The following is a 288,358-nucleotide window of genomic DNA, read 5'->3' as shown; positions in this document are numbered from 1 at the left end:
TCCCAGTAGGAATAACATTTTGAGCTGAACAGAGCCTAAAACTAGGAAAAGAAAAAAATGCAACCAAAAGAAAATATCTCTAAGCTACACCCAATAGATTAAAAAATACATAGTTCAAAACAACTCACAGTGTGACCCCAGACAAGTTATATAGCCTCTTGGCCTCAATTTTCTCAGCTATAAAAATGAGATGGTTAGACTAGATAATCCCTAATGGTCCCTTTCAGAGCCAAAGTGCCCTGTTCCACATTAATTTCCTACTCCCTGTTCTTCTTCCTCTGTCTCCTTTCTTCTCTCCTATCTATACCTTGGCATGGCAAAGGTTTCTGACCCCTGCTTTACAAAAAGAGAGTGAAGACTAGACTATGCTAAATGCGCTTTTTGGTTGTTCTATCCATTCTTTCTCAAATCAAGTGAAAATGAGAAAAGCAGTAGAAAAAGTAGTGGAGGTAGAGTCAGAGTACCTGGTTAGGACACCAGGACCGCTATTTCTCATCTTGGGCAAATGTTTTCACCAGCTGAGGCCTCAGTTTCCCCACCTGTAAAATGAAGGGGTTGGATTAGATGGCCCCTGAGGTTCCTTCTCACTGTATGTCTATGATCCTGGGACCCTGTGGTCCTGTGATTAAATGATCTTCCCTTCCAGCTCCAAATCTTATGAACTCTTTTAAGTATGTAAAGGAAATACAATTCTCAAAATGTTGATTTAGAGAAACAAAGAAAATCGTTACTATTCCCCCAACCACCACCAGATCTAATCAGGTCTCTAAAATATTCTTGCATATATCTTCAATGGATAAATCCCTGCGGAGACATTGCCCACAGCAAAATATAGCACACGGAATAATATGTATCCTGATAGTATACTGAACCTTCTGTGGCTCAGTAAATAACTTCAATTATGTCCAGGAATGTGGCTTGTAAACTTTTTACAGAAAGATTATTGTAAGAATCAGGGTTTGGGTAGCAGTGGGATGAGCCAGACTGGGCTGAGAGCCCAGATACAAGGTGAACATAGGCTAGATGAAAGAAGGGGAAGTTATTCCTTGAGCACATGAATACAAAAGAATGTCAGGGAAATGTCAGAATTAGAAGGAAAGGAAAAGCAGAATTTAAGTACCATTATCCAAAGGCATAACTAAGGTGATACAATCAGAGCTTTGGCCTAGAGAGCTAGCATCTGGAAGGGGCACCTTTCTCCCCATCGTTGTCTTCTACTCAGTGGGGGCACCAAATGGAGTCTCCAAAGCTAGGACTGTTTGGTCCCAGGATGAGAAGCAGATGAAGTTAGCTTAAACTAGAGATATGTTGACTCAGGCAGTGAGTGCAGCGCAGTTTCCACGTAGCAGAGCATGAATAGCAAGATGATATGATTTCCCCAGACATGTTTCTGCTGGCAGAGAAGGGGATCCATTAAGACCCTCAGGACCCATGGGGAAAGAGGTAGGGCTTCTCCCAGGAAGAGGAAGTGTTTTCTTAGACATGGGAATTCAGGGGAGAAGGACACTCCTTCAGAATGTCTCAGCATATCAGTTCACAGATAAACAGCACTGTGGAGCTCTTGGTACTTTAAAGATGGAGCTAATTTGTTCCAGGTACAGAAATGTGCTTCCTGAAACCATGTTAAAACTGAGACATATTGCAGAGCTCCAGGTCAGCCCTGCCAAGAGCATTGGACTAGGATATTGTCCACAGTACCAACATCTCTCCCCAGTGAATTTGCCACAGGCACCAGTATTCCTGGTTACAGCTCAGCCATTAGTCAAAGGTCCAGAGGTTCAGACAAAGGTTAATGTGTCCAAAATCCAGAATATCTATCCAAGAAAGGCTGGGCAAATGATCAATAGAGGTCTAAACATCAGGTAATTAATTTACAGGGGTCCAGACAGAAAGATAGTCAGAATTGGGAAGGTCTGGAAGTGTTGTTCAGTCGTCTTCAGTTGTGTCCGACTTTTTGTGACCCCATTTCGGGTTTTCTTGGCAAAGATACTGGAGTGGTTTGTCATTTCCTTCTCTAGCTCATTTTACAGATGCAGAAACTGAGGCAAACAGGGTTAAATGACTTGCCCAGAGTCTCACAGCTAGTAAGTTTGAGACCAGATTCGAACCCAGGAAGATGAATCTTTCTGACTCCAGGCCCAGCACTCTATCCACTATGCCACCTAGCTAGCTGATGAAATCACAGGTCCAGATTCCCTCTCCCAATCCCACAAAAATGCTAAAGAAATGTGTAAGGCACTAGGCAGAAATGCAGGCACAAGCAGAAAAGACTAGAATTCCAAATGGGAAACTGGATATAAAGAAATGAAGGAATTGTAAGTAAAAATATATGCAGGATTTGGATTCCCCTTTTCAGAGCTAGACTGGCTACATTTCCCACTTGGGGTCCTAGGGGTAACACCTGAGGCATTGGGATGATTCTCCTCTAATACTACTGAATCACGCCCCCAATCTGGTGTGTTCTCCCCATTGGTACCCACAGTGATTAAAGCCCCGGTTCCATTTCATCCATTAGCATCAATTAGCTTTTACAAAGGGATATTTACTTCAAAGACATAGCAAAGACAGAAATACAAATGTTTTCCCAACACTCTCTCCTATATCACCTTGGTCTCTGGGGATTCAGACTTAATTTAGTTTTCACAGGACATTCATTGTACTAGTTTCATTTCCAAATGCAGCAGAGCCAATGTATGAGTGCTCATTTTAACTCCTACTGGGTTGGGTCCCTCTGGTCATTCTGCAGGGTATCCTTGCTGGGCTGCTTGTCTACACAATGTGGCATGGACTCCAGCTCCCAGACCTCCAGTTGATGAGGTTTAGAGTCGGTAGAGCTGGTTCAGGGGTGGAAGAATTCACTTAGACCTTCTCTGTAGCCATTGGGAGTTTTATTGACGCAAAAGCAGTATGGATCTCCTAGCAAGAAAGCTAAGTGAGACTCTGATATTTGGGGGAGTTATGCTTATGTGGAGGATTCAAAATGGTGATATAGTTTTAGAGGTTTTTGGGAGGTTAAAGATTAAAGACAGGACAGGATGACATAGGATGAGAGAGACAAAGGGAATTCTGTATGGTTTAAGAATTTAAGGACAGGCAGAAGGACACATTAAAAATTAAAGGATGGGGAACCCAGGATAAGGGAGACAAGAATTCTTTTGGTATGGGTTCAAGATAAGGGTGGGGGAAGGACTTTAGGGTGCCTTCAGGTTACAGAATAAATTAGGGGCTTCACAAAGTCAACCCTTAACGTTATTTTTAACTCTTAGGGGTCTGTTTGTATCTGCATCACGGTGGCTCACCATTCTGATGTTTTGAGTACTTACAAGGTCATTGCCATCTCCATCATAAAAACAACAGCAGAAGCAGCAATAAGAAGAATCATAGCATATATTTATAGTGCTTTAAGGTTTCCAAATCACCATCCTTACGTAATCCCAGGCACAAAGCTCATCGGTAGGGAATTGTCTCCTTATTAGGGGAGATTAATGTTCCTTGCCCATGTGAAGAGTGGAGTTGGTGAGGCTGGGAAAGAGGAGAAGTTTTCAGTTCTATATTCAAGCTCAAGAGTCTTTCCAAGTCTCTTCTGGCTCTGGAGTCATTTCAGATGACAAGGTGGCAAGGTGGCAAGATGGAAAAGGAACCCAGTGGGGTTCCGGTTGCTGAAAGAAAAGGCTGGGAAGACATGAGAGGAGTGGTAGTCTCTATCATGCCCCTATTCCCAGCTTTCTACACTAGAGATTTCAAGAAACTTCCCTTTGGGTGAGATCTAGGATTCTCTTGGTTGAGCTGTTACCTTGATCCCAATGAGACGGCACCTTCACTCTGTATTGTCTGATACATATTCTCATGTGTATACTACCTCCAATTTCTGTCTACTATTGAATTGGATAAATGGGTTTCTTGGCTAATCGCTATTTGTTTTTATTGTGCAACTGATATTTGGTGGGAAGGAAGTCAAGTCTTTGATACAAAACTTGGGGCCTTGCTTCTCCAATTAATGAAACAAGTGATCGGAAAGTTAGCTTGAACCTGAAAACCTCATCCCCTAGACTAACAATATTTAAGGAAGCAGATAGGTATAATTCTAGCATAGCACCCACTCTCTCAGAGGAGAACAGAGTGGCCAAACCATCCGGCCCCAACCTCCTGCTTCCCTTCCTGGTAGGAATTAAAGTCTCCCTTGTAGAAGGTTGGGAGGAGAAGAGGCTAAGGATGTCTATTCTGTCTCCCTTCAAGCTCACAACGACAGCCCCTCCCCATGCTACAGATAGGGGGACAGCCTTTGTAACACAGGAAATTGATGCTATATGTGCCCCAGTACTGACTTCACAGCCAATCACCATTATGTCTCCTCATCATGCAGTTAACAGACTGGAACCAGCTATGCAATATTCACGCATGCTCCTAAAAAGGGACCAGGCAGTTCCAATATTATGCATCCTCATACCTTTCAGGAAGCCATCTCTCCAGCCTCTTCCACATTGGTTCTGCTACTCCAGAGAAATACAGGAATATAAAGGTATATTATTTGGTCAGAACCCAGAACCGTGGCTGGAATCCAGGTCTAATAATAAATGAGTTGCATATAATGCTTAGTGCTCGTTACCTCCTTTGAATGTCACAGTAACACTTTGAAGAAGGTGTTATGGGTCTTGTTATTCCCATTTTACAGATGAGAAAACTGAGGCAGAGGGAAGGTAAATTGTTGGTTATAGTCTTATAGCTAGTAAAGCAACAGGGAACAGGATTGGAGCTTCAGATTTCTACTGACTGCATGAACCACATTGTCTTTCAATCCAACTCTTTGCCCTGTTGGGCTCTGTCTGCCTTTCCCATCTTGCAGAGACTAGTGAAATTACTGTACATGAGAGTGGATCAAATCTATAAGATACATCTATAAACCTACCTCTTTTATTTGACAGGTGAAGACTATGATTGCCGAACACTCTATACACTGCCAAATGAATTCATTGTATTGGTTGGCTTTGCTCAGCGGCTTTTAAATTTCATTCCTAGTGAAAGCTCACCGGGCAAAGCATATTCAGAAATGACTATGATTTTTTTTAAAAGACTCTTTTCATTAAATCAAACAGAAAAAATTCACTTCCTAAGTGCTGAGTTTTTCTTAAGTATGATAAGAATTCAATATTCCAGTAGATCTATGATGTCTTCAATATAATTAGTCCCTAACAAATTAAAAAAAAAGATTGTCACGTCTCCCATGAGAATATGAAATAAGACTCAATGAATACCTTGTAGTTAATAACAATAGCTTAAATTTGCATAATTTAATATTCTTTTCCACATTCATTGTCTCATTTTCGTATGTTATTCTTATAGCACCCCAGATGAGGCAGATACAGCATTTAGCAGATAAGGGGGAAAAATCTGTACAGAGCAATTAAGCAATTTGATGAAGGCAACATAACCATTGCCATCCAAGTTGAGACCATGTGCCTAGTCCCTTGTCTCCCCTGCAGTTCTCCTTTCACAGGCTGGCACTGTCATTGGTCAAGTCAAATCAAGTCAACAAGCATTGAGTAAGTGCTTACTATAGGCTAGGCACACTGCTAAGAACTGGGGACATAAAGAAAGTCAGTAAGACCATCTCTGCCCTTGAGGTCTTTCCATTCTAATGGCAGACTAGACATAAGCAGTTAGGGAACCGAAAGATATAGTTATCCTTTCCACATCGCAACTCTCCCTATTGTGGTTTCAATATATTGTGGGTCAGTATGAGAATTTAAATGGGAATTTTGGGAGAGTTTTGCAGAAGCCTCAGATGATATGCAAAGGCCAGCAGACAACACAGAAAAGTTTAGAAACTCAAAAATGCGTAAAATACGTATGGTATTGTATAACATTAACATATTTTATCTTTTAATACCATAATAATTGAGATTTCTTCTCTGGCATGAAGTTAGGGCCAAAAAAATTTACTCAGATTTTCCAGATGATGGTATGCCATGCTCCTATGCCCACTGGATGTGGAAGCGATAACTGTATAGGGAATAGGTCCAGGAGGGTTTTCAGAGGGGAAGGGCTTAGTAGCTGGAGAGACCAGGAAAGGCCTCGTGGAACAGATGGGATTTGAGCTCAGTCTTGAATGAAGTTAGGGAAACTGGGAGGTAGAGGTGAAGGGGCAGAGTATATCAAGTGTAGAAGAGAACTAGGGTAAAGGCTTGGGAACAGAAGGGTAATTGGTATGTATGCTACATAGATGTATGTACTCTGCTGAAACAGTGGGGGAAAAATTTTCCATAGCAGGCAAGAGGCTGACCCTTGACCCATCATTGTGTTTTACTAACATTCCCACTCTGATTGAGAACCACCTGCTCCATCCCCACCCCCACCTCCCACTCCCCACCCCCACCAGCCATGCTACTGTGATAGGACCAAGGCTGGTAGGTAGAGGTAGAAGGGTTGGACTAATTCAGTCTGGGCATGCCACAGCCATACACCTTGCATCCAAACTAGAGGGTCACAGCCCTCAAATCTAATCCACTGGATGGGCTAGTTGGTCTTTTATCATTTTGACAAGTGCAAAATGGAAAGAATGGATAAGAGAAGAGAAATACACACACACACACACACACACACACACACACACACACACACACACACACACTTCTTTCTGTAATGAGACCATTAGGGAGCCTACAGAGAATTTACCAGCTCAGTGGCTAAGGAAGCATCAAGCCCTGTAGATCAGAGCCATGGTCTGTCACTGCTTTCTAGCAGACACATTGTGCCAGATTCAAGAAAATGAACCTATTCCATCAAAATGCCAAAATACTGACCTTGGAGCTGATTTGTCAGGGGTCCAGGTGAGAGGACTAGTAAATAATGACCAAGAAACCATCTTCAAATGGTACAATCTCTTTCTTTTTTTAAGATGGATATCTTTGTCAACAGAACATTGAGACTGGGAGTCAGAAAACCTTTCCTTGGACCTGGTGCCATCTGCTTCACCGTCTAGCAAGACACTAATAATTATGGTATCAACATCAGTGTTTCACACTATGGTTTTTATTTACAACTACCCTTGCCAATGCAAGAAAAAATATAAACATAGTTTATCACTTTGCCAGGTTCAACAAATACCAGTTTAATACTTCTTTTTTGGTCTGAAAGTGATTTCATCAGCCGAGAGAACTGAGGCAGAAGGAAGGTAAATAGTTGGTCATAGGCAGTGGTAGAGACATTAAATGTGTTGGCCATTTCCAAGACTCATTTTCCCCTCTAGCATTTATACTCAGTCATTAACTTTAAGGGTTCTATCCATTGGTAAATAAGATGAATGCCCCTTTCTCCCAATGTGCCTAACAAACTCTAGGAGGACATGGATATTCTGGAGAAAGCCCAGTTAGATCGGAAAGTGTGACAAAGCTTCTGACAAATTAAAAACTTTTTAAAAACATGAGGTTAGACAGTCCCAGGAAGATTCTCAGAATTAGAAGAAACCTCCTCAGCAGTAGTCAATCCATACTGCTTCCCCCCTCAAAAAAAAAAAAAGAATTTCCTTTTATATACTCAATACATAGTCATCCAATTTCTGCTTAAAAACCTATGAAAAGTAGAAACCTTTCAAGGAAGCCCATTGCATTTTGGGATAGTTCTTAATTGTCAGGCTGATTTTCCTCTCTATTAATTCCCACACTCTCACTTATCTCCATCTCTCCCTGTAAACTGGCTGCTTCCCTAAGGGAAGACAAATATGCCCGACCCCCCCCCCAACTTCAAAAAACTCTCACTTGATATTTCCATCCCCAACAACTATTGGCCCATATCTCTTTTGCCTTTTGTGGCTAAATGCCTTAAGGAGACTGTCTACAATACATGCTTCCACTTCTCTCTTTTTACTGGCTTCCAATTGTAATACTGGAAAAATTAGGAACCCCTAGCTACTGACAAGCACGCCCAGAAAAAATGGACTCAGATCTCTTCGGCATTTAGCAGATATCCCTGGGGCCCTGTGACTCCTCCAAGGAATGTCAATAAATAGGACCATCCCACTGAAGGATTACCTGGCAGACCCTTTCTGTCTAGCAGATATCCCTGGGGCTCCGTGACTCCACCAAGGAATGTCAATGAGATTATCCCACTTTACCATAACCTGACTGAATCTTTTGATCAGCCAGGACATTTGTTCCTGTTCTCCCCACCCTGTGACCTGGCCTGTAGGTTCCAGGAGATAATCACTGTACCCCCACATGTCCTATATAAGTCAAGCCATCACCCCAACACGAGGCCATTGATTTGGGTTGCAGCGCCCCAATGGCCGCTGGCTAATAAATTCTCCATTTAAAACTTGTACTCTGTGGCATGTCTCACTCGCTTCTGGTACAACACAACATTTTCACACAAGCAACACCACTTTCACCAAAGGTATTAATAATCTCTTAATTGACAAATCTAAATAGCCTTTTCCCAATTCTCAATCCATTATTATTGTTTGTTGTTCAGTTGTTATTAGGTTGTTTCCTCCTCTTTGTTGTGATCCCATTTGGGGTTTTCTTGGTGAAGATACTGGAATGGTTTGCCATTTCCTTCTCCAGCTCATTTTCCAGATGAGGAATTGAGGCAAACTAGGTTAAGTGACTTGTTAATAAGTGGCTGAGGCCAGATTTGACCTGAGGAAAATGGATCTTCCTGACTTCAAACTTAGTGAGTGCTCTATCCACTGAGCCACCAAACTGTCCTCCTCAACCCATAAGCATTCCCAAAAAGCACTAACCTATAAAAAAAATCATCAATAAAAAATTCACAAAGTCTATGGGAAAATGAAGTTAGAGACTCAACACCCAAAAACTTCATCAGTAAGAACAACAAAAAGATAGGGACCTAATTCTTTACTACTTTATGCTCTGACTGGTCCCCTATCCCTGCTCCATGCCCCAAACCAGCAGCTTACTTCCCCAAATGGGTTCTTGATACTACTTAAAAGAAAACCATGAATAGAAATGACAAATCATGCCCCAAGGTTTGCCTCCAGATAGAAACAAGTGATTGCTGGTGAGGAGAGGGTAGAGGCAGACAGAGGGAAGGCATCCTGTCTACCTGGGTAAGGGAATGGGGGATGGGCATGAGAGAAATGATTATTAATAACTAATGATTTGGGGAGATCCAGAGTTTCCCCCTTTTTTCTAAAGCCCTGATTTTTAAAAGTTCTGTCTCTTGAAGGGCATTGCTCATAATGAGATGGGACTAACTTTCTTATTCAGACTCCACCCAGGTGGAGTTGCTTATTCTGCTCAGGCTTAGGTGGGGCACAAATTCTTTGAATAGATTGCTGGGGGTGGTCTGAGTGTAGAGATAGTCTCTGTGTCTAAGAGTAACACAAAGTCACTCATTATAATATTCATTCCCATTAATTGTTAGCCAATCAGAGTTGATTCTCACCTGGGACCACCTACCCTTTAAAGACTAAACTGTGAGCCCACTGCCATGGTGTTCTTTGGTCTAAGAGAGACAGCCAAATGACCATCCTTTTATTAATGGCCTTATTAATAAAATGATTAAATTACCCAGAAACTATGTCTCTTGATCCGTTTTAATTGTGGCAGGCATAACTATTCTTAGGGGACAGGACCAATACTGACCTCATAGGCTAACCTTATCATACCAGGCTCTCATTATACATGATTATTTTATCTGAAGAGACACTATGTGAATAGCATGTCTGGTTCTACATAAGAATAAGTTCCATTGTGAAAGGTATTACTACAATGTCAATGTGAATAATGTAATTCTGTCCCTGCAGACAAATGAATAATTTAATTGTTTTCTAAAAACAAGGCATTCTTTTTGGTGTCTATTGAAGAGTAGTACCAATTTTCCCATTCTTTAGTACCTCACATGTCTATAGCACATTAAGGTTTACAAAAGCTGTTTCCCTCAAAGCTACCCTGAGGAGGTGAGTAAAGGTATTATCACATCCACTTTATAGATGATGAGGAGACTTTGAGAGGTTAAGTGATTTGCCCACTACTCATAGCTACTAAATGGCACAGCTGGGTTTCAAAAAAAAGTTTCCTGACTTCAAATCCAGGACTTCTGTTGCACTGTGCTACCTACCCTAGATAATCTTTGTTGTTCAGTTGTTTTCATAAGTTACCTCATTTGGGGTTTTCTTGGCAAAGATACTAGAGAAGTTTGCCATTTTCTTCTCCAGCTCATTTTACAATTGAGGAAACTGAGGCAGACAGGGTTGAGCGACTTGCCCAGGGTCACTCAGCTAGTAAGTGTCTGATGCCAGATTTGAACTCACAAAGAAGAGTCTCAGTGACTCCAGGTTCAGCACTCTATCCACCGTGCCACCTAGCTGCCCTTTTTATCCTTGATGGTAACAAGGAAAAGTAAATGGGAGTTGGTATTTTGTGAGGGTACTTTTGTTCCAACCAAAATAGTCACTGGTAGAAAATATTTTAGAAGCATTATTTTACTGATGTTTGCTAACAGGATCTTCAGGGAACAAGAGAATCTTCTGACTGGGCAATGGTTGGACATAGTTTAAAGGGCTTTGGAAACATACAAAGAAACATAGTGGTCAGATAACTCCATTAAGAGGGAACTAAGAGGGCAAGTCCCCTCTGAGGAATTTTGCCCACTTGCCAGATTAAAAAAAAATGCTGCCTTAGAAATGTCATATGACCACTCAACTATGTTACCATACAGTTTTGTATCTTACCCACTCCCAGGATAGAGATTCTTCTAATACACACACACACACACAGAGTTGAATTGTTCATGCTTTAATTGAATTTCCCCTCCCCCTTCTCTGTCTCTATCCAAATTCTATATAGCCTTCAAAGCCCTAGTTCAAATTTCATTTCCACCATAAGACCTTTCCTGTTAATGTTAAACCAGAGGTTTTTAACCAGAGGTTTTTAACCAGAGGTCTATGCTATGTACACATATACACACATACAAACACACACATGTATATATGTATTATGTATATATGTATACATATATCTGTAACTACAGATAGAAATCCATATCTATAGGTATCTATGCATGTACATATATATTCATATATGCATGATATATGCATGTATATATACATATACATACTAACCTTATTTAAAAACATCATTGCGAAAAGGGAACCATAGGCTTTACCAGAGTGATACAGTGGAGAGTGTGCTGGGCCTGAAGTCAAGAAGTCCTGAGTTCACCACCAGTTTCAGACACTAGCTGTGTGATCCTTAATCTCTGCCTGCCTCAGCTTCTCCAACTGTAAAATGGGAGAAATAATAGAACCTACCTCTCAGGGTTGTTGGGATGATCAAATGGGATAATCATTGTAAACCACTAAGCATAGATCATGGCACATGGTAGATGCTGAACAAATGAATAAATGCTCATTCCTGTCTTTCCTCCCCCAACAGATCCACGACACACAGAGTGTTAATAATCCCTTAGTTATTTCTCCATGAACAAGTTTCATGAACAAGGGTAATGATGGATAGATAACCAACTACTCCAAAACCAGGTTTCTGAGGACTCTACCAGGGAAAGGCCAAAGGGAAGTTTTTTGTTTTTGTTTTTTATCTCACCAATGAAAGCAGGAAAATCTCCAGATGCTGTGATCAATAATGAGGCAGGAGTGAAAAGTGAACTCATTAACAGAATGTTCAGTAAAACTCAGAGAGGAAAGAAAGCTGATGGGGATAGATTCCAAATGGAAACTGAAAAAAAATTAGAAAATTTGGAACAACTGTTTCCAATTAGGTACTTTAGAAGTTGGACAAGTAAATGGGAATCTCTGAAGCAAGAGGAAAGCAGCCAGGACCTGTATTCTGGAAATTAGCAAATGCATGAGCATTTTCTACAAGATTTTTTTAATAGAATCCTAAATGACTTGGGATGATATGTCCCATGCAAGATAAGAAGTGCTGTCAGGGAGATAACAGCATCTGTAGTTTAATTCAATTCCATTTGGACACAAATAGAATTAGCAATAACAATAATGATGGTAAGGCAAAGGTATAGAGCAGATGCTCAAGAAATTCTTGTTGAATTGCACTTTATTTATTTGTTTGGTTTTAATATATGTCCAAATATGGTCATTTCATATTGCAGTGCTCATGATAAGTATATACCCAAAAAAAAGACCACCTTGAATATAATTATAGCTTATACACCAATGTTTATTACAGAGGATGAGGAGCTAGAAAAATTCATCATGAACCTGGTAAGGCTCTCCAAATTAGTGGAGGATAGGAAAATATATTTTGGAGAACATGGCTCAGAAGTAAGAAACTAAAGATGTCAGTAGGCTCTAAAGAAGCTTGATGACTATGTATTATGAATACTTTCTTTGAAGAAAAGGAATGACTGACTGTACATGACAAGCATCAAATAGCATCACACACAAAAAATGGAATTGATTATAGTTTAACAGACAAACAACCTGCTACCAATATGAGAGTCATTTATGAACTGACTTATTAGGTCAAAGATCAAAATCAATATGACTTGAGATGAAAGAATAAAAATTGGAAGATATTGGAAGCAACTCCAACCTGACCTGTTTAAATAAGCTATTAATACTGAATACTAGGAAATGGATAAAAGCATAGACTTAGACACAATTACCCTACATCATCCTTGATGATGGTATGAGATGGAAATAGGTAGGCTTTCATGAGTTTTGTTCTATGATAGACCACATTTTTGTAGTCATATAATGATTAAAAGATTTAAAGAGTGCAAGATCCCATGGTGGTAATTACCTAAGAACAAGATCTTGATTCAGTAAAGCAAAATTCCATCTTCTCTAAAAAGATATCCCCCATGCATATGTCAAAGTCATATATGATTCTTTGAAACATGAATTAATAGAGATAAATTTGCTTGATAATCCTCTGATTTTTTTTCATATCAAAGCTCTAAAGGAAGGAGACATATGCTCATTAAAGCTATTAGATAGTATCATGGAGAATGTCTCAGTTGGAGTCAGTCAAAAAGTAGTTATTAAGTTCCTACTATGTACTGGGCACTGTAACGAGTACCAAGGACACAAAGAAAAGGGCAGAAAACAGTATGTTCTAAAGGACCTCACAGTCTAATGTGGGAGATAACATGAAAACAGCTATATTCAAATAAAATATATAAAGTATAAGTTGAAGATAATCAATAAAGGGAAGACACTTGCATTAAAAGAGATAGGTTAATCGTCTAATGGAAGAGGAATTCCCTATCCAGATGGTGAAGTCTCCAAGACACATTTGTTTGCAGATGATATTGTGCTGACTGAAACAAATCCCAGAATATTACAGAGCTTCTTGAATGAAATATATGATTATTAAAAAGAAGTTTGGCCTATCAACAAAGGAAAGACCAAGTAGATGAAGAATATCCACTGTCCATTCACAGAAAAGAATTTTTCTTTCAAATCTGGAAGCCTAAACAATCACTAATTCTAGTCCCCTCAACATTTGGTGTGTGAGGAGAGGTATTTGCCAGCTGAATTTGGTGCAACAGGCCATAGAAAGCCATGGTAGGTGCTTGAGTGAGGAAGTGACATGATCAAAGTGGTGGTTTAGAAAGATTAGTCTGTTAGCTGTCTGTGGGATGGGTTAGAATAATGGGAACTAGTCTTCAAATAGAGATTGAATGTCAAAGATGTTGAAGAGGATATTTATATCTTAGGTATGGGTTGGACAAGATGACCCCTGAGGTCTTTCTAAGTGCTGAGATTCTATGATTCTATAGTGGATTGAATACAGAAGTTATATGAACAAAACTGCCCCAAGGTGATGAGTTTGTGTTTTGATATGTTAAATATTATGTGCCCATATAAATGGTGGAATATTCAAAAGGAGAAGTCTTGTAGGCAATTCTAAATAGAGTGCAGGTGAGAGATCAGAGCTAATGATGCCATTTGGATAATTATTAGCATAGAAATGGTAGTAAAAGCAAAAGGAAAAAGATGAGTTCTCTGAGGAAGTGAGCATATAGGGCAGAGGGTCATGAGGAACTTTGTAAGCCCCCAGCAAAAGAAACCTACAAGGATCCATTAAAGAAACAGAAGGATAACTAAATAAGTAGTATGTGATCAAAGCTAAAGGAGAAAGAAGTTTCAATAAGTAGTGAATAACCAAGAGTTTTAAACACCACAGAGCAGTCCAGTAGGATGAGGGGTGAGAGGAAAAGACAATTGAATTTGCCTGAAACAATGCCGTTAGTGTTTAATAGAGAGATTTCCATAGATTGGGATCAGAAGGAGGACATAGCTGGTTAAAGAGGAAATGGGAGAAGAAGAAGTACAATTATCCCTTCAACATAGTGACTTTCCCCATGGTTTGGATATGTCTCAGGTCAGCATAAGAAATTAAATGGGAATTGTTTGAGAATTTTGCAGAAGTCACAGATAATACATGAAGATCATCAAATGGTACAGAAAAAGTTTAGACACTAAGAAATGTAGTATATATATTTATATATTATTATATAGCATCAACCCAAATTTTATAATAAAGTACTGTAAACACCTCATAAACAAGAAAGAAAAAGACTGAGACTTCTCTGGTATGAAGGGAAGGCCAAAAAATTTTACACAGGTTTCCAGATCATGGGGGCACTGCCCCCATAATGCCCTTGAAATGTGGAAGGGATAATTGTAGAGAGAATAACTTCAGATAAAACATGTCAGGAGTTTGATAATGTAAGGAGGATGAGAAATAGAATTGAAAAATAGGTAGCAGCATCAAAATTTGTCTTAGAAGAGGAGAAACTGGAGTATTTGAAGAAAAAGAAGGAGGAATTCAAGAAATTTAAAAGGGTAGGGATAGTGTGGAATTAAGGTCAAAGTTAGGAACAAAAGGTATTTAGTGTACTTACTGGTGGAAGGAGTCCTTGGTCTCAGAGTGCTTACCTTTTCTACTTTCTTCCTTAAGAATTAAACAAAACTGTACTCGCTTCGGCAGCACATATACTAAAATTGGAACGATGCAGAGAAAATTAGCATGGCCCCTACACAAGTATGACATGCAAATTCATGAAGCATTCCATATTTCTGAAATGCTGGGGAAGGTGGCCTGGCCATACCAGATATTAAATTGTACTATAAAGCAGCAGTCATCAAAACTACTTGGTACTGGCTAAGAAACAGAGGCATGGATCAGTGGAATAGGTTAGGTACAGAAGACACAGAAGTCAATGACCATAGCAATCTATTCTTTGATAAACCCAAAGAATCCAGCTTCTGGGCTAAGAATTCACTATTTCACAAAAACTGCTGGGAAACTTGGAAAATGATAGGACAGAAATTGGGCATAGACCAATATCTTACACCATATACCAAAATAAAGTCAAAATGGGTTCATGATTTAGGAATAAAGGCTGACACTATAAACAATTTGGGAGAGCAAGGAATAGTTTACCTATCAGATTTATGGGAAAGAGAAGAAGTCATGACCCAACAAGAGATAGAGAGCATTACAAAATGCAAAATGGATAATTTTGATTATGTTAAATTGAAAAGGTTTTGTATAAAAAAAACCAACGCAACAAATATTAGGAGGGAAGCAGAAAATTGGGAGAAAATCTTTACAACTAGTGTCTCTGATAAAGGCCTCATCTCTAAAATATGCAGGGAACTGGGCCAAATTCATAGGAACACAAGTCATTCCCCAATTGAGAAATGGTCAAAGGATATGAACAGACAGTTTTAAGAGGAAGAAATTAAAGATATCTACAGGCATATGAAAAAATGCTTGAAATCACTACTGATTAGAGAAATGCAAATCAAAACAACTCTTAGGTACCACATCTCTCCTGTCAGATTGGCTAAAATGACAAAACGGGAAAATGCTGGAGAGGATGTGGGAAAACTGGAACACTGTTACATTGCTGGTAGAGTTGTGAACTGATCCAGTCATTCTGGAGAGCAATTTGGAACAATGCCCAAAGAGCTATAAAAATGTTCATACATTTTGACCCAGCAATATCCCAGAGATCACACAAGTGGGAAAAGGACCTGTATGTACAAAAATATTTATAGCTGTTCTTTTTGTAGTAGCAAAGAATTGGAAATCAAGGAAATGCCCATCAATTGGGGAATGGCTAAACAAGTTGTGGTATATGAATGTAATGGAATACTATTGTGCTATATGGAAAAACCTACATGATATAATGCTGAGTGAGCGGAGCAGAACTAGGAGAATATCATACACAACCACAGATATATGGATTCTGTGATGACTAACCTTGATAGACTTCACTCTTCTCAGCAATACAAGGTTCAAAGACAACTCCAAAGGACTCATGATGGAGAGAGAAAGAACTATGGAGTCTGAATGCAGATTGAGGCAAACTGTTTGCTCTCCTTTTTTTCTCTTTTGTTTTTGTTTTTTGGGGGGTTTTGTTTCTTCTTTCTCATGATTCATTCCATTGGTCATTATTTTTCTTTACAACTTGACTATTGTGTAAATAAGTTTAATGCGAAGTTATATGTAGAAGATATATCAGATTCCATGCCGTCTTGGGGAGGGAGGAGGGGAGGGGGAAAAGAAAATCTGCAACTCAAAATCATGAGGAACTGAGTGTTGTAAACTAAAAAATAAAAAATCTTGATTAAAAAAAAGAATTAAACAAAGCCAAAGTTTTCTTTCTATTTTCAAAGACAGTGGAGGTCAGACTTTGGGATGAAGAGCTTTGCCATCTATAGGATTTTGATATAGAAAATTTAAATAAATGTATTCCAGCAGAAACAATTTTGGTTGATGCCTATTCTCAATTTTACCATTTTATGGATATATATATAAAATCTTTCTGTGTTTTAAGAGATACAGAATCATAGACTCTCATTGTTGGAAAGTGTCTCAGAGGCCATCAAGTCTAACCTATGTGTGAAAAAGAATCCCCACTTCATCTTACCTGACATGTAGTCATCCAGCCTTTGTATAAAATTCTCATGAAAGAGAACCCATCACTTCCTGAAATAGACCATTACACTTTGTAACGGCTTTAATTACTGGAAAAAAATTTTCTGACATTGAGCCTAAATTTGCCTTTTTGCAACTTCTATCCTTAGCTCTTGGTTCTGCTCTCTCTAAATAGAATTAAATTGTCTGCTTCTTCTTTGTTTTTACCTGACAGCCCTCCAAATACTTAAAGACAGTTATCTTATCTCCTCTAAATCTCCTCCAAGTTAAGCATTCCTAGTTCCTTCAACTGGTTGCCCTATGCCATGAATTCAAGATCCTAAGTCATCCTCTGGACATTCCTCAGCTCATTCAAATGCTCTTTCTAAATATGATGCCCCAAACGGAACGATCCTGAAGATGTTGCCTGGCTTGGGCAAAAAACAATGTGAATATCACCTCACTAGTTCTGCATGCTTTGCCTAATATAATACAGTGTAGGGTCACATTAATTTTTGGCTGCCATACCATGCAGTTGAATCAAAAATATTGAGTTCGAAGCCCACTAAAACACCAGGATCTTTTTCAGGCAAATTATTCTACAGTCATGCCTTCCACATCTTTTACTTGGCATATTGATTTTTTTGAACTTATGTATAAGATATTTACATTTGTCCCTATTGAATTTTGTCTTAGATTCAGTCCAGTGTTCCAGTTTGTCAAGATCTTTTTGAGCAAAGTTTCCATCATCCCGGGTGCTAATTTTCTTTCTTTCTTTCAACTTTTTTTATCTGAAAATTTGATAAACCTTAAAATATATGCCATTAGTCAAGTAATTGCCTTTTTTTGAAATGAAGCAAAGATCCCTGGGGCATGCCAAAGGAGACCTTCTTCCAATATGGCACTGAAAATCTTTCGGTCAGCCATTGAGCTAATTCCAGATCCATATAAGGATACTCTTGTTATCGCTTACTTCTCTATTGTATTCATATATTTAGCACGCCACTTTAGCAAATGATTCCCCCAAATCCAAGGTAACATTCTCTACCGAATCTCCCTGATCTGCTGAGTTATTAACACTGGTGAAAAAGAAAGTTAGGCCAGTCTGGCATAACCTGTGCCTGATTGTTCACATGTTGTCTGGTTCCTCTTTTAATAGAGGAGTTCTTGAGGGGCTGAAATTCCTTGTTTGCATGGGGTTTAATGAGGGAATTTTGGTTTGGGGGCTCCCAAACTTAGTCCCATTGAATGAGTCAACAACTCATTCCCTGATGCTAGAACACAGGGTTGAGACTCCCAGTCTGTAGTATCATGTCCACATCACAGTGTCATGCTCATCGGGATAGTGGGGCAGATGCTGAGGGTCTGAGTCCTAGTCCTGGACAGCACCCCATATGTTAAGAGAACTGCCCACCACTAACCTGGACCTGGTTCAGGAGATACCACAAGGAAGGGATAGACTCCCAAGTCCTTCAGGGACAGATTGGTGGTGCATTGAGCCTTAGCACATCTGGCAGTGAGAAAAGCAAGGTCCAAAGGCAAATGAAGCAGGTCCTTGAGAGGAGGAAGCCAATGACCTGGGGGAACAGCCTAGTAGGGCTCTAGGTAATGCCTAGAGGGAAGAGCAGAGTTTCCCCTGGAATATGCTAAGAGTGGAGGATGCACAAGTGGTCTTAGGTTCAAAGGTATAAGCTCCTAATTGCAGTGGGGTTTTAACCTTTATTATAGGTTAGGGGTCAAGTTCCTAGAGTATGGAGACCCAGTGGCTGGTTCCTAACTTGTTCAGGCCAGATATTTCCTGAGAGGGCCAAAGGAGGAGCACTCTTCCATACCTATTTTCCTGATCATCTGTCAGGCGAATGGGACATCTTCACCCTGATGGCCACTAGAGTTGCTTCTCCCAGTCTCCTAGAAGAGCATTGTAGAGGATGCCGCCCCGGCCAAGTTCTGGGTAAAAGGGGAAGTACAAGTAGGTCTTTGGAGGTACATGCCATTCATAGCATACTGGTATATAAGGATCACATAAACATTGCACACACTACACTAGTTAATTAGCTAGGTGGCACAGTGTATAGAATGCTGACCACAGAGTTAGGAAGATCTGAGTTCAAATCTAGCCTTAGACACTTATTAGCTACGTGACCCTGGGCAAGTCACTTAATTTATTTGCTTCAGTTTCCTCAACTGAGAAATGAAATAATAACAGCAGCCTACCTCCCCAGGTTGTTATGAGTCTCAAGCGACATGAAGCGCTTAGCACAGCGCCTGCCACATGACAGGTTCTCTATAAATAGTTATTTCCTTCCCTGTACTAGTTCTATGTGGATCACTGCTTCTTTTTTTTTTCTTCTTAATTGTTCACTAACCATTCCTTTCATAATTCAATGCCAAATTCTTGTCAGCTCACTGGGCCATAGTTTGCAGATTCTATTTTATTTTTTTTTGCTTTAAAAGAAAACAATGACCTGGACATTTGCTCTCCTTCGACACTGCAAGCAACTGTCTTGTTCTCTAAGGTCTTTTAAAGATCAGAGAATGACTCACAGATTCTGTCTAACAGTTATTTTCATCACCTGAGGTCCTAGTTCACGTGGATCTAGTGACTTGAGCTTATCGAGAGTGGCTACTGCTATTACATTATACCAAAAAAAATGGAGACCATTTCTCTCCAAAGCCTACCCTTGGCAAAAAAAAAAAGCAAACTTTAAACTTCAAGCATGCTTAGGGAAACCTAGGCTGAAAGGTCTCATGATGGAAAGAGCTATCTACATTCAGGTAAAGAACTATGAAGTCTGAGTGTGGATTGAAGCAAACTATCTACTCTCTTTTTTTCTATATCTTTTTTTTGGTTTTGTTTCTTCTTTCTCATGATTCACTCCATGGATCATGGATCTTCTTTTTGACGACTATTGTGTAAATATGTTTAATGGGAAGGTAAATGTAGAACATATATTGGATTCCATGCCGTCTTGGGGGGAGGGGGGAGGGAAAGGAGGGGAAGAAAATTTGGAACTCAAAAACCTGTGAAACTGAGTGTTGTAAACTAAAAATAAAAAAATCCAAAAAAAAATTTTTATAAGAAGGAAACCTAGGCTGTTTTTCCCCCCAGGACCAACTTAATATATAGGCAAAGTGTCTGGTTGCCTACCTAATGGGATTTCAGGGGCACACGGAAGACTGATCAGTTCCCCCCCAAAATTTCCCTACTGCTTAATTGATGTTTGACACCCTATCTCTATTTTAAACTTTCTGATTGCTCTTAAGATGCAAATATCCCTCAAGAATAGTCAGCACTTTTAACTATTAGTCATTTGAACTTTATTGTGAATGAGTTGTAGATACTTTCATAGAACTACATAATGTCACTATATAACAGAGTAGACTTCAGAGTTAATAGTAGGGGCCATCTCCAGTTATCCTGATGAATATCTGGCCACTGAACCCCGATGGCTCTGGAGGAGAAAGTGAGGCAGGTGACTGTGCAGCCCTCCCTCACTTAAATCTAATTCACTTGCAAGTCATGGAATCATCTTCCTGATGTCATAGTCCTCTTCGAGAATGAAGGCCAAACCATACAAATTTCTTAGTCTCATAGCCCAACTATTTCATGTTCCACAGGTGGAGAAAATACTGATTTTAGAGTCAGACAATTTAAGTTTAAACTCAGCTCAAATCTGCATGACCTTGGGCCTCTCTTGGCCTTAATTTCTTCCTCTGTAAAACAAGGGTCTAGGAGGTGATACAGTGGATAGAATGCCGGGCCTGGAGTCAGGAAGACTCATCTTCCTGAGTTCATATCTGGCCTTGACAGCTACTAGCTGTGTGACCTTGGGCAAGTCACTTAACCCTGTTTGCCACAGTTTCCTCATCTATAAAATGAGCTGGAGAAGGAAATGGCAAACTGCTTGAGTATCTTTCCCAAGAAAACCCCCATTTGAGGTCACAAAGAGTTGGACATGATTGAAAACTACTGAACAATAATAAAAGGACTAAACCAGAGGTGACTTTTGGGTAGTATTGGAGCCACAACACTTTCTAGTGTTGCAGGAACCAAATTAAAACATAACTGGGAAATATTTAACAAAATAAATAAAAATAGGATATAACATAAATAATGTTAATATGTGCTTTTCTGAGTCAATATGTGGCCTGCAGGGATCCTTGCATATGGTTTAGTGGCCTCATTTCTATGTGGGTTTGACCCACTAGACTAGATGGTCTTAAAGATTCCTCCCAACTCTAAATCCTATTAAATGGAGAAAGATGAGTTGATTTCTCCAAGGAAACAATAAAAGAATCTTCTGATTTTGAACAACAAAAAGCAGAGGTTGCTGGAGAGATGAGAAAAGAGAAGGGCACCAAAAATAAACCTCACAGTTTTGCTATGGGTTAGACCTGCCATGGTGATGGATTATATTAAACCTCAAGGGAAATATGGAAATATCTTAGCACGTGGACAAAACAGGGGAGGCAAAGGCAGAAGCATGAGGGAGAACCATAGAAGCAAGAAATTCTGGCAGTAGTTGCTTCCAACGTCCCTCTTCAAAACTGTCTAAAATCAATTTAAATACAATTCAATAGAACTACTGTATCAGTGGGCTTTCTTAGAGTTCCATAAAATCCATGCTTGGGAGGAAATGATAAACTCTTTCCTCTTATTTCTGGTTTGAGTTCGGTACTTGCTGCAGAATCCTGGAAGCAGAGGGTCTTATCAGTCCTAAAGGAAGCATGGTTCTGTACAGTGCAAGAGACTTTCCTCCAGCAAAAATTAACTCATGATAAGAGACCTTTCCTTTTTGTACAAAATGGCTCTTATCTTCCCAAATATGGAAAGACTGTATTGATAGAGGGCCTGATAAATACACTTTCTTTCCTGAGAGTCAAAAGATAAAGAAAGAAGAAAAGAATTAGAAAACCTTAACTAAATCTGATGGCCAAGTTGTGAACGATCTCCATCCAGCTCATTTTTTTCTCCACTTACCTGATTTGCATACACAAGAACTTCCCTTGTGCTTGGTCGGAATTGTCTGAACAATTCTTTCATAAGCTCTTTTTTATTCAGCAGCTGCCTACCAGGGAAAGCAAAACGCTCTTTATTAAGGAAAAAATACGGGGTGGCCACTTTCTATTCATCAGGTCACTTAAAGCTAAGTTAGCCATGCTGTGGGAACAAAGGCAAAGAGAGCAAGGTGGAAAAGGTGATTTGGGAATTAGCCAGGTGCTGCCAGTAGAGGTCCACTGTGTGTGGCAGGGGGAAGGGGAAGGGGTGGGGGGAGGGGAGGAATGGTCATACATACAGGTACACCTTATGCTTCCACAACTGGCGAGTCCTTGACAGAAATGGGCTCAAATTGAATTTTTATAGATCAAATCATTGCACCAATGTAGTGTAGCAGCTCTGTGGATGTTTGTAACATGAATAATAGATTCATAGAATGTTAGAGCTGGAAGGGACCTTGGAGTCTAAGTCCTCATGGTCAAGATGAGATCCAGTGAACTGACACTTCCTTTGACTCTGTCTAGTTTTTTTTTTTTCCAACGCATTACCCAGTGTCTTCCACCTCCAGTTTTCTGTTGCACCAGTTGAGCATGTTACTAAGGAGGCTTTGTAAAGGGGAGGGCTCACCTGCATTCAAAGCAGCATGTCTGCTGAATCTTGACTGGGACCTGGTGAATGTAATTGCTATTAGCAGGAATGGCAGCAAAAGTAGGCTTACTACCTTGTTCCTTAAAAGAAAATCAAGTGGTTTATAGACTCATTGACTCTAATTATATAAGCAATTTTCCCCTTCATTTTCACTAGCTTAAAACTAGTACAGCTGACTAATTTTGGTAGAAAATAAGAAATGCAGACCATACACTGACACTTCATGCTCGTTTATCACTTAATCATTAGTTAACTGTTAATTATCATTCAATAATCAGTGTTTGTAAAGTAGCAGGTGCTTCATTTAACCTTCCAGATTGGCCTGTAGGCTCTCTTTTCCAGAGAAGCTTCCTCAGGTATCATGTGTGATGTTAAAGGAGGAAAAGGCAGGAATATATTTGTGATTTTAATAAAGGTAGTCTGAGGAACTCATTAAAGCTATCAGGGCTTAGTCTTTAGGCTGGAAGCATTTAGCAACTCATTCATGCCCATGGTGTTTGATTAAGGTGGGATCTGAAAGAAAACTGTAAGGAGCAGAATTTGAATCCACAACTCCAGGGAAGTCTACGGCCTGCTTCCCACTTCTGACTAGAGTTTTTACCTTCTGACTTGGGAAAGAAATAGGTTAGAATGATCCTCATGAAGCACTACGCTTAATGGCGAGGAATTGGAGAGCCTCTATTCAATGAGGGTGGTATGGATCATGGAAGACAGCAGTAAAAGATTTCTGCTCCATTAATCCTCCTCTCCTCCCCACCCCTTCAATGACTGGGTAGTTTCCAAGTCTTGTGACAACCAGAGAAACTTTGACCTATTCAACTATCAAGCAAGATTGGTCAAGCACCTACTATGTGTCTGTAGCACAGTGAGGATTTAAAGAACCATAGGTCACATTAGTATTCTCTGGTTGCTCCTCATATGAATTCCATTTCCTAGTGCAATCTTATTATGGTAGGAGCTATAGCTAACATTTATAAAGCACGTTAAGGTTTGTGAAGCACTTTACATACCTTATCTCATTTGATTTCATCAACAAGTCAACAGCCAGGTTAAGGTAGGTCTATTATTATCTCTACTTTATAGAGAGATAAGGAAACCTGGTATCAGTATAGGTTGGCATCTTCTCTGTAGCTTATGATCTTAGAGAATTGCCTAGGAGGGGGACAGGAATAAATATTTATATAGTGCTCACTATGTGCCAGGCACAGAGCAAAGCATTTTTTACAAATATTATCTCAGTTGATCCTAACAACAGCCATGAGTGTTTATTATTATTATTATTATCAATAGCTAACATTCAAATGGTGCTTAAAATGTACCAGGTGCTATGCTAAGTGCTTTACAATTATTATCTTGTTTGTTCCTGACAAAAACCCGAGGAGGTATGTTGTCTTATTATCCCCATTTTACAGGAGAGGAAACTGAGGCAGACAGAGGTTAAGTGACTTGCCCAGGGTCATATGACTAGTAAGTGTCTGAGGTCAGATTTGAACTCAGATCAAGGCAAAGTGCTTTATCTACAGAGCCACCAGCTGCCTTAGAGTACCTGGAGGTTAAGTGACTTGCCCAAGGTCATAAGTCACTGTGTCATATATAGGACTTAAACTCAGATCTTCCTAGTTCCAAAGCCCATTCTTTATCCACTACACCATGGCTACCTTTCTCATCTCCACTTTACATATGAAGAAATGGAAGCTCAGAGAGACTGCATGACTTTCAGTGTCAAGCAACTATTAAAAATTACTGTTATTCGAAGGACAATGGAGACATTTATGAGGGGGGCAGTGAGTGGATTACAACACAAGACAAACAAAAAAACCAACTATAAATAAGAACCGTGGTAAAGAATGCCATCAAAGAGATGAATGACAAAGACAGAAGATAGGGAGCTCATCTGGTGAGAGCAGGGGATAACCAATGGACATACTGCCCACTCCACTGACATGAACCCTATAATCAGTGCCTCTTCCCAAGTTTCCCATTTCTGTCCATTCTCATCATTTGCCATTTCTTAACCATTTCTCAGACTAGAATAGAAAACTTGAATTAATTATCTTTGATTCTTCCATATGTCAAGAGAAATCTTGGAAAACACCCTCAAAGGTTGACTGGACCCCATGTGTCAGAGTCTTTGGAGTACATGCACAATGGCCACAGAGGATGGGCAGGCACAGAGGGGTAAGATCTGCATCATTTCTCTTGGCTCCATTTAGTCAGTATCATTTTCAATACTTTGTGAGTTCTCCTTGACCAAATGGGAAGCATAAAGAAGATGCTGCCAAGTTATAGGGAACACAGGTATAAAACTATTTTAGCTTTAGTAAGAGTCTTAGTAATGAGATTTCTGGACCTTGGGGAGAGTACTAAGCATCCCCATCACTATTATATTAAACTCTTCAATCTGTACCTTCCCTAGGGGATACCACCACAGAGGTGCTAGATTCCCCAGGCAGTCTATGGAATAGTCCTCTCTCATTCTCTATCTTGGTTGAGTCAGATCCACATGGGAAATATAAACTTCTCCCAGGAACAAAATAACTTTAAGTATGATGCATGGTGAGGCTGCCATTGATTTATTTATATTCCCCAGAGACCTAAATGAAGTTTGGATATGACAGTTTTATCCCTATCATCTTGAAAATATCACAAACTATCAGAACATAAAAGGACCTTAGAGATGCCTTCCATTTTTCAGATGAGGAAATTAAGGTTCAGAAAGAAAGCAACTTAACCATGTAAAGCAAGAAGGAGAGACAGTGTTCAAATGGGAGAAGGGGTCTGAGAACTGACTCAATGATCTTGATGCTTATTGCTATTTCCATGTGAGATAAATAGAAATAGGATTTAGAAAAAAAACCAGGCCAATCCAGTTTGCCTGGTCCAGCCTATTATTTCAGCTATCATCAGAATATTGGAATAGGTGAGAAAAGGAAATGAATGTGGTCAAGATATTGTGATTGGAAGATAGACTCCAGTGACTTGAGCTATTTGCTTTAATGAAGACATTCAATAGAAAATTATAGTGAAGTCTTGGTCTGCCAGGAGGCTATGATTATTTGCAGATAATCCAAGAGTCAGAGAATGATGGAGAATGATGGAATGTACCTTAAGGTTGTTTATCCCACACCCTTCATTTCAATCATCAGATGAAGTCACTTGACCAAGGTCACAGGGCTGCTAGTGGCAGAGATGGAATTATTCAATTCTACAGCAAGGGTTAAGCACCAGATACTGTGCTAAACAGTGGCAATGCAAATACACAACCAAAACAGCCCTAACCTCAAGAAGTTTACATTCTACTAGGGTTGGGGAGCATGGGATACAACATATAAACGGATAAATAAATATGAGATCATTTGAGGAAGGAGAGAGAATGAACAACTGTAGAGATCTGGGAAATTAAGGAGGTGTCCCCTAAGTTGGATCTTGAAGGAAGTTAAGGATTCTGAGAAGTCGTGATGTTGAGGAGGAATATTCCAGGCATGAGGGACATAACCTTATTTGTGCAGATACGTAGAAATGGAATGGCTAGTTCAGAGAACTGCTTATAGTTCAGTTTGGCTATAGTAGGAACTCTGAAGAAGACTAATGTACAATAAGTCTAGAAAGAAAGGTTGGTAACAGATTATGGGGAACCTTAAACGACAGGCTGAGGACTTTGTACTTTGTCCTAAAGCAGAGGTTCTTATCCTGGGGTCCATAACATTTTTACCAAATTTTGACAACTGTATTTCAATCTAATTGGTTTCCTTTGCAATCTTTTGTATTTTAGTTAATCTACTTAAATACATTGTTCTAAGAAGGGGTTCATAGATTTCACCAGATTGCCAAAAAGGTCCACGACCCACCAAAAAGTTAAACATTCCTGTCCTAGCAGCACTAGCGACCCGCTGAAGACTTTTGAGCAGAGGAGTGACATGGTCAGACAAATGATTCTAGAATATTAATTTGGAAGCTGTGGAGGATGCATTGGAGAGAGGAGGAACTAGACGAAAGGACACATTGCAATAGTTCAGAGGAGAGACTTGAAAGTAAGGACTATCTTGCTTTTGATATTTGTATCTCTGGTACTCAGCATAGGGTTTAGCACACAGTAAGTGCTTAATAAATGTTTTTTTTTTCATTCATCCACTCATAAGGTTTAGAGAAGTTACCAAGGTGAACATGCTGGAGAATTAAGGAAGACTGCCATGTAGTACTTTAGGTCCAGTCGAGATTGGAGAGCATGAATTGGTAGTGGACTCAGTCGTCACAGTCGGATGACTTCTGGCAATATGGGAGTAAGAGCAAATAAAGCAGATTGTGACAGTTTCACAGGGTTAGGGATTGACATTTTATGAACGTTGGTAGGTCAAGGGATTCAAGAGTGAAAGACAGCATGTAGTTAAACTGGTCAATTATTAATCAATCATCAACCATCTACTATGTACCAAGAGCTGTGCCAAGACTAGGGATGCTAAAAAAATGAAAACAGTCCCTTTGGGAACTTACATTCTATTGGGGAAAACAACATATATGTAACACTCACTACCTTGACCTCCATTGCCTGAAGGCTAAGTATGTTACACTTCACCCCTGCTCCATGATTTTCCAGTACTTTTAATGGGTTTTGGGGTGTCTAGACTCTGCAAATGGCTCTATCCCCAACCCATGTTGTTCTCTCAAGAAAAGGGGGTGGTTCTATGCACCCCAGCTCCATTTAACCACTATCACTCAGGTAAGGTTTTTACAAAGGAATATTTACTTCAATAGTAAAATAATGACAAATGTGCAAACTTATTGCCCCGACAAGTGCTACTTAATACTCTCCCACAATACCTCAGTCTCTAGGGAGGGGGAGGGGATTAGGTTCACAGCGTAACTCAGTTTCTGCAGAGTCCCCTCAAGTCCCAACCCTTCTTGGACTTGAGTTCTGAGTACCTTGGCTTCTCCATAAATACTTTTGAAGAACCTACTTGTAGGTTCCTGCCCCCCACAAACTCAGATCCTCACAACCTATGTTCTCATGTCATATGCTCTGATCAAGACACTATGACTCCTTCACATATACTTTCCCAACATGTATATAACCCATCTTCCTTAAATTGCAAATAAATGAAAGAACATAATTTTGAACAAGGGAACTTCATTGCAAAAACAAAGCCATTGGCCCAGCAAATCTTCAGACAAAGTGTTTTAGATTTATAGTCAGAGGACCCAGATTTCAATTCTGGCTCGGCAACTTAATACGTAGGCAACTCACTCTTCCTCTAGCCTTCAGTTTCCTCATCTGCAAAATGGGAGGTTGGACTGAATGACCTCTAAGATTTCTTCCAACTGTAGATCTGTGATCCTAAGATCCTTTTCCTTTCAATTCACCAAAGATGGCCCCATCTCCCAGATGTAGCCTAAGAGTGTCCTGGGTGGACAGGTATTCTAGTGGAAAACATGTCAGCTCTGATAGTTGGCTTCAGAACAGGCTGTATCAGGATCATTCTCCCTGAGGGAAGGTCCTATGTCTTTCACATAATCAAAATGAGTGAGGGCCATCCTGTGGAATGATTTAAAAATTTGTTCTGAGTTACAGTCATCCAAAGACCAGGGGCACTACTGGGGACAAAAAACACGGAGAATACGAGGGGCTTATTAGAAATGGCCTCTGTTGACTTTTGGAAGTGATGCATTTGTGATGTGTGAACTTACTGCATGACAGGGAGTTGAGGGTGTCATCAATTGCCTCACAGAGAGTAACTGTAATGTGATTTTGTTTATACTGTGCATGGTCTCAACTGGAGTGTGCAGATCCAATTAGTTCCTCCTCCAGAGAACACAATACTTGATTTAGAGGGATCCTCATTTTTCTCTTTCTCTTTTATTTTGTCTTCTTTTGATATAGCTCATGCTTCTTACATTGTAATTATGACTTGAATTTGCCTCCTATTCATAAACTGATAGTTTTGTGCAGTAATAGAAGAAAATTTGGACCAATGGTAAATGTGCAAGGGGAGGTTTCTGTCGGCACCATGAATTTTGTTTAGCTTGGGCTAAGGCCCACGTTGAATTTTTGGACTGAGTATGACATATACAGAGGAGCTCACACAAGGATCCTTCCAGGGCCCTCATCTACCTGCTCCCCAAGGCTCTTCCTGCCTACTCCAAGACTCCTCCCTCAAGTCAATGACAACCAACTTAGCAAGCTGAAGAAGATTTCTACTCCACCATCTCCTTTGTCACTGAAAGAATTTTTTAGCCACTTAATGACATATGACACTCTGCTTTGTATAGTACAAAGGATCTCCCAAAAGCTCAGCCCATAGATATAATTCATGGTAAACAACAGACATGTGATACTGAACTCCTGCCATAAACAAAAAGATTGGGAAATACTGCCAGCATTGCTTTCTGTGGGTCACATGGACTTATCCTTAGAAATGTGGTTTATTCCTCCTCTAGGCAAAGGTGTTAGTGGGGGGAGATTATGGGTGCAGAATATTGAATACATTTTCAAAAACAGTCATATGTATTAGATAGTTCCATCTAACTATTTCTTTGTTACAATAGAGGATTCAATGGGAGGGTGAGGATAGAGAATATTTCAGAAAAGACAGATGAAAACAAAAGGTATCCAAAAATATTAAATTTTTTAAAAATGCAGTTCACCTAGGCTCAGCCAGAATTTTAAGATAGGAAGAAGGAAGTATGCTGGGGATAAGGAATTGAGGATATAAGTATCTGAGAGGATGATAGTCTTTTAGGGCTGAAAGGAAACACAGAAGTGAGCTAAACCAGCACGCTCATTTTACAAATGAAAAAACTGAAAATCAGAGTCTTGCCTAAGGTTATATAGTTAGTAAGTGGTAAAGCTGGGATTAGAACCAGGGTCTCCTGACGCCTAGCCTTTTCTGTTTTCTAGTATACCAGGCTCCAAAGCAACTTCAGAAGAGGTGAATATCTCTTAGCATTTGTTGTTGTTCAGTTGTGTCTGACTCTTTGTGACCTGTTTGGGGTTTTCCTGGTAAAAATATTGGAGTATTTTGCCATTCCCTTCTCCAGGTCATTTTATAGATGGGGAAACCAAGTTAAACATGGTTAAGGGACTTGACCAGGGTCACACAGCTAGTAAGTATCTGATGCCTAATTTGAACTCAGGAATATGAGTCTTCTTGACTCCAGGCCCAACATTCTATCCACTGTACCACCTAGCTGCCCTTTTGTTAGCATTAGGGATTTTTTTTACTTGGTCTATCTATACAAATAGTCACATGTCTAAAAGCTCTTCTCAGTGCTGTGTTACTATTGTATCATCCTCCACTCCAGTAAAGGAACAAGAATTTAGAGAGGAGGGGAGCGATGGATCTGAAGAGCTTTATCTGCTCTTATAATTTCATCCATGTGTGTGGCTTCCAAATCCATGTTTCCAGTCCTACCTGACCTTTGCTTGTACTCTGGTGCCATATTTCTAATTTTGTACAGCACATGTCCATTTGGGTGCCCCAACCTCACCTCAAACTTAACATGACAAAATGAAAACAATCTTACTTCACCCCTATACTCAGTGCCTCTTCCCAAGTTTCCCATTTCTGTCCTCATCATTTGCCATTTCATAACCATTTCTCAGACTAGAATAGAAATCTTGGAATTAATTATCTTTCATTCTTCCATATCCTTCATTCTTTATAACCACTCTGTCACCAAGTCTCTTTGACTAAAATGGCTCTTTGATTCATCCCTTTATTTCCATTCTCACCAGTGTCAACCCTTGCCCTCACCATCTCACAACAGTATAGGAGGAAAAAATGGAGGGATACATAGAAATCACACACATGTGTGTATGTGTGTGTGTATATATATATATATATGTGTGTGTGTGTGTGTGTGTGTGTACACATTAATAATGCAAAACTGTATATGATATGTGCTACAAGAGTGAAACAAACAATATGCTATGGAAGTTCAAAGGGATGATGGAGAGATCACTTCTACCGAGGTGATCAGGGAATGCACTGTGGAAATTAACCTAAACCTTGAAGGATAATGTAGGATTTTGATAGCCAAGAATGAGTTTTGGGGCAGGTAGACATATTTCAGACACAGGGAACAATTTGAACAAAGATATCGACATAGGAAAAGTACAAGAATTTTCTGAGACTTACAAGCAGTCCAATTGGATAAAGTGAAAATTACATGTAGGGAAGCAAAGGCAAAAATGAGGAAAAAGTCAGATTAGGGTTATATTGTGGGGGTTCTTAAGTACTAAGATGAGAAGTCTGTAGGTGATTCAGTGGCATGAGGTGACTTAAGCAGGAGAGTGACTTTATCAAAGGGGTACTTTAAGCAGATTAATCTGGCAGTGGTGTGCATGGCAAACTGGAATGGCCAGAAAGATGAATGCTTTGAACTAGACATTTGGTAGAAAGGACCTGAATTAGGCATAGCAAAGGGAATTAAAGGTAAGAAACATATTTGAAAATATGTTAAAGAAGCATCGTCGTGATTTAGAGACTAGCTGAATATGGGAGGTAAAGGGGAAGGGGGTAGGCAGAATAGATAAATCAAATATAATTTCAATATTTCAAACCGGTACAACCATGGTATCATTAACAAAAATTAGAAAGTCTGGGGGAGGTGGTTTGTTGTACACATGTCACTTTTCAGGGGCCACTTGGGGCTTTCTAGTTCTGATCATAGAATAATAGATGGTTGGAAGAGAACTTTGAGCTCTGCTAGACCCAACTTGTCATTTTTCAGCTGAGGAAACTGAGGCCCAGCATGTTAAGTGACATCTTGATTCTTCTCCAGGAATCTCTAATTCTCTATCACACCAGAAGCCTCATCACCCTGGAAGTTCCCTCCACACCTAGACTTCTTACACTGGAAGTATGTGTCACTTCTGTGGCCCCTTCCTCTGATTGGCTAGTTCTTCCCAGAATCCACATGTTAAGGAAAGTACTCAGGCCAGCCATGTCTTCATTCCTCTCCAGACTCCATTCTTATCTTGACTATCTCTTCCATGCCTCTGCCATAGTAACTTATTTTCACACACAGCCCTTGCTTTTCAGCTTCTTTTTGTGTGTGTTTTTTTTCTCCATTAGAATATAAACTCCTTGAGGGCAAAGATTATGTCTTTCTGCTTGTACTTGCATCCCTAGTGCTTAGCATAGTATCTGACACATAGTAAACTCTTTTAAAAAAATTTATTCAGTATTTTATTTTCCCCCAGTTGTATGTAAAAACAATTTTAAACATTGTTTTTAAAACTTTGAGTTCCAAAAATTCTCTCCTTTTCTCCCTCCTCCACCACCGCTCATTAAGAAGGCAAGCAATTCCATGTAGGTTATACATGTGCAGTGATGTAAAACATTATCATAATAGTCATGTTGTAAAAGAAAACATAGACCAAAAAAAACCTCAAGAAAAATAAAGAAAGTAAAAAAAGTATGCTCCAATCTATATTCAGACACCAGCAGTTCTTTCTCTGAGGATGGAGAGCATTTTTCATCGTAAGCCCTTCAGAATTGTCTTGGATCATTGTTTTGCTGAGAATAGCTAAATCATTCACAACTGATCATTTTACAATACTGCTGTTACTTTGTACGCAGTACATTTCACTTTGCCTCAACTCATGTTTTTCCAGATTTTTCTGAGAGCCTCCTACTCATCATTTCTTATAGCACAATAGTATTCCATCATAATCACATACCACAGTTTGTTCAGCCATTCCCCAATTGATGGGCATCCCCTTAATTTCCTATTCTTTGCCCTCAGAAAAGAGCTGCTATAAATATTTTTGTACATCTAGGTCTTATTTTTATAAATTTGACTCAGTTCTCTATATGTTTGAGAAATGAGGCCTTTAACAGAGAAACTTGTTTCAATTTTTTTTTACATTTACTATTGCCAACTGTATTTCCCTCCATCCTACTCCCCCCCCCCCCCCCCCCCCCGCTGCCTGTTTATTCTATTCTCTCTCTAATTTCATTCTGGCCTTTCTCTAAAGTGTTTTGCTTCTGACTACCCCTCCCCCAATCTGCCCTCCCTTCTATCACCCCCCTTTCTCTTATCTCCTTCCCCTTCTACTTTCCTGTAGAGTAAGATAGATGTATATATCCAATTGAGTGTGTGTTATTCCCATTTTGAGACAATTCTGTTGAGAGTAGGGTTCACTTACTTCCCCTCACCTCCCCCATCTTCACCTCCATTGTAAAGACTTTTTCCTGCTTCTTTTATGTGAGATAATTTACCTCATTCTACCTCTCCCTTTCCCGTTCTCCAAGTACCCTTTCATTTTATTCTTTTTAGATATCATCCCTTCATATTCAACTCACCCCTGTGACCTTTGTCTACATATACTCCTTCTAAATTGCCCTAGTAATGAGAAAGTTCTTACAAGGGGGAAGATGATACTTGTAACTCATAAGAATTTCCTGTTTACCTGTTTATGCTTCTCTCAAATCTTGTGTTTGAAATTCAAATTTTTTATTCTGCTCTGGTCTTTTCATCAAGAATGCTTGAAAGTCCACTATTTTGTTGAATATCCATTTTACCCCTGGAAGATTCTATTTGGTTTTGCTGCATAGGTTATTCTTGGTTGCAATTCTAGCTCCTTTGACTTCCAGAATATCTTATTTCAAGCCCACCTATCCTTTAATGTAGAAACTGCCAAATTTTGTGTTATCTTGACTGTGGCATTACCATACTTGAATTGTTTCTTTCAGGCTGCTTGTGAAATTTTCTCCCTGACCTGGGAGCTCTGGAATTTAGCTATAATACTCCTGGGAGTTTTCATTTTAGGATCTCTTTCAGGAGGTGATCGTTGGATACTTTCCATTTCTATTTTACCCTCTGTTTCTAGAATATCAGGACAGTTTTCCTTGATAATTTCTTGAAAGATGATGATTAGGCTCTTTTTTTGATCATGGCTTTCAGGTAGGCCAGCAATGTTCAAATTATCTTTCCTGTATTTATTTTTCAGGTCAGTTATTTTCCCAGTGACATACTTCACATTGTCTTCTATTTTTTTCATTCTTTTGATTTTGTTTTATTGTTTCTTGATTTCTCATAAAGTCATTAGCTTTCATTCACTCAATTCTAATTTTTAAGGAATTATTTTCTTCTGTGAGCTTTTGGATCTCCTTTTCCATTTGGCCAGTTCTTTGTAAAGCATTCTTCTCATCATTGGCTTTTTGGAGCTCTTTTGCCATTGGGGGTCAGTCTATTTTTTAAGGTGTTATTTTCTTCAGTATTTTTTGTGTCTCCTTTACCAAGCTGTCAGCTTGTTTTTCATTATTTTCTTGCGTCACTCTCATTTTTCTTCCCAATTTTTTTCCTCTACCTCTCCTACTTGATTTTCAAAATCCTTTTTGAATTCTTCCATGGCCTGAGACTATTTCATGTTTTCCTTGGAGATTTGGATGTCAGAGCTTTGATTTTGTTATCTTCTTCTGAGTGTGTGTTTTGATCTTCCTTGTCACCATAGTAACTTTCCATGATCACAATTTTTTTTCTGTTGTTTGCTCATTTTCCCAGCCTATTATTACTTGACTTTTAACTCTTTGTTAAAGTAGGGCTCTGTTTCCAGGGTGGAGGGTGCACTGTCCCAAGCTTCAGGGGTCTTGTGCAGGTGTTTTCAGAGATACTTCTAGGGACCCGTAAGTTTTCAGCTCTTCCACTGTGGTATGATCTAAGGAGATGTATTTACTCCTCTCCTGGCCTGTGCTCTGTTCTGTGAGTGACCACAAGCACTCTTTTTTTGCCCTGGAACTGCGATGAAGGTACCTGCTCTACTACGGTTGCATGTTTTGGTGTTCTAGCGCTCGCCCTCATCCTGGGACTGCCACTCAGGACTGTGATCCGGATCCAAGTATGCACAAAGCAACAGAGTCCTGCCTCAGTGCTAGCAAAAAGACCCCTGTAATCTCCTTCTGATCAGTTGTTTGACCCCCTTACCATCTGTGGGCTGAAAGCTTTGGAAGCAGCTGGTACCGGTACTGATTCAGTTACTCAGAAGACTTGCTCCTAGTTTGCTGGCGCAGGAGCTGTGCTGGCATGACCTGTGCTAGACTTCCTCCACTCTCAGCCAGATGTATCAGACCTCTTCTACCAGACCTTTCTATCAGACCTTTGTCTTTGGCATCTGTGGGCTAAGACGTCTGGAAACCACTCCTGCTGCCACTGATTCAGTCACCCCAAGGCCTGCTCCTGGCACAGCCTACGCTGGACTGCACTGGACTGTACTCTTCTCTCACCTTGGTGCAACAGACTTTTACTGTGCACTTAGTTGTCTTGGGCTGGAAATTTGTTTCGCTCCATCTTTTGTGGATTATGTCACTCTAGAATTTATTTAGAGTCATTATTTAAAGGTATTTGGATGGGTTTGGGGGAGAGTTCAGGTGAGTCCCTGCCTTCACTTTACCATCTTGGTTCTGCCTCGATACATAGTAAACTCTTTTTTTTTGGAGGGGAGAAGGCAGGGCAATTGGGTTTAAGTGACTTGCCCAAGGTCACAAAGCTAGTAAGTGTGTCAAGTGTCTCAGGACACATTTGAACTCAGGTCCTCCTGACTCCAGGGCCCGTGCTCTACTCACTGCACCACCTAACTGCCCCCATAGTAAACTCTTAATAAATTCTTGTTAATTTAACTTGGCTTGACATGCCCAAGATCACACAAGTTGTGTCAGAGCCCAGACTTGAACCCAGGTTTTCTGATTCCAGATCCAGCTAGATCTCAAGAGAAATATTGGGCCTGGAGAGACAGATATGACAGCCATCCATATAGGAGGAACGGCAGAGGGTGGAGCCAAGATGACCACGTGAAAACAACATCTTACTGGAGCTCTCTCACAAGTTCTGTCAGATACCTCTAAAAAAAGTGAATCTGAGCAGATTTGAGAGAGTTAGAAGCCACTGGTAGACTGAATGGGGCAAATTTCCGAGCCAGGAGAGTCCACAAGGTCGACAGGATGGATCTGTAGGCTGGGAGAGCACCTGGCACACAGAGCTGAACCAGACCACACCAAAGCGGAAGCAGCTGCAGAAACCAGCCAGCGATCCAGGCTGGGAGAAAGCTAGTCACCTGAAACCAGCGGAGATCCCTTGAAGTTTCAGGAGGCAGCAGTGCAGCACCTGCAGCTGCGAGACATCTACTCCTGAGACTTGCAGCCCAAAGGTTTGAAACTTGCCTTCTTGAACTTCCAGGAGACATAATGTCCAGGTAAATGGCTCTCATCCCTCCCTCTCTGACCCAGAGAGAATACCTTGGGAAAAACCCTGGAATAGAGGAGACAGAAGTGGGGCTTCAGTAGCCAAACAGTGGGAATTCCTGAGTCCCAGAAGGGTGGAGCCAGCAAGGGTTAAACACCAGGAACCCAGACATGCCTTTGAACAACCAGGGGAAATGGCAGACATCAGCACAGCCAACAACTGAGACCACCAGTGCTGGAGAGCAGCCCCAGGGGAAGAGGAGACTTCTGGCAGCCAGATGACCCCTCCCCCATACCTCAGGAAATCGAAGGCCATAACACAAGAAACCAGTAACTAGGCTCACAATTCCCAGAACAAGAAACCTGGGACAGAGCTCCTTTAGCCCCAAAAGCATAAATCCATGGTAAAGGCAGCAAAAATCAAACCAAAATGAAGAACACGAAAAACCTGAGGACGATTGATTCTTTTTATGGATACAGGGAAGATCAAACTACCAATTCAGAAGGGGACAGCACTGACACTATACCCACATCTGATACCTCAAAAGGGAATATGAACTGGTCTCAATCCCAAAAAACATTCATTGAAGAGCTAAAGGAGGATTTTAAAAACCAAATTAGGAAGGTGAAAGAAAAAATGGGGGAAAAAACCACTGATGAGATCAAATCTTTAAAAAGTAAAATTGGTGAAATGGCTAAGGGGGTTCAGAATCTAAATAGAGAAAATGACACCCTGAAAGGTAAAATCAACAAATTGGAAAAGGAGACTCAAAAGCAAAATGAAGACAGCAATTCATTAAAAATTAGAATTGAGCAAGTGGAAGCTAATGACTCTATGAGGCATCAAGAAGTAGTCAAACAAAATTTAAAGAATGAAAAAATAGAAGAAAATGTGAAATATCAGATTGGAAAAACAACTGACCTGGAAAATAGGTCCAGGAGAGACAATTTAAGAATTATTGGTCTACTGGAAAGCAATGATGAAAAAAGAGCCTGGACAGTATCTTCAAAGAAATTATCAAAGATAACTGCCCAGAGATCCTAGAACCAGAGGGGGAAAGAGTCATTGAAAGAATCCACCAATCACACCCTGAAAGAGATCCCAAATTGAAAACTCCCAGAAATATTATAGCCAAATTTCAGAATTATCAAGTCAAGGAGAAAATACTGCAGTCAGCCAAAAAGAAACAATTCAAATATTGTGGAACTACAGTCAGGATCATGGAGGATCTTTCAGCTTTTACATTGACAGGAAAAATTGGAATATGACATTCCGAAGGGCAAAGGGGATTGGACTACAATCAAGGATCAACTACCCAGCAAAATTGAGCATAATTTTTCAGGCAAGGAGATGGACATTCAACAAAATAAGGGCATACCAGACCTTCCTGATGAAAAGGCCAGAACTCAACGGAAAATTTGATCTTCAAATACAAAACTCAAGAGAGACATAAAAAGGTAAGTGGGGGGAAATACACCCCACAAACTTTGTTAATCAATAAGTGCAAATTGTTTATATCCTTATATAGGATTATATTGTTTTATATATGTGATATATATGTATATATATATATATATATATATGTCAATCTTGAGAATAGTACAGTTATTATAACAATGGAAAACTGTGGGTGTTAGTATAAAATAACTGATACACTGATAAAAACAATTAAGAGATGTAAAGGGAGGGATCTTGGAGAAGAGGAAAGTAAGTAGTAGAAAAGGGTAAATTATATCACATGAAGCACAAAAACATATTATAGAAGAGGGAAAGAAGGGAGGGAGAAGAGTATTATATGAGCTTTACTCTCATCAGATTTGGTTCAAGGAGAGAATAACATACTCTGATAAGTATAGAAATCAAAATTGTCCTATGGCAGTAGGAGGGGAAAGGAAAAAGAAAAGGGGGGGTGGTCAGAAGGGAGGGAAGAAGTAGTAAGGGGAAAAGGGTGAGATAACAGAGAGAAATCAAGAGGGAGGATAAATTGAGGAAGGTGATGGTCAAAAGCAAAATTCTTTTGAGGAATGGAAGGGAGGAGGGAGAAAATAAAGCATAAACGGGAGTGGGGGAACAGGATGGAGAAAAAGACACAGCTTGTAATCATAACTGTGAATGTGAATGGGATGAACTCTCCCATAAAATGGAGGTAGATAGCAGAATGGATTACAATATGTTGTTTACAAGAAACACATTTGAAACAGGGGCATACACACAGGGTAAAAGTAAAAGGATGAAGTAGAATATATTGTGCTTCAGCTAAAGTAAAAAAAAAGCAGGAGTAGCAATCCTAATCTCAGACAAAGTGAAAGAAAAGATAGATCTAATTAAAAGAGGTAAGGAAGGACACTACATCCTGCTAAAAGGCACCATAGACAATGAAGCAATATCATTATTCAACATATATGCACCAAGTGGTATAGCATGCAAATTCTTACAGAAGAAGTTAAGGGAGTTACAGGAAGAAATAGACAGCAAAACCATACTAATGGGGGACCTCAACCTCCCCCTCTCTGGACTTGATAAATCTAACCTCAAAATAAAGAATAAATAAGTTAAGGAGGTGAATAGAATCTTAGAAAAGGCAGATATCACAGACCTCTGGAGAAAACTGAATGAAAATAAAAAGGAATATACTTTTTTCTCAGTGGTGCATGGCACATACTACAAAATTGACCATGTACTAGGGAATAAAAACCTCACAATCCAGTACAAAAAGGCAGAAATAGTCAATACATCCTTCTCAGATCATGATGCAATAAAAATTATTTGTAATAAAGGATCACAGAAAGATAAACTAAAAGTTAATTGGAAACTAAATAACCTAATCCTACAGAATGAGTGGGCCAAAGAACAAATCATAGAAACAATTAATAACTTCATCGAAGAGAATGACAATAATGAAACAACGTACCAAAACTTATGGGATGCAGCAAAAGCAGTTCTTAGGGGAAGTATTATTTCTCTAAATGCTTACATGAATAAAATAGATAAAAAGGAGATCAATGAAATGGGCATGCAACTGAAAAAAACTAGAAAAAGAACAAATTGAAAATCCCCAATTACATACCAAATTAGAAATACTGAAAATCAAAGGAGAGCTTAATACAATTGAAATCAAGAAAACTATTGAACTAATAAATAAAACTAAGAGCTGGTTTTATGAAAAAAACCAATAAAATTGATAAACCCTTGGTCAATTTGATTTAAAAAAAGAAAGAAGAAAACCAAATTACCAGTACCAAAAATGAAAAGGGTGAATTCACTTCCAATGAAGAGGAAATTAAAACAATAATTAGGCATTATTTTGCCCAATTGTATGCCCATAAATTTTATAACCTTAGGGAAATGGATGAATATTTACAAAAATATAAATTGCCCAGGTTAACAGAAGAGGAAGTAAATTACCTAAATAACCCCATCTCAGAAAAAGAAATTGAGCAAGCCATCAATGAACTCCCTAGGAAAAAATCTCCAAGGCCAGATAGTTTTACATGTGAATTCTATCAAACATTTAAAGAACAATTAATTCCCATACTTTATAGACTATTTGGGGAGCTAGGCAAAGAAAGAGTCCTACCAAATTCTTTTTATGACACAGTTATGGTACTAATACCCAAACCAGGAAGAGTCAAAACAGAAAAAGAAAAGATATTGATGCTAAAAATTTTTTAAAAAATATTAGCAAAAAGATTACAGCAACTTATCAGGAGAATAATACACTATGACCAGGTAGGATTTATTCCAGGAATGCAAGGCTGGTTCAATATTAGGAAAACTATCAGCAGAATTGATCATATCAATAACAAAACTAGCAGAAATTATGATTACCTTAATAGATGCAGAAAAAGCTTTTGACAAAATACAACACCCATTCCTATTAAAAACACTGGAAAGTATAGGAATAAATGGAGTCTTCCTTAAAATTATACATAGCATCTACCTAAAACCATCAACAAGCATTATATGTAATGAGGATAAGCTAGATGCATTCCCAATAAGATCTGGGATGAAACGAGGATGTCCATTATCACCCCTATTATTCAATTTGGTACTAGAAATGTTAACTGTAGCATTAAGAGAAGAAAAATAAATTGAAGGAATTAGAATAGGCAAAGAAGAAACTAAATTATCACTTTTTGCTGATGATATGATGATTTACTTAGAGAATCCTAGAGACTCAAGTAAAAAACTACTTGAAATAACAAACAACTTTAGCAAAGTTGCAGCATATAAAATAAATCCATATAAATCCTCAGCATTCCTACATATTACTAACAAAGCCCAACAGCAAGAGATAAAAAGAGAAATTCCATTTAAAGTTACTGTAGACACTATAAAATATTTGGGAGTCTACCTGCCAAGACAAACCCAGGGCCTTTATGAACACAACTATGAAACACTTCTCACACAAATAAAGTCAGATTTAAATAAATGGAATAACATCAGTTGCTTGTGGTTAGGCTGAGCTAATATAATAAAAATGACAATTTTACTAAAATTAATTTACTTATTCATTGCCATGCCAATTGAACTACCAAAAAATTATTTTACAGACCTAGATAAAATAATAACAAAATTCATCTGGAAGAAGAAAAAGTCCAGAATATCAAAGGAATTAATGAAAAGAAATGCTAGGGAAGGTGGCCTAGTTATACCAGATATCAAACTGTACTACAAAGCAGCAGTCATCAAAACTACCTGGTACTGGCTAAGAAACAGAATGCTAGATCAGCGGAATAGGTTAGGGATACAAGACACAGAAGTCAATGATTATAGCAATATCCTCTTTGATAAACCCAAAGAATCCAGCTTCTGGGCTAAGAATTCACTATTCCATAAAACTGCTGGGAAAATTGGAAAATGGTATGGCAGAAACTGGACATAGACCAATATCTTACACCGTATACCAATATAAAGTCAAAATGGGTTCATGATTTAGAAATAAAGCCTGATACTATAAGCAATTTGGGAGAGCAGGGACTAGTTTACCTATCAGATCTATGGGAAAGGGAAGAATTCATGACACAACAAGAGATAGAGAGCATTACAAAATGCAAAATGGATAATTTCAATTATGTCAAACTGAAATGTTTTTGTATAAACAAAGCCAATGCAACAAAGATTAGGAGGGAAGCAGAAAATTGGGAGAAAATCTTTAAAACCAATGTCTCTGATAAAGGCCTCATATCTAAAATATACAGAGAACTGAGCCAAATTCATAGGAACAAAAGTCATTCCCCAATTAAGAAATGGCCAAAGGATAAGAACAGGCAATTTTCAGAGGAAGAAATTAAAGATATCTATAGGCATATGAAAAAATGCTCTAAATCACAATTGATTAGAAAATTGCAAATCAAAACAACTCTTAGGTACCATATTTCTCCTGTCAGATTGGCTAACATGACAAAACAGGAAAATGATAAATGCTGGAGAGGATGTGGGAAAATTGGAACATTAATACATTGTTAGTGGAGTTGTGAACAGATCCAGCCATTTTGAAGAGCAATTTGGAAGTATGCCCAAAGGACTATAAAAAGGTGCATACCCTTTGACCCAGCAATACCACTCCTAGGGCTATATCCTAAAGAGATCACACAAGTGGGAAAGGGACCTGTATGTACAAAAATATTTATAGCAGCTCTTTTCATGGTGGCAAGGAATTGGAAATCAAGGGGATACCTATCAATTGGGGAATGGCTGAACAAGTTGTGGTATATGAATATAATGGAATACTATTGTGCTGCAAGAAATGGGGAAGATACAGACTTCATAATAACCTGGAAAGACCTACATGATATGATGCTGAGTGAGAGGAGCAGAACCAGGAAAACATTGTAGACAACCACAGACATATTGATTCTGTGATGACTAACTTTGATAGACTTGGCTCTCCTCAGCAGTACAAGGCTCAAAGACAGCTCCAAAGGACTCATTATGGAAAAAGCTAGCTATATTCAGAGAAAGAACTGTGGAGTCTGAATGCGGATTGAGGCAAACTATTTGCTCTCTTTTTTCTCTTCTTTTTGGTTTTGTTTCTTCTCTCGCATGATTCATTTCATTGGTCATAATTCTTCTTTGCAACTTGACTATTGCGTAAATAAGTTTAATGTGAAGGTTTATGTAAAATCTATATTGGACTGCATGCTGTCTTGGAGGGGAGGGGAAAAGGGAGGTAAGAAAATTTGAAACTCAAGAACATGTAGAACTAAGTGCTGTGAACTAAAAATAAAAAATCTAATTAAAAAAAAAGAAGTAACAGTACACTTAGACTTGGAATGAACTCCAGATGCCATGCCTTCCACACCAAATTTTGAATCCCATTTATTACATTCATGTCTTGCCTTAAATATCTATAGGCATTCTCCTTCTTGCCACCATCCTCCAGGTCCCCAAGACAGCCCATCCCATTGTTAGGAAGTCTTATTCTTATGTTGGGTTGGAATCTGCTTCTGCCCCAGTTCATTCTAGCTCACTTGATGGCATAGAGGTTTTTACAGAAAAGGTAGACCAGTCAGTAGTGCTAAAAATAACAGGCATTTATCATGATTGCATTTTAACCCACATTTGAGAAAAATAAGGCCTAATTTGAGACACTGAGGGGTATGAGAAGGAGGGCAAAGAGAGACATTCAGGGCAAAGGACATACCATACAGAGTTCTAGGCATGGAATATACCTATGACTCAGCCAACAGAGGGTTCTCATCAAACCTTGAGGGACAATGTCCTTAGGCTAGAGACAGTGAAAGAAGATAATACTATGAGAGATACTCTTCATGTTTGTCCTTTGTTTTTGAAGAGGATCAATGACATCATAGGGTGATGTCTTGACTAACCTATGAATTGGATTTAAGTGAGGGAGAATTGTACAATGTCACCCTCTCTTCCAATTCATCCAACAAGACAAAAATCAAGACAAATGGCAATAGCCCAGGATGCAGTAGGTGACCTTGGTTTCTTCACTGTCTGATCAACTCCACAGTGCCTACTTCAGCTACTTTCATGGCCATTGGAGAAAATTGTTCTCATCCATTCATACCACTGGGGAAAGTCTTCACATGGTTGGGGCAGAAATCCCCCTAACTCACTGATGGGTTTGAGGTCTGTTGCTTACCCTCAATCTGGTTTAGCCTGTCTGCTGAGATGTTTTACCAAGGTATGGCCACTGTGCATACTTCTTAGAGCTACAGGGGAGAATTGGCTGAAGGTAGACTCCAGAGGTAAGATGAGAAGCTCTGAAAAGAGCTAAGCAAGCCCTCATATCAGAGGTTCTAGTCCTCCCTGAACACCCCAAAAGTAACTGACTCGTAACATATATCAGGATTTTGTCATAATTTTTAGTTTGGTACAGAAACTCCTATTACCTGTGTGACCTTGGGTAAGTCACTTAGTCTCTCTGTGACTCGGTTTCCTAATCTGCAAAATTAAGGGGTTGGACTACATAGCTTTTGAGTTCTTTTCACTGATACATATACATTTTTATGTTCCAATGGACCTGGGGCTCAACCCACTTAAAAGGACAGTTCAATGACACCAACAATGATTTGGAATTTTTTTCAGATGCACCTTATTGATTCTCCACCTCTGAAGTCACAAATAGAACAAATAGAACAAATTGACAAACCTGCACAGAGCAAGAATATTTCTATCATAAAAAGTTATAGGGATAGGAGAATCCAGAAAATAGAGAAGGGACTAGGCAGAAGGAGAGGTATGTGTAGACCAGAGACAGTCAATTCTGAGCCCTTTCCTGCTCAAAATCAGAGAGGTTTTTTAGATTGCTACTATATCCCTGTAGTTGAAACACCAGGATAGGTTGAAATCACCAAGTAGGGGTAGGGGAGAAGGGAGCTAAGGACAGTACCTACCTTGGGAGGGAGGAGCATAAATAAGAACTAGAAAAAGTGATATAAAATAAGTACTGAAAGAAAGCAGAAATCCAATATCATACAATGTGACTGAAAGAAAAGAGACTCTGGGGATGGGCAGAAGTCAACGGTAACAGATAATAGAGGCCAAGGAGAATAGCTAAGAAAAGGCTATCACATATGTCAATCAGGTGATTACTGATTACCTTCAAGAGAGCAGTTGAGGGCAGGAGCCATATATTACATTGTTACCACAATATCTACCTGCTACATCTATCTTGCTTTATCTACCACAATATTATCACAATGCTGAACACATAGCAGATGTTTAATCCAATATCTAGGGCTAGATGAGCTCCACAAAGCAGGTCTGGACAATTTTCATGATCCTTAAACAAGGAAAGTCCATAGTCCTAAAAACCCATTAAAGTCCTATTGTAATGGCTCATCAAAATATAGAGGAGAAAGCCTTGGGGACTCAATAGACACAAGCTCCTGCAGATTTTACCAAATTTGAATGGCTTGGAATATTGACCCTATGTAGGACTCTATCTGAGAACAAAACTAGCTAAATTTAGATAGGCTGACCACCAGGTTAATTTATGAAGGATTGTTTTTTTTCCACAACTCTACTAAATCAGGAGTTATAATTGATGTCATAAGAAGGAGCAATGAAATCACAGATCCTGGAAGTAATGAAATATTGAAGAAATGATCACCAAACAGTTGTTTCTTAGAACATTCTTAAGCTATAAGATATCTTTGAAGACCATCTACTGATTCCCCTTGCCATCAACTAGGCAGGAGTGGGGAACCTGTAGCCTCAAGTTCACATGTGGACATCTAGGTTCTCAAGTGTGGCCCTTTGAATGAATGTAAACTTCACAAAAGGGGATTTGTTCTGTGAAGTTTGGATTCAATCAATGGACTGCACTTGAGGACCTAGAGGGCCACATGTGATCTCGAGGCTGCAGGTTCTCCACTCCTGAACTAGGGGAACACCCATCACAGGCATATAAGGATTTCTATTTTTTTTTTAAAAGATGCTTTGACCATCTTTTAAAAATGGTTCCAATGTTTCTGAAAACTGTTACTGAACAGTTTGGAGGAAAATAGGTTTGGACCAACATCTTATACCATATATTCAAATCAATTATGTCCCAAACATCGTGTGAGGTTTGGGGAATGCAAATACAAAAAACAAACAAACTCTACTCTCAAAGAATTTACATTCTAATGGGGAAGACAACAAGTACATGTGTAAATATATGTGTGTACATGTATATAGATATGTATGTGTATGTATATATATATAGGCATAAACACACACATATATATATATAAAGAAAATTAATTTGTTTAATACATAATAGTTTGGGGGAAGCAGTATCAGCTAGGGAGTAGATGGAATCCACAAAGACTTCATGTAGAAGCTGGTGCTTAAGTATTAAAGTAAGAGAATGATTTGATGAGGTAGAGGTAGAGAGGGAGTACAACCCAAGTCAGAGGGAGAACCAGTGCAAAGTTACATAGATGGGAGAGAGAGGATAGTGTTTGACAAACAGAAAGAAGACTACTTTGGTTGGATTGCACAGAGCAGGAGACGGATTAATGTACAATGAGGCTAGGTACTTAGTTGGGGTCAGGCTTTAAAAGCTAAAAAGAGCAGTTTATATTTTATTCCACAGGCAATAGGGATCCACTAGAGTTTATTGTGTAGGGAAATGACATGGTCAGATCTGTGCTTAAGGAAAATAGAGCACCAGTGTGGAGGATGAACTAGAATGGAGAGATGCTTGAGGGGTGGAGATCAATTAGAAAGGAATTTGAATAATCTAACCAAAAATAGATGAGAGTGTGACAATAAGTATTAAATAGATGAGGGTTATAAATGTAAATATTCACATCATAAAACATATTAGAAAATAATGAAAGATATACCAATCACAAGTGTGATTAGGTGAAAATTCAAAGGCAAACAAGAGAGAGAGAGGTGATTACAAAAGAAAAAGGAGAAAAATGTGACTGCATAATGTAACAGTAGGGACTATTGTATTTCTGTCTTTATACACCCAGGACTTAGAATGGTAATATTAATAAATGCTTGTGGACTGAGTGACATAAAATTTAAAAGCCTTTGCATAAAGAAAATCAATGCATCAAGAATATAAAGAAAAACAATTGACTGGGAGATCTTTGCATTAAGCATTTCTGATAGAAGTCTAATACTCAAGACATAGAAGGAATTTATGCAAATATATAATATTAAGAGCCATTTTCCAATGTGTAAGTGGTGCAAGAATATTAACAATCTTAAAAGAAGAAATTCAAACTATGAGCAACCATACAGAAATTATCTAAATCATTAATAATGAGATAAATGAAAAATGGAGTAACTGAGATTTTACCTCACTATCAGATTGGCAAAGATGGTAAGGTATAAAAATAGTCTATTTTGGACTGGGGTTTCAGGAAGATAGACACTAAGGCACTGTTGGTGAAGAAATGGTTTACCCAACTGTTATGCAAAACAATTTGGAATTATATGAGAAAGATTACTAACTAAACTACCTATATTCTTGACCCAGCAATCCTACCACCAGGCAAATATAAGGACAGAAAGAAAGAAAGAAAGAAAGAAAGAAAGAAAGAAAGAAAGAAAGAAAGAAAGAAAGAAAGAAAGAAAGAAAGAAAGGAAGGAAGGAAGGAAGGAAGGAAGGAAGGAAGGGAGGGAGGGAGGGAGGGAGGGAGGGAGGAAGGAAGGAAAGAAGGAAAGAAGGAAAGGAGGAAATAAGGAAAGAAAGAAAGAAGGAAGGAATGAAAGAAGGAAGGGAAAGGAAGGGAAAGGAAAGGAGGGAGAGAAGGAGGAGGGAGGGAGGAAGGAAGGAAGGGAAAAAGAAAAGAAAGGAAGGAAGATTCCACACATTCCAAAATACTCATAGCAGTACTTTTTGTATTTTAAAAAAAATACTAGAAAGAAAATGGATGCCCATCAACTAGGAAAGGGCAGAACAAATTTCAAGTGTGAATGCAATAGAAAAAATAGCAAATAAGTAAAATATTTAGAAAAATTTGGAGAAACAGAGAATGAAGAAGGTAGATCCAAGAGAGCAATAGACAAAAAGGCTCCTAAAATAATGACTGAAGACAACATTAAAATAACAATAGGTAGCATTTATAGAACACTTTACAAATATTATCTCATCTTTAAAACAATCCTGGAAGGTTGGTACTATGATTACCCTCACTTCATAAATGAAAAAACTGAGGCAGACAGTAATTTGCCCAGGATTACACAGCTAATAAGTATCTATGGTAGAATTTAAACTCAGATCTTTATGATTTCAGGTCCAACATTCTATCCACTAGGCCACCTACCTGTCTAAAACAAAACAGCATTAAGATTAGATACAGTGACTAATGTTGAGTACAGCTGACTGGTGACAAAACAAACTTCTTTCCACTCAGTAGTGAATTACAGAGGTTAAACTGTCACTGTAGTGTTGTCATTATAAAAATGGTCCATGGAAGCTGTTGTCTTATAAAAAAACAAATGCAGCAATAGAACATTTAAAAATAAATACAAAAGTCTTGCTATCAAAAAAAGCTAAAACATGCTATTGATTCTTGGTGGTCTAAAGAGTTGGCAAAACAAAAAGCTAAAGTGAGAACCCAAGATTGGGGAAAGCCCCGGAGTTATGGAATGTGTATTTCTAAGAGCACCAACTGCTGTGACTGTGTTTTTAAGGAGAGATCCATAGGAACAGGCAGCAAGGGTTTAGAAACACAAAAGAGTGTAGAGTATGGCTTTCATGGTACAAAGTGAAGGACTCTATCATGTTCAAAAATCACATCAAAAGAATTGTTACAACAGGGTATTTGTGCTGCAGACTGAATAAAAAAATTCATGAAGTTATTCAAAAGGAAAGATTATAGTGAAGGAGATCTTGTCAATACAGTAAATTCCATTTCTTGGTTTCTAGTGCAGATAACACTCAAAATTAAATATAAGCCTTAAATACAAAGGACAATACTTAAATTCAAGTAGTCATACAGGAAAGAAGGAGGAGGGAAGGCGGGAGAGAAGGAGAGAGAAAAGAGGAAAGGAGAGAATAAAGAAGAGGGAGAAACCAGGTGTCCTAGGTCTTGGGATTGCAAATATGTAATCCCTAATGTTAGGAGGACAAGGAAATGATAACTGGTGTTTATAAAACATCTGAAGGTTTGTAAAGCACTTTACGAATATTCTATCATCTGATCCTCACAACAACTTTAGAAAGTATCTGCTTTTAATTCCATAGAGACAGCTAGATATACATACAAGATATGCATAAAATGTTGGAGCTGAAGTAAGGAAGATTTGAGTTCAAATCCTGTCTCAGATACTAACTAGCAGTGACTCTGGACAAATCACTTAACCTCAGTTTCCTCTCTGTAAAATGGGGAAAATAATAGTGCCCACCTACCAGCATTCTTGAGAGGATCAAATGAGATAATACTTGTAAAGCACTTTGCACACTTTAAAGCACTATATAAATACTACCTAGTGTTACTATTTTGCAGATGAAGAAACTGAGGCTGAAAGAAGGTAAGTGACTTGCCCAGGTCACACAGCTGTTAAAGGTTTGAAGTAGGGTTTGAACTCAGGTCTCCCTGATTTTAGGTCCAACACTCTGCCCACCTAGCTGACTTTATATTAATGTTAATGAGAAGGAAAGTAAGATTATTTTATATAGTTCTGTTTTGGAGACATAATGTGAGTTATAAAACATCTCAATCCTCTCCCCAAAGAGCTGTTTTAATGTGGTTCTGCTGTATACAACGAGGTCGTGATTTAAGTTTGCACATTATGAACACAGGCTTCTTTATCCCATCTTGCAGCCTCTGCCTGCTTTTTGCTAAATGATATTAAGGACATGAAAGGCTATAAAGACTTATTCTTGTCATCAGGAAATGAAAGAACTCATTAATTTAAATAAAAACTTAGGGTTTGAGAGGCAACTGAAATGGAGAGGATTAACAAGAGTTGCTTCTCCCTGAACACTTTCCTTCTTTGTTCAGTAACTGGAAGATGATAACCATCAAAAACAGAACTTTTAAGATATGTGATGCTACTGAACAGATGAGAAAGGCATTATAGCAAAGATCCAAGGTTTCATCTCCATTGGTCTTAGCGCAGTGGGGGAGGTCAAGCAATTGAGATGTGAAGAGCATAGGCCTAAGGAGCATTCCAGCCTCTTTGCCATGGGGGACTGCTTTTCAAGACGTTTAATCAAGGGAAAGCAAGGCTTCCACTCCTGGATGTTTTCAAGCTAGTTCCTCACCATTTTGCAAGAGCACAGAAATTATGTATTAGAGACAAGGGAGAAAGAGAAGGATAGGGTTTGAGTTGTGGCAGAAAACCTTGATTATAGTGGTTTGGGGTTCCCAAGTGTCTCTTTTATATACATACATGCATGCATACATACACACTCACACATACACACATATGTGTATGGGTGTGTATATATGTATTAGAGTGCTCTGTTGGTGCGCTAACCTTCATGGAGAGAGATCCTAGACAATGGGTAGCATACTGTGTCACACACCCACACCCACACAGAGGATTACCAAAGAGAATTGTATTAGTGGGGTTAGAAATTGCCTACGGCTGAAAAGATTTTGAAGTTTTGTCTCCAGACCCAATGCTGGAGACCAAAAGAGAAGATTTGGGAATAAATATATCATCCTCATTGGCAGGATCCTGAGTATGAGGGTGATGGAAACAATGATTACCCTGCCACCTCACTCTACAAAAGGGAAAAACGGAGAGAAAAAAAGTACCACCAGTATAGCTGGGGGTCATCATACAAAAATATCAAGCACAAGCACAAAAGGAAAATTCCTTATAAGGAAAGACTGGTATTTTTAAAAATCAATTATTTAACAATTGTTTATTAGGCACCTACCTTGTACCAGGACATGTGGTGGATGCTGGAGATATAAAGGGAAAAAATGAAAGACTGTTTACTCTCAAGGAGCTTTCTATTGGGGAGACCACACACACACACACACACACACACACACACACACACACACACACACGACATACTCAGAGACAGCACTTACCACACTGCCTGGCACATAGTAGGTGCTTAATAAATGTTTGTGGACTATGTAAATGAAAACAACACTAGCAGGCATCATAATTCGGATTATGTTGAACTTCCTTCTTTTTTTAGAACTGATGATAAAAGACTGGAATTTTAAATACAAGTAAATAGTTGCATCAGCTGTCCCAAGTCAGAATTGTTGATCACCAGTTATAAGTCTTAGTAGGTTAGAATAGGCCTTTGCTGGGTATAGATAAGATATACAGGTAAGAAACTGGCTACACAGCACCAGAGGATGAATGTCCGAGGAGAATGGGAAAGGAAGAAAGAGAATGGGGTACAAATTTGATATGGAAGAATCCTAGGAATATAGTAGAGAAGGAAGTACCCCTGGACTGCATGGCAGATAAGTAACAGTTATGGTCAATACCCCACAGAGTGTATCACCTTCCCTCCCAGACTGCAGCAAACTTCAGTAAAGTGCATCAATTAAAGCAGAGGTTTCACTGATGATGTTTGCAAATATCACCATTCAGCAAGAGAATAGTTACATACAAAATATCACTTAAAATCTGGATGATAGGATCCCAAAAGCTCTCAACAGGCTAAAATGTTGATCTGAATCTGATAGGATTAATTTAAAAGGGATAAATTTAAAGTCTTACACTTGAGTTTAAAAAGTCAACTTCAGAAGTATGACGGGAAAAGTATAGCTACATAAAAGTTCATTTAAAACAGATCTAGAGCTTAGTGAACCAAAAGCTTGCTATGAGTCAATGCTGAACTTTCAGAGCTAAGAAAGAGATCAAAACCCTAAATTGCATTTAGAGACACACATAAAGCAGGATGTGGGATATAATAGTTTTACTATACTCTGCTCTGCTTAGAACACATCTGGAGTATCATGTTCAATTCTGGATGCTGAATTTTATGAAAGACATTAATTACCTGAGAAATGGCCACCGGGTTGGCGAAAAGCCTCAACAACTTGTCGTATGAGAAGTAAAACGACTAGGGAGAGTTAGTATGGATAAAAGATGATTTAGGGAGGCCTGATAGTTGTCTTCAAATGTTTTAAGAGCTGCTGTGGTGAAGAGGAATTGACAAGTAGAATTGATTAGTAGAAGTTGAGTAAGGACAGATTTAATCTTGATATAAGGAAAAATAAACCTTCCTAGCAATTAGAGTTATCTAAAATTAGAATGGACTGCCTCAGAAGCCAATGGGTCCCACCTTAGCCTTCAAGCAAATCTGAAACCACTTATTGCAGACATCATTTTCATTCAGTTATGGATAGGATTCAATGGCTTCTGAATTCCCTTCCAATGCTGATGGTATCCTGTGATACTGTATGAGCTATAAAAAGATAGATGTATGTTGTAGCAGGGGAGCTTCATTAGAGTTGCTTGGATTTACCAAGTGTCTACCCTTTTCTATGATCATCAGTGTATTCTGATGATGTTCCAACCTTCATTGAGGTATTTAAGACCATCTAACTTGTATGTCCCCCTTGTCTCTATCTGGTAGCATTGAAATGTCACTGTAGATTTAAGATACAGCTAACACCACTTTGGAGTAATTTGGGCACATTCTTGTTCATCAAATACCATGTACCTGCTTATCCCTGTCAGTGATTATTCTTACCATTAGGTCATGGAAGGTATGAACTTAAAGCATAAATGACTGGGTAATACATTCATTAAAGCTCCAGAAAATTAAATTCCAAGAGGATTCTTTTAATGGGACTATTTGTTTTAAAATTATGCTATATATTTGTCACAATTAAGATTGGTCAATGCTTACAGCATTGTGTAAGGAAAAGCTTTATTGTAATAGCTAAATTAAGTTCATTTTGTTTACAGCATGCTATAATGGAAAGAGCACTAGGCTCAGAATAAAAATATAAGCTTCGGTTTTCTTATCAGTAAAATGGTTCTAACACACTTGTACTACACCGGAGGGGTCAAATATGTGGTGGGTAAGTCGCAATGGAGCCTGTAACTCTCTCCAGTGTTACCTGTACCAAATTAAAAATGTTACTGAAAAATAGTTAACAAAATAAGTAAAAACCACAATAAAACATATATAACATTAATACATGGTTTTCTAAGTCAAAAATGAAGCTTGCAGGAATCCTGTATGCTGGTCCTTGTTTCTATCTGAGTTTGACACATTTCCCTACACTACCTACCTACCTCACAGGATTGTCAGGAGATAAGTACTTTGTAGACATTGTAATAAGTACTATGTAAATATGAGCTATTAGCATTTCACACTAAGGGGCCTAACTCAGAAAATGTTGTCAAGTGCACATTTCTCTGATAGAAGCAAAAGGTATTCCAAAGAAACATGTAGCCTTCAGAAGAAATGTGTAAAAAATAATTTTTACAGCAAATGTATTTTCTAATTGTTCTTCACCACTCCAAACATTATTAATAAAAAAATTTGATCATCCCTAATATATACACACAGATACGTATCTGTGTGTATATATTAGGGATGATCAAATCACACACACACACACACACACACACACACACACACAAACACAATGTAGAATAATTGCCATGAAAGTTTTCATGAGTTAGTTTTTGATGGAGTATCTCACTATCCTAGGACTTGTCAGGAATGTGTAACCTCCAATAACCTCAAGAAAACTGCTGCATGTTCTGGTCCATTTATCAATAGAGAGCTGCTGCACAATGAGTACTGACGATGGACATTCAAAGACCAGACATGAATCAAATACAGTTCTTTAAACTCAGGGTAACCCTAGCCCTGGTTTCTAAAAATTGTGTGTGGTCCCTTTGTTGAGAGATTTTTTGAGGAGGAAAATGTTCAGCTACACACACACACACACACACACACACACACACACACACGGCCAACTGGGGGCTGAGCTAGTAGAAGTGTAAAAACTGAGTTCTCCTTTCAGTTAACACTGACATATTTTACTTATACAGCACTTTAAATTTTAGAATAATTTGTTGAGGGGCTTATGTCTGCTACAGGTCTCTTTACAAAATAACATATTTACAAAGATACAAGAAAAGCACACTTTTTGTAAACCAGAGAGCCCATTTAGGAAGAGAGAGTTTGTCTTCTTCAAGGCTATTTCTGATGTCTACGTTTCAACCTTCTCTGAGATGCTAGCCCCAGAGAGAGAGGGAGAAAACAGACCCTTTCGACTAATGGAGACAATAAGCATTACTAGCATTGTTAATATTGTTATTTTAATGGCAAAGGAGTAATTATAGGATTTTAGTCAATCTTTGGGGAAAATTATTATAGAATTAGTGTTCTAGAAAATCTTAACTAACCTCTGACATTCAATCAATAAGTCTGTATTGAGCACCTACTATATGCCAAGCATTGTTCGAAGCTGGGGATATACAAAAGAAGGCAAAAGGACGGACCCTGCTCTCAAAGAGCTCACAGTCTAACGGGAGAGCATGAAAATCAATCACGTCCAAATATGATATATACAGGATGAAGGGAAGATAATCGATACAAGGAAAGCACTAGCATAATCCTGCCCTATCACAGTTTCTTCTGCCTTATTCACTCAAATCCCCCGAGCCTCCACCCCCGCTCTCCCCTAGGCTTCCACGCTGGCCGAACTAGTCTTGCTTCAGCACCATGGCCAGCTCCCCGACACCTTAGACTCTCGGTTCTTCCAGCACCCCGGCCAGCTCTCTGCCCCGCCCGCCGGAGGCGCGCAAACGCCCACGCGGCACCCTCCCGTCCCCGCCCCCTCCAAGTCACCTCCACCTGCCACAGCCCCGCCCTCTCTCTCCTCCCCCATCCACTCGACCCCCCTCCCACGTGCGCCGCCCCACCCGGCAGCCAGTGGCCCTTTAAACCAACACACAACAGAGCCACACACGCCGACGGTATCCGGGGAGGGACATAACTGGTGGCATCTAGCCAGCTCGGTCCCTGGAATGCGTTTCACAACCTTACCTCCCCCACCACACACGCAAACACGCGCGCACACACATCTCCCCCGCCACACACACGCGCACACGCATGCATACCCTCACACATATCTCCCCCTGCGCGCACACACACACACACACATACGCCCGCCCTCAGCCCCATGTCTTTCCCAGTAGCATTTCCTGGACCGGGTTAGCCCCAGCTGGAGTGTGATGACCAGAGCCGCACAGTTGCAAAGGGGCGCCAGCCCCGACCACCGCTCCCTCCAGCCCCTTCTCTCTCTCTGGCTGCTGCTGAGAGCCTTCATTGCACATGGGGGGCAGCAGCGGTGCAGAGGTGGAGGCAGCGGCGGCTGCAGCTGCTGCTGAGGAAGCATATCGGGCTCTGCCGCTGCAGCCGCCGCCACCGCCGCCGCCCTACCCTCGGCTTCATACTGCTACTGCTGCTGCTACCGCTACCGCCGCCGCCACCGCCACAGCCGCCGCCAGTGCAGCCGCTGCTTCCTCTCTTTTGAGGGGCGGGGGGTCTCCGGCCAGGGGAGGGCACAATTCAGCTCCACGCCTCTTCCCTCTTCTCCCGGTCCGTGGCAAAGGTGCTGAAGCCGGCAGGGGCGCCAGCCTCCTCCTCCTAGGAGCTCGTCCTCCCCGTGCCCAGTCCGGGAGGAGAAGGAGGAGGAGAAAGAGGAGGAGAAGGGCGGTGTGGGAGGGGGCGGGAGTCCAGGAAGCTCGGACCCCGCAGCAGGAGCAGCAGCCTCCAGAGGGGGAGGAGGGAGGAGGGGCAGGACTTCCCTATAGGATGCCGGGCGGCGGCGGCGGCTGCTCCCTCCTCCTCGTGCGCTGATCAGCTGGCGGGGAGACGCTGTGCCCGGCTTGGGGAGGGGTGCAATTCGGGGTGTGGGTGGGCGGGCTGGGGGGGAGGGGGAGGGAAAGGGAGAGGGTAGGTGGGAGTTAGCATGCCAGCGTGACGGGTTCCCCCCGGTGCCTGCCCCGGCCCCAGCGCTGCCCCGTGGTACGCCGCGCCGGGGCTGGTTGCCGGCACTGGGTAGCAGGATGGGCTGTATCCAGAGCATCACCTGCAAGGCACGGATCCGGCGGGAGAACATCGTGGTGTACGATGTTTGCGCCACCATCGACCAGTGCCCCACGATCATCGAGGAAAGCTCGCCGATCGTCTTGCGGTACAAGACCCCTTACTTCAAAGCCTCCGCCCGGGTGGTCATGCCCCCCATCCCCCGCAACGAGACCTGGGTAGTAGGCTGGATTCAAGCCTGCAACCAGATGGAGTTCTTCAACACGTACAGCGACCTGGGCATGTAAGCGAATATAAAAAGGAGAGAGAGAAATGAAAAGAGAAAATCTCTAACAAAATTCTCTCTCTCTCTCTCTCTCTCTCTCTCTCTCTCTCTCTCTCTCTCTCTCTCTCTCTCTCTCCCTCTCCCTCTCCCTCTCCCTCTCCCCCTCCCTCCCTCTCCTCCTCTCCCCATTCTCTTTCTAATCCTCCCTGCCGCCTCCTTTCCGCACCTCCCTCGTTCCTCTGCTTTTGTTTCACTGACAGGGTGTGTAGGGAGGATCAGAGAGGCATTTTATTATTTTTTAAAACACGTAAAACCTAGTGAAATCGTGCAGAACAGAAGGGAAAGGGGAAGGCGGGGTCAGAAAAAGAGAGAAGCGCTTTCGTGTTGCCCTGGCGGGCTTGTTTGAAACGCGGTTACCATTCTTTGCGGGTGTTGCTCTCGTTTCTTCTCTGAATCATTTGGGGCTAATGCAGAAAGCGATGGGAGAAAGAAGTGTCTAAAATATCAAATACTTGACCTCTCTGTACAAAATTCGTCAGAAGGAGGAATGAGGTTATGATTCTCTGGGTTTTGAAATTTGGAGCTACAGGAGCAAGTGATTAGTCTCCAAGGTGGGAATTTGATGTTTCTGCCTCTGCCCTTAACGTCAGAACTTGAGTCCTAGATACCGGAGATTAGGGAGACTGGAAGGTTTTCCTTTCGTGTATTTGACAGTACTGCATTTCCCTCAGGCTCGTAATAGTAATATGTAGCCCCGGACAGTCCCGGACAGTGGAGGAAACGAGTTGGGGACTGAGGAGTCTCAGGAGAGAATTAGCACAATAGAAGACTGTTTATTTGGTTGTTTCCCAGTGTGAGAAATGGATGGTCCTTTTGTCTGTCGGGAGTGGGGTGGAGTGTCTTCTCTTTCTCTTCAAAACTCGCACAGTTTCTCCCAGAAAGTGTTTCCCAAACACCTAGCTCACTTTTCAGAGGAAGCCAGGAGCTGCAACTTCATTCAGCAGTTTCCTTTCCCACGGCACTGGCCCTCACGCTATTGCTGAGGGTTTGCAGTTGCTTAGAGTAACTCCGAGGCTTCTTAGCTGCTTGGGGAGTCAGGAAGGAGGCAGATTGTTCTTTTGGCTTTTTGAATTACTTTCTCATCTCTCTATCCCACCCCCTTTTCCCAGAACACTTCTTTCAGAACCAGGACTCTGAGTAGGTGGTAGATATACACTGGTTAAAATGTTTTGGTTGCATTGTATCTGCGATTAAATTAATAAAAGCAACATCTGTGAAGCATGCTAATTATCTATGAGTCTTTAGGGAACCCCTCACTCCTGAAACTGAGCTTCGTTTACCAGGCATTTTCTTAAGAGGAAACATTTAGTAAACTACAGTAATCCCAAGGTATCAATAAAGGAGAGGGGGAGAGGAAAGACTCAGTTTAAAATGCCAAGACACTTTAAAAGAAATATTTTGGACCCCTTTTGTTCATTTAAAGATCATAGGGATTACAGGATTTAGGCCAGGTAGGATGCTTTGAGGTCATCCAGTCCAATCTCCTCATTTTACAGATAAGGAAACTGAGACCTCTCCAAAATGAAATGAATTGTTCAAGGTCACAGAGGTAGTAAGTGACAGAGATGGGCTCTATACCAAATCCTCCAGTTAAATACCAGTACTCCTACTTACAGACTTTTCTAAAACAAAAAAGATTTTGATGTAAGGTTTTTGTTTTGTTTTATTTCCTAAAGCTTTTGTCTTTTTTTCTTCTTCTTCTATTGCTCAACCAGCAAAATATGACACTTGAGAGTGCTGGTTTATCTTGTACATGCTCAGTTTCCTCCGTTTCTTTGGGCATTGTGTCCTCTACTATCTGGCAGGCAGCTGGGCTGTGAGAAATCGGGGGCTTATTATTTTGGGTGAATCATGCCACTTAAACATACACACACCCTCAAAAAGGATGGTTTGTCTGAGTGCATGTGTCTCTTAAAACTGCTTTTAGAAATCTGTCATTTTCAATCCAGTCAGAGCAAGCTGAAGACTGGGCAGGGGCCCGGTGAGCTCAGGGCTCTGATAGCAGAGTGCATAACCTTGCTCCTTTGTTTTTGGTGGTTCTTGCATGGTATGAATTGATGGGGACTCCCTGGATATATATAATTTGTAGAGTAAATAGGAATTTTGTAGGGAAAAAAAAACAGAGAACTAATGAGAGACCAACTTCACTCTCATAAAGACTGTATCAATCCCTTTCATTCCAGAGAGATTTTTTTGAGATAGTCTCCCTGCAGTTTCTTTTCCTCGAATAACTTGTGACTGGCCTTTTTAGAGTATTGACTTCTCAAAAATCAAGAATGGTATATGTTTATCTATGTGTACATATGCACATACATGTATATATGCACATGCACATATGTGTACATAAGCGTATATTTCTATTGGGGAGGAGCAAATATGAGATTTAAACAGAGGGTAGGAGAGGCTAAATCTACTTGAAACCAAGAGGCACCAGTTCTACTAATAGAGTAATATTCAGATAAGCATGATAGCTCTGAGCACCCTATAGCCCCCATCAGACACATGTTCCCTGAACCTTTTGCATTGAATTCTTGTTTTTGTCTAGAAGGGAATTAGGCATGTTGTTATCATTGTTATATTGCTGTTGTTATTGGTATTTTAAAAAATCACCTGTATATAAGGATTTCTGATCTGCTTGGAGGTTGATGTGGGACTCAAAAATACTCCACAGGAAGTTGCAAGAAGGAATTCATTGCTTATAAAATGGTTTTCTTTTTTTCTGTCACTCTACTCTCTTAAAGACCCTTCTGAAAACACACAGTTAAGTGATTTGCCTTGCATTTTAAGGCCTCTTTTTAAATCCAAGTGCGCGATGGACACAAGAGCTATAACACAAACTCATAGATTTGCTATTCAGAAAACTTTGCCTGTGTCACTGGAGACTTTTCTGTATAAAAAGAAACAATGAAACGGTAATTGACAATGCATGAAACTCACTAACATCTATTCCCTCTTAGGTCCATGTTAGCCAGCTCTATCCTGTGGGGAAAACCCTGCAGGCAGGTTTTCAGCCTTGTATGATATCCATGTTATATTAAGCATGATACAGTAAAAGAGGATTTAAGCTGGGAAACTGCTTTTCAAGGATGATAAAAAAAGAACTGTGTCTAAGCACATCTTCCACCAGGGGAATATTTCACAGCCAAAATTTCAAGAAAGCTCTATCTATGTAGTGAAAGAAAAAGCAAGTGATTTAATACCCAAGGATTGAAGTGAATTTCAGCATTCTTCAAGATGAAAGTTTCTAGAAGTATTTGACCTGAGTGAGAGTAATATTTGTTTATTTTCTATACCTAACCTTCTATTATTGGGGGTGGTAGAGTTATCCTTCTTTTTGATTTGCAATTTAGCCTTCTCTGATTACTATTAATTCAGACTTAAATAAGCTGCCATGAAATATTCTCTAGGGGAAGAAAGGTTATAGAACCTTTCAATCAGTCAACAAATGTTTAAGTACCAAGTGTGTGCAGGGCACAGTCAGTGTTGGATATATAAATCAGTGTAAGATGTAGCTCTTGGCATCTAAAAGCTTACAATCTAGTTGGAGAGATGACATACACATATGAACAGATAATTAGGAGACAAAACATTAAGAGAGAGACAGAGAGTGAGTATCCAGGAATGAGGAAGTAGTAATCTTGTTGCTATCTTCCCTGCTTATAACACATCTGGGATATTGTGTCTAGTTCTGGTCACTACATTTTAGGAAGAACATTGATAAACTCAAGGTTGTTCAAAGGGAGATGAGCAGGCCCTTATATTCATGGCATTTGGAAATTGGTTGAAGGAAGTGGGGATGTTAAGCCTGAAGAAGAGAAGACTGATAGAAGACATGTTGCCTGTCAAGTATTTGAGTATTTGAAGGGCTGTCATGTGGAAGAATATAATATTGTCCTTGGCTTCTGAGGGCAGAACTAAGCAAGAACAAGGGTTAAAAATGTACAAAAAGATGTGAGGAATTCCTTCCTAACAATCAGAGCTATCCAGAAGTAGAATTGGCCACCTTATGAAGCAGTGGGTTTATGGTCTTTAAATTAAGAAAGGCAAAATGACTATTTGGCTGCTACACAGTTACAGAAGGGACATTTTTTCTGGTATAAGTAGGCTAAATAGCTTCTGAGACCCCTTCCAACTCTGAAAAATCCTGTGTAAAATATGATGACCTATGGATAGTACAGGCTATCAATGCTATTGGCATTCAGGCCAGAGAACGTTCTCCGGAATGCAATGATCAAGGAAGGCTTGTAGAGGAGATGAGGTTCCATCCATGACTTGAAAGATATGTAAAACTAAGAGCATGGAGAAGAGTGATGTTATTCTTAGGGAAGAAAACAGAACGTTTAAAAGTGTTGAGGGAGAAATGTACAGGTTTTTTGTTTTGTTTTTTTTTTTCTTTTTTGGTGGAGAGAGAAGAGAGAGACTGAGTGGCCTGGAGTGGAGATTCAAATAGAGAGTTGTGGGAGATAAAGTTTGAAAGTTGGTTGGTGCCAGATTGTAGAGGTCTTATGATGATTCAACCAGGAAAAGAGAAGACTGAGTGGTGACTTTCTGAATAAGATTACAAATATAAGAAGGATTTCTATTGTAAAAAGCAATGCAAGAAAATATTTGTCATGTCCAATCACAAGAAAAGAATAGTCATAGGATAAAATATAGGGTATAGTTATAAGTATAGAGTCATAGGATTAAGTCATAGGATAGAGACAAGAGCTTTTGTGTGAAGTGGGCTTAAATCAGGGATTCTTAACCTTGGGGTCAATGAATTCATTTTTATATTATTTTGATAACTGTTTTCCAATGTCATTCATTTCCTTCGTAATCCTATTATTTTATCATACGTATTTAAACACATTATTCTAAGAACGGGCTTATTGGTTTCACAAGATTGCCAAAGGAATCCATGATATATCAAAGAAGAACCCTTGGTTTACAGAGAAGGTCATCACAGAGATTGTGGAATGTTCTTTCCCAATGAGATTTTAAAACTCATAAAACATGGCTAGCTATGATGTAACCTTGTGTAAATGTAGGAGGAAAGTAAAAAATGCTGGATGATCTCTGACTCTTCAACCTTCTGATTAATCTCTCAGTTCTTCTAGACCTCTTATCCCATGATGTGGACTTGCCTAAGCAATATCTAACTGTGGATTGCTGGCTAGAGTTGGAGTAGGGATGAGCTGCATGCCCTATAGTTTTAAAATCATCTTCCCTGGGACAACTTCTTGGTTAGTCATGAAGTTAGCGTGAGTACTTAGGATTTTACCACTCTGTTAGAACATCTGCCAATTTAGAAAATTTGGAGGCTTAATGGAACTTTGAAAGCTAATTAAATTGAACATCCTTCCCCACTTCTCCTTCTAGAGGCAAGCTCTATGCTTAAATCTTCCCAGGTTACATATATCCTCACTCTTGCTCTCTACTCCTCTCAAGATAACTTATTTGCCTACACCTGTGTCCAACTTATTCCCACCTCCAAAATTTTGAGTATGTCATTTCTCCTGCCTAGAATACCCAAAGCGTAATTCTTGAAGAAAAAGTCTCTCTTCTCCTTCAAAATTTGCTTCCCTTACAGCAGAGATTTTAGAGCTGGGATAGACCATCTAGTATAATCCTCTTGTTATATAGATGAATAAACTGGAACCTAGAGAGGTGAGGTCATTCACCATAGGTCACAGGAAGTAAGTGGAAGCATGAAGGTTTTCTAGAGTACCTCTAGATACTCCAGCCACCCTTTGGGCACTCAGTATGTCACTCAGTGTGGTCAACTTTAGTAGTCATAGGTTATAGAGTTAGAGTTCAAGGGGGTCATAAAAACCATCTGCTCCAAGCTCCTCATTTTTGTTGTATGTTCAAACGTGTATTTTTTTGTGAGATATCATCCATTGGGTTGTTTACTTCAGAGGCTCAGGAACTGATCCCTCTATCCTTAGTGGGATGTCAGTAAATACTATTTACTGATTCCCTATCTAGAAGCTGCCCTCTACCCTGATCTGCCCTTGGGTAGCATTCTGTATGGAGTGGACATGTTTAGGACCCTCTCCCAAGAGATGTTTTATTGGAAATGACAGGTAGATTGACTTAGTCATATGACTTTCATCCCTAACACTTTGGTTATGGGCCAGATCCTAGTGTGTCCATATTTTTAAATAACAGGAAAAGAGGCTGCTCAAGCTAGTACTTGTATGCCCTGATGCAGTATAGAAAGCTTTCATTCAGAGCAACAGCCCTGAGGTTTATCCTTATGCTTCTACTGCTTACCTGACTGACTTAGCTTTGAATATGTTTGGCTGTTCTGTGTGCTCATCATTCATCTGTGTGTCTTATGAGAGTGTTAGTTCACCAGTGTAAAGGGGCTGAGAATTCTATTAGCTAGATGGAGCAGGGCTTTACAGCTAGGAAATCTGGATTTGATTGTTGGTCTCAAAGCTTCACAATTTGTAGGCCTCTTGTACCCCACCTCCACCTCTGCGCACTGAACACACAGATCTTGCATCCTAAGGGAATATTGAAAGTAACTCCTCCTCTGGAAAAGATTGAGGACCCCCTCATGACACATGTAAGGTTTTGGAGGTGGCTATAAGTTGGGCACAGGTGTAGGTAAACAAATTATCTTGGAAGGAAGGCATTCTATAGGAAGACAGGATAGTTGTGCACTAACTCTCGCCCTATTGCTGACCCATTTTGTGCCCTTGGGCAAAAGCCTACCCCCTTGGCCTCTGATCATCCTCATTTCTCCAAGGGCATATAGGGCACAATGAGGAGGATTAGATCTTTAACTTCTCCATCTTCTTCACTCACATTTCAGCCTTTTTAGCTTTTTCACAAGCATCATCTTATTTCATCCTTTTAATAACCCTGTGTGGGATGTAGGGTAACATTGTTAGCTGCCTGAATTGAGGAGGAAACAGAAGCCAAGAGAGAGGCTTGAGGTACATAGCTAGTAAGCATCAGGTGGATCTTGAACCCCAGTTGTCTGATTCCCAAGGGCAATGCCACTTTGAGCTCACTGGAGATAAAGTATCAATGCTTGTCAGTGCATATGAAAGCGATTAGACAAATGGTCAAGAAGGGAAAAGGAATTGAGAATTGAAATGTGACAAGTTCTATTTGGAGGCCAGGATGACTGGTCTTCCAAAACACAATGACCAGATAGGACACATTTGCATGAACCACTAGACCAGAAGTTCCATGAGGGTATAAGATACCTTTAATATAAACTTGATATCTCCTCCAGGCCTATAAAAGTACTCTGACCATAGCGGGTACTTAATAAATGTTGGAATTGAATTGAAGGAGCCGTTGCAGAATGGCATACAAGAAATTATCTGTAATTTTCCAAGATAGCAACAAAAACAACAGCCAAAACTAATGGATCCAGGCCTATGTCTGCAGAGGCATCATGTTACAGGGCAGAGAAGTGACTGGCCTGATCTCAGGAGGAATATTTGGAGGGAGCTCAGATGATCAAGGGTACAGGGAAGGGTACGTGTGAGGGGAGGGCAAAACCACTGCAGCCCATGTGAATAGCTTGTTTGGATTGAAGTGGATGGATCATCATCCAGTCTCATCATCCCAGCATGAATAGGCAGGAAAGCCTGGCAGGCAGGTCACTCCATGCAGGCAGAGGCCTGGCTCTGGTCCTGCCTGTACCACTTGCAGGGTTTAGTCAGCAGTGTCTAGAGGCCCCTAAGTAGGTCATTACATAGCCCATTTCTCTCCAACACCTTTTTCCCCTCCACTCCAGTCCACTTCAGCTGCCCCTGACACTGATATGAAAAGTTCTACCAGATATAAAAGGGTCCACTTACCTGCACTGAGTTTGTAAGAGCTACAGGGACAGGAAAGGTTATGCAGTAATTCAGGAGCTTATCATTGTAAGTTTCTCTTGAGAAGAGTAAGGACAGTGGCCACTTGGTCATCCTTTTGAGCACTTTTCCTACCGAAGAGGCTGGGCCAGACTGAGGGGCTCTACTGCCTTCCGCTTGGTTTTTACGGCACTTTGATAGACAAAACACCAGACTCCATCATCTATAGTTTCCCCCTCCCAATACGCCCCACAGTAAATAACACGCTGATTATTTTTAAAATTCACTAACCCAAAGCTTCAGGTTTGCTTGGGGGTGTTGGGGGAGGAGGAGCAAAAAGAGAAAGGTCATCGCTCTCCTTTGTTCAGTCGTTTTCAGTCATGCCTAACTCTTTGTGACCCCATTTGGAGTTTTCGAGGCAGATGCTGGAGTAGTTTGCCATTTCCTTCTCCACCTCATTTTGCCATTTTCCATCTCCATCTCATCCACTGAGACAAACAGGGTTAAGTGACTTGCCCAGGGTCACCCAGCTAGTAAATGTCTGAGGCTGGATTTGAACTCAGGAAGATGAGTCTTCCTGACTCCAGACCAAGCACCCTATCCTCCATGCCATCTAGCTGCCCTGGTCACTCTCCTACAGGTAAAGAAAAGGAATAAGCATTTATACAGTGCCTACTGTGTGCTAGGGACTGTATTAAGGGCTCTACAAATACTATCTCATTTGATCCTAACAACAGCCCTGGGATGTAGGTACTCCTGTTATTCCCATTTTACGGTTAAGGAAACTGAGGCAGACAGCAGTTGGGTGACCTGTTCAAGGTAACACAGCTTGTAAGCATCTGAGGCTGAATTTGAATTCAGTTCTTCCTGACTCTAGGCCCAGTGCACTATCTACTGAGCCCCCTAGCTGCCCTCTAAGTCATTTGTTTAGTGCATATTTTCTGTACCACAAAATTAACAGCATTCTATGCTCATTTGTCCATTGCCAGTGAGTGAGGTCACTAGGTTATGTCCCTGAAACATTTCAAATCCCTTCTACTAAGGGATTAGGAGCTAGTCCCAAGGAGGGAGGTGGCTGTATAACAGCAGGCCTGATAAATTTAATACACACGGGGAATGCAAAGTGAGATTTCTAAAAGAAAAGCTTCCTGATTATTTGAGTTGTCCACAAATCGAAAGGGTTGGGGTTTTTTAATAGTAGTGAATTTCTCATGACTGGAAGTACGTAAGAAGAGTCTGAATACTTCCTTGCCAGAGATGTTGTAGAGGGGGATTCATACTTTGGTTAAGGGTTGGACAATATAGCCCCCAAAGTCCCTATCAGTTATTAAAATTCTAGAATGAGGAGGATTGGGGTAAACTTCCTCTGAGGAACTGTGAAACTCATTTCCCTGAGAGTGAAATAGAAATGATCCCTAATCCTCTTTCCCCCAGAAACAAAATGAGGAAAATTGTCTGGTCCAAGTCAATTAGAGTCAATGTAACAAGAAATAGGACTATGCTGACTCTTCCAGGGAGTTGACTATCAGGCCCAAGTGTCACCGATGATATGCAGAACCAAGCACCCCATAATTTCAGTCACTACTACTTGGGGGGTGTGGGATGTTTGGGTGTGTACCTCCCATCCCCAACCCTTTCAAAGCATCACCTACTTTGAGCTGGAGTATGAGGTGAAGAGGGATCCTCCTCTCCTCTCATTGGTGGAGTATAACTCTTCTCCATCCCTTGAAATCTTTCCCTGATTCTTTCAAGACCCATCCCACTCCCTTTTGGTCACCTCTTCTAGGGGATTTGCTCCACTATTCCTACTGACCTTGAAGACTGTTTGGGTCTTTTCAACCCTTCATTCCTGGAAAGGGGCAATTTGGGATTTGGGGAGGCCACATCTGGGTTACAAAAGTTGGGCCAGTTTTGTACTTCCCTGAAGAGAAGGATTGAACTAACTTGAGATCCCGGATGTTCTCCTCTGCTGGCAGGTGGAAGAGATAGGTCAGACAGAGCAGCTTTTGACTTAAGGAGGGAGATCCAGATCCTTCAGCCTTACCTGCTCTTGGCATCTCCTTCTTGCTGTCAGGGAGCCTAGAGGGGAGGGGAGAGCTGCCCAAACCCTACCCTGCTTCTCCATTGTTTGCCTCAAACCAGGTCTGGTTTCTGCTCATTTTAAAAGGAGGGGAGTGTGAGGTCTACCTTCTCTCCTAAAAATAACACTACTACATCTATTGAGGACCATACGCAGTTCTGCATTCCCAAGGACAATCTACAGGACCTGGGTCAGGTTCTCTCCTTAGGGCTGCAGCCCATGATAACACTTAGTTAAGAGGCAAGGTGTTTGAAATCACCATCTACCCTTCTTCTTCCTTCTATTTCTTAGGTCAGATGGAGATGAGGCTGATATTAGGAATCTCTTCCTCCCAAGTATATTCCATCGAAGGGAATTCTTTAATATGCTTGATTCATCTGATGTTTTTACAGGGTGTTCCAAAAGTCTTAGTGTGGTTTTAAACCTTAAAGGCTTTGAGGTTTGTTTATCAGGCACTTTACATTAGTATCTCATTTAAGCCTCTCTTAACCACTAGGCATACTAAGTGTTTCAGGTATTGCCACCCCTATTTTACAGATGATCAAACTGAGGCTGAGGGGTTACAGTGATTTGCCCCCATCATCCAAGAGCCAGTAAGTGTTAGAGACAGGATTTAACACCAAGCCTGACTTCTCTGTGTCAAACCAAAGTTTTTCTATCAGGCTGACTCAAGTAATTAGGAAGTCATCACTAATCACTTATTATGTGCCTAGTTCTATGCTAGGTGCATCTAATGCTTGAGAAGTAGGATACCATTTCTTCTCCCCCACCCATTACTGTCTAATCAGCGAAATAGACTAATTTCTATGAGACGAGGTAGTATACAATAGGAAGGGAAGGAAGAAGAGGAGGAGAGAGGAAGGTAGGTAGGAAGGAAGGAAATAAGCATTTATTAAGCACCTAATATGTGCCAAGTATTGTGCTAACTGCTCTACAAATTTGATAAGGAGATAATAATGCCTTTTCTTTGTAAAGATTAAAAATATTTCAAAAGATCTGTGTTTTTGTGAGTGTGGAAGGTTCCCCCACCAGGGCAGATAACAACCCACTCAGATAAGTCCTACAAAGTTGCCTGCAGCATATAGAAGTTCAGCGACTACTCAGGATTTGAACCCAGGTCCGTCAGAATTGTGAGTCTAGCAGTCTATCCACTATACCAGGCTGTCTTTTCATATAGCTGGCATTTTATAATTTTCAAAGTGTTTTCCATCTATTATCTCCTTCATCCTCACAACAACCCTGTAAGGTCATTATCCCAAAGCCAAGGAAAATTAAGTGGTTTTCTTAAGGTCACACAGTAAGTCTCTGGCAAGACGGGAAGGGAAGGGAATAAGCATTTATGTGCCACCTACTTCATACCAGGCATTGCACTAAGCACTTTACAAATATTTCATTTAATCCTCACAACAATCCAGGGAGGTAGGTGCTATTACAATGACCACTTTACAGTTGAGGAAACTGAGGCAAAGAGGGTTAAATGACTTGCTCAGGGTGACACAGCCTAGTAAGTGTTCGAGGCTGGATTTGAGCTCAGATATTCTTGACTCCAGTCAGAACCCAGGTCTTCAGACTCAGTCCAGAACACTTTCTACCACAAAGTACTGATTGCTCAGTACAGATGCAAAGTGCCAAAGGAGTCATGAAATTTGGGACTGGAAGGAACCTCTAGTCCAAGGGATGAGGTAACTGAGGCCTAGAGAAGTTGTGAGATTCCCTCAAGTTGGCACAGGTGGTAAATAACAGAGCCAAGAGTTAGAGAAAGGAGGGAACAACAGTAAGGGTGGATCTACCACACCATGAAGGGAATGTTTCTTGTTAATGGTCACACAGAAAATTAGTGGAAGAGACAGGACAGAACCCCAGGCCTCCTCACTGCCAGCCTAGAGTGATCTCCTCCATCCCGCACTGCCTAAAGAATTCCTAAGGGAATCTGGGGATGAATGCCAGGACTCTGATCCTACTCAAATAGTGGAGGAAACCAAGGAACAAAGTGATGTGGAAATGGCTGCTTTTTGGCTTTCTCTACTGTGGCTTGTCTAGGTGGCTGAGATGATCAGCCTACCCTGTTAATGAAGGCACGGTCATGGAATCACTCCCCAGCTGGGCTAGTTAGTTTTGCTCTATTCTTCTGGCCTCCACCTGCCCCAGTGCTGACCACCTGTCTCACAAGTGTGTTCGGATAAGGGTGTGTGAGCCTCAGAATCCATTACCAGCAGGAGAAATTAAGAGGATCACCTGTGGCACCTGCTGGTGAGAGATGGGAAGGGACTGATAATGTTGAAATGGGTTGTAGACACTTGGGCTGCCAGATGTTTAAAAATAAATCAGTGATGCAGTTGTTCTCTAATGGCACATGATTGAGGGGTGTGGGGGTGTTGTGTGACAGACCAAGACTGGAAAGCTTCTGGTGTTCTCCATCTCCTATGGTCTGACCTTTTAGAGCTGGCTAGCATGTGTCTGCCGCTGTAGCACTCAGGAGGCTGTCAGAGCTCTGGTTAACTCGAGACAATAAATTGGCCATCCTCAATCAGCCAGAGCTTTGGGGCTGGGGAGGAACGCACAGGTCAAAGGAGGGCATGGCTTTGGGGATTGAGTGGTGAAGGCAAAGGGCTTGGCAACACAAGAGATGTCAAAAGCATGATTAGCTGCCAGGAACACTTAGGCTTAAATGGCTCCCTAGTGTTACGGGGGCTGCCCAGAGGTGTGGGGAGCAGAAGGATTGTTAGGTCCTTGAAAGCAGGAACCTCAATTTCATTTTACATTTCTATCTCTCTTCCCTGCCCGAGTAGCAATGAGAACACATTATGGATGCCAGGTACTGCTGAGGCCAGAGCTTCCAAAATGTTAGACCTACAATACTGGACCTGAGAGATGTAGTTAGTAGAAATAATACTAGGTCAAGGGTCAATGATTTCATCCACGTGGATGCTCCCTCTGTGCCTTGTAAGATGGCTTCATGCGTTGCTGTGGCCAGAAGAACTTGCCTTCTGGTGCCTGGCCTTCTGGTGTAGAACCTCTCTAAACTCAACTAGTCTGATCCTTAGAAGACTAACAGACAGAGAGACCCTGATTGACAATCCAACTACTGGGTGCATTGTTAATGTCTTTACAACTTTATTGCAGTTGCCAGAGATTGTGTTAGCCTGGCATGACCTTTAAAAACCCAGGGTCATCTCCATACCTCATTGAGACATAAGAATAATGCTTTTGTAGAGAAATTATTATTTTTTATGCATTTTATAATGTTTTAGAATTTACAAAGTACTTTACATATACTATCGCATTTCATCCTGTTAAGAACCATGTGAGATAGTACAAGACATTATCCCCATTTAACAGAAATGGAAACTAAGGCTCAGGCTGGGAGACTAGCTTGTTGAAGGTCACACAGAGAGGTAGTGGAAGAGACAGTAGAGAACCCTAAGCCTCCTAAGGGCCAGCCTAGAGTGCTCTCCTCCATATTGCACTACCTGAGGAAGTGCTAGGGGAGTCTGGGAATGAATGCCAGGGCTCTTATCCTACTCAAATAGTGGAGGAAACCAAGGAACAAAGTGATGTGGAAACAGCTGATTTTTAGCTTTCTCTACTGTGGCTTTTCTGGGTAGCTAGGAGAGATCAGCCTACCCTATTAATGAAGGGAAGGTTATGGTTTCAGTCTCCAGCTGGGCTAGTTAGTTTTGCTCTATTCTCCTGGCCTCCATCTGCCCCCAAGGCTGACCACCTGTCTCACAAGTGTACGCTCTTGACCACGGAAAGGATTGGTTGAGATGGCAAAAATGGCTTTGTATCAATCCATCAGCACTGCTGGAAAATGGCTGATAGCAAATCACGAGCCCCCATCATTGTTGCCTCCATTATTATTAATGTAAAAGACACAAGGCAATATTTCTCCTGTCAAGATATCCTTGATGATATTCAAGAGCGCAGGTCTGGGTTCCTTTCTCTTCTATAGAAATACTGCCTGCTGGGCGGGTGAACTTAGCCTCTGCTACAGCTCAGTTCTTTTCCCAGAGGAGATAATCCCACTGAAGCCGCCTCCTAGGTGACTTATGAAATAGGATTCTGTTTCTGAGAGCAAGGGGCTATGGGTATATGTGTTACTTATAAATAATTACCCGTGTAACCTAATCAGGTGCCCCCATGCAAGGTGAATTAGCTGAGCACCTTTCCATCAAGTCTAAGTTATTGAGTAAAATTCTCAGTGTGATGCCCTGCCACCCTCCCTCACCCTGCCCCCCAGGAGTGGGGGGGGCAATGAAAAGGAGACTATACTAGGTATCAGTTGAATAGGGTCAGGATTAGATATTGAGTAGGTCTGTGACTTTGAACAAAACACTAGCCTTCTGAGTCTTGTTTTTGCTCATCTGTAAAATGGGGTCAGTAATACCTGTGCTATGTCTCTCACAGGGTTGCAGTGAGTAAACCATTTTGTAAGGAAACTTTAAATGGAATATGTGAATATTGCTGGTTTTATTATTGTCATTATCACAGCCTAGATTGAGAAAAGACTAGACCCTTCTTCCTCCTTCCTCCCCCAATTTGGGCATTTCTAAAAGACCAACTGCTTCCCAGGGTCCATCTACTTTTTTCCTAGGTCCATTTTAGAACCTAGGTTTCTAACATGATCTGGTATGCTGGGGAGAAATAAAGAGGAGGTTTGGGTACTAGTTTGTATCAACCACAGCCCTCTAGGCTTTTTAGAAACAAGCCCTGTGAATTTGCCTGTTTGCAGATGAGCTATCTCCCTATGAAAAAGGGCTTAGGGTGCCAGAAGATGACAGCAGTCACTGGCTAATACTTACTATATCCAGTCATTGGGTGAATGTTGACAACTTTCCGAATCTTCCAAGACAGTAGCCGTGTGACTATTTTAGTGATCCTGGCCGTCTGGCCTTTTAAAAAAATATGTGAAAGGCTTCTTCCTGGTGCTCATTTGCTGTGGGTCCAGGCATTTGAGTGGAGGTGAATGGCACGAGAGGAGAAATGTGACGCTTAACAACGGGATACTGCAGGCTGCCAGGACTGCCCCTTCTCAGCAGCGCACAAAGTGCAACCCAGGTCAAGCCCGGAGATCCCTGGCCAGTTGCCAAGGGAAGGAGGGGCACAGAAGGAGATGCAGGTTCCCGATGTCCATCAGCAGTGATTAGAGGAAAGGAGAGTTGATCCCAGGAGATACATGTCACAGATGGCAGTAAATAGAATGACAGGGAAGGGGGGGTAGGGGAAACGAAGTGGGGGGGGAGGCATGGAAAGGCACAAAGAAATAAAAATGAGATTTGAGTCCCGAATGGGCTGAATGAGAAAGCTACTCTATCATCTTCCCCCGCCACCATCACTCCGCCCACCACCACCACCACAGTGCTGATGGTGCACTTTAGGGTCTGGCAGACCCCCGCCCCACCCCACCCCCCCCAAAGATAGTTTAATGGCCTATGGCAGCTATGATAGAAATGAAATCCAAGCAGTGTCACAAATGACAGATTGTGAAGGGGCCAGATGTCCCCTCCCCCAACAGGCTGGACTCAGCTGAGAGATCTCTCTAAGAGAACAGATGGAGGGGAGGGGGAGTCAGAGGGGATTCCCTAGCAGCACTGTGGCCTTTTTTCCGTGTTGTCACTTTTATTTGGGTTTCTCAGTCTCCTTTCCGTGGCTCTTTTTTTTTTTAATTTAAGGAATTTCAACTTATGGCTATAGACTGATTATGTGATTTCCGATTACCTTCAAAAGCACGGGGGGAGAGAGAAGACAGAGCAGATCGCAGATCGATGTCACCAAGCTATTATCTCTGTCCTCTCTTAGTTCCCATTTCTCTCCTAAAGGAATTGTAGAGGAAGGACTAGGTTTGTTGGGGTCACATTCTCATGAATCTTTTAAAGGAGGAAACAGTAATACTTCATATGTATATAACATTTAAGTCTACAAACTTTGCTCATAACTATGAGATTATAAGGTAGTACAGGATTATTCCCATTTACTAGATGAGAAAACTGAGGCTTAAAAAGAATAAGTAACTTGTCCACTGTCACATGACTAGGTAAATGTTAGTGCAGGAACTAGAAACCAAGTCTCCTAAAACCAAATTCAGAATTCTTTCCCCTCTACCCTGAGGAGAGAGAAGGTAAGAAAGCTTCTCACCTGTGCCCAAATAAACCTAAACTTTTTTGATTTTCATCTTTTAATTATGAACTCAAATAGAAAATGACAAAAAGAGAACATTTGCATGTACTTATCACAACATAAAAAGAAGATTAAATATAAAACTATAAATTTCCATTTCACACTATTTACTTTTTTGGAAAAACTATGTAATATATACTACATCTAATTTTCAAAGCTACCCTACTTTTCTGTGCTTCCTTCTAAGTTTTCTTTTGTTCTCTACTGTGAACTTTTTATTTTTTTTCTCCCTCTCTCCCCAACCCACCCTAGAGAAGGCTATCATTAGACACAAATATATATATATATATATATATGCATATATGTGTGTATATATGTATATATATGTGTGTGTGTATATACATATATACAAACATACCATACATAGTTCTATTTAGCAATTTTTTTCCTCTGGAAATGGGACAGTATCTTCCTTCCTAGGTCCTTTGTAATTGATGTTCGTACCCACCCACTCCCACCCCCTACCACCATCCACACAATTCTTACTCCAGGACTACTTGCCTTCTTCTCCTTGCTGGGTACTAGTTTGGAATAAAAGATGTGGGTTCAAATCGTGACTTTGCCACTTGGTAGCCATGAGTCCTTAGATAAGTCACTTATATTCACTCTAACTCAGTTTCCTCATCTGTAAAAATGAGGATAGTCATACTTGGATTGCCTTTCATACAGATTTGTCTTGAAGATCCAATAAGTTGATGTCTGTAAAGTCCTTTAGAAACCTTAAAGAAATTAATCAATCAATCAAGCATTTACTCCATGCCAAGCACAGTGCTAGAAGCTAGGGGTACAAAGATAAAAATGAAATTGGTTCTGCCCAAGGATCTTGCATACTCTCTGGAAAAAACAACAAACATATGTAAATACAGTCATTTCAGGGGTCACTAGCAGTTGAAGAGATCAGAATTTAAAAAAAAAATTCATATAGGAAATGTTTCAAGAAACAAGCATTTATTAAGCACCTACTATGTGCCAGTCACTGTGCTAAGTGCTTTACAGATATCTCATTTGATCCTCACAACAATCCTGGGGAGGAGGTGTTATTATTTTTCCCAGTTTACAGTTGAGGAAACTGAGGCAGACAGCTGTTAAGTGATTTTCCCAGGGTCACCTAATAAGTAAGTATCTGAGGCTGGATTTGAACTTGAGTCTTCCTGAATCCAGTTTCTCCCCACTGAAGACTATTTGTCTGCATTCAGCAGGAGTTCTCTCAACCATGGCTATTTGAAATCCAGAGGGGATGGGAAAGTAAAATGACTGGCTGAGGGTCACACAGTTAACAAGAAAAAGAGCTTCTGAGCTTCTAGAAAGAATAGGTTTATTTAAGATGGTGCACATCATTTTTATAGGAAATCAATTCAGAGAATTGGATTTTTTTAAAACACACCTTTCCTCTGGGAACATAGAGAATGACACAGTCTAATAGAAATATTCTTTAGAAGGAAAGGACACATTTTTCAAAGTCAGTGCCCCTTTCCCAGTGTTAACCAGGGAACATAAAGGGTGTTGCCATGAGAATGAATTAATTGGCCAAGAGACTTATCCATAAGCCCACCTCCTCCTTCTCAGTTCCATCAAAAATCTGACCTGCTGCCACTTAGCCCATTGTTAAGTGTTTCCATTAAGATGGATGACTCATCCTCTCCCCAGTTCTGTTGCTGTCATCCACCAACCTCCAAGACATTTTTTCACCTTTCTCCATGGCCAACACCTGGCTCACAGTATTTCTCCTACTCAATCTCCTTCTAACATCCTCAGGGACTTTTAGCACTCCTATTGATAAATGACCCTTCTTGCACTCTGGCCTCAGAATTCCCAGATCTCTTCAACTTCACAGCTACATTGTAAAGTCCTTGGGTCCAAGGACATTGTGTCTAATTCACATTTTTATCCCCTCCCCTATCCCCCTTCCACTCCAGTGCCAGCACAGTGCTTCTGATACCAAAGGTGTTTAAGAAATGTTTGAATTGGATTGAATTGAAAAATGAATCTCGGCCTCCATTGCCTTTTGGGAATCAAGAGATGAGGAGTGAAGGGTAGAATTCTCTTTGAACTGAGAAAGCTGGGGAAGGCAAAGAATTAAAATCCTCCAGTAACCTTTCTGAAAAGGCAACTTTGCTGATCAATGAAAAAATCTGGAAGGGTGCTATTTTTCCCCCAGATGAAAATAGACCAATGGGAAGGTTGGCAAAAGATTTAATATATTCAGAGCATGGAGTAATCAAAATGTATAGGATCTTTGGTCAAAATGTCCATCTGTCCTTGGCGGAGGAAATGGCATAGGGTCATTGGAGTCTGAGAATTCATTTCAAATCCCACTTCTCTGAACTTTGGCAAGCCTCTTATTCCCACCCCACCCCCCCAACCCCACCCCCCAGAGCCTCAGTTTCCTAAAACATAAAATCAATGGATTGTGTTAGATAGCTTTTGTAGTCTTTTGTAGCTGTATGATTCTAGAGAAAGTTTGACACTTTTGACTTCAAAGGAATTTTTCTTGTTGTTATACTAACCCATGTTCCTGAATGTAGTTTTGTCCCATTCAATGTCGTCAAACATATTAGACACTTACTAGCAGCAAGGCCAAAGTGACCCAACACTTACTTTCAAGGAACTTACATCTACTATGGGGATGGTGTGGGGTGGAGGATGTCTGAAATCCAACATATACACAACTAAGGCAGAATGTGCTGGAAGCAAAAGTGAGACCAGAAAAAAATTCTAGGACAATTTAATAGTAATAAATATCATTAATATTGTGCTTTAAGCTTTACAAGGCACTTTGCATATATTATCTCATTTGTTCCTCATAAAAATGCTGGGAAAGAAGTGCTGTTATTATTCTTCTTTTACAGATGGGGAAACTGAGGTAGAGAGGTTAAATGATTTCTTAAGGGTCACACAGTTCTCTGATGCAGGCTTCAAACTCAGGTCTTTCTGATTCCAAGTCCCCCTCTATCAATGGCACCGTTTAGCTGTTCTCAGTTTGATCCAGTTCAGGAGACAGTGTTCTCTGTTGAAGCAATCAATGAATGGTCCTTGTCAGAGTTGGTACTTGAACCAAGATCGAATGAAGAGAAGGCTCTTGACAGGCAGAGATGTGGAGAGAATGCATCCCTGACCCGGGGAATTGCAAATGCGAATCCAAGGGGGCAGTAGATGCCGTTGCTCTTTGTTCTATGGAGATGAGAAATAGCTGGTGATCTTTATGCTAAAGCCCTTTGGGTATTTGAATGGATCAATGAATATTTAATAAGCATTCAGTATATTTGTGAGGTCTTGTGCTAGGGACTATGGGATATACAAAGAAAAACAGACTGAGACCTGGCCTCAAGAAACTGACAGTCAACCTGAGAAAACAAGAGAGATTACATATGAAAAGATACCTAAGAATGTCTGATTAAATTGATAAATACCCAACAAAGTGGCAGAGAAGACACACAAATGGAACTTAATCCAGGTCTAGGGGAACCTTGAAGATCACTGTGAAACCCCATCACCTGATGTTTCTTACCTTAGCCTCCTTCACTCAGCTGTCAAATAAATCTTCCTAAAGCACAGGCCTGAGCATATCCAGTCCCATCCTATCCAATAAATGTTTATTAAGTGCATACAATGTGCCAGGCACTGTGCTAAACATTGGGGATACAATTAATAAAAAGACAGTCCCTGCCCTCAATGAGCTTATTATCTAAAGGGGAAGACAACATGCCAAAAAAACAGGAAAGGGGGACAGGGGAGATGAGAAGGTACGATGGAGTATCCAGTGCAGGGGCATTTTGTTCCAAGGGGTTAAAACCAGGCAGGGCAGGAGATGCAAAATAGAATGATATGAGAATTCATTTTCTGCCTCCTCAATAAAGGAAGGCATTGGAAGGAGTTTGGCACTCAGCTGTCCACAGGAGAAGAGGAGGCTGAGAGAGATGGGGTCAATCAAGGCTTCAGTTAGTATATCACCCCCCTATTCACCAAATTCCAGTGGCTCCCAATCACCTCCAGAATCAAATATAAAATCCTCTGTTTGGCTTTTAAAGCCCTTCATAACCTGGACTTTTCCCATCTTTCCAATCCTCTTATGTCTTACTCTCCTCTACCTAGTCTGCAGTCCAGTGACACTGATTCCCCTGGCTGTTCTCTGGATGTGATACTCCATCTCCCCACTCCATGCATTTTCACTGTCTGTCCCCCATACCTGGAATTCTCTCCTCCTTCATCTCTACCTCCTAGCTTCTTCATGTCCCAGCTAATATCTCACATTTTCTAAGAAAAGCCTCTCTTCCTAATACTCCATTAAAGAAGTTCCCTTCCTTATGAGATTATCTCTGATTTCCCTTGTATATATCTCATTTGTACATTGTCTCCCCCATTAGACTCCTCGAGAGCAGGGATTGTTTTTTGCCTTTTTTGTATCCTTAGAATTTAGCACAGTGCCTGGCACCTAATAGTAGATGTGTAATAAATGTTTTTTGACTGACCAACCCCCCAGCCTACTTTTCTTCAAGCTAAATATCTTCCAATTTTTAACTTTTCCTTAAAGGTTCCAACTCTTATAATCAAAGCAATTTTCACTCATACCAATGTCAGTCTGTGTTCTCCACCTCCCCTTGAGAGTCCCAGCTGAGAATTTTACGTGTCATGGTAAGAAGAAAAGTACCTGACCAGGGCTGAAGATGATGGGGGGAAATGTCCCTATGGTCCCTATGTGCTGTGCTCCCATTTACACAGCGTTTGTCCCAGTTGGTGTGCCGATTTTTTTCTTTTTTAAACTACAGAACTGCACCGCTGACTCATGGCCAGCTGGTTACCCACTACACTCTCCAGACCTTTTTCTGCCATGCTTGCATATGGCTAGCCCTTCCCAGTCCTGTATTTCTGCTGATAGTCTTTCTGTCTCTGTGTCTACCACCTCATACTTGTCATTAATGCGTTCCCAGTATGGCACTTTCTGATCTCTTTCCTATTTTTTGAAATCACTTCTGATCACATATTATCTCCCAAGACATAACCTAGAATAAAGAGAAGAGTTTGAAAAATGGAATTTTAAAATCAAGTCTTCTCAGGGCAGCTAGGTGCACAGTGGATAGAACGCCAGCTCTGGAGTCAGGAGGACCTGAGTTCAAATTTGGCACTTACTAGCTATCTAACCCTGGGCAAGTCACTTAACTCCAATGGCCTTGCCAAAAAAACCTCAGGTCTTCTGACCAGATTGATGTTCAGACTGATGCAACCTTTGAATGACAACAGTACAAAGATTGCTCCTCTGAGTCCAAGACCTCAAAACACAAATAGCCTTGTTGGGTGGAACAGAAACGGGGAACCACATGCCCCACCCTGATGATGCCAGCACTAACTGCTACAGCTACCAGCCATCTAGGTGAGGGGCCGGCAGCATTTGAGCAAGACCATGCATGGTTAAGGAGGAGCTCTCATCCCTCCAACAACATTTCATGAATGTTTTTGTGACAGGTCTCTGAGTCCCTGCCCTGAGCTCTTATTTTGGGCATCAACTTACTGTCAGGCAGATGGAGACAAAAGGCTTTTGACTGGAGGGCTTACATGGTGTGAGGCCACATCTAGGGTCCAGTTTTTAGGACTGATTTTCAGCTAGCTACCAAAATCATGTCTGACTTGAGTTTGCGTCTTATATGGAGAGTGCGGTGGTCATATTTCTCAGAGCCAGAAGACCTCGCTCAGATTCCAGGCTGTCCCACATACTGGTTTGAGAGCTTGAGCATTCAGAGTCTCCATATCCAAATGGGCGTTGCCTTAGTCAAACCAAGACCTGGGAAAACCTTAGCTTAAAAAGGCCAAGGTCTCCCGCTGCATCGAGGGCCATCTCCAGTCATCCTGATCTGTGTCTCACCACTGGAGTCAAATGGCTCTGGAGGAGAAAGTGAGGCTGGTGACTTTGCACAGCTCTCCCTCATTTAAATCCAATTCACTTGCAAGTCGTGACATCACCTTGCTGATGTCATGGTCCTCTTCAAGAATGAAGGACAAACGATATTACAACATCTTCATCCACAAATCATAGATCAATCAGTTAGAATTTATTAAGCATCCTACTATGTGCGCTACATGCTGGGGCTATGAGAACAAAAACAAAAAGTGATACAAAAACAAAAGTGAAAAAATCTCTGTTCTCAAGGCAAAAGGGAAACGATCCCTCTATCCACTACATCTCATGAGTGGGGGGACAACAGGTACATATACCAGTATATACACAATAGAGATGACGATTTGGTTGCAAGGCACTATCAGCTGGGGAGGACAGGAAAGGCTATTTATATAAGGCAGTGCCTGCTCTGAGACTTGATGTCATCTTAGCATCCCTATGACGAGAATGCACTAAAGACCACCAATCCAAAAGTCATGGAGAAGGGAAAGAGAAGCAGCATGGCATAGTGAATAGAGGGCCAGCCTTCGTGTTCTTAAGACCTGAGTTCAAGTATGGCCCCTGATGTATGCTGGATTTGTGACCGTAAGCAAGTCGCCCAAATACTTAATGACCTGAGCAACAATCAAAAGACTCTATTTGGGCAAGTCATTTCACTTCTGAGACTCAGTTTCCTCATCTGTAAAATGAGGCGATTGGACTAGATGTTCTCCAGTGTGTCTTCCAGCTCTAACTCTGTGATGCTATGATCTTATGTTACAGTTGAGTATTGTTTTCTGTCTACAGAGGGAGTTTCCACACAGGGAGTTCCTCCTGCCCCTCCCTCAAACCGTGAAATCCAAGGTCCAGAGCAAAAAAAAAAAATGGCAGAGGGGAAGGAAGAAGTAATAATATCGATACAACTAGCTTGCCTGTGCCCCCAAGTTTTTGTACAAAAATGCTTTGACAACTGCAAAGTATATTTACAAATGTGATCTATTATTCTTATTGTGTCTTGTATACAGTCACTCTTAATGTATCAGAGGGAATCTTAAAAGGACCTTGAGCAGTTGGTGTGTCTCACCTCTCCTCCCTCCACCCTTTAGACAGATGAATGCCCTATATCTTCTAGTCCCTCTGTTCTTTTCAAGTTGAAATATCCTCTTTCCTTTTGCAAGTCCTGACAAAATGCTGATGGTATCATTTGCTGCCAGCAAGCAGAATACCCTGATAAAAGCAGGATGTTAGGGCCATCTTTGAGATTTTTGTCATTCAGAAAAAAAAAATGAGATGGGGGTGGGTGGTGGTGGAGTAAAGACACAACTCATAGGGGCATCATCATCCCCATCAGGAGGCAACATGATATAGTGATTGGAGGACTTGGCCTTGGTGTCAAGAAGACCTAGGTTCAAATCCTGCCTCTGACACATACTGGGTGGGTGATGCTGGACTAGTCACTTGACCTCTCAATGCCCCCCAGGCAACTCTGTGAGACCAGTAGTTTCTGGCCAGCCTGCCTCAGTGAAAGAAATTCCCTACGCCAATGAAATCACAGGTCTCACCCCAAGTAGTAATGATGACAATAACTCCTGTTTCCTTGGAACTTTGTATTTTCTAAGTGTTCTCCTCCTAACCATCCTGTAAGGTAAGGCAGTATATCATTATCTGTCTTACAGGGAAGGAAACTCAAGCTCCCAGAAGTTGACTGTCTTGCTCATAGTGGCAGAGTAAGATTTGAACTCAGGTCCTCTCATTGAAAGTCTTGTAATCTCTCTGCTAGGCCACACTGCTCTCCAGGTGCTTCCTCACACATCCTTCCTTAATGCCTCTGTCAGAGACAGCAACCTGAGTCAACCCATCATGGTCATATAATGCAGTACCCCAAATAAGTTCACCCTTATTCTGAAGGGCTGGGATTTTAGAGCTGGAAGGTACCTGGAATATGATCTAGTATGATTCTTTTAATTTTCACAGGAAGAAACTGAGGCCCAGAGAGGGAAAATTACTTGCCTTCATCATGATTATCCCCAGATTTGGGGGCCATTGTATACCCTTGTCCATCTGTGCTATCCTGGTACCTTTAAGAGGATGAAGAAGATTCAAGAGCTTATTTTTACAGACTTCCAAATTGATGCCTGAGTTTCTTCCTTTTGTCTTTTGAAGGAAACTCACAATTCTAAATATCATGTGTGGTGGAAAGAAGTAAGGAGGGCTAATTCATTTTTAAATGAATAGGTGGTGAGTGGGTGGTAAGGCTGGAGACCACTGGACCAACCAATCCATCAATAAGTATTAAGCACCTACTATGTGCCAGGCACTGTGCTAAGTGCTGGGGATCCAAAAAGAGTCAAATACTTTTCCCCCTCCCTTAAAGAGTTTATAATCTAATGGGGCAGACAGTATGCCAACAAATACATAAAAAGCAAGCTATATACAAGATAAATAGGAAATGCTTAACAGAGGGGAGGTATTGGAATTAGAAGGGTTAGGACAGGCTTCTAATAAAAGAGGGTATTTTGTTTGGAATTTAAAATAAGCCAGAAATGGAGTACAGTGCAGAAGAAAGAAGAGAAAACAGATATTCCCAAAGGGAAATGAGATCTCAGCTTTGAGAGCTTCCATTGGCTGCCTCCATGTATATTACTTTGGTTTAAAGTGTTTGGGTTTGTTTGTTTTTTAACATGCAGCTGAGATTTTTTTCCCCCTGAGGAAAGATGTTTTATACCTTCATGCTAAAGGAAGCATATTTGTTTGTTGTGTTAAGGAGCATCCCCAGCCATTTCTAAACCATCCGGTCTTTACTTAAGAAATCCTCCTCCTTTCCTCTCCTTCTCCCTGGAATCTGTCTCTGGAACTCTGAGGCCTAGATGAGAATCGATTTCACCTTATCTTTTTTGAACATGTCCTTTCCCAGACATTTCCAAACAATACCTCAGAAGGAGCAGTATTCTCACCTCTCCCCTCCATTTCTAATTCCCCTTCATATGTTATCTCTACCCATTAAAATATAAGGTCCTTGAACTGGCTTACTTGCTTGAATTTGGATAGAGTGATTTTACATAGTACCTAGAATATTATAAGTGCTTAACAAATATTTTTTCATTCATTTATCATTGAAACATAAAGCACAATGTAGAAGGGACCTACATCAGAGGTCATTAGTCCAAACTCTTCATTTTACAGATGAGAAAGAAGTCCAAAGAGATTAAATAATTTTAGTGAACGTTGGAGGCCGATTCCTGGGTCTGTGCTCTTTGCCTTGCACTGTCTTCCCCTCAAATCTACCCCACGTCAACTTTCCCTATTTCTAGAAGTGATTCCACCATTCACTCAATATAGTCAAAGCCTTGGTATTATATTTGACTCATCCCTCTGCCTTTGCGACTTTCAACTGAAGAGTTATCATGTTGGCCCTTGGATTAGAGATGGTTGAGAACCAAGACACCATCCAAGTCCAACCCCACCATCCAAGACATGAGGAAACTGATGCACAAGAGAGGTTTCCACTTCCACTCCCCTTGTTCAGGCGTTCAGTGCCTCCATCACTCTACTAGCCTCCTAATGAGCCTTCCTTTCTCCCCTCTCTCCTGCGTCCATTCCCTCCTTCATACTTCTGACTGACAAAGCTTCCTTAGGCATGGCTCTGATTGTTTCAACCCTACGCTCAAAAACATACCATGGTTCCCTGTTACCCACTGTGGAAGTTCAAACTTGAATGCTTTTCTCAATCTGACATCCATTCACTCTTCCAACTTTATCCCAAACTACTCTTCATTCTACGTACTACAAACTACAGTCGAAATGGACTACTTGGTATCTTCCATACCAATGATGATAATATCTACAGTTAGTATTTATATAGGACTTTAAGGTTTATATCATATTTTACAAGAACGCTGGTGCTATGATTGTCCCCATTTTACGGATGAGGAAACTGAGGTAGACAACAGTTAAATGCCTTGTCCAGGGTCATACAGTTAATAAGTGTCTGCTGTGGGATTTGAACACAGATCTTCCTGTCTCTAGGTCTGGTTCTATTCACTGTGCCACCTGTCTGTTTTCATGCTCCCCACTCTTCCACCTCTGTGCTGTTGCTTATGCTGTTTGTTCCCTATACACAGAATGGCCTCTCGACCTCCCCCCAAAATACTGCCCTCCCTTTGAAGCCCAGCTCAAACAACACCTCCTTCAAGGAACCATCTCTGATCTTCCATTAAGTCATAAGTGTCCCCTCCCGGAATCTCCAGTAGCACTTGGTTTTTACTTCTTTCATGTCCACTTACCACTTTGTTAGAGGGTAACCTATGTGAGGAACAGGGCCCACGTCTTAAGCTTTTCCATCATGGAGCACACTATAGATATTTAATAAATATTTCTTGCTATTTATGTCAAACCGTTTTTTTTCTCCTCAGAGACAAGTCGATTTACAAGCAATGGGAGGCTATCTGTGAAGTCTTGGGCCAGTCACAATTGCTCTGGACTCTTATTTCCTTCCCCGTGTGTAGGAAGACTGGGGCTTTTCACAGGTCAAAATAGCGCACCCATGCAATTAGACTTTGTAGTTGCTTTATAAATGTAATAAAGACATGAATATAGCATAGATGTGGGGAGAAGAATGACCCTGCCTGCCTGCAACCCCTTGTGACCTGGATCAAATTCACTTGTAGGTGGATGAGAGAGGATCTTGGGAGTCAGAAACAGTGGCTAACCTGAAGCTCACAAGGTAGTCGCTTGTAAGAGAAGGCTTTGATCTCCTGAAACCTGAGGTGGAAGGGTCCCAAAGAACACATCTCATCTTAGCCCAGGGCCACCCCCTACATATTAGTGAAGAGGTTTGTATTTGATGGTCCCTCAAATCTTCCCAGGCTTACTATTTTTTGAGCATACATTTCCACTTTCCCTGAGAAAGGCTTAGAATCAGATCAGTATTCAAAGCCTGGCATTTATTGGCTTTGTGACCTTAGATAAGTCTCTTAGCCTATTTGATCCTCAATTCCCTTATCTGTACTTCTAAAGCCTATCTTATAAGGCATTGTAAATGAGGCTCCATTGAGATAATTTATATTAAGCAATTTGCAAACCATTGTAGGGGGAGGGTTGTGGTGCTGAATTTGGCATAAGCAATTCTCAGCAAGGGAATTCTCTCTCTACCAATGTAGATAGGCATCTGCTCCACAATTTAGAATCTGAGACAGTTATTTGAGGCCACTATAAGTCAAGAGACTTGTTCATTATCACAGAGCCAGAATATGTCAGAGGAAGGACTTAACACCAGGTTTTCCTGATTCTGAGGCCTATATCTCTAGCCACTGCCCCATGCTACCTCTCAGAAGAGAGTTGAAAACCGTAAGTATTAGCTATTATTATGGTGTAACCTAGGCTCACAACCACCTCTCTGCATGGGCAGAGAACAGAGGGATCCAGGCTGCCTCAACAGGCAGCCAGCTCTAACCCAACAGATTGTTAAATTTTTCAGTGTGAGCATTTACACCAGAGAAACTGGCAATCATTACAAATCAGAGTTTGATTTATTGGTTTGTTGGTTGTATAGAAGTGTTAAATAATGCAAATTAAAATGAAATGTGTATGTAGTATAGAGACAGATTGATAGATAATGGGTAGATAGATGATAGATAAATGATAGATTGATAGATAATAGCTAGATAGAAGATAGATTAATAGATAATAGGTAGATGATAGATGACAAATTGATAGATATTTTTTGAGCTATGTGGTTAACCATTTCCTGGTACAGCCCTGATTCTAAGCCCCTTTCTCTGCCTGCTAGCATTCCTCCTGCTTCTCTTTCTTACCATGTGTGTCCTGCCAAAATGTTCTCTTCAGGGAAAGGAAGTGACCAACCCACCAGCTCTTCCCTAGTGTCAGCCCAACTCCCCCCACCCACCCTCTGGCATACCTTTGAGTGGACAGATGGGGACTGAGGTCATTCTTCAAAAACCATCTCACTCTTATAATCAGATACCCCAATTACATTTAAGTCATTTAAGGCCTCTCCAAAAACCCTAGTTTGCCTCCGCACCTTTGATTTTCTATACCTGTTTACCACCTTTGCTGATTTCATTCCCATACCACTCATCTATGGTTCTAGATTATCCACAAGTAAGAACAAAATTTGGTGTTGTGGAGACCAAAGCATAAGGAGCCATTTCTGAATGCACAGCAAATGTCTTTAAAGACACTCCAAAAAAGTAAAAGAAAGGAAGAAGGAAATAAGCATTTATTGAGTGCCTACCATGTACTAGTCACTGTGCTATGGTTTTTACAGAAATTGGTTCACTTGATCCTCACAATAACCCTGAGAAGTAGATGCTATTATGATCCCCATTTTACTGTTGAAGAAACTGAGGCAGATCTGCAAGTTAAATGACTTGTCCAGGGTCACATAGCTGCTAAGTGCCTGAGGCTGAAGATGAACTCAGGTCTTCTTGACTTCAAGCACAGTGCTCTATTGTACTATGGCATCACCTTCCTCTTGGTGGCATGGAAGTGGTGGAAAACCTGTCTTGAAATGCTGAAGAGAGATTGGCACCCAAGGGCGTTGACTCCAGGACACCAAGAGACAGCTAGAGGGCACAATATATGGTATTAGACTTGGAGTCAAAAAGACCTGAATTCAAATTCTTCTTTCGACACTTATTTAATGTGTGGCCTTTGTCAAGTCACTTACCTCTCAGGGAGGGTTAATAATAGAACTTAGGTTGTGATAAGGATAAAATAAAATACAGAAAGTACTTTGCAAACCTCAAAACACTATAAAAATGTAACAGCCATTATTATCAATATTTTTCCACTTCTGTGGAAGCTACAACCTAGGGTGAGCAGTGCTAGTGAGTCAGACTGGAGAGGATCTTACGTGGGATGCCACTCCCTGCTGGGAGAAGAAGCCTATGTACACCACCTGATGACATCTTATTTTAACAACTTATTCTGGCCAGCTAAGTTCTGAACTCATTTGTTTCCAAACTACCAAAGGACTGCAAAAGCTGAAAGTACCCTCTCAAATTTTCATGCTCTGAGGATGAGTACTAATTGCCTTACCTAGTTACACATTTGAGTGGAACAAGTATTTGTCTTTAGTCAGAATCCCTGGGCAGCCACTTACCATTCAGTGACTTTGGACAGCTCATTTTGTCTCTCTGAGCCTCAGTCCTTGACTGTAAATGGGATAATAATAAATGTATTGCCTACCTCACAAAAGTACGTTAAGGAAACTCACTCATAATCTTAAAACGTTGCATGAGTAACTCCTATTATTGCTAGTAATAACAAGTGCCCTCTTACTGATCCTTTTTTTTTCACAGCCAAATGCTTTATCTTGGACCTTTGAAAGCATGCCTACATACCCTGCTCTGCCCCCTCTTTTTTGGAATTTTCTATTCCTTTGGATTTAGCTACCAAAGACTTGGGCATCGTTTATTAAGAACAGCCCCTAATTCCCTAGTCATTAGCAGAAATGTGTTTCAAAATTGCATTGATTTAGGTTGTACAGGAAAGCAAGCCCCAGACCTGGAGTCAGGAAATCCTAAATTTGTATTTGGCCTCAGAGATTATCTTTGTCACTTAATCTAGATCTGCCTCAGTCTCCTGATCTTTAGAATAGGGCTGTTGTAATGATTAAGTGAAATAATATTTCTAAAGTGTTTTACAAACCTGAAAGTACTAAGTGACTGCTAACCATAATAATAATTATCATCATTGTTGGCAGAGGAAGTATCTAGATCTGTGATCGAACCCTGAAAATGAAAACAGCCTGTTTTCCTCTACCGATACAGATAGGCAGCTCCTTTTCAAATTACTAAGGAGGTGCTGAACAATGTTTAACAACCAACTCCCTAACAAAAAAAAATATGTAGTTCACACTTTTAAGTTCAATCCACATTTCTCCATCATTTTCTTAAAAACAAGCCATCACTTGGGTAATAAATCAGGCTCTGATTTGTAGCTTGCCAATTTCTGAGGTGTAAATGCTCGCGCTGAAAATTTTAAAATTGGTTCCCACTGGTTAGAGCTGGGTCTAGCACACCCCTCAATTTAGCATTTTAGAGAGTTGGTTAGGGGCACTTAGAGGTTAAGGAATTAGCCTATGGTCACACAGTCAGCGCGGCTCAGAGGAGACACTCAAAGCCAGGTCCGATATCCATTCTGCCCCTGACCTTCTCAGGTTTCTGTCCAGAATTCCTCTCCCTCCCCTCTGCTTCTTTGGGGCAGTAGCCAATTCCGATGCCTCATCATTACCTCTTCCCTGGCTAGGTTTTGTTTCATTATGTTTCCTTTTCTCCCCAGATGAAGAAAGATCTAAAGAATGACTTCACACTCATTGCCTATATTAGAGGCATCAGTCCCATACCCACCTTTTCCCCTCCCTCCTATCTCCCTCAAGTAGGAGTGAACTGAATTTCAGGCAGGGCATTCATTTTAAGTTTTCTTCTCCCTACCACCTCTGATGTGTTTGTGAAATGCTTTTTTTCCCCTCGACAACTTCTTGTGTCCTTCATCTCATTTAGTGATTGCTCTTCCCTGCTCCCACTTACGTGTAAAGTTCACATTCATTTATTCAGAATCTTGGAAGTGACCACATTCTGTGAAACTTCTGATCATACCATGGAATCTGGGGCGTTGGAGGCTGTGTAGTTCAATGGAATCCAGTGAGATTTTAATGCTCACCCAAAATGTGGCGAAAAGTTCACCACATTTCAATCAAGATCTATTTCCTGAGTAACTTCCATGTGCAAGGAAGGCATTACCATGAGGCATGCAAAGAAATCAAAAACATAGGCCTTGCACACTTATTATAGGATCTAGAACTGAAAGGAAACTCGGAGATAATCTAATTCATTTTACAGCTGAGGAAACAGAAGTTCAAATGTTAAGCAGCTTTCCCAAGGTCATATAAGAAGTAAAAAGAAGAGCTAAGATTTAATCCAATACCCTCTGACTCCACTCTATCAGGCTGCCTTATGAGGTATTAAGTATCTGACCACTGGAAAAATTTGTCAAGAGGAGGCTATTAACTTCCCATCAGGGATATTCATGCTTCAGACAGAAGTTGGCTTAGAGAAATGACCCCTTCTTCCTCCAATAATCATAAGAGCTCACATAATATAGATACCACTTGATAATTTATAAAATGCTCTCTTCACACCTCTATAATGTGGGTAGCACAGGTGCCATCAATCCCATTTTGTAGATTAGGAAACTGAGGCTGCGTGATTAGGAGACTTGAAGACTCTCGGATGGCTCGTTAGGACCAGGACACTCAAGTTTTCTGATTCCCAGTCTCTCCATTGACTTTTTGGAGAAGTGTCTTGAGATTATACCATAAGGAAATTGTTTGAAGGAACTAGAGAAATTTACATGGATATTTACCAATCCCATTTTCACCTTCTCCAGAGTAAACATCTCCAGTTCCTTCAGACAATATCCTTATGGCATAATCTCAAGACTCACCCCCAAAAGTCAATGGAGAGACTGGAAATGGGGCTGGTAGGAAGTAGGACATGAGAGTCATTTAAGATAATTTGATGGCTTAATGCATATAAAAGGGTTTTATTCATTCTATTTGATCCCGGGAGAGCAGAACTAAGAACAATGGGTAGAAATTGCAAAGAAGCAAATATGGGCTTGAGATACAGGAAAAAGCTTTTAAACAGTTGGGGCTATTTCCAAGTAGAATGGAGGGAGGGGGTTCCCCTTTTGCTGGAGGTTCTCAGTCAAACACTGGATGACCCTGTGTTGGGTGTGCGGTACAAAGGATTCTGCCAAGTATGGATTGGGCTAGATGGCCACTTGAGACACCTTCCCATTCTGTGATTCTGTGAGTGGCATAAAGGAAGTCATCAAAGAAGTGTATGGCCATAGAGGAAGGTGGGTCATTGGGCTATACTCTAGTGAAAATAAGGGCTAACTGATGGTCAGCCCATTGGTATTGATGGAAGGACAAGTGACATATAGAGGAAGATCCACAGGGTACTGGAAGAGCTCATAAACTCTTGGACAAGAACAAGAATTATAAAGGATGTCAAAGCGTAGATGGGCTGTAATCTTCATGGTTAGAGAAGAGAGCCCTATCAAATAAGAAATTCTTTTCTAAACTATTTTCTACCTTTTTTGTTATTTTATTTGTGCAAATTAAGACCATACCAGAGAAAGACCCCAAAGTTACTACTATCCCTGTAAAGTCCTTGTTGTATTTCACATGTAGGGTATAGCTGAAGAATTTGAGGGAGAATTCTGAGTAGCTCCTGTAGCCTCCCTCATTAGCGCAACAGCACAAAGTTTATCAGATTAGCTAACTGCCTCTTTAGAACATAAGGAGAGGACCTAAGAGGATGAGATATGAAAGAGAAGGAAATTGCAAGTTGTAGTTGGAGAAGATTTGGGCAACAGCAAGGCTTCATGGGGGGTGAGGAGGGGAAACCGTACTGAATGGGGGCACTGGGGGCATTGGTGGATAAGGAACTAAGGTTTGGGCAGTGGGAGGAGAGACAGCTCCTTCTGACAGTTCTAAGCCTGACTCAATGACAAACAAGTCCTTGTTCTACATGCATTACAGCAAGAATACTAGGTGGCATTTCTGTAGTGGTTTAGGATTTGCAAAGCCCTCTCCTCATAATAACCCTGTGAGGTGAGTAACACAATGTCTCCATTTTATGGAAGAGAAAAGTGAGTCTCAGAGAGAAGAAAGGTTTGCCTGTAGTCACATACACCCTGATTGCCAACCTCCTTTCTTAGTTAGAAACTGAGCTTGAACCCAGATTTTGAGTCCTCTTATTCCTTTCTTTGGAGGGTAGCTGGGTTTAAAGAGCCATAGGAATCTAGGATTTAGAAATGAGAATTTTTTTTTGGAGGGGGGAAGGCAGGGCAATTGGGGTTAAGTGACTTGCCCAAGTGACTTCTGAGGCTGGATTTGAACTCAGGTCCTCCTGACTCCAGGGCTAGTGCTCTCTTCACTTCCCCTCAGGCAGTCTTTTATTAAGGGGATTTGTTCTGTGATGTTTGGATTCAGTCAAAGGGCTGCACTCGAGGACCTAGAGGGCCACGTTTGGCCTCAAGGCTGAAGGTTCCCCACCTCTGACTTAGGGAATACAGGGAACTGGTGCAATGGAGAGAGAGTGCTAGACTGAAAAGACCTGGGCTCAAATCCTGCTTCATACACTTACAGCTGAGATGTCTATCTCAGTTTCCTCATCTGTAAAATGGGCATAATGAATGACAACACCTGCCTCCCAGGGGTTATCACGAGTATAAAATGAGACAGTGTTTGTAAAGCGCCCTGCGAACTGTAAAACTCCTGATAAATGTTGGCTATCATTATTATAATTCCTGCTTTACAGATGGCTTGGGCAGTGATGTGATATGCCCCCAGCCACTCAAATAACCAGGCTGGTGGTAAGCTCCCTGTTCTTTTCTCCAGGCCCAGGCTAACCCTCACCCCGGGAGCCAGGCAGGCATCTCCTTTCTCCTCCCACAGCTCTGTTAGGAAGTCAGGCTTCAGATTCATTAGCCACCCTAACTCTCGCTTCCTGAAGGCTCTGAGGCCTGTAATGTTCCTGTCTTGCTACCCAGATTTATAATCATGATTTCTAGCCCCTCACAACTGGAGCCGAATTTGCATATTCCTTTTCCTGTTTCCATTCAGATTCCCCCGTTGGCAAGCTAGCTCCAACACCCGCCCTCCCTCGATTACATTTTTTTTGCTTCCCTCCCTACACAGCAGCATTTCCCCAGGACTTTGGACACCCTTGGAAGCCAAATGCTGAGGCGGTTGGTGTGGAGAGGAGATTTCAGAGACACAGCTGTGCATAGAGATGCATTGGAAGCTGTGATGGGCCTGAGGGAGGGAAACGGGTTCAGATCTTAGCTATTTGCTAGCTGCATGGCTAGGAGTCTGTCACTTAATAGTTTATGTTCTTACAGGCTTTAAACTTTGCAAAGGGTTTGACCTATGTAAGGGTGGGGTGATTAGAGGCTGTTGGGTAACTCAGTCACCCCCTCCCCCCTCCCCCCACACACACCCAAGCATTCAAATTTGGGCCTCACAATTGGACAATAATAGGTAATATGATACTCATTTTACAGATAAGGAAATGCAGTCAGTAAAAGTACCATGGAAAGACGTGGGTTCTAATCCTGGCTCTGCCATTTACTTACCTGTCAGTGCTAAGTGAGACCTGGGACAGGTCACTGAACCTAAGATTGCTCATGTATGAGGATGGATGAAATGAAAGAGATAAGCTGAAGATTCCCCACCCCACAGGGGAGGAGCAGCCTCCAAGATGGTGACAGATCCCGAGATCATGTCAAATGAGGATCATCAGAGCACTGAGCATTTTTAGTTTGGGAAAGAAAAGATTGGGTGAGGAGAAGAAGGGGACAGAGTAGCCCTCTTTGGGTATTTTACAGGTCTGTCATGTGGAAGACATGTTCTCTTTTTGCCCTGGAATACAGAACTACCGACGATGGGTAGGAGTTTTAAAGAACAAATTTAGGTTTGACATAAGGGACAACTTACTAGCAGTTGCAAGGTAGAATGGAATACCTTGAGAGATTGTGGGTCCCGCATGCTAGAGGGCTTTCAGTAGAGGCCGAAGGAGCATTTGTGAGATATGTTGTGGGTATAAAAGTTGAACTATTAAATAGCCTCTGAGAGCCATCCTCAGCACAAATTCTGTGATTCTCTAACCTGCAAAAACCACTCCACCCCTGAAACTATGATCCTTTGCTCTTTGGCTCAGAAAAGTTGTGACTTTTCCATGGGACCACAACTAATAAGTGTTCAAAGTAGATATAACTCACGTCTTCCTAACTCTAAGTCCAACATTCTTTCTACGAGGTTTCACTTTCTTATTTGCAAGAAAATAACACTTTTATTATTTTTCCTCTTAGGGTTGTTCAAAAAGACTTTTGTAAACCTTAAAGCATAATTAAGAATGGGTCATCATTGCCTAGGATTGATGTATATTCCTTTTGGTAGATTGTTGTTGTTGAGTTGTTTTAGTCATGTCCAACTCTTGGTTACCCCATTTGGGGTTCTCTTGGCAAAGATACTAGAGTGGTTTGCCTTTTTCTTCTCCAGCTCATTTTACAAATGTTGAAACTGAGGCAACCAAGAGTAAGTGACTTGCCCAGGTTCACACAGCTAGTAAGTGTCTAAGGCCAGATTTGAACTCAGGAAGAGGAGTCTTTCTGATTCCAAGCTTAGCGCTGTATTCACTGTGCCACCTAGCTGCCCTTTGTCATACATTTTAATCTTATGCCTAAGAACATCCATGCATTATATATATATATAATATATATATGTATACATGTATACATGTGTGTGTATATACATATATATATTCATACATACTCAAAATTTTGGACTGTTGGAGTTGAATCTGTCCTGCTTTTCTGCCCTTCTTCCTGCCTAGTTCAAACAATGATCTGGCAAGCCAACACTGAGACAGTTGAGGTCAGAAGGGAGCCTTCCCCACTGACATGGAAAACATCTATGGCCACATTTTTTCTTTACCCCTTCCAACTACATCTCAGCATCTCCTGTTTCATCACAGAAAGGGGTAACTGGGTAGGAAATGTTTTGAAAGCCACTGGACAGAGTTGAGGCTGAATCACTGACCCATCATCTGAGCCTTGACGGAACTAGGAGGGATAACTTATCACCGCCAGCCTCTGGATGGCCATGGTAGCCTACCTTGGACTTCTCGGTGGTGGCAGCAGCAACGGTATGGCCCTCCTCACTATGCTAACCTCTGGCAGAGAGATTGAACTGTGCTCTTTCTGGGACAGCGTTCCTGTGACTAATGGTGTATTTCCCTGTCTTGACCTTCCCTCTACAGCCTTGGGGATATGGGTCTGCCAAAGACTGACCCAGTTTCCCCCTCATTCAATCATCTGCATAGGAAGCAAGTAGATGTCACCTCTCAGGCTACAGTCACTCCAACAGCCAGTGCAGGTAGGTGGGTCACGCTTGGGGATAAGACCACCTAGAGTTTAATTCTGACTGAGGATGAAATGCTTCGGGAATGTATCTACTCTGAGAGACACCACCCAGACATGAGAAGATGAACTGGGAATCACTGGGTTCCCACATTCTCAAATTCGTTCCCATTGTTGGCTGCCACGTATTTCTAAATAAAGCCGTGGTTCCAGGGCTCCAATTCAGTTCAAGAATTATATTAAATGGGGGCAGCTAGGTGGTGTAATAAGTAGAGCACCGGCCCTGGAGTCAGAAAGACCTGAGTTCAAATCTGGCCTCAGACACATTTGACTTGACACATTTACTATCTGCGTTAAGTCACTTGGGCAAGTCACTTAACTCCAATTGCCCTGCCTTCCCCCCTCCAAAAAAAAAGGAACATATGAAATGCCTTCCCTGTGCAATACATTACACAAGGGCACAGAGATAAAAAGACAAATATGAAAATCAGCATCTGCCTCTAAAGGTCTTACTTTCTAATGGAGAATGCAACATGAATGCATGTTTATTTATTTATTAAGAGCTTATTATGTGTCAAGCACTGTGTGGAAAATTCCAGGGGTTCAAAAACAAAAATGAAGTCAGTCCCTGCCTTCAAGGAGTTTACATTCTAGTGAAGAAGACAACACATAGAGGAGAAGGGTAGCCAGGTATTTGGGGTATTTCAGTTTGGAAAGTTACAGGGGGATTGAGTGGAACCATAGGGGAGGATGTTCTAGCAGCATTGGCAATGTTGAATTTGGTTGTGGTTCTAGACCTAGAAAATGGGAGGTAAAGGGGGGAGGAAGATATTGGAAGGCAAAAGGAGTAGGACACCCGACAAGCAAGAAAACGTAAGTAAAGAGGAGCCTGGAGAGAGCAGCTAAGGGGATATGGTGAGGCAATCAGCAAGCAAGAATGGGGGGCCCCCCAGAGCAGGAGTTCCAGAATTGAAAGGTTTAAAGACTCTAGGGTATGGTCTCTGGTCTAGGGAGAAAAGCCAGAGGAAAGTGTGGCTGGAGCAGCTGGCCTGATAGAGGTGACCATGAATATTGATGAATAAATTTGAAGTACTTTATAGGAGAGAGAACAATAACAAGGGAAATCAGGGCAGGCTTCTCATAGGAGGTGGCCCCTGGGTGAGGCCCTGAAGGAAGCTCAAGATTCTAATAGAATGAAAGTGAATAAGGGATACTCTCCTGGCATAGGGGAAGTCTATGCCAAGGAATGGAGACAAGAGATGGACTGTTATATCAAGGAACAGAAAATAGGCTACTTTGGCAAATCTGGAAAGCCATATACCTTTTTGGACCTAAAAGTGAAAAAACTCCCTCCCTCCTCTGTCCTCCTCTCAAGTCAGACTGGTGTTTTGTACCCAAAGGGAATTCCCTCATTTAGCAAATATGTATTGAGTGTCTATTATGGGCTTAGCTCTCTGTGAGTCATCATGGAGGATGCAGACCTACAACAGCTAATATTTGTTTAATGTCTTATGTTTATAAAATACTTTTACATATACGAGGGCTTTTCATAGCAACCCTGTGAAGTTAAGTACTTTGATGGACGTATGTAAGTAGAGCTAGGTGGTGCAGTGGCTAGAGCATTGGGCCTGGAGTCAGAGAGACCGATAGCAAATCCACCCTCAGGCACTTACTAGCTGGGTGACCCTGAGTGAGGCACTTAGCCTTCATAGGCTTAGTTTCCCCATCTGTAAAATTGGGATGATAATAGGAACCACTTCACTTCACAGGATAAAGGATATATTATATTATATTATATTGTGTTATATTGTTATATTATGTTAATTATGTTATATTATATTATAGAAGTATGTTGTAAACTATATAGCATTATATAAATGCTAAAAAAAAAAGTTTGTTCTTTTAACACTTGAGGAGACCAAGACTCAGTAATTATTAGACTTGTCCAAGGTAATACAAAGTTACTGAGCTAGGGTTTGAACCCCAGTCTTTACCCATTCCACCTCGTTATTTGTCCTCTGTTGTTGAAGAGGACTGTGACATCAGGTAGGTGAGGCTGTGACATACAAGAGAATTGGATTTAAGTGAGAGAAGGCTGTGCAAAGGTACTCGTCTCACTCTCTCCTCCAGAACCATCTGGGTCCAGTGGCAAGATATAGATCAGGATGACTGGGGATGGCCCTGGATGCAGTGGGAGACCTTGTCCTTTTTCAGCTAAAGTCTTTAACAGGTCTCAGTTTGACTGAAGCAGTGCCCATTCAGTGATTAAGTCTAGGTAAGAAATGAGGCAGAGAATGGCCTCTTTACGGGGGTGGGGGGCACAGAGAGAGAGAAAGAGAGAAAGGAAGAAAGAGAAAGGAAGAAAGAGAAAGGAAGGAAGGAAGGAAGGAAGGAAGGAAGGAAGGAAGGAAGGAAGAAAGAAAGAAAGAAAGAAAGAAAGAAAGAAAGAAAGAAAGAAAGAAAGAAAGAAAGAAAGAAAGAAAGAAAGAAAGAAAGAAAGAAAGAAAGAAAGAAAGGAAAGAAGAGAGAAAGAAAGAAAGAAAGAAAGAAAGAAAGAAAGAAAGAAAGAAAGAAAGAAAGAAAGAAAGAAGGAAGATTTCCTTCCGAGACGTGAGGACCCTCAGGTTTTCTGGCTAAAACAGAAACAATTACTATTTACATTCACTCTGAGCCCATCAGGGCCCAAACAATGACCAAGTAGGCCTTGGCCTGGGATCTGTTTTTGGCTGATCAACGAGAGCGAGAGTGACCTGAACACCTGATCCCTGAATCAGAATCTCAACATCTCAGAATTGGATGGAACCTCAATGTCCATCTGCTCCAGGCTTTGCCTAGATAAAAATCCTCTGACCTTCCCAATCTTCTTCCATCTTACTCTCTGCTGTGTATGTTTGACCCAGTGACAGTGGCCTTCTTACTGTTCCGTGAACAAAAACTTCATCTTTTGGATTTTGGCAATTTCTATGGTTTCCCCCCTGCCCCCACTCCCGCCTGTGCCTGGAATGCTCTCTCCTTCCTCATGTCTGCCTACTGACAGCTTCCCTGGCTTCCTTTAAGTCTCAACTAAAATCCTGTCTTGTACAGGAAGTATTACCCAACCCCTCTAAATTCTTGTGCCCTCCCTCTCTTAATTACATCCTATTAATCCTGTATGTGGCTTGTTTGCTTGCTGTCTCCCCTATCAGATGGTGAACTCCTTGAGGGCAGGGACTGCCTTTTGCCTCTTTTTATATCTTCAGTGCTCAGCATAATGCCTTATGTACAGAAGTGCTTAATAAATGTTTCTTCAGGCAACTGAGTGGTGTGGTGGATAGAACACAGGGCCCAGAGTCAGAAAAACTGAGTTAAAATCTGGCTGCAGACACTTACTAGCTGTGTGACCCTGGGCAAGTCACTGAACCTCTGTATGCCTCCATTTCCTCAACTGTAGAATGAGGGTAATAATACCTACCTCACATGGATCTTGTGAGGATGAAATGAGATAATATTTGTAAAGCACTTAGCTTTACAGTGCCCTGCCTGTAGGAGGCAAATGCTTATTCCTCTTTTCCCCTTCCCTTTCCTTCCCTTACTGATTGACTACCATGTGACTGGCTCTACATAATACCTAATAAATGGCTATGCAGTCTTAGCTGGAAGATTTTCAGTGTAGGACAACCCACTCTTTCCTGAGGCAGCCTATTGCACTTTGGGAAAGCCTAATTTTGCCTATTTCCAACTTCTACCTATGGATCCAGGTTCTGCACTATGGGGGCAAGCAGAACAAAGCTAAGCCTTCTTCAATATGGCAGCCCTTCAAAATACCTAAAGACAGCCATCATGTCTCCCCTGAGTCTTCACCAAACTTTCAACATCCCCATTTCAAATCTTCAATTAATTTTCATATTCATGAAATTAAGAGCCTTCACCATCTTGGTTACCTTTGTGCCCAACCTATAAATGTAAGATTCTATTCTTTTATTATGTTTGAAAGCATTCTGGGAACTTCCCTATCCATAGAGTAGCCATTTTTCTTTTGAATTCTATGCAGGCATCTCCTATGACACTGGCAAACAGCTTATCTGTCTTCTTACTTATAGCTTGCCTTAAAGAGAGTCACTGTCCCCTAGAAGCTTACATTCTAATGCCACTAGCTCAGAAGAATCAAGATTACAAGGACAATGGAAAAATGTATAGTGGGTGTATTATTCTCAAAGATGCTCTTAAGCAAATGTGGGAGTCTGTACTATCTATCAGAATGGGAGGCTAGGCTATCTCAGGATGACCTTACTGTCATAAATTTGGTCCTTGTTCAAAACTGTCTCCCCTTCCCAATGTACACACTCCTATACCCATCACCACCAGGGCATACACCACACATAGCAATAGAACACAAGATTCTTGGAGAAGGCAAAAATAGCATACATACACACATGCATGCATACATACATACATACATACACATACTCTCCCGACTTCTTTTTACAATCAGCACCCAAAAGGGAGGAATAAAACCTGCTTAGCACAGTGCCTAGGAAAGGCTATGTGCTGATTTTTACTGAAAATAAGACACATCACCTAAAAGCACCAAAGTGTGGACACACTAATTATCTGCCAGCAGATGTCTAGTAACTGCCCCTCCTTCTCCTTAAATATCCCGGCTCCTTCTGTCTCTTTACACAGGCAGGATGGCAGTGCATTTACCCACGATGTTTTCCGTGGTCTCCACATCTCCAGAGGACTTCTCTAATTACAGTGCTAATTGTTTCTCACCAATAAGACCATTCCTACCCCCTACCCGTTCCTGGGATGGGGGACAGAGGTGATTTGGCCTTCTTACATGTGCTCGGAGAGAATTGGCTCATGTAAGAAGATTGTGGCCTTCCTATGTTCATTGGCATGCCATGTGATTGCCAACATCTTTACAACCATCTGTTGTTGGTCAACCGCTCTACCTAGTGCCAGCTGTTCCTTGTGACTAAATGCCCATACCTCATGTCCCAAGGCTCCCATAGCCAGCATACACTTCCCATACATCTTCCTTGCTGTCCTTCTTTGGAAGGGCCCACTCCACTTCCCTCTGCCCACCCCCACCCCTCCCCTGCACTTTCAGGGTCTTGAAAGGCAGATTGGTGGATCCTTTGTGACCTTGTGACTTTTGATTTCCCAGCCTGGGACAGAGGCTTGAATCTCAAAATCTAATCCACTAGGGGTTTCTCCTCACCCTTTCAGATAATAATAACCAGTATTTATATGGTACTTGAAGTTTTGCAAAGTGCTTTATATGTGTCATCCCCTTATGCCTCATCAAGGGAAGCTAGATGGCACAGTGGCTAGAGTGCCAGGCCTGGAGTCAGGAAGACCTGAGTTCAAATCTGGCCTCAGATACTTACTAGCCATGTGGCCCTGGGCAAGTCACTTCACCCTATTTGCTTCAGTTTCCTCATCTATAAAATGAACTGGAGAAGGAAATGGCAAACCGCTCTAATCTCTGCCAAGAAAAACCAAATGAAGTCACAAAGAATCAGATACAACTGAAAATGACTGGATAGCAACAAAGTCAGCTAGACATAATACCTTGAGTACAGCCCTTGCCCTGGAGCCAGGGAAGCCTGAATTCAAATCCTATCTCAGATACTTATTAACTGTGTGACCCTGGGTAAGTCTCTTAACCTCTGTCTGCCTTAATTTTCTCGGCTATAAACAGACAGTAACAGCACTCACGTCTGAGGACAGTTGTGAGGATCCAGTGAGACGATATTTGTAAAGCGCTTAGCACGGTACCTGGCACATGGTAAATGCTTCACAAATGTTTGCTCTTCTTCTTCTCACAACAACCTTGTGATGTGGATGTTTATTTTCCAGATGAAGAAATTGAAACAGACAGAGGTTTAATGACTTGCCCAGGGTCACATAGCTAGTAAGTGTCCAAGACAGTATTTAAACTCAGATCTTCCTGATTCCAACTCCCATCAATGGGAAAATACGTGTAAAGTTCTCAGCACATTGCCTGGGCACATAGTAGGTGCTTAATAAATCAATCGCTCCATCCCTTGTCCCCCATTCAGGGCATATACTCAGACTCTTTCTCGGGGTCATCTTGAGCAAGTTTGTAACTGTTACCTGAGAGGGGGTTGAAGTTTTTCCCCTAATAGCCATGTTCAAAAAAAGGTACATGTTAATAGACCACCCAGGCTTGGATGGTGGTGCCTGAAACACTGAAGCCCAAATAGGACCCTTGTGGAGGCCGTGTTGACTATCCCCCCAATTTTCCCAGTCTCTATGTGCCCTGCCTTACAGGTCAAGGGAATACACTTCAGCAAGAGAAAATACCTAGATCCCATCGGCTGCTAAAATCTGCCTGTAGAATTCCTCCTCCCAGTGGAGTCAGGAGAATTTCTTTTACTGCCACTAGCGTGCATCATTTCCCTGGTTGGTTACTACTTATACCACCAAGACAGGTGGTCAGCTGTTTAATTAGAAATCAGCAAAGTGGTATAATACGGTGATATCAAAGTCAAAAAGAAGGGGGGCCCACTATACATCCCTACAGGCCCCATATTGACTTAGAAAACCACGTGCGTTTATATACTTTCCTTTTTATTAATACAGTAACACATTAAAACGGAATAGGAACTACATTTTATTCTGCTTCAGGCTGCACTCGGGGGATGTTGTAGGTCGCACACAGAAGATGGGCCACATGTCTGACACTTCTGATGGAGGAGAAAAGAATGCTAGGCTGAGTCAGGAAACAGAAGCCCCTCTGATACTAGCTGCGTGACCCTGGGCAGGACACTTAACCTCTGTCTGCCTTGGTTTCCTCTTCTGTAAAATGAAAATAGTAATAGTCTCTACCTCATAGTTATGAGTGAAGAGAGACAGACAGACAGACAGACAGACAGACAGAGAGATACAGAGACAGAGAGGAGAGAGAGAATTCTTCTGCCACTCCTATACCGCCATAGACTTCTGGTCCTTAATCCACCCCCTCACTCTTCCACTATATCAGATGTTATTTTGTTTTCAGGGTCATATAAACCACAGTTACTAAATCTCTCTTAGCTCATGTTTATACAGTGTATTAAGATTTGCAATGCTCTTCACACAATGTCGCAAAGGATTCCCACAACATCCCTATGTTATGATTCTCTCCATTTTACAGATGAGAAAACTAAGGCATGCTGAGGTTAAGAGACTTGCAAAGAGCCCCACACCTAAGAAGTGCCTAAAGCAGGATTCAAACCCAGGGTTTTCAGACCCTATGTCCAGTGTTCTAACCACTATGCCAGTTGCCTCTCTTGGCAGTCCTTTGAATGCTTGCTTAAGTCCTTTCAAAACAATTTCATAGGTACCACCTTCTCCCAGCCTGTAATGTAACACAGTTGACAGGACTCATTGATATGGACTAACAATGTTCTTCCAACTGGAGTCCTCACATGCCGACAGCTGCAGACAACTTACAGGAAGGATGCTCCACATGTCCAGGAACCCTAGCAAGAATTTGCCAGTAATTCCTCCAGCACCATTTCATCTTCCCATCAAAGAAGCTGCCTGTTCTGAGACAACCCCTTCTACATTTCCCCATCACAAAAGCCACTTCTGCCCCATGAGGAGGGGAAGAAATAGAGGGAAGAGGATCAAAAGTCCTTCCACTAGTTTTGTAAGCCTCTGATCTGTGGTATCCACTGAGATCTAGATGTTTCCTGCAGTCAGAATTTAAATAGAGTCCAAAATAAAATTTGGCCATTTGTGACTCTGCTTGGCTCTGGACAGGAGTCCTACCCTGAAAGAAGATGTTATAGGTGGGTTGCCAGGAGGAGGTTTATTCTGTCATACAGAGCCTTAAATATATCATTGACATCATTTTAGCCATTCATTAACTTAATGCTTTTTTTTCTCTGCAGGTCTTCCAGTCAACACCCTACTTTGCACCTTGTTCTCTCTCAGCTGGCTCTATTTTTTTTTCTATTTTTCCTTATTAATAAAATTGTGTACTTAAAAAAACCAGCAAGGAGTGTGTAGCATCACTATCTATAACAATACTGTCAGTGAAATGTCGCAGGGATCACAGCCATGGCTGAGATCAAAGGGACGAGCTGTTTAGGTTATTGTCCTGTTAACCACATCGCTGATTCTCTCACAGGAATCAACACATAGATAGAAGAGAAGACCTCCAACCGTCATTCTCTCTACCTGCGGGCTCTTACTTCTTGCTTCACAGGCTCTGTGAAGATTAACCTGTCATCTTTAGAACACTTTGGGTTTCTTGGGGAGAAAAACATGCTGTGAATTCCAAGTATTAATACAATATTAAATGTTTATTGAATCAGCAGCACCCTCCATGCACCAGAATGCTCATTGCTTTCCTCATTCAGTTCACTGATGACCTTTGCTAAGTCCCTGCTGGGGGTGGCGAAGAACAAATTACTGGCAATATTTGGTTGGGATACTGTACTTGGTCAGACGCCCTAAAATATTGTTAAGTGCCAAGTTACACTTAATAGGTGGCTTGGAAAAAATTATCATCAAGGCTTACTGGTTTTTGCTGTGCACCCAGCAGGTATAAGCATCCCCAGATGAGTTTGGATATCATTTGAGACTACCTAGCTTCCTGAAGGAGTGGCTAAAGGTATTGTTTGGTCTTAGAAAACATCAGTGGCATATCTAGTTGCTAGTTAGCCTTTGCAGTTTCTCTGACAAACCCACATGGGTTTTAAATTACTATTTAGAAGAAAAGTAAACCATACTTGGGATGGTGAGTTTTACTTGGAAAGGAGTATTTTTCCTTCTTGCTCTACTATGGATGACAGATTAGTGAATTAGTTGCTGTATGATTACACTGGCTGGGATGTGGGGTTCCTGGGGGCCCCTGTGGACATCTAGGTGGGCGTCCTGTTCTACAGGGTGTTCCTAAAGTCTGGACACATAGGAAATGTGGAAATATTGCATTGAGTTTGCATGAATCTGGCAAAGCACATCAACCTTTGCATCACAAATGATGGAAATTATACTGAAGATGTTATTTGTTAATATTCCAATTAAATAAAATGTTGTTGAAAATTTCATTCATTTCATTTCTTGAAATTATGCATTTTGCCTATGTGTCCAGACTTTAGGAACACCCTGTATTTGAAATGTTTTCTTCCTGTTGTCTTCAGTTCCATTTTGTAATGACATTCGATGGAAGATTTAGACAGAGATTGGATTCTCTGCCTAAGTTCACATTTATATCTACCTCTACTTAACCCCTGGGCTGCAGCAAAATTCAAGTTGCTGGACATGTTTGGGTTATAAAACAGCTGATTATATTAATATATCTATGGTCCCCTCCTACCTTTTCAGCCTTCTTGTGTCTTACTCCTCTCTACTTGGTGATCCAGTGACACAGATCTGTTTGCTGTTACAACCTCATACAAGGTTCTCTATCTCCCAACTCCACCTTTTCATTGGCCATCTCCCATGGCTGAAATACTCTCTGATCTCCAAATCCTAGATTTCCTGGCTTTTATCATATCACCTCTAAAATCCCACCTTTACAAGAAGACTTTCCTGGTCCCCCTAACGCTGGTGATTTCCCTCTCTGAATACCCAATTTAGTCAGTATATAGTTATCCCTTCCACATTGTGGGAGTCAGGGGCATGGTGCCCCCATGATCTGGGCTATAAAATTTTTTGGCCTTCCCTTTATACCAGGGAAGAAGTCTGAGTTATTTTTTTTTCTTTTATGAGATGTTTATACCTTATTGTAAAATTTGGGTTAAGTATTTGGTCATAGGCTTTGTGTGTCATCTTCACATGTCATCTGCAGCTTCCATAAAAATCCCCCAAAATTCCCATTTAATTTCTTATGGTGACCTGTGATGTACTGAAACCATGATGAGGAAAGTTGCAATGTGGAAGGGATAAATCATATATCTCGTTTGTACGTAGTTGTTTGTCTGTTGTCTTCCCCATTAGACTATGAGTTCATTGAAGGCTGAGACTGTTTGTAGACTTGCTGACTTGTGGATAGACAGGCACTGAGAGGAGAAGGAGGAGAAAGAGCCTACATTTCCTTGGAATTATTCTCATTCCTTGAGTAAGCGGGTGCACTGGTGACCTTCTGCTCTAAGATGCCCATAGAGCCAGTGGTCCTCCTTGATAGTGCCCTTCTCTGCTACAGCTAAGTTTTACCTTCTCTTTCTCCTTTCATTGATTTCCCAAGGACTGCCAGTTGTAGCTCTGAATGACCCTGCTCTATACTTTCTGTTTTCAGACCCTTAGAATCTCTATTTCTGAAAGAGTGCTTCCCTTTAATATGAGTTCCTCAGGGCATGACTGAGTATCTCAAGCAGTGACTTTGATTGATTCAAGGAGGTAGACAACCTCTGTTCATAGTCAGTTCTGATTGGCTGCTGATAGATTGATTCCGTCAAGAAGTGTTCTTACTTAACAAAAGTAATTACTTGTAAATTCTGGGTAATCAATGAATTCCCACCCTAAGAAATGAATGAATGATAAAGTATCTATTAAATGTTCTGTAGAAAAAAGCCACTTGCTAAGTATTGTGCTCAGGGCTGAATGTGTAAAATGCCAGGATAAAAAGTGTGCATTTTATCCAGTGGGGGCAGCCAGGTGGCTCAGTGGACAAAGCACTGGGACTAGAGTCAGGAAGATTCATCTTCCCCAGTTTAAATCCACCCTCAGACACTTACTTAGCTGTGTGACCCTGGGCAAGTCACTTAACCCTACTTGCCTCAGTTTCCTCATCTGTCAAATAAGCTGGAGAAGGAAATGGCAAACCAAGCAGAATCTTTGCAAAGAAAACTCCAAATGGGGTCATGAAGAGTCAGACATACTTGAAACGACTGAACAACAACAACAAACATTTATCCAATAGGTAATAGGTAGCAACTGAAGTTTTTAGAGGGAATGGGAAGGACAAAGGAGGGACATGGTCAGATGAGTGCATTAGGAAGATTAGTTTGGCAAGTAAGTAAAAGATAACCTGGTGAAGGAGGGGAGATTGGAGGCAGGTAAACCAGTTAGGAGAATAATACTATAATAATCTAGATAAGAAGTGGTTAGGGCCTGAGCTAGGTTTTGAAATGGCCAATTTTGTCTGAGTTGCAATGACGTGTATATATAATTGCAAAAGTAATTAAATCCCTACCATAATAGTGGAACACATTTATTTAGCACTTTAGAGTTTACAAGGTGTTTTCTGTACAATGTCTTTTTGAAAAAGATTGTGTTAACTTTGCTATGCCCATTTCACAGAGTGAGAAATTGACTCAGGTCAATTTGAAGGTCAAACAGCTAGTGGTAGAGCCAGGAGTTTAATCAAGGTCTTCTGACTTCAAGCCTAGTGTTCCTTCCACTCTGGTTGGTTGGTTGTTTTCCTCTGTGCTCAAAGATGATCAAAATGATATCACTATGTCAAGGTCAACATACAGTGTGTCCAACTGTGGCTGATCAGACTAATATGAGCTCAGAAGGCTTTACCACAGGTCAGGCACAAATAGTCTATATGAACGTTTGGAATAGAGATGTCTAAATTTGCACATCTCACATTTCTTTTGGGAAAGAAAGAAAAGAAAAGGAAGGAAGTAAAAAAAGAGGAAAGAAGGAAGGGAGGGAGGGAGGAGGGGAAGGAAAGAGGGAGGGAGGGAGGGAGGGAAGGAGGAAGAGAGAAAGGAAGAGTGAGGAAGGAAGGAGAGAGAGAGATCAATCCACTATGGTCACCCTTATTGTACTCAGTAGGCCTACCTCCTTCTGGTGACCAGCATTTTCTGCACATGGGGAAGGGCCTTTGTAGACCTAAAAATATTGGGCATATGGATACTACCTCCATTTAGAGAGCATAGCTACTGCTATCCACAGCTGGGTCCCAGCCTCATCCTTTTCCATACCATATCCTTCCCTCCCATGTGTCTCTTCATACTTCTGCGCTGGGAGATTTGAGATTTTCCAACATGAGCTTCTTACCACATGACCCTCTTAGTCTTGTGCTGCTTCCCAGACTCCATCATGGCTCTTGAATAAGGAAAACTGACCTTGATGGTTTTTAGTAATGTCCCATAATACTCTACATATTGTAGTGTTTGAAATTACCTAAGAAATGAAAGATATCACTCTCTTGGGGGCTCAATGTCACCAGGACACTCACATGTGGCTCTGATTCCCTGCCCACCAGGGCTTCTTCCAGGAGCCTTGTGCTAAGTGTGAAGGAGGAGGTACTTCCCATAATTGCCCTGCTACTCACATATTTAATATTCTAGGTTGGGTAAAGTGTGCCAAATGAAGCCGCCTCATACTACTGAGTGAGAATAGAAGGACTGGAATCAAAGGAATAAGGTTTGAATCCAGCTGTGTTCCTTCACACCCTTCATTTCCCTTCTCCAGAGCTCATTTTCTTCATCTGTAAAGTGAGAGGTTTGGAATAGATGATCCCTTAGGCTGTTTCTAGGCTCACTGGATAGGGTGTCAGGCCTAGAGTCAGGAAGATTGTATCAGTAAGGCAACATTGTTGTTACAAAGATCCATCTTCTTCAGTTCAAATCTGGCCTCAGATACTACTAGCTGTGTGACCCTGGGCAAGTCACTTTAACTTGTTTGCCTCAGTTTCCTCATCTGTCAAGGGGGCTGGAGAAAGAAATGGCAAGTCACACTAATATCTTTGCAAAGAAAACCCAAATGGGGTCACGGAGAGTTGGACATGACTGAAAAATGACTGAAACCTTTACACCCTGTGGTCTGAGGTCCCAATGGGAAAAATGACCTGGACAAAGTGAGAGTAAGTTAGTGGTACCCGCCACTGAGGGATGTTGTCAGAGAAATTAATGTATTTGTGAATTTTAAAAATTTACAAATTCTTCTACTGTCAGAAGAAATCAGGATATTTGTAAATTTAAAAAATTTTTAAGGAAACTTCTGGATATTACTTTATCCTCTGTCATCATCAAACAGTTTTGTCCCTTCTGCTTTGGTTATAATCATATAATAATAACAGCTTGTATTTATATACAGTTATCCATATCATGACTTTCCCCATTGTGGTTTTGATTTATTGCGAGTCCAGCATAAGAAATTAAATGGGAATTTTGATGGAGTTTGGTGGAAGCTGCAAACAATACATGAAGGCCAGCAGATGACATGGAAAAAGTTTAGAAACTCAGAAAAGCATAAAATATATGCATAGTATTGTATAAAATCGACATATTTTATAAATGAAAAAGAAAAAATTCACACTTCTTCTCTGGTACAAAAGGAAGTTTTCCAGATCACTGGAGTGCTGCACCCCTCACCTCTGTGTGGAAGGGATAACTGTATAATGCTTTAAGGTTTGCAGTGTGTTTTAGAAATATCTTATTCTGTGCTCATCACAAAGTAGATACTATTAAGGATTAATAATGACAATATTATTACGATCGTAAGTATTAATTATACTGTTAAGTGTTATTATAGATGAGAAAACTGAGACAAACCAAAGGTTAGTGACTTGCCCCGGGTCACACAGCTGAGTAAGGGTCCGAGGTTGGATTTGAACTCGGGACTTTATGACTTCAAGTCCAGTGTACCACCTAGCTTCCAGCGTGGAAAACAACAGATAGATCTATGTTCTCTATCAAAAGCCTGAACTGACTTTACTGCATGAACCTTGGCAAACTATTCAACTCCTCTGTGCTTTATTTGTTCCCTCTCTATAAAACAAGGATGCTGAACAGGATGGCAACAGAGGTAAAGTCTTTAAAAAACTCAAATCCTTTATGTAAATGCTAGTTGTTAATATTGCCTCTATTCTGTTATGACTTCAACATTCTGGTTAGAAAAGTCCTCAGTTATTACTTTCTTTTGGCAAATTCCTTTTTAGCATTTACTTGATGACAGCTGGCCAACATATACTGCTTGGGTCCCAGCATCGCCACTTAACTCCTGTGTGATGTTCAGCATCTCAAGACACACCTCCGAGTTTCAGTTTCCTTGTTTATAAAATAAAGATAACAATAACTGTACTACCTAATTCACAGGATTGTGGTGAGGATACAATTATTTAATATAGCCAAATAGAGATATACCCATGATGGAGGTGTAGTAACCATTATGATTGGTAGTTGAAGAGAATAAAAAAGAATGAGTGGTTGAATTAATTCATTATTCTTTATATGATTATTTACATGAAACCTCTCAAAAGTAGCATGTATGAAAAAGGGGGAAAACAAATATTAGTCCAGATCTCAGCTGTCCGTTCAAAGCACCTTTTATAAGTCTAAGGAATCGATTTGGAATTAACCAAGTTGTCAGAAGGAAAGAAATCACATCCTGAGCATATGCCATATGCTATTTTCTCCTAATATTCTAACAATACACTAGGATGCTCTAAATCTATGTATATATGAGTGTGCCCACAGCAAGGGTGCTGAGTGGCAAGTTGCTATACTGGGATTCTTTCCACAGCTCCCACATCCAGAGAGGAAAACCTAGCTTGTGCACTTAGGGGCTGAGCTTGGTGTGCCCACATCTATGTACAGACAAAAGAGTTTAGCACTCAGTCATACTTGGCATTGATTCGCTCTGTAGTTGACCACAGTTATGAATTCTCCCCTTCCCCATCCCTTCCTTCCCTTCCCCCACCTCCCCCTTTTATTATTTCATTCCAATGTTCCTTGCAATTATGATGTTGAGATTCTTGAGTGCATCGAAGAAGGGAAAAATCAAAACTATGGCTCCCAGGGCAGTCATATGTCTTCTACCTTGAATACATATTAAGGCATGAGTGTTTACTCTATATCCAGTCGAAAGAAACTGCTCCAAGCATCTTCCAACAAGGGCAGGCATTTGAAATAATGTCCTGTCCCTTTGACCCTCTTCAGCTGATCTTAAACCTTCACCCACAGAGGAGAGGCTAGGAGATAAGTTGCTCCAATCTCCTAGTCCCTAGTCATATGCTTCATTCCCCAGACACACAGACCACACTTCCTAACTAGGGGCCACATGCACAGACCATAAAAGTTCTTTGTTCTTTCTTTCTCTTTGTCTGCCTGCCTTTTGAAAATTTCACTGCCTACTAGCCCTTTTTCCAATAAAGTAGAATTCAAGCCAAGCAGTTTTTCTTCCTGATAGTAGCTTTTAATGCCATGTTGGAGATTTTGGAGTGGGGTTTTCCTCCTCCTCCTCAAGGAATCATATATTTTCAGAGTTAAAAGAGACTTTCAAGGCTCCCAACACCCTTGCCATGGCCATTTTACAGATGTAGAGACTGAGGTCCAGAAAGAGTGAATATTATTTGTGCAAGATTAAGTAGAGCTGGCTCTAGAAACAGGATCTTCTGACTTCTAAGACTTAGCTCTTCCCATAATGTAATACTGGATCAAAAGGTTGTTTATGTTTAAGGCTTTTTTTTTGAGAGGACAAACAGAAGGAATTGCTATTGATCAGATTGAAGCTTCAAAGGGGCTCTGTGTTTCATCTGATTATTTGTGACCAAAATCCTACTCAGAAATAGGACATCTGCTAGGAGAATCCATTATTACTATTAATAATAATAATCAGTACTCCTTATGCAACTCAGTTAAATCTAGTACTAACTCATTATAACAGTAGGGTTCTGTCGGTCAGTTATTCCAATGATCTATTGTTAGGACAGATATCTGATGACAGGGAAATTTCCACAGACTGCAAATCTCCAGTCTAGGAGGGAGATCAGAGGTGAACTACAGTTATCCCTTCCACATTGTGGAGGTTAGGGGCATGGTGCCCTCGCAATCTGGAAAATCTGCATTAAATTCTTTGGCTTTCCGTTCATGCCAAAGAAGAAGTCTGAATTATTATGGGATTAAAAGGTAAAATATGATGATATTATACAATACTATACATATATTTTATGCATTTCTGAGTTTCTAAACTTTTTCTGTGTTGTTTGCTGGCCTTCACATGTTGTCTGCAACTTCTGCAAAACTCCCCCAAAATTCCCATTTAATTTCTTATTTCTTATATGGCAAAACCACAATGGGGAAAGTTGCAATGTGGAAGGGATAACTGAAGTCCAATCCATTCATAAACAGTGTAATGTAACAGAGTGTAGGACTTATGGAGTGGAAGACCTGGGTGTGAATACTACTTTCTACACATACCACCTTGGTGAGCCCAGGCAAGTCACTTAATCTCTCAGCCTCTGTTTCTTCATCTGCAAAATGTGGATAATGCTGTCTATAGTACCTACTTCAAAGGTGGTATAAGAATCAAATAAAACCCTGTATGTAAAGTACTTTGTATACCTTCAAACACATTGAGGGGTGGCAAACTGTGATTCTGTCAAGGTGGGAAGCTCTATGTGAGGAAGCTCACTCCACCAATGGAAATTAGCAACTATTCTACAACTAGAGAGTTGCCTAGGGTGCTGAGAAGTTAAAATGTTTGCCCTGAGTAACAGAACCATCACAGGTCAAATTTGGGACTTGAACCTAGGTCTTCATTATTCCAAGGCTTCTTCTCTGTGCACTATGCAATATTGTGCAACCATTATTATAATAGCCTTTAAAAGTGGTCATGTAGTTTCCACTTTAAGACCTCAAGTGACAGGGAACTCACTTTCTCATGGGGCAACCCTTGGTACTTCTGGACAACTCCAATCACTGGGAAATTTTTCATTATGTGCAGCCTCATCTGCCTCTCTGTACTCTCTACCCATTCATTGCTCTTAGTTCTGCCCTGTGGGAGCCAAGGGAAACAAATGTAGTCTCTGTACCATGGTGTGGGAATCAGCCAGGAACCATATTTTCTTTCTCCCTCCACTCCCATTCCTTTGGATCCCCTAGCACCGCCATTTGATTATGAATAAACTCATGTATCCTAGATATCATCATCTTCTTCCCATACTCAGGCTCTTTCTGGAAAACCCTGAGTTTCTGGCCAGCCTCCTTAGTCCTGGGTGTTCCTTCTCTCGTGTCCTACTTAGCACCATGGGAGAGGAGCAGAAAGAAATTTATGTCTTGTTCCGAGCTGCCACTTCCCTACCCTCCCTTTGCTACCATCACTCAGCACCCTCTCATCTTTTTAAATTTACCTGCTGCCATCCAGTAACCTTTAGGCTATTCCCTCTCTCTTCTCCAGTATTTTAGCATATGTTTCTCAGCCTTCTTTTTTTATATCTTTGATGATTTTAATAGTGAATGAATGAATAAAAATGCTTACTATGTGCAAAGCACTGTGCTAAGAGCTAGGTATACAAATAGAAAGTCTATAGTATAATAGTCTAGTAGTAGAAAAGTAGAAAAATAGAAAAGTCAAGCCCTCAAGAAGCTCACATCTCATGCATGTAAGATTGCAACTGCAAGTCACATGGAAAGGTTTAATGGTCCTTAGGGTACAGCAGCAAAGTAAATGGTAATGCCTCTTATTTAATGTCATTTCCGGGGATAAAATCATATTGGTTTCTGATGTTGAAGTGCATAAATAATAAAACATTCCCATAATACGTCATTGGTAGTACCTCCAAAGTATTGCCTAATTCAAATATAATATATCTATATACTGCTCCTCACTCTTGAGCCCCCTTTAATGTTAGCCCAAGTTTAAAGCACATGGTACATATGGCTTCAGCATCCACTTGATTCCTTTGTTCATAAGCCTCAACTGATGTGTTTCTTTTACTAACCAACCAGAGAACATATTACTTAAAAGCAAAAGACATCTAATTTACTAACAAGATAAGTGTTCAGAAAAGTTTCCCCTACACATACAAGGGTACATTCTGCCACAAGCACTCACACTTCCAGAGGGAATGACAGGACACATGCTGAGAATATACATGACTAGAAAGCAGGCCCAGTGAGCACACATGTGGGGACGAGTTGTGGTTAAGGCATATTTTCCACAACAATTCAAAGCTCTAACCCTGCAAAGATGTTAAAGTTCTCTAGTGAGGTCACCAACTGAGTTGCTTTCTCTACTGAGATTCTTTGCTTGACAGTTCTCTATACTATACAGCTTGCTGCTCTCAGCAAACCCTGCCATCATACTTGGGGACTTCAATATACATGTGATGTCTCCTCAAAGAACATGACTTCCCATCTTATTAACTTTCTTGAGTCCCATGACTTAAAACTCCACTAGAGCCACTGTTAAATATGGTTACGCCCTTGATCTCAATAATACCCATAAACGAATTCCCTCCCTGATTCAGAATTCTGGAACTTTCCCCCGATTATAGCCTTTTTTACTTCCATCTTCTCTGTGCTTTAATCCCCATATAAGTATTCTTAGTCTTCACCATGGTTTCTAGTACCTCCTCTCTTCCCTGTTTCCCAGTCCATCATCCCTGCTTTGGTGTCATTTCACAAGCTTCACTCTCAACCCTACGGCTGACTACTTATACACTATCTACCCTTGAGCCTTTTCCTCAACTGATTGCCATTCTTTACTTGCCAAGAACCAACCTTTAATTAATTAATTAATTCCACCATCGTTCTTCTTTGCTACTAGGTTAATACTGATAACCATTTCTGGAGTAAGACAACTTGGTCCTCTACAAATTCGTTGGTCTTTACTGGTCCTTCCATTTTGCATGACAATCAATCGATAAGCATTAATTAAGTACTTACAGGTACTGTGTTAAACACTGGAGACAGAAAACACAAAACCCATCCCTGTCCTCAAGGAGTTACCATTCTACTGAACTCCTTTTATTCTTCCCTGAATGACTCCCTATCCTACTCCACAATCACCATTCCAAACATTATGATCTCTTCCAGCCTCCCATGTCGCTTCAGTCCTTTCTCCTAGCAGAGAACCTTAGAACCTATTTTACCAAGAAAATGAAAGACATATATCATGAGCTTGTCTTCTCCCTTTACTTTTTTAACCCCTAAACACCATCATCTGACTTCCTTTGCTCCAATCTCTGACAAAGACACTGTTCTTGTGCCCACCAAAGTTAATACCTCTACTTGTCCCCTTGATCCCATCCCATCCCATTTCTTCTTTCTCTTTTCTTTATACTCTCCCTAACTATAGACTCTTTTCTTCCTACCTAAAAATATGACTGCATTTTCCTAAAAACACTTTTTTCCCAAAAAAACCTACTTTATTTGACTCTGATATCCATTCAAACCATCATCTGCCACCTCTTCCCCTTCATATCCAAATTCCCAGATAAAATTATTTGTATTCATTGACTCCATTTTTTTTTCACCACCCCCAACTACTTTTGTAATTGAATTACACTCTTTTGTAATCTGGCTTCTAATTATACCATTCATCTGCCAAACTGTCTTTTTTTAAAAAAAATTATTATCAAATGCCTATCTCTGTATTACATCTTAATAAACCTAGCCCAGTTTTCTAGTCTCACATGATCTTTTTGAACCCTGACTCTGTCATCTAGCATGTCAGCTATCCTTCCTGGCTTTGTGCCATTAACGCATTTGATAAGCATCATATCTATTCTTTTATACAAGTCATTGATGAAAATATTCAACGGTGCAGGGCTAGGACTAAATCGCTAGGGCATTCGACTTGAGTTATTGCTGTTGTTCAGTCATATCAGACGCTTTGTGACCTTATTTGGGGTTTTCTTGGTAAATACACTGCAGTGGTTTGTCATTTCCTTCTTCAGCTCATTTTACAGATGAGGAAACAAGCTTGACTTGCCCAGGGTGGCATGGCTAGTAAGTATCTGAGACCAGATTTGAACTCAACAAGAGGAGTCTCCCTGACTCTAGGCCCAGCACTCCATCCACTTCACCACCTAGGTGCTCACTCTGCTTGAGACCTCTTTCCAATTGAACGCTGAACCTTTGATACTTTGACACTGACCCAATGAGGTCCTTAGGTCCAGCCAATCAAGGAGTTCAAAATTTACTTGATTGAATTATCATCTAACCCACATCTTTCCCACAAGAATAGCGTGAGAGACTTTGTCAAATGGTTTGTCAAAATCAAGGTAGTCTATATCTATAGCATTCCCCTGACCTACCATTCTGGCTAATCCTTTCAAATAAAATAAATCAAGTTAAGGGGTAGATTGAGGGCATTCTTGGATCACCCTGGTAAATTTGTAGAGGGGTAAGCCTTTGTTTAGGGCTTTGGATTTATTTCATCTTCCCATGAAGGGTATAGACACACCCCTTAGTGACTTCTAGATGGTGGGCTTTGTTGATGGAGCCTACAGCCCAAGATGAACTGATTCATTTGAACGACTGTGGGAAGGCCTGTTGTGGAAGGAACCACCCCTTTTTGCTGGCATACGAAGGGAGCCAACAGACTCTTTTCTACTTTAACATTTCTTCTGAAGAAATTTTGAAAGCATAAGAGGTCATTTCTGCCTCCTCCCCCACCCCAGTGGTTGCCTTGGGGCAAAGGCATATGGCAGGTTACATGTACAGAAATTCTAGAATTCAAATGTAAATCTTCTGTCTCCAAATTCCAGCTCAAGTGCCGCTCTGCTACTTCTTTCCAACATTGTACATCCTCCAGACTTGTCATTAAGTCAACAATTATTTATTAAAATGCCTACTACGTGCCATGCACTGGAGACCTGGATTTATGACTTACAAGCTACATAGACAGAGAAGTCTCTTAGCCCATCTGAACTTCTGCTTGGTGAAGCAGAATTAATAATGATTGAACCACCTACTTTACAAAGTTGTTGCGAAGACCAAATGAGATAATGAATTTGAAGGTGTTTTGTAAAGCATTTAGTACCCTACAAATGCAAGAGATTCTGATTAGTGCCACCACCTATTATCTATATCATTCGCCTGCCAAGCCTTCGTTTATTTCCACATCCATTTAAAATCAATTTTCTGAGGCAATCACCCTATTCTGAATCACAACAAACCCTTCAGCCTCATCAGGCATCCTTTGTTTCATTCATAAATTATTAAGTAGAAGTCTCAGTTTCCTTATTTCTAAAACAAAGAAAATCATGTGTACATTACAGACATCATAAAGCTATGGAGAGGATGAAATGAAGTAATATAAAACTATAAAATGAGGGGCTGGACAAAGGTCCCTCTCAGCTCTAATATTCTGGGATGCTATAAAAAACCTAGCTAAATAAATGCAGATGGAAACTACAAAGCTCCACTTTCCTCCACCCCACCCCACCCCCTTACCTGACCTTGATGTTGGGGCATATTCTGCCTGTTTATGGTCAGAGCTATACAATCCCAGAATTGGAAAGGACCTAAGAAGCTGTTTTCACCAACCTGTACATGACCAAGAATGTCCTTTGGAACACTGTAGACAAGTGTTCATCTAAATTCTGCCTGGAGAAATGGGAAGTTCACTCCCTCCTCAATGGAGCACCTTCTTCCCTTTTGGAAACTGCTTCCAGATTATTAGAGAGTTCTTCCTTGGGATGATCCTAAACTCACCTATTTTGCAACTTCTTCTCCTTGCTTCTGGTCTTGCTCTATGGGGCCCAGCAGAATAAATCATAGGATTGTTAATGGAGAGCTGGAGGGGTCCTTCAAAGTCCTCTAGTTCAACTTCTTCATTTTATAGGGAGCTGAGATGCAGTTACTTATCCATAAGTAGCAGAGCCAAGTCCTGTAATGCCACGCTCAGCTCTCTTTTCACTGTACTGAGTTGTAATCCTGCGGCTAATCTCTCTCTTATATGACAGCTCATTAAATACTTGAAGACAGCCATTATGGCCTTCTTGTCTTCTTCTAGTTAAACGTGTGCACTTCCTTCAACTAGTGGTCAGTCTCCAATCCCCTTCTTTTGGCTGTGTTCCAGCTTATCAATGTCCTTCCTAAACCATGGCAGTGTTCCCAAGTCTTGGTAGTGTAAACTCCCATCATTTTTATTGAACAATTTTCTAAACACCGCTCATTTTTATTGAATAAGTTATGAGAGCTGCAACCTAACTTGGTGCAGATATAGCCCCTTCATCTTACGGTCAATCTGTCAGTCAATTAGCAGGCTTACACTACGCAACTACTATATTCCAATGAGGTTCTGCAGCTACAAAATCAAAAGAGAGACAGTCTACAAGTCATAGAAACACCAGATGTTAATCACACTCCCTTCTACCTTCTTTGTATGATAGAACACTCATATTTAAATAGAAATCCTGGAGAGAAAGTTCCCTAAGAACAGATTGCCCAACTTGCAGTTGGATAAACTGAGTCACAGAGCACTTAAGTGATGTATATAAGAATTATAATAGCTAATATTTAGACATCTAATGGTATTAGACATCATAATAATCATATTAGACATGATAGACATGACTTCGAAGGCTAAATATAGGATTTGCTAAAGTGCCATGAGAATATTATTCTAACACATATATACATACACCAGCATCAGCACCACGAATACCAAAATTGGTTTGTGGAATTGATCACTAAAATGAATCATGATTGGTAATAGTTGAATGAAAAGTCCCAGTTAGAGTGGTTTTTGTGTGTGGTTCATTTCTTCATGTTATTCCCAATTAGCCACAGAATAAAATGATTTTACTGAAGCATATGAAGTATCATATGCATGATCACATGCAGCTGGGTTAGCCAAAAACTTTTCATAGGGGATGCATGGCAAGAGAGCCCTGCCCATGGCAGGCTTGTATCCCTTTGTCCACCTAGGCTCACTTTCTCAGCCTGCCCACTTCCTCTGGAAATCTGATTCAGAGAGTCCTGAAGTAACCTTTTCTCTATTCTCCCTCCATGTTCCCCAGACTCCCTCAGTGGACAGTGAGGCAGCTGCCTCAATGAACACTGGAGATGAAAGTGGCTTTTGACTTAGCTCCATTTTCTAATGGGTGCATTTGAAGATGGCATACAGAACGTTTTGCAAGTTGGAAAACTAGGTATAATCATCTATCTACCCATTTTTACATGGAAGATATGGGAGAGGAAAATGGGCAAATTATATTAACTTTCATGCTACCACTAGCATGAAAGTTAATATAATTTGCCCAGGCTATCCCCATGTCTCAGATGGACTCCTTTGTCATCTTTGCTTCTTAGAATTTCTCACTCATCTTCTAGTCTCATCTCAAGATCTCCCCTTTCCTGAGCTTCCCAGCTGCTAGTGGTTCAGGTAGAACTTGAATTACTCAGATCCAGATGTTGGCCAACAAGAGGATGGAGGCAAGACAGAGAACAGTGGCTTGGCTATCAGATGTCTCTCTCTTGGCTATATGTCTCTCTTTGCTTTCCCCAAGGAGAACTAAAAGTGATGATCCTCACCTTCTTGCTCTTGGACATCTGCTAGTGTTGATCTTCTTGGACAGCCCCCAGGAAAGGAGTATGTCTGCAGGTGCTACTCTAATAACATCATACTCAACACAGCCTAGGAAACTTGCTTGTATCTATAGCTGGTTCTAACAATAACACCTTACATTGCTTTCAGCTTTCCAAAATGCATTCACCTGTGTTATCTCATCTGAATTTTGAATGGAGTAGAGTAGATGAGCTCTAAGGTCCCTTGCTGGCTCTAAATTTCTATGATCTAAAATTACATTCATTTTACAGGTGAGGAAAGAGAGATAGAAATGAAGTGATGGGACCAAGGTCACATAGTTAAGGTAGCCAGGTGACACAGTGGATATAGTCCTAGACTCAGAGACAGAAAGACCTGGGTTCTGATCCTGTCTCAGACACTGTGTGATCCTGAGCAAGAGTCAATAGACCATTCTTAGCCTCGGTTTCTTCATCTGGAAATAATAGCACCTACCTTACAAGGTTGTTGTAAAAATTAAATGAGCTAACATATGTATAACTCCCTGCAAACTTTAAAGCATATAAATACTAGTGGGGGCAGCTCAGTGGTACAGTGGTTAGGGTGCTAGTCCTGGAGTGAGGAAGACCTGAATTCAAATCTGGCCTTAGACACTTTTTAGCTGTGTGACCCCAGATAAGTCACTTGACCCCGTTTGCCTCAATTTCTCATCTATAAAATGAGCTGGAGAAGGAAATGGCAAACCACTCTGGTATCTTTGTTAAGAAAACCCCAAATGGGGTCATGAAGAGTCAGACATAACTGAAAATGACTGAAAACAATGACAAAAGCAACAAATAAATGCTGTCATCATTATCATCATCACCGTCACCATCACCATCATTGTAATTGGTGAGTTAAAGAGCCGGACAATCACTCCTACCTTACAAACCAAGTTTTCCTCCCACTATATCGCTTCACCACTGTGCCTGCATTTGTGTATGCTACTCAATGGCCTAATGTTTCTGTCTTTTTTTAAAAAAATTGCATTTGTTCAGTATCCCTTTTAGAATGTACGCTCCTCAAGAGCTCACAGACACGGGATTCAGATCTAGAAAGGACTTTAGATATGATCGACCCCCAACCTCTCCATTTTACAGATGAGAAAACTAGGGCTTACAGAAAGCTCATCATCGTGCCCCAGTTCAATCAGAACCAGCCTCAGATACTAGTGTGTGCCTTCTATTTGCCTTAGTTTCCTCATCTGTAAAATGGGGATAGCAATAGCAGTTATCTCCCAGGGTTATTGTGAGATCAAATGAGATAATATTTGTAAAGCACTTAGCACGGTGCCCGGCACATAGTAGGTACTTTATGAGTGATAGGGATGATGATGGTGGTAGTAGTAGTGATGGTGATGATGATGGTGGAGCTGATTACGATGATGCAGCAAAGTTACTCTGTCGGGATTTGAGCCCGTGCCATCTGTCTTCAAGTCCAGTGTACTTCCCACTCCACAATGCCTGTGTCTCCCGCTTCTATTGCACGCTCCTCCCAATCTTCCAAGAAAAACTCCGTATCTCTTTCCACATTGTGTTCTCTGTGTTTCTTGCGAGCTGATGGAGTTACCCAAAATGGAGTCAATAATAAGCATGAGCAATATACTCCACAGGGTTTTGGTGAATCATGAGATAATGAATATGGTTCGAGAGAGACTCTCTAGAAAAACCAACTATTATCTGGGGGCATTTGACAATAAGAAGAGGTCACATTTATATAGCGAAGCAATTCAATTCAACGAGGATTTACAAAGTGTCTCCCAGGCAGCTAAATGATTCAGTGGATAAAATCCTCAACTTAAAATCAGGAAGACCTGAGTTCAAATCCTCCCTCAGACAATTACTAGCTACTAATAGAAATAAGGAACCTAAGAGGAGCAGATTCTGGACAATGATGATAATCAATCCACTATAGAGCCGACAAAGCAGCATGTGTGACCATAGGCAAGTCATGTAGCTTCTCTGCACCTCAGTATTCTCATCTATAAAATGGAGGTGGGGTAGTAGTATCTATATTTGTGTGTGCTACCCAATGTCCTATTGTTTCTGTCTTTTTTTAAAAAATGCAGTTCAGTATCCCTTTTAGAATGTGCATTCCTCAAGACTTCAGTACTATATAGTAGTAGTGTATGGTAGTGCTATAATACTAGTTATTATATGTCTTTATATATTGTAATGACTGCTATAATACTAGCACCTGCTTTAAAAGGGTTGTCATGAAGTTCGAATGAAATAATGCGTAAAGCAGTTGGCAAACTTTAAAACACCTTATGTGCCAGGAGCTTTTCATTTTCTACAAAGACAAAATGAAAAATAGTCAGGGAATAAGCATTTGTTAAATGTCTTCTATATATGCCAGGCACCGTGCTAAGCACTGGGGATGCAAAAAAGAAGGCAAAGGGCAGTCCATGCCCACAAGGAGCTCAAAGGGAGGGAGGAGGGGGGAGCCTGCTTTACAGCTCTAGGAGGTGGGCAGCACAATTTTACTAATGCAGACCCAGACCCAGAGAGACAACAGGACTTCCCCAGTATCATAAGTAGTAAGATTTAGAGAGGGGTGGGTCTTCTGCCTCCTAGGCCGGTGCATTTTCTTCAGGCACAAACACTTCTGGACAGTGGCATACCTCTATCTCGTAGCCAGAGGATGATAGCTATAGTACAAAATAATAAAGTGAACCATGAGTCAGTGTCAAATTGCTAACTCGCGTTTTGGCATTCATCGTCTGATTTATGTTAGAGGCAGACTGGATTCATCAGAGAGGAGAAATCAAGTGTTCCACACTTTTGATCACAGACCTATCTGCTTCCTGATGATGCTAGGGTGGCCCATGAGGTTTTCAAAATGGCAATATGCATCTGCTTGAGATTTTTCACCCCTTATTCTAAGGCAACTCACCACAAGTCATTTTTCCAATTCAACAAATATTTTCTGGCCCCCTACTATGTACAAGGCCCGGTGCTAGGCCCTTTGGGAGATAAAGAGCCACAGCACCTGAATTTATTTAGGTCTTTGCTTTACATACATATCTCACTTGGCAAATTATGCCATGTAATACCGATTGTTATTAATAATAATAATGGCCAGCATTTATATAATACTTTAAGGTTTGCAAAGTGCTTTACAAAAACTATCTAATTTTATCCCCATAACAAACCTATAAATATTAGCCCCATTTTAAAGACAAGGAAACAGGTCAGAGTAATTAAGTGATTTTTCCAGGGTCATGCAGCTAATAAGTGTCAGAGGCAGGATTTGAACCCACATCTTACTGATTTCAAACCCAGCACTCTAGCTATGCCTTACCTCTACTTAAACTCTCTGAGCCTCAATCATCTGTGAAATAAGGGGGTTGGACTAGTCGCTAGATGTTCTCTAAAGTCCCTTCCATCTCAAAATCTGTTACTATGACATCCAAATGTCCAGTGAGTTTATTGTGCTTTTCCAAACCCAGATGAATTCTCTGAGATCCAAATGGAAGGATCTAGGTGTGAAGAAGCACCCTGAAGATAAGATAGTGGGGGAAGCTGTAATTGGCTTCAAGTGAATTCCTAAGTGATAAGGAAGTTAATCTGAAAGACAGGTGGCTAGTTAAAAGACTTACTGTAATGGTCCCAAGGAGGGCCCATACTGAATAGAGACAATAGGAATGAAAAGGAGTTGACTACGTGCAAAAGTCGTGTCAGGTGTCAATTCAAGAAGATTGAGTCATCAACTAGGTGACTAAATTTGGTCACCAATGTGGGTAGGTAAAGGAGGGGAAGGAGGTAAGATAACTTGAGGTTTGAAGCCTGTTGACCAATGGAAGTGTCATTAATAGCAATAAGGAAACCATGAAGAAGAAAAGTTTAGGGGGTGGGGGAACTTGATAGTCAATTGACTACAAATGTGGCAAAGCAGCATCCTTTTGGTTTATTGGCTATTGCAGTGATCATCAGCTAATACCAGATATGTCATATTTGGGATTTATCCCTGCATGTGAAGATTGTAGTAGATGAGTAGAAGATAAGAAAAAATAATAATAATTTCATTGGCTTGTTTTAGATTTTGCAAAATAGTGTGGCAGCAAGTTTGTAAAGAACTGGTATATTGGTCACCGCACAGAATAAACAAATGAATGAACAAATGAATAAATGGAAAAGTATTTATTGAGTTCTTACTAATATATACTAAGCACTAGGGATACAAATAAAAATGTCAGTCCCTCCCCTCTTGGAGAGGGAAGGGAAACAGCATATACAGGAGGAGACCAGGAAAGGATATTTTGGTCTGGGAAGTCACAGAGATGATGTGTGGAGCTATTGAGTAGTCTATTAACCTGCCCTTTCCAAAAGTAATTGATTTGATTACTGTTCTCAGAACAACAAATAGAAGGTATCTGGGAGGGGAGGAAATGACAAGGCAGATGGCAAGTTCAGATAATAATTATGCTAGCATTTACATGGCAAAGATGGCAAATAGTTCTGCCTATATTATCTGATTGGATCCTTACAACCCTGGGAGGTAGGTGCTATTATTCTTGCCTGGGGTCACACCACTAGTAAGTGCCTTGAGGAAGGATTCAAAAGGGTTCAGGATGACCCTATTTGCACCAACTAAGCCATCTTACTAGAGAGCCGAAGTGTAAAAACTGGATGAAATGTGAAACATAGCCTTGTCTGGGGCTGGCTGGATGAGTTTGCTCCTCAGTCACTCACTCATTCAATCACCATCAGGACAGCTCGGCATCAGGATATGAGTCCAACATCCCCAAGGCATCGTATCTGTAGGTCGGTGGTCCAAAGAGTATAATGGACGTTTGGAAATCAGTTATTTAGCAATACTAAGCTAGAAATCAGTTCTAAAGCTTAGTACATAGCAGGTACTTGAGAAGTATTTAGTGGATTAATTAGTTAATTGATCCTCTCTGATTCTGAACTATTTTCTAGGAGTCTTTTCTGTAAGCTGACATTCCAAATTCTAAGAAAAGAAATTGGTAAGTGACATCCCAGAGGACTGTTGGTGCATCATTGTGTCAGGACAGACTGGTGCCTTGTGAAGACCATCAGGCTATATGCGGGTAACCCAAACTGCTTCACTCTTCCTGGCCACTTCTTAGTTAAAGTTTGACCTGGAGGGTAAAGATAGTAAGAACCTGAGTAGACAGAGAGAGAAAGGATTGTATCTTCATGCCCAATATAGTTGAGGGGGAGGAATCAAAGATATGTGTAGGACCAAGGTGGATTGAAGCAGTGACCCTGGAAATTAGGAGGAGGGGCCAGAAGGGGCAACAGTTTTGAACTAGAAGAAGAGGTGAGAGGGTTGGGTTTACCTGAATTCAGGGAGAAGACAAGGAAAGAGATGGCAGCTAACAATATGGCCCAGATGATAGGCAGAGAGGAATTTGACTAGTTAGCTTAGAAAGCTTATGCTGGCCTTTGTGGCTAAGTTTGAATAGTCTATTAAGTGTCTCAGATCTGTAATTTCACAATTCTGTACTCTGTAAATTTGCCTTTATTTTGCTTTTCCTAAAATGCTAGCAAAAGCCCTCTGGGGGGAAAAACACTTTCTATCTTTAGGCGATAGGAGTAATGTATAATATGTCTGGGAAAGTATTTTAGGGCCATGTTGTGAAGGACATTAAATGCCTAATGAAGGAGTTTATATTTGATTCTAGAGATAATGAGAAAACAATAAAGTTTATTGAGTAGGACAGTGACATGGTCTGACCTGCACTTAAGGAAGATAATTTTGTCAGTTGTGTGGAGGAAGGATTCAGGTGGAGAGACCAGAGGTAGATAGCCTGTTGGGATGGTATTAGAGAGAAGTGATAAGGACCAGAACTAGGGTGGTAGCTACATGGGAGGAGAGAAGGGTATATAGGTGAAGGTAGAAAAATAAGATTTAGCAATATGTGTGAATGAGAGCCATGACTCAGGACAAACCTAGGCTTGAACCTGGGTGACTTGAAAGATGGTGTTGCACATTGCACTGATAGCAAAGTTTAGAAGAAGAGTGGATTTGGGGGGAGGAGCACAGGGATGATGAGTTCTCTTTTAGGTATATTGAATTATAAATGTCTGCAAGACATCCAGTGTGACTGTCCCAACTGTAATGTGGGGCTGGTGCTCTGAATTTAGAAATACAGATCTGGGAGCATATAGACAACATTAAACCTATTTTGAACTGTTTAAGATTATAAGAAAGAATATAGAAAGAGAAGAAAGACTAGGACAGAGATTTGGGGTATACTCACAGTTGGGGAGGGGGTGCTGAGCTGGATGACAAGCCAGCAAAGGAGAAAGAAAAGGAGCAATGAGATAGAAGATATTGCCATGAAAACTCAGAGAGGAAAAACTATCCAGGAGGTGATGGTGATCAACAGTGTCAAAGACTACAGAGAGGTCGAGAAAGATGAGAACTAAAAGGAGAACAGATTTTCAATTAAGAGACCATTGGTATTGATAAAGTGAAAAAAAATTAATAACCTAAGGGAAAAACTCCTTATTTGATTAAAAAAACTGCTGGGAAAACAAAAATAGCTAGTTGGAAGAAATTAGGCTTAGACCTACACCTTGTGCCATATTCCACAATACATTGTAAATGAATACATGACCTTAATATTAATGATTCTGTTATAAAAATTAGAAAGAAATAGATCATATACTTCTCATGGCTATGATACATTCTTAACCAAACATGAGATATATTCTTAACCCAACTAGGGAGGAAAATCTTTGAATCAAATTTCTCTGATAAGGGTTTTGTTTCTAACACACACACACACACACACACACACACACACACAGACATAGACACAAACACAACACTATGTACATGTTGTATATGTATGTGTGTATACGTTATGTATTGTGATGTAATATATTGTATAATAGTAGACATTGTCCAGTAGACAAGTGGTCAAATGATATGAACAAACAGTTCTCAAAAAAAGAATTGCAAAGTAATCACAACCTCATGAAAGAATGCTTCAAATCATTAATAATGAGAGAAATGCAAATCCAAACAACCCCAAGTTTTCACTTTACACAAATTGTTAAAAATGGCAACAGTCAATGTTGGAGGAATTGCAGAATAATGAGCACATTAATATTTTGTTTGTATGTTAGTTTCCAACCATTTGGGAAAGCAATTTGGAATTATGCAAATAAAATGACTAAAATGCCCATACTCTTTGAACTAGAGATTCATTACTGGGCTTATACCTCAAAGAAGTAGTCTATAAGAAGAAAGTCACTATACACACCATAATATTTATAGTAGTACTTTTTGTGATAGCAAAGAATTGGAAACAGAGTAGATGCCTATCAACTGGACAACAGCTAAGCAAATTGTGTACATGGATGTAATGGAATATTATTGTGCTATAAGAAATGATGTGTGTGATGAATACAGAGAAGCATCAAAAGATCTATATGAACTGATGCAAAGTGAAGTAAGCAGAGCCAAGAAAACAACATGTACAGTAACTACAACACTGTAAATGGAAAGAACAATTATACACCAAAAATTAAAAGTGATTGTAACAAAATTACAAAGATCAAGTGGGACCTGAATAAAGAGATATAAGAGAAGATCCCCCTCCCAACTCACCATCTCATGAAGGTGGGGAGGCCCACAGATCTTGTACATTGTGCATATATTTTGGACTTTATCAATATATTAATTGGTTTGCTGCTTTTTTTCATCTTTAAAAAATACCATTTGTTATATGAGATGATTCTCTGGGAGGGGGAGGTGTATGGATACTTGGGATAACTATGATGATGTAAGAAAGAGAACACATAAAAAACTACTTTTTTAAAAAAGAGACATCATTGGTAACTTTAGAGAGAATAATTTCAATTAGTTATGAGGTCAAAAGCCAGATTGCAATGGGTTGAGAAATGAGAGAGAGGAGAGAAAATGGAAACAAATGTAGATACATTTTTAGGAGTTTGGCTAATAAAAGAGGGAGAGATAAAGGATCATAACTTGGTGGTCTGGTGAGGATTTTTTAAAGATGGAGGAGATGTTAGTTGTTGGGAAAAGGGAAAGGAAAAAAGCAGAAAAGAAATCTATAGATAGATTTAGGGGGAAAGGAGAAGCCTGAAGGGACTACCTGGGAAGAAATGGCATTAAGAGTAGATGAAGATTTGACTTGCAAACACAAGAATCAAGAGAAGCATGGAAAGGTAAACAAGAAAGAGAAATCATAAGGGACTTACTACAATTGAACTATTTCGTTCACATTCCTACATGGAAAGATGACGTGTATAATTCATGAGACCTCAGTATTAGGGTAACTGAAGGGAATATACATACATACATACATATATATATACACATATATATGTATGTATATAGATATAGATATACATATATATGTAGACAGAGGGCACAGGGTGAGTTGAATATGAAGGGATGATATCTAAAAAAAATAAAATCAAATTAAGGGATGAGAGAGGAATATATTGAGAGAGGGAGAAAGGGAGAGATAGAATGGGGTAAATTATCTTGCATAAAAGTGGCAAGAAAAAGCAGTTCTGTTGGGAGGGAAGAGGGGGCAGGTGAGGGGCAATGAGTGAATCTTGCTCTCATTGGATTTGACCTGAGGAGGGAATAATATACACACTCAATTGGGTATCTTACCCCATAGGGAGGAAGGAGATAAAAAAGGGAGGGGACAATGGAAGGAGGCAGATAGGGGGAGGAGGTAATCAAAAGCAAACACTTTTGAAAAGGGACAGGGTCAAGGGAGAAAATTGAATAAAGGCGGATAGGATAGGAAGGAGCAAAATATAGTTAGTCTTTCACAATATGAGTATTGTGGAAGAGTTTTGCATAATGATACACATGTGGCCTATGTTGAATTGCTTGCCTTCTTAGGGAGGGTGGGTGGGAAGGGAAGAGGGGAGAGAATTTGGAACTCAAAGTTTTAAAAGAAGATGTTCAAAAAAAGTTTTTTTAAAAAAAAGAGTAGATGAAGAGGAGTTGTCCATCACAAAAAAAGAAGAGCCACCTCTTCATCAGAGACTGTAACAAAAACAAGAAAGTTGGATTTTAAGATTTAGAGAAGGCAGAAACAGCTTAACAAATGACCTCTATTCTCAAATGAAGGTGAGGCAAAGTCCTCAGCTGTGAAGATGAAGGAGGTTTGACGAGAGGTTTGAACAGCTTGCTGTGGGAAATACAATCAATTTGGAAGAAATAAAAGTGTTACTTTGCTGTGATAATTGCAAACCTTAAAGCACTATATACATGCTATTATCATTTTTATACTGTCTAATCCCAATATTCATATAGAACTTTAAGGTTTGCAAAGCACTTTACAAATATTTTCTCATTGTAGCCTCACAACAACCCTTGGGAGACAGGTACTATTTATATCCCCATGTTACAGATAGGGAAATCGAAGCAGAGGTTAACTGACTTGCCTAGGGTCACATAGCTAGTAAGTGTGTGAGGCTGGATTTGAATTCTGGTCTGCCTGGTTCCAGGTCATGGTACATAAGTTTGTAGTATACCTATTCAGCATAATTGTGTGACTTTCTACAGTTCAGCTCATCAGTGTGTGAGTAGAAAAGAAGGCAGAAACAACACTAAATATGCACTAAAATCAATTGTGGAGAGGGGCTCAAACACCAGCCCCATGGAAGGGAGGGACAGAGACCCTGGGACATTAAAAGGTTCTTATTGGAAATCTGGCTGAGGAGGAACCAGGCAGGGTTAAGGGAGCAATGAATTTTGCCTTGGGAAGAGGAAGCCTAACTTTCTTGTTTAATTGTTTTTACTAAGTTGTCAAAGGAATGAAAGTACTGTTGCAATATAAATTTTTTAACTTCAAAATTTTTAAAATCATTATATTCAGCGTTCATGCCTTCTAAATTTTGTTGTCTTCTGGCAAAGCCCCAATCATCCTGTCCTAGTTAAGGCTCTGGAAGTTTTAAAAAGATTCATCAAAAACAAAAATGAAAACAATTCATAAAAAGAGAAACTAATGTCCCATATTTTGCCTCTCCAAATTCCTCTCAAAAATGGCTGTCAAAGAATAGGCCCACTTAAAAATGTGAAATGCTTTAATTCATAAATTCCCACGGATGGTCAGGAGCAAGACACCGTGGCTGCCATCCCATATGGTAGCACAGGAAGTCTCTGGGCATCCTGAGTGCCCCCTGCTGCTTCTGAAATTTCTATTGTCTAACCAAATGGAGGGAAAATCAGATGAACTCAGTCACCCCTCTGCCTCCCTTTCACAGACAAGAGCAAAGAAAAAGCCAGAACTGGTCCACATGAAAAAAAATAAAACGCTATACAGAAAGAGTCCCTAAACTGATCATATGCAACTCCTCTGTGGACTCATCACCTTAGCTCTCAGCCCTGCTTGTAAGATTTCATTCTTGAAATGCAAACCTACATCTCAGCCTGGCATTATTTTCCTGCACTTAGGGAATGATCCAGCCAGTTAAAGATTAACCTTGTAAAGCTTTTTAGAATGGCTGCACAGTCCTATTTGTGATTATTTTGTCCATTTTCTGAACCACTTATGTTAGGATTGCTAATGTATTTTCATCTCTGCCATGAATATTCATTCTTGTCTGGCCAGGAGAGGTACCTAATAGAAATGTAAATATAGATAGAGGTAGGCTACCTTGGATATCAGCTAGAAGTCTGTGTGTGTGTGTGTGTGTGTGTGTGTGTGTGTGTATGTGTGTTTGAGGGGGAGGCAATCTCTACATCTATTCTCTGAGACAGACATAAATCATTAGAATGAGTCTGATTGATTCTTTAAAGCCTGGGGAATTCTTGCACTCAGAGAGCAAGCATCTGGTCTCATATCAGCGGTTTGTTTTTTCAATGTGCTGGTTGGTAGGTGGCGAGTGAATTTGGGTTTTTTTTTCCTTCTCCTCCATAACCCCCTCCCCTTTTTGCATTGTGTATTTTGTGAATGGTTTAATTCAGAAGAAGGCAAATTTCAAATACTCATCTGTTGGAATGTTTGTGGTAGATGCTACAATAGAAATTGAAGGCAACTGAGTGTGTTGAAATGATTTCGACTGATCAGGGCTGCTTGAAGTGATTTCCCCAGAAACCTGTGAAAAGACTTTTCAGAGTTGAAACCAAGACAGTTGTAAATGTGTCCTTTTGTTTGGTGACTGAAGGTGAATGCTAATGTTGAAGGGGAAGTGGCAGTAGGAGTAAGGAGGTAAAAGAAGAATTAGAAGGGCTTGTTTGCCTTGGGAGGCTTTGAGCCCCAGTGAGGAACAGTCAAGCCAGTGGGCCTATGAATGGCCGACATACTCAAAGGACCGACTCCAAGACCTTGGCTGACTCTCTGTGTGACCTGATTTGAGTTAATGAATGTCCCCAAACCCCAGTTCTTACCTCTCACCCATGAAATGAGAACATTGCCAATAGCTCCCAAAGATAACACCCAGAGATGCGGCAAAATATAAGAGCTACTAGAATGCATGATGTATTTAGCATCATGAAATTAATGAAAAGCATGTCTTTTATAGGTGACATTTGAATCATAGTCTGAGAGTTGGAAGGGACCTCAGAGGTCATCTATTCCAACCCCTGTTCAAGTCATGAATCACATCTGTGGTAGCCCCAGAAAGTGGGCATCCAGCTTCTGCTCTAAGCCCTTCATTTGCAAGGTAAGAGAGGGACTTACTACCCTCTGAGGATATTTCACTTGCGGATAGCTTTGCTATTTCCCGTAACTTCCACCAATTGGTCCTAGTTCTGACAATCAAACAAATCTAATTTTTCTTCTATAGGAAAACCACAAACGTTTGAATACTGCTATCATTTTGTCAACTCTTCTTCAGGCTAAACATTGCCATTTCCTCAACTGGTATGATTTCTAAGCTCTTCATCTCAGTTGTCCTCCTCTGTTTGGAGTCCAGTTTGTCAAATTCATTTTTAAATGTGGCTTCCAGAAATGGACACTCTACTCTAGAAGTAGCATGGCTGGGACAGAATATAGCAAGACTATGATGTCCTTTTTTTCTAGATATCACATATCTATTAATAAAATCATAGATCCTGTTAATTTCTTCTGACTACCACGTCATATTACTCAATCCTATTGAACATGTTGTCCTCAAATATCCCTGCAATTTATTCACAGGAACTGGATTCTAGCCATGTGTCTCCAATTATACACTTCTGTAGTTGACTTTTTAAACAATGTGGGACTTTACATTTATTTCCCTACATACTACATTTAGCTCTACATCTATAATCTTGGGAGCCTATGTATTTCATAGAAATTTACACAAGTGATTGAGTTGGCAGCAACAGCTAACACATATATGGCATTTACTATGTGCCACTAATGCCTCCTAATGCTCTAAGGCATGACACTCTGGGTCATTTCATCCAACCTCAGTCTAAGGTAGGGAGCCAATGTGCATCATCCTGATCAGCTTCTCTAAACAGTGCATTCATTATCTCAGGAGGCAGTGCATTCCATCTGTTGACAACTCTAATTGTTAGTCAACAAGCATTAATTAGGAGCTTTTTATGTGCCTGGCACTGCCCGAAGTGTGGAAATACAAAGGCAAAAGCACTCCTTCCCTTCAAAGAGCTCACATTCTAATGAGGGGAACAACACCAAACAACTATGTACACACAAGATCTATACAAAGCAAATAGGAGAGAATCTCAGGGAAAGGGGGTACCAAGAAAGACTACTTGTACAAAAAGTGGGATTTGAGTTGAGTCTCAAAGGTGGCCAGCTAGGTTCTTTATATTGAGCCAAAACCTACCTTCCTGTAACTTCTGCAAATGGGTTCTGGTTTTATTCTACCTTTCAACTCTTCTTATACCTTCTGCCCCCACCTACTCTGTGATCTGTGGCACTTGGCCTCCTTGCTGTTCCCTGAAGGAGACACTCGATCTCCTGACTCTGCATTTTCACTGGCTGTCCCCCATGCCTGGAATGTTCACCTTCCTCATCTCTTTCCTTCTGCCTTCCCTGGCTTCCTTCAAGTTCCAGCTCGAATCCCAGCTTTCACAAGAAGCTTTTCCTAATCCCCCTTATTTCTAGTGTCTTCCCTCTGTTGATTATCTCCAATTTATCCTGTATTTAACTTGTTTGTACATAATTGTTTGCATGCTGTCTTCCCTTAAGAGCAAGGACTTCTGCTTTCATTGGTATTGACCAAACTTACCACAGTGCCTAGCACATAGTTGGTGCCTAATAAATGTTTATTGACTGATGGACTAATTATACAGGGGAAGTCCATTCCCACAGGACAGCTCTTTAAATATTTGAAAACACCTTTGTCTTTTCATCTCCAGGATGAACATATCTGGTTCCCCTAAACCATTCCTTTTATCCCACGGTTGTTGGATAATTGATTTAATTCTGATTCCCTTCCTCTGGACACATCTCAAAAGAAACTCCTGCTAATAAAAGCATTTATCCAATGAATAACAATTGCATAAGATGAGAAGGATTAGAGGCGATGTGATGAGCATCAATGAAAGGAATTTCTGCACTAATGAAAATGGTGAATCTAGGATTCATCAAAGGATCATTCAAAATTACACTAAACATTTAGAGTAATATGGTTTGAGTGGCTGTTTAACATAGTACATATTCATTTTATCTATATCTGCAGTGTATTTCCCCAGACCTGGAGGCTTTGGCCCCTAAAAGCTGTTTTGAGTCTTTTAACCAATCATTCTAGGATTCTATAATTCCAACTGCTTGTGGCAAGGGGAAAATCCATGTTAATCCCATGTTTTTGGCCCACTCTGAGATTTCTAAGCAGAAAATAGGATCCCTAATCAGAAGCTATATAATACATTATACCATGGCCATAATAAATCAGATACTCATTTAGCCCCCAATGGTAGTTTCTCCCTTTTTTCAATGGCTTAGAAATGAAAAGCCAAATTCCAAGGAGTTATCATCAGCAGTCAGATAAAATCTCTACCTCTTTTACTACAGAAGATTCCCCATTTATATGATTAATCTGCCATGGAGTACCAAGTAGATCCCTTGGGAGGCAGGGGGTGGGGGGGCCAAGGGAAAGGGAGAGCAGATTTTGCCACTCCTGGATTTCAAGGCATGTTTTGTGTGCTGACAACTGGCCTTGACTGTGGCAAGGTCCAATTTGATTCGTGACATCTGGTGATCTCTAGCCCATGTGTATCTGCCATTTCTTTCACCAGATCCACAAGCATCAACTCATGGACCCACAGTCAGTGGCCAGGAAGTCATACAGGATGTAAAAGGGATTCTTTATGGATATAGGTTATACCAAGATGGCTTATGAGGGTCCTTCCAACTCTGGGATTCTGGAATTCTGTGGATCCAAGTCCCCCACTAACTAAACCATGTAACCTCCCTGAGTCTCAACTTCATCTATAAAATAGAGGTTCATTTGTTGGACAGTTATTAAGGATCTGCTATTAAGTACCTATAATGTACCGTGCCAAATAGATCAATGAAGTGCCCTCAGGAAGCTTATGGTCTACTCAAATGAGCTCTCGGGATTGTTGTGACAAATGCCATGTCTAAGATGCAAATCGCTACACAAGGGCGTGAACCTGAGCTGTGATCAGACATACTTTGATTACTTTGGTCAATGGAAGATGGCAGCCAAAAATGAAAAAGTTGAGGGAGAGGCCAATGTGAGAAGAGACATTTTTATTCTATTATTCTATTTTTTAAGAACAGGTAGCTTCAGTATCACTGATAAACCCCAGATTTCTCATTCTTTAATCCATGAAAGCCATTTATCATCATACAGAGAACCGTACAAAGCTGGGGGATCTTTTAGGCAATTTCTGCAAGACCAAGTAGAGAGATTTGGTTTTGGAGAGAATGCTTTCACAAGCTGAGGTTTCTTGGAGTGTAATGAGGATGTAAATAACAAAAATAATAATAACTGACCTTTATATAGTGGCTCAAAGTTTACAAAGTACTCTGTATGCATTATATCAATTGAGCCTCATTTTAGCTGTTGAGGTAAGTATTTAAGGTATGATTCTACCCATTTTACAGGAAACTGAAGCTTTTAGAGATAAAGCACTAACTTAGGGCCACGTAGCTTGTTGCAGAGGCCAGATCTTTACTAAAGTCTTCCTGATGCCAGTTTCAGCACCTAGCCACTATGCCATGCTGGCACTCTAGTAATAACTGGCATTTAAGGTTTTTTGAGGTGTTTTATCTTTCCTTCTGGATACTCTCTCCTCCCTGGGTTTTCATAACTTTAATCTGTCATGCTTCTCCTACCAGTCTGACTGATTCTTCTCAGTACTCTTTACAGAATTATCATTCACATCCTGTCCCCAGGGTGCACCCTGGACCCTCTTCTCTTCTCTCTCTGTATAACATCTTCATGATCTTGTCAACTCCTATGCCTTAAAATATTGTGTGTATCCCAAATCTATATATCTAAAATACATGTCTACATATCTACAAATCTACATGTCTACACTCATCTCTCTTTCCTGAATCCCCTCCCTTCACCAACTGCCTTCTAAACAGCTACCCCTAAATCAGGGCTTCTTAAACTTTTTTTCATTCACAACCTCTTCAGCATTTCTTAAACTGTTAAACCCCACATGGGGTCATGACCGACAGTTTAAGAAATGCTGTGATGGCCCATTGACATTTCAAACTCAATATGTCCAAAACTAATTTCCCCCATGCCAAACCCTTCTCCTTACTTTCCTACTTCTATCCAAAGCATCACTATTCTTCCAGTTGCTCCGATTTGCAACCTTAGAGTCAAGAACAACTTTTCACTTTCCTCCCCTCCCCCCTTTTCTCATCCATTGCCAAGTTTTATTGATTCTACCGCCACAATATCTCCTACATCATCTACTTCTTTCCACTTATACAACTATAATTCAGGCCTTCATCACCTAGGCTGTCACAATAACATCCTAATTCATCTCTGCACATCCAGCTTCTCTTATCTTCAATCCATCCTCTGTACAGCTGCTAGATCAATACTTCTAAAGCACTAATGATGTAATGATCATATCACTGTCCTGCTCAGGAAGTTTCCGTGGCTCCCTATTGCCTCTAGAATAAATACAAATTACTATGTGTCAAGTAAGCTTTTCACAGTCTGGCTCCAGGTTGACTACACATTATTCTTCCTTAAACAATTTATTTTAATAAGAAGGAGGGAGAGGAGGAGGAGGAGGAGCTGGAGCTGCCACCAGCATTTATATAACGTTTTAAGGTTTGCAAAGCACTTCACAAATATCTCATTTTTATCTTCGAGACAATCCTGGGAAGTAGGTGCTATTATTATCCCCCTTTAACAGACAAAGAAACTGAAGCTAAAGGAAGTTAAGTGACTTTCCTAGCATCACACAGCTAGTTAAGTACCTAAGGCAGAATTTGAACTCGGATCTTCTTGACTCCATCCCATACTCTTATCTGCTGCACCCCCTAGCTGCCAAATCAACACACTTCCATCTCTTGTTTTAGTGCCTTTTTACCTTATACCTCCTCAGTCCTGTTTCTTAGAACTCTTTTAAGGATCAACTCAAAGGCCATCCCCTACAAGAGGGCTTCCCCTGTTCCTCTAGTCAATAAGCGACACCTCCACAAAAATTATTTTGTGTTTCCTTGGAAAACATTTTGTATTTCCTTCTCTGTGTATATGTTATTCCTTCCTCTCACAAAGAAGTCACAGGACTGTTTTATTTTTGTTTTGTATCCCCAGCACCTAGGATGGCACCTGGCAAATAGGCAATTGATAAGTGCTTACTGAATTTAACTGAATTTTCCCACGTGAGCCTCACTATAGCTCTGCAATGTAAGTGTTATTCCAAGAAGGGACATACTCGCCTCCCGATCATCATTAACCCCAGAACTCTAGGTGGGGAAGAACCTGAAGATAAAGGTTAAACGAGGCACCATAGTATAGTGTGGTCTTATCATTTATAGGCTATGGGATCTTGGGAAAGTGATTTCACCTCTCTGGGACTCAGTTTCCTCAAATGTAAAGTGAAGGGACTGAATGTGAAGATCACGAAGAGTCCCATCCACCTCTCACATCCTATGATTCTACTTTATTTCATATACAATTTTGACATTTAATCATATACTCTCTCATGACATAGCTTAATTTAATCCTAAGACAGGATGACAATATAAGCCCTATATTTTTAGCCCCATCAACTAGGACAGTGGTATGTACAAAGCAGGCACTTAATGTTTGAATTGTATGGGAGGAGGGGTAGCACAATATATAGAAAGCCCTGTATCTGGAGTCAGGAAGACCTGGCCTCACACACTTAGTAACTGTGTGACCTAAAGCAAGTCACTTAACCTGTGTCTGCTTCAATTTCTTCAGCTGTAAAATAGAGATTCTAACAGCACCTACCTCCAGGGTTGTTGTGAGGATCAAATGTGACAATATTTGTAAGGCACTTAGAACAGTGCCTGGAACATAGTAGGTGCTATAGAAATTCTAGCTATGGTTAGCTATCATTATTAATAATAATAATAATTATTATTAATAATAATTATTAATAATAATAATTAATAATTATTAATAATAATAATTATAATTTTTATTAATAATTATTAATAACAATTATTATTATTATATTGAATTGAACTAGCCTGGTTCCACTCAGCTAGATCATGGGTTCCATGAGCACAGGGACTACGTCTTACATTTCTCCGTATTCCCCAGAGTACAAGACCAGGAACATACATGCACTCGATCAATATTTGTTGACTATTGACTAAGTGAGACACAAGGTGCCAAGTGGCTGCCAGCTCTTTGCTTTCCAGGCAGTTGTCAGTTGAGTCTAGACTGATCTGGCTTTCCCCAAGCCAGTGTTCAACCGTCATCTGTGTGCCCCAAGCCGGGTGTTGGCACAGCTTTTTTCAGTCTTTCAGCTTGAGTTCTATAGTGCCAGGGGACTTCGGTGGAGTTAAATTCTTAACCTTTTAGTTAGATTATTTTCATCAGGCACCTGCTGTTTGCATCCTACTTTCTTTCTCTTTCTTCTCCACCAGGAAATAGCAGTTAGCCTGATATTTTACTGAAGTAAAGCCTTTCATAATTTGGCTCCAGGTTCATTACACATTAATCATCCTCAAGTACTTTATTTTAATTAATAATAATAAATTACTAGCATTTAAATAGTGCTTTAAGGTGTACAAAGTTTCATTTTGTTTTTTTTTACAAATATCATCTTATTTGATCCTCACAATAACCCCGAGAGGTAGGTACTATTATTATCCCATTTTACAGATGAGGAAATGGAGGCTGAGAGATTAAGTGATTTTTCCAGGGTCAGACAGCTAATAAAAGTCTGAAGCAAAATTTAAACTCAAATCTTCCTGAATCCATGTCCAGAGCTCTATCCACTGCTTCTAGGAGTAGCTAGGTGGCAGAGTGGATAAGGTACTGGACCAAAAATCAGGAGGATTTGATTTCAACTCTAGCCTCAGGCACTAACTAGCTGTGTGAACCTGGGCAATTCACTTGGCATCTGTCTGCCTCAGTTTCCTCAACTATAAAGTAAAGTCAATAACCTACCTCACAGGATGTTGTAATTCTCAGATAATATGTTTGTAATAATATTTGTAAAGCATTTAACATAGTGCCTAGTGCACAGTAGCTTCTTAATAAATCCTTGTTCCTTTCCCTCTAGATGTGCTAAAATGCATATATCGAAGTGTTAATGACAACAAAGGAACCACTTTAGTGTGGGCTCAGATTGGCAGAGACATCATCAACCATGGACAACAGGGCAAAGCACTGGTGCTAAAGTATAGAGCCAGGGAACAAAAGAGAAGTGGAAAAAATATATTTACAACACACTACAGAAAAATGAAAAGGCTTGAGTGTGAGGATCTGAGATAATAGAAAAAGGAAGGTGGACTCACCAAGCACAACAGAAAATAGAATAACATCATTATAAAGAAAGAGAAAGAAAGGGAAAAATAAAGATTAAAAAGAAGGGAGAAACTCAGATTAAAAGAAGAATAGAGATAAAAATAGACATCTAGATGGCAGATGATGGATAGATTAATGACTTATAAATAGTAATAGATAATAAATGGATGATAGATGGATGGATAGATGATAGATAGATAACAGATGGATGGTAGAGTTAGACAGATTAGATAGACAGACAAAAAGATGGTAGAAATAGACAGTAGATGGATGAATGAATGAACAGAGAGATAGACAAACATGAGAGAGAGAGATGAATAGATATAGATGATAAAAAGATAAATGGATAGATGGACGATAGAGATTAATAGATTAGAGAAACAAATAGGTGACAGAAACAGATAGTAGATGGAGAGAGAGAAATAGACCCTTCCCTCAAGGAGTTCACAGTCTAATGAGGGAGATGACAACTAGGTACAAACAAGACATATACTGGATAAAGTGGAGATCATCTCAGAGGGAAGGCACTGAGATTAAGTCAGACCAAGAAGACTTCATGCAGAAGGTGGGACTTCCACTGACATTTGTGCTCCCTGTTGCACAAGCCCCCCAAATAATTCAAGCACCATTACAAGATGGGTGTTCACGTGGTGGAAAAGGCCTTACTTATTCCTTGGTAGGATTCTTTACCCTGGAATCTGTGATGCTTATGAGTGGAGGGACTGCCTGTTCACTTTTCAGTGAAGTTGATGGACTTACCTTTTACATACAGAGTCTTTTCTGAGCTTTCTTCTCACTCTCTTCTCTGAAATCACAGTGTATGAGGCTCTGGATCTCAGCTCAAGGATACTTGTAAAAGGGTCTGGTGGAGCAAGGGTCCCTTCATGGCTCAAATTTAATCTTTTTTCCAACTGAATTAAATATTGTTGTTCTGAAAGGACTGACAGTTTTATTTTTCCCTTAAAGGGACAAATGAAGACAAAAAGCAAAGGGAGAAAATATACAGGACTTTCTACAAGGGATCCCTGATCTTGGCTCATGCTAACCTTGTGTGTGTGTGTTATTGTTATGTATCCACATATACAGGAACTACAGTCGTGAGCGAGATTTCAATAAACATGCAAAAAATAAGAAAGCTAATCCCTCATAAATCAATGGAATAACTTTTGAAAATTGAAAATGAATAAAGGATCATGGGACCATCAGAGAGATGCACCACAAGAATTTAAACAGAAGAGATCAAGCCCGATAGACATGGCTGCTTCCACTGAGAGAGAAAATTGTGAAATTAGCAAAAGAAGACAGGGAGCTAAGGGTGCTATGTTCCGGTTTTAAGAAAATACTTTATGTCCTATCACATACGACTTTTCTAAACTTAATTCATATTATCTGCGATTAAAAAAATACCTTGACCTGGATAGGAAGTTGGTTAAAAGACTGCAAAGAAAGGGATATATAAAACCAATCAATCAAGAAGCACTTATCAAATGCCTGTTATGTGCCAGTCACTGTGCTAAGTGCTGGGGATACAAAAAGAGGCAAAAGACAGTCCTTGCCCTCAAGGAGCTTACAATCTAATGGAATGTTGTATGTGAAGAAGAGCAACAAAGTCAGTGTCAGTGGATTGTAAAATGCATTGAGGGGAGTGAAGTATAAGAAGACTGTAAAGGTTGGAAGGGGCCAAGTAGAAGGAGTCTTCCAGTGTCAAACAGATGATTGTATACTTGGTTGTGGAGTTAATGGGGAGGCCGTTGGAGTTTAGCAAGGCTAGGACTTGATGAGAGCTGTGGTTGAGGAATATCTGTTTTATTGCTTTGTGGAGGATGTATTAGAGAGGGAAGAGCTTTGAGTAAAGGCTACCTTAAGATTTTTCTTTTTATTATAAATTTAGCAGTCAATAATAAAATTCAGAATACAAAGGAAAAAAAGAAGATTGTATATAAAACTGAGAACTTCCATTATGTACCATTTTAAAGCATATGTTAAATTTAATAGGGTAGTAAAAAACGTTCTTTTTATGTTTCTTTTTTTAAACTACTTTTGTTTTCTTTGGAGCATTTTAAGAAAGTTTTATTGATGCCTCCTTTAAAATCTCTATTACTATCTACCAATTAATACCCTCCCCAAAATCTACCTCTTTTAACAAATAAGTATAGCCAAGTTAGCAAGTGTTTATTAAGCAAGTACTATGTGCCAGACTGGGCAGCTAGGGAGCCAGGTACATAGAGTACCAGCTCTGAAGTCAGGAAAACTCCTCTTCCTGAGCACAAATCTGGCCTCACCTTGTGTAATCCTGGGCAAATCACTTAACCCTGTTTGCCTCAGTTTCTTCATCTGTCAAATGAGCTAGAGAAGGAAATGGCAAACCAGTCCAGTGTCTTTGCCAAGAAAACCCCAAATGGGGTCACAGAGAGTCAGCTACAACTGAAACAACTAAACAGCAATATGTGCCAGACGCTGTGCTAAGTGCTAGAGATAACAACACCAAGAACAATTTAAAACTTTCAAAAACCTAGTCCTCTCAAGGAGTTCACGTTCTAATGGGAGAAACAACATGCAAGCCGCTATGCACATACAAGATATATACAATGTAAATGGAAGGCACATGGAGTTTAGGTGACTTGTCCAAGGTCATGCGGTACAACTCATAAGTGTTGGAGGCAAGATTTGAAACCAGGACTTGCTAACTCCAAGCAAGCATTTCATCGACTTCCCTTCAGAGGGAAAACACTGGGAGAAGGAGAGGGAGGGGAGGAGCATGGAGGGGAAGAGGGGAGAGAGAAGGAGGGAAGAAAGACCACAAAAGATTTCCTGGGGAAGATGGGACTTAAAGTGAGTCTTGACGTAAGCCAGGGAAGATAAGAAGGGGAGGGGAAGAAGGAGAACATTCCAGGTATGGGGGGCATAGTCATAGAATACAGGACAGAGATTGTCAGGAACAATACAGAGACCAGAGCCTCTGGATTATAAAGAGGGTAGAAAGCATAAGAAAACTAGAGAGTTAAGAAGGGACCAGGTCATGAAAGGCTTTAAATGTCAGATGGAGGGGTTTCTATTTGATCCTGAGGGGAATAGTGAGTCAGTGGAGGTCACTGGAAAGGGAAGTCCTTGTACTTTGGGAAAATCACAGGGGCAGTCTGAACATCATCCATTCCGTTGCACACTATGACCACCAGATTCTCTTGTTCATTCTTTTCTCTGAACCATATGTTACTTACAGCAATACACTAAGCAGGCTCCAGTGCCCTTTATTATAAACCTTATGTTTTACTTACCCATTCTATTAATCATACTCTTCTCCCTTTAGTTGAAAAGAATAAGAAAGCTCTATAATGGAGTGGAATGTCCTTTAAATGAAAACATCCTTGTACTGACCTGCCATCAAAAAGACAAGCTTTTGACTTTTTCATGTGTTTGTTTCTCCAGGATTGATAATGGGTAGGAAAGGGAAAGGCAGTTTGATGTGATGGATAAGTGCTTGCTTAGAGTGAGAAAGCCCTGGCTTCAAATACTGTCTCTGACATTTATTAATTGTGCAGCATGACCTTGGACAAGTCACTTAACCTCATTTGCCTCAGGAAACTCCCCAGGTATTTGCACCTGGGAGGAATCAAGAATGGCTTCATAGGGGCAGCTGGGTGGCGCAGTGAATAGAGCACTGGCCCTGGAGTCAGGAGGACCTGAGTTCAAACCTGACCTCAGAGGCTTGATACTTATTAGCCATGTGACCTTGGGCAAGTCACTTAACCCCAATTGCTTTGCCTTCCCCACTCCAAAAAATAAAAAAGAATGGCCTCATAGATCATAGATTTATAATAGGACTTATCTACTAAATCATGGATAGGGTTCAATTTGTGCTGGGAGAGGGAGTTCCCACACCAAGATTTTCTCAAGCTATTTCTCACAGATCCTTTGTGTATTTGATGATGAGTTCGCTGATTCATCTGTTCTCCCTCCCAATTCCCCTTGTAACTATGGGTGGCACCGACATAGACATCCCTGAGGACAGTGTGTACCAGCTGCTTCTGTATGGATTACTTCCCCTCAAGGGAAGATAAGGTTGGTGATGCTCATAAAGGAGGATGTCCCAGCATACCCAGCACATTCTTTTAGGCAGCCTACGGTGACAAATATTGGCCCAGAGTTAGTGGGGCAAACTCCATTGGCAGAACAGAATTAAACCACCTGACTGGTACAGGGGCAGAATCTGTGATCTTAGCTTCATTAGAGCACAATGCCTTGCACACAGTAGGCATTTAATAAATACTGGAATGAGTGGATTTAATCATAGAAAGATAAAAGATTAAAGAAACCTAGAAACATGAACTTGGGATCTTTCCATGAACCAGAGCAATAGTGAATAAAGTAGTCTTCTGGGAATGTGGGCAGTTAGGACTGAGGCTCTCCATTAGTATATGGTATTATTCAACGTTAAAAACTCGTGGTTGTACTATTTAGATGATCGTGTTTGTTTGTCCTAGCCTATAATCCAGAAGCTATTCTCTAAAGAGGGTGGCCATTTGGGCTTTGCAGAAAGATGTGTGGTTTGCTGTGTGTTTTTCAGGTGATTTTGTTTCCAGGTGGGACACTTTATTTTTTCTGCTTTTTGCATTTACTCGATCTAACTGCCATTTCCTCTCAGGAGTCATTCTCCTCCCACTGTCTGCTGGCCGAATGTCAGCCCTGAAAATAGTAACCTATAAGCTCATCTAATCAGAACTGCTTATTAAAGGCCCTCCTGCAGAATTCTCCATCCACCATGGCGAGGTTTTAGATGTCAGAGATCTCTGTCCCAAGGAGTAATCTCTGATTCTATCCTGACATTCATCACTTACTCACCAGATACAGTTCCCTTTTCCTCCTGTCTTCCTGAAGTGGTAGGGGGAGTGAATTATAGGGAATTCTGTGGAGAGAAACTACAGTGACCTGGGCCCCAGCTACTGGGGCAAATATTGTGAGGCTTAGATTCTCTTCTTAACTACCTGTAGGGGATAATACCAAACCAAAACCCAATCCCCAAAGGTCAACAAGTCATCACACTGGCTGTGTGATCCTGTACAAGTCACTAAAGCTCTAGGTGCCTCATTTTCCTCATCTAATCAAAAAAGGGGTTAGACTCGATCGTCTTTAAAGGTCTGTTGAGGCTTTCAACCTATGATAAAGTGTCTTACCCCTATTGTGTCTTTTCACCAGGTGCACTCACTCATTTCCTGTGCCTGTGGGTTCAGGCTTTCTGGTTTCTGGGAGGAATTATATGAAAATCACTAGTCTAAGCCAGAACCTTACCTGGGTATCAGATTTACCTTGCAGTATGGTATTACTTTCCTTTCCTGTGACTCAGTTTCCTTATCTATAAAATGAAGGAACAAGACTACCTGAGCTCTAAAAATCCCCTAATCTCACTGATTGCCAATATCTCCTGGTATTGTTGATTCTCCCATCTGTCTGTCCTAGGTTCTTGACCTCTGAAACCTATAAATTCTGTACCACTGTCTAGCTCTCTCAGTCCTGGTATACATCCTGCAATGCCTACAATTCCATTGCCCAAGACCCTTGTACATAGAAGGAGACAGTATTTTTTACTGGCCATTATCTGAAGGCAGTAAGAGAGTAAGAAATCCAGTATCTTTAAGAAACTGTACCTCAGAAGGCAGAGCAGGTAAAAAGCTATGGATTTGGAATGAGAAAACCTAAATCAAATTCTGTCTCTGTTACTTACTAGCCTGGGTTCAATCTAATTCAGGTATTAAGCACCTACTATGTGCAAGCTACTGTGCTAGACGCTGGGAGATACATAGATAAAGCAAAAAATCCCTTCCTTCAAAGAGCTTATATTCTAGTCTTGTTATATTCGGTGTGACATTTGAACTCTTTGAGATCCTCTTTCCTTCTTTGTAAAATGAGAGGTTTCACTTAGATGACCTCTGAAGTCTCTTTCAGCTCAAAATTCTGCTATCCTGTGAATAGCGAAAAAGAGCCCATTAGTGTTTGGCAGGCAAATTTCTTTGGGAACACAAAGGGATATACAAATGCCATCATTGTTATATCAACCCCGAGGTTAAATTCCTTATACAGTATCATGCACAGGTAGGTTGGTAATTAATAATAGATGGTGGTGGTAGTGGTGGTGGTGGTGATGGTGGTGGTGGTGGTGGTGGTGATGGTGGTGGTGGTGGTAGTGGTGGTGATGATGGTGGTGGTGGTGGTGATGGTGATGATGATGATGGATTTTACTAGGCAAACTCTCACATACCACTTGTTGATGTCAACCTTACCCAAACTCAGTGGGGTCCAGGAGCCAGTTTGTATACTAGAATGGTGTGCCATTCCCTTCTCCAGCTCATTTTACAGATGAGGAACTGAGGCAAATAGGAATAAGTGACTTGCTGATGGTCACACTGCTAGTAAGTGTCTGAGGCCAGGGTTTAGCACAAAGTTAGCACTTAATAAATGCTTATTGACTGACTTATTGACCAAGGAATACCATACTTTTCCAAATTTAAATGTCAGACAATTCAATTCCACAAATATTAAATGCCCTACTATGGGTAAGACACTGTACTATGTGCAAAGATGAAAACCAACAGAGTCCTTGCCTTCAAAGAGTTTATGATCTAATGGGGGTGGAGACAGAGATAGAGTATGTGTTACAAATCACTATGATTCATAATATGATAAGGGTAAAAACCCAGAAAACGTATTCTTAGAAAATATGATGCAGGCCAGATGATTTTCATCATGAGAGAGGGAGTGTGAGGGAAAGTTTCATGGAGGAGGCAGTAGCTGAGTTTGGACCTCAAAGGGAGAAACGATTTTCACGAGGTGGAGGTGTGGAGAGAAGGCATTCCAGGCTGGGGGCAGGCATGGATGAATGGGAAGAAGCAGAGTGAGAGTGCAGAAATAGCTCATTCAGACTGTGCCAAGCATGTCTAGGGCCTCCGGCTTTTGGCCAAAATCCAAAAGTAGCACAGCTGATAAATTTTTGACTTGCCTTAATGATGATTTTCATTCTTCAAAAGGTGGAGGAAAAGATGAGGGGAAATGCTTATTTGGACCTGATTCTAACCACAAAAGGAAGTGTTTATTGCTGAAATATAAATGATGGGATCTGCGGGGCAAGTGACCGCTCTATCAAGCAGTGTGTGAAAGAGGAGAGAAAAGCCAAGTATGGTCTAACATATGCCATCGTTAGGAGTATTCTGGCAAATGTTTAACAACTGGCTCTCTGGGGGGAAAATGTGCTCCTAACACACTTTTAACTTATCTTCCTTATTAGCATTTTCTGCATTACCTGATTAAGCCTAGAGAATCAAAAAAACAATAAATCAGACCCTAATTTGTAGTGTTTGCCAATTTTCTTAGGTGTCACAGTGTTAATACTAAAAATTTAACAATGGGCTATTGCAAGCTCTTTTGAACTAGATCCAACACACCCCTGCCTAGATTTGAAGAATGCAGATTCCCAAATGGTTCAGAGAAAGGATATGTATGATCTGATAGTGTAATGTTCTACAGAAGTTCAGTTCAATTCAACAAACACTTTTAACTTGTTGAGAATAACTCTACTTCAATGCCAAACACAGTGCCTGACACATAGTAGGTGCTTAATAAATGCTACTTGACTTGTTGATTTAAGGCACTGTCTTGGGCATTGAGTATAGAAAGACAAAACAAAGAACCATTCCTGCCTCCAAGGAGCTTAGAAACTTTGGCTTAAGAGGACCAGTAAGACCTGAAGAATGAAATTCCGGCTGAAACCTCTCTTTGTGCAGTGAGTCAAAGACCTTAATACAAGCTCACGATTAAGTCTACAGCAAATGATGTTAGTTCCCTCTCAGCATTCCCTCCCTTGCATGGTCCCTTCAGTAGAGGAAACACTTGCTCAAATTGCAGCAAAAATCAGGTTATCTTTATCTGAAGACAAAACCCCTTGTAAAAGTACTTTTACAGGAATCAGGAAGACTCATCTTCTTGAGTTCAAATCTGGTCTCCCACACTTACTCGCTGTGTGTGACCCTTGGAAAGTCCACTAACCCTGTTTGCTTGTATTTCTTCATCTGTAAAATGAGCTGGAGAAGCAAATGGCAAACCACTCTAATATCTTTGCCAAGTAAACATGAAGAGTAGAACAACTGAAAAATGACTAAACAACATAAATTCTTGAGGGTAGCAATGCCATTTGGCCAAACAGTGGTGAACTATCGCAGAGAGGGAGAGTGAAAAGGATGATTTCACCACGTCCCACAGGCAAGCAGGCATATCCAGATGAATGACATATTCTGCACTGGACTATTGAGCCAGACAAGACTCTAATTGTCTATTGCTATATTTAGTTTGGGGTAGCAACTGCCTTTCTTGCCACTGGCTTACCATTGGTGCACATGCTCCCTCAGCCCTTTACTTGCACGCAGAGAGCAAAAATTCCCAAACCTCTTTTGTCCCATATGGCTTCTGCCATCCATGATCCCTCCTTCAAACTGTGAAAAACTACATTTCCCATCAGCCATCTTGCTAATAATCAGCTACATAGAATACCATCAGAAATGACTCACAGAATCTCAGAGCTGGAAGGAACATCAAAGGCCACCTGGTCTAACCTAACCCATTCCCTCCTACATCATCCCTGACAAGTGGCCATCCTGAAGAACTCAAGCAGGAAGGAGACCATCATGTTCTGAGACAGTTCAGACTATTGTTTGGGGTTCTGTGTCAGCAGCATGAATGCCCAGAAGAAGCTATGAATGTGAAAGACAACAAAAAGTGATATTTGAAGCTATGATGGGATCACTGGATCAGAGATATAGGCCTGGGAGAAGCCTTAGAGACAATCTAGTATCACCTCCTCATTTCACATTTGAGGAAAATAAGCACACAAAGGTTAAGTGACTTGGCCCAAGTCACACAGGAACTGGATGGTAGAGTAAGCCATGTCATCTACTCTAAACCCAGTATTTCTATCTCTTCCTTTACCTTTTTCTTTTGTTTATATTTTTGCATAGGGGTTGGGTAGTTTGGAGTTCACCTTCAGGTAACAGTAAGAAACCTAAATTATTCCTCTTATTTTTTTCTGTTTCTTTTCCTAGAAAAATGATTTTTTTTGGTACTGGGAATGATGGAATGATGACCCTTTTAATGTAGTCTTCTTATATTTACTCCCCCCCTCACACGTACACACACTCATTCTCTCTCTCTCTCTCTCTCTCTCTCTCTCTCTCTCTCTCTCTCTCTCTCTCTCTCTCACTCCCCCTATCCAGCAACCTTGGCCCACTTGGGTTTCTTGAATATGATACTCAGTCTTCCATCTCTGTGCCTTCACAGTGACTGCCCTTCATGCCTGGAATGCCTTCACTGCCGCCTTTTAGTTACCTTCATGACTCAGCTGAAATCCCTTCTTTTCCAGGAAGCCTTTCCAGAATCTTTCCAATTGCTAATGCCTTCCCCTTTTCAAATTACCTTCCATGTTCCTTGATATTTCTACATACATTTCTTGAGATCCTTTTCTTGTATCCCTAGTCCTTAGCACAGAGCCTGACACATAGGAAAAACTCAAGAAATGTTTGTTGATTGACTGATAGAACACAAATGGTTAGTGTGATTCCGTAGAAAAATAAAGAAGGAAAACTTCCAAACAATTAGAGGAATACATAATGGGCAGGATCAGGAGTTAGGGAATTCTCCTCCAGTGGAGGTCTTCAAACCTAGAAGACCTTCACTTGTTGAGCATATTGCATCAAGCCCTCTTAAAGCTAAAGACTCAGGAGTCACTGCCAACTAGAAATCAGAAATAAAGCCAAAAAATCTCTAAGATAATCGTTCAAGTTAATGGGCAAATAATTTACTTAATAAAATTTCCATTTATACTCAATTTTCAGGAAGGTATCCATTGGACAAATTGGGGCTCTGCCCATACAGGAAATCCTGGTGTTATTTGTGTGTGTATGATTGGTGTGGGTGGCATCTGTACACCCCACAGCTGACAAACCAACATGAGCAACAGAAACCCGTGCATTGAGGAGCAAGGCTTTGACCTCTGCCAAGCTGGGCGTAGTTAGCCCTGGTTTTTTATTATCCACACCAATGTTCTCCTCCATTGGTGCAGATAATTAAGAGATGACGGTAGTTCATTAGCTAATTATGTCTAACTCATGTTTAGCAAGTGTATTACAAGCGGTCTGGTCAACCCTTCCTCACCAAGAGCTGGGTCCTGAGCAATTATTCAGAAAGTTGCCTGGCTACTCTTGCCCCCCCCCCATTCTTTTTTTTCCCTTTTTCCAGAAAAAAACAAAACCCAACACTGTAAAATAGGGATGGAGGGAATTCTCTCATTGAATACAAGTATTTATTAAATGCCTACTATGATGTACTAAGGATTAAAAAAACCCACATAGTTCCACTCCTCAAGAAGCTTACATTCTAGTGGGAGATTTCACTCATTCCCACTGCACCACACTCCCTCTCATTTAGTAAGAAGTCTGTTTAAGATCATGGAACTGTAGATATTAGAACCAGAATGGACCTTAAAGATCATCAAGTCTTACTAAATGAGAAAACTAGGACCTGGAAATTTGAATATCTTGCCCCAAGGTCATGCAGATATGTGAAGACACAGGATCTGTGCTTTTCATGAATGGAAATACCAGTGTGGGAAGTCTTTACATGCATGTAGGTTCAGTAATGAGCAACATCTATAATCTACTACCTAAAGTCCTACGGAATTTCCTGGGACACACGCTGTCTGTCTATAGTCATACAATAAATGTCAGAGGTGGAATTTGAACCCTGATCTTTCTGACTGCCAGGTCTCTATTATACCAGGCTATTTCTTCACATACATAGTAAGTAAATAGCAGTTAGGGTTCAAAGTTAGGCTTTCTGCTTCCAAATCCAGGGTTCTTTCCAGGCTAGCAGGACCTGTCAGTGTCACCATTAACCTATCAAGGATTCAGGCTGAGTACCTGGCCTTGTTTGCAATATCTCAACTATTAGAAATTTCCTTTATCCCCTCCCATGTATCAAACATAGAAACTTTTTTAAAATTTTTATTTAGTATTTTATTTTTCCCAAGTTACATGTAAAAACAATTTTTAACATTCATTTTTAGAATTTTGAGTTCCAAGTTCTCTCTCTTCTTCCCACCCCCCACATTGAGAAAGCAAGCAATTCATTATGGGCTATACATGTATAGTCACAACATAGAAACTTTCTAGGGACTTGTCCTAGGACATAAACTTGTTGCTTCGCAATCCTGAGCAGGGGGGGGGCAGCTAGGCGGTATAGTAGATAGAAAGCTCAGCATGGAGTCAGGAAGACTCACTTTCCTGAGTTCAAATCTGGCCTCACATACTTACTAGCTGTGTGACTCTGGGCAAGTCACTTAACCCTGTTTGCCTCTGTTTCCTCATAAGTAAAATGAGATGGAAAAGGAAATGGCAATCCCCTCCAATATCTTTGCCAAGAAAACCATGAATGGGGTCATAGAGAGTCAGACTCAACTAAAAAAAAACAACAGAACAACAACAAAAAAGAGTGGGGGGCCAAGAGCAGCCAGACAACTTTCTGAAGAATTTCTCAGGACCTAGCTCTCAGTGAAGAAGAGTTGAGCAAACTGCTTGTAATACACTTGCTAAATACGAGTTAAACATAATTAACCAATGAACTACCATCATGTCTGAACAACTGAACAACAACAAAAAAAGAAAGGACCAGATCTAAACTTGATGCATTTTGGCTTTTCATTGTGCTGTCCCTGGCTCAGAGTCAAAGCATGGGCCCTAAAGGCAGCCAGTGACCTTTGTCATCTTTATATCCAAAGGACAGTATCATGTATAGCAAGAGGAAAATGTCGCGATTTTGGATTATGAGTGTCATAAGATCACGGTGTTAGAGTTGGAATCAATAAACCAACCAACCAGCTGTGAGATGTTAGACAAGTTAGACAAGTGGCTTCATCTCTCTGAACCTCACTTTCTTTGTCTCTAATGGCAATAAACTTCCCTGTCCATGCCTTAGTCTCTCTGTGAAGATCAAATGAGATGACAGATGTGGAAATGTTTTATAAACTGTAAAGTATCCTTAGAATGTAAGATGGTGTATTATAAGACTTTTAAAAATGTGACAAAGATACAATGGTGTAATGGAGAAACAGATAGACTTGGAGCCAGGAAAGTGGTAAGCTCAACTCTTCCCTTTGACACATCCTGGCTGTGAATAGACCTTATACATACCTAGTTATTAACTTTGTCTCCCCATTACACCATGAACTACTTGAGGGCGGAGAGAGTGGTTTTGCCTTTTTTTGTATCCCTAGCATATAGAATAGTGTCTGACATCAGGTTAACAGGATTAATCTGAGTTCAAATCTGCAGTCAGATACTGGGCAAGTCACTTAACCCTATTTGCCTTCATTCCTCTGTAAAATGAACTAGACAAGGAAATGGTAAATCATCTTTGCCAAGAAAACCCCAAATGAGGTCATGAAGAGCCAGAAATGACTGAACTACAGGTCTAGTCTCTATCCATCTTTAAAGACATATATCTTAAATTTTACAATAGTAACTCAAACCAACTGTACTTGAAGTGTTGCTAAGTAAGACTTGAAGACATTGTTTTGATAAGAACTCTCCCTTAAAAGAAAGGATTTCTCAGGTTCTCATTTCAGAGCTCTGAATATCATTCCCTTTTTGAAAAAAACAGGCTTCCATGGATCCAGTGAAACTAACCTCTTCATAAATATGGAAAGACTATCATTGGGAATCAACACAGACTTGGCTCCCAGTAGTTTGCAGTGGGGATATCAACGGCCCCCTCTTGTCTCAGCTCCAGCTGGGAGAGCAGATCATGATGGGCCAACAGTGAGATTACATCAAAGAAGCCATGCTGCTCTACTACAGGATCCCAAACTGGACTATCAAGGAAGGAAAGATCCCTCAAATCAAATAGGTGACTCTTGAGACTCTCTATTTTCCTTCCATCTCTTTGTTCTAGCCATAACAAGAGTGATTGGAAGCAAAGTTTCTCTTCATAGTCTTTTCCCACAGCTCATCTTCTTTGATCAAGTTTTTTTCAACCCCCCCCCTCAAATTAGTTATTTCATACTGCTTACCCTGGATAAGTCCAACATTATCATCATCATCATTATCATCATTACTCTTACTTACCAATAAAGAAACTGAGGTTGGGAAGATGTCAGGATATAGCTGATGTCACCATGACACTTGAGGGCAGAGCCAGAATTAGAACTCAAAATTCTTCAGTCACCAGCTCTTTATTTGATCTTGGCCTATGGGGTGAGTTTTAGGCAAAGTCCCCACTTTCAAATGGAGAACACAGAGGACAAGTGTCAGATCTCCTGTCCTCTAATGATGCTGCCTTGAGCTAATCTTTGTGTGAAACGAATCATCATTTCCCCACCCCTTCTTCCCTTGTGCTATTTTCTTGACCCTTTCCTATCTTTCCAGTTGGCCCTCTGTGAAACCCCCTGACTTTTGAATAACTGCTAATGAACTCATACTTTTTTCCTACTTAGCATCTGGATTTGGCACCTCACTGACTGAGGAGTGCCAGGCTATGATGTTTGAATGTTGTTATAACTGGCTCAGTTGGCTCCCACATTGTGCAACAGGACTGCACTTTCTCCATCTCCCCTCTGGCTTGTTGACTCTCCCATATACTGAGAGCAAAGATTTGAATCTATTAAACAACTGCATAAACCTAACATAAAATAATTCCCATCTCTAGTTAAGTTTATGCCTATGCTTATGCACAAGATCAGCTCTCCTCCAATGGGGAAAGGAGAGTATTCTTCTGAAGTTTCCAGATACAGTGTTGCCCCTGAGAGCTTCAATCCTTGGAGCAAGTATTCTCTTTCCACCCCATAGATTACAGTGATCAAATGGAATACTGTAAACTTTCAAATGAAATCTAAAGAAACGTGTTAAAGCGTTCATCCCATGATGGGGACAAGCAATCTTGCCTGAGTTTCCCATTTGATTGGGGAGAGGTGCAAAGAATGATTACACTCCTTCACTTCTTATAACCACTCAGTTACTAGGTCCCATTGTTTGTACCTGCCACCATCACCCTCCCTGCTCTAAATACCTTGACATCTCTTGTGACCTGCCCTCCTCTTCATTCCCATTATTCAGAACCTCATCTCTTTTCACACATTCGGCCTCCCAAATAGTCTTACTGCCTCCACGTTATGCCTTCTTCAATTCATTCTCCACACAAATCCCTAATAAGCTTACTAATACACAACTAAGATCATTTGATCTTTTACTTAGACACCCTTCAGGGCTCCCTACTGTCTCTCAAACACTTTGGCATAATGAAAAGAATATAGAGTCCAAAGTCAAAAGATGCTCCTTGAAGCTCTAACTGCTATTTGCTAGCTGTGTGAGTTTCCTTCCTTACATCTCATTTTCCTCTTCTGTAAAAGGAAAGGGTTAGATGAGCTCTAAGACCCTACTCTCTAAATCTTATGCCCCATCCTGTAGTGACATGACAAGTGGGACATGACAACATACTTTGGTGAAGCAGCTCCTGAGCCAGAGATCCAAGGATAAGATCAGTTGGTGAAAATGTCAAGGGCAGAGCTTGCTAGGCTGCCCATATGACCAATACTTGATACCTTTGCCAGTATGGCAACACCTTGTTTTTGGGATCAGAACTGGGAAGTTTTCTCAGTTGATAAAATTCAGATAGGCAGGATTAAATGTTGTCTTCCTCCTACTCAATTCAAGACTCCATCCCTTAGCCATTGTCTAGCAGGGGTGGGGAACCTGCGACCTCAAGCCACATGTGGCTTGTCTTCTAAGTCCTCAAGTGTGGCCCTTTGACTGAGTCTAAACTTCACAGAACAGATCCCCTGAATAAAAGGATTTATTCTGTAAAACTTGGACCATAGAGACTCTATAGCATCTATCCAGGACGTATGTAGCGATGTACCAGCTTTAAATGATGTCTATCCAACCAACTGTATATATTATGTACAGTTGAATAATAAACATATTTATTCCACTTTCGCTCCCCCACCTTTGTGGCTAGTTAGTCCAAACTCTTTGGAGTGATTATGGATCTCATTAAGGAGACTCTGAAGTTTTGTGAGCTCTGATTGAATCATTATAGTGTCCTCAGCAAACAAGAGCAACTGGCAGATCTCATCATCTAAAAGGAATCCCTCTTCTAGAACAATCCTCTATTTGCCCCTGTTCCATATGACAGCCCTTTAAATACTTAAAGACAGCTACCATGCCCCCAAGTCATCTTCAGACTAGGCATGAACCATGATTCTGTGATTCCTGTTCTGCACCTGCCTTCCAGGTGCTAACAGTACATTATAATTGGGAACACGATTATGCACATAAAACAATTAGAGACTGGTCATAGAATCAGAGATTTAAAGTTAAGAGAAAGATCTTAAAAGCTGAATCCAACCCCCTCATTTTACAGATAAGATAACTGAGGCTGAAAGAGGTTAAGTCACCTGCCCAAGGACGTAAGTGTCTGGGGGATTTCATTATAAATCTTTCTAACTCCAAGCCTAGCATTCTATTCACTGAAACTATTAAGCTTCATGGTCGTGCCTTCAAGGGTGGTGGAGAGGTAGATAGATGTGAGAGAGAGAGAGAGGGAGGGAGAGAGAGGGAGGGAAGGAGGGAGGGAGAAAGAGAGAGAGAGAGGGAGGGAGGGAGAAAGAGAGAGATAGAGGAGATAGATGTGAGACTGGTAGGTAGGTAGATAGACAGATGAAAAATCATGTGTTTATTAAACTCTTGCCATGTGTGAAGCACTGTGCTAAGGACTGAGAATACAGTATATGTAAAAGGAAAGACAGTCCATGCCCTCAGGGAGATTATATTCTAATGGAGGAAGACAATACATCAAAAGGGTAGATTTTTAGGAAGACATGGGACCAAGGTAGGCTGAAGTAGTCAGATAAGCCTTCATGGAGTAAGTCATTCTTGAGGTCTAAAATAGTGATAGTTTTAGCCATAAATGTATGGCATGCACTAACAGAAATGCATCTTTGGAAGTGAGAATATTTCTTTGGCTAAGGGTGGGGGTGGAGTGGTGGGAAGAATGAAACAGTGGAACTGCTAGGTCCTAAAAGGATTTGATATCATACTGTCTCACCTGAAGTAAAGTTTATACCCAAGTGATGAAATAGATTTCTTAATAAAGCAAAGGCCCTAAGCTTTACAATTCAAGCTGAAAATTCTGAAGGGAGGCATGCCTACATAATAGAACGGTCCCAAGAGACTCAGGGGACTTCTGTTCTATTTCATCATTATCAGCAATAAATTCAAATCCATCAAGCACCAGTTAAGTTTCTGTTATGTCTGGCACTGTGCTCAGCCCTGGGTTCTTAGGCCGTATTCATATGACACCAATACAATAAAAAAGTCTGGTAGCATTTTTATACATAATCTCATCCCCACAACAATTCTGGTATTAACTCCATTTTACAAATGAAGAAACTAAGGCTCAGAGAGGTCCAGTGACTTGTCTTTGAATTTCAGAGTTTAAAGGACTTTCAATGGCCATCTAGTCCTACCCATACTTAGGCAAGAATCACCTCTTCAGCTTCCTCAACAAATAGTGTTCCAGCCTTAGCTTAACAAGGTCTACTGAGAGGGAGCTCAGGACCTCTTGAAGCTGTTCATTCCACTTTTAGATAGGAATTTTTTTTTCCTGACATCAAACTTAAATTTCCCTATTTGCATGGTTCCTATGAGGCCAAACAGGAAATAACAAAACATATTCCCTTTTCCACACAACAGCCCTTCCAGTTATTGAAGACAATTCTCATGTTCTCCCTTGGTCTTCTCGTCTCTGGTCTAAATATCAGTTTCCTTATCCTCATGTGACATGGACTTGAGGCTCTTCCCCATCCTAGTTGCCCCCCTACACACACTCTTGATCTTGTCAATGTCCTTCCTAAGATCATGGTATGAAGAATTGAAGGCAATACTCTAGTTTGGGTTTGACTAAGAAAGATTCACTAGGTCACAGAACTGTTAAAAAGCAGACGTGGGACTTGAACTTTTGTCTCTACTGACTACAATTCCAACCCTCTTTCCATTTCACTGCCCTACCTACTTAGTCAACAGCATAAATTGGTCAAGAGTAGTTTGACTGTGTAGTCTGGCTGATGGCTTAACTAACTCCTGAAGCAGTAAATACAGCAGGCAACCCATCAACATGGCCAGAACCTTAGGATGACATTAGGTAGTATTGTTTTCTCTATGTCAGTTTTCCCTGGAGTGCCAAAGAAGGACATGCTTTGATCTCTCAAAGTATTTCATGAATGTTTTTCATTGTATTGTCTTGTGTTCCTATTATTTGTAAACTTGTTTCATCTTCCTCTCTGAACATTAAAATCCTTGAGGATAGGGACTATATTTTGTACATCTTTGTGTCAATTCCCAATATCACCCTACCCTACCCTACCCAAGCCCTGGGCATGGCACTGCCCAGCACAGAACCTCATATGTGATAGGTATTTAGTTAACATTTGACAACTGAATGAATGAATGCAAGAGTTCTGAGCCTTTTTATGTCCTGGATCCCTCTGGCAGTCTGGTGAAGTCTATGGACCCCTTCTCAAATACACTTTTAAAATGCAATAAAAGCAATATTATTTTAAGAATGACTTTGAGGGAATAAGTTATTTTAAAAATTATAAATTCCCAAATTAACTATAAAGGACATATGAAGAAAGATGCCATCTGCATCCAGAGGAAAAACTGATAAGTAGAAATATGTATAGAATAATTTTGCATATGTATGTATGTAAACACACACACACCTATTTTTGTCTAATGGTGCCCATCTCTAGGGCAGGGAGGAGGGAAGAAAAAAAGGAGAAAAAGAGGAGAAAAAAAAGAAACTTACATGATAATCTTGTTGTATATTCAAAAGGAATAGCAAGTTTCACATAGCAGATTTGCAGTTTCATGTGTAATCATTTTTATTACACTTTGTTATGGAAATGCTTGCTTTATTCCATGAATTAAAAACAAAATAAAATGTTTAAAAATGCATAAAATAGAATACATGAAATTACAAAGGAAACCAATTATATTGAAGTATAGTCATCAAGATGTTTTTACATATTTTAACATAATTTAAACATCAAATTATTTTTTTAAACCCCAGATTAGGAACCCTAAATGAATGAATGAATTGAACTCAGGTGATGAGCAGGTAACAAATTCATATCAAAATTTAAATATTGAACACCTTTAGACCAATGATGTCAAAAATAATACGGAAATATATCTCAACAAGGCTTCATGGAGTAAGTAGTTCTTAAGTTCTAAAATAGTGATTGCTTTAGTGTATGGCATCCATTAAAACAAATACATCCTTAGAAGTGAGAATATTTCTTTGGGTGCTTGTTTTGTTGTTGTTGCTGTTGGTGGTGGTGGTGATGATGATGATCCTTCATTCTCAGAGGACAAATGGCATCACAAGGGTGGTGTCTTGACTTGCATGTGAATTGCATTTAAGTGAGACAGAGCTGCACAAAGTCATCACCCTCACTCTCTCCTCCAGAGTCCTCAAAGTTCAGTAGCAAAACATAAGTCACAATGACTGGCAATGGCCTGGGATGCAGTGGAGGATCTTGGGCTTTTGGCTAAGAGAGGAAAAAAGAATGAAACAATGGAGCTGATAGGTTAGTTTGTGAAAACCACAAATTTATATTACATAATGCTCATTGTGGCATAGACGCTACCCTGCATTTTCAAACAGTATATAGCTACTTCTGGCATGTTCTACTCAGCTGCAATAGTTTTGATTCTGCCCAGGTGACAGCCTATATGGTTGTTGTCCCAGGATGAGCTCAGACTTGGTCAAGAGCTTGGCTACAAAGTGATAACTCTCTAGGCCTCAATGACACTCAAAGATCTTCTATTAACCTTTGGAGAGGTTGCAATCTACCTTGGGGAGAACACACAGATCTTAAGTTCCAAAGAGTCCTCTTGCCTGTAGCCACTGGATTGACCGTAAATGCAATTTCTTGGCTATTTGTAGCTCCTTCCTTTCAGGGGGAAGTTCTCTCTGCTAATGGAGGCCAGCCTCTCCTCGGACTCCTGGTCTTAGGGAGTTAGGGAGAAGTAAAAAGCCTTGCCCAAGGACATGCAGGTTGTGTGTCAGAAGTGGGATTTGAACCTCTTTCTGACTCCAAGGCCAGTTCTCCATCCACTGCAACAAGCTGTGTCTCATCCTATGGTCAAGCATGTAAGAGTCACAATTACAAATTAATCATTGGTTATAGGAAGGGCCAGGGACAAACAGAGAAGCTCCAGGGATATTTTAAAATGTATGTTCCATGGGTATTTTGCATTTCTTCCTTCCTTCTGTTCCACTTAAGCAAAGAGCAAACAGACTTCCTTTCTACACACAGCACTAAAATCATGAACAACTCTTTTACATATTTCCCTGGTCACCTAAGCATCTTATACAGTAGGTTACTGGATTTTGATGTCTTTGTTCTGCCACTGTTGGTAAGTCCCCACATCTGCTACCCTGCCTAGTAGGCGGTAAAATGTGGGATGTGAAAATCACAAATAAAAAAGATAATGAAAACAATAAACTATTTTTTAAGTCTATGTGGATAGACCACTCCCCCCCATCCCAAGCGTCATCCCATCTGTTTCTCTGCATCTGCCTTCCTCCTGCCCCACATCCCTGTTTTCATGAATCTTATTCACTTCCTTCTTCCTATTTTCCTCCCTACTTGAATGGAATTTGGTGGGGACCAGGCTGGTTACTAGTAAAGGGATGGGAGCTCTTGCCAGCTAGGGAAGGAAATAACCATAAGGCCAGCCATAACTTGTTTCTAGCTGTGATCTAGTCACAGCCTCAGGAAAGTATCAGTGAACTTAAAAAAACAATTTATTAAGGGTCTGCAATATGCTAGGCACTGTGCTAAGTGCTGGGGACACAAATAGAGTCAAGAGTCCTTGCTCTCAAAAAATTCACAATTCAACGGGGGAGACAATATAAAAACAACCCTGTACAAAGATAAGTGTGGGATAAATTGGGGATAAATAGAGGAAAGGAACTAGCAATAAGAGGGAATTGGGAAAAGCTTCTCCTAGAAGACAGGATTTTAGCCCAGACTTGAAGGAAGCTTGGGAACCCAGGTGGTGGAAACCTGCCCTCCAGATGTTTCCTCAGCACAGCTGGCCAATTGCACCCAACAATACCAGAATACATGAAAGATTTGTGATTTCATTAACATCAGGAACTCTTGGTGTAAGATTTCCCTCTACCTACCTTTCTTTCACTTTGCATATAAGTCCTGAAGATTAAGTGACTTGCCCAGGGTCATAGAGCTTCTGGTTGTCAGAGGAATGATTTGGACTCAGGCCTTCTTGATTCTGAGCCCAGATTTCTGTGCACTATACTTCACCACCTCATACTCATAATTATAAAAAAATTGTCTGGAACTTGTTGTGCCCTGTCTCCCCTAGAGATCTTTCCAGGGGGATGTTGGTGCCAAATTGTTTAACTGACTCTCAGTGGGAAGGAAACTACATTATTAACATTTCCTCCATCATTTTCTCAAGTCTAGACAATCAACAAAATTGTAAGTCAAGTCCTTGATTTGCAGCATTTACTGATTTGTGAAGTATAAATGCAGAAAATTTAACAACCAGCTCTCATGCGCCAAATCAAGCTGACTCTAGCACACCCCTGGATCTTTACCTTCACTTCCATTATCAGTGAAAAAATAGAGAGGGTCAGGAATCATGACACCAGTGTGTCACATGGAAGGGACGATGGAGTGCTGGAGGGCAACTATATGGAGAAGGGCATTGATGGAATCTTGTGTACCTTGCAGGAGCTTCTCAATCTGATGCTTCTATAGCATTAGTTGTTAGGTCATTTTTTCAGTAATGTCCAACTCTTCGTGACCCCTTTTGGGGTATCCAACTCATTTTACAGATGAGGAAACTGAGGTCAACAAGGTCAAGTGACTTGCCCAGGGCCACACAGCTCATAAGTATCTGAGGCCAGATTTGAACTAGAAAGATGAGCCATCCTGATTTCAGGCCTGACTCTCTATCCACTTTGTCACCTGGCTGCCTGATTCTATACCATTAAGACTACTGGAAATAAGTGAATCAAGTGGCTTTTGATAGATGGTATCAGTACTTCTGCTAGGGTTTTTAGGCCAGTCAGATAGTGAGGGAGGTCTACCTTGGATCAGAAAAGCTCGCACAATGGAGATGAGCACAGAGTGAGGTAATGAAGGGTGTAAGTTTGGGCATAATGGCCAAGTGAATCTAGGAGCAGAGCAGAGTGAAGCTCTATGATGCCTAGTGTTAAGATCTGACCCTCTTTCCTCTTGTGCCTTTATTGTCGGAGATCATAGGTCTCTGTATTGGTCCCTGGTATCAGATCACGATGCTCACATGCTAAAACTAGACAAGAAAGTGATCATGAAGTTCTGTTTCACCCTTAGCTTTAAAACTGTCTGTCTCCAGGCAGTCTTGATCCCTCAAGAGGGGTTTGCCCAGTGATGGCCATCAAACTTATGACCAAAGATCAGAAGAAATACAAATAAGGAGAGCCAGGGGATGAGCTACTACAAGCCGTGTACGGTACTAACATCCCTTATGTCTCAGCCCTTACAGTGAAAAGACTCCCATTTTTCTTCTGCCAAGGATGTCTTGGCAAGGCTCCCTTGGAAGCTGGATGGCATCTCTTAAAGCTCCTGTCAGTTTTCTCCAAGTTCCCCCTACCCTCATGTACCACATTCAGATTTCCTTAATAACCTCTCAATCCATCAATCTACAAGTATTTACGGAGTATTTCCCATATGAAACACAGGTTTCCAGGCAACGCGGTGGGATATGAAGAAATATTAAGCATATTCCTTGCCCTCAAAAACTTATAGCCTAACTGGAGAAACAATAAATAGATAATTAGCAACACTGGAAAGTCTATAGTTAATGCCCATTAAGTGGTAAAGACAGTAAATATTATAGACATTCAGAAGAAGCAGAGAGAGCCCTATAGTCTGAGGTAGCCAGGGAGAAGGTGAAACTTAACATAGGCTTTGTGGGATAGGTAAGATTCAGATAGGAAAAAAAGGGAAAATATGATAAAAAATACAGATCCTGGAATATATATCATGTGTTGAGGATATAATAAGCAGACCAATCTGGCTGGAGTAGAGGTTCTTATTGGGAAGTAAGTTTGAGAAGTAATTTGATAGGGAGGGAGGGAGGGAGAGGATGTAAAGGATGAAGAAATGAAGGGAGGGGAGAGAGAGAGAGAGAGAGAGAGAGAGAGAGAGAGAAGAAAGGAAGGGATAGAGAGAATCACAAACACACACATACCTGTATACACACATATATTATCTGCTTTCTCTTCCTCTCCTTCATTTTTCACCACTACTATCCTGCTCACTAAATCTTCCTCTCTAGCATTATCTGACCCTTGAGAACCCATGGCCAAAGAGGAATGCTAGGATCTCTACAGCTTAAGTCTTGGGAAATGTAAGTTGTGTGACTGGATCATTAGACTAGTGGTTGATAAATCTGAACCCATTCCAGTTGGCTGAATGGAAGCAAATTCTGACCCTTAGAAATCCTGTTTTTCTGAACACTAATCAAAGAGACTATTAGCCCATTCTACAGAATGAATGAATGTATGAACAGCATGTGTGAAGTGCTTACTATATTCCTAGCATCGAGCTAATCCCTGGAAATTGACAGATAGACTGCCTTCGAGGAGCTTACCTCTGATTGGGGGCAGCCAATATCTACAGAAGGGATTGATAGACAAGAAGGGTGATTTTGCTTGGAAAGTTATTGCTTGCCACACCCTGACCAGGGGCAATGATAGTATTGATTTAGTTATTTTTCCAGAACTGGAAAGGGGGGAAGGGAGGGCACAGAACAATACACATAACAAGACACTTTGGCAAGAAGATAGGAGAGTGCTACTGTTGCCTGTCCACTTGTGTCACCATTCTTGTGCTTTGCATTTGGGTGGCTCTGAGTCCCTGAAGCATCCCTCCCTCTTCCTACCAGTTCAATATGACCTTGTAACAGGTTTTCATATCTCCATAACATATGTCCACAGGTGGAATGGGCTAGCTCATGCCTCAAGACATAGTGGGCTCTTCCTCAAAGGTCTTCATGCAGGGGATGGATGAGCACCTCGCAGGTCTGTTATAGTGGGGGTTCTTTTTCAGGTATGGATTTGGCTAGACAGTTATGAGGTCCCTTTCAGTTCCAAAGTTCTCTGAGACGAGAGAAAGCAGGTTATATTTGAGGAACAGTTAGTAGTCCAGTTTGGCTGGAGCAGAAGGTGTGTGAAGAGCAGATAACATGGAATGTGATTAAAAAGGTAGGTTGGAGCCAAATTAGAGAGTCTTGTACACTAGTCTAAGAAGTCTGCATCCAAGTAATAAATAAGGAGTTACTGACAACTTTTTCTGCATGGAGGAGAATATAAGGAGGAAAGGAAATGATTAAGTTATTTTTGCAGCTATATGAAGGATAGACTAGAGAATATGAGAGAGACTGAAGGGATAAAGGCACAATTAGAAAGTTATTTCACTAGACCAGATAATGAGGGCTTAAACTAGGGTGGTGACCTTGTGAGTGAAGAGGAGGGACAGATCAACAGAGGTTGTAGAGGCAGAATCAACAAGCCTGTACAAATGGTCATATGTGTGGAATGGATTAGAGGGAGGAATCCAAGATGATCCTGGGGTTTCAAAAGTGAGTCATTGGGAACATGGAGTTGCCCTCACCAGAAAAAGGAAGTTGGGAGGAAAGAGGTTTAGTGAGAAAGAATATGAGCTTGGTTTCAGAGGTTGCATTTGAGGTGCAGGAGGGACGTTACAGGAGGAAGATCTGGTAGGCAGTTAGATATATGTGATGAGCGCTCAGAGTAGGACTGTATATGTAGATTTGGTGTTATCTGCCTGGAGGCAATGATTGAACCCATGGGAGGGAAGCCTTGCCATATTTCATTCATTCATTTGATAAATACTTCTTAAGCCACTAATACATGGAAAGGATGAAATTTTTGGTGAGAAGAATCTCCTTCTCTCCACCCCCACCCCCCACCCGCACCTGATCACTGAATACAGGCAAAAGTAAATTTTAACGGCTGAGTGTCCATATCAACAGACCCTGAGCAAATAATGAATTTGGACTCATGGTTTGGAGACTGGGGCTGATATAAGGAACTTTGGGATCAAACATTAGAGAAAAGAGAGCGCAGGCTCTGAACTCAGGACATCACCAAGTTCCAGTCAAGTCGTAAGTAAACCTATCATTTATTTTCATCTTCAGACAGATGTGCTATTAAATTCAGCCAAATAAAAACTAATTATGTCTGTATAAATAGTGGTTAAAAATGCAGAGTTGATTTGATATAACCCTCCATTAGATTGCAATGCAAGAACATTGAGTGGCTTTTGTTTACTGCTGCTGGTAATTTGGATTGTGGAGCATAGGCAGCTTTAGTTAGCCAAATTATTTTTGAGCCTCTGCTGGGTGGAGGTACTGGAAGTTTTCCTCCAGGAGCCCAGTTAGAGATGCTCTATTAGGACTGAAAAGTTTAGAGGCTGAGCCCTGAGCAGGATCTGTGACAGCTGAGCAGGAGCACTCCCCAGAATGTCTACCTAGCTCCAGGGCATGGTGCAGGGCTCAAACAGGGAAATGCAAGCATGCCAGTGAATTGAAACCTTGGGCTTAAGAACTAAAGTCAGATTCCATTTTCTCAGTAGATCAATATGCTCTGCATTCAACAAAAGTCTCAACCAATGGTTTTCCTTTTTGGATAATTGAGCAGCATGCATTCATGATGTAGCAAGCCATGGAACCAAACTGAAAGATGGAAGGACTGGATTCTAGTCCTGGTTCTGCTATTTCAATGTGACTTTGGTCAAATCATTTTACCTCTCTGGACCTTGTCTTCATCTGAGACTCATTCCCCATCAAATGAGATTAGGTTAAATGATCTCTTAGATTCTTTACAGCTCTAATAGTCTAATATTAATGCATATATTTTTCAGCATCAACGGTTCAGAGTGAATGAATACACCTTGTACTTTTTAAATCAAAATATTTCCATAAAAATCTACCTTAAGTAAGATAAAGACAAATTAGTAGGGTCTTTCTCCTGCCCCCTGCTTAGAGGTTGGAAATAAATGAAAAAAGAAAAGTAGCAAAAGCATTTTAATTCAAAATGACTAAGGAGACATAAGCTATCAAATTCTAGAATTCAGAGAATGGAAATACAGAGATCTGACTTTGCTAGCCAGAACCTAGTCTATCTAATGGCAGAGTGTAGTGACTCATCTGGCTTTCTGACAGCATGGGGAAGAAGGCAGTGGGTTTGATTAGTAAATCAACTGGTAATTGGTAAATCAATTGATTGGTAGATCATAATGATGTTTGATGTTAAAGATCTAAAATGGCTTCCCAGGTTCCTGATTGTATAGGAGATCCAATGGGATATTATTAACCAGGAGAAGTAGAAACCCTAGATTGTAGCATAGAAAGAAACCCTGAGGCCACCATCTTGGTTGCCTCCATGTAACAGAAATGCAGAATCTCAGAGTCAATAGGGAATTCATCTAATCCAACACTGAACCTGATTAAAAATCCCATCCCTAAAATATCTTACCAGGTCTACAGTCTCTGCTCAATGACCTCCCCCCTCAAGTGACCCCATTACATCCTTAGGCACCCTACTCTGGGATAACTCCAACTATTAGGAAAAAGAAAGGAAGAATGGCGTTGTGGTTAGAGTTGTGAGCTTGGATAAGGAATACCTAGATTCACATCCTGATCATGGGCAAGATTAGGCAACTTTCTAAGAAATTATACAGGTTCCAACCTAGTTCAGGTGCTGACAGGCAAAGAAAATGCCTCTCCACCTTTTCTCGATCCATCCCCATCTTCATTATAACAGCCATGCTTTAGGGCCCTGTGCTTTAATCACAGTGGCTATAACAGAAAGGGCACTATAGTAATGGAATAAGGAATCCTGGGAACACTTGCCCAGATTTACCGCTAATGTCAAATCCTTCTTAGCTGCTTCCCTCTGGCCTTCCTCCCAGAAGTCCATAGGATGTCTTCATTCTCTGGCTATACCTCTCCCACTATGCATCACCCTCAGGGAATCAGTCACAGATATCACGGAAAGCTAAACTAAAAAACACCAGTCCCTTTGCATGACATTCAAGTCTTTCCATAGCCTGGCCCCAAACCATTTTTTGAACCTTATCCCCAACTACTCTCCTGCTCACACCTTCCACTATAACCGGTCTTTGATAATTATTACTTTCACCAAATTGAGCACATTTCTATGCCAACCTTTGCTCTGCCCCATCTGAATTCTACCCCACTCACCCTGCAAGGCCCAGCTTAAGTGTCACCTCCTTTAGGAAAGCTGTTTTGACTACCACAGACTGAAACAATCTCTCCTGTGAAATTCCAGGGCATTTATTCACTTACCACTCATTTGACCTTTATCATTTACTGTCTTCAGTTTGTCTTACATAAGTCTTCCCTTTCTAAGTAGATTGTAACCTACTTTGTATTCCCTCAGCACCGGACTTTGTACGTAGCAATGCTTTAAAAGTATTTCATAGGAATTGTGGGATTTTCAAATTAGAAGTGACCTGACATATATTCAGTACACCAGGACCCCACTTTACAGATGAGAAAAACTAAGGCCCAGCAGTATTGAACGACTTAACTAAGGTCACATAGCTAGTAAATGCAGAGCTAGTGTTCAAACTCAAGTTTCCTCTAGGTAGCAGCCCAAGTTTCTCTAATCAAATCCATTCATCTCTTCACTATGCCACATTTCCCCTTATTTGATGGGTTTATTGATATCCTCAGGCAATGACAATTTGCATTTCATCAATTTATATGCTCACTTTGCTATGACTAAAGATTTGAGATTCTTTTAAGGCCACATCAGTGACATTGTTATCCAAGGCCTTCTTCATTTTCAGTGTCTGCTGGACTCTACCCTGGTCTGACCACAGCTGGAGTGCTGTATTCAATGGGGGCAACTTATTTTAGGAAGAATACTGGAATACCATCCAACATTGAGCAACTTAAGATAGTGAGGATACTGGGTACCATGGCATATAAGATTCAGTTAAAAGAACTGAAGTTGGCTAGCCTAGAAAAGAAAAATATAGAAAGGCAGAGCAGGCATTATAATTGTTTTCAAATATTTGAAGAGGGATTAGCCTTGTTCTTTATGCCCCCAGAAGGCAGAACTAAAACAGGATGGGTGGAATGATTCAGCCAGATGTGAGGTAAGAATTCCTAAAAATTGGAGCTGCCCACAAGTGCAATGGACTGTTTCCAGAACCTTCAGGTCCCCCTTGGTTCAGGCCTTCACTAACAGAATGGATGTCTACTGGTTGGATGCATTTTAGGAAGGATTTCTGTGCCAACAGCAGCTGCATTCAATGGCCTCTGAGCCTTCTTCAAGGTCAGAGATTCTGGGATCTCTTCAAGAAGTTAGAAGTAGATATAGCCATCTTTGACACGACTGAGAAGACTGGGTATGGTCTCAGACAATGAGGCCACTAAATGAACAATGACCATGGAGAATCATCCTAGCCATTGAGGGGGGTGCCAAGTTTCATAACCCCCAAATTTTGAAGATTATGGGAATTTCCCTCAAATGCTTTCAGATTAGGGGTAGGGAAAATCAGATAAAGCCTAGTATGAGTGTTAGACCCACCCCCCACAACAAATCCCATAACTTAAAACATGATACAGAGCCCCACCCCCATCCTCTCCCTCCTACTGCAGAAGCTCCTTTAAAGAATATTAGATATGATCTTTCCTCTTCTACAGGGAAAAAAACCTACAAAGAAAGTATTCACCTCACTGTTTAGCCAAAAGCGAACTCTGTCCAAAAGGCAAAAGGCAATGGACTGGAGGGAAAAAGTGGAGGCGGGTTGACAGTAGTTAAGGCTTCTCAGAATCTGGCATAAACAGTAGAGATGAATAAAAGCCTACTTAAAGAAAAACTGACTGTGTAATAATGGAACAAAATATCTGAAAATTGGGATGAGAGCCAGCACTGAGGCTGGGAAACTGCATGTGAGTAGGCTGAGTGCCTGGCCTCAGGCAGGAGGTTCTGTGACTCAAACACGAAAACGGAGAATGAACTTCACTTACTCCTTTCCCACCCTCACTTCTTGTTCCTCTTCCTCAGCCCCAACCCAGCTCCCCATACCATCCTTTTACTTTCTGTATTCCCCCATCACTCTCTGAGGGCTCCCCTCTCTCACCCTGACTCTGTCCTCTGAGGAGTATCGACTACCCACTCATTTTCTACTTTGTTCTTGAAATACAGTGGAATCATTGGATATTAGTTTCAGTGCTATAAGGAACCTTAAAGGCCATCTCATTATACCCCTTCATCATACAGATGAGGAAACTGAGGCCCAAAAACTGATTCACCCAAGGTCACATAGATACCAAATGTCAGAGACAGAATTCAAATCCAGGTCCTCGAGTTCCAAATTCAGCAACATTTCCAATGCCAATTTGTTGTGTTGTTGTTCAGTTGTTTGAGTTGTGTCTGACTCTTCATGACCCCATTTGAGATTTTCTTGGCAAAGATACAGGAGGAGTTTGATATTTCCTTCTCCACCTCATTTTAGAGATGAAGAAACTGAAGCAAACAGGGTTAAGTGACTTGCCCAGAGTCACAGAGCTAGTAATAGTCTGAGGCCAGATTTAAACCTGGGTCTTCCTGACTCCAGGCCCTGTGCTCTATTCACCGTGCCCCCTAGCTGCCCCTACCAGTCTGTTAAATCTCAAACAAAATGCAAGTGATTACAGGTACCTACTATCACTCCCAGACCCCACTTCCTCAATTCCAAGCAGGTATGTTGGGATATTCCCCAGCCTAGCTGATTTCAGATGAATTCCATGAGCAAACTGCAGAATTGTCCCTTGTCTTTGGGGAATGAGGCAAGGGCCAGGTTGATGATTGGCCAGAGTTCCTTTGCCCTGCACTTTACCTGGTACATTCAGCATCCCTGCAGTAACCCGTCTGTGACAGTCACCAAGGTGCCACATTTAATTATCTACCAGTCAACTGTCAGATAAAGATAACAGATCAGTCATGCTAAAATAATTTCATCCCACAAGTCTCCAGTTTCCCAAGAGCTTGGGGCTCTATGCTCTACATCCCTCCCCCACTTTCTACAAAAAGTCAGCTCATTCACCAGTTCTGTATCTCACTGTACAGTTTCTGCAACCACCAGTTTGAAGTTCCAGTAGTTAGCTTCTCAGATCTTTGAGGAAGGGATTAGAAGATGGAAGAGCCCAAGCAGTGGAAGAGACCAGCCAATACTATCCATATAAACAAAAGTTTAATGTCAACACCAACAACTACTTGGGAAACTAGCCTTCTCTGTTCTTTGTAAACCCTTCAGGACAGCCATGAGGACACCAGCTCCCTCTGGGTGACACTGATCATTGTGTCACTTCCTCCATCCACAATATTCATCCTCATCTTCTTGATCTTTCTATAGCTTCTGACCCTCTTGATCACCTGACTCCCCCAGACTCTCTCTTTTTCTTTGGCTCCCTTAACACAGATGTCTCTTTCCTGGTTCTCCTCTTCCCTATATGCATCTCTTTTTCTGTCCCCTTTGCTGATTCGTCATCCAGTCCCTTCACCCTAAGCATGGGTGTGCCTCAAGGTTCCATCCTGAGGCCTCTGCTCTTCTCTCTTTATACTCCCTTGGTAAACTCTTCAACTTACAGGTGTTTAGTTATCATCTCTATGATGTCCCAGAGCCATCTCAAATTCAACCTGTCCAAAACTGGATTCATCTTGTGTCTCTCCACTTTGTGGAAAGAGAATTGTATCTCTTCCACATTTTTCCTCTCTGCCCCAGGTTTATAAGTTCAGAATAATGGTTCTGTCTCTTTCCATCTCTGTCTGTATCTCTCTGTGTCTCTCTGTCTCTGGCTCTTCTGTCTCTGTCTCTCTATCTCTTCCTCCCCTCCCTTCTTTTCTCTTTCCCCACCTCCCTTCAGCTATCTCTCTTTCCACCTCTCTCCACACCCTTATAAAAATAGTCGATTACCAAATCCTATCAATTTTACATGCGCACTCCTCACAGCTAACCACTTTTTCCCACACACATGGGCACCACACTAGTTCAGGTCCTTTTTACCTCTTGCCTGCATTATCACAATAGCCTTCCAACTAGTTCCCCTGGTTTTAGTTTCTCCCCTGTCAATGGCATCCTTTACACAGATGCCTAAATAGTCTTTGTAAGACATGAGACTGATCATATAATTCTCCATCTCAAAAAATCATCAATGGCTCTCTCTTCTGGGATAAAACTACAATCTTCTCAGACTGACTATTAAGCCCTTCTACAATCTAGTCCAAGCCTACCTTCCCAAACTAGTATTAAATAATGTTACATTATTTCTCTCCACACAAAGTACATTTCAGACAAATGGTAGCACTAGCTATTCCCCAAGCTCAATATTCAGTCTTTCTTTTCTGCCTTTGTACAACCCTCCTCCATTCTATGCCTGGAATGCACTTCCTCTTCGTCTGCATATTTCAAAATCTTTATCTTCAAACTCAAAGCTCAACTAAGGCTCTGCCTCTGAAATGAAGCCTTCTCTGATCCCATCAGGTGTGAACACTCTCTTCCTCCTGAAATTACTTTTTTTGTACTAACCTGGGAATAGGTAAGCATCTTGAGGGGCAAAACTGTCTTCATTCTTGTCTCTGTATCCCAAGTCTTCATACGTACTAATAAGTATTTAATAAACATTACCCATAAGTCTAAGTGAGACTTCTATATCCTTCATGAACTTTCCTCCACATAGAACCTTACCTTCCCCCAACTCATAAGCAAATCTACAAGTACCACTTAGGTTATCACAGAATTCCAGACTGTCTCGTACTATGTAACTGTTTTTTATGAGTCTCTACAGCCATATTGTGAGCTACAAGAAATCTGGAACTGTTTCACATATCCCATAAGGATTCAGTGCTATGTACATAGTAAACACTTGGAGAAGGAGGGCAGGAATAGAGGGAGGGCAAGGGAAGAAAAGGAAAGAAAGAGAAGAGAAGGAAAGAAAAGAACATGGCAAAAAAGCGCTTTGTCATTTTGTATACTACAGGAAGAGTCATACCCTGAAGTATGAGGTATGGTTATAGGTAAATAAAATTGGCTTTGGTTTATTTCCAAACATACCACAACTTATCCCTGCAACGTAGTTAACTTGGAAAACCAAACATTTATCCCCATACCACTGACATTTTTCAAAACACTTGCTGAACTCCTCTTTTAAATTACCTCTAGAACCAGTTCACAAGTCAACCAACAAAATTAGTCCCGTGACACAAAAACAGAATTACAGAATCTCAGAGTTAGAAGGTATCTCAGAGGTTTTCTTGTCCAACTCATACTCAATGAAGAGCTCTAGGACAGCACATTCAACAAGTGGTCATCCAGCCTTTCCTTTTAAATGTATCAAGAGATCTCTTAAGGCAGCCTGTTATATTCTACTTTTGGAGAACTCTAATTGTTAGGAAGTTTTTCCTGTTCTCAAGACTAAATTCCTCTCTTTGTAACTTCCACCCACTGAACCTCATTTTGTCCTTTGGGGTCAACAAAGGGTATGTTGGAGCCAGTTCACCAGCTTGGCCAGTGGGCTGATTTGTTAAATTTTCAGCATGAGTTTACACCTCAAAAATCAGCAAATACTTGATTTATTGTTTTACTAGTCAGTAAAACACTTTGCGTAAACTTAGGAAAGTGATGGAGAAAATGTTACTAGTGCAGATTAAACTTAAAAATGTTTCTTTTTTCTGTGCATTCTTTTTTTTTCCACAAGAGTTTGAATTACAAATTTTCTCCCCATTTCTACTATCTCCCCCACTCCCAGATGGCATATAATCTGATTGCCCCATTCCCCAGTCACCACTCCCTTCTGTCACTCCACTCCCTGCATCGCATCCCCTTTTCCCTTACTTTCTTGTAGGGCAAGACAGATTTCTATGCCCCGTTGCCTGTGTATCTTATTTCCTAGTTGCATGCAAAAACTTTTTTTTTGAACATCTGCTTTTAAAACTTTGAGTTCCAAATTCTCTCCCCTCTTCCCTCCCCACCTACCCTCCCTAAGAAGGCAAGCAATTCAACATAGGCCACATGTGTATCATTTTGCAAAACCCTTCCACAATACTCATGTTGTGAAAGACTGACTATATTTTACTCCTTCCTAGCCTATCCCCCTTTATTCAATTTTCTCCCTTGACCCTGTCCCTTATATTCCCTTCAGCTACCCTAATACCAAGGTCTCATGAATTATACACGTCGTCTTTCCATGTAGGAATGTAAACAAAATAGTTCAACTATAGTAAGTCCCTTATGATTTCTCTTTCTTGTTTACCTTTTCATGCTTCTCTTGATTTCTATTCAGTTCTGGTCTTTTCACTGAGAAAGCTTGAAAGTCCTCTATTTTATTGAAAATCCATATTTTGCGTTGGAGTATTATACTCATTTTTGCTGGGTAGGTGATTCTTGGTTTTAATCCTAGCTCCATTGACCTCCAGAATATCATATTCCAAGCCCTTTGATCCCTTAATGTAGAAGCTGCTAGATCCTGTATTATCCTGATTGTGTTTCCACAATATTCAAATTGTTTCTTTCTGGCTGCTTGCAGTATTTTCTCCTTGATGTGGGAGCTCTGGAATTTGGCAACAATATTCCTAGGAGTTTTCTTTTTGGGATCTTGTTCAGGAGGCAATCATTGGATTCTTTCCATTTCTATTTTACCCTCTGGCTCTAGAATATCAGGGCAGTTCTCCTTGATAATTTCTTGAAAGATGATATCTCGGCTCTTTTTTTGATCATGGCTTTCAAGTAGTCCAATAATTTTTAAATTATCTCTCCTGGATCTATTTTCCAGGTCAGTGGAAAAACAATGAGATATTTGACATTGTCTTCCATTTTTTTCATTCCTTTGGTTCTGTTTTATAATATCTTGATTTCTCATCAAGTCACTAGCTTCCACTTGCTCCAATCTCATTTTTAAGGTAGTATTTTCTTCAGTGGTCTTTTGGACCTCCTTTTCCATTTGGATAATTCTGCCTTTCAAGGCATTCTTCTCCTCATTGGCTTTTTGGAGCTCTTTTGCCATTTGAGTTAGTCTATTTTTTAAAGTGTTGTTTTCTTCAGTATTTTTGGGGTCTCCTTTAGCAAGTCATTGACTTGTTTTTCATGGTTTTCTTGCATCCCTCTCATTTCTTTTCCCAATTTTTCCTCTACTTCTCTAACTTGCTTTTCCAAATCCTTTTTAAGCTCTTCCATGGCCTGAGACCAGTTTGTGTTTTTCTTGGAGGCTTTTGATGTAGGCTCTTTGACTCTGTTGATTTCTTCTGGCTGTGTGTTTTGGCCTTCCAATCCAAAGATTCTAAAATCTGAGTCTGAATCTGAGTCCGTTTTCACTGCCTGTTCATGTTCCTAGCCAACTACTTGACCCTTGAGTTTTTCATCGGGGTATGACTGGTTGTAGATTATAGAGTACTTTGTCCCAAGCTTGAAGAACTGTGCTGTTGTTTTCAGAGCTATTTCTACACAGCAAGCTCTGCCACAACAGCGCTCCACTTCCCCCAAGAACCGCCAGTCCGGACCATGACTCAGATCTAAACAGACTCTGCAATCTAGCTCTGATCCACCACTTAATTCCTCCCACCAGGTGGGCCTGGGACCAGAAGCAACTGCAGCTGTAGTTCTGGAGCTGCACCACCTCTGCTGCCTCCGGGGTGGTGGCCAACCGTGAACTCTTTCCACTCTGTCCCCACAATTTTTCCCACTAACCTTCTCTGTTGTCTTTGGCATTTGTGGGTTGAGAAGTCTGGTAACTGCCACAGCTCACTGATTCAGGGTGCTAAGGCCTGTTCTGCCTGGCTCCCGGTCTGGTTGGTCCAGGCGCAGCCCACACTGGGCTGTGCTCCACTCTGCTCCCAGCACGGTGCGATAGACCTTACCCGGTGACCATCCAGGCTGTCCTGGGCTGGAGCCCTGCTTCCCTCTGCTTTTTTGCGGGTTCTGCAGTTCTAGAATTTGTTCAGAGCCATTTTTATAGGTTTTTGGAGGGTCCTGGGTGAAAGCTTTAGGCAAGTGCCTCCTTACCAGCCGCCATCTTGGTCTGCTCCCTTAAAAATGTGTCTTACATACCTATTATAGAGATCAGGTTATTAAACATTTACCAAAACACCTCTAGGCAAAATAGACAAGTCTTCTCCTTCTTCCATAGAGGAGAATTTCAAGATAGCTATCATCTACATCATGATCCTCCCTCACTCCCTTGCTCACAATAAATTACATACTCCCAGGGCCTTCAACTGATCAATCAATCAATAATCAATTTATTTAGTATCTACTATGTGCCAGGCATTGTGCTAAGTACTGAGGTTACAAAAAAAGGCAAAAGGCAATCCCTGCCATTAAGGAGTAATTATATACCAATTTTCATAGTCCCATCCAAAGTGGAAACAAGGTTAATCTTGTACACTGGGCTTTTGATGTAAAATGGTAAAGTTTATTAGACTCAATTTATTCAGCACTTCCATATGACCCTCATATGGCATGAGCTTGAGACCTAGCATCATTATAATATTCCTAAATATGGTGCCCCGAACTAAACGTATTCTAGATGTTGTTTGACTAGGGCAGAGTACAGTGGGACTATTACTTTCCTTGTTCTAAATAGTATGCCTTTCCTTTAAAGCTAAGATTACATTTGCTTTTTTGACTGTGTATGTACATATATTTTGTTGTTTTTCAGTTGTTTCATTTGAGTCCAACTCTCTGAGATTGGGATTTTCTTGTCAAAGATACCAGAGTAGTTTGCCATTTCCTTCTCCAGCTTATTTTACAAATAAGGAAACTGAGGCAAACAGGGCTAAGTGACTTTCCCAGGATCATACAACTAGTAAGTATCTGAGGCTAGATTTGAACTCAGGTCCTCCTGACTCCAGGGCCAACACTCTATACACTGTGCCACCTAGCTGCCATACACACACACACGCACACACACACACATATGCCTATATATGCCAGAGTATGTTTGACTCATACTGAGGTTGCAATTTGCTATCCCTTCTCCTAACCTTTATGAAATACAAACTGCTGTCTAATCATGTTTCCCTTCATCTACTACTTGTGAAATTTATTTACTAAATCTAAACATAAACTTTTATATTCATTCTATTAAATTTCCTTTTATTGGATTTCATCTTACTAGATTAACTCGTCAAGATCTTTTTGGATACAAACTCCATAATCCAGTGTTTTAGCTATCCTGCCTAGCTTTGTGCCATCTGCAGATTTGATAAAGACCTTGGCTGTGACTTAATTTAAGTCATTGATAAAAAATATTCAACAATGCAAACCCAAATACAGATCCCGGGAGCCGTTCACTGGAGACTTCCTTCCAAGTTGACATGGAACCAAAATCAACTGGCAAAATAAATTTCAAAAGCAAATTCGTTACCAAGCTTCAAAAGTATAAGTTTCAAAAATGCAGATCACATTTCATAACAATAACTTTCAGATTCAAGTGGATAATAAACTACAGTTTCACAAAGAATTATAAACATTTTGGTACAATCAGTGTACCCTTTTAGGCAAACTACTCTTTTCGATGACAAATAAATGAAAGGATAAAAAAACCAGAGCAAACTATTTTCAGACAATAAAAAAGGGGTCATATTTTTTTTATAATTTTTTTTAAAAGGAAGAATCAATAAAAGAGTCTTGCAGGCAAGCTATGCGTATAAATGTAGGCAGCAAAATGACCTTGAAAATGCTTTGGATGCAAAATTTTAAAATGTATCAACATTTTATTAATTTTGAAGATTGAGGATTGTATCTCAATTATATTTAATATATAATAAATTACTATAAAATATATCCTTAAGAGTTTATATCTGCATATATCCTTTGAGTAAAACCATTCACCTCCTTCTGAATCTTAATTTTACTATCATCCAACTCATATCTTTTCATCCTTTCCATGAAAATAACAAGAGATACTTTATCAAATGTTTTGCTTAAGTCCAAAATATCTTTATCTCCAGCTTCATAACCCCATCCAAAATAGAAATAAGGTTACTCTAGTACACTTGGCTTTTGATAGAAAATGATAACATTTGTTGTAAACATTTTATTCACCAGACCTACTTCCAAGTAGGTTTTCAATGTTTCCAAAAATCAAACCCATATTCAAATGATGAAGATGTGTCATCATTGAGCACATTTCATAATGATAATAATAACTAGCTTTTATAGAGCACTTTAAGGTTGATAAAGCACTTTGGAAATATGATCTCATTTGTTCTTCACAACGACCCCTGCAGGTAGGGCTTTTAAAAAACATTTTCCAGATTGAGGAAGCTGAAACAAGCAGATATTAAGTGGCTTGCCCAGGATCCCACACTGAACAAGTGTCTGAGGCCAGATTTGTGCTCAGGTCTTCGTGACTCCAGGTGCAGCCTGACATTGTACCACTTTGCTTCCTAAGAGCAGTTTCACAAGAGCAGTTCCAAACCTTGTCGAGTAGGTATGTGACCACTCCGAATGGCATCATTTGGATATGAAGGTTCTGCCATGATTATGAAAAAGAATCATTTTTGTTTTCATTGCCACTGCCATTTGTTAGCACCATTTATATGATGACAGCTTGTATTGGCATAATATTTTAAAGCTTCTTAAATGCTTTTCTCACAAAGGACCCAGTGTAGTAGAGGTAGTGCAGGGATTTGGTATGTTCATTTTACAGATGAGGAAAAGGAGACTCAGAGAGGTTAACGGCTCTCCCCTTGGTCACACAGCAAGTAAATTAAATTTGTTGGCAATAATTGTGCAAGGAAGTAGCTCAAGAGCTCAGGAAATGACAGTCAACAGTGTCATTTCAACCAAAATTTCTTGACTGAAAGTCCAAGCTTCTCTCCCCAATAGATTTCTCTTATACCAATGTTATTCTTGTGTTCCCTCACCATTAGCACATATTTTTGTTATATATATCGCATAACCCCATCTGCTTATTTGTTATACATTTGTATTATCATCTCTACCTTTATCATTTGCTTTCTTATCATCTGTATTAGGGAAATCTGAGGTGTTTTGTATTTGTATTATTATCTGTATCTTTATCATTTGCTTACTCGTCATTTGTATTTGGGAAATCTGAGGCCCAGTGAAATAAAGCCACTTGCCCAAGGTCCTTGACTGGTCCAAGGCTCTTACCATTTGGCTTTATTACAGGAAAATAGTAGATGACCTTATAAGCAGAAAACTCTGTAATTCAATTCAATAAAGTTTTTTTCAAAAACACCTACTCTGTGCGAGGCACTGCATACCAAGTGCTAGTGAGCTCTCTAATCCTTCCAGGGACAAATCTACCAGAGAAATCAAAAAGGATAAATCTATCCATTTGAGTCCAACAGTACACAAATCAAAAAGATATTCCCCAAAGCCATACTATGTCCAGGAGAATTTAGGGGGCAACAGGTGATTCCCAATGAGAGAACAGGGTTTTGCTACAAATTTTTGCCATCAAACCTAGAAAAATCCATATGCCTCCCAGATCTAATTTCCCTAGCCCAAATGAAGATCTGTCAAAGTAATTTTGTGGCTAAATGCCTAAGGAATTCAACCATTTTCCTCTGCTTGGCCCAAAAAAGCTTAGTCTTTGTCTCCTTTTTTGTCATCTTATGAAAAAAGACTGGTTGGATCTATGACCAGCCTCTGATCTATGTACAATTAGATTCTATTCAAACAAGCACTTCTATCTTTTATTTCATTTTGTTTTTTGGCAAGAGGGCCATAGCATTGTCTGGAAACCACCCAACGACACTGATCTGAAATAATGTTTCAAGTAAAGTATCTCAGTAAGTCTACAAGTGAGGTCACTTTGTACTTGGGGTGCTATTGCCAACAATGATGCATGATGATGATATATAGTTATTACAGAAAGACATCAGAATGAGAGAAGAGAGAAAACACATGTTGCCGTGGCCTCAGTTTGTCCCCCTGGCATCCAACATTCACCCTTAAATTGTGCAGGGCGGTCACTCAGTAGCTGTCAAAGATTCCCTGCCCCACCCCCAGGGGAAGATGGCTTTCTACCCTGACTCAATATCTTCAGCCTGAAGGTAAGGGTTCCAGAGGTGGTGCTGGCAGTACAGGTTTTGCAATACAACTATATTTTATAATGTGTGTGCCCACAAAGGTTTTCATCAAAAGTGGATCAGACTGTATCAGGCCTTATCTCTGACAGGAGGTGAATGGAGAATCCTCTTAAGATGTTTTGTTGATTATAGATGTTAGTAGCCCTAGGGATGGAGAAAGAAAGAATGAAGTCAAGGTCTACTTCACAAGTTACCTGTGACTGGCCTTAAGGGTCAGCTGGAAGGTCATCCTGAAGCCATAACAACCTCTTTTACATCTCCTCTTCCATCCCCTCTTGAGGAAAAACAGAAAGGGCAAACTGTGGGGAAGTGTATGGCCCGAAATTATGGCATATACTTTGTCTTTCTTCCATGAGGAGTGGACATGAGGCTGGGTAGTGTAGGACAGGAAGGCTAAATCACCTCCAGGAGCCACTTTTCACACCATGAAAGGCCAGAAGGAAGGAGATCCCAGAAGGATAAGCATTCGAAACTAAGCAGATAAACACCAGGGGTGGATTTGAAGGCAAATGGAGGAGCAGTGGGGCAGCTAAGTGGCACAGTAGATAGAGTGCTGGGCCTGGAGTCAGGAAAACCTGAATTCAATTACAGTCTTAGACACGTACTAGCTGTTTGACCCTGGGCGAATCACTTAAGTCTGTCTTCCTCAGTTTCCTCATCTATAAAATGAGCTGGAGAAAGAAATGGCAATTCACTCCAGTATCTTTCCAAAGAAAACCCCAAATGGGTTCATGAAAAGTTGGATATGACTGAAAACAACTGAACTGGGGGAACAGTATGTTGGAGGGTATCCATTTGAAGTGCTACTCTTCTAAAAATCAAAATAGTTACTGAAAGGTGAGAGTTGTCTCCTCATTCTAGCTGTTCCTTAATTTTGTCTTGGCTAAACTGGTAGCTAGCCAGAACTTATGTGCCTTGAACAATCCTATTGCTTGGGCAGTTATTCCAATACTATATTATATAGTAATATTTTACTATAATCCTCAATATTCCTTCATCCTTACAGACTCTGACCTATAAACCCCAGTTAGAGTAACTTGTCTTCCTCTTCTTTTTGACTTGATGGTTCTTTTCATGGGTGCCATTCCACTGTCACTATTGATTGACACATCTGTAGCCTTCACAGCTGCAAGTTAGTGATGCCCACCTCTTTGAACCAATTGTTCCCGATCGAGAATGCCATTACTGAAATGTATGGGGATTTTAATTTGACTCTACACAAGGACAATGTACTTTTTTTAACCAATTCTTTCTTCTGCCAGATTTCCTATGTTGCTCTGTGGGGTCATGTTAATAAGACAGGGGCACCTCTCTACCCTTTGTGGAATTAACCCAGCCTCTTCTTTTCTTGTACATCTCTTCTGCTTTCCTAGGTCAAGCTGGGAACTGCCAGATTTGAGGGAAGGCAGAGTAAAAGCCATCAGTGACTCAGATGGGGTGAGCTATCCTTGGTATGGGAACACTACCGAAACTGTGACCTTGGTCGGCCCCACCAACAAGATCTCCAGGTTCTCAGTCAGTATGAATGACAATTTCTACCCCAGTGTGACGTGGGCTGTCCCTGTGAGTGACAGTAATGTTCCACTGCTGACGAGGATCAAGAGGGACCAAAGCTTTACTACCTGGCTCGTGGCCATGAACACAACCACAAAAGAGAAGATTATCCTACAGACCATCAAGTGGAGGATGAGAGTGGACATTGAGGTGGATCCCCTGCAGCTTCTGGGGCACCGAGCCCGGCTGGTGGGCAGGACTCAGCAGGAACAGCCTAAGATCCTGAATCGAATGGAACCCATTCCCCCCAATGCACTAGTGAAGCCTAATGCCAATGATGCCCAAGTCCTCATGTGGAGACCCAAGCGAGGACAGCCTCTGGTTGTGATACCTCCTAAATAGAATCTGATTGTGTGTCTGGGACACACAGCCAAGGAGTGTAATGATGCTGTCAGGGCATAGTGTGAACAAAACTGATATTCTGAGCCAAAGCAGACCTCTCGGGTTTGCCTGCCTTTGCAGCCACTAGTAAAAAATGGGGTTGCTCTCCAGGCAGAGGAATCATATTCCCTGGGAAGTCCCTCCTTATTGAGTAATCTCATGGACTTCCTGTGATGTATCCTGTGGGTAGCCATAGTTCAGGGCTGATTAAGGAGGCTTCCTTTACCTGAACAACTGAACTGAATCCTTTGCAGTGAGACACAAGGAATGAAAACACGATTAATCAGTGCCTGTGGCAAATGCTGCTTCCCAACCATTAGAAGTGGAAATGGAAAACATCCATACCAGGTGTTTGTAAGACATACAGTCCTGATGACTGATCAGAGGGTGTTGTGAAATGGGGTTGAAAGTTGGGTGGTGGTGGGGTGGGGAAAGGGACAAAAAGGGGGAGGAGTTGTTACAGTATTTATACCTATGCATTTAAATTGATAATCAAATGGTCAACATGTTCATTGGAATGAAAGGAATGTTTACAAAGGGGGCAAGTGGGAATGTTGTGGGAATATGTTCTAAACTGTGATGGAGCCCAGTCTGCATAGAACTGTCCTAGGTGCTGAAGCAAAGTATAACATGAACTGCCAATGGTTTCATCTACCTTCCTCCTTCCAATAATTATTTATTCAGAATAACTTTAAGTCTAGTATTTTGCATGCATAGTTCCTGTATTCTACAGTAGCTATGATGTTTGGAGTCCTCCCCACATTGTCAGTGAAATCCAAATTGTGATTTCCTTTACAACCAATCCACTCCTTCCACACTACCAACCCTAATTTTGCAAAAAAAGAAAATGATTTTTAAGTGAATGGTGGAGTCACAAATCCGTTTAAAGATTCAAGAGCATTTCAACAAACTTGACTAGTATTTCCTTTCTTTTTGTTAAGCATTTGAATGGCTGGCAGGTCCTATGGGATGCATTTATAAGAATGAAATAATAAAACTACACAAAGTTCTGCAAATACAAACGTACAATATGTGCATATGTAGTACATATACTATATATTCATATATGTGCATATATGTATGCTCCATTTTATAGCAGCTTCAAATAACTTTTCAAACGAATGGGTATTTGTGGAAAATGGCTCATCATAGGTAACCTACAAAGCGTTTTTCTCCCAACAATTGTCTGCAACCATAGATATAATCATAGCATTTTAGAACTGGAAGAAATTTTTCAGATATTACTTGGCCTCTTTAGTTTTGAAATCTTGTATTCCAGGAATCAGTTCATTTAAAATGGTGGGCCATTCACTCTTAGACCAAATCAATATGAAACATGCTATTGTCTAAAGTGGTTCCGTCCTCCACTGTCAGAAAACTTTGTATATTTCAAGACCTAATTTATTTCCCTTCAAGCAAACTAGAAATTGGTCTACAGAGGAGGTAAACCATAGCATTGGTGATATTTAGTGGAGTCCTCATTCAAAATATATAATGAACTTTCATTTTAAAATCTTCCCAATGCCCCCCACACACTGGCCCTTGTGAGCTCCATATTTTGGAATGAATGAGTTACAAATACAGAAGGGTTCCAAAAACTTGTAGACAGATAAAACTCCAATGATATATTCATTGATACTAACCACTATCATCATACTGAAACATCTACCAGCACTTAGTTTAAGGAGTCTGAAAGAGTAAATTATAAGTATTTATGGAGGAGTGAACAGATTTACTACTTATGTTAAAAATGAAACTGGTTTTATTTCTTTTCGGTAGAACAATGATTATTGTCATGAAATAGTTAAGTAATTTGCCCAAAATGAGTGAGGGCTGGACTTGAAATTCCTGATTTTTACCCTATTTTTAATCTATCTTATAGATTAGCTATTGGCAGTAAGCAGATCTATTTATAACTAACACACTAATGACCCACTAGTGAGTCACAGAAGACCTGGAAACATTCCATTTAGAAATAATTTAGTTGCTGCATTTTTTCTCCCTCTTTCCCTTCCCTTTCTTCCTTGTTTGCTGTGAGAGGTTTACCCAAAGACGGGAATCTTCATGGTTGGAGAATGGATTTGTTCAGTCCTCACTCTGATATCAAAATCCCCAATCTGCAGCAACACTACCTGAGTAGAGGCAGTGTGGTGTAATGGAGAGAGCACTGGGTGGAGTCAAAAGACTGAGATTCTAATTCCAGTTCTGCCATTGACTTGTTGGTTTTCAAAGCCCTCACCTATAAAATGGGGAGATTGGATTGATTAGATAAAACTATAATCTTTTCCGTTCTAGCATTCCACAATTCCTAGCATGGTGTAGTAGGGAAAAAAAACTGGATTTAAAATAAAAGAATTTAGGTTAGAATCTTGACTGTTAATAGCCAGCTATGTGACCTTGGGCAAGTCAATTAACTTCCTTGGGCCTCAGTTTCTACATTTGTAAAACTAGAGGAATCATCTAGATGCTCTAGAAGTTCCCTTCCAGCTCTGAAGACATGATCCTATGACTCTCTCACATGTCACCATCTTGGGGGTTCTGATGTCAATCCTAATGGCAGACCAACTCACCAAAGATGTTTTTTCATACTGAATATACTGGGTGCCATAGAACCACTGAGGAGCGTCTACTCTGCAAGGTTTAAGAGCATAAATCTTTAAGGAAATCAGATAAATGAGAATATGAATTTTGAAAAAACAAAAGATGAATGTGGATCATTTGCATTACAAAAGGATTCTTTGATTTATTGAAAGATTCACCATGGGGTTCTTTTACACAACAAGTTCCCCTTGTATATTTAAAACTGGATTTAATTTATTCCAATTCTCTTTATCCTTTCTCAGGAATTCATCTATTATATGTAAAACAAGGTAGAGTACATTGTGAACCTGAACATATTTCTTAACCTCTCACTTTTCAAAGTTCTGAAACAAATCTTCCGAAGTAAAGGAACATTAGTCTGGCTTCATAGAGCTTTGAGAATTGAGAGCACTTGGAGACCATCTAAACCACATCCCTCATTTTCTAGGTGAAGAAACTAGGTCCCAGAGAGATTGAACAGTTTTTTTTTTCCAAACATCATGCCACTAGCTAGTTAGTCACAAATCCAGGAAGAGAAATCAGGTCTTCCTATGCCCACCCCAATCCTGTTTCCACTATCTTACACTGTCCCTCAGAGCAAGTCTGATAGATTCTGGGAGATAAGGTGATAATGAGATGAAGATAACTGTGCTTAGCCAAGTTAAGCAAAGTACAGAAAGATATTAATCATCATCATTACAGATATATTTGTGGATTATAAAGGAGGAGACAATGATGTAGGTAGAGGACTGGATGCAGAATCAGAAAGACTGGGGTTCAAATACTGCCTGTAACACGTATTAGTTTTGTGACCCTGGGCAAATCATATAACCGCTCTGAACCTCAGTTTCCTCATCGAAAATGACCCCCAGCTCTAAATCTATGATGTCCAAAAATATCAAAGTCAGATAAGCAATACGTCTATGGAATATTTTAAAGTCGGCCATTTTCTGTTAGGAAGTAATTCTTTCCCTTTCTGGGTACCCTGGCTCATTAACTCCCAGCAAGTCAAGATTACATCCATGGAAGGGTAATTTAAGGAAAGAAGGAACTACCTCTAAGTAATAATAGCTAGCATTTATATAGAGCTGCAAGGCCTGAAAAATGTTTTATAAAAATTATCTTATTTGGCCCACACAACAACCCTGGGAGTAGGTGCTATCTTTACCCTCATTTTACAGATGAGGAAACTGAGGTAAACAGATAACGTGACTTGGCCAGGGTCACACAGCTAGTGTCTGAGGCCAGATCTGAATTCAGGTCTTCCTGAGCCCAGGTCTGGTATTCTATTCAACTGCACCATCTAGTTGCTTCAAAGCACTTTGGGGCTTACAAAGCACTTTACTTACAAAACCCCTGTGAAAGAGGTAGTGCCAATATTCTCATCCCACCTTATATGCAGGAAAATTGAAGCTCAGAAAGATTAAGTCATTGGCACATGATCCCACAGCTAGGAAATTCCATATCTGGAATTCAAACCCAGTTCTCTTGACTCCATCTCAAATTTGGGTTGCCACCAGGATACCATTCAGGCTTTCTTCACCCTGAGTATGGCTAAGCCCCAACACCAGGCACTGTCAGTTTGGAGTTACAGATTTAGAGCCATGGTGATTTGCAGTGAGAAAGTCTTGGCACCATGGTAGCATTCATTTTCCAAGTCAATTGAGCATAAGACTCTTTTGCCTTCTGTCTCTATCTATATTATCAGCCAGATCATGTCAGAGAAGTTTATTGCCCTACTGCATAGAATAATAGAGCTAGAGAGACCTTAGCTCTACCCTCTCTTTTATTTAACAAATGAGAAAACTGAGAAACACAGAGGCTGTAAGTGTCCATGATCACAGCTAGTTAGTAGCAGAACTAGGGTAGTTTTTGGTATTACTCTAGAGATTCTGGTATTACTCGAGAGAGCCCAATATCTACAGAGAGATATTAGCTAAATTTTCTTACCTTATCCTAGCCCCATATCTTTACAAACCTGCTTCTGTTTTAAATTATCAGTCTTCACCCACAGATTGATTAGTATCAGTTCTGGAGACAAGTTGGCAAACCACTGTATGTATATGTATATGTACATGTATATGTACATGTATATGTATATGTATATGTATATGTATGCGTATGCGTATGCGTATGCGTATGCGTATGCCTATGTATGTATATATGTGTGTATGTATATGCATGTGTGTGCATATATGTGTGTGCATACATATACATGCATGCACGTATACATAAATATGCACATATACATATATATGTATATACACATAGAGTATGTGTATATACACATACATACACATATATACGTATACATATATACATATGTACAGATATACACATGTACATATATACACATAGAGAGTGTATGTATACATACACATATGCACATTATATATACACATACATACACACATATATACATATAAATGTATATACATATATATTAAAAATTGCTCCTAAGTCCCTCCATCTTCTGTTTTGAGATGTGCTCTTCACTTAAACTTTTTGCTGCATGGATTTGGATCCCCATGTCATACTTTTCTTATAATGGGCTCAAACCAGACAAATTAGGTGGCCTCTTATTTTAGCATTCCATTATTTTGTAATTGTGGTTCATAGTGGGTTAATTAGCTATGGAGTAGTGGAAATAACAATGGTGTTGGCATCAGAAGACCCCAAACCAAATCCTGGCTTTGGCATTTGCCCATTATATGTCCAAACCACTTGGGTTTTTCTGAACTTTATTTTCTTCTTCAATGAAAAGGAGGTAATTGTACTTGCATGAAGGTCCTCATAGGGCTGTTATAAGAAGAGAATTCTGTAAACCTTACAGTACTCTGTAGATAGGAATTGTGATTATCCATAGCTCATATTTTCCCTCAGTCCTTTCAAAAGTCATCTTTTTAAAAGCACCTCCTACTATGCCAAGTCCCAAGCCAACATCGGAGGTGACCTTTCATGGACCAGCACTGTGATCTAAATAAGAAATGGCTGTGGGCAAAGAATCAGCCTTTAGAAGAACATTGGGTTTCTCTTTCATGTTTGTTATGGATAGAGGATGGAAACAAGTTGGAGAAAAAGGAGAGAGTGAGAATAAGGAGACGACAGAACCTATTCAGGTGAGGTCGGAGGATCTGCGTTCAAACCCTCCCTCTGCTACTTACTAGCAGTGTGACTTTTGCCAAATTCCTTCTTTTTTCTCTAAGCCTCAGTTTCTTCATCTGTAAAACAAGAATATTTGACCAGATGGCCCCTAACATCCTTTTGGCTTTAAATCCTAAAATCCTGCCTCTGCCACTGTGGTTAACTCAACCTTTCAATGATTTAAATGGGCATGTGAAAATAAAAAAGATTAGAAGGTAATCATATCATAGGAAGGATACTACTTCTGTATGTGATGAATTTGCAGTCCCCCAAAGGTAAAATATGGGCAGAATCCTCAGTCTTCCTTTTATTACCCATGTGATCATAGGTAAGACACTTCCCTTCTTTGAAACTCAATTTCCTCAACTCTAAAATGGAAGGTTTAGACTATATGAGTTCTGATATTCCTTCCAGTTCTAATATCGTCTGACTCTGTAAAATGGGCTAGACTGAGCTGGCTAATGCTCTAGGAGTCTTTAGGTAGAGTCAGGATGTAATAACCTGGGGGATCTGATCTCCTAGTCATCAAACATCACACACACCCCAAAAAGGGACGAGGAAGGGAGAGAGAAACTTTGCTTCTGAAGTAGAAACTACCCATGGTGGAGCAAAAGCCCTGCTGCCAAGGAACTCCCAATACAGCTGAGAGCAGGCCTAATCAGCCAGGGAGAGAGGCAAGGAAGAGAGATAATGCCTTTCTTCGGTTCCGTTGGCATATAGAGCATCCCTTTGAGAGCTGAGGGGACAATTACATATCAACCGAGAGGGCTCCCAACTGGGATACAAACAAAGATGTAAACATATGCACACATTCACCCTTCAAGCTGAAAAGAAAATTAATCAAAACCTGATGAACGGCTGAACTCTATAATTAAGCCCAAACGATCCTTACATAGAAAAGGAGCTGAGTGAGCAAGCTTGGTGCAAGGCAGTTATTTTTACTCCAAGGTCTCATTGCTGTTAATGCCTTTTGAGTCCTTGGGCACATCTGGTTCCAGTCTCCTTGGTAGAAGAATATCTATCCATCGGAGACCTTCAGTGAGTTTTGAGGGTCTGAGTGGCATATTTGGCCATGGAATGGGCTAGCTCTGGAGGATCTCCCTCACTCAAGGTCTTGAAGGAATGACTGAATGATCACTTGTCCAGTATATTGGGGTAGGAATTCTTTCTCAGATATGGGATGAAATAGATGGTGACCACAACTCTCAAATTCTGTGATTCTGTATTACTGAGATCATAGACAAGGTCAAAGCAACTTGCCCTTTCTCTTTAATTTGTTGGAAAAAACTCTGCCTGGAAATAGCCAGCAAGCACAGCTCACTTTCATGTAGCATGAATTGCCTTGTGATTTATCACCTTCAATCCCCACAGCCTCCTAGGAGGTCTGGATTATGTTATTATTAACATTTACTGATGAGAAAACTGAACCATGACCTGGTTAAGTAACTTGGCCAATGGCAAGTCAAGTACTTGATAGCTTGCCCAGTTCTCAAAGCTGGAGCCAGGATTGGGACCCAGATTTTCTGAGCCTCCAAAGTCAGTGTTCTTTCTATAACATCACACCTCCTCCCAGGGTAAAAAGGAGCTATACTGTTATCATGGGAGAGACACTGAAAGACTGTGGGTCAACCTTGTAGCTACAGTAAATCTTTGTTGTAAAACAGTTCCCTATAGCATGAATTCACTTATGCTGAGAATCAAATCTATCAACTCCATCCTCCCTACATAGAGAAAAAGAATGCATCTCTCTATAACACAGAGCCTTGTTTTCTGTATTGCTGGTTGCCGTGAGAGCAATGTTACAACAGAAGTGAACTTGTGCTAGGCAAATAAAACCTTGCCAGTTCACGCTTCACCTGAGAGGCAGGCACATAGGTAATAAATGCAATTAAGATTGTGTTTTCTGCCTGCCCAATTTCATTGCTGATGGAGGATAGAATGAGAGATTACATGCCTAGTGACCTTAACTGTTCCTGGTGATCACTTTCACCTGGTGAAATGAGTTCTCCATAAACGACTAGACACCCATGCCTACAGATGACTCCCTGAGGATGACACCAGAGCATTTCCCTATAAGTGAGGAACACCAAAACATACCTAGCCCCTCATGAAGACCCTATGTTCCCTGGAGAACTTGGTCCTACAGATGGCCCATCTTTCCCGCTTTGCTCACAGGCTTTAAGCACATGCTTCCTGTTAAGAAGTCACATCAATATGCTTGCATGCATGGCCCAGGCTCCATCACTTCACCTCCCCAACCAATGCCATTCAGATCCCTGTGGAAACATGACAACAAGCATAACTCAGGGACTCCTACCATTAGAATTCTATCACATGGTGTGCCGGAAAGAACCCAAAGCTGGGGTTCCAGAGAGGAATAAACCCTGGACATGGATGGGCTAAGAAGGAAATATTCAGATCTGGAGGTCTGTGCCTGGCAGTGCGGGGAACAACACTATCAGTATATCCCAAGAAGCATTTTAAAAGAGAGGGGAGTGTTGTGCTAGATCTTCCAGGCCCATCTCTTTTACTAACTAGCTCTGAGACCGTAAGCAAATGACTGTACTTCTCAGTGCCTCAGTTTCCCCATCTGCTTCATGAAGATCATAATACCTTCCCTGTCTATTTCACTGCATAGTTGTGAGAATGAAATGAAATACGTAAATGAAAGTACTTTGAAAACTTGAAATTACTAGACCAATGATATCTTTAGTGTTACTGTTACAGTGCTACTGTATAGGGTGTCCCAAAAGTCTTAATGCACTATTAAGCTATTAAATCTTTTTTAAAAATCCGTGATTTCTAAACACATTGAAGTCAGATTAGCAATAGGGGTGTAATCCTTCCATGGATGTAATTGACTAGCTGGGAAGTAATGAACCGGGGTGCCCAGGAGGGAGATAGAGTTGCTTCCAACTTTAAAATATTTCCTATCTTTATGCTTTAACAGCTTAAAATTACACTAAGACTTTTTTGGGACACCTTGTATTACCAACCCTGCAGCAGATCTATAGGCACGTGACACATTTTATCAACATTCTACACAGGTTTTGTGTTAATTTATCTTAAAGTTTAAAAATCCCTTTTCCACACACAGGAATACAGTCATTGGAATAAGTGCAGGGAGAGGCAGGATGGTGTAGTAGAAAGAACACAATATTTGGAGTCAGAGGGCCTGAGTTCAAATCCCAGTTCTGCTATGGTGGAATTGGGCCAGTCACTTTTCCTGGTTTCTTCATCAGTAAAATGATGTATTTGGGCTGCATGACCTCTAAGATCCTTTTTAGCTCTAAGCCTATGATCCTGTAAACACTAAGAAATTCTCAAGCCAATTTTTGGTATCCTTGAGTGAATAATTGCTCTAAGTGAAAGGAGCAAAGACTAGAGAAAGGAGAAAGCCTTGCTATTGATGATTTACCAAGGAAGAGAAAGCAGATTTCAAAAATCTTGTGTGACGTGGCAATGAACAACACTGTCAAGAACTTCCCAGACGTATCTTAGAAGGGAGGGGAATACTGAACTCTAGATCTGGGACAGAGTTGAAACCTCTGCAGGCTTCATCTAATTTAAACCCAAGTCAATAAGGGATTTGTGGTTTTTCTCTCGTGCTACTGTTCAGTCACTTTCAGTGGTGTTCAGTTTGGGATTTTCTTGGCAAAGATACTGGAATACTTTGCCATTTCTTTCTCCAGCTCATTTTACAGATGAGAAAACTGAGGCAAACAGGGTGAAGTGACTTTCCCAGGGTCACACATCTAGTAATTATCTGAAGCCAGATTGAATTTGGAAAAATGAGTCTTCCTGACTCCAGGCCCAACACTCCATCCATTGTGCCACTGAGCTGTCCCTTACTCTCTTGACCCAAATATAAAATACCAGTTCTTAAAGTATGGTTCCAAGACTCTTTCCAGTTTCTAATTGTGGAGGTAACTAGCTGTAGAAGGTGTTATTTCCCACAAGTCTCCCTGTTCCCCTCTACCTTTCTATACTCCACACTAGGTCAGTCATATTCTTGAATTTCATGAATCCTTAATGGGGGACATTAGTGCTTGTCCAGCCTCCTCATTTTGCCAAGACACTACCCCTCTGTGTAGCCAGGGGACCTCTGGGCCAGCAGTTCTCCCTCAGAGCTGTATTTCAAACCTCGATGCTCTGTCCTAAGAGAGATTTGTTATTTTGTCCAATTGGAGGGTAGTCCTTTAGAGACACCAGGCTTCCTACTTTACACATTCAAAGTTGAGTCAGGATTTGGGGGAGGGATGGCAGAGGTGCCTGTCCTCCATGTCCAGATCCAGATCCAGCCTTGGTCAACCAGAGAGATGTAGGTCAACACCTAAAGGAGACAACTGTTGGATAATGAGAAATAAAGAGAAAAGCTTACTACAAGTGGGAGGAAAAGAGGTCCAGAGGATATATAGTACAGAATGTAGTACTCTGCTTTGTCACTGATCAAATAGGATGAACAAGACAATTAGGATGGGGTTCAGGAAAAGACAGGGAAGAGAAACTAAGACTCAAATGTTTCATTGTATTTACGATGCCTAGCACCTAGGAGAGGCTTAACAAAGTCCTGTTAAATAAATTAATGGCCACTCTCTATAGGCTGTCTGGCCCAGCAAGAGACATGACAATCTGTTCAGGAAGAGGCCAGATGTAGTTACTGACCTAAACTATTCAATGCCAAAATGGGCCAAGGCACCACACTACATAGGTTTTAGAGGTCAGAGGTTTTAAAGCCACTAAGCACCATAGAGGTCACCCTACCATATAGTAGCATGAGGAAAATGAGTGCCAGAGAAAGGTTTAAGTGACTTATACAAAGACATGATTAGTAACAACTAATTTTTTATCATCACTCCTTCATTCCCTTCCTGACCCTGGTTCCAAACTTTCTCTGGACTTCAAAATCATGCCTCTTCTGCTGTCTGATCCTAGAACTTCCCTCAGCACCTGGGGCCTCCTCACCCTGGAACATCCAACCATCCCTGCTGCCTTCTCATCCTGGAATAGTCTTGTCCTCCAAGGCCCAGCCCCCTTCTCCCATTGGTGACTGTCTCCTGGAGCCTCCATTTGGTGAAGGGGTCCTCTGAGTCCCAGTCTGGTGCTCTCTCCTACATTCTGCTCTGAACCCCAGAACCTAGAAAATGTTGACTTAGCTTTTTCACTCTTTCACAAAATTGACTGCTCTGTCTTTGAGGTATAGAAACTCCCTACTCCTTCTTGAGGGGCCCCATGAGGGTCAATATTATGGACAGGATGCCTGTGAAGGGCTGTTAGCTTCTCAGCAGGGCACTGTGAAGAAAAATTCATTCACGACCCTTTCATAGTATTTTCAACAAATCCTTGAGAGAAATAGCCAGTTATTTCTTCCATCTGTTTTTGTCCCTATCTCTACCTTTCAAACCAATTAGGATATTCCACCATGAAGGCCCGATCCAATGAAATGTTAATTGGAAAAATAACAGGAAAGATAATGCATACACTTCAGGCTGAGAACCATTTCATTAAATTGGATTTTGAAATCAAGACAGCCAATTAAATTATTTCCCACTTCACTCACTCACGTACCAGAAACTGTGGAAAGCTATTACTTTTAATTAATTAGTAAAGAAAAGGACTCTGCATCAGCATATCAGATTCACGGCTACTGTGAATACTATTTCATCTCTACACAGATTCACACTGATGGGTACACACTTGCATGCCCATGCGTGCGTGCGCGCGCACACACACACACACACACACAGAGTTCTGTTCTCTGCGATTTGTTTCTTCTCTTGCTGCACTCCCATTCATACAACTATGAACCCCAAGGTATCCAAATACAATAAGAAAAGATCTGTTCCCTAGAGTGACTCCCAAAAAAAATGACCAACAGGAAATCCCATCTTTCACCATTGGGTATCAAATAATTTTTTATAACCGTTCATTTTGTGAACTCATATTCATTAGGACTATATTAGGACTCATATTCATAGGACTATAGACAAAGTTGTAAGGGGCCTTAGAGTTTAGTCTAAACCTCTCATTTTATAGAAGGAAACTGAAGTGCCTAAAGATTGAATAATTTGCCCAAGGTCACACAGGAAGTAGGCACTGATGCCTGGTGCTTCAAAAGCAAAGTCAAAGTCTTAAGTAAGAAAAAATCTCTGACTTCAAGGAAACAGTGAGATGGTACAATAGACATTCCTGGAGGCAGGAAGACTTGCCTTCAAATCTGGCCTCAGACATTTACCAGCTGTGTGAACCTAGGCACATCACTTAACCTCCGTTTACCCCAGGTTTCTCATCTGTAAAATGGGGAGAACAGCAGCACCCACATCCCAGGGTTGTAGTGAGGATCCAATGAAACAGTAACTGTAAAGCAATTAGCACAGTGCCTGACATATAGCAGTTGCTTAACAAATGCTTCTTCCTTTATTGTCAAATAGGAAGATGAGACAAACACAAAGCTGATAACACTCATGTAAAGCTAATAATATTCAAGAAGGTTTCCTAAATTCATCAGAGAGGTGCAGAATGAAAAGGAGTACTGTTTTTTAAGGAGCTCTCCAGGTTAATCTAAGACAGTGGTGTCCAACTCAAATAGAAATGAGGCCACTACACTATACAGAAGGCACGTATTGGTAGGAAAAAAACACATTAATATTATTTAGGTTTTACTGAATTTTTATTTATTTTCATTTGGTTTGAGCCTGCTGTCAGCATGTTTAACACCTCTGATCTAAGGGGAACAGGACTGAGAAAAGATTATATAGGGCCTCTGCGTAGCTATTCATTCAGCTTACCCCTGGTTCCTAGCCACTCAATCACAAAAGAGTGCCATAGGTCTGATCCATCTCAGAGCCCCAACTACAATAGCAGCCCAGCCCACTCTACCCCTTCTGACTAACCCCTGGGAGGGTGCTGTTACTAATTAGGATCATACATCAGGACATCCATTGTGCCATTTTCTAAAATGCATCCCAGGTTTCCGGGAGTTCCAGTTCATGCCTGTTGTCTTGACACACAGGGGAGTCTTGGTTGACTTTTTAAACAGTTGAGCTTCATCAGGGCTTAATTGGATCAATTACGCAAGAGCACCTGCTGAGTCAATGGCCTTCCCAGATCTTTCTGCCTCAGAGGGTTGTAAGAACAAGCCAGAGGTGTCTGGTACTACCACTCATTTCCCATAATTCTTGTCCTGGTTAAGAGATCACAGCATAGAGTCATAGAGTTGTGATGGTCCTTAGAGAGCCATCTAACCCAACTTCCTTATTATATGGATGAAAAAAAAAACAAGACCCAGAAAAGTTAGGTGACTTGCCCACAGTCAGATTCAGAACCAGGATTTGAACTTAACTCCTCTGGTTAGAAATCTAATGTTCCTTCCACTCCACCCTAGCCATACATTCCTATCCTGGATTTTCCTTTAGGAATGAAGTGTCATTGGTCAACAACTCCTTTCTTAACACCCATTTTATTTGCATTTTTCCGTGTCCATATACAGGTCTCCCGGTAGGACAAGGCAAGTCCAGCCAACAGAACCACATGGCAGAAACTAGCAGGATATAAATGAGAAATGGCCTGTGGCTCTCGAAGCTGAAGCCCTGGACAGATGCTTCCCTGCTAAAAAATAATACCATCCAGCTTCTTTCCTCACCGCCTTCCCATTTCTGGGACCAGATGCTTCCCATCCAACCTAACCCTGTGGTGCCATGAGAACTCTGCCATTGACTTGCTGGGTGTCATTTGGAATGGTCTGCCGGGAGCTGTGCAGAAGTGGGAGTGCCTGCTGAGTCTATGTCTTGCATAGAGAGATTAACTTAATCTAAACAGAAAATCCATCTCCCCCCCTGCCCTGTGGCGAACCACTCCAGGGGCAAAGATTTGGTCAAATCAGACTTCATGGCACCAGCCACCAGGGCCCCCGCCTCTTGCCTTTCTGATTGGCTGCTGTTCTGCCTAGATCAGCTTAGGGCAGGAAGCAGGGGGAGCATTAGTTCTTCCCTTTCTCCTCTTCTCTTCTCTCTGCCCCCAATCCCACACCTGCTGAATATCAACCAAGAAGGCAAGGTGTGACAAACTAGTACTGAGCATTTTCTCAAGGCATTCCAAAGACATTTTCATATGGGAAGGGCCAGAGGAAAGTAAAGGGAAATTCCCTCTGTGGGAAGCTTTGTCACAAGGACCATGTAAAATTGGATGACCATGGAAGAAACTTCAGAAGTTACAGAAAGTCAAGCGTGAGCAACCAGGGTCTCTTTGGTGTTGGCAGTGGCAGGAGGGGAGAACCACCCAAAGGAATCACCATTTATTCATTCATTCATTTGTTCATTTTCTGACTTTTGCATTTATATATGTATTTTTTAAAATATGTATTTATTGTAAACTGGAAAGTTGGCTTCCATCTTTGAAATAACTAGCCTCAGTTTTACAGGACAGGGCAATACAATCTTCTTTGGAGCCACAGAGAAGGGTCATAGGATCTAAAGTTGGAAGGGACCCTTGAGGTCATCATATCCAACCCCTACATTTTACAAATGAGGAATGGAAGGCACAGAGGGGTGAGGTAGTTTGCCCAAGATCACACAGCCAGGGAGAGGCAGAGCTGGTATTCAAACCCAGGTCGTCTGATTCCAAAATCAGAGCTCTTACCATTACAGCACACCGAGTGCTCCAAAAACATTCTCTCTGAGGCTTAAATTCATTCCACCAAAAACTCTTCTCCTCCCTCAGAATGCTAATTCCACCTCTAACCTTAATTCTGACTCTATCATGCAGTAGGGGAGACATTGAAACCATTTTTGAAGTTGAAAGGGAAATTGGCAATCTAATACAACTTTGGATGAGATAACCTTCCAAAGTCCCTTCCCAATCTAAATCTAAGGTCTTATTAGCAAAACTTCTCCTTTCATCATTGAGAAAACTGAGGCCCAGAGAGAGGGAGTGATTTGTCTAAGGTTGCACAGTTAGTGGCAAAGTCAAGACTGGAACCCAGGTCTCCTGACTCAGTCCAATGTTCTCTCCATTACCTCATACTTCAAGACCTTTACTGTACTATCCATTTTCACTTCTAACCCTATGTAATGTTGGGGTAGGAGGTTGCTGTTAGGCTCCAAATCACCAGTTAAGGATCTAGGTTCCTTGTTATTTATTTTCTGTCCTCCAAAGGCCCTTCAGCTCCAAGATCTAGTGTTTCCTTAAGCATTAAGAATAGGATTGTCAATTGGAGAAAGAAAGAATTATTTTTACCCTTCCTCCTACTCCATTCTCCCCATTGAATCTTCCCCATTCCTTAAACCCAACTTGCAGCAGATTTCAAAGGTGAAGGGACAAGGGAGTGCAGGGTGTTGGGTTTACTTTTTCTTCCCTTAAAAAGACCAGGACCAGCCATACTGCTTCAAATATTTAAAGCAGTCTTCAAGTATTTGAAGGGTTATTATATTTGTTCTACTAAAAGGCAGAACTAGGCACAATGAGTGGAAATTACAGAAGGGCAGATTTAAAGGAAAACTAATCATTAAGCTGTCCAAAAGCATGATGGGTTGCTTCCCAGAGTGGTGGCCTCACTAGAGAAGACCTCTCTAGAGGTCTTCAAACAAAGACTGGAAGATCATTCATTGGGGTTATGGTAGAAGGTATTCTCGGTCAGAAATAGGTTGGGTTAGAGGCTGTTAGATGGCTTCTGAAGTCCTTCCAAACTCTGAGATTCTGGGATACCCAAAAAGAACCACCAGACCATTCTTGGTCAACATATGGGAGATCCAAGAGCATAAATCTGCTAATCCCACCAGGTTCTCCTACAAGATCCCCATCCTCCTTCTATGCTTCTGCCATCATCAGATTTTAAGACTCCAGAGGTTTTTGAGAAAATTCACTGATGTTCTCCCTCTATAAAGTAAGTCTTACTATTTCCCATGCCCTTGACCTGAGACATTGCTTGGGAGCCCCCTAAATGAAATCCTAAGAGGCACTTGAAGAAAAAAAGATCATTGCCCAAAAGTCAGTAAAGTCATCAAGAGATCAATGACATTGGTGAATGTCCAATATTTATCGGGTGACTGAATGATACCACTATGGTCTTCACAGCTGTGGAGAGTATACTCATATACACATTACAGGATATATTGCCCATGTCTATAGACACACTTTAATGGAATTCCAAACAGAAACAATTCACAACTTTCAGTATTTCTTACTCATTAAACTTTCACCATACTATAGCCATGATGATCCAGAATCCACATGTGTATAAACTCAGACTATTGTGATGTGTACAATAGGTTACACTAAGTAGGCAAAGTTATCATTGGTACTTGGTTATTTCCCACTTTCCCCTAACCCTCCACTAGAAATTATGCTCTCAAAATTTTTCCCAGCTATCCCTAAGTACCCACTATTTTCTTCTATCCTCTACTCCATCTCAGTTAAACCTATTTTCCCTATATACCCAGCCATGCTGTAAATCTTTACCAAGATAAAAACTTACCTCTTTATTCTCTTGCTCCCTCCAAATCCTGACCTTCATTATGTGCCAACTTGAACAACCTAGTCAATGGCTCTTCCATAAGGTCTTAGTGGGTGCTAATAGGCTGAATTATTATGCCTCCTAAGTAAACACATCATTTAACCCAGACCTCCTAGAAATTATGCCTTAACCCAAAAGAATGACTAATGGTAGACATTCCAGGCACTTTAGTAGGCCCATAGGGAGGATATATTTAGGCAGATGAGCTAATGGGAGATATTTTTAGAAAGGCAAGTTTCTCAAATCATGCCAAGATGTGGGCTCCCTACCCCGCTTATGGGTAGGACTAACACCATCCATACCCAAGGAAATATACATGTACTTTCCACTGTCTTGAGGTTCTCTTTTCAGTATCCCTTTGTTGATGCATATAAAAAATAACCAGCCAAATTAACTGAAACCTAAGAAATTTAAAGTATCAGCTTCCGTTTCACTGTCTGGTAACCACTTGACTTCAGCCTATTGCCTTTTGTATTCCTGACATCGCTTGTTTTGCTCCTTTACATCTCTTTGCCTCAGTCCTGTCATTTCTTTGCAATTTTTCTTTTAAATTGTGTAGTGTTTGATGTTACCAAGGATGGGAGAGGAGGTTCAGAACACAAGCATGTATGTGTGTGCGTGCATTGTGTGTGTGTGTGCACATGTGTGTGCACATGTGTGTGTATGTATGTCATTTTGGAGAAAAAGAAATCAGGTATTCTGCTTTGGTTTGGAGAAAACCCCAATGAAGGAAAAGATGAAAGCTGGCTTTGCAGAGTGCCTTAAAAATGACTTTAATTAGTAGGAAATTCTGACTCTTCAGTCTTTGGATGTTACCGAAACTCAAACAGATGTTGCATTTCACTTCTCTGGGATTAAAAAAAAAGTTAAATACAGTATGTATTCAACCAACAAAAATGTATGGTTTTTTTTCCTCCTCCAACTTGGTTCTTAAAGTTGCAGTACATGGTTTTCTACAAAACTCTCACATAAGGCTAGTGGGAACAAACAACCCAAAAGACCCCTGGAATATATTGAAAGCTGATAATTCAGGGATGACACCCAGTTAGGGCAGCAACAATGGACCAATGACCAACGCAGCAATAGTGAACGCTTACCATGAGAGTTGGGCCAGAAGAGAACACCAACAGGAAGAAGAGAGAAGGCCAACAGAAATTAAGAAACATGAGATCGTGAACATGAAGGATAAAAAATGTGAGCTGTGAAAAAAGAGGGACCCCCTCCCTAACTAACTGCCCTTCATCTCAGGCCTGGGACTTTAGGATTCTGTCATACCATATCATATGTCATATCATGTCACATCATGCCATGTCATGCTTTGGTATGTCATGACATGTGATGTGTCGTATCATATAGCACTAAAGTACTGTGGTATAATAGAAAGATTGCTAAATGTGAAAGATCACGGAATGTTAGTATGAATACTAGCTCAGTCAAATACTGCCTTGTGACCTTGGACAAGTCACTTGAATTCTTTAGTTTTCTCATCTGTGAAATCAGGGAATTGAACCAGATGACCTCTAAGGGACCTTCAAACTTTGAGCCTATGACCCTATATTGTTATCATATCATACCATATCATGCTATGTCATGTCATGTCAGTCATGTTATAGATTTCGAGGTAGAAGAACTTTGATAAGTCTTGATGATCTTCAAGACATTGGGATCAGTAGTAATGGCCATAAAGCCTGCCTTGCCACCTCTACCTCTTCTCCATCCCTCCTTTCTCCACATACAGCCTTCCTCCTACGCATACCCTTTCTGCTTTCTTCATTCCATTGTTCCAAGTGGTCTTGGAGCTGAACACATACTCAACATCTGCCATTCATTACCTGACCAAAAAAGAAAAAGTGAGGAAGGTTGGGGAAGTATGGAGAGACTCTGTGAGCTCAAGTTCCTAAGAGCAGTGACAAGTTTTCCAATGATGCATTTCAATTCTTCCAGATTTTTTTTTAAATAATCAGACCCTATCTAGTCACTACAATCTTCTGATGCACTTCAGATCTAAAAGTTATAGAGGATGGGGAAGAATTAAGCAAATGCCCTTTCCTACTTCAGGGGTGATAACTCAGTCCCTTTTCTCTGGACATCTGCTTTCTTCTCCTCAACACCCATCCAGAGATGAGTTGCTGTCTTCCAGGCAGGACATGTCAATGAGTTAGGAGCCATAAACAACTCTGGGCTTGCGAGCAGCCTCACTCTGTTGGGGTTGCCAAAATTTGGGAGCAAAAGCATCTATATGCCCCAGTCCAGGAAAGAATAAGCAAGAGAAGGGGAAATGTATAACAAATGTGGGTTGCCACTCTTAAAAGAACAAAAATGAAAATAAACATCTATAACCCAACTCCTGCTTATAAGAATCACTACAAAACCTTGGGGATAAGTATGGGGGTGGGTGGGAGTGGGAAGGGCTACATTTTCCTATCTTTCTTGATTTCTGCCTCCTCCCCTGGACAGCTAAGCAGTAATACTAAACTCTATAGAAAGCAGCCTCCAAGAGATATTTTAGAAAAAAAAAAAAAGGAATTAATGCATCTGTTCTGTCAGATTGCATGCTTTATGTCACCCTCTCCATGAATGAACAATTTGCACTTTTACCCCCCTTGGTTTCTTTTTAATAAAACAAGGAAACAATCTACTAAGTAGTCATCACTGGACACTGTTCTAAGCTTGGACATGTGCGCATACAGAATTGCAAGCTGATGTTCAATATGTGAGCAAGTAAGGGTAAGTGTGGCACAAAGACACAGGAGCTGTGAGTGTGCATAATGTTCCTTCCTCCCTAGGGGGAAAATCTGCCACAACAAATCTCTGCAACAGTCCACAATATCAGGCATAACTCTACAGAAGTAGATGGATGTGTCTGATGAGTAAGTATGTTTTTCCATTAGACACCGATTCAAAGACTATTTATACATTTAACACATGTGGTGCTCATTAGGGAAGGGAGAGCTATTTTGTGAGAACACAAGTCATGGAGGGAGTTAGATCGGCTGCCTGGAAAGTCAGTTTACCAAATAGCTGTGTGTGTCACAGTGGAGGTAAGTTAAAGTCATCATGAACGTGCTTTTATGACACATAACACATACCTCCCAGAGTAATTCATCAATCTGAACTTCTGTGTTAAAAAAAAGAGGCAATACTACCAGTATTAAGCAGAAATGGAGCTAACCAGCATCTGAGGATCCCTGGATGAGCATGTGCACAGCAAAGACCAATGAATTGGGAAAGTATTATATACGTATGTGCATGTGAGCATATGCAGAATAAATGGGGGAGGAGGGGGCAAACAGGGCATCAACTATCCAGGATTTGTATTTGTATTTGTTGGAGCCGAACGGCTGTGCTCCACTCACATTGGCCTCCATGGGGAGAGACAGGGCTTGTTTAGCTCATTTTGTAGAGAAATACACAAATTACAACTGTACTGTAAATGTAGGGCTGGAAGGATTCTGAGAGTCCCTCTATTCAAAATCCCTTATTTTACAGATGTGGAAACTGAGACCCAAGGAGGCCCCCAAAGTCACACTATTGGAAAACCTCAAAGGTGGGATTTGAACTCAGATATTCCATCTCTGGAACTTTTGCTCTTCCCACTATACCACATGCCTTCTGACTAAGGCAGGCCAACCTAGGAGAGGGCAGAAGTGGTATTTCTTCAGTGCTTAGAAACAATTGAGCTTAGCACCTGGTTAGCAAGAACAATCTATTAAAATACTTTCTGGGCTTCCTTCCTCGTCCTGTACTCCAGGTGAATTCTTTTCTGACCCTACTCTGTTTCAACCCCAGCAACAGCCTCCCCAGCAGTGGCTTCCAGCACTTAACTTGGTATTCAGCACATAGTAGGTACTGTTTTGTTGTAGTAGTTTAGTCATTTCAGTCATCTCTTTGTGACCTCTTTGGGTTTGTTTTTTGGCAGAAATGCTGGAGTGGTTTGCTATTTCCTTCTCCAGTTCATTTTACAGATGATGAAACTAGGGCAAGAAGCATGAAGTGACTCACTCAGGGTCACCCAGATAGTAAATGTCTTAGGCTGGATTTGAATTCAGGTCTCTATCTACTACACCACCTAATTGCCCGGTAGGTGCTTAATAAATGATTGATTGATTGATCAATTGGCTTGTTGCCCTAGGAAGGAGTCTCAAGGGTCTTTACCCACCAAGGACTAGTATCCTTGAGTGTCTCCCCCAAAAGACTCTTTGTACTTGAGTCCAAAATCTTTCCTTATGCCCCATAACTATCCCCAACCCCCAAACCCTATACATACATTCCAGCTGCTTAGCTCTAAATACATTGTGTGTTTGCCCCTATTACCAGAATTACTAGTTACACTTTTGTACACATAGCAAACAGGGTTGAGGGGGCACAGGGAGTTGCTGTGTTTCAGATATTAGCATCCTGCGTCCTTTCTGACCCACTGAGGTTGTGTTTGTTTCAATGGATGAAAAGACATTACTAGATAGAACGAAAGTGCCGTGTGCAGGTGTGAGGGATGGAACAGAAAGGAAAGGATAAAAAGTTTTTTAAAAGCTAGTTCAAAATGGCAGATAAGACTGTGAATTTTGAGAAAGCATAGGTTATTCATTACAAAATCTGGATATGCAAGCAAAGACCTAGATTTATAAAAGTGGTGCTGAACTGTGGTTTCTCCATCTCTTCCCTCTTCTGAAGGGATTTCATTTCCCCTGAGAAAAGTGTTCCCAAACAAATGTCTGTAAAAACATGAATAATGCAGCCTTCTCACTTCTCAGGGCAACCCCTATCAGCAGCCTCAGAGCAACCCTAACTTAAGGATTCCAAGGGAAATTCAAGAAAATCACCAGGAGGACAGAGGAACATGACCGAAAGCACAGAATCACAGAATTATGGACTTGTAAGGGACTTCCTCTAAGGAGGGGGAATTCACCAGCCCTTAGAATGGCATGTTCCATTTTGGAACAGCTTGAATAAGTTTGATATTGACATCTCCCCCACCCTGGCCTCTTTATAACTTCTCCCTAATGCTACTGATCCCACAACTTAATCTCTTTGCTATATGACAGCCCTTCAAATACTTAAGGGCAACTAACATGTCCCCACCACTTTACTCCAAGTTAAATACCCTAGATTCTTTCAATGACTCCTTATATGACATGGACTCAAGGCCCTCCACCATCCTGTTTTCCCTCCTCTGAACACTCTCTAGCTTGTTAACGTGCCTAGAATTGAACATGGTACTCCAGATGAAGTTGACATGAGGGCAGAGTATAGTGGAACTCTAGCCTGCCCGTTCCTGGATGTTGTGTCTCTTAATGTAACTCCAGATGCCATTAGCTATTTTTGATTGCCCACTGGTGCTGCTGACTCATACTGAGTCCATGAAACCCTCCAGACCTTTTTCAGAACAACTGCTTTCTATGACTCCCCATATTGTACATGTGAGGCTGCTGATCTTCTCTACCTAAGCATGACTTGGCATTTATCCCTAGTAAATTTCATCTTTGTTTCAGTCCAGGGCTGTAGCCTGTCAAGATCTTTTGGGTATTCTGACCCTACTCCCCAATGTATTAGCCACGCTTTCTAGCTTTGTGTCATCTGAAAATTTGATGGCTGCCTTTATCTAAGTCATTGATAAAAATGTTTAACAGCAGAGTCAAGATCGTTGCATATTCCACTAAAGACTTCCTGCCCCATTGATTTTGAAACATAAGCTTCTTGAGTCCAGTACCTCTCCAACCAGGTCTGAATCCATTTCGTTGTGTTATTGTTTAGTCCAGAGGCGTCCAACACCCAGCTTGAGAGCTACAAGAGGCTGCAAAATTCCTGACTAAAACCTGAACCAGATTACAATGCAATTGAGAAATGTTTAACAAAATAAATAAAAATACAACCCAACGTAGAGAATAGTAATTTGAGGTTTACTGAATCAATAAGCAGCTGACAGGGATCTATTTCTACTTGAGTTTGACACCACTAGTCTGGTCTCTATCTCTTGATCTTTTCTATGCTAAGAGTAAACGATAATTTTCTCAATGGATAGACTAGCTAGCTAGCTGATAGTAACAGTAGCAGCAGTAGCAGTAGTAGTAATAGTTGTAGTAGTGGTGGTGGTAGTACTAGTAGCAGTAGTAGTAATGATAGCAATAGTACCAGTGGTGATGGCGGTAGTAATACTAGTAGTAACAGTGGTAGTCACAGCAGCAGCAGCTGTAGTAGTATGTTTTTTTAAATGCACCAAATGAAGAACAACAAAGAAAATGAGACGGAGGGAAGGTAAAAAGGAGAGAAAATACACCCAACATAGAATGAAGCATTCCAAAGGTGAGTAGAAATAATAATAATAGTAGCATGTATGGAGCACATTAAAGTTTGTAAAGCACTTCACAGATACCTCATTTTATCATCACAAGATCCCTGGGAGATAGGTGCTATTATTATCCCTGTTTCACAGATGAGGAAACTGAGGCAAACAGAGTTTAAGTGACTTTCCCAGTCATGCGGCTGTGGAGGAGGGAAGGGAAGTAAGGAAACAAGCATTTATTAAGTGCCTACTATGTGCCAGGCATTGTGCAGAGAAGTTAACAAATATTATCTCCTATGATTCTCCCAACAACCCTGTGACGTAGATACTATTATATCCATTTTCCACTTGAGGCAACTGAGTCAGATGTAGGTTAAGTGACTTGCCCACGACCACACGTCTAACAAGTGTCTGAGGCCATATTTAAACTCTGAAGTCTTCTTGACTCTAGGCTCAGCACTCTGTGCACTATGGCGCCACCTGGCTGCCCCTTCAGTAAATGTCTAAGTCCAGATTTCATCTCAGGTCTCCCTGCTCAGTCCAAACACCTTCACCATTATTCGAGCAATACATCTCAAGCCAAGGCATAGCAAGCTTCCCCACGAAGAATTTTTACTGTGATAAGTTTAGGATAATTAGGGTTTTTATGAGCCACTGGTAGCATAAGAAGAGCAAAGAGATTCTGATACCAGCAGAAGCGATTTATGTTAGTACTCTGAGATCTTCATTTGAACAATGGCATCAGGGCTGAGTTTCTGTTCTAGTTTCCCCTTTCCTTCCACACTCTCCAGATGCTAATAAGCAGTGAAAAGGCTAAACAGCAGAAGAAAACACAAAGAACTGGGTAACCCTCAAACTGGGCAATCAGCTGGGCTGACTGTAGTTATCTCTACCATGTTTTCCATTCTGGAAAGAAAGGCTTCAGTGGGACTGGGAAACCAGTTCCCCTTTTAGAGAAGTTCTTTTCTCTTCACAGTGCCCCTTAGTGGCTAAGAAGTCATGTAGTGTCTAACCAGGCTGCCTGTGGGGTTGTGGTTAGAGCCTAGACCCAACTCTGTTGAATATTTGGTTAGTGATACACTAATATTGCTGCAATTTTAGATACGTGCAGCTGCCACCCACTTCAACAACAGCTGTGCAGCTCTCAGCCCATCAGGGTGAGCTGCTTACTCCCAGAGAAGAGTGGGCAGGCCTCAGCTTACCAAGGGATTGTATCCAATATTTCCTTCTGCTCCAATCCCCCTCCTTCAGATAACTCAGCTAGAAGCCTGATTTAGAGAATCACCTTGGTGCCTCCAGCGGGCATTAAGCATCTTTGCTTGCACCCAGAAACAGAGATAGTCAGATAGTAAGCAAAGAACTCAGGAGGGCTGATGATGTATCACTGGATGGCCCCACTCCAACCCTTAAAGATGCTGGGGCTAAGGATTAGCTTGCACCAGTTATTTATCCTCCATCACCCTCCTGGTTCTGTTCCTGGCTTTTGCTAGACTTTAAAATCATGCTTCTGCATAGAACACCTTCATTCTCCCTGTTCCTCCCCATTTCCACTTTTTTAAGCTTGTGTGTATGATTGTTTTCCCCCACTCGAATGTAAACTCTGTGAGAAAAGAGACAGTCTTTCTTCCTGCTTGTATTTGAATCCTTAGCACTTAATATAGCACCTGGCATGTAGGAGGCAACTATTAAATGTTTCCTTCCTTTTTTCCTAGCTCCCTCCCCTGTCCAGGGAGCAACAAGTAAACCAGGGCTCACTGCAGTGAAAGGTTGTTGAGGTCTGTGCTGAAATGTCCCAGCCTCCAGTGGTGACCAGCCATCTGATCACCAACTGCCTCCTTCTTCTCCTGGCTTGGGGAGCAATTCTCCCAGTGCGCAGAAATGACATCTTGAGGGATAATGTGAAGATTCCCTTAGCCTATGGTCATTTTCCACTTCTATGACTTAGTCAGCCTGGTAGAACGGAAAGAACATTGGATTTGGAAGCAGAAGAGAACTGAGTTCGAATCCTGACTCCGATCTGTACTGGTTTCATGGCTTCAGACAAAGCGTTTATGAGCTCATCTATAAAGTGAGGATAATAATATTTGCACTATCTACTTCCTAGAGCTGTTGAGCCAGTTCAATAGGCATTCATTAAATGTCTGCTGTGTGCCAAGAACTAAGCTAAGCTCTCAGAATACAAAGACAAAACAAAATAGTCCTTGCCACCAAGAAGCTTAGAATCCAGTAGGTGGAAATAGAGATCTACCCAGATAAGTAAACTACAGAATAATTTGAGGTGGGGGTACTAACAATTGGAGGGATCTGTAAAATCCTCTTAAAGGAAATTGTGGCTTAGGGGACCACCTGTGAGAAGGCACAGAAACAGATGTGAGGAAAATGCTTTATAAACCTGACAGTTTACATAAATGTGAAGTCTTAGATTTTCACAAATAGGGAGAAGGATTCTAGGTATTAAGTCCCTCTTTGAGACTTAGGAAAACCTGGTGCACTACATAAACTCCCCCACTTAAGTCAGTAGCCAGTAGCACCTTGCTCTTCCCTGACAGAACCTAGATATCATGAAAATCCATGACATGACAACTGTGTGCCTGAAATATCCCTTATCAATCAATAAACAAGTCTTTATTGACCTAACTGCTGTCTTCAGGTATTTTAATGAGAAAGAAAGAGAGAGAGGGAGAGGCAGAGAGAGAGACAAAGACAGATACAGAGAGAGAGAGACAGAGAGAAACAGACAGAGAGAGAGAGAAGGAGAAAGAGGGGGGGGAGGGAGAGAGAGAGAGAGAGAGAGAGAGAGAGAGAGAACCTTTATTAAGCACTTACTTTATGTTATGAGGATACAAATAAAAGCAAAAAAAGTAGTCGCTACCCTCAGGGAGCTTGCGTCTTAAAGGGGAAAAATAATCCATAAAGGGAATCTGGAAGGGGTGAGAGAACTGATAGGCACAAAATGATTGACAAGGAGAAGTCCTGAGAGTGAGTTGAGGCATGGGTTGAATGGGTGAAGGGCAGCATGGCTAGGGCTCTTCCTGAAACAGTGGTCCTGGAGAGGGAGGCACTAATGAAGAGACTGAGGCTTCAGGTAGGGCAGAGAATTCTTCCAAGGGTGGGAAGTTGAGTGTCAAGGAGAAGTCATAAGAGTGAGTAGAGTTGTGAATCCTGGCATTCCAAAGATGCCGCTTATTCATGGCTACAGAGGGAAGAAGTAGACTGGGCAGAAGTTTCAAAGAGGCAACCGGGTGTATTAGACTTAGTATTAGCCTAACAATGATTCTCTGGCCCTCACTACCTAAAGGCTATTTATGTTACATTTTACCCCTCCTCTTGGGTTCTCCAGCATCCTCAAAGGAAAGGGCTTGGAGGTGCAGGGGGGTGGGGTTCTCATCTCTGACACTGGCTTAAGTTCCCATTGATTGTGTTCCCCATTTTAGGGGTCAAAGCACCACAATTCCATTTAGCCACTTAAGTCGGCTTAGTTTTTAAAAGAAATATTTATTTCAAAAGGCATAGCAACATCTAGGGCCATTAGGCTCTCTACAATGCCTCCCTCTCTGAGGTAGGTAGGATTACAATTTATCTCAGTTCCTAAATAGCTTTAATCCTACCAAGCCCCAAGTCCAAAGCTCCCCTGGGCTTATTTCTCAGCACTCTGGCTTCTCAGGGCTTCCCTACTAGACTATTTGCAGGCTCCAGCCTGGAATTCTAGGCTCCAAATTCAGCATTGCTTCAACTTCTGTATCTGGAGACTGCAATCCCTTCACCTACAAATGGAAGGGACAAAATAAAACAGACCAAAACCCTAAGCCTATAGAAGGTATCTCTTCCCCTCATCCCAGCTTACTTCATGGTGCTTGTGCTTTTGGGTAAATGAGACCATCACTCCTGGACACCACCAGAAAGAGAAAAAGAGAGACTGTCCCAGTCTGGTTGTTTAAAGAAGCAGCCAGTTCTGGCTATGCCGCCAATGGAAAGAGGCTGCTTCTATCTCTGTGACAGCCCAAGATGTCTTCTCCTAGAAGCAGGTCCTTGGCATCTCCCACGTGAATGCTTCCATCTTTGATGGTCCAGGCATGTCACAGAAGGAAAACATCCTTCATGATTAGAGCATTATCAAAGGAGAATGGGCTGCTTCTGAAGGTAGTGGATTTCACCTCCCTAGAGGTCTTTAAGTGCAGGTTGGTCAAGTGCAGGTTCAAGTAGACAGCCCCTGGGGGTACTTTGCAACTCTAAGATCCTGTGACTCTCAGTGAATTAAATATGCATTTGACCTTCCTGGCATAAAAATTGTTCAAGGACAAGTATGGCAGGTACCTGGGATAGATGGTAGGGTAGAAATCTCAAGGGAGAAACCATCTCAACTGCTAATCGGGCATGACAGACATCTGAAAGGTGAACATCAAGCTGAGAAAACTCCTCCCCTTCACCCAGGCCTGGACAGCAATCCAGCTCAAGCTGGGGAAGCTCCAGGATGAATAACAGTCCAGTGTTCAATTCAAATCAGCAACCATTTTTACATGCCCACCATTTGCAAAGGTCTATGTGGAATACAAAGCTGAGTAAGACAAGATCTCTGTTCTACAAAACTTTGCAATTCAGTGGTTCTAATTTGACTGGTCCAATGTGAGAAAAGATAGTCTTTGGTGGCCATGCCCACCTGCTTCCTGATTTTCTTTCCAATCTCCTGTTCCTACCTCGGCCTCACTCATTTCACCATAATCCCCAAAGCAATGGTCCACTCAGTGTCAGCAGGCTGGCTGGCAATCCCAGAGCATTCCAGCACTATTAAAATGTTTACTAGGTTAGAGGGGCTGGATTTCATCTCTGTAATGGGCACAGAGCCCAAATCACCAAAAGCGAGGGAGACATCAGCAACAGAAGCAGAGACAGGAGCTGGGCAGCAGCACTTTCTGCTTCTTCCTCTGGTGATGAATGAAATATTGTCTGCCTGTGAATTTGGGTGGGTAGACATCAGATGCTGTGAGCAAGGAAATTGTTATTAGCCTTTGTTAACCCTTTTGCTTCCTGGGCCTACAAAATTGTAGCAGGGCAAGCACGGGCAGGCAAAGATACAGTGGAGCAATTCAGCAAGACCAGGATGAGAACCCAGTGACTCCAACCTGGCTCTAGGGATTGTGAAGAGGAAGGAAGTAAGAAGGAAAGAAGGAATAAATGGATGAAAAAAGGAATAAAGGAGAGGAAGAGGGGAAGGGAAGGAAAGTAAGGAGGGAGAAAAGGAAGGAATGAAGGGAAGGAGAGAAAAAAGGAAGAAAGGAATGGTTTGCTATTTCCTTCTCCAGCTCATTTTACAGATGAGGAAACTGAGACAAACAGGGTTAAGTAACTTGCCCAGGGTCACACAGCTAGTAAGTGTCTGAGGCTGGATTTGAATTCAGGAAGTTGATTCTTCCTGACTCCAGGCTTGGCACTCTATCCACTGTGCCACCTAGCTGTCCAGACTACATATGGAAGGGAATAATATGAGATCACAAAATAATAGTGTTTCAGAGCTAGAAGGGACTTACGTGACCATCTAGTCTAACGTCTATCAGAACAAAAGACCCTTCTACAACATAATCAAGTAATCATCCAGCCTTTGCTTGAAGACTTCATGTGAGGGCGCTCGCTACCTCCTGAAAAAGCCTTTTCTGCCTTTACACAGCTTTGATAATTAAGAAGGTGTTGTTAATTGTTTTTTCCTGACATTAAGCCTAAATTTGCTGCTTTGTAACTTCTTGGTGGCTTGGTGGCTAGTGAATGGAATGCAGAGATTGCTGAGTTCAAATCTGGCCTCAGACACTTACTAGCTGTGTGATCCTGGGCAAGTCACTTAACCCTGTTTGCCTCCCTTTTCCAAAAAGGAAATGGCAAATCACTCCAGTATCTTTGCCAAGAAAACCCCAAATGGGGTCACTAAGGGTCAGACCTGACCAAAAACAACTTCTACCCAAACTCTGCCCTCTGTTTAAACCGAAGGAATTGGATTCTTCTTCTGCATACTAGTCCTTCAAATACTTGGAAACTGCTATCGTAATCCCATATCTTCTTTTTTCTAGGCTAAATATCCACAGTTCTTTCCAATGGTTCTCCTTTGGTTTGGATTTAAGACCTTTTTTCACTCCTTAGTAGCCCAGCCCTGAGCCCTCTCTAGTTTATCGATGTGCTTCCTAAAATGTGCTGCCCAGCACTCTATGATGTGTCAGTACAGGAATCAGAGGAACCATGGCCTTTGTAGGCCTGAATAGTATTCATGTTCCCCTCAAACACACATATAATTCAAGTCATGGGAATTCTCTCAATCCAGCTGCCTGAGACTTCCCTAGGGCACCTCATGTACTCTGAAGAAGACATTCCATGCCTGAGTTGAACAGCTTTTCTATCCCCTCATCTCAGGGCAGGCCTCACCTTCAGAAAGGACACAAGTGAAGGCTAACTTTCAGAGCCATGAGAAGTGGCCTTGCACCTGACTTGAGCAAATCAATTTAATTTTAATCAATAAACATTTATTGAGAATCAAAGATCTGGACCTGGATGGGATTGTAGAGACCATCTTATCTTTCTACTTTGTTTTTACAATTGAGGAAACTAAAACTCAAGGTGGTTAAATGATTTGTCTAAGGTGGCAGGAGAAGTATCAGGGGCGATTTGAACCCAATTCCTCTGACTCCAAACTCAATACCCTTTCCACCACACTATTCTGCTTCCTACTATGTGATGAGTACTCTGAGGGACACAATGATGAATGAAACATCATTGACTTCTCCATCATGCTCCTAGGAACCTCATCATCCTGCAGTATTTCATCAGTTTTGGCACTCACATCTCAACAGTACCCCCAATACCATCTTCCATTCTGAGTGGAGAACCAAGTGAAGAGCTCCTCCCAAAGCTTCCATGTATTAGGAGGGCAGAGTTTATAATTTCAAAGAGGATCATATATATGTCTGAAAGATTCGGAATCGCTGGATATAAGAAACTCTCGAAGTAGGAGGCAGAAGAATCAAAGCATATATTTAGGCTCCACAGTAACCAACCCATGAACCAGCATCCCCATTTTGATATATTGATCAAAAACTTCCAGGCCCAATAAGTATGCCGCACAAGAGTAACCAGGAGGCCACAGAGAAGCATGATGGTGTAAAGCAAAATCACATACATGCTTCCCCTCTATGGCAAAAAGATTACCCACTGGCCTCAAGTCCTTGTCCAGCTTCCTCCCGTAGGTTAGCTCTGCTACCGGCAGCTCCTGCTCCTGCTCCTGCTTCAGCTTCGGCTGTGGCTGTAGCTGTAGCAGCCTCTGGCTCCAGCGGAAGCTGTTTTTAACCATCCAGCTTCTGCGGGGGTGTAAGGTACGCCGGGGAAAGCACAGGTTCTTTCGATCTGCTTAAACAAGGTGAAGGAGCTGACTGGGAAAGCACAGGATCTTTCGACCTGCTTAAGCAAGGGAAGCAAGGTGAAGGGGCTGACAAGCTTACTCCAATCCAACATACAAACAGCACTCAGTTCAGGGGAAAAAGCCAAACTATTCAAGTGCACTTGTTGACTAAGTGCTAAGGAGCCTATTTTTGGTTACCAACACATTCCATCATCTAGGGCACCCATCGCTTCGTATACTACCTGGATGCACTCCTTTGGATTGCATTCCATCATGTTCCCTTGCTGGATACCTTCCCCTCCCCCTTTTCAGCTTCTTTGTGTGTGTGTCATCTTCCCACATTAGACTATAAGCTCCTTGAGGGTAGGGACTATCTTTCTTTTTCATCTTTGTATCCCCAGCACTTAGCACACATAGCAAGCATTTAAAAATGTTTTTTGACTCACTGACATGGTCCTTCCCACTCTGGGAACTTACAATTACTAAATAATAATCCATATGCATCTACTGCCAGCCAAACACTGTGCTGGGTAAATAGTCTTCAGGGAACTTACATTGTACAGTATTGAGAAAACAATAGGTACAATGTCTAGTACAGACTTTTCTCCCTAAGAGAACACCCAGAAGCAAGCCCACATGGCAGGTATGGCCTCAGGGACATCAACCAGCTTAAATATAATCCCTTGGGGAAAATTTTCCCATGAATACCCAGGCTATGCTGGCAACAAACAAGCCATGTTTTTCTGAACCAAATTCTTTGTAGGACTGGCTGGTTCACTGCAGTTACAACCTCACAAATGGAGCAAATGCCAGTTCCTATAAAATGGCCCTGGGGGCAGCTCTTGGCAGTTGATTGATTTGCCTGTTGTCCTTTACCTGTCTAAAAACAACAATAACCTTCTCCTGAGGAAGGAGAAGCAAATATATAGGATGAGGTCTTTCCTCCCACTCAGAATCCAGTTGTCTGAAATGTCTGCCTTCTCCTTTCTAGCCCTCCCTTCCAGAAACCTGGGACAGGATCAAGAGTAAGCCCAGGTCACAGATTGCTGCTTTAGTAATATTGTCAGTCTGAAAAGTCCTTCCACCCTTCACCAAAGTCAAGTCCCTTTTCTTGTGGTGAAAGAGCCCACCAATATTGCACATGACCTCCTCAAATGAAAAAAATAATCTTCAGTCTTAAAATTCCCCAGGGTCCTGCTGAACCATCTGAAGAAAATCAGGAACATTTAGAACTTGAATGAGCGACTTCATCATTCATTACTATGTGCCACTCACTGTGCCAAGCCCTCAGGATGCAAGCAGAAAACAAGACAGTCCCAGCTCTCAAGAAGTTCATGAAAGAACACATATAGGATGGTTCAGCTGAAGGGTGGATGGAAGGGCCCAGTGGTCGTAGGGATGAAGTTTCAGGGCGGAAGGCAAGGCCAAGGGGTCCTTAGAGTACATTGGCAGTACATTTCTGGGGATCTGAAGGGTATAGTAGCAGAGTAGATGGTGAGGCCCAGTGTTCTTTAAGATACGGTAGCAATGGTAAGGCCTGGTAGTCTGCCATCTTACTGGAAGGATTATATGGAAAGATATCATTGACTCTCTATTCATCCAAGTGGTATGAGTAGCCATAACTACCAAGCAAGGGAGCTAGGGCCTGGAGGGGGGAGGGGTAATGGACCAAAAGACTAGAATAGAATAGGGATTCTGGGTTCTTCCTTGTATGAATGGAGATGAGAGAGGGGTGGACCAGGATAGAGCTAAGAGAGGGAGAAGGAAAGGGAGCATTGGCAGGAAGGTTGGGGTTAAGGGTTTCCCATAGAACCTGCTCCTGCTGGGCCCTCCAGATGGGATCTGAGTCAGTAGACCTGCTGGGGCAGGAAGGAAAAGGGACCCCACAGAGCCTGAAGGGAGAGAGACAGGCTGCTGATTGGTTCAGAGAGGAAACCTCAAGAGATGGATCCAGGTGTCAGGTCAGAAGAAGAGGAAACCATATTCCTGTTCACTGGGAAATAGAGGAAGACTGAGTACAATGAAGTCAGTGATGTACATGGTGCCATACCCATCCCTCTTCCACTTACCCTCTAAAAGCTGGCACTGTACCTGAAATGGGGCAGGCATCCCCCAAAATAGCACATGGTGGTGCCATGCCATGGGGAGAGCAGAGGACTTCCGCCCATTTAAACACCCTCGTAATTTTGCATTTAAAAATAGAAAGGAGCCCATGAATAATTTGTGAGTCATGAACAAGCCCCTTCAAAATACAGTCATGAATAAAATATCCAGCTTTGCCTCCTCTAAAGGCACCAGCCTTTGATGTTTTATTAATGGCTTCCCTCTGTACTGAAGCTGCTGCTGCTGCCACTGCTGCTGCTGCTCCCTTACCCTCCCAGACTCCCTTGCTCAGATGCCTGCAGCCCCCCTTCCTCCAGGCTCCCATAAGGGCAGAATTAGATCCATTTGGAACAGAGAGGGATGATTATTTGCAGGTGGTACCTGGTGCCCTGGCCCACTGAGAAGGTGGGACCTATATAATCAAGAATCATTGTTTGTTCCTTAGGTGAGTATTTAGGGCAGGTGCAAGTGCATCTCACATTATCTTGACCTCCTAAGGAGCAATTAATGAAAAACAGGCATTACCTGGGAAATGTAAACAGTAATCTCGAGAAGGCTGCACAGTCTCTTAGTTTCACCCTTAAGAAAACAAAGGCATCTCTCTACCTGCCCTGAGGAGCACTATTTTGTAAAAGAAGGAAGGGTCCCAAGATGGCCCTGAAAATGACCACACTCTTTAGCAGGTGTCCAGATTATGTAAAGACTATCACTGAACCTGGTTCCTCAACCTGAGTGGTTGCAAAGGCTTGAAGGAGGAACCTAGGGAGGAAACCTAGGGAGAGGACAAGGGCAGAGGGATTGATGGCATTTATATTGAAGAAACCTCTGCCAGGAATGGGGAATGGGTTTTGGATAGAGGCAGGAGATTTAAGAGACAAGGAGAAAGTGTTCTCTCTACAGCCCTGATGCCTCCCTAATCTCTAGGGAGTTTATAATGCTTGGCAAGGTTTTCTAGGTTCCTTCTGGTGTAGTAATTCGTCCCATATGACTCACTAAGAATGCACAAGGGTTGCCAGGTCTGACAAGCATCATAGTACAATACATTTAAAGCTAGGGAGGATTACAAAGGTCATTGACTCCAACCCTGTCATTCTACAAATGGGAACTCTCAGGCCCAGAGAGTGGTAATCACTTGTCCAAAATCATACAACTAGTAGATAGCAGAGTCTAGATTTGAACTGAGCTCTTCTGACTTTAAATCTGATGTTCTTTCCATGACACCAAATTTCGGGTGGAGGCAGGGGACAACTCAGCACAATAGTCTAGGGTCATTTAGTGCAAAGGACAAACACCCCAATACTTATCTACTGCCCCAGGGAATCACTATATACACAGTTCTAGAATTGATTTTTGAAGTGATGACCATGTCATCAAGGAAAAAAATAAACTATGTTCAGTTTAAGAAGAAAGTTATTTGTGTGATTCATTTATTTTTTTTTTAAAAAAAACCAATCAATAAGCATTTTTAAGTGCCTACTGTGTGTCAGGAACTATGAATGCCATTTGGGAAACAAAGACCAAAAAAATACTGCTCTCAAAAGCTTATATCACAAGGGGGAAGGGAGAAGGGAGTGTAATCTACACAATTACATACTTTGGACAACTCACTTAACTGTGCCTCAGTTTCCTCATCTGTAAAATGGGGGCAATAATAGTCATACTTCCCAGGGCTATTGTGGGGGGGGGGGGGCGGGGGGGGAATGAGATAATATTTGTAAAGTATTTTGAAAACTTTGTTGCATTATGTAAATGCTAGTTATTGTTTTATAATTATTAATGTTAATTAATTAATTATTATGTGCTAAGCAATGGATATACAAAGAAAAAAACAGGCAGCTAGGTGGCCTAGTGTCAGGAAGAGCCAAGTTCAAATCCAGCCTCAGACATTTACTTTACTAGTTGTATGACCCTGGACAAGTCACTTCATACTGTTTGCCTCAGTTTCCTCATGTGTAAAATGAGCTGGAAAAGGAAATGGCAAACCATGCCATTATCTTTGTCAAGAAAACCCCAAGTGAGGTCACATACAAAAAGAAATGACTGACCCATACAAAGAATGGTAAAAACATAGTCCCTGTCATCAAGGAGCTCACATTTTAATGGGGAGGCAACATGCAAATAAGTAGACACATAGAATATAAATGGAAGATGACCTTAGAAGGAGGATGAAAGGAGAAAAGAGAGGAACCAAGGTGGTTCTCCTGCAGAAGGTAGGCTATGACTCGAATTTTGTAGGAAGTCAGGGAAACCAGAAAGCAGATGTGATAAGAGAGCATTACAGACTTGGAGGTCTGGAGTTGAGAGATGGCATATAGTGTGTCAGGAACAGTGAGGGGGCCGAGGTTCTTGGATTATAGAGTACATGAAGTGAGGTAAAGAAGATTGGTGAAGTAAGAAAGGCCTAGATTGTGAAAAGCTTTACATGACAGAGTTTTCTATTTGATCCCAGAAGTAAGAGGGAACAACTGATGCTCATTGATGCAGCTGGGGAGGAGGGCAGAGGATGGTGGTGTGTTGGTGCCACTAGAGTTTATTGAGTAGGGGTGGGTGACATGATCAGATCTGTGCTTTAATAAAATCACTTTGGCGGCTAAGTGGAGTATGAATTGGAGTGGGGAGAAACTTGAGGCAGGGACACCAACCAAAAAGCCATTTCAATAGTCCAGGTAAGAGGTGATGAGGGCCTGCACCAGGGTTGTGACGGTATAAATAGAAAGAAGGGGATACATATGAGGGACGTTGTTGGAGGTAGGGACGACAAGATTTGACAACTGATTGGGTAAGTGGAGTGAATGAGAGTGAGGAGTTGAGGATGACACCGAGGTTTCTGGCCCAGGTAACAGAGAGTCGGTGATATCTTTAACAGTAATAAGGAAGTAAACATCAAGTTCGAAAGGCAGGAAGTAGGCTGGAAGAATGAGGAAACAAAAAGAATACCACTGTAAAGAGTAGGTAAGGTAGCAGGGAAGCTCAAAACAGAAACCCAGAAGAGAATGAATCCAAAACATTGACAAGGAAAGCCTCAGAAAAAACCAGCTTGAGCATAAACTCAACTAGAATTCCTGAAAAAAATGAAGCAAGGGTTTAGTTTTGTATTGTTTTAGGTCAAAAATGTTTTTTCTACTTAAAATCAGAGCACTTGAGGAAAAAAAAATGGAAAAGGAATGAGAGCTATGAAAGAAAGAATTAGAAAGGGAATTAACAGCTTGGTACAAGACATACGAAACTGTCCAAACAACCAACTCCCTGAAAACTCTAATGGGCCAAATAGAAGCCAATGATTCCATGAGACAACAAGAAATATTAAAACAAAGCCAAGGGACTGAGAAAAATAAAAGAAAATGTAAGGTATCTAATGGTAAAAAAAAAAAAAACAATCAATCTGGAAAACAGAGCTGAGAAGAAAAACATTAATAATTATTGGGACATATGCCATAACCAAAAATAAAAAGAGCCTTGACATCATATTTCAATAAATCTTAAAAGAAAACCACCCAGATCTCTTAGAAACAGAAAGAAGAGTGGAAATAGAAAGATTAGCCAACAATGGTCACCTCCTGAAAGATTCTCCCAAGTGAAAACTCCCAGGAAGCCAAAAATCTAAAGCTTCCAGGTCAGAGAAAAAACACTGGAAACAGCCACAAAGCAAGAATTCAAGTATTGAGGTGCCACAGTCTGGAACACACTATTTAGCAGCCACCATTATAAAGGAATAGAGAGTTTAGAATACAATATTCCAAAAAGCAAAGGATATAGGCTTATAGTAAAGAATAATTTAGTCAGAAACACTGAATATCATACTACAAGGGAACGAATGAATCTCTAGTGAAATAGAAGACCTTCCAGCATATGGGATGAAAGGACCTAGCAACACAGAAACTTTGAAGTTCAAGCACAAGAGTTAAGAGAAACATAAATAGGTTAAAATGAATAAACAATGAAAAGGGACCAAGAAAGAATACACTGCTGATATTCAAATATGGGGAGATGATACATGTGTCCCCTCCAAATTATCAGTGGTCAAAGAGGGAGTCTAATTAGATAAAGCCTAAGAGTAGTCCTGTTACATCTTGATTATCTTAAGAGAAGAATGGAAAGTGAGAGGAAAAAAAATACAGGAAGTGGGGGAAGTTTAAGAAAATTATCTCACATAATTTGAATGTTTAATAGATATCTATACAAACAAAGAGGAGGGAGTTGGGAGTGGGGGAGGGTAGACCTCACTCTTACCTGAAGCAGGGAAAGGGAGAGGGGGAGAGAGAGAGAGAGAGAGAGAGAGAGAGAGAGAGAGAGAGAGAGAGAGGAGAGAGAGAGGAGAGGGAGAGAGAGAGGAAGAGAGAGAGAGTTTGGTATAGAAGTTCATTTCACTCAAAAGAGAAATATGAAAGAAAGGGGAAAAGAGAGAAGGAAGAATTAGAGGGACAACAGATCAACAGATTAAGGGAAGGATTAGTCCTAAGCAAGATAAACTGTAACTACAGATATATAAAAATATTTGTATCTCTTTTTGAGGTGGCAAAGAACAGAAGTCTGAGGGCATTCCCATAAATTGAGGCATGGATGAACAAATTATGATATGTAAATATGGTAGAACACTATTGTGCTGAAAGAAATAATGGAGATGGTTTCAGTGAAATCTGGGAAGACTTGTATGAACTTGTATAATGTGGAATGAAGTAAACAGAACCAGGAAAACAATTTATACAATTATCATAATTTGACAAAGACAAACAACTTCAAAAAAATTAAAAGCTCTTACCAGTATGCATAATGACCAACCACAATTCTAGAGGACTAAGGATGAATCATGCTACCCTACTCCTGATAAAGAGATAAAAAAAAAACCTCAGAATTCAAAATGAGAAAGTTTTTTAGACATGCTTTGTGCAGAAACTTGTTTTGCTCGACTATAACCGTTTTTTAACAGCTTTTATCTTTGTTTTGTTCTTAATTGGGGGAAGGGGAAGAAAGCAGAGCTTTGTTGATTGAAAAAATGTATATATACATATATACATACATACATATACTATATATATACATAACTTTTAAAATAGTAATAGGGAAGTTTGGAAGAGGTAAGGGTTTGGGGAGGATAATGATCTCTGTTTTCAACATACTGGGTTTGGATGTCTACAGAACACTCAGTCTGAGAAGTCCAATAGACAGTTGGTGATATAAGACTAGCTCAAGAAAGACTAAGACTATATGTAGAGCTGGAAATCCTATACCTAAAAATGATCATTGAACTCATGGAAGCTGATGAGATCACCAAACAAGATAGTATAGAGGAAAAAGAGAAAAGGATTCAGGACAGAGGCTTGGGAGACATCCATGATTAGTGTGTGTGTGATCTCGATGTAGATTCAGCAAAATAGACTGAGAAAGAGTGATTAAGCGGGAGAAGACCCAAAGGAAAGAGAAGTCTCACAAAACCCTAGGGAAAAGAGACAATACAGGAAAAGAGAGTGATCATCAGTGTCAAAGGCTTCAAAGATCAAGAAGGATGAGGCCTGAAAAAAAATAGAGTTGGTAATTAAGATTCTTGGTAACTTTACAGACAGCATTTTCAATTGAATCATGAAGTTAGAAACCAAGTTGCAGATGATCTCAATTAAGTGAGAGAAGAGGGTAGACAGCTTCCTCAAGGAGTTTAGCCAAGAAGGGGAATAGAGGTATATGACAACAGCTAGCAAGAAAGGTAGGGTTAATTGAGGGGATTTTTAAGAGGTGGGAGAAATATAAGCGTGTTTGTAAGCAGCAGGAAAGCAGTCAAGAGAAGGAAGAAATTGAAGATTAGTGAGCATGAGGATGACACAAGGAGTTATCTGCTGAGGAAGATGGGATAGAAATGAAATTAGAGGTGCATGCAGAAAAGCTTACCTGAGCAAGAAAAAGGGCCACCTCTTCATATGAGACAAGGATTAAGGAGGAGATAGTGGGAAAAGACCTCTGAGTGATATGAGATGAGATCATCAAAGAGGGAACTCTTACTAAAATTGGCTGAATTTTTTGATGGTGTATGAGGTAAGGTCCTCAGATGAGAGGTTGGGACCATGGGGTGCCACAGAAGGCTGGAGCAAGGATGAAAAAAATTGGAATAACTGCTGTTGGGAGGGGGATAATGAATCAATTAGGGAGGTGTAAAAGGATTGCCTTGCTGCATGGAGGGCCCAGTTGAGACTAGTAACACAAAATTTCAGTGGACCCAGTATACAGGGTTTCATAATTTTCTCCATTTGCATTCAGTAACACATGGATGGGAGTAAAATCAGCAGATGGTAGAAGTAGTCTGAGGTTGGGATTTGAAGGCATGATCAGGGATAGGATAAGTGATAGCACAAACCTGACTTTACCAAGAGGTGGAGAAAAGGAAGGGAAGTATAGGGCTATTGGATGACCTGAGAAAGAACTGAAAATTGAAAAGATTAGAGGTCATGTTGAGGATGAAGAACAGGGTTGATGGCTGTAAGGCAGAGGAAAGAAGGAATGATAAGACAGTGATCAGATACTCAAATTTTGGTGACAGCAGAGAAGTAATAGACAGGGACTGGTTAAAGATTAGAGAGGGAGATAATTGGAGTTGCAATCTGGGAAGGGATAGGGTTGAGGGCACATCTAAAGAAGCAGATCCTGGTTTTAAAAAAGGGTGGACTTCATTGACAGAGATAAGAAAAGAGGGGCAGCTAGGTGGCACAGTGAGTAGAGCACCGGCCCTGGAGTCAGGAGGACCTGAGTTCAAATCTGGCCTCAGACACTTGACACATGTACTAGCTGTGTGACCTTGAGCAAGTCACTTAACCCCAATTGCCCTGCCCAAAATAAATAAATAGATCAGAGATAAGAAAAGGAGGAAACAGTGGAGGATGATGTAAAAGGATCTTGAGAGGAAGAGAAGGGTCATCCCTTACATGAAATGACCTCAATTTTCTCAGAAAGAGTGAGAGATAAGAGTGGTTCTAGAGGCTTGAAGAAAAAAGAGAAGGTTTGGAAAAGGTTTTATGGGGACTGAGAGAGAAGAATAAATGAGAGAAGTCTAAATAGATTGCCTTGCTGCAGTAAGCATCCATTTGAGGTTCCATAGTATGAGTCATAATTTTCTCACTCAACACAATTATGTGACAATTACTTAGGAAAACTGGAGAATTGAGAGGTTAGGGAGTTTGAAGTTCCCTACTTTAAGGACAAGAGCTGGGGAGAAGAGAAAGATAGTGAGGCAGATATTAAACTCCTTGAGAAAGGAGGTAGAATAACCTGTATAAAATAATCACCATAATCTTGATTGGGTAGAACATTTTGATACCGTGACCTCCAAAGGAAGAGAGGATTCTGAGTGATTGTGGCCTTGAAAGGAGACTCTTGAAGTGGCGGTGCAGAGCAAGGAGCACCCTGACTCTTCCAGGATAACTATATCAGAGCTTGTGGGTGAAGATACAGTCAGAGATAGAGAAAAAGAAGGCTAGGGAAGTAGTGTTTTGAGGTAGGATCCAGGTCTCAGCGAGGACTAGTAGATAGGGAATGTGAGAGAAAGAGGGAAGTTTGTACACTACAGAATGAGAATTCTAGAGGGCACCATGGAAGAGCTGGGTAAGGTTGGAGAAGGACATAGGTGGCATGGGATTTAAGAGGGTGGGGAGGAAATAATATGAGGTAGAAGTTGCAAATAGTTTTCTACTATGTGGCCTGTGATTGATTAATATTGAAATAGGAAGAGAAATAGATAGAAAATTGTCAGCCATAGGGGTGATAGTGAGTGGTGGATAAAAAAACCAAATCTCAGAGTCTCCAAAGGATTTTTATTTTATTTATCCAAATTGTCCAGGGGTAGTAGTAGGGCCTTGGCCATTCTTGACGACTCCTCCTGAAAGGGGGAGCGAAGTGCTACAGCTGGGTTCTACCTGGCTGCCAGAGGTGGCGGGGTCTTAAGTCAGCTCCCCACTGCTGCTACAGCTGCTCCTCCTCCAGGATGCCTAAGAAGGAGCAAGATGGGGACCATAGGTCAGTTGGGCATGATGAGTCCCTATCAATATCAAACAAATGAAGTTTTCCAGTCCTTGAAAGCTATTCTCTTAAGTAGGTTCCTGAAATATTCAAAATAAATCACCAAATACCTATTGAGTTCTTACCATTTGTTTTCCAAACATTGAGCTAATTGCTGTAGCATTATCTCCCCAAAACCCAAGAATTATAAAAGTATAGGTTTAGAGCTCAAAGGGAATTTGGAAGCCAACAAGTCCATTACCCTCATTTCACAGTTGAGGAAACTGAGGCAGACATTACACAGCTAGTGAGAATCTGAGGCCAGAATCTTGTATTTGATATACTTGCTGAGGAATGTTTGCCTAGATAATGCAAGGGAGATGCCACTTTAATCTCATATGAACTAATGACCAGGCCACTTTCCTTTCTGAGTCATATACCTATCTGATTTATGTCTTGTAAGTTGTATCTCTTACACAGTTTTTGCTTGGTGATGTGTTATGGCCTATTCCCCAATTACCATTACCTAGGCAGCTAGGTGGTACAGTGGATAGAACACTGGGGCTGGAAATCAGGAAGACCTGAGTTCAAATACAGCTTCAGACTTTGGCCCCAGGAAAACTCACTTAATCACTGTCTACCTCAGTTTCCCCAACTATAAAATGAGGATAATAACAATACCTCCCAGAATTGTTGTGAAGATCAAATGAAGTAATATTTATAAGTTGCTTAGCACAGTGTACATAGTAGGTACTTAATAAATGCTTATTCCCTTCCCTCCTTCCCATTACCAATTGGGTCTCATAAATTTATGAGACTATGGTAGACCATGATTCAAAGTTATATACTATTGGCAAGGGGAAGAAGATAACCGCTCATTCATAAAATATCAAGATCCAGAGGAAAGCCCGTGGCAGATCTGTCTGAAGACATGGACAAGAGTTGTACAGGATGTGAGGGCATAGATGGGTTGTCATCTGTACTGTTGGAGGGAATGTTTGTTCACTTTTTCTCTAAGAAGTGTGGCAGTAATAAAGTAGGAAATTTTGGGGTCCTTTATAGAAGAAATTTTTGGAAGGAATCGAAACAAATTTAGTCCTAAGGTATCAAGGATCATGGGAGAAGAGCAGATTTCATATTCAAAACCACAATATTCCTCCTAGTTAGATGGAGGAAAAAGAAGACAACTGATGAAGAAAAAGAAATAGCCACACACACACAAAAAGTAGGCAATTAGAAAAAATTCTTAGAAATCCTCATAGTAAATTATACCCAATTACTTGCTCTTGACCTTGGGCAAATCATTTCATCTCTGAGCCTCAAGGTCCCACTATGGAAAGGAAGAGGATTGAGCTGGATGACCACTAAATACCCCTCTAGTTCTAGATCTGTAATGCCTACAATTATTCAATGAAAAAATGTTCCCAGCATGGGTGCAGGATGGGATGATCCTAGGCAAGGTTAGGAAGAAGGGGAATGTGTCTTCAACCCTAGATTTCCTGTTCCTTTATCTTTTTCTCCCATTGAGTTCTCTTTCAGCCTTCTTGGTAAAGCTGAGTCCAAGGGTACACAGTGCCTTCCATACTGCCTCCCCTCCTATCATGATTTGTTCTTAGAAAAGGATTTGGAATTCATTTTGTACTATGGTGCCAATAACTGACAAAAGCTTAACCTATTGCTAGGTAAAATACACATCTGTGGCATCTGCCTCCTCCTCATCACTCCCAGGCCACCAAGCTAATCCAAGTCCTTATTACTTCTTTTTTTAATCTTTTTTTAAAATTTTAGTTTACAACATTCAGTTCCACAGGTTTTAGTTTCCAAATTTTCTCTCCCTCCTTCTCCTGCCTCCTCCCCACCCAAGACAGCATGTAATCCACTGTAGGTTCTACATTTACCTTGAGCCATGACAATGTCTTCCTAACTGATCTCCCTTCCTCCAGTATCTTCAGGTCTCCAATTCATGTCCTACTGGGATGAAAATATTTTGCTAATTCACCAGTCCAATCCTATAATTTCCCTGCTCAGAAAACTGGAAGAATTTCCCATTGACTATCAAAAAAAATACAAATGTCAGACCATTAAAATCCTCCCACAGTCTAATTCCAATTTCCTTTTCATATTACTTTTCTTCCCAAACTTTATGGTCTAGAGTCTAGGCCATCATTTCTCTAAGTGTAGTCTAAGGACCTTTAGGGTTCTCAAGGACCCTTTCAGACAATCCTCCAGGTCAAAACTATTTTCATAATAAGATGTTATTTGCATGTTAAAATACTTCTCTTTTTTCTAATTATATCTTTGAGACTTAATTTTCCTCATACATTTCAATCAAAACAATATATAGCAAGAGATTAAAGGTAGAAACAGATATGAAAATCCAACTGTCTTCTATTAAGCCAGACATTAAAGAGATATGCAAAGATATGTAAAACTATATGCAAAAGCTATTTTTATTTTAGAAAATAATTATTTTCATAAATATGGTATTCATATCAACATATAATGGGTTAACTATTATTTTATATGAACTAATAAATATTTTTGAATTGTCAGTTTTAACTTCAAATATGGTAAGTATCAATAAATATAACCCCCATAAAGAAGAGTTCTTTGAGACCCTCAAAAATGTTTCGGTATAAAGGGGTCTCAAGACCAAAAATTTGGAGAACTGTTGTTGCTGTGAAACAAGTTGACTGCCATTCCTTAGTATCATTCCACCCTGTCTTGCTTCTGTGCATGCGTGCTTTCTCCCCACCCCACACCCACCCCCACGGCTAGAACAGACTTCCCTAGTTGCAGCCTGTTGAAATCCTTCCCTTATTTAAGCACAGGTGCCACCTCCTCCACAGAGCCTCCTCTGATCTTATCCCCACTCTCCCCACCCCCCACTCAAAATTAATCCCTTCTTTTTGAATATACTTATAATCTAAGTGTCTTGTTTGTGGTAAGTGTTTAATGAATGTATGTTGAGTTGAGTTTTAACTTATATTATCGTTTATGGGGATACTTTATTCCTCACCCCCCACTAGACTATATTCCTTGAGGGTAGGGACAGCATTACTTTTTTTTATCTGTGTATCCTCAGCATGTAGAATAAATATTGTTTTACTAGATAGTTAATATTTTGAATTGAATTGAATATTTGTAAGATATTGTATTGTGCGCTGAGGATACAAAGATGAAATAACATGTTAGTCCCACCCTCAAGGAGTTTACAGTCTCATGTGAGTGATAGGAAGTAAAACAAGTTTACAAACAAAAATCCCAAAGTACAACTGCTCATAGGAGTATACGCATGTTTTAACAGACATAAAAGTCTTAAGTTAATGAAGTAAAACTCCAACCACAACATTTCAGAAATCACCTCAGGGTTAGGGAAGGTATTTGGGAAACAGGGGACCTTTCTAGGGCCTTAACACATAGGCAACTGCCTACTGTGCTTAAGAATGTGGTAAGCCTTGCATGTATACAAATATAACTTGATTTTATGCCTTTATTCAAGGCTTCCAACTGCTTCTCTCCTGGGAGATAATTTTAGCCCTATGGATCTTAGAGACAAGCTAATATTTTGCGTTGGTTTGACAGGTTTAAAGTAGGTAAGAGGGGTATGTGTGTATTTCTTGTAGGAGTTGAGGACACAGGGCTCTAACAAAAAGAAAGCACTTCAATACTGAGAAACTTAGAGGAAGTGAGAACAACTAATTGCTGTCTTATCCACACATCAGGAAAGGCAACCCCGAATGTGCCCCTGTCAAGATCACACAATGGGAAAGCTCAGGAAAAGAGACATTTTTCTCGACTATAGGTGAGAAAATGGAAAGAAGTGATTCCCATGATTGTAAGGGAAAAGAAACCATTACTTTTCATCTTCATATTTTTTATCAAGCAAAATACAACTCGACATTCTTCTTCTCCTTAGTCCCTGCCACCTCACCCCCTCAAAAAACAACAGAAAAACAAAACAGAAAAAAAATCTTTTTAAGTAAAATGTACAGACTTGAAAGGAAACATAAGAAGATGGTGCAAACATGTGTTGAAAAGTCTGAGAAGAATTGTACCAGCAGACACGGAGGTATAGAATTAGATTTTCTAGCCTATCTATCCACAAGGTTAGGTTTACCATAACTACTAAGGCTTATAGGGTATTCTCCAGTTTGTAAAGCACGTCTCTTACTCAGTCCTCATGCACCCTCTAACTTCCCATTTTTAAAGCTTATTCTCAGAAAAGGATTTAAAATCTGCAAAGTGGATAGAAAATGAAAACTATTATATGCATTTTACAGATTTGGAAACTGAGGGTCAGAGTGATAGGCCCAAGGTCAACTGCTTAGTAAATGACAGAGATTCAAACCTAAGTCTTATATTTAAGGTCAGTTCTATTGTGCTTTCCATTGTGCCCTGTTGCCTCTTTGCCAGAGCCCTTTACTTTTATTTGTATGTTTTAATCATCATTGACTCCCTAGCTCTTTTATGTATTGTCACTCATAACTTTTTGCAAAAAGCACAGTTTTATTAGCCTAATAAATAAACATCTTCCATAGATGAACCACAGAGAATTTGTTTGTTGATAGAGTGTTATAGCAACCAGACAATCACATCAACCCTTTGGCATCTCAAATGTTGGCTGATAGGTTCCTGGAATATGACTGAGAAGCCAATATAAGCATATGAGGTTGTAGCAAAATGAAGACAGAAGCAGATTGCTGTCCTAGACCCCATCACTATATTTCACCTAAGAAACTATAAGAATATGACCTACCCTTGCTTTGGCTCTTACTATACAACAATCAGAAACAGAGGCTTTTCAGAGCCTTGGACTGTTAAAGTGAATGCCAACGTTGAAATCTAAGTTTGGCAAAAGTCAAACTTTTAAATTCAGAGAATGTCATTCGTTCCTCCTGGATATCCAGTGTGGCCCAGGGATTACTGCTAGCAATTTATCTTGCTGGGCTTTTTTAATAGAGATGTTCAAGAAGGAAGGATTCATTGTATCAAGCTTCTACTGGGTCTGTATGAAAGAGTTTGATTTCATTTAATTTCCACAGCTCTCCTAAGTTGGAAAATGATATAGCAGAATCCTGGAAATCTTGGTTCCTAATAATGAATTCAACATACTGATTTTTTCACTATAACATCAGATTTGCCCTTCATTATAAATCAAGCATTAGTATAACTGAACAAGGGTGTGGTCATAGGCTTTTGCTCCAGGGTAGGAAATTTAAATGATACCATCAATATCTTCCAAGGACATTACTGTCTCTCACACACCCCACTCCAGCTCCTTACCTGATTCTACCCTTAGGAACAGTTGCAATCTTGGATATGTTTCTTGTCAACTATAGCAGAGAAATTTCAGGGAAGGGACCTTCCTGAGTTTTATCGCCCCTCCTAGGTCCTCTCCTACCCAATTACGTCTTGCTTCACATAGCAAGGACACTGGTCTCATACCACCTCCCGATAGCTAGAAAATGTAAAGGTCACTGATAGCAGTGTCCTTGGATTTTTCCCTTTCCTACAGCTCCTGCTCTGGCTAGCCCTACTTTCCATAGTGGAGACAGCAGCTTCAATTCAGCCCCTGCTTCCTCCCCTCACTTGCTGTATTGCTGTGGTGCCCACCCCCTTACCCCCATCCCAGTACTCCAGCAGCATAGAAACCTCAAAGGGTCCTGTGATAAGAACCTTTGCAGCTGCTTGACCAAGCTGCAAAAATAAAGAAGATGATAGATAGATGGATGGATGGATGGATGGATGGATGGATGGACGGATGGATGCATGGATGCATGGATGGATGGATGGGTACTACTTAGGCCTCTGGAGCTTCACAGCCTTTTAAAGGAGAAAAGCTCATTTTTAAAAATGTAAGAATATAACTTTTTAAAGCTCTGCATCATTTTTATTTTTTAAGATCTGCATAACTTTATTTTTTCCCTGTTGATGCCATAAAGATTTTGCACCAATTTGATCACTGCTTTATACATGTAATGGATACTCCATTCTATTCTGAAATTACATTACTGTTCAACGTGGAGGACAACATTCAGCTTGAATATTCATCTAGTGCAATTTCTACCAACAAACTGAGTGTGAATTGTAAATTATATTGCAAATCATTGAATTAGGGAATAACAGGAAAAAATCAAACAACAGAATCATTCTTGGCATTCCTACCCCACCCCTTACATCAATGAGTAGGGTCTCCCACAGATTCCAGTACTAGTGGGCAAAATAACAACTGCCTAAAAACCTCATATTCCAAGGTAAAAGAAGGTTGTGCCATAGCTAGAACTCTTCTGCAGCCTGAGTTCTTACAGCTCCAGCTCCTAGGAACCAGCTTGCCTTACTACTTCTCAGTTCCAACTCTTTCAGAAACCTTGGCATGCTCTCAGAGGTCTTCTGTCTCTGACCTTCTAAACTGCCTCCACAACTATCATCTTTTAAAGTTCCATCCTCTCCCACTACTCTGTGACTCCTAATTCCCAGGCCTGTAGTTTGTCATGGGGGAAGGGGGTAGTATAGCAACTGCTGCTGTCCCCAGAAGTTGCCATCTGCTGCTGATGTTGCTTCTTCTTCTCAAGTGCATTTTACAATTATTTTGGGATGAACATGCTCCAGAACAACCTACTTTGATCGACAAATAGAAGAAAATAGACACATAACACTCATAACTTCAAATGTGAATGGATTAGATAATCCAATAAAATGAAAGAGAGTAATAGATTGGGTAAGAAACAATGTCCCACAATATGTTGCTTACAAGAAATATACCTAAAAAGCAAACAGATACACAAAATAAAAATGAGAGGATGGAACAAACATGCAGCAGATAAATCCAAGAAACAGGAGTTGCAACTATGCTATCAAACAAAGAGAAAATTAAAATTCACAATATAAAGATAAACAAGGAAATTATATTATGTTGAAAGGAAACTGAGATGACAAACCAATATCAATAACAAACTTATTTGCCCCAAATGCCTTAGTCTTTAGCATCTAAATTCATAAAGGAAAACTTAATTGAATTATAAGAAGACAGAGACCACTAGTGACACACTTATAGTAGAAGATGTTAATGTCCTTCTCTCAGTTTTGGATAAATCAAACAGAAAAATAAACAAAAGGGAAAATAGAGAATTGAACAAACTAAAGAAACTAAAACTAAAATACTTATGGCATCTTCCAAATGTGACTGCTAAAGAATATGTGTATTTCTTAGTCACAAATGGAATTTCATAAAAATTTACCATTATCAAGGCAAAAACATTTGAAAGATGTAAAAATAGTAAAACATTCATTACAGATTATAACATGATAAAAAATAATTAGTCCAGGGGCAGCTAGGTGGTGCAGTCAGTAGAGCACCGGCCCTGGAGTCAGGAGGACCTGAGTTCAAATCCGGCCTCAGACACTTGACACATGTACTAGCTGTGTGACCTTGGGCAAGTCACTTAACCCCAACTGCCCTGCCAAAAAGCAAAAAAAATAAATAAATAAAAAAATAAAAAAAAATAAAAAATAAGAAAATAAAAAATAATTAGTCCAAACAAACAAAAACATTACACCCAACGGTAGACTTAACAATGAAATCCTAAAAAATGAATAGCTCAAAATACAAATTATAGAAACAATTAATAACTATTTGAATGAAATTTTAAAATATATGAAAGAAAAAGGAAGTTTATTACTACAGGAAAGCAGTGATAACCACAAGGATTACAGAGCACATCAGCTGAACTATAATTATTTATAGCACTATCCTAAGTGCTGGAGACAGAAAGGCAAAAACAGTCCTTGCTTTCCAGAAGCTCACATGCCTAAGGGACCAATTAGCTTTCAGTTAATCAAGTCAGGAACCTAGGTCTCAGAGTTGTTTCTTGTATAGATTCACACAATTTGTGAGGGTCATAAATTATATTCAAACTCATGTATTCCTGAGTCTAAATCCAACACCCTCCACAATAGCACAATGCCTCTCCAAAGCAGATGAACCAGAAGCAATTCATCAACCAATTAAGTGGCACCCCAGATAGGTAGAGCACTGGACCTGGAATCGAGAAGTTGTTGTTCAGCCGTTTTTCAATTGTATTGACTCTTTGTAACCCATCTGGGATTTTCCTGACAAAGATATTGGAGTGGTTTGCCATTTCTCCAGCTCATTTTACAGATGAGAAAACTAAGGCAAATAGGATTCAGTGATTTGCCTAGGGTAAGTAGCTAGTAAGCTAGTAAGTATTTGAGGCCAGATTTGGATGTAGGAAGATGAGTATTCCTTACTCCAGGCCTGGCATTTTCTCCACTGCTAAGACCTGAGTTCAAATCTAGACTCAAATATCTCCTATTTGTGTGATCCTAAGCAAGACACTTAACTTCTGTCTGCCTCAGTTTCTTCATCTGTAAAATGGATAAAATTATATTACTTGTGACCCAGGGTTGTTGTGAGAACCAAATGAGAGAACATATATAAAATACTTTACGAACCCTAAACATATACATACAAATCCAAGCTATTATTGTTAACCACTGCAAAGCATTAGTAATTACTATTTGGTCCTATTCAACAAAAAATAGCAAATGCAAAGGAGAGGCAGAATTTATCAGAGCTGGATGCTCCAAGGGATTCTAATTGGGTTAAGCCAGATCTTAGATCACCATTCAGCATTGACTCACAGAAAGCCAAGTATCTATCTGATAATTTTAAAATGCAGAAGAGTTCACTTTACAGTTGGAGCCTCAAGGGGGGTGGAGCCAAGATGGCAGCTGGAAAGCAGGGACTTGCCTAAAGCTCTCCCCCAGGACCCTCCAAACACCTATGAAAATGGCTCTAAACAAATTCTAGAACTGCAGAAACCACGAAATAGCAGAGGGAAGCAGGACTCCAGCCCAGGACAGCCTGGATGGTTGCTGGGTAAGGTCTATCGCACGGAGCTGGGAGTGGAGTGGAGCAGAGCCCAGCGTGAGCTGCGCCCAGACCAACTAGACCAGGAGCTGGGCGGAACAGGCCCTAGCACCCTGAATCAGTGAGCTGTGGCAGTTACCAGGCTTCTCAACCCACAAACACCAGAGACAACAGAGGTTAGTGGGAAAAACTGCAGGAACAAAGTGAAAGAAGTTTGCAGTTTGGCCACCACCCCAGGGGTGGCAGGGGTGGTACAGCTCTGAGGAGAGAACTACAGCTGCAGTTTATTGTGTCCCCAGGCCCACCTGGTGGGAGGAATTAAGTGGCAGATCAGAGCGGGAGTGTGGAGCCTGCTTAGATCTGAGTTGCGGTCCGGGTTGGTGGTTCTTGGAGGAGGAGGAGTGCTGGTGTGGCAGAGCTTGCTGTATAGAAATAGATCTGAAAACAACAGCTCAGCCCCTCAAGCTTGGGACAAAGTACTCTATACTCTACAACCAGTTATACCCTGACAAAAAACTCAAGGGTCAAGTAGTTGGCTGGAAACATGGCCAGGCAGCGAAAACAGACTCAGATTCAGACTCAGACTTTGGAGTCTTTCTTTGGTGACAAAGAAGACCAAAACATACAGGCAGAAGAAGTCAACAAAGTCAAAGAGCCTACATCAAAAGCCTCCAAGAAAGATATGAACTGGTCTCAGGCCATGGAAGAGCTCCAAAAGGATTTGGAAAAGCAAGTTAGAGAAGTAGAGGAAAAATTGGGAAGAGAAATGAGAAGGATGCAAGAAAACCATGGAAAACAAGTCAATGATTTGCTAAAGGAGACCCAAAAAAATACTGAAGAAAATGACACCTTAAAAAATAGACTAACTCAAATGACAAAAGAGCTCCAAAAAGCCGATGAGGAGAAGAATGCCTTGAAAGGCAGAATTAGCCAAATGGAAAAGGATGTCCAAAAGACCTTCCTTAAAAATTAGATTGGAGCAAGTAGAAGCTAGTGACTTTATGAGAAATCAAGATATTATAAAACAGAACCAAAGGAATGAAAAAAATGGAAGACAAGGTGAAATATCTCATTGGAAAAACCACTGACCTGGAAAATAGATCCAGGAGAGATAATTTAAAAATTATTGGACTACCTGAAAGCCATGATCAAAAAAAGAGCCTAGATATCATCTTTCAAGAAATTTTCAAGGAGAACTGCCCTGATATTCTAGAGCCAGAGGGTAAAATAGAAATAGAAAGAATCCAACGATTGCCTCCTGAACAAGATCCCAAAAAGAAAACTCCTAGGAATATTGTCACCAAATTCCAGAGCTCCCAGATCAAGGAGAAAATACTGCAAGCAGCCAGAAAGAAACAATTTGAGTATTGTGGAAACACAATCAGAATAATACAAGATCTGGAGCTTCTACATTAAGGGATCAAATGGCTTGGAATATGATATTCCAGAGGTCAATGGATCTAGGATTAAAACCAAGAATCACCTGCCCAGCAAAACTGAGTATCATGCTCCAAGGCAAAATATGGATTTTCAATAAAATAGAGGACTTTCAAGCTTTCTCAGTGAAAAGACCAGAGCTGAATGGAAAATTTGACTTTCAAACACAAGAATCAAGAGAAGCATGAAAAGGTAAACAAGAAAGAGAAATCATAAGGGACTTACTAAAGTTGAACTGTTTTGTTTACATTCCTACATGGAAAGATAATGTGTATAATTCATGAGACCTCAGTATTAGGGTAGCTGAAGGGAATATACATATATATATATATATATATATATATATATATATATATATATATATATATATGTATGTATGTATGTATATATATATATATATACAGAAGGCACAGGGTGAGTTGAATATGAAAGGATGATATCTAAAAAATAAAATTAAAGGATGAGAGGGGAATATACTGAGAGAGGGAGAAAGGGAGAGATAGAATGGGGTAAATTATCTCACATAAAAGTGGCAAGAAAAAGCAGTTCTGTTGGAAGGGAAGAGGGGGCAGGTGAGGGGGAATGACTGAATCTTGCTCTCATTGGATTTGACCTGAGGAGGGAATACCATACACACTCAATTGGGTATCTTACCCCACAGGAAAGAAGGAGGAAGGAGATAAAAAAGGGAGAACCATAGAAGGGAGGGCAGATAGGGGGAGGAGGTAATCAAAAGCAAACACTTTTGAAAAGGGACAGGGTCAAGGGAGAAAATTGAATAAAGGGGTATAGGATAGGAAGGAGCAAAATATAGCTAGTCTTTCACAACATGAGTATTGAGGAATGGTTTTGTATAATGACACACATGTGGCCTACATTGAATTGCTTGCCTTCTTAGGGAGGGTGGGTGGGGAGGGAAGAGGGGAGAGAATTTAGAACTCAAAGTTTTAAAAGCAGATGTTCAAAAAAAAAGTTTTGCATTCAACTAGGAAATAAGATATACAGGCAATGGGGCATAGAAATCTATCTTGCCCAAAAGAAAGTAAGGGAAAAGGGGATGGGGGGGAGTGGGGTGACAGAAGGGAGGGCTGACTGGGGAACAGGACAATCAGAATATATGCCATCTTGGAGTGGGGGGAGGGTAGAAATAGGGAGAAAATTTGTAATTCAAACTCTTGTGAAAATCAATACTGAAAATTAAAAATATTAAATAAATAAAAAATAATACAGTTGGACCCTCAAAAATTTTTAAAGATTCTTATGTCATGTATAAGATTTAGGTAAGAACTGAAACAGCAAATGGTATATGAACTGAAATTCTCTGAAGTTTCAAAATTAAAGAACCAAATTTAAATGATATTACTAGCATAGTTATCTAGGAACCCCTAGAACTGGAACCAGAGAAGCAGAGCTCCTTTTACAGCTGTCCTGAAAATAAAGCCTATAGTCCAAGAAAAGATATCTAGGGACCAGGTAATTACATGAGACATCTGGGACATAAAATGTGCTGGTTAAGTGGATGTTGAGAATAGATCACTAGAATACATAGAATAAAAAATGGTTTTAGTTATGTTTAAGTTTTCTTGGTTGCCTTGGTGAAATGTAAATCTCTCTTCTCAGAACTAGTCTACTGTGAGCCCTCTAAGTAGTTTAATCTATACCTGACTTAATGTAATTATTCAATTGTGAGAAAAACTTTATTGCATTGCTTGAACCTAGCCCTGTGTGACTGGGAAGTGGAATAATCTCTATGTGTTTTTAGAGACTCTTAACTAAGGATCTGTGTTGTGACCAGAAACTAAGATTCAAAAACTTATGAAAGGAGTTTTCTCTAAGGACCCCTATCAAGTCCCTCTGACTACTCCCACAGCTGCCAAATTTGTGGGTGTGGACTCCTGGATCATCTGAAGACATCCCCTGCTCCTAAGTGAATGGCAGAATCCTCCAGGGACCTCAAGTTCGTCTAGTACAGACCCAGAAGTAGCCAACACCCAGATGAGATGGCTGTCCCAAGATTCTGGACAAGGGCAGACTATACCATCCTAGTTTTTTCTCCTCTTCCCTTTTGTCGTGTGCCCAACCACCAACATTTTCTCCCTCTACATTCTTGACCCCCACTTCTTTTCTGCTTGCAAGCAAACAATGGTTAACAATACATCTGGGACACACTTCCTTGATAGGCCCTCTCCACGAACTAACCCTCTGAACAACATCTCATCCTGGCCCAAATGGCCTCTCATGGCATCTTGGCTTATACCTGCCTCTCCTTTATTGGCCAGAAGAGTAGGGGTTCTTTTAGACCCCCTCCTTTTGGCCAAACAGGGAAATGTCAAGGTAGATACCCTATTTCCCATAGCTAAGGCCCAGCATGTAAGCTGAGCCCCAAGTTTGGCATAACAACAATCCTTTGTGCTCACCCTCCGGATGATCTCACCCTCTAGCAAAATCACATAATTATTGTACTGTTTTGATCAGCATCAGTTATTCTCTGAGCTCAGACAAGTATCCATGTTCTAGTCATGAAGCCAGCTTTGAACCAAACTTGTCACATTGTTACCGTTACCCCTCATTGTCAGGGCTACAGCTCCCTGAATAACCATTGGTTTAAGTATTGAGATTTCCCCACACTGCCTCGGGTCCCCCGTCCCAACTGGGGCAGAGTTCTGGCACATGTGTCCTTGCTCACAAGCCATTTCCCTCACTTTGAAGTTAAACTTCTGTTTGATTCCTGACTCTCCTGTCTCTGGCCTGCTCTGTTCGGCTTCGGCCATCCACAGGTTAGAGGCCAATTCTGTCTGGTTGACACCCTCCTGGCAGAAAAGTATCCCTTAGAAAAGGGTGAGGGGGAAGGAGTTCTGGCACATGTGTCCTTGCTCACAAGCCATTTCCCTCACTTTGAAGTTAAACTTCTGTTTGATTCCTGACTCTCCTGTCTCTGGCCTGCTCTGTTCGGCTTCGGCCATCCACAGGTTAGAGGCCAATTCTGTCTGGTTGACACCCTCCTGGCAGAAAAGTATCCCTTAGAAAAGGGTGAGGGGGAAGAGGCTAGAAAGGTCTACTCTGCCTCCCTTCAAGCCACACAAATGACAAGCTCTGCCATATTTGGAGCCTCACCACACATTTTGAATCCACCATCTCTCTTGCTACATAAAGTATATATATAGCCTAGGAACTGGGAAGAGGTCCCTGAAGAGTTTCCACAGCCTTTTCTCATTAATACAATGAGTTTATCAGATTAGTTAATTACCCCCTAGACAGACCAAAACAGCTTGACCCTGGGGGAATGAGATGTAGACCCTTAGAAGAAGGACCGATGGCCAGCCCTAGAGGTAGGTTTAATGAATGGGACAATCTTAAAGAGAAAAGGCCCAGGGGGCATACCCCAGTGAGGCTCTGTGCTTTGGAGCTGTGGAAATCAAGATTCTTAAGAGCTCTGGGCCTGCGTACTACTCACCTTGGTGGTTGGCGATTAATTGTTTGTAGTACCAATCACATGGTCCCAGTAATAACAGAAGTCAATGTACAGGTACAACGTTACTCATTTATTTTGCTAAAAGAATCAAAGGTATGTACTTACAGGGCAACCTGGGGCTCTTCCTTCCCCTGGCTGCCATAGACACCGTCATCTTACTTCTCCACTTAAAGTAGGAATGAGGTAGAAGCCCAAGGGATATTTCCAAAGAAGAATCCTAAATTCCTTGAATGCTTAAGTCGCTCAACTAATATCTGGCACTGAAAAAAACTCAGAAATCACAATTACAGATTTATATATTGAGCCTGCATATTGGGTGAGGATTCAGATATTCAACAGACATTTATCTGGAGTCTTCTTTATTTTCACATTGTGCTGAGCGCTGGGAATATGAAGATGAAGAAGGACACAGTATTTGTCCTCAGTGAACATATAATCTACCAGGAGGTAAATACTCAGGATTCTGGGAATAACACAGTCACAGAATCACAGAATTTAAGAGTTGGCAGGGACCTCAGCATCCATCTAATTCAACATGTAGACCAAAGGAATCACCACTGGCATATGCCCAACAAATGGTCATTCAACTTCTGCTTAAAGACCTCTCGGGAGGGAAACCCATTTCCTCTTAAGGCAGACCAATCCATTTTTGGACAACTAGAATTGTTAGGGTGGTTTTCCCAACATTGAGCCTAAACTGGGTTCTTGGTAGCTTCTACTCATTCTCCAAGTTGAGCCCCCTAGGGACAAACAGAAAACAGGAAGTCTAAGCAATCCTTCCTTCACATGACAGCCTTTCAAATTCTCAATGAGAACTATCACTCCTCCCCCAGACTCTGGACTTTTCTTCCCTAGACTAAATATATTTAGTTACTTTAACCTATCCTCATATGTCACAGACTCAGGACTCTTTACCAGACTAGTTACCTTCTTCTGGGCAGTCTCCAGTTTATCGATATCCTTCTTAGATCAGAAGATCTGGGATGGAATGCCTACTCTGTCACTTACTGGCTATGAGGTTGGGAAAAATCACTTAACCTATCTGGGTCTCAGTTTCCTTATCAATAAAATAAGAGAGTTAGACCAGATCATTCTAAAAAGCCCCTTCCAGCTCTAAAATCCTTTGACCTTATTAAGCACCTACTATGCGCAAAGAGATTGTGTAGGTGCTGAGGCATATTCAGAAGAAAAATGACACAATCCCTGACTTCAAAGAGCTCATAATCATATGAGCTGTGCAGAAATGAAGTAGAGAATTAACAGGGACAAAAGAGAGATCCAGTAAAGTACTCTAAAAAAACTTGTATAGCAGCCCCTTTAATTACCCTAAAACCAAAATCCAGCATTTTCCCCAACTGCATCACTGCCTAATAGCCCAGTTTAGATCACAGCACACGTGTGAAGGGGAGTGAGGTGCACTAAAACTGGAAAATTAAAAGTGATGGGTGAACCACAGAAAAAATAGTGTATGACCTAAGCCTGAAGGAGGAAACACAGTGGAGAGACAGGAGAAGGCAGCTTAGTGGTGGCAAACTTTGCCCAGCCCTAGTGAGATGGGGCTGGAGGGGAGAAGGAAAATTCATGAACTTCCACTTCCAGTAGCCAGATTCCTGGAGCTGGAGAAAAGTACTATGGAGTCAGGGCTTTGGAAGTGATTTTAGGGACACTGAATCTACCAGAGAAATCCTTTTGGAACAAAGGACTTCCCGTCATGGACCCATTGTCTCTGAAATAGGAATCCAATATCTTAGGATAGTAGGGAGAAAAAATGAATAAAAGACTGCTCCATGAAAGACAACACTCATAACCATAACAGATTCTTCTGTGATGGGGGCCTTGCAGAAGCTCCCCATTCCTTTAAAAAAAACCCTGAATAACTGATTAAAAAGAGATGCCAGCCTGAGCCCATACCCAGCTGACAGGCAAGGGCTCCGTCAGAAGCTGACAAATCACTCTGTCCTCACTGCAGATAATTACCCTGCATGCAATGGGGATTGCAGCCGCTTTGGGAAAATAATTACAGCAGGTCAGGGGCTTAGCCAAGGCAAAACACAAAATGAAATCATGCCGACAGCTGAGGCAGGGAAAGAGACACCCAGGCCTGTAGAATCCCATCAAAGTAATTAGGACAAGACAGAACCTTGGTGGGGGTAGAGAGGGCAGAAGGCAGTTTCCAGCTTTTGATTAAGCTAGTGCATTCTGGGTAGCAGCAGACCCAGTCTGTGCTGAACAGTTCTGTGGATAACCTTCTCCCATAGCTGTGATGCTAAAAGGTTCTCTCCTGGGCATCACCCCACTTCTATGCAGAACTAACCAACGGTGAAGAGACACCATTCTATACCCCTCATTAGGGTTGAGCCAGAGAGGTTGTTTCCATCTTGGAAAGAGAGGTGACCTGGCACACACACACACACACACTGCACACACAGAGTTTGTGCTTGAAATAAATTCTAGTGCTGTGGTATCAGTAAAGACTAAGAACCTAGTGAGCTCAAACTGCACATACTAGCTGTATTTTGCTTAAATTCTCTGAGACTCAGTTTCCTCATCTATAAAATGAGGATAAAAGAACCTACTTCACATTGACTGGTGTGAAGATAAAGATGAGAAAATGTGTATAAAGCATGGAAAAAGTAGAAAACAATTAGTGTTAATTGATCGATAATACATGAGAGCTCAAGTACCCCTGGAGGGCTTCCTGGAAGAAGAGAGATGACCTAGGTCTTGAACATGGGTAGGATTTGAATAGGCAGAAGGGAAAGGATGTTCCAGCAAAAGGGAATATGACTAAAGTTATCTCCCCACCTAACATCTCCATTTCTTCCATCTCTGCTAGGTGGCTCAGTGGATAGAGAGCTAGACCTGGAGTCAGGAAGAATTGAGCTCAAATCCAGCCTCAGATACCAGCTACCTCAGTTTGTCCCTCTATAAAATGGAGATGATAGCCTTTACCTCCCAGGGTTGTTGTAAAGATAAAATGAGATAATATTTCAAAACCTTTTGCAAATCTTTAACTATGTTAACTATTATTATATCAAGGGGAATTTCTGGGATCAAAGACTTTTTCATGTTGGTTATTGAGACACACTTGGATCCCTAACTAAAAACCTCCTGATTGGATTGGCTCTTCATGGGCCAGCTTCCTGATCTGTTTTATTTTTCATGCCGTCCAGCTCTTTCTGGAACAATAAATCCAATAAACAGAAGAGGGTGTGGCTTCAGCCCAAGCTGAAATCCTTGAGATATGCAGTTGGGGGCACAAGATGAAGAAGGTGAAGAACCTATGACAAGGTACATGGTAAAGTTCCTACAGTATAGGCAGAGAGGATTTCTTTGCAATGCTTTTTCAAGTAAATTCAAGATGACACCATGGGTAAAATGTTTGGAGGCAGAGAAACAAAGCCCAGAGAGGTAGTAATAGATCATTTCTGCCCTCCATGGAACAAGCACCCTATGTGCCAGCTATACTAAGTCTGCTTCATCCCTTCTCATCCTGCCTTTTTCTATCTCCATGCTTTCATTCCCTTAAGAGCAGCATATTGTAGTAGAAAAGACACTGAGTTTGGAGTTAAGGATATGGGTTCAAATTTTGGTTTAGCTTCCTATGTAATCTTGGGCAAATAAATCCCTTAGCTTCTCTGAGCCTCAGTTTCCCCATCAGTAAAATAAGAGGCTTGGACAGTCATCATCATTAAGGTCCTTTCCAGCTATGAGTCTGTGGTCTCCTTACCATAGCCCTACCTGCTGAGCTCCCCTCCATCAAAGAAGGTCCTTCATGGACCAACTCATGATCCTCTCCCTTCAATAACACCTTCCCTGCTCCCTTGCCCAATAGAGAAGTGGTTTTTCCATCCTCACATTTCTTATAGAACTGTCAGGTACTTTTTGCATTCTTTCTAGTATCACAATTATTTTCTTTTTCCTCCTTTTACCTTGTTTGCTCTTGCTTACCCCATAGAATGGGGTCTATGTCATAACCATTTTTGTTTCCCCGTAACCTAACACAGGGCCTTGAAGTCATAATAATAAAAGTATTTCTCTAGAGCCTTACAAATATTTTCTCATTTTATCTCACAACTCTGTGCTATTATTATCCTCATTTTACAGATGAGAAAACTGGGCTGAGAAGAGCTAAGTGACTCAATCCGAATCAAATACATAGTCAGTAAATATCTAAGGCAGGTCAGTATTTAGATCTTCCCAACTCCAGGTCCAGTGTCCCTTTGTCAACTGCCGCCTCTGATGTGGGAGGAATCAAGAAATCTTTATAGACTTGAACTGCTGAAGTCGAGGTAAATAGAGGTCAGTTGGTCCTCCAGGCTCCTAGGTTTAACTCCAGGCTTGAGCAATGAGCCCCTAGAGTTGGACATTCAACCAAGAACATGATGTCTTTATACTTTCACCATCAAAACAATTAGGGGAAGGTGGAGAAAACATAGGTGGCTTCCAATGTAGAGTGACTTCAGTGGCACTGAGAAGGTCTCCATGCCCCAAAACCACTTTCACCTTTGGCTCTCTGTTACCTAAAAATCCACCACAGGAGATTCATTCATTTCACTGGAGACTTGTCTCCTGTTTGAAGCCCAGAGCCCAGAGTTGAAGTCATACCATAAGACATCAGTTATTTTTATCTCAGCATTCATATGCTTATCTGATCTTTCCCTGGGAACTGGTTTTGATGTGCAGTAAGGAGGAGGGAACACTAAGCATTTGAAGGGTGAGGGGTTGAAGGAGAGGTGGGGCTAAGGGAAGAGTCATCCATCCCCAAGCCTTTGCTGATGCTAGTCCCATGAGGAAGCATGCTAGTAGTGGTAGACAAGACCCTGGATTTGGAGTTGGAGAATGTGGGGTCATGTTCTGGCTTTTCAACCTTTGTGGTCATGGATAAAGCACTTGGGGCCTGGTAAAAGGGTGGATGGAATAAGAAGAGAAGAAGTTGGGGGCCTAAGAGATTAGCTTGGTTTATCTCACATTTTTGCTTAGAATAGAGAAAAAAAAAAGGATCTCACACTTAACAGGTCAATGTGAAGCTCTTTTTTTTGTTTTGTTTTTTAATCTGGCTCACTAAGCTGCATGGCTAGTTGACATTTCCCCAGAAAATATTTCCGAGTTTCATGATCCTAGACACTGGACAGAAAGGTTTAAAAGCAAAAATTGTGAGAAATGGTACCTGGGGTGGGGGTGGAGAGGAAGGACAGCATATAGGGAAAAATGAGCTGCAACATGACATTTCCCAAGGATGGGGGCTAAAGTAGGCTTGGATTTCCTCACATTGTAGCTTTCTATTATCCCACCCACAAAAACCCAGGCTAACCTGGGTAATGTAATTTTGCAGAAAATAATTACTCCAGATAAAGCAGCTTGGCACAGCAGAAAGGTAACTGAATTTGGAGTCAGAGGAGCTGGGTTTGAATACTGACTTTGCCACTTACAAGCTGTGCAACCTTAGGCAAGCCTCTTTAAAATGAAGGGTTTGCAGACCCTGACTACTGGGATTAGGAGCTCACTATTCAACAATAACTGAAAACAGAAAAGAAGTCTGGCAGAAATTAAGTTTAGACTGACATTTCATACCATATGCCACCAAAAAACTCCAAATGGATACATGACCTAGTATAAAAACTAGAAGATCGAGGATTCGCAGCCACAGACAGGAGAGTTCATAACCAAACAAGAGAAAGAGAAGACCTCAAAAGATAAAGTGAACAAATATTTTTGCACAAACAAAAATCAATGCAGTTAAAATGATATTCTTTAAAAGAAACTCCCACTTTAGGATTCCTAGTTTCCTTTCTCTCTTCCCCTGCCCCCCATGCCCTTAGAGTCTAGCTTTCTTTCCAGCTCAGCTTAGGTGTTACTTCCAATAGTAGACATGTAATAAATGCTTGCTTCTTTCCTTCTTCCTTCCTTAATTAGGCTAGTTTGATTTAAAGCCAAAATTCATAAAGGTTACTGGTGTGTTATAAGTCTGAAAGGGCAGGGGAAAATTCTATTGTGAAGGTCATTAAAGGTCAAACAAAGAAATCTCTATTAAAGACAAGATGCATCAGTAGAGTTCCCCACTTTATGATTTTGGGAATGCAAATGGAAAGAAAGGGGTGACTGCTAGAGCTGTTGTAGGAGTAGGAAAGGAAATGAAGGTGAGTGACAGACATGTCAAGGATGACCTTGAGCTTTTGAGCTTGGGTGACTAAAGGGTAAATGGTGCTATGGGTAGAACAAGTGAAACTGAGGAAATGGGGCATGTTTAGGGGAAATATAATGAATTCTATTTGGAGCACATTGAGTTTGAGATGCCTATGGAATATCCAGTGGGAAATGTCCAGTAGGCAATTGGAGATTTATACTGAAGTTCAAGATAGAAAGTAGCAACATCTGGGAGTCCTCTGAATAGAGAGGATAATTGAACCAATGAGAGTCAATGAAATTGTCAAATGAGAATGTGGAGAGAGAAGAGGGCTCAGGACAGAACCTTAGGGAAAACCCACATTTGGGGAACAGGACATGATGATGCGCCAACAAAAAGAGAATGAGGAGTGGTCAGACAAGTAGGAGGAAAGGGAAGAGAGAAAACATCAGAAAAGCATGGAAAGAAGAGAATGTCTGGAAAGAGATGATAAACACTGAAGACAAGTCAAGAAGGATGAGGCTAAGAAAAGGCCATTGGATTTGACTGTTAAGAGGTCATTGGTAACTTTGAAGAGAGCAGTTTCAATTGAGTAATGAAATCAGGAAACATTGCAAGGGGTTAACAAGTGAGACAGATAAGTAGAGGCAAAGCACGTCGATTTTTTTCTAGGAGTCTGGCTGTGAAAGGGAAGGGAGATAAAGGATGATGGTTCAAGGGGGGAATTGGGTGAGGTGTAATAAAGTGGAAAATTCATTTACTCTAGAACTAGAGACACTGAGTTTGAATCCTTCCTCAAACTATATAACCCTAAGAAAGTCACTTCTTTCAATTTCCTCATATAGAAAATGAAGGGGTTAGACTAGATGGCCCCTCTAGCTCTCCATCAGTTGCAGGGGAAATCTGGGCGTGTTCGTAGGCCACCGAAAATGAGTCGGTGGATAAGGTGAGATTGAAAGTTAGGGAGCAAGAAGGGATAATCAAAGGAGGTAGACCCTTGGAGGAGATGAATGGGATAGGCTCAAGAGTAAAAATAGTGGGGTTGGCTTTTGTGAGGAGAACAGGAGCCTCTTCACCAGACTGAATAAACAAGGACATGATGGGGAAGATTCACGGAGGTTTTGAGATGTAGAGTAAACGACAAGGAGAAGCTATGGACAAATGGTCTCCTTTTTCAGTCGAATATAAAGTAGAGTCCTCTGCTAATAGCGTGAGGAAGGAGTTGGCATAGGAGGCTTGAGAAGAGAAGTCAAGGTTTAGAAAAGTCTCTATGGGAAATGAGACCGATTAGAGAGAACTGTATGAATTTCTTTAAAGGTCCAATAGAGATTATATAACAACAGTTTGTAGTGGACAAACCACATCTGCTTGTATGACCTCCTGTAGTACCATTCAGTAGCATATGGGTAGGAACAGAGGAGGCCAATGGTGGAAGAAATCCAAGGCTGGGGCTTGGCAAAGAAGGATCAACAACGGGAGAGCAAGCAACTGGAAGGAAATTGTTTTGGTAAAGGAATACAACGTACTTGTTTGTACAAGATAACCCTGGAGCTAAAGGCTGGTACATGTTGAAATCTAATATCCCACCACCTGGGACAAAGAGGGAGCATTATAGATCTGGAGTTACAGGGGGCTTGAGAGATCATCTAGTCCAATACTTTCAACTTGTTGCTGTTGTTCAGACCTTTCAGTCATGTCCGCCTCTTCAGGACCCCATTTGGAGTTTTCTTGGCAAAGACACTAGAGTGATTTGATATTTTCTTCTCCAATTCATTTTACAGATGAGGAAACTGAGGCAAACAGGGTGAAGTGACTTGCCCAGGGTCACACAGCTGGTAAGTGTCTGAGGCCTGATTTGAACTCAGGGACATGAGTCTTCCTAACTCCAGCATTTGATCCACCGTGCCACCTAGTTGCCCTTTCCTTTATTTAACACATGAGTAAACAGAGACACAGAAAAGTGGAGGTTGACCACAGCTTCTCAGAAAACAGATTCATAAATTTAGACGTTGAAGGGACCTTAGCAGCCACTAAGTTCATCCCCCTCAGCACAGAGAGGTTAAGTAAATTGCCCAGGGTCACACAGCTAGAAAGTGTCTGAAATGAGATTTGCAGGAAGTCTGACATATCCTTATAATCCTAGTACCTGAGAGGGATCTCCTGTGTGGCTTCTAGGCAGGAGTTATGGCTAGAGATAGAGTATTCATAGCCTAAGCAATGATGAATAAGCCAGTACAGAGAGCAGAAGAGTGATCATCCACTAGTCCCAAGTGATGGCTGGATTATGCCATATTAGCCAGACAATCACCACCAGGGTGGCAATTCAGTCCCAAGGGGCAGAAATAGGTAGGCTTAAGGGGAAGAAAGTCTCAGGATGAGTGGAAGGACGAGAAGGTATCACCGGAGGTATAAAATAAATTTTTGCAATCCAAGCAAGTATCACAAAACTCACCTGAGACAAAAGAGCCAAAGAATACCCTTATTTAGGGAACAGGAATAGAAGCCTTTAGCTGCTGGCAGCCCCTTCCCAAACTACCTCATATTTTTACCACCTTATAGATATTTGTGTTGATTTACTTTATATTCATTCTATATGTATATGTGTATGTATGTATGTATGTATGATCTCCCCTATCAAGATGTAAGCTTCTTGCCAGTAGGGATTGCTTCATTCTTTGTATATTTATCCCCAGGGCCTGGCACATAGTAGGTGCATAATAAAATCTTCTTGATTTATTGATTCAGGGATCCCAAATCAAGGATATTTATGAGGAGGCCACCATGTTCATCCTGTGAAGAAGCAGATTAAGATAGGGAGTAGGGCAGGGTCAGGGAGGAACTCATTCCAGTCAGCCGTCTGATAATTTCTTCTTTTAATAATAAAAGCTAATAGCTATCAGAAATACACACACACACACACACACACACACACACACACACACAGAGTGCTTTAAGGTGTCCAAAGCAATTTATATATGTTATCTCATTTGCTACTCACAACCCATTTTACAAATGAGGAAACTGAGGCAGATAGGTTAAGTGACTTGCCCAACCCACACAGATGGTTTCTGAGGCAGGATTCAAACTCAGATCTTCCCAACTCTAAGTCCAACACTCTATGCACTGCACCACTCAGCTGCCTCTTATTTTAAAACTGATTGTTTTTGCTAACCAGCATTAAATTCTGCTATTTCTCCATTTCCAAAGGATTGTAATTGTTGTCACAACCCTCTAAATTCAGCACTCGGGGCCAAAGTCCCAGTTGTGTTTCTGAGCATAATTACTTCTTTAGAGTGACTCTTTGCCTTTAATGAAATCTGTGTCCTGATATATTGCCTCCTAAACAGTCCAGACTTCCCGCTCCACACAGTGGCCAGGCTATGAGAATGTGGAAGAATCTACCACAACTTCACCTGGGGCCAAAGCTGGGATTCAGCACACATACCTTATAGGACAAGAGTGGGCAGTTTAGCAGCCACAGACACTTGGGCTAATATTTCACAGATGGGTATGGCCAAACCCTCCAAGATTCAATCCATGAATTCAGGGGAATTCCATTCCAGGTTGTGATTTGGGGTCCAGAAAGTTCTGGCATATTGATCCCTTGCCCCTCCTAGAGCTTAGAAATCCACTGGCTGGTAATCTCCACTCAAAATTGAGCAGGGGTGTTAGAAGTGTCCTAGGCTACCTCTCCTTACTGCCTAATAGAGGGCTGAGGAGTGGTCTGTGAAGGCTACCTAGCCCCAAAGTGTGGGGGATCCCTGGAGGTAGAGGCCCAGGAACCATCTCCATTGCATCAACAATCCTTTGAGAAGGTCCTCCATCAGCCTGGCCCAGAAATGCCTCCCTTTTGCAGTCTAGGTGCTGCTACCAGAGACATTGACTGTAACAGCTGCGGAAACCAGAAATTCCTCCCCTGACATGTGCATCTGCTGAAGGCAGCCAATTCCTCGGAGGTCTAGACCAACTGTCATTGCAGGTCCACAGTCTTTGGAGCCTCTGGCTGGGCAGCTTGCAACACAGTGAGTACCAATACCATTATCCTATCAGTCACTGATTTATGCAGTCAATGTTGCCGTATTCCTCCAGAAGAAGAGCTGTCGAGGCAGATGTGATGGGTGAAGAAAAAGGGTCTAGTGGAAATAATTTTAACTGACATTAATGAAGTGCTCTCAAGTTTGCAAAGCTTTTTGCATATATCATGTCACTGAACAACACAACCACCTCATAAGGAAGCCAGTAGTTGTGACCATCCTACAGATGAGAAAAATGAGACTCAGAAAACCTACGTGATTGCCCCATGGTTACACAACTAGTAATGTCAGAGACAAGACTTTAAAATTACATCTTTTTAACTCCAAGTCAAGGTCTCTATTTACTACTAGATCGGGAGCCGGAAGACCTAGATATGAATCCTGACTCTTCTATTTAATTCGTATGACATTGGGAAAGTCACTTAAAATCTCTAGGCCTCAAACTCTTCATCTATTAAACAAGAGGTTTGAGATAGATGGTCCCTTCTAGTTCTATGATTCTAAGCCATCTACTCCTGGGGGGAGAAGGTAGGGCCCAAATTAGAAGGGAACAAAATATATATCAAAAGGTCAGGTCCAATTGGAGGGTAAATTTGTTTAGAGCACCAAAATCCAAGGGACTGAAACAAGCAGAAAAATCAATTGTCACACCAGAGATCAAGTGCAACATTGGTGTGTCAGATGATATTCCCAAAGTGTCAGTTATATGTAGTATTTTCTCCTGCCCAACATGTTGGCATGGTCTACCACACCCCTTCCTGATTTTGGTCATTCTAGGAAAGAGACAGGCCCAAGATTTCTTTGAAATTGCAAGTTACCTCTACAGACCACAAGGAAGAGGAATAATCAGACCCTTTAGAGAGAAGTATCTGAGGCAGAGGTGGCATTGAGAGCCATCCCATCATCCCCTTCCCTCCACAAGAATGTTTGGGGTAATACATGGATGGTTGTGAGCCTATCGAATGTTTGATAAATTGAATAGCTATGGCACATACCCCTTTCTAAGTGAGCTATCCATCAAAATTCAAGAGAGCCAGCCAATCAGCTGGCAGAAGAGCCAAGATCAAGATGAGCGGCCAAGCTCATTGGACACCCTGGATTGCCATAATTCTTCCGGAAAGTGGCAAGACTTAGAACTCTCTGATCACATTCTTAAAAGTATCAATTGGTTAACAAGAAGCAGGGTGCAGAGAAAAATACAGAATATAATGTCTTTCCCTGGCTCCTGGCCAACTAGATGTGGTAGCAGCTGCTAATATTGTTTCCAACAAGTTTCATGCAACACTTGCCATGAAAGCTCCAGAGTCTAGTTAAGTTGAGAGAAGATGAAGTGATGAGTCCTGTAGCAGAAGGCAAAGGCAGGCAGGCATCACCCAAGGGTAAACATCCCCCAAAGCTTAACCTTGGACATCACAACTTGTATGATCAGCTTCTTGCCAACCTTAGTCTAGAGTCCTAGAACCCACAGCAAAGAGTAAGAGTTGGTTGGACACATTTACAATGTCTGTTCCAAGAGTTACTGTGCATTTTGGTATCGTGCCTTCACTCCCCCCAAATTCATTTGGACTTCAAAGATGGCAATAAATCATCCAGAGATGGTCTCTAAAATCCTTTTCAGGTCTGATAATTCTATCTTTCTATATCACTTGGGGGCATCATCGTGGCATTGATAACTATTAGCAGTGTTCATAAGAATGTAGATTTAGAGTTGGAAGGGATGTTAAAAGCAAATGAGACCTGCCTTCTTATTTTACATATGAGGAAACTGAGTCTCAGACTTGTGATTTGCCCAGACTCACACAGATGGTAAATATTAGAGGCACAATTGGAAACCTGGTCTTTTTGACTCCAATCCAATGTCCTAGTCACTACACCAAGCTGCCTGGTTCAGGTATTAGAATTGCAGAAGCCAATATTCATAGGACATCCAAGACCTCAGGACAGAGAGATGTGCCAATGCATGTGGTAGCTAGAGAGTGACAGGACTCATTTGTGTTTGGTTGGTTGGCTCAATCTCATTACTGTAGTCACACACCCTACCTATGTTATATGCCAATGAGCAGGTAGGCACATAAATGGACTGCCCAAATAGGAATCAATGTTTGGGGTCGTTCAAAACCTCTAGGCCTGGGTGCTCTGATAAATTTAAGGATCCTGAGACCTCTGATACTGGCATTCCAGAAAGAACATGGAAAGGCTCAGAAAGCATTGCTAAGAAAACAGCTGGTGACTGTCACTGACCTCGTGATGCAAATTTGTCACTGACATTCTTCAGTATTCTGTGTGCCCCAGACATGGAGTGGCTGGGTAGCATTGGGTGGCATTCCCCAGGGATGCATAAGACAGGAGGAAACACAGAAAGAACAACACTGGGAACCAACCCCCAGAACATCCTATCACCACAAACTATACTGCTGGACACTGTCAAAGTCCCCCCACCCCAGTTCTCTCTCCTTTTCTCCAAAGACAGAAAGTTCTGAAACAATTCTACGAAACCCCAGCAAAGAAGTCCTGCTTTTCCCAGCTTTTATATATTGATCATAGGAAGTCCCAGGTTTCTCTACTTTGCTTCTGCCCCTCTCCCTGGCTTCACCTCCACGAAATCCCCCTCCCAGGATAAGTTCATCATTTCTAGTCTTAACACCACAAAGACTTCAGCTTGGTCAAGGAGCCAAGGAGGTCTTGGATTCTCTAAGGTCAGCACTGTTCATCCCTGCTTCCCACGCAGATAATTGGAGCTAGCTATCCTAATGCAGTGAGGCAGAGGCTGCCCCAGTACTCCTGAGATCACAGCTTTCCTGAGCAACCTGCCTGCACAAGAAAAGCTGTGCTCAACCCTGATTACCTCCTTCTTAAAAAAGTCACGCTTCTGCGATGCCTGCCAAAATGGTAACAGACAGATAATGTACTGTATCATTAACACATCCCTGTCTATTTAAAGTCCTCTGGAGGAGCACGAAGACAAGCTTCAAAGTTAGCTCAGTGGTGCTTAATATTGCTCCTGCTAATAATAAATAGATTTTCAGGGCTCCAGAGAAAGCTGAGGAAGACATGGTCCCAGTCCTAGCAAGCCATGCAGAGGTGACAGTCAAAACATTACCAAGGAAACATTAAACTACTTGCCTATCATGTGATGACCATCATGGGACCAGGACTAGAGTTTCCAATAGCCTGAGCTCTAGCCACAGTACACTAAAAAGATCCTTGGTTCTGGAGTCTAAAGCACCTGGGTTCAAATCTTAGTTCTGCCACTCACTACTTGTGCAAGCTTAGGCAAATAATTAAAACTTCCTGGGCCTCAGTTTCTTCATATGAAAATGAATGGGATAGACTTGAGAAATTCTTAATGTGGAGGTTTGTGAATATTTTTCTTGATAATATTTTAACGATGTTTCATTATGATTGGCTTCCTTTGTAATCCTACGTCTTTTATTTTATGGATTTATAAACATTATTGAGGGAACTAGGTGGTTCAGTGGATAGAGCACTGGACCTGGAGCCAGAAAGACCTGAGGTCAAATCCAGCCTCAGATACTTACTAGCTGTGTGACCCTGGGCAAATCATTTTACCGTTTACTTCAGTTTCCTGTTCTTTCAAATGAGCTGGAAAAGAAAACGTCAAACCACTCCAGTATCTTTGCCAAGGAAACCCCAAATGGGGTCATGATTGATTGAAATGATTGAACAACAATAAGCACTATTCTTCGGGGCAGCTAGGTGGCACAGTGAGTAGAGCACCGGCCCTGGAGTCAAGAGGACCTGAGTTCAAATTTGGCCTCAGACACTTGACACGCTTACTAGCTATGTGACCTTGGGCAAGTTACTTAACCCCAATTGCCCTGCCTTCTTCCCTCAAAAAAAAAACACCACCATTATTCTGAAAGTCTACAGGCTTCACCAGACTGCTAAAGGGCTCTGTGACACAACAAATGTGAAGAACCCCAGCACTAGATAATTAATAATGTTCTTCTATTTCCTTCCAGCTCTAAAACAATGATCTCATCTCTGTTTTGTCACTAACTAGCTGTGTAACCTGAGGCAAGTCACTTGTCCCCTCCAGTCCTCAACTACAAACCTATAAAAAGAGGAGATTGGACTAAGTGGGATCTGTTCCAGCTCTATCATACAATGATCCAAGGATGCCCATCTCTTCCCCTAGCACCAACTGTCTTTGAACCAAGCATGGAATGGTTTAATGGACTGAAAATTTACTATGAGTCAGCAGTACATGGTGGCAACCAAAAGAGTTAATAATGCAATCTCAGGCTGAATTAATAGAAGTACAGTGTACAGAGGAAGGCACTGACCTTTTTCACAGTTACTCTGGAATCACTGATGGGGGCCAACAATTATATCGAAAAGTCCTTTCAGTACACTGGGGTGTAGCTTATATCAGTATGATGACCTGAGTACATTGGGGGCAGCGGTTCTCACTTGCTATTTACTTACTTATCTTTCATTTCATTTCCCTGTTTGCCATTTTGTTCTGAGAGGCAGTCAGATGGCACAGTGGATAGAGTTCTGGGACTGAAGTCAGGAAAACTCATCTCCCCAAGTTCAAATATGGCCTCAGACACTTACTAGCTATTTGCCCCTTTACCCTGTTTGCCTCAGTTTCTTCATCTGGAAAATTAGCTGGAGAAGAAAATGGCAAGCCACTCTAGTGTCTTTGCCAAGAAAACCCCAAATGGGGTCATGAAGAGAAAGAAGCAACTGAAAAACACTAACTAATTCTGTTCTATCTTTCTCAGTCTGAGAATCATTCTCTTTGGAAGAGAAAAAAGAAGCAAAATAGGAGTTGAGCAGTACTATGTCTCTATCATCCATTAATACTTAGCCAACCACACTGAGCAAGGGTCTCTGTGCTTTCTTTGATCTTCTTTTCCCCCAGTAAAGCTTGAATGACTCCATTTTGTTGTTGTCTTTCACACTTAACATCATCCAAACTGACATTCTAAGGGCAACTACACTGGCATATCCAGGATTGCTGCTAGTGCAGGTTCTTAGATCTGCTTTACTAAGGAAAGATAGCTGTTTCAGGGGTCAACAATCTTACTCTAATTAAACATAAATACATCATTCACTTAGTTCAGGGGGAAAAGTCAGCACCCTGAACTTCAGAGCAAATACAAACAGAAATTACAAACAGAAAAAATAACACAAATCAACAGACAGGCTTCTGTCTGACTATAGCAATACATACAGTTACGAGAGAGAGACGTACCAATATCTGGGTTTTCAAAGCTGGGGGACTCCTTAACAGCTACCCAGAGTCTTGTCTGGACAAATCACATGAACACTCTTCCAATGAGTGAGCCCCAAAGCAAAATGCTAACCTCAGAGTATATATACTGTTTCCAATCAAGGACTCTTGATTCAATCAAAGATTCCTGATTTAAACAAAGGCAAGATTCAATCAAAGGCACCTGATTGCCTTAGTACTGAGAAGCACTCCAAAAGGAAAAACAGCAACAAGTCCCACTTTGCTTGCCATTACACTTATTTGTTGTTCCTATACACTGTGCTCCATCATCCACTTCTGTAACTTTGCACAATCAATCAGTAAACATTTATTAAGTGCCTACTATGTACCAGGCACTGTGCTACTTGCTGGAGATAAAAAAAGAGATAAAAGAGAGTCCCTGCCCTCAGGGAGTTCACTATCTAATGGGGGGAACAACAAGCTATCCCCTATTCCTATTCCTATTCCCCTACTCTTATTCCTGGAGTGCTTTCCCTCTCTACCTCCCCTTCTTGCAACCCCTAATTCTCTTCAAGACTTAATTTAAGAGCCATCCCCTTCAAAAGGCCCTTCCCCCGTTCCCCCAGTTTACTGTTCCCATCATTTTAATTTTTTTGGATATACTCTGCACTTTGTGATCTGTGAATATATTGTATACCACAGTAGGATGTGATTTCCCTCAAGTCAGGGCCTTTTGTATTTAGATCCCTATCCCTTAGCACAGTGCCTAACACATAGAAGGCATTTGACAAATACTGGGTTTCAGTATTCCTTATTTTATTTTTACAGTGTCAGATAGTCATCTTCAAACCCACCCTTACTTCCATCTTCTAGAAATGCCCTTTTAATTGCACACAGTCTTGGGGAGGGGGGAGGGAAGGAAAGGGGAGAAAATTTAGAACTCAAAATCTTAATGAAAGTGAATGTTGAAAGCCAAAAACCAATTAATTTTTAAAAAAAGAAATGCCCTTTTAAAATCTGAATCCTTCCATAAGCTCCAATCAGATGCCTTTCCTTTCTATTTTCTCATTGGAATTAGTTAAGTCTGTTTCTAGGATTTTGTCCTTGAGAACTTCCCATCTCTGGCTTCTTTTTTAGAGTCCCAGGCCAAAGGATCTTATTTGCCCTTTATCTGAACACTTTGCAATGTAGTCTCCTAAAGTCTCAAGTATATATCAGACTGTGCCCATCATTCTCACAAATTTCAACTTGATATAACCATTGTCTGTCAAAGTCAGCCTCATTTCAACTTTACCCAAGACTTCTTCCTTGGTCAAAATCAGGTCCAGAAAAGCACAAAGAATCTTAAATAAAATCTGAATTGGAAAGGACCTCAGAGGTGATCTAGTCAAACCTGTCCTTGAGGTACAAACTCCTTGACAAGTACGTTTCCAGTCTCTACTGGAAAAGACTGCTATTATGCACTCTCTCCCAAAGCAGGCCATTCCTTTTTTTTTTTTGGACAGCTCAGCTCCCTAGGAATATTTTTCCTACATCAAGCCAAAACCTGGCTCCTATGAGTCACATCCCACCAATCAGTTCCCGTCACTGCTTCCTCTACCTTCTGAAACACAAAATTATTAGTAATGCAAGTCACAAATTTATCAGCTGTTCTACTTTTAGCTCAGAGAGTGCCAGTAGATTTTTGTTGCATTGGAGACCCCCAATCAGGGCTATATTCTGCCTCAGGGGTTGCTTCATAGTCTAAACCAAAAATTTGTTATTCAGTTCCTCCTGCTGACCTGGAAGCCTGTAATGTGCTCCCATTTTGAGAGAGGACCTCCTTTGATCCTTACACCAGCACTCTCCACATTGCTTCCCCACTCTGTTTCATGGAGATTCCCCCACATGAATAGCTTCTTTATTTAGGGCCCCTCTTGGGTACACCTCCCTTAGAACACGCCCAGGTGGCATTCCAGTCAAGTACATGGAAGCTTGGGATTAGTGCATATACTGGAGAAGCCCTCCCTACCGCCCCCCCCAACTTCAGAGTATGATAAGCTATCCCCTGACTGGTTCCTGCTGGCCATAATGACTGATGGATTTATGCTTCAAAAGACTTTCAATTGGTTGCTGAGTTGGAACCCCATGGATAGACTAAGGGCCCAATCCCTATTCCCCAGGTCTCTTTTGATTACCTTGAGCTTATTTCCATGGATCTTCAGGGGGATGGAAGTAAGGGAGTCTTCCCTTCTTAACAAACCTATGTCTAGGATGGGGTCACCTCCCTTTTGTGTCTTTTTCCATTTAGCTTCTGAGATCTTCAGAGGTAGCTGGCATCTTCCCCTTCCCAGGCACAGAAGCAACAGGGTAGAGACTACCAGAGCAGTTGCACAGGCAATCATAGAAGCAGACCTGCTGAAAGCAGGAGAGGCAGACCACCAGGAAAAATAAAAGAGCCCACTTGGCATTGATTAGTGACAAGTCATTTAACCTCTGTCTCTCAGTTTCCTCATCTGAAAAATGGGGAGGTAATAATAACACATGATTGTTGTGAGGGTGAAATGAGACATTTGTTGAGTGCTTTGCAAACCTTTAAGCATTCCATAAATGCTAGCTAGTAGATGATCATATTCTGTGATTCTTTACTACTTAGCATTTTTTTCTATGTGTTCTATTCTGTGTTCAACACCTGATTCATGTTTGTACTTGGGGTACCTTTTTAAACTCAACACCACCCCCAGCTGGGGAGGATACCTCAGACTAAAGCCAAAAATGGAATGATTCCTCAGGAATCTGAGATGGGGATTTAGTTGGAACACTGGGGAGCCTGTTTCCTGTGCTGGGAAGACCAGCAATGCCAGAGAAATGAACCAAGACAAACCTTAAGGGAAGATAATGGATGATTGGCAAAGGTCTCTAGCTCAGTGTTCCCACCCTGCAAGCTCCTGCCTCATTGTATATAGCATACTAATCTACTTCCTCTTCTGTTCAATCTGGTCTAATCTTGAAGCAGGTGGCCCTTCCATTGTCATATTCAAGCCAAGAGTCACATCCTACCAAATATCAGAGATAGCTATGAGACAGAAGTTACCTCCCTCACCTCACCCACCCTCATGATAAGATGTCTCGCTCACTTTGTTTATCCCGAAGATAGACTATAAGATAGGTTTCTAAGAGTAACTTCAACTGTGGGAAAATGGCAGAAGTTCAGCTGATACTAAAAGTGACATGATATAGACCCAGGTGTTCTCTGGGATAGTCTAATCTGACCAAAATAAAGGCTTTTTAAGATGAGGCAGGAACTTCCACCAATCCAGAAACCTTAATTCACCTTTCAGCATTTTATTCAGAGCACCAGAAAATAGAGAAAGAAGTAAACACAGTCCGTTGAAATTCCCAGAAAGCTAGGCCCTCTGGAAGGACAAGATAGTGGGTATTGTTCTCAGGAATACCTCACATCAATGAAAGAGAATCTTGGGGGAAGGAATCTAAGTCAACCAACATCTTGCCCAAAGCATGGATCCCCTCCACAGTATCTCTAACAAGGGATTAGCCAGCTAATAATACCTTAATATCTACAAAAATGGGGAATTCACCACTTCTCAAGGCAGCCCACTCTATTGTTGGACAACTCTAGTTTTAAGGTACTTCTTCCCCATACTGTACTAAAATCTGCCTCCCTTTCAGCCATGAGCACTCTGGAATCACAGAGCAGAGAAAAGCTTCCCTTGTCCAAAAATATCCTCCCCACCAGCTTGCCACACAACTAACATTCTGAGAAGAGAATCACTCTTCTGGGTTAAGATAGTGAAACTTCCCATTAAAATTCAATTATACCTAAATGGTTATTATTATTTTATTATTAAATAATATTTAATTAAATAATAACAATAATTCACTTACTTGTTGCTTCTCTGTACAAAGTCCTCTGTATGCTTTTTCTTGTTTGATCATTATAATAACCCCATGAGGTAAGCAATGTGAGTATTAACATAGCCATTTTACAGATAATAAAACTGAGCCTCAGAGAGTCCAACAGTCCTAGAACTTTAGACCGGCAAAGAACTTTAGAGATGATCTCATAAAACCTTCTCATATTCCCAGTAGGAAACTGAGGTCCACATCTTAAAAAAAAGTTTTAAGAAGCAAGTCAATAACAATTGACTTTTATATAGCAATATTATATAGCATTTTATATAGCACTTACTATATGCCAGGCATTGTACTGAGCACTTTATAGTTATTATCTCATTTCAGCCTCACAACAACCCTAGGAGGTAGGTACTACTATCATCCCATTTTACAGATGAGGAAACTGAAGCAAACTGGAGTTAAGTGACTTGTCCAGGGTCATAGAGCTAGTAAACATCTGAGGACAGATTTGAACTCAGGTCTTCCTCGCTCCAGGCTCTGTGCTCTATCCACTGAATCACCTAGCTGACTGAGTCAGGCCTGTTATATTATTCAATAGGGACTTTCCCTACAAATGGTTTAATTGGGACTGGTATACTGTGTACATATACATGAGCTTACTTACATAAGGTCCTGACTCCAAGACCAATGCTCTATGTACTATGGCATCATCTGACTGCCCTACTCTTATTCCTACTTTTCCAGTCTTCTTCCACTATATTCCCTCACCATGTACTTTGTAGTCCAGTGACACTGGCTTCCTTTCTGCTCTTGCTCAAGACACTCTGTCTCCTGACTCTAGGAATTTCTACTACTTGTCTTACATGCCTGGAACTCTCTCCCTCTTCATTTCCTCCTCCTGGCTTCCTTTGAATTTCAGTTAAAGTTTCACCTTGTGCAAGAAGCTTTAAGCAGTCCTTCTTAACCCTATTGCTTCTCTCTAAGATTCCCCAAGTTATCCAGTATATATTTTGTTTGTACATAGTTGTTTTCATATTATCTCACCTATCAGATTGTAAGCCCCTTGAGAGCAGGAATTTTTTGTTGTATCTCCAGCGCTTAGCAGAGTATCTAATACATAGTAGGAGCTTACTAAAGCCTCACCTTCATGAGTTGAAATCCAGCCTCATACATTTACTAGCTGTGTGACCCTGGGAAAATCACTTAACCCTGTTTGCCTCAGTTTCCTCATTTGTCAAACTAGCTGGAAAGGGAAATGGCAAACCTCTCCAGTATCTTCACCAAGAAAACTTCAAATGGAGTCATGAAGAGTTGGACACAACTAAAAATTACTGAACAACAAAACTCTAAAAGGCATTAAAAGCCAAACAGAGAATTTATTATTTGATCCTGGAAGAAACAGAGAACTTTTGGAGTTTATTGAATAAGTGAGGTGATGTGGTCATACCTATGTTCTAGGAAGATCAGTTTGACAGCTGAGTGGAAGATGAACTGAAGTGGGGAGAGATTTGAGGCAGAGAGAACAACCAGAAAGCTATATAGTTCAGGCATGCAATGATGAGGAATTGCACCAGAATAGTAGCAGTGTCATAGGAGAAAATGGGGCATATATGAGATCACCAAGCAAAATAGTGTAAAGAAAAAAAAGAAGCAGCCCAGGAATGCTTAGGGAATGCTCACAGTTATCAGCCATGACCTAGATGAATATCCAGCAAAGGAGACTGAGTAGCAGCAGTCAGACAGGTAAAGGGTGAACCAGAACAGTGTCAATAAAAACCAGAGAAAGGAAGGTATCAAGGAGAATAGATAAAAGCCTGCAAAGAGGTCAAGAAGGATAAAGATTTTTTAAAGGCCGCTAGATTTCACAATTAAAAGATCATTGGTAGGTCATGTGACTAATAAGAGAGTAGATTAGACACTTTGTAGGAATTTTGCCCTAGGAATAAATTCATTTCAGTTGTCTCCATATTCTAAAATGCAAAGAATCCTAACAAGTTAAAAACCTAATGAATGAACAGCAGAGAAAGCTAATCCTCAACCCTTAACATCCACTTAGCTGTGATGGCAGTAAGTACATTCCTTGTACTTCAATAGTACTCAACTCAAAATTAAGGAATAAAAGTAACTGGAGCAGGATGCCAGTATGTGTTGTATATGTAACTTTCCATTAAGCTTGATGAAAAGGGGGCTGGCATTAATCTAGAGCTAATTCTGGCCCCTCAGAAGCCACATAGGGCACTGAGGGCAAGGAAAAATGAATTGCTTGGCATGAGAAGAAGCTGAGACAATTTTGTAATTCAACAAAAGAGAAACTATAAAGGGGAATGAGTCAGAAAGTGAGCAGTAGGGGACTATAAAGAGAAAAGACTGAAGTTACTAACAATCTCAGGTGGAATAAAATTCAGTTAAAGACACAGTATAAGCATATTAAACCCACAAAGAAGATATTAACAACGGAAGCAAATGGGACCTACTAGGTCAGCTGAGTCCAGACACATGACAAAGGAAAATGAATCAATATTTGGTGAGGTAGAGAACTCTGTGGATTTCCGAGACAGTGTTGGAACCACAGCAACATATTCTCAAATGGCTTAAAAGAGAAATAACAGTTATGAAAGCATAACTTATGGCTTATACAGCAGAACTAATTGACAGAATAAAAAACCCAAATCATATCAAACCTCAAAAAAGAAACAAAAGAGAGAGTAACTCATTAGGAATTCAAATACACAGAAGTAAAGAACAATCTGGAAGAACAGAAGCAAAAAGTGATAATGTTGAATCAAGTTAAAAAAGGAAACATACTCTCTATACAATTGAAACATACTGATCTCAAAGAGATACACAGAGGATACACAGAGATAACTTAAGGATTATAAGTCTCCCAGAAGAATCTGACCAGTCAAAAAACCTGAACACCATAATACAAAAAAAAAAATACAAGAAAACTTTGTGGAATTTCCGAACACAGAAGATAAAATGTCAATTGAAGGGATCTACACATCACCTACAGAAAAATACTCTATGCTGCAAACTCCAACATAGTGGCTAAATTTAATAATTCCAATAACAAACAAAATCCGATAATTCCAATGGTTGTTCTACAAACAACCAAGAGGAAGACCTTTAAGTAATAGTAGTAGTAGTAGTAGTAGAAATTTGGTTTTATGTAGTACTTTAAGGTTTACAAAGCACTTTACAAATATTATCTCTTTTTGCCTCACAACAACCCTGGGGTGAAGGTGCTATAATTATCCCCATTTAATAGTTGAGGAAACTGACCCAATATCACAGAACTAGTAAGTTTCTGAGACCAAATATGAACTCATGTCTTCCTGACTCCAAGTCCATCCACTGTGCTACTTAGCTGCCTAAGTATAAAGAAAAGCAAATTCGAATAACAAGAGATTATTCTCCACCCACCAGAAACCACAGGAACAAATGGAATAATGCATTCAGAAGAACAAAAAAGTATAAGCTATATCCCGAGATGATATGCCTGAAACCCAAGCTCAGTCATTAATTTTAAAAGATGGATATTCAAGAAAAAAAAAGCTTTTGAAATACTTCTATGATGAAAACCAGACCTGAAGATACTGTTTACTTTTCAAATACCCCAGACAACAGAAGTACATGAAAGAGAAACAAATACAGTAATCAACAACAATAACAAAAGAACAATAGAGGGGGAGAAAATCAGAATTTATTAAGCACCTACTATGTGCCAGGCACTGTGCTAAACATTTTACAAATATTATCTCATTTGGTCCTCACAGAAAGTCTGTGAGATGGGTGTTATTGTTATCCCATTCATTTTACAGTAGCAAAAACTGAGGAAACAGAAGTTAAGTGACTTCTCCAGAGTCACAAAGCTATACATCTGAGGCTGAATTTGAATGCAGGGCCTTCTGACTCCAGGTCCAGCACTCTCTCTACTGAAGCATCTAGAGGCCCCCAAAAGGGTCTTTCAGGTAGCTGTTGTGAAATATTTCCTCACCCATCCCTCCACAAGGGTCTCTAACATTTACAACTACCTGCAGTAGGGTAAATGACTTCATTTTATTTTTTACCCTTCCTCAAAGCCAAGCAGGAGGCTTTTCCCTACTGTCCATCTATAGCTCTCACATTACAATTTTCTGAGGCTAGCAATAAACACACATACACACACTTATGATTTAAATAGCACTTTAATATTTGTAAAACATTTTACGAATATTATCTCACTTTATCTTGATGACAATCTGGGAAATGGTTTTACAAATGAGGAGACTGAAGCAGATGACGGGTAAGCAACACCAAGTGACTTGACCCCTTTCCCCATACCTCTTTCCATCATTTCTCTTGATATTCTAGCTCTTTTGTTTTTCCAAATGACATTTATTATTGTTTTATAAAGTTTTATAAAATATCCCTTTTATAATTTTATTGGCATAGCATTAAAACTGTAAATTAACTTTGGCAGTATTGTCATTTTTATTATATTGGCATGGTCCAGCCATGAACACTGAATAGTCCTTCAGCTATTTAAGTCGTTCTTTATTCCATTAAGGAGCACTTTGTACATGAATTGATAGAAACATGTGTGCTGTGGTAGCTTGATCCCCAAGTATTTTATGCACCTTACAGTTATTTGGAATGGGATTTCCTTTTCTATTATTGCCTCTTGGGGCAGAGAATTAGGTCAATGAAACATGAATTAAGGGGATATCACTTCAAGACCCATACTAAATTAAAGTAGTAGTCATCAAAACCAAATGGTATTTAATGTAAAAAGAAAGAGGTACATCAGTAGAATAGACTAGACAAGGGAGAATCAGAAACAATGAAACTCCACAACCCAGTGTCCTCTAGGACAAAAATGAAACAAATCAGCAGTGAGTTATCCCTGGAGGTCTTTAAGCTAAGGTTGGGTGGCCATCAGGCAGGGTTGTTGTGGGATTCACTGCATTGTAAATTGGTTTATCAAATTAGCTTTGGTCACCTTGCAAAGGCCCTGGGGGAAGATGACACAGAGCAGCTGGGAACTTGGAGGAATAGTCTAGTGATGGCAGGCCTGGATGATATGGAATTGGGGGGAGGGGAGGTAATGGGATAGTCTAAGATCTCTTCATGTCTATATGAGAAGCAGCAAAAAGCAGAAAGAAAGTGACAAACAAAGGAGGTCTAAGGACAGAGTCTGTCTACTTCTTGATATTGCTTGAGGTGGCCTAAGCCTATATTAATATCATTTGGATTCCAAAAGCCACCCTCACCTAGAGCAAAAGCAGAATGCACTCCTCCAAGAAGTAAAGCACAATCAATTACTAGAAGCCAAGCTGAGGCTGAATGACCACTTGTCTGGATGTTGTAAAAATTCCTCTTTAGCTAGATCTTTTCCAACTCTGTGGCAAAAAAGGTTAGCTGGTGGGGAAGGATATTGGCATTAGGTAGATACTATTAGCAAGCATATGCTCTCCAAAAAGATATCCATCAATTCTTGTCCAGACCCTGCTGATGGGCTAACTCAGTTATAACCTTTCATTTCATTAGGGAAGGAGACCATAATCATATCTTAAAGCCCATAAGTGAGTGATCTCAATAGTTAAATAAGTGAGGAGGGCTCCAAGACATTCAATAATATAATCATGTTAAGCCTGAGGAGAGAATATAATCTTTGCTTCAAAGCTGGCCTTTGTTTTCATCAACCCCTAGTAAGGTTATAGTTGGAATGAATTTCCTCTCTCTTCATCTCATTTTTATATGAATACTATAGTGACTGCCTCCATTGTCTCTTTACCAAAAATCTCTGAGGACCCCCACCAGCAAATGCAGCCTCATTTATGCAAGAATCTCACAACTGTTTTACATGTGAGGAATCATCCTTATAATCATGCAGATGTAACACCGAAACTCAGAGTCTAATGAATCTGTCACTGTGCCACTACATGTGGATGGACCACATAATGGAACTTCTTAATTGATTAGCTTGGATTCAGTAGCCAATCAGGGGTTATTGCCAGTTCTGGAGCAGGATAGCAGCATGATCCAAGTAGTGTTTTAGGTAGATGAGTGTGAGGTGAGTCAGCCTGGAGTTAGGGAGATGCTTTCAGCAAACCAGGAAGGAGGAAATGAGAGCCTGGACTAGAGCAGTATCAGTGGGAATGAAGATGAAGGAGGAATCCAAGAGATTCTACTGTGTATCAGACACTCTTCTAGGTACTAGGTATGCCAAACTAGACTCTGCTCTTAAGGAACTTTTAATCTAACTGGGAGAGGAATACAAACAACTCTAATGCCATGGGAGTAAGAAAAAGACAAAGGCAAGGCCCTGGCAAATCATCATGAGAAATTTAAGATGATACAAGTAAGAATTGATACATAACACTGTATGTTGATTTGCAATATTCCCCCCAAAGTGCCTGAAATGCCCTCTAGCTATAAGTCTATCTCCCCTAATTTTGGCATTCTGTTCATTCTACAAACTCAGGAAAGATTTTCTAATATAGCCCCAGATTCAGGAAAAATATATTCCTGGTAACAAGGTTTTGCTACAGTAATAATCTCTATTAGAAAATGTATCTTAAATTTTGATTCTCCTGTTTTGTAAAGAGACGTTGTGCCTCTCAGAAACTAAAATTCCTAAAAGAAGAGTGAAAGATAGCTTCAAGGCTGGAAGAATAGAAGAATGTTGGAACCACTAAAAATGGGACCATTGGGAATAAGGGCAAACTTGAGGGAGAAGATGCTGGATTCAGTTACAGATGTGTAGGCTTTGATATAATGTCAGGGGATACGCTCGGACACTATAACAACACTTATGTAGCTTTTTGCAATGTCCCTTCCCCTAATTACCCTGTGAGGTATGTAGTACAAGTATTCCTATCTCTATTTTACAGACAAGGAGACAGAAGCTTTCAGAGGTTGTAATTTGCCCATAGTCAGTCATGGATATCCGAGGCAAGATTCAAACTCAGTTCTCCTGGTTCCACGTGTAATAATACTTTTCACTAAGCCAATCTGAGTGAATAAATATATGAAAATGTGATTTCTAGAAATGTTTCTCCTTACATCAAAATTCTATGATATTCAACAGTATGGTATTACAGGAAGAATATTGATGTTAAAAAAGATGGGTCCTTGTTTCAGGGAAAATCACTACCAAGTTTTCCAAAGAAAACCCACTGTGCTTTCTTCTTCCTATTGAGCTCTGAACCTATCTCATTTTCCATGTGCATTTTCTGTCCCAGTTATTTGTACTGAGGGGCATATTGTTCCTCCAACTGCACATCGGGTGTGCTTTGTCCACTTGGTTTTATCTGTGTAAACGATTAAGCAGAAATCTTTTGAGTGATTACTGACTTCATTTAGAAGGTTCTACAATATTTCAGGATTGGGTGAAATCATCACAACGTCTGCAAACAGGAACTTGTAGGGGCAGAGCCAAGATGGCAGAGTGTTAGGAAGCAGTTCTGTGAAGTTCCATAAACAAACTCCACCAAATAGAAAGAGAAATGTGTAAGAGTGAATCCTGATGGGGAAATCTAGAAGAAGGCATACTGAGTCCTTTGTCCAGCCCAGCTTGGCATAGGGAGAGAGATGGGGAGATCTGTGGACACTAGAACTTGGTCTGTGCCCAGAGCACTCCAGCACCCAGTGAGGGGCAGTGTGCCAGGGCAAGAAGAGGTCCCAGATCTATTCAGACCCATACTGGAACACTACTATGGAGACAGGTACAAACTGGCAGCTTTATTTCCCAGCACCCAATATTTCAAACACTTCAAGATAGCTATCCTAAGATAGCCCCCTAAATCTTTTCTTCTTCAGGTAGAACATCTCTATTTGTTCCACTCATTCTTATCTAGCACAGCCACTGATTTTTCTACTATCCTGGTCACCTTCCTCTGAGTGGTCCCATACTCCAGATGTGGCCTGACCTTGGCAAGGCAAGCCTCTAAGAATGTAACCTAAGATCATGGTAGAATTGGGGTTTGGGGTTCCTTTCCACACTATTGACTTATGCTGATGTTGCCCAACATGAGCCAACAAATATGAGACAACCAATAAGCTAGAGTTTTCTGTGAATTTGGGTTAAATAAATACCCCTATTTAAGGTAAGATTTGGTGGCCCAGGGGATGCAGTGCTGGAATAAGGTAGACCTAAGTTCAAATCTAGCTTCATATACTTATTATCTGTATGACTCCGGGCAAGTCTCTTAACCACAGTTTCCTCATCTGTAAAATGGGATGTTAATAATTACGTCTATGTCCCAGAGTTATTAGGACAGTTAGACGGTACAGTAGATAGAATGCTGGGCCTCGAGTCAGGAAGACTCATCTTCCTGAGTTTAAAACTGGCTTCAGACTTACTTTCTAGCTGTGTGACCCTGGGCAAGTCACCTATTTGCCTCAGTTTCCTCACTTACAAAATGAGCTGGAGAAGGAAATGGCAAATCACTCCAGTATCTCTGCCAAGAAAACCCTAAATGGAGTCACAGAGAGTTAGATATGACTGAAAATTGAACAACAACAATCATCTCCTGGCTTGGCTCTGCCTCTGTCTTTTCCCTTAGAATATTTGCTATCATTTCCAGCCTTGTCTACAAAGGAATGTCTTAGTAATGTCTAATTTCAAGACTTGTCTAAAAGAGGAGGTAGCAGACAGAAGTTAATTAAAGTGTTAGGGAATGACAACTCCTGGGTTTCCCCAAATGCCACAAGCACAACTTGCTTCACTTTCTGTCTATCTCGTGCTTAGCCCAGTTCCTGGAATCAGATTAAGGACTTAACTTGTGATTGATTGACTAGCCCACCTCTTCCATGAAGCTTTCCCTGACCACCCCAAACCACCATAAGCTCTACCTCTTATGAACTCCTACAGAATTTATTGTTTCTATCAGTCATGGGCTACATTGTTCACTCTCTTATACAGTTAATTGTCTTGGCATGTGTGTATGTCTTACCAGATTTTAAGCTCTTTAAATATAGGAACCACATTTTTGTAGTCTATAACTTAATTTGAGGAACACCCTGCCTGAAAATAAAATTAGGCTGCTCTGGGTCACCATGAGTTACCCAACATTTGAGTCTTCAGATAGAGCCACTTGTCATTATGGTAAAAGTTCATGCTTCAGGCATGGTTGGGCTAGGTGACCTCTGAGGCACTAAGTGCTTTCCAACTCTGAGATTCTGTGGTTTTATAATTCTGTGACTTATATTTAATATGCCCCAAAGTGTCTAACACAAGGCCCTGATTTTTTTTTTGGCACAGACCAGACATTTCATCATTATGAGTAATTCTCAGTTCGGAGAAAAAACAACTTGGCTAGTCATCTGTAACTTATAGTCTTACAGAATGACCTGCCCATTTTCATAAAACTAATATGTGTCAAAAAGACTTGAATCTAGGTTCTTCTCAGCTTGAGCCCTCTGCCCACTCTATTCCACTACCCATGTATCTTGTGCACAGTAGGTGCTTAATAAATACTTCTTGAGTGAATCATATTGTGCACAAAATAAACTCAACTAAGGCCTTGCCATTTCCAGTGGCTCTTCCTGAATGCTATTCCATTTCACAAATGGGAAAAAGGAGAGAGGAAGAGTTATTGTTATTGAACTAAGAAAACCAGATTTCTCCAAATCATAAGCAAAAGCCATTTCTTCTCTAACAGCTGCTGGACATTGTCCCGAACTTTCATTTCAATCTAGTGGTCACCAGGCCATATACAGTTTTGATCAATGGGCTTAGCTAATTTTTTTCCTTTTATGAATGATTTAGAATCCAGAGTATAACTAATGAAAGAATTTAATTCATAGGGAATTGATTTTCATGGGTATTTACAGTATAGGAGCCATTTTACATCAAGAACAAAATGACAGATCATTTTTTACTTTTGTCTAAGTTGGATCCTAACTTGGATGAGCCAGAAACCAGAACAAATTGAAAGGTCAGCTTGGACATATTGATTTCCCTCCAGGAAAGGTGAACTGGGTAAATCTTTCAATGTTGCAAAGATAATAAAAAGTCCATGAAAATATAGATAAATTCACATTGAGTCAAAATCTAAATCCCACAAGCTATGTGTGTTCCTTCCTCTCAGAAAAGAGTATGGGGAATCCTTAGAAGGAGTGGGCACTCCTGCAATTTCTATTGAGACGTTAAGAGAATAAAGAGCAGAAGGATGATAATTCTCAGGCTCTTTCAAAAGAAATTATTTCATAGGGTCATAGATTTAGAGTTGGAAGGAATCTTAGAGACCATATGGTTTACCTCCCTCATTTTGTAGATGAGCTGCTGGGCTCCAGAGAAGTTAAGATCACACAAGTTCTTGCAGACAGTAAACCGAGATTTAAATCTAGGTCCTTTGGCCTCCAAATCTGGGACTTTTTCTCCCTCCGTCGTCCTGGCTCCTAATTCTTCCCTGCTACTCAGGGACAGATACAAATTACTCCAGGGGCTCCTCTCCCATCTTCTCATCCTCCTCTCCTTTCCATCTCTTCAGTTCCAACCTGAAATTGGATTAAAGTGAACACTGAGGGCAATTTTGAAACAGAAATGGAACAGCCTAACAGTAGTGTGGAAGGCAACATAGATAGTCTCATCCTTGGCATTGTCATTGTGGTTTTTTTTCTGGAGATACTGTACATACCATACATATATATATACTAAAATACACATATGTATATGCCTTAGTAGACAGTACAATGTAAAGAAAAGTGAATTTATGGCAGTGAACTTAAGTCACTTTTCTCAGAGGTATTTGCATTTCAATACTTGTCCAGAAATGTAGAATATTTTTGCCTCTTATTAGAAGGATGTTGAACATCAGGAAGCAAGGTAGGGAAGATATTTCAGCTGGATAAGAAAGGTAATGTTCTGTCACATACTGTTGCAGTCAACCTCTGGCAAAGGGCTGCCCACCCTCAGGTCTTCCCCCAACCAAAAAAAATGATAATCTTGGGATTTATGGTTTTTCATAGTTTAGGCTAGAGGTTTTTACTAAAAGCTATATCAGTAGTTCATTCCAGTAACAGCTGAGTAATAGCAGACTCCTACTCCCCTGCCTTCTTCCCTTTAATTATTTTCTTTAATTCTATTAAAGAGGTGCTGAGCCAGGATGGCAAGGTGAAAGGAGGGAACTACTGGAGCTCTCTCACAAATTCTGTCAGACACATCTAAAAAGTGAATCTGAGTAGATTTGAGAGAGTTAGAAGCCATTAGTAAACAAAGAGGAGTAGGAGCACCAGGCATGCACAAGGGTCACCAGACCAAACCAACTGGGAACAGCAGAGGAATCCAGCCAGTGTGCTGTCTGGGAGAGCGCTTGGCAAGTGAAACACCAGAGCAGGTGTAGGCCCAGGGCAGCAGTACCGGCTACAGCCACGATCGAGCCCCAGGCTTCTCAGCCCAAGACAGGATTCTGTCAGAGCTATGGGAGACACTAGTGCAGAGCCTGTGGCTGCTGGAGCAGCTAGCCCAGAGGCCTCCAACTCACAGTCTAAAGGTTTGAAACTCACTTTCTTGAACTTCCAGGAGCTACGATGTCCAGATAAAAACAGCTCTCATCCCTCCCTTGAATAAACCTAGAGACTACTACCTCAGGAGAAACAAAGGAGCCAGAAGGGGGGCTTCAGTAGTGATAGAAGTTGGGGAAAGGGCCCTTTTCCTGGGGGCAGAAGCAGACTAGTGCAGGAAGAGAGGTGTCCCAGAAGCCCACACCTCAGCAGAAGAATGAGATTAACTGAGCCCCAGGGGGGTGGAGCTATGTCAATGCCAGGACTCCAGACATGGCTTTGCACAGCCAGGGGAAGTGGCAGACACCAGCACAGACAACAGCTGAAACCACCCATGCTGTAGAGCAGTCCTGGGGGAGAGGAGACTCCCAGCAGTCAGACCACCCTTCCCCCACACCTCACGAAACCAGAGGCCATAGCACACAAAGCTAGATCCCAACACAAAAAACTTGGGACAGAGTCCCCTGAGCCCCAGAAGCAGAGATCCACTTTAGGAACCAGGAGAAAAAAAAACACCATAAAAAAAACACTAAGAAGCTTTCAAAGACCATTGATTCATATTACGGAGACAGGGAAGATCAAAATACCAATTCAGAAGAGGACAGCATGGACACTACACCCACATCTGAAACCTCAAAAGGGAAAGTGAATTGGTGTCCAGACCAAAAAGCATTCTTGGAAGAACTCAAGGAGGATTTTAAAAACCAAATTAGGGAGGTAAAAGAAAAAATGGAAAAAAATCACTGATGAAAACAAATTTTTAAAAAGTAAAATCAGTGAAATGATTAAGGAGAATCAGAATATAAAGAAGAAAATGTCTCATTGAAAAGTAAAATCAACCAAATGGAAAAGGAGATAGAAAAGCTAAAGGAAGGAAACAACACATTAAAAATTAGAATGGGGCAAGTAGAAGTTAATGACTCTATGAGACACCAAGAATCAGTCAAACAAAATCTAAAGAATGAAAAAATAGAAGAAAACATGAAATATCTGATTGGAAAAACAACTGACCTGGAAAACAGATCCAGGAGAGACAAACTAAGAATTATTGGTGTACCTGAAAGCCATGATGAAAAAAAAGAGCCTGGAGAGTATCTTCCAAGAAATACTTAAAGAAAATTGCCATAAGGTTCTAAAACCAGGGGGTAAAATCCTCATCAAAAAAATCCACCGATCACCCCCTGAAAGAGATCCCAAATTGAAAACTCCAAGAAATATTATAACCAAATTCAAGAACTACCAGGTCAAGGAGAAAATACTGCAAGCAGATAGAAAGAAACAATCAAATATCATGAATATACAGTGAGGATCATGCAAGATCTTTCAGCTTCTATGTTAAATGATAGAGAAATTGGAATATGATATTCTGAAAGGCAAAGGATCTTGGACTACAACCAGGGATCAACTACCCAGAAAAATTGAGCATAATCTTCCAGGCAAAGAGATGGACATTCAGTGAAATAAGAGAATTCCAGTGCTTCCTGATGAAAAGGCCAGAGCTCAATGGAAAATTTGATCTTCAAATAAAAAACTTAAGAGAGACATAAAAAGGTAAAGGAGGGGGAAAAATCCCTAGTTAAGCAATGAGGCAAATTAGTTACATCTCTATATAGGATTCTTTTGTTTTATATATGTTTTATACATATGTCAATCTTGAGAATAGTATGATTATTATGACAATTGAAAGGGATATACATAGACCATGGGTATAAAATAACTGATATAATGATAAAAAATATAATTAAGAGAAATAAAGGGATGGTTCTGGGAGAATAGGTAAGGAGGTAGTAGAAAAGGGTAAATTATATCACATTAAAAAGCACAAAAACATATAGTAGAGGGAAAGAAGAGAGAGAGAAGAGCAGTATTTGAGCTTTGCTCTTATCAGATTTGGTTCAAGAAAGGAATAATATATCCTGATAAGTATAGAAATCAAACTTGTCCTACAGGAAGTAGGAGGGAAAAGGGGAAAGAAAAGAGAGGGGGTGGTCAGAATGGAGGGAAGAAGTAGCAAGGGGAAAAAGGTAAGATAAGAGGGGAATCAAGAGGGAGGGTAAACTGAGGAAGGCAGTGGTCAAAAGTAAAACTCTTTTGAGGAGTAGAAGGGAGAAGGGAGAAAGAAAAGCATAAACAGGGGGGAAATAGGATGGAGAAAAAGACACAGCTTGTAATCATAACTCTGAATGTGAATGGGATGAACTCTCCCATAAAACAGAAGAGGATGGCATAATGGATTAAAAACCATAATCCTACAATATGCTGTTTACAAGAAACACATTTGAAAGAGGGGGATACACACAGAGTAAAAGCAAAAGGCTAGAGTAGAATATATTGTGCTTCAGCTAAAGTAAAAAAAGCAGGGGTAACAATCCTAATCTCAGACAAAGCAAAAGCAAAGATAGATCTAATTAAAAGAGATAAGGAAGGACACTACATCCTACCAAAAGGCAATATAAAGAATGAAGCAATATCATTATTGAACATATATGCACCAAGTGGTATAGCAGGCAAATTCTTAGAGGAGAAGTTAAGGGAGTTACGGGAAGAAATAGACAGCAAAACTATAATAGTGGGGGACCTCAGCCTCCCCCTTTCTGAACTTGATAAATCTAATCTCAAAATAAACAAGAAAAAAGTTAAGGAGGTGAAAATAATTTTTAAAAAGGCAGATATGATAGACCTTTGGAGAAAACTGAATGGATATAAAAAGGAATATACTTTCTTCTCAAAAGTACATGGCACATACTCAAAAATTGACCATGTACTAGGGCATAAAAACCTCACAATCCAGTGCAGAAAAGCAGAAGTAGTCAAAGCATCCTTTTCAGATCATGATGCAATAAGAATCATTTTTAATAAAGAACCATGGAAAAATAAGCTAAAAACTAATTGGAAACTAAATAATTTAAATCTAAAGAATGAGTGGGCCAAAGAACAAATCAGAGAAACAATTAATAACTTCATTCAAGAGAATGACAATAATGAAACAACATACCAAAACTTATGGGATGCAGCAAAAGCAGTTCTTAGGGGAAGTTTTATATCCCTAAATGCCTACATGAATAAAATAGGAGAAAAGGAGATCAATGATCTGGGCATACAGCTGAAAAAGCTAGAAAAAGAGCAAATTGAAAATCCCCAATTAAATAACAAATTATAAATAATGATAATCAAAGGAGAAATTAATAAAATGGAAATCAAGAAAACCATTAAATTAATAAATAAAACCAAGAGCTGGTTTTATGAAAAAACCAATAAAACTGATACCCCTTTGGTCAATTTGATTAAAAAAAAAAGAAAAAAGAAAACCAAATTACCAGTATCTAAAATGAAAAGGGTGAATTCACCTCCAATGAAGAGGAAATTAAAACAATTATTAGGAATTATTTTGCCCAATTGTATGCCCATAAATTTGACAACCTTAGGGAAATGGATGAATATTTACAAAAATATAAATTGCTTAGGTTAACACAAGAGGAAGTAAAATACCTAAATAACCCCATCTCAGAAAAAGAAATTGAGCAATTCATCAATGAACTCCCTAGGAAAAAATTTCCAGGGCCAAATGGTTGTACATGTGAATTCTATCAAACATTTAAAGAACAATTAATTCCTATTACTTTATAGACTATTTGGGAAAATAGGTGAAGAAGGAGTCGTACTAAATTCTTTTTATGACACAAATATGGTACTAATACCTAAACCAGGAAGAGTGAAAACAGAGAAAGAAAATTACAGACCAATTTCCCTAATGAATATTGATGCAAAAAAATTAAATAAAATATTAGCAAAAAGATTGCAGCAATTTATCAGGAGAATAATACACTATGTCCAGGTAGGATTTATTCCAGGAATGCCAGGCTGGTTCAATATTAGGAAAGCTATCAGCATAATTGATCATATCAACAACAAAGCTAGCAGAAACCATATGATTATCTCAATAGATGCAGAAGAGTCTTTCACAAAATACAATACCCATTCCTATTAAAAACACTAGAAAGCATAGGAATAAATGGAGCCTTCCTTAAAATTATAAATAGCATCTACCTAAATCCATCAACAGGCATTATTTATAATGGGGATAAGCTAGATGCATTCCCAAAAGATCAGGGGTAAAACAAGGATGTACATTATCACCCCTATTATTCAATTTGGTACTAGAAATGTTAGCTGTAGCAATAAGGGAAGAAAAAGAAATTGAAGGAATTAGAATAGGCAAAGAAGAAACTAAATTACCACTTTTTGCAGACGATATGATGATTTGCTTAGAGAATCAAGTAAAAAACTACTTGAAATAATAAACAACTTTAACAAAGCTGCAGGACATAAAATAAACCCACATAAATCCTCAGCATTCCTATGCATTATTAACAAAGCCCAACAGCAAGAGATAGGAAGAGAAATTCCATTCAAAGTTACTGTAAACACTATAAAATATTTGGGAGTCTACCTTTCAAGACAAACCCAGGGCCTACATGAACATAATTATGAAACACTTTTCACACAAATAAAGTCAGATCTAAATAAAAGGAAAAACATCAGTTGCTCATGGTTAGGCCAAGGCAATATAATAAAAATGACAATTTTACCTAAATTAATTTACTTATTCAGTGCCATCCCAATCGAACTACCAAAAATTATTTTACAGAGCTGGATAAAATAATAACACAATTCATCTGGAAGAACAAGAGGTCCAGAATATCTAGGGAATTAATGAAAAGAAATGCTATGGAAAGGGGCCTAGACATACCAGATATTAAACTGTACTCTAAAGCAGCAGTCATCAAAACTACTTGGTATTGGCTAAGAAACAGAGCGGTGGATCAGTGGAATAGGTTAGGTACACAAGACGCAGTAGTCAATGACTACAGCAATCTATTCTTTGATAAACCCAAAGAATCCAGCTTCTGGGCTAAGAATTCACTATTCCACAAAAACTGCTGGAAAAATTGGAAAATGGTAGGGCAGAAACTGGGCATAGACCAATATCTTACACGATACCAAAATAAAGTCAAAATGTGTTCATTATTTAGGAATAAAGGATGATACTATAAGCAATTTGGGAGAGCAAGGAATAGTTTACCTATCAGATTTATGGAAAGGAAAGAATTTATGACACCACAAGAGACAGAGAGCACGACAAAATGCAAAATGTATAATTTTGATCATGTTAAACTGAAAAGTTTTTGTATAAACAAAGCCAATGCAACAAAGATTAGGAGGGAAGCAGAAAATTGGGAGAAAATCTTTACAACTAGTGTCTCCGATAAAGGCCTCATCTCCAAAACATACAGGGAATTCTATTAAAGAATACATTTATTGGCTTTAAAATTATTTCTCATAAACTTCTTTGGTCAACCCTATCCTTATGTTGCTTGGTATTCCTTTGTTTTCAGCATGAAGGCACGGTGGGATCCACACCAGAGAGGGGTCTTTCTTAGTACATCAAAATTGGGAATTCACCACCACCCCTCAAGCAATTGTTAGAGAGCTGTGCTCTCAAACTCGGGGTGTAAGCATGAGCCATTTCTTAACTACTCTTCCAAGTATAAAATGACTGCTAATGGAAGCCATATTGTATCAATCTGTCCTATGGAAAGGAACTAATGTTACACCATTAAAAAAAATAGATTTGTGATTTCATTGGTATAGGGAACCCTCAGTGAGGAAATTTCTTCTTCTAATGCAAATACTCACCTGCCTAGAACTCAGAGTCTTATTTGCCTGGATAACTAAGAGGTTAAATTATTTGCCCCTGGTCATCCAGCCAGTTGTGGCAGGGACAGGCCTTAAAAGCCGTCTTCCTCATTTCACCACTTGCTCTACCTGTACTATGCCATGCTGACTCAGCATATACAATATTGAACCAAATCTAAGTACTTTTTTTGCAAATCTTTTTTTCTGTAAAATCTAAATGCAGACTATAAACAGTGTCTTGTTGTTTTTCTTCTATATTCCTGTGTATCTCTTTGTTTCCAAAGAGATCTCATTTTCATAATGAGGTATATATTAAGGAGTACAATATAATCATATCAATAAACTAAGAAGAGGTTAAAATGGGTGACTTGGGGAGTCATTTAACTTCCTTAAGCCTCAGTTTCCTCAACTGTAAAATGACTGGACAAATGGGCTCAATGGTCCCTTCTAGTTCCAGACCTATGATCCTATATCTACATCCTATGATCCAATATCATTGCCAATAAAACTCTAAATGGGATCCCAAAGAATTAGACACAATTGAAAAATGACTGAACAGCAACCATAGTCTCAAGGGCTATGAGAGAGATGGTCCCACCATTTTCTGCACTGACTAGACTGCATTTGCAGTCTTGTCTTCAGTTTGGGGTGCTTTATTTTAGGAAGGACATTGATAAGATGGTAAGCAATGAGAGGATGAACACAATGGAGAAGGGACTCCATATGATGCCATAGGAGCATCAATTGAATGAAGAGAAAATTTAGGGAGTACCTGATGGATGGCTTTGAGTTTTTGAAGGGCTCTCATATATAAGAGGAATTGAAATTAATCTATTTGGCCCCAAAGGGAAGAACAGGAACAATGGGGTAGAAGCTTCAGAGAGGTGAATTTAGGCTTAGTGTAAGGGAAAATATCCTAACAATTAGAACTGTCCAAAAGTGAGATAGCTTGCCTTGGGAGGTGATGAGTTGCCTAGATGTCTTCAATCAAAGGCTGTCCAGCCAAGGTATATTAGAGAGGGCATTCTTTTTCAGATGTGGAATGGATTTTATGGCCTCTGAGGTAATCTGATTATATGAAAATCCACAATAAGTGAAGAGCTGGCTAGGCAGCATTGCCCTACTCTCAATGAGATCATGTCACCAGGCCCAGACAATCTATATCCTGGAGACCTGAAAGGACCATCAGATGTGATTGCAGGACCCCTTTTGGTAATCTTTACAATGTTTTGGAGAATGGAGGAGGTGCAACTGGACTGCAGAATGTCTCAATTTTCATAAATAGGAAAAAGAACAGACTCTGCAAATGGTAGGCCAGAGAATCTAGATTCTATTCCTGGCAAAATTCTAAAACATTTTATTAATGGGACAGGTTTTGAGCACTTAGAAAGGAAAGTAGTGATCTCTTATAGCCAGCATGATTCCATCAAGTACAGGCTAGCCTCATTTTTTTAACAAGATAATTGGGCTGGCTTACCAGGGAGATGTTGTAAATGTAATAAATGTAGATTTCAGCACAGCATTTAACCAAGGCACTTACACTACACATATGACTAAGATAAAGAGCTATAGGCTAGGTAAAAAAAATAGTACAGATTGGTTGATTTGGAACTGATGGATAGAAGTGGCTCAAAGAGTAGTTTAATGAATCAATGGGAACTTAACATTCTCTAGTGGAGTTCCCCAGGGATCTGTTTTTAGCCCTGGGCTATCCAATATTTTTATCACTGATCAGAATGAAAGCATAGAATGGAATCCTTGTCAAAAGGGGAAAGGAATAAGCATTTATACAGAGCCCACTATACGCTAGGTACTGTGCTAACCACTTTACAAATAGGATCTCATTTGATCCTCCCAACAACCCTGTGAGGTAGGTACTGTTATTACTCCATTTTACCATTGAGGAAACTGAGGCAACCAATTGTTTATTTATTTTTAATGACTTGGATCACAGATCTAGTGTCTGAAGTTGGATTTGAACTCAGATTTTTCTGACTCTAGGTCCAGGATCTAGGCACTGTGCCATCTAGCTGCCTGAATGAAATCCAATTTGCAGATGACTCAAAGATGGAACACATTAACACATTGGATGAAAGAACCAATATCCCAAAAGATCTGGAGCTGAATCAAATGAGATGAAATTTAATAGGAGTAAGTGTGAACTTTTATAGTTCTATTAAAGATTTTTTTAAACAAATTCAGGGTAGAGGACTAAGCAACTGTTTCCTGTGAAGAGATCTGGGGGTGTAAGTGGACTACAAATTCCTTCTGAATCAATAGTATGACAAAGCAACCAAAAAGAAAAAAAGCTAATGCTTTCCTAGGATGAATTAATAATAATTAATGAATGATTAATTAATAATAATAGCTTCCATTTGTATAGCCTTCTAAGTTTTGCAAAGTGCTTCATGTTTAATATTTTCTTTTATTCTCATAACAGCCAAGGGAGGTAGATACTATTAATACATCCATTTTATAGATAAGGATGTTAAGGCTCCAAGTGGTTAAATAACACTAGACTAACTAAATATCTAGTAAGTGTTTTAAGGAAAGATTTAGACCCACGTGTGGCAGAAGTAGGGTCCCTGCCATGGCTAACTTTTCCTATTCTGTTCAGACTAGGATAGTTCTTCCTAAAAAGGTTTTGAAGTAATCTTCTAACCTTCATTGATCCAGATCGTTAAGGTAGTTCCCTGGTAACTCATAAAGCATAAGAAGCTCATCCCTCAGGTGCCACCGTGACATATGCCAACACAAAAACTGTGCTCAACTGAATCAATACTATATTCTTGCTGAATATCCCTTCCATGCTGTGGCTAAATAAACAAATGAAGTCAAGCCAACAAGAACTAATTAAGTACCTACTATGCTCCAGGCACTTTCATTAACTGTTCAATGGTCTACAATTCCTCATTTTGTTATAATTTTTAATAATGTGTTTCATTTGTTACAATTCCAACCTGACCAGCCTGAGTCAGACCTGATCTATAACACTAGGTCTTCCCAACTGCAAGACCAGTGCTCCCTCAATTACCGCATACTGCTTCTCTAAGAGAAGAAAACTGTACAGAATGAAGAGTGTTATAACTGCTAACTTCTGCCCTGATCAGATACCATCTGGAGTGCATGTTCAGTTCTGGGCAGCACATTTTATAAAAGGTATAGATAAGCTGGAGTACATCCAGAAGAGAAGAATAACATGGAAGGTGAGAGTAGCAGAGGACAAGCCATGTGAGGGTGATAAAGTGGGGATATTAAGTGAGAAATTACCCAGTAAGGGTCAGAGGAAGAAAGGAATAGGTGATATTTGGTGACTCCCTGATCATGACAACTGACATAGCTATTAGTTGACCTTATAACAAGAGACAGGTCTGTTGTCTTCCTTGGATATGTTTCCAAGATGTAATAGAAAAATTTCCAAGGCTTGCCAAAATGGATGATTGCTCCCCACTTCTGGTGATTCACATTGGCACCAATGGTACTGCCAAAAGGAAGCTGGAAACCTTGACTTCAGGTTTGCTGCTCTTTCTCCTTGCCACTAGCCTACTTAGCCAACACGACTGTGGCCTAGACATGGACATCCCACCATGTGGCTATCCATACCTCCTCTCAACCCTTGCCATCATGTCAGTTTTACTGTACTGGTACACACAACCTCATGGAGAGAAAATAAAATCCATTCTGGAGCTAGTCATTAGAGCAAAGACGCTCTTCCTGAGGGTAATCAGATTTTCAATCAAATCAATCACACTTTAGGTTTCTATAACTAGTAAGAACCCAGTTATAGACCTCTGGACCCTGATCCTCATCACCGCCGAACACCTGGACCAAGACCTTGGTCTTTCGCCATATGGCCTATTTCCCACTCCTTTTTACTCCTCAGTTTAGCCCTCACTTACCCTCTTCCACAATTTGCTAAAAGAAATGATAATAATCAAATCATCTTTGAGTTGAGTCCTGGGGATCAACTACCAATGCTACCAGAAAAGAAATGTGGGGACATGAGTAGATAATAGATCTCCCTTCATTTCATGTCTTTCCTCCTATGTTGCTCCCACCTTCTAGCAGTCTTGGAAACCTGGCTCACCTCTAGAACATACAGAATCCCTAGCTACCCTCTCCATTACTTTTACCCTTCCTCTACCCAAGAAGACTAGGCTAAGAGAAGGATTAGGTACCTTTCTTGCTCCTCATGGCCACACCCAAACCTTCAGCTTACCAGTACCATGCAGTCACCTCTTGTCCCTTGACGTTCACTCCATTCAGATGTATCACTCTCTCCAGATTCTGGTGGCATTGATTGCCTGTTCCCAGGTCTTTCCCCCTCCTTTCTCAAGGAGTTCAAAAACTGGCTCGCAGTCTCTATCAAAACATCTTATATTTGGGGACTTCTGTTGACATACTGATACAGTAGGGACAGGATCTGTGATTTCACCAGTTTAGGGCACTCCTGAGTAAGGAAACTCCCTCCACCAATGAACTTCAACATCTTTGCTGTAACTTATAGTATTAATAGAATTGCCTAAAGCCTCTGCTAAGTGACACAGTGGGTAGCTGGACCGGAAGTGAGAACTCCCCTAGTTCAAATGAGACCTCATACACTTACTAGCTGTGTGACTCTGAGCAAGTTACTTAACTTTTCTATCTGCCTCAGTTTCCTCATCTGCAAAATGGGGACAATAATAGCCCTTATCTATCCAGGTTGTTGTGAGGATCAAATGAGATAATATCTGTGAAACACTTAGCACTATGCCTAGAACACAGCAGGAGCTTCATAAATGCTTGTTCCCTTCTTCCTTTTCCTGCTGAGAGGTTATGAGATTTGACCAAGATCATGCAGCCAGTAAGAAGACAACAACAACAACAGCTAGCATTTATATATCACTTTAGGGTTTGCAAAGCCCTCCACAAATACTATCTAATTTGATCCTATGATGACCTCATGTGAATCCAGAGCTCTAGAGCTTTGAGCCACAGTTTGCAATATCATTATTGTTGAGTTGAGTAAGTTGTGTCTGCCTCTTTGTGACTTCATTTGGAGTTTTCTTAGCAAAGATCCTGGAGTGGTTTGCCATTTCCTTCTCCAGCTCATTTGATTGATGAGAAAACTGAGACAAACAGAGTTTAAGTGACTTGCCCAAGGTCACACAGCTAGTAAGTGTCTGAGGCCAGATTTGAACTCAGGTCCTCTTGCCTCCAGGGCCATCACTATATCTACTGTGCCACCTATAGTTAATGAGAAGAGGAAGGAGGAGCAGGAAAAAGGAGGAGGAGGAGGAGAAAGAGGAGGATGGGGGGAAGGAAGTGGAAGATAAGATGGAGGAGGAGGAAGAGGAGAAGGAGAAGGAGAAGAAGAACAAGAACAAGAACAAGAAGAAGAAGAACAAGAAGAAGAAGAACAAGAAGAAGAAGAAGAAGAACAAGAAGAACAAGAAGAAGAAGATGTTTTAGTCACAAAGCTCTAATATGGCTTCAGCAAGAAAATGTCATATAAGGCTAACTTTATTTCCTTATCTGACAAAATTACTAGACTGGTAGATTCATTGAGCTTTTAGCAAAGCATTTGACAATGTCTCTCATGTTATTCTTGTGGAAAATGTGGAGAAAGGGTGTGATAGGAGGTGGTTAAGAGAAAGGGAGCTGGGAAAGAGGAGAATATGCTTCCTAGTCAATAACCTAAGTTTCTACATTTCCTCCCCACAGTGAGGAATGTGCCCTCGGGACAAACCCCCACTTCATCTCGGCGAGTTACAAGCTTCAAACGCTTGACCATCTTCACACAGCTCTTGAGACAGAGATGGAGTTAATATCAAGGCTTTTCCTGATTCCAGGCTGAGTGCTATTTCCACTATCCCACTAGAATTACACCACACACACACCCCAAGCCCTCCAATATGGTTGAGGAGACGACATTTACATGCTCAACAATGGGAGCCCAAAGGAAGGCAGAATGTGATTAAATACCAAATGAGTCAGGAATCAGGGGCATTAATGTTTTTACTGTGACCGTATCTCTACTGCTTTTCTGAATTATTTAATAATTCACATGATATTTAATGAAAACCAGCCATCACTTCATTGGTGTCTCAGCCAAAACAGTCCCAATCTTCCCTTTCACTCTGGTACTGTTTTCTGCCAGTAGCAGGTAGAAGGTGGCAGTAAAAGCATCATTATGAAACTATTCTTCATTCCCTCAACGAGCCAGGGTTCACAGCTGGCAGTGATACAAACTTGCTACCTCTGCTATTTCACTTGTTACTGGGAAAGCACTTAATTTTCCCAATTTGTCCTTGACTCCACCTGCACCACCTCTATCAGGCAGGGAGGCTGTGGCAGCTGCCGGTAGCACTCCATCACCCTCCTCAGTTTCTCCTCCTCTGACTTCCTAATGTTCCTAATGTTCTCCTTGTGGTGGGTGGGACAAGACTCCCTTGGAATATTGCAACCTCCACCCGGGTAAATATGTGATTATAAACAGACTAATGCTAAATTATAAGTTTAACTTTATAAAGCAAAGAAACAATCTATTATTTATAACCAAGAAGAAACCTATTAATTCCCTCTCCTCTATTTGCTGCATAGTAAATCCGTTCCTTAAATGGGTTGGTTCCTTTAATAGATGTTAGTTTAAGATGGTCTTATTGCACTGGGCACCAATGTACATTAGTGGATTACATGTATTATTTACTTAACTGATATATTTCTGTAGTGAGTACAACTAGTGTCATATTAAAACATAACTTATCTATTTAGCAGGTGTTCACTTCCATCAAATATTTATTCCCAGCAGTAAATTTGCTTTGGAGAAAGCCACCTATGTCTTACACTAACTGTGCTGGTCTGGGCAGTTATCGACAGCTTGTGCATCTCTCTTGCTAGTCCTCCCCCTTCCCCAGGGGCCTCCCACTAGAAGGATGGTAATCCTCATTCCATCACTCAACCAATCAACAGGCATGAATTGAGCTTCTACAGGCTTCCAGAGCATGCTAGGTACAGCAGGTGATAGGAGGCACTCCCTACCGTGAAGGAGGTCACAATTCAGTTTGATAAAAACATATTCTATTAGAAGAAATTTAGGACCATACATAGGATCACAGAATCATAGATCTAGAGACGAAATAGCCTTTAGAGGCCATCTAGTACAACCTTCTCCTTTTATGGATGAGGAAATCGAGGCCCATGGTGACTTTCCCAAGGTATTTCAGATGTGGGAAGCAAGCTTCTGTAAATCCAGAGTCATTGTTCTTTAAGTTAACCATTAAATTTTTTGTTTAGAATGGTGAGTGTTAGAAAGATTTGAAGAGGAAAAACAGCAATATGGGTTAGGGGGGTAAGTTAAGGCATCCTAAAAGAGGTGAGAATTTAATTGGCCTCAGTTGTATTGTCACGTAAGTGAAGGATCTCTTTAATCATGGGATCCCAAACATGGCAAGAAAGAGAGAAAGAAAGAAAGAAAGAAAGAAAGAAAGAAAGAAAGAAAGAAAGAAAGAAAGAAAGAAAGAAAGAAAGGAAGAAAGGAGGCAGGGAGAGAGAGGAAGGAAGGAAGGAAGGAAGGAAGGAAGGAAGGAAGGAAGGAAGGAAGGAAGGAAAGAAGGAAGGAAGGAAAGAAAGAAGGGTCTCAAGTAACTTTTTCTCCTCTCCCAGCACAATAAGGAGTAAGGAGGAATGAGAAGCCCTGTAACTCACAGGAAGGGGCAGTAACAACTGACATTTGCATAGTGCTTTAAAATTTGCAGAATAATTAAATTCTCAACTAAGCCTTACAACAACCCTCTGCTATAGGTCCTATAGGTATTATCATCCCTATTTAACACATCAAAAACAGCCTCAGAGCTGTTTACTAATTAACCCATTGTCACATGGCTAAAAAGTATCAGAGGCAAGATTTGAACCTAGATCTCCATAACTCTAACTCTCCATAACTCTCTCCATTACAGCACATTTCCCTAGTGCTGCTCTTCTGGTCCAGCAGGAATCTTAGCAACCAGAACCACAAAGTATTAAAGCTAGCAGCATGTTTTCTCTAGAAGAGAGAAATGCTTCCTGCTGCCATTTTTTTTAACCAAAGATGCACAGCCATGAGCCTTGGGATGGTTCAGTTATAGCAGAGGGAAATCTCATAAAGGGGAAACCTACTGTTGCATCTTGCCATACAAACACTGCTGCTGCTTCTATCTCCCATCCAAGTCTCCAGTATGCATTAAATGTGATGGCCGTAATCTCCTCTTCCTCTTCCTCATTGTTCTTCTTCCCAGTCCTTTATTCAGCAACCTCCCAAAATCAGAGAGACACTCCTATACTATATGTCTTCTTCCATGAATCCCTTTGTAACATGATATGAAAACCCTCTTCGGCCCAGCAGGTTAGTGGTAGACCTGGGACTAGGACCCAACTTTAATTCTGTAACCAGAATTAAAGTGCCATCTTCTACACATTTGTTCCTGGTTTTCCTAGTTAGTGATCTCTGCCTCTGTGTATTGACTTTTGGTACGTTTCTGAGTTTTTTAATAGATATTGGATCCACCCAGGAGAATATAAGCTCCCTGTGGATGATTGTTTCGTTTTCATCTTTATATCTCACCCTAACAAACATGCCATCTGATTGACAGGCCAACTTTGGACTTTTCTTTCTTGGATCTAGACCTCCCAGCACTTCCTCAACACCTCAAACCATGCCACTGCTCTTGAACTCCAACCTTTCACCTTCCAGCTCTTCTTCCTGCGTGATCTTCCCCATTAGAATATAAGCTTATTGAGGGTAGGGACAGTATTGCATGCTTAGATTCGTGTCCCCAGTACTTAGCACAGTGCCTGATACGTAGTAAGTATTTAATAAATTCTTTATCTATTTATTTATGTATCTATAGACAGATGGTTTGCCCAGTGAATAGAGCATGGGATCTGGAGTCAGGAAGACCTGAGTTCAAATCCAGCCTCAGATGCTTACTAGCTGTGTGACCCTAGGCAAATCACTTGACCCCTGTTTGCTTCAGTTTCCTCAACTGTAAAATGGAGATAGCACCTATGTCTCAAGAGTTGTGCAGATCAAATGAGGTAGCATTTTAGAGTATTTAGTATAGTTCCTGGAAGCACTAGGTGCTTAATAGATGCTTATTTCCTTCCTCCCTTCCTTTCTAGTAGGTGCTTAACATACTGAATTGATTTTTTTTCAAAGATGGTGATTATTTTCTACATCATTTTGTATTTACAAAGACCTTGTCAATGCTTTATCCTTGACTCTAGACAGGAAGAACTAGAGAAGAAAGCATTAGTTAGGAGAGGTTGGCTCTAAGTTTATCTCACTGATTTGCTATGGAACTCTCACCAAGTACATACATTCTCTCCTAAACTGACACTAAATGCATGAGAAAGTCCTTCAGAAGTGACACTACTCATCTCATCATCATTACAGAATTCTCAGTTTTTTTCTCCTTTTAAAAGAACAAGCTCAGGGCTTGTTCCAAAGCAACCCAAGAAGGAGATTCATGTTCTGCTGTTTTCTTAAGGTCTACTGAGCTTATTGCTTGCCCTGTAACCCTCCTGGGAATCGTTGCTAACTCCATTATTTTGGCTTCCCTCAAGCCCTGTGACATCCTTAAGCTTACATTTTGCCTAAGACCACCCTGAAGAATGCATTGAAGCACACAACTTTGCCATAGCCCTGTTAATCAAATTTCTTCCTGACTTGAACACCAAAGCATTGCCCATCGCTCCTTAGACTTAGTCTCAAACTTAATTGAGATCCTCATTCAGTCCTGCCCAGTAGAATGAGATCCATTCTTCCTGATGTCATAATCACTACACAGACCATCTGATCCTGAGGTTTCTTTTCTCCTGTCAAATCTTCCCAGGTTTCTAGACCCATTTTGCTGGGTTATAACATGGTTTGTCTAAATTGCATACAATTTTGGTTTTAAAAATAGCCCCAAAATAGTCACTAAAGTGTTCACTTGAGAGAGCTCAAGACTGACCCAAGTCAGGTGAGGTACCACAGATTGCCCCTCCTTTCCATTGCCCTCCCGTAAAGAAGCAGTCAGCACTCTTCCTGGTCCCTAGTGATAGAGTATGTATGCCCCATGAGGGGTTATAGAATATGTGTTTGAGTCTAGGTGTGCATATTAATTGCTATGAACAAAAATCTGTCAATGGAGTGGGAACCAATGCCATTAAAATCAAGGTAAATTTGAGTACAGATTCCTAAAAGGTTTGGGAATGCAGAAAAAGTGGGTGCCAGGACTATTGGAAGTCTGTAGCGAGACTTCAAGACAAGAGCTTTTCTGAATCACCGTGCCAATCCCCATAGAGTTACTTCTTCATGGATTGTGATGCTAATAATTCCTAAACAGATTTGATATCTGAGACAGCAAGTTCTGAGTCTCTGTAAACTCTGGAGGGAATAGGGAATGTCATTTGGAGAGTGCTTGAGATGAGGGAGGGGAAGAACAATTAAAAAGACCTAAATGGTGCTCATTTGCCTAGACAATGACAATGGGTATTGTTGCTTCATTGGATTGTGGCTGGAGTAAAGGGACAATTCATCTCATCCTATCCTTTTTCTGTGTGGGTCTGAGTTAGACTAGACAGCTTTGAAACCCCTTCTGATTCTAAGGTCCTTTGATTCTGATTCATCAATACCTGCTGTCTTTACTCTCCATCCCCCTCATGGATCCTAATTATTGCAAATTCCTGGAGGGGAGGGACTTTTTCCCGTAGTTTTTTCATATTTCCCATAGCAGCTAGCACAATGTTACAGGTGTAAAAGACTTGATGACCTGAACTGAAGGCCTCTCAGAATAATATTTCAATATTTCAGAGATACATGGTTTTACTGGTCTGGGCATTCTCTCCACAGACTCAAAGGATAACTCCACTACAATCTGACAAATCCATCAAGACTCACTGGTGGACAAAGAATTCATAACCTTGATGAGACTCTACGAACTTAGGTTTGTTCTTGGATAGAAGACATACAGGCTATTGCTGGGCCTATTAAAAACTTCTCCACCTTGGTATTCCCTTCCACAACAGACCTGAGACCTGGACTGCCAGATGAGGTCTTCTAGAATCCAGGCCCTAGTCCCTAAGGAAGTTAATGCACTCATCTTTGAAACTCCCACACATTTGATTGATAACTGAGTATGTGCAAATGCACAGGCATAGCTTATTCCATCTATTGCTGGCTCTAGCCACCAGGCCATGCTTCAATTTTGTGTCCCATATAGCCGTTCACCTAGGCCATCTCACCATGTTCCTCTAAAAGTCACCATAACTCTCCCTCACACACACTGCTTTCCACCTCCCCAGAACCAGACACCCCCTCCCTGATCACAACTCCTTTGTGGCTGTTGTCTTTCCCTATTAGGATATAAACTCCCTGAGGGCGAGAATTATCTCTTTTTAAATATTTGTTCCTTTGGCACTTAGAACAGTGCCTGATGTGTAGTGAGTATTCAATAAATGTTTTTTCATTCATTCATTCTTTAAGAACTCAGGGTCACCTCTACACCTCAGTGAGTCACCAAAGACAAACTTTATTAAAGTATTATTTTTCAGCATTTTCAAAGCACTTTCACATTTCATTTTAACCCTACAACACACTCATGAAGTCTAACAGGCATTGTTATCTCCATTTTAATGAGGAAACTGAATCTCAAAAAAATTCCCTGGTTTCCCAACCATCCTATAGTGGGTCAGTGGCAAACTCAAGAACAGGGACTAGATTTACCCAATTCTCAATAAATTCAATTGTGTGCTCTTTCTTTTACTAATCACTATTCTTTTTTCTAGCTTCTGATTGATTCTGATCTTTGCTCTAACAAGTCAATGGCCTGACTTTACACAGACAACTAATTCAGGGTGGATTCCCACATCAATGAGCCTTCTTGTCTGTTAGTTAGAACATAATCAATTTTATTTTTTATGATGTTTGATTCTCTCCAAGACTTTCTGATTTGTTTCTTGAAGAAAAGATTCACGATGTAAATGCTCAGGCTCCAGGTACACCTCTGGTCTCTCTCAGTTCTTCTTCCTGATTCATGGTTTCCAATTTATTTCTCACTGTCCTCACCTAGTCTCACCTTCACATTAAAGCTACAGACTATCAAGGTTCTGATGCATGAGCTGCAAATATTTTTACAGTAGTCTTTTTGCAAATGCTTATCCTGAGCAACGGAACATGGGGTGACTGAATGTAACATGAAATACTGTTTCTTGTTCATAGGTTCAAAGGGATAGGGAGTTATGATAAAACCAACTTCACCAACTCCTTTGCTTCTCCAAGGAGCACCTATGAGACATCTTTCCATTTAGCTGTGGCATCTTTCTATCTTTGCTTTCAGTGATACTGTCAGACCAGGACCTCTAACAAAATTCGAAGAGGGAGAAAACATTAAAACTGGGGGAGGAGGAAGATCTGGGAAGGCTTCTTGGTGTAGGTAGTCCATAAACTGACTCTTGAAGAACAAATGAGGAAACTGAGAGGAAGAGATGAGAACAGAGAATATTCCAGTCATGGGAGAAGGCTTCTGCAGATGTAAAGAAGTAGGAAAGATAGCATGTTGAGGGTGGGGAAAAGGAAGTTTGGCTGAAATGTTGTTATTGTTGTAGATCAGTCAAGTCAGAGTCTTCATGACCCTATGGACCATAGCATGCTAATACAGATTTTTTTTGGCAAAGGATACTGGAGTAGTTTGCCATTTCCTTCTCCAGTGGGTTAAAGCAAACAGAGGTCAAGTGACTTGCTGAGGGTCACACGGTTAGTAATTATCAGAGGCCAGACTGAACTCAGGTCTTCCTGACTCCAGGCCTAGTGTACTATCCACTGAACCACCTAGCTGCCGGTTGAAATATAGAGTTATATAAAATAAGACTAGAAAAGTAGGGTGGATCCAGATTGTAGGCGACTTTAAACCTTAGCTAAGGAGTTTGCATTTTATCCTAGAGACAATGGCTAACAATTTGTGAGAAAGGGAATGACATGGTCAGACTTATGCCTTAGGAAGATTATTTTAGCTTCTGTGTGAAGGATGAATTAGACAGGGGAAAGGCTGGAGACAGAGAGACCCATTAGTAGTGTATTACAATAGTCCAATTCTAAGAGAATATGTGTTTATTACTAAGTCAAGGGAGGCCACTCAGTATAGCTGCAAGAACACTGATACAGGATGCGGAAGACTGTGGTTTAAATCTTCCCTTTGAAGTTATCCATATGTGTGACCATGGGCCTCAGTTTCCTCATCTGTAAAATGAGAGGTTTGGACTAATTATCCTCTTAGGTCCTTTCCAGATCCATGATCCTATGAACTTGTTTTGTGTCCTTGGGTAAGTCTCTTCCTCTCAATGGGTCTTACTTGGTCTCAGTATGAACCAACCTCAGACCCTACCTCAGACACTTGCTAGTCACTTAACCAATTATCTGATTTCCTCTTTGATAAAGTGAGGATAATGATGCCTGTAGCACTAGCCTCAGAGGCATTTTGATGATTTAATGAGATAACATCTATACAACATTTCTCAAATCTTCCGTCACTATACGAGATGTCCCAAAACGCCTTAGTATAGTTTGAAGCTTTAATTGCCTGAAACTGAACTAAGATTTTGGGACATCCAGTGTAAATGTCAGTTATCTATAAATTTGGAGGGAGTGGGAATTAAATGATATATAAAGACCCTCCTCTCTCCAGTTTCTTTAACTCCTCCAAGATCACTTAGAGGGATGTGCTGAAACCAGTCTGAACCAATTCCCAAGAGCCAACTGTTAAATTTTCACTGTGAGCATTTACACCTCAGAAATCAGCAAACACTATAAACTGGGGCTTGATTTATTGTTTTGTTGATTAACTCAACTTCAAAAAGTTGAAAAAGGCAGATAAAATTTAAAAGTATTCCTTGCCCATATACTTTTCTTCTTTGCCAAGAGTCACTTATTAAATATTTTCCAGCATCCCATTGGTCAGCAGAGCTAAGATTCAAACCTGGATCCTCTTATTCCAAGGCTCATTCTCCTTCCACTATACCACACTTCCTCTTATACATTTTTTGCATCCTCTACAAATAGTGTTATGTTGAGTATATCATAAGTTATTAATACTGTTAAAGAAATGTTTGCTGACGATGATGGAATTATAGGATTTTAGAACTGGGGAAGACTTTAGAGTTTATCTACTCACAGATCCATGACCCCTAGCATCTCAGCACTGAAAGGACATCATATGATCTCAGATCTAGGGCAGTTAGGTGGCACAGCAAGTAGAGCACTGGACCTGGAGTCAGGAGGACCTGAGTTCAAATCTGCCCTCAGACACTTGACACATGTACTAGCTGTGTGACCTTGGGCAAATCACTTAACCCCAATTGCCCTGCCAAAAAAAAAAAGATCTCAGATCTAGAACTGGAAGGGAGGTCAGAGTTCATCTAGTCCAACCATATGTAATCTAGCCCCTCTCTTTTACAGTTGAAGAAAATGTGGCTTTGTTGTTGTTCAGTCATTTTACTTGTGTCTGACTCTTCATGACCCCATTTGGGGTTTTCTTAGCAGAGATACTGGAGTGGTTTGCTGTTTCCTTCTGCAGCCCACTTTACAAATGAGGAAAACAGGGTTAAGTGACTTGCCCAGGATCACACAGCAAGTAAGTGCCTGAGACTGGATTTGAACTCAAGTCTTCCTGACTCCAGGCCTGGCACTCTGTGCACTGTGGTGCCACCTAGCAGCCCAAAAACTGTGGCCTAGAGAAACTCAATGACTTGCTCAAAATTACACATCTAATAAGGGGCAAAGAACTCGAACCTTCTAATTCTAAGGTCAGTGCTCTTTCTGCTAGAATACATTGTACTGTCTTGTTATGCCATGTAACAAGCCCTTACCAGCCAGGTGGCACCATAGTGTATAGAGTGCCAGGCCTGAAGTCAGGAAGACTCATTTTCCTGAGTTCAAATCTGGCCTCAGATACTGACTAGCTATATTTAGCAAGTGACTATGTATGTATGCCTCAGTTTCTTCATCTGTAAAATGAGCTGGAGAAGGAAATAGCAAACAACTCCATTATCTTTGCCAAGAAAACCCCAAATGTAATCACCAAGAGTCAGATCTGACTGAGCAACAGCAGCAACAAACCACTATGGGCAATACAAGTACGGTTGGACCCAGAGACACAAAGAGGATCCACGACAAGAAATACACCATCATCAATAGCCCATCTGAATGTGTGTTGGGGGGGGGGGGAATCAATAGAAGTCCTTAAATGCAGCCCAGCTCTATGCACCATCCATTCCCACTGCCCATCTCCTCCCAAATGAAGCACCATCACAGAATTATTTTAAAGGTTTGGAAGCAACGTTATAGATAAATTAATTCAACCCCTTTATTTTACCAATAAGGTTTAAACCCCTGGACCCCTAAATCCATGCCCAAAACAAGTCACTGGATAAAGGCAGCTTTTTTATATTCATAGGAGATAGAAACTCCATTTAGGTGAAATTGACTCAGCAAATTGGGCATCACATGTGGCTCCCACGATATAAGTGATACCATTTGTTTATGGTGACTGCACAAAGGTATCTCCGGATGGACTCCAGGGTTCCATTCCATGCTTTTCCAACCCAGTTTTGGACCATAGTGGGACCCGTGTTTCATTATTTCCATTCAATCTATGAGACCAATCTGAGCCTAAACACCAGGTAAATGTGAAGAATGACTCCTTAGAGAAATATACTCTCTTATACCAGCTGTTCAAAGGTAGCAATTGTGAGTAATTAGTTGATTTGCTTCAGAGAATGAATGGAAAATGTCTGATCTTCAGGCACAGGTCTTACCATTTGATACATAATTCAAATTCCCTCTTGAAAACATCAAATGATTAAGGGTCACATTTTATCAAAGAACTCTCCAGTCTAGGTGGACCTACTTGCAAATATCACTTTGATAACCTTAATTATTCCTGGAAGAAAAGCAGGTAGCATTTTCACCACCACCACCATTGTCTCTTAGTACTTAGAATAATGGAAAGAACACTAGAGTCAAAAGACCTGAGTTCACATTCTGACTTTGTTGCTTAAAAACCAGGTGATAGCCTCTCTGACCCTTAATTCCCCCATCTGTAAAACTAGGGGAAAAAATACTTGAATTCCATACCTTATAGAGTGGTTGTAAGGATCAAATGAGACAATTTATGCAAAATAGAATCATGGACTTAGAGGAGGAAGGCATCTTACAGACCACTTGGCCCAATCCCTTCATTTTAAGTGAGGAAATTATGGCCCCAAAGAGGTTAAGTAGTTTATTCTAGTATAGATGAATGAATAAATGAATGGCTAGGTGGATGGATGGATGGATGAAAAACATTTATTAGGTATTTACTATGTGCCAAGTGCTTGGGGTACAAATAAAAACAAGACAGTCCCTACCCTTGAGAAATTTACATTCTAATTAGGAAAGACAATGCCTGTAGAGGAGTATTTAGGTAATATTGATTCAATTTCTGTTCTCAGAGTCACAGTTGGAAGTAGGGTTGGGGGGAGGGAAGATGGGAAGGAATAAGGCAAACAAGGATAAGTAAGTGATGATACAACATGAAGCTGGCTGTCATGTGGTCATCCAGCATCTGCTTGAAGACCTCCAATGAGAGGGAGCCCACTACCTCTTTTGGACAGTGTAGCAACAATCTGCTAGCAGCTACTGTTGCTGTATAAAACCAACAATAACCAGCACACAGAAGGCTGCTAACACAGGTTCTTTGATCTGCTTTACTAAGGAAAGCAACGTTAAGGGGTTAACAATCTTATTTTTATCCAACATACAAATATCATTCACTTAGTTCAGGAGAAAAAACCAGCAACCTGAGCTTTAGAATAAATACAAACAAATTACAAACACACACACTATAAACAGACCAAATCACAATTCATAGTTACCAGGAAAGCATCAACATCTGGGTTTACAAGCTGGGAGGGAGGCGCTCCTTAACAGCTACCCAGAGCCTCCAAACTGACACTCTTCCAATGAATGAGAGCCCCCAAATAAAACATCTGGGTTTCTTCAAAGCCGGGCGGCGGTGGGGGGGGGGAGCTCTTAACAATGGCTGCCCAGAGTCTCCACATCAACACTTCTCCAGTGAGTGAGAGCCCCCAAACAAAAGTCCTACCTTAATTACCAATACACTCCACCCCTTTCAAGGATACTTGGCTTTCTGTAATCTAAATAGCCATGGGTCCTGGAACAAATAGAGGCATTATACATTGTGATGCAATCAATCAGGGAACTAAAGCATATCATTCACAACAAAACAAAACACATCATTCAGTGTCATTCCCCAAAATACTTCTTTACAATACAAACATGATCCATCCCTAGGTCCCAGCAAGCAACAATCTTCTTTAATAAATACAGAGTGTCCAAGTAAAGTCCTTCTTGAGGTGTGTCCTTTTACATACACTGCCATTGCAAGTTTCTTCCCAGTACCATCAGGCACGGGCATGCTTTAATTAGCAAAGTCCCAATGAAAACAAAAAAAAGTCCAAATAAAGTTATCTTGGGGGGGGGGGTCTGTTCTTTCCACACTGTTCCAGCCCTGAACTTCCTAGTCCTGAGGGACAGTTGGGCAACAAAGCCAACAGGGTGGGATCCCTGGGGGTCCAAGGCACTTCCCCCACCCACCATAGACAACTCCACCCCTCCCTCCTGGGTCCCAAACAATCCCAAGGGAAGGCAGCAAAAAAGCACACTCAGCCCCTTGCTGCAAAATTTCCATCTTCTCCCAGGGCTGAATTCCAAGCTCCTGGTCATCCAGCTCCTGCTGGCCACTCCTGGCTTCTGCCGGCATCCCACTGTAGGTAGTTCTCCATCTTTGAGCTCACCTCACCAAAGTTGGCTCAGAAGCAGCTCATCATTCTCACCTTTCCAGAGTTCTCATGAAGGCAGTTAATATGTAGGCAGCCACCATCTGCTTGTAGTCTCACCTCATCAAAGTTGACTTGAAGGCAACTCACCCATCTCACCTTTCCAAAGTTCTCATGCAAGCAGTCTTTTGCTCCAGTTGGGTCAATATGTCGGCAGCCACCGTGTACTTCTCTCTCCTCACCAGCTGCTCCCGCCAAATCTGCACAAAGACCGTTTTCTGATTTTTCTCTCAAGTCTGTATGAAGGCAGTTCTCTGCTCCTGTTTCAAAACTCCACATACAATACAATCTCAAAACATTCACCCTTTCAGCACAGTCTGGAGCTGGGCTACTCCACTCAAGTCCTCTCCCCTGCCATCCACACCTCCCCCAAGCCTCTGCTTGTTTTCTTCCCACAGCCCCTGCTCTGGCCTGTCTCCTCCAGAGTGCTAGTGGGGTAGGAAGAGGGAAGAAGAAGTTATCTCCCAGGGCCCCTGCTCTGGGCTCCCTGGAAACCACTCCGATCACTGCTACTTGCCTGTTCTCCTTCAGGCCTCTGCTGCTCCTGGGGCTCCATAGAACCATAGCCACCACAAGTACAAAGAGCAACCCAATAACTAGGAAACATTCAACCACCACCTCAGTACCCCAAAACTCCATACTTTCCTTTTAATCTGTAGATCCTGCTGGCTTTGCCATTTTGTAGCAACAATCTTGCTAGCAGCTACTGTGGCTGTGTAAAACCAATAACAACCAGCACACAGAAGGCTGCTAACACAGGTTCTTTTGATCTGCTTTACTGAGGAAAGTAACTTTAAGGGGTTTACAATCTCACTTTAATCACACATACAAATATAATCCATGTAGTTCAGGAGGAAAAGCCAGCACCCTGAACTTCAGAACAAATACAAATAGAAATTACAAAAATCAACAGGCAGACCTTGTCTGATTCAAATTACAATTCCTAGTTACCAAGAAGGCATCAGCATCTGGATTTACAAGCCAGGGGACTCTTAACAACGGCTGCCCAGAGTCTCCACATCAGAATTCTTCCATGAATGAGAGCTCCCAAACAAAAGTCCCACCTTAATTACCAATACAGACAGTTCTATCAAGAATTTTTTACCACCCTCAAGTCTAAATTTGCCTCCTTGAAACTTCCATCCATTGTTCCTGGTTCTGCCCACTGGTGCCTGAAAGAACAAGGAGAATCCCTTCTCAATTGGACAGCCCTTCAACTACTTGAACCCAACTATGATGTTCACTCTGAATCTTTCCTCCTATGGGTTTAACATGGTCAGCTCAGTATCTTCAACCACTCCTTGTATGATATGGAGTCTAGGTTCTCCATCATCCTGATTGCCATCCTCTGGATGCTCTCTATTCTACCAGTTTTCTTCTTAAACTGTGGTCAAACTGAACACAATACTCTATAGGTGGTCCAATCATGGAAGAACTCTTTGGGTGCCATCCTCATATGACATGGATTCAAGGCCCTGCACCAGCTTACTGGTTGCCTTCCTCTGTGTTCTCTCTCTCCCCCTCTCCCTCTCTCTCTCTCTCTCTCTCTCTCTTTCTCTCTCTCTCTCTCTCTCTCTCTCCCTCTCATCAACATTGCTCAATGTAGCAATACTCTAGGTATGCTCTGACCAGGTATGGAAGGATTATCACATCCTTATTCCTGGAAGCTATGCCTTTCTTAAGGCAGTCCAAGATTTCATTACCTTTTTTGTTTGACACATCACAGTTCTGATTCATATTGAGCCTCTAGTCCATTAAAGTTCCCAGGTTTTGTTCAGACAGACTGCTGTCTAACCACTAAGCCCTCTCCATCTTGTGAGTTTATTTTTTTAACCCAAGTGTAAGACTTTACATTTACCTCCATAGAATCTCATCTTATTAGATATAACTCAGTGCTCTTTTTGGGTCCTGATGCTGTTCTCTAATGTGTTAGCTATCAATCTATTGATCAACAAACATCGATTAAGTTCTACTGAATGCCAGGCACCATGCTAGGTGCTGGGGATACAAATTTAAAAAAATGAAACTGTGCCTGCCTTCAAAGACCTTGCATTCTAGGAATCAACATGTCATGTTATCAGTTCAGTCATTGTGTCTGAATCTTCGTGACCCCATTTGAGGTTTTCTTGGCAAAGATACTGAAGTGGTTTGCCATTTCTTTCTCCAGCTCATTTTGTAAATAAGGAAACTGAGGCAAACAAGGTGAAGTGACTTGCCCAGAGTCATACAGCTAGTAAGTGCATGAGGTCAGATTTGAACTCACAAACATAAGTCTTCCTGACTCCAGGCCTGGCACTCTATCTACTGTACTATTTACCTGCCTATACATGTTATACACAGATATAAAATAAATACAGTGGGGTAGAGAGAGTGTTACTAGTGCATAGTAGGTCCAGAAAAGGCCTCATATAGGAGATGGTATTTGAGCTGAACACTAAAGGAAACTACAGATTCTAAGATGTAAAGTTGAATAAGGGGTGTATTAAAAGCATGAGGAACAATCTACGCAAAACACAGAGACAGGAAATAGAATATCATAGGGCATAAATGGGAGAAATGCATAATTACTCTGATAGTTACTGTCTGTGTGACCTTGGGCAAGTCATTTAATCTCCCAGGGTTTCAGTTTACCAATTTGTAAGGTGAAGATGTTGGAACAGATGGACTTAGAGGTCTCTTCCAGTTCTGGCCCAGTGATCACTAGAAGCCCAATAAAGATGGAAAGGTAGGTTGGAGCTATGGTGTCAGTGGCTTTAGTCAGTCAATCAGTCAACATACATTTATTAAGTGCCTACTAGATGCCAGGCACTTGCTAAGTGTTGAAGACACAAAGAAAGGCAAAAGGAGTCTCTGGCTTCCAGGAGCTCACCATGTAATGGGGAAAGACAACACACAGACAACTATGTCCAAAGAGCTACATACAAGGTAGATTGGAGGTAATCTCAGAGAGAAGGCACTAGTGTTAGGTGGACTGGGAAAGATTTCTAGCAGAAGGTGGGCTCTTAGCTGAGACTTGAAAGATGCCAGAAGGCAGAAATGAGGAGGAAGAGCATTCTAGGGATGGGAGACAGTCAGTAGAAGTGCATGGAGTCAGGAGTTGAATTGTCTTGTGTCCAGAATAATGAATCCCACGTCACTGAATCACTGAGTATAGTGTGGGGGTAGGAACATACCTAGCACATCTGACACTTTTTGTCAAAAATTTGACATTTTTAGTATCCTCTGTAGGGAAAAATTATTTTCAGTAATAATAATGAAAAGAATAATAGTAACAGCCAAGAAAGAAACAAAGATTGTGAAAATTTTTTCTTAAATTTCATATAGCTAATCATGCCAGTACAATAAAATACACATTAGCATACAAAAAGATAGAAAAGCAATAGATCTCTACTTTTTAATTACATCAATGTATTTTTTGAAAAAAAAAGGGAAAAAACATTATACCTACACATTGGCTTTTAGCATAAATTAATTATAACATTACAGTTTCTATTCTTGAGCTTGTGCTGGGGATACAAAGAAAAATGAATTTGTCAATTATTTCATCAAAATTGATCTTCGCATATTCACGTTTATTAGATGGTATAGCCAGATGTCAATTTATCTTCACTCATAGTTGAACAAAGAACACTTTTTAGTCCTTTTAGTTTTGAAAATTGTCAGTCATGTGAAGCAGCAAAGATACAAATAGTTAGGAAGTTTTAAACATAAGCATATGTTTGGCCAAAATTAATTTTAAAATCCCATTCCATAAATGAATTTTAATAAAGTTGAAATGTCTGCAAAAGGTATAATTTAGGCAACAAAAATTGTACTCCTCCTGTAATGTTTAATTTTCTTGGTTCATTCTTTGGTTTTAAAGCAAACAATTAACAATTTAAAAGGAAAAAGAAATTCCAATTTAAAAGATATTCAAATTCAGTAAAATAGTTCAGGTGTGACCTAAAATTTGCATTTGATGAACAAAGATCTAACACCTCCCAGTTCACATTCCATTTCACTCTTTTAAATTTTAAACACGAATTAAAGCTCAACATATAATGAAAGGAATTGAAGTGACTTGAGTTCTATTTCTTGGTCTTTACAAAATCATCAAGCTTTATAAATCTGCTGCTTGAGTGAGGGAATATGAAGTACCACAGGGGTTGGAAATGAGAATTGCCCCCTGTGCAAGCAACAATAACTCCAATCATTATGAACAGACTCTCAGAATATGTGTGGCTGAGTCCCTGCAGGTTGATTGGGGTCAGCCAACAATTGTTTAGAACCCAGACCAACATGAGCTTTTTTCAGGCAAGAGCATTTTATCGCTGACACTGTTAAGAATTTCTGGCCCAGGGTAATAAGAAGACAACCAAATTTTAGTCAATCTCATTGCTGCTTTTAAATCATCTACAGACAATATACTCTCTTGTTGCCTGTATCCCAGGCAGACCTCTTCCACCGCCCTTCCTGGCAAGCCAGAGTGCAGGAGAGTAAAGTATTAAAAGACTAGAAAAGTAGAAAGGGGTAAGGTTATAGAGGGCTTTAAAAGCCAAACAATGTATTTTATATTTGATGGAGCTAGCTACTATAGTTTATTGAATAGGGAAGTGATATTATCAGCCCTATACTTTAGGAAGATCCTTTTGGTAGCTGATGGACAGCAGTGGGGAGAGACTTGAGGCAGGGACACCAACCAACAGGCTTTTGCAATAGTCCAGGCATGAGATGATTAGTACCTGTACAGGGTGGTGGCAGAGTCATAGGAGAGAAGGGGTATGTATATATGAAAGATGTTGCAAAGGTAGAATTGGTAGGCCTTGGCCAAGGATTAGATACTGGAGATGAGAGTGAAGAGTCAAGGATGATAGCTAGATTATGAGACAGAGTGACTGAGAATATAGTGGTACTCTCAGAAGTAATTGGAAAGTTAGAAAAAATGGAGGATTGGGGGAGGAAAGATAATAAATTCAATTGTGGACATGTCAAATTTGATGTCTATGGGTGTCTAGTACAAGATATCTAATAAGCAGTTGGAGCTGTGAGACTGGAGGTTAGGAGAGAGGTTAGGGCTAAATTAACAGATATGTGAATTTCCCTCATGGAAATGATCACTGAGTCCACGGGACCTAATGAGATCACCAAACAAAAGTATAGAGAAATATAAGGATAGAATCCCAGAGTATGCCCAAAGTTAGCAGGCAAGAATTGGGTGATGGTCCAACAAAGGAGATGGAAAAGGAACAATCAGACAGGGAGAAAGAGAACCAGGAGAGAACAGTGTCACCAAAACATAGAGAGAGTTGAGTATCAAGAAGAGAGAGATCGACAGTGTCAAAGCCTGAAGAGAGGTCAAAAAGGATGAGAAATGAGAAACTGCCATTAGATTTGTCAGTTAAGGAAAATCATTGGCTCCTCAACTGATAAACGGTGAAAGGATATGAATAGACAGTTTTCAAAGAAAGAAATCCAAGCCATCAATAGCCATGTGAAAAAAATTCTTCTAAATCACTAATAGAGAAATTAAACTCTCCAGCTAAGTTGAGTAAAAGAAAAAGAAGGCAAAATATAATACTTAGAATCTGATTTGATAGTAAGCGTTACCAAGCAATAGTGATGGGAGACACACACCCCTGCTTGCAGACTTTTGAAAGTGGAGACAGGGCAAAGATGGCAGCAGCCATGGCAGTCCCCACCCCCACCTTGGGGATTTCAACTGCACTAGCCTCAGCAGTTCTTAAGCATCAACTCTTTCCAATCAAAGTGGAGCTTCAAGGACAGATAAGCAGCACATGATTCTCAGATCAGAGAGATAAGAAAGTTGTCGCCATGGGCATAATATTTTCCCTATTGCCAGAGAAGCCCCTCAAGTAGCCTCCCCTGTCCTGAGGGAGTAGGACAGAAGCAAATAGACTGAACTAACCCCAGAAAAATGCAAAAGGGGCCTTCTGAATTTGAAGCATGCCACACACCTCTTGTGAGTTTATATCCCATCTCCCTCAATCCTGTGCTTTAGCTAAGAGACAAGTGGTTTATGACCAGATGCTGATTCTCTTTGTTCTGTGACCCGGACCTTGGCTGAGGAGGTTATAGCTGTGGGGGAAACAGCAACTATGCAAAATTGTGCTTTGGATCGATTAGAATTGAGATCATATAGAATGTACAGCCTATGTCACATATGAGTAATTTTGGTTTTATTATCCTTTATTTAATCTAGTTATAGGACTTACTCAGATGATGGCCCATTTGCTCTGAAAGGAAGAAGAATATAAACAGTGGGTTGGGGCATATGCCAAGAGAATGACTGGCTTATATACATTAAGATAACTTAAAATTCGCAGAGATATAACATAAAGAAAGTCAGTAGGCAACATATACCTGGTTCCTACTCACAGAACAAGCAGCTGGTTGCACACTCCCAAGGTGTCACCTAGTGGTGACAAGAGCAGTTCAGTACAAGAAGGCTAAAGTTTATTCAGTAGGAAATAGAAACTGTTATTGTTTTGTTTCTGTGGGTGATTGGAATGTCTGCCTTGGGAGGGATGAAGGGACTGTGAAGTATCTACAGTTTGATGGGCAAATGAATGTGTCTTGCACGTTAAACATTTGCAACATTGCAACTTTGGGTGAATTAATGGAACGAAACAGTCCTGCAATATCTCACTTCTCTTCTAACTCTTCCCATCCCAGAGCAAATAGCGACCAGACGCTTTCCACATAGAAGGTGGTGGTTACATGCACATTGACCAGAGAAACCATTTTGTGGTAGATTTCTCTCTTTTATAGAGACTTTCCTGTTGCTAAATTGAGGAAATGCTGTTTTTGAAGGCTATTTTCTGGGACACAGGAATAATTTTGTTGGGTTGAAAACTCACTTGAATTTCCTCAGGCTATAGATGATTATGTAGCATGTGTGTATACATATATGATGTATTAGTGTGGATATGGGTGTGTGCATCATACATATAAATATATATGTATATTTATATTTATATTATATATAATTTTTTAGGTTTCATCCCTCCCAAAAAAATTGTAAGCTTCCTGAAAATGGGAACTATGTCATCAGCTTCCTTTAGAATGCACCTAAATCCCTTGCATGTTTAATAAATATGGTTACTGACAGGTTGTAGCCAGAATGGCCTTTGTTTTCTTTGAATGACTCAGCTTACCTCATTGAGCCTCTGGACACTGTGGCTTGC

The 288,358-nt window shown here is 40.7% G+C and overlaps 1 protein-coding gene and 1 non-coding gene across 2 annotated transcripts; both read left to right on the top strand.

Moving 5' to 3' along the window:
* The first annotated feature begins 14,920 nt into the window (after window positions 1-14,920).
* On the top strand, window positions 14,921-15,027 carry LOC118849261. Its single transcript, XR_005010313.1, has one exon. It is a non-coding gene; the product is annotated as a U6 spliceosomal RNA (small nuclear RNA).
* A 39,618-nt stretch (window positions 15,028-54,645) lies between these two features.
* FAM78B (family with sequence similarity 78 member B) lies at window positions 54,646-173,096 on the top strand. The gene is made up of 2 exons (XM_036757964.1): window positions 54,646-54,908; window positions 172,544-173,096. Exons 1-2 carry the CDS (start codon window positions 54,646-54,648, stop codon window positions 173,064-173,066), a joined length of 786 nt encoding a protein of 261 aa, XP_036613859.1. The 3' UTR covers window positions 173,067-173,096.
* Window positions 173,097-288,358: the final 115,262 nt, after the last annotated feature.

Source organism: Trichosurus vulpecula, chromosome 4, assembly GCF_011100635.1.
Source record: "Trichosurus vulpecula isolate mTriVul1 chromosome 4, mTriVul1.pri, whole genome shotgun sequence".
In the NCBI taxonomy this organism is placed as follows: domain Eukaryota; kingdom Metazoa; phylum Chordata; class Mammalia; order Diprotodontia; family Phalangeridae; genus Trichosurus; species Trichosurus vulpecula.
This window is presented reverse-complemented; position numbering and strand designations above follow the sequence as displayed.

Excerpts from the sequence above, each read along its gene's own strand:
- FAM78B (XM_036757964.1), top strand. The coding sequence starts at position 54,646 with ATGGGCTGTATCCAGAGCATCACCTGCAAGGCACGGATCCGGCGGGAG. Across the intron at positions 54,909-172,543 it reads ACGTACAGCGACCTGGGCAT|GTCAAGCTGGGAACTGCCAG; the intron begins GTAAGCGAATAT and ends CTGCTTTCCTAG.